This window comes from Rhipicephalus microplus, chromosome 2, assembly GCF_043290135.1.
Source record: "Rhipicephalus microplus isolate Deutch F79 chromosome 2, USDA_Rmic, whole genome shotgun sequence".
Classification (NCBI taxonomy): Eukaryota; Metazoa; Arthropoda; class Arachnida; order Ixodida; family Ixodidae; genus Rhipicephalus; species Rhipicephalus microplus.
This window is the reverse complement of record NC_134701.1, coordinates 123,851,554-124,139,911: the sequence shown is the minus strand read 5'-3', so window position 1 is coordinate 124,139,911 and position 288,358 is coordinate 123,851,554. Positions and strand designations below refer to the sequence as shown.

Genomic DNA, 288,358 nt, shown 5'->3' with positions numbered 1-288,358 from the left:
CATAAAGTTTGATAGTTTACCAAGTCTGATATAAAGCACTGGCAGCAACGAAGCGTCAAGATGTTTGTACACTATGTCACACATCAGAAGCCTCAGCAGTCGCCACTCTCTGAGTGACTGTCTTGGTGCAGGTGCCACATAGTTCGAGTGGGCGCTACGGGGCGCTTGGTGGTACATTATCCTGTACGTCTTCATATGAAGATAGCATCACAGGGATCACATTTTCATTTTGCCACTAATTATTGTCCTCGGAGTAGTAACGGCAAAACCACTCATCACGTAGGAACGGGCGCTGATGATTTCGTCAAAGCTTCCTCTCATCATCAGTGCACACGTCTCACGATCCAGAAAATAAGTGTGCTGGATGATCTTGAGCTGTTGCTTCCCAAGCAGGTGCTTTAATTCTGACTGTGTCTTCAGTTGTTAGGGGTGGCAGTGACCTTCATGCGCATTTATACTGATTTTTCCAACATTTTTGGTAGCAGGCAAAGACTACTTTGACTGTCTGGTAATGCCGAGTGTAGCCTGCTGCTCTTCAGTACTTTGGCAGTCAGTGGACCAGTCTGCAGGCATGATCTGCAAGCAAGAGGAACATGTAAAAAGTTTAGCATAGATTCAGTGGTTTTTAAAATGAATTTACTAGCTTGTTTTTTCACAGGACCACTAAAGTATGCATACCAGGGACCATGATTCCCATAACATCAGCAAAGACAAGCTCATTCAAAGGAAACGAATTCTTTACTACAGAACTTCATCCTGTTATCAAAGCAAACCTCCACCTTTATGTAAGTTGTAGAACGTCGAAAATTGCGCTTGTGCAGGGTTAACATTGCTCTTGCAGCTTTATTAGCAGCCACTGGTGATATGCCTTTTCCATCTTTGCAAACTGTGAAAAAGCATCGTAGGCTCTGAGTAAACAAGCATTAAAGCATGACTTGTCTGCGGGATCAAAGGTGCTAATTTTAAATCGGCACCACAGCTGATTTTCGGTTAGAAGTACCTTCAGGGATTGTTGAACGTGATTATATACATTCTTTTCCAGATATTACATGCCTCGACGAGGGCCCCAAAAATGCTAATTTAGCCGTGTAAATAATCAGTTATTTTGTTCTCACTCAAGCTTTGTTAATACCCAAATTGCCCTCATGGATCCACCGTAATGCAACATTTTCGAACGCGGCTGGAATGACAACTCTGCACTTTCTCAGAATTACACCATCTACGTAAACTGCACAGCATAGCTTGAAATGGTTTCCACAATTTTTGAGTGGTTTTGCACTATGCAGGTTCTCAATAAGCGCTTTTAATTGTTCATCCCAGCTCATTTCAACAGCCAGCTTTGCCCACACAACATCACTGAGACATGACGAGACCATGCTTCCCACGTTCACGGTCATCCACATCATCACTGTCAACGGCGCTTGAGTGAAGTGCTTGCAGCCCTCAAAAGCAGGTCTGCCAGAACCAGCAGTCCTTCTGCAACACATTTCCTTTCAGTGCCACAGTACAGCAACAGCATAAAGAAACGTTTCGTTTTGGGTGCATATTTCCTATTACTTAAACCTCAACTTCTGCTAATGGATGACGATCAGTCTTGAGGATCACGTTTCACACATAAATGACCCTTTCCTGCCGGTTGTTGCAAACTTGTAGCATACCGAAAGATACTGACCAAGCAATTCGCAAAAAGCTCGCTGCCTGCATGAGAGATCTAGTGCCATTTTGGTGAGGTATTCAAAGCTGGGAACCCAATGTTGTGTATCAATTGTTGGTGGGTGCGAAGCACGGGCAAACAGCTTTCAGTTCTTAGTTTCCTGTCTGAGTGAAGCTAGTTCCATCTTTTATAAATTTTTTTTCAGTGTGCACGAGTTCAGGAGGTAATTCATAATTTTACGTTGTTTCAAAGTATTTTTTCTGCCGTGCGATTCTCGCTGTTGTGGTATGTTGTGAATTTGCGAAATTTGGCATTTGAGTCATTCAGTGGTGACAGCCTGTATGACGAATTCGTTTTTTATCTACTGGCAGATAGCAGATGCCCACTCATTTTATAGGGAAAAAAAGGACTTCAAGCATGCTTGCCACCTTAAAATAAAAGCAACCATAGCTGTCCCAGCCACAGCGAAGACCACAATGTCGATTCTGATCCTCATGCGCAAGCACGAGTGCCTTGATCGAGCAGTGAAGATAAACTAGAGGCTGTAGATCAACCAAACGCCTCTATAAACATGCAGTGCAATAGTAAAAAAAATGACACTTCAAAGAACAGCAGGAAATGCCACACTGGAAAATCACTCTTTTGACTGACAGTGCCAAAGCTCTTATCGAGTATTTAAAGGATTTTTTAAAGACGTCACCATGGATCACATCGTTGAGTAGAGCAATCTGTTTGCAATGCAGAAAAATTCTCACAGAGGAATTCTAGCTCGTGATCAGCTAGAGCGATTTCTTTCTTGACACCGTCACATTCATGTCACACTGTTGGCTCCCAAGAAGTTGGTTATACTGGGGGACACAGTTTAGGGTTCCCATAGTGGCTGATACGATGTCCCAGGATCATTTGGAGGAAATAAATAAAAGCTTGCATTTCAGCAACAAAGATGACATGCCGCCAACCGATAATCTGCAAAAGCATTGTTTTTTCAAGGTACGGCTAATTACGGACATCCTCCCGCCAAAAATTCTAGGTATTCCGAAAACTTCAGCCTTCTACATTCATGAGCAAACGATGCTATTCAAGGGATGTTATAACCTCAAGCGATATATTTCGAACAAACCTCACAGATGCGGTTACCAAGTGTTTCTCTTATGTGACCTGCAGGGAAAGGTACACTCATTCTAAATATACACTGGAAAGACTGATCTTGTTCCTGAAGAGCCTGACATCAGTGCCAGTGGGAACATAGTCTTCAAGCAATGCCAAGGAATTATGTCAGAACTGAATCATATTTTTTCCTGCGATTGGTTTACGTCACTAAAGCTTTTTACCACATTAGCACAGACGTCCACTGTCTTGGCACAGCATGTAAGGTTAGCAAGGTTGCCCTATGCTGACTGACACAAATCTCGGGAAAAAGGTTCGAGAATCCTACAAAAAAAAATTGACACTAGTTAATGGCACAACATTAACCTGCACTCAAGTACTTTGACAACCGAGCGGTCACAACACTAATCACAATCTCAGGTGCTGAGACAGTTACATTCGTAGGGAGATGGGAAAGCTCACCAAAGATGACCGTCCAGGTTAATTGTCCAAGAGCTGAGAGCACCTACAACAAATTCTTGTGAAATGCAATTCAACTGGATGCACTGATTGCATTTTACAACACCCACATAAAGTCCAAAAAACTTCATCTGTAAAAATTTCATAGATTTGGGCGTCATTACTTGGCTACTTTACAGGCGTGACTGTGAATCCCTGGGAATTCCTGCCAAGCAGAGGATTGACCCACTCAAGATCAAGTTCAACATTGCCACCTGTTTGTTGAAGCAGAGCAAAAACATGGCGGCGAAAAAAATGGGAAGGCTGTGCTCACCAGTGGAAGTGCAGCTGAAGTGCAAGAAAAAAAGAGGGCCACTGAGACCTGCACCAGTGAACAGTGTATACACACAGACGGACTGTGTGCAAGGGTCACACTGCACAAAGTGCAACATTCACTTATGCTTGAACAAGAATGCAAACTGCTGTCTCAATTTTTGCTAGCCGTGAGATTTCAGTGTAGATTGTTGACTGCGGGATTCGATTACTTTAAAATAAATGCTCGCCAGAGGTGCAAAGTTGTGTCACAGTGAGCAGATCTGATATGTTTATGTGGCAATGCCATAGTTGCGTTGCCTTGAACAAATTTGTGTATTGAGCCATACGTTGGCTTAAGTGCTGATTGTCACGAATTTGTGACACACTTAAAGCATGCAATAAAGAAGATTTTTCGATGATAAAACAATAGAATTTAATAGAGGATGCTACTTACAGCTCAATAATAAAAATCGAATTTTTTTCTTTGGGTGCTTTCATAGTCCAGACATTAAACGTATGATACGACTGAATTATTCGCAGCCATGTACCCCTGCCATAGAGAGTCTTTCCATTGGATAATTACTGTAGTGATAAAGGTGGGCCTGCAAACGGGAGTTCATAAGCATAAGGTGCGAGTGCTGATCATGAGCCTTCGGCGCTGAGACAGCTACTGCTGTGTCCATTTTCCAGCTCCCATGAAACGACATTTAAGCATTCCAAAGTAGTGCCAAAGCTAGCTAGTTTTGTCAGGGCACTGAGCAGTCTACAACTGCAGTGCTCCAAGTTTATGGGCAGCTGGTCTTTTAGGATGCAATACCATAGCAGAGCCAATCATTTTAAAACAGCATTTTTGTAACTTGCAGGCACTGCTGCAAGTCCTGGCCAAGCTTTTCACACTGGACTGATATTTCCAGTACTCTCCATTATGTGTTTAAAAATTTGTGCTGATGCGTAATGATAGCATTATTTGCGTGATTCTATTAGTTGCACTCTCTTTCAAATCTATCTAGAAGCACATATCTTTGGTCCTCGCTGTGATGGTACATGTTTTGAAAAGCACACGGTGACTGCGCCTACCCTCTTTTGCAAGCAGGCATGGCTGTACTGCGCATGGTACTTTGAAAGATGGAGTGATCATGCAGCATGCATGCAATTGCTTTACCTTGGGTAAATTTGTTAAAGTTTGGTGAAAGAGATCAACAACCTTAAAAAAATCTGGTTCACCACCAGGGCAAATATTTGGTTGTGACAGCAATAAATTATAATAAAATACAAAGTAAAACAGCTCTTTCAGATTTGATCTTATAACTCTACAAATTATACATGGCTTTAACGAACTTGGCTGCAGAAGCCAATGATCAGCAGAGCTGAAGATGAAGTGTCAGTGATGAAATGCAAAGTGACCCACTGTTAGGCAAACATGGGCGTGGTTTATCACTGCATGAACCTGCTCTCCGATCGACCACCTACGTGTCTCGAATTCTCCTCTCTTACACAGTGACCAACGGTTGTCTTGGACTCCGAAAATTCAGACGTGTTGGATACTTCGGACTTGATAAACGGACTTCAAGGTTCCCATAGCACTCATGCACTTCCGCAACTAATTTTTCGAAGAAATATATGTCCTAATTTTCAATTTTCTTACTAAGTTGCTCATTTTAAGCCATACCGCGTAATTTTGAAAGCTGCCCTGATGAATTTATGATTATTTTGGTCAAGTATGGCTTCCGGTGGCCACTTATGTTGCTTCCGAGACTGGAAGCGTGCACAATATTTCAGCTTTGGAGGCCATGTCCAATCTTCCTTGGCTGGAAGGCTTATCTAGGGGACAGAACTTTTTTTTTCCTTCAGTCAGCCTTATCGCCAACAACGCCTGTAGATTTTTTTCGTATGTCTTTGATTTTCTGGTTGTCATCCCGTGTGCGGTCATGCTGGTGGTGTTATGGAGGCGGAAATGTCGAGGCCCGTGTGCTCAGATTTGGGTGCACGTTAAAGAACCCCAGGTGGTCAAAATTTCCGGAGCCCTCCACTACGGCGTCTCTCATAATCATATGGTGGTTTTGGGACGTTAAACCCCACAAATCAATCAATCAATCAATCATGCTGGTGGTGTGTCAAGTGTTTATGAGCTATCATGTGCATCACATGTTGTCAGCTGTCGCGGTTTCTCGGTAGCACTCAGTGGTTTCGGTGCATGACTACCGACCTGAAACATGTGGGTTCGGTTGTGGCCACAGCGGTAGTGTTTTGATAGAGGCGACATACTGGAGGCTTGCGTACTATGCAATGTCAGTACAATGAGGCATTGCATGCATCTTTTTGTGATCGGCATCTAGTTTCGTTGGCTGGGTACCGTAGAGCCCCTAACTAACCCACCTGCAACGGTCGGCAGCTGCGATTGCCAACATGCCGACGATATTACTTTTGTAGCCCATATATACAACCAGATCTGCTTGTCCTCAAGCGCAGGATGAAGCAGGGCATCAATGGGGATTTTTCAAGCCTGCTTTCATATAATTAAACTCCATTTTTAAGTCTTGATCATTTTTTCGGACAATTTTACGATCTCTGCTAGGTCTGACAAATCGATTAGCAGCTTTCTTATGCCATACACTACTCACACCTTACTATAACAAAGTTGCGCCTTACACAAAAATAGGTTCATTATATGCGAAAATTTGTTATAGATGTTTATTCCTAACACTATATTTATACAAGACTATTTTTGATTTACGTTATTACAAGCAATATTTCTTTATATCCAGGTTTGTCATATCGGGGTCTGAGTGTACCCTCCTTCCTCCTCACCGTTGCTTGCCTTTACCAGGGATTGCTATACAATACCATATACCATAATTACTTACATAATTGGCACACTTTCTTTCGTGGTTTTAAGCTCCGAGAAAGGGGTGTGCGAATCAAGCGGAGATTTTGCGAACGTACACGACATAATGAGCAACAATCCTCACGCAAGCAGTATATACAATAAAAATAATCAGAATTGCAAGCACAAATGAAATGTATATACTTGTCGATTAAACATAATTAGCTCGTGTAGTCAGATTCGGTCGAGCACGATCTAGTTGGAATCACTGATTGCAAGTTCCGATTGAAAGTCGTCGCGCCCGCTGTCACTGCCCTCCCAAGGGGCATCGTCCTCGGTTTCGTGGAGCGCGTTCTCGGCAATGCTGGGAGAAACTACATCCCACGATATGGCGATATCGAAGGACCTATACCTTTGCGCATAATCAAAAAGGCCTTCTTCAACTGCAAAAAACTTGTATTACCAAGCGCGCATTCTGCTTTGTCCTGTACCGATGGCACCGATCGTCACACGTTGAAGTTCACGCTGATATTCTTCGCGACGGCACGGTTCCCGTTTTCTTCGGCAAACTTTATAATAATGAACTTGAATTTTGCCGTGTATATATTTATTGTAGGCCATCGCAAGGGAACAGTAAACACGTGACGGATGGATGGCCAAACTTAAACTTCCTAAATCAACCGCATGCATTGTAGTGCTGGCGCAACAAATCGAGGGAAACAATTGACACGACAGACACTGGCACGCCTCTGATGCAGAAAGTTGTCCGTGCCATGTCGCGAGGGAGGTGGAGGGAGGCAAATGCTTGAGCAGTTCTGGTGGGTACGGTGTTCTAGGGACTCCACTGGGGATGTTCTCGGAAAGAGGGGCTCCGCACTCGCAGTCCATTTGATTGAGCTCGCAAGCTCAGCGAGACGTGCGCCTGTTCAAAGAATCCAAAGGTCTAGTCTCTTCGTGCGCGCGCCAATGAGCGGGTTCGGGCGGGTCGGGAAGCGTAAAATATGCGAGCCAATATATATATATATATATATATATATATATATATATATATATATATATATATATATATATTACTCTGAAAAAAAACATTAGTGGTGCACAAATTATGTCAGTAAATACGGTATGTATGCGACTCTACACCATGAATCAATATAGGCTTCAACCTCTCCTTTTCTTCACCCTAACTCCCTTGCTAAACTACACTGTACAAGACTATGGCATGCTTTACCTTCACCCCTCTTTTTTTCACATCACTCCTCCTCTCCATCTTTTCCCTCTCCCACCTCCTCGCTGTAGTACACTAGTAGCTGTTCGGCACATAACCCACTTTCTGTGGTGCCCACCTGTGGAGCTTTCCGCCAACGAAAATGGCCTTACTCTGAGCTCTGCAGCTAAAATGGCTTCAAAGATGCCTACAGCTGAAAACACCTCATGCTTACTGTGTCAAGGCCCAACATCTTTTAATTGAAGAGCACCAGGCAAATCGAAACACTTTTTACAGACTGTTTTTTCTGTACTCTGCCTCATTACTTTCAGGCACACCCTACATAATTGCAAAACTTGCACAATAATGCCTAAAGTATTCTATCTGGGTATTTCTTCTATGATCTTAGGGAAATGGGCCAAATCTAAGATTAACATTGACATCGCCACTAGTGCAGAGTGACATCATTTTTTTTTATTTTGTGGATGTTATACAGAACTTGGAAAATAAAAGCATTGTGAAAATAATGAGATGCAACGTTTACATTCTCACTTGCACCTCCATATCCATGTTCCAAGTTTGCATAATTAGTCTTATGGTCATATACAACTTAAAAATGCATGTGACATTGTCTATTGAAAGGCGGATGCATACAAGACTGCCCCAATGTGTGCGCACTCCAGACTAACATCATACGCCCAACAGCCCATGACTCTTCCTTCAGAGAAGACCGCCCAGTGCATAAGCAGGATTATTTCTTTAGTCTTTGAGGTAATCGGCTACTGCACTTCGGTCATCTGTGCAGGACCTCTCAGGAATTATAAAGTTGTACCCAACTATGAAGACTGCCAGGTGGCGCCGAGGAGTGCACACGCGTTCACATCGGCTCCATCAATCATCGTGCCTAGCAGCGGTTAAAATCATGTGACTACCAGTGAAACTACGAGAATTGTGCAGGAAGATGTCAGGTATACGTTGACACCACCTTTTTGGACAAGCGATCCCGGTTTCCTCTGAGAAGTGAAGACCTCGGCAGAGCATGCCAACCCGCCACGCTAAGTCTCATGGCGAAGCGGAACGCGGAGTCCTGGCAGCCAGCTCTAGGCTCACGCGTCGCGCTGCACCTGCCCGAACCCCAACGGACAACGACCCGGAACTAGCCCAGGCACTTACGGATGACCAAGACATCGAAACCCAAGTGAGCTCTGCGGTGGACGCCAACGAAGATTTCCTTTCACCTGACGAGGTGCTACAAGGGGAATCTACTAGCGACGCCGAGAACGAGGAAAAAGACTCTACGGAGGAACGCGACGACGAAGCCAAAAATGGTCAGTGGCAGGTAGCAATGTCATTGCGACAGCAAAAACGCATCAGGAAACAAGAACGCGCAGCCAGTGATGACAGCGTTGCTCAAGGCGCAACTGAGAGCAACAGCTCTGGCGCTAGAACGCTTGCAGAAGAGCGACGCGTAAGAGAATCTGAAAGGGGCCGACGATGAACGCGCGCGGCGCCGCTGCACAAAAACGATATCAAGGTTATCATGCGGCCCAGACCAGGGCTAGTTGTGAAGGAACTGAAAGCATACCAGGTTGCGCGAGTGATACAACATGCGAGCGGTGACCCGGAGACCTGTAACAGCCACAAATTTCTGCTTTGCCTTCGCAACGAATCAAACATAATTATTGCAAGCACTCCGTACGAAGATGTAGCAGAAATGATCTTGAAGATAAAGACACTGGAGCTCAATGGCACCAACTATCCCGTAAACACCTACATACCCACTCCTGGTGGATACTTGAAAGGAGTGGTACACGGATTAGAACGCGAAACGCCAGAAGCTGAACTCCTGAGCCATCTCCGAGTTCGCACTCAAAGAGTGACAATTGTTCAAGCCCGCATGCTCGGACAGTCACAAACTGCAGTGATCACGTTCGATGCACCTATACTACCGTGCTTCGTGTATTCTTACGGTGGCGAAATGCCGTGCATGCCTTATCAACCCACACGGCAGTACTGTAAACTCTGCAAGAGCCAGGGACATAGGACGGATGTTTGTCCCACACCAATGACAAAGGCGTGCCGCAACTGTCGCCAAAGAGACCCACCTGAGGACCACATTTGCGATCCGGAATGTGCCCTGTGCGGCGGACGCCATCCCACGGCGGCATCGGAGTGCATAAAAAAAATTGCCCGCAGCTTCCCTCGGGGGAACACTGAGGAGGATGCGGAGCATATAATTGGTTAACGGGGTGTTAAAGTGCGACTTATTTGGGTCGATGGCTAAATTGGTTAACGTGGTTGTGAAATGGGGTGTTAAATTGCGACTTACTTGGGTCGATGGCTAAATTGGTTAACGTGGTTGTAGGAGGGGGTGTTAAATGAGTGAACACGTACACACGTATGCGAAAGGGCGGCGCTGGTCGAAGGGACGTCGATCATTGTGTTTGTGGATTCGTTGGAATTCATTTCACCGCGACCTTGGACGTCGACGCACCGTACAAACCAACCGACGAGCGGCAACTGAGCGAGCGAGCGCCGACCTTGAGTATACATACAGCGCGACGGCGCATGCACTGTCAGCTGTCGAATGTTCGAGAAGAGGGAGAAGCGCAACGGCGCATGCGCGCGCGTCAGCTGCCGATGTTCTCGAAGCGCGACGGCGCATGCGCGCGCGTCAGCTGCCGATGTTCTCGAAGCGTGACGGCGCATGCGCGCTACATTATACAGCTAGCGAATGTTCGTGAAGAGGAGAAGCGCACGCGGTGTGTAGAGGAGGAAGGGTGCACAGATGGTGGAGTAGTGAAGCGCGCGCGGTGTGTAGAGGAGGAAGGGATGCACAGATGGTGGAAGAAGGAGGAGGAAGCTTGCGGACGGCACCGCACTACAAGCCTCGAGTATTAGATGCTCCGCATCTAAAACTCAAGATCTACATCCCGATCCAGGTCCGGCTCTCGAGACTGCTCGAACTCCAGGAATGGTGACCACAAGCAGGCCCAAGCAACGCAACAACAGCACAAGGGCAAGAAGGCGCAGAAAAAGAAAGCAAAGAACCAGGTGAGCTGGGCAGCAAAATCCTCCCTACACTTACACCAAACACCACAACTCACGCGCTTAGAACGCGAATTAGAGATCATGCGGGTGAAAATAGGTGACCTAGAACGCGAAAATAGGGAACAAAATAAGCAACAAGCGCAGCATCCGACACAAAACTCTATACCCGCCCAGAGTGGCCAGAAATTGCAGACGCAACCGAATGCAGGAGGCGACTCAATGATTACGTCGTCGATGCTGAAAGAAACATTAAAGGAAGTTATACCGACAATTATAGAGCAAGTAATGATAAAGGTAGATAGAAAGCTCGGGATTCTGGACAAGAAAATCTAGGCCCAACACATGGAATTCACGAAAGCCTTGCGAAAGCATGCCACAGGCATCAACATCAGAGAAAAAGCTGAGAAAATTTACAACAGGCCCGGATTGTCGGTCATTCACCAGGAGACGCATAATGGCTAAATATCAAACGCAGTAGTAAGAAAAGTGTGAAATATGGCAGTGGAACTGCCGTGGTTTTCGGTGGAAAAGAGGGCAACTGTTGCAGCTGGTGACGTCGCAACAAAAGCCACCTGCTGTCATAGCAGTCCAGGAAGCCGGAACACAACCAAATTTACGGGGCTACGAAACTTATAGTACCGGAGACGCAGTATGGAAAGTTGCTACATTAGTCGCTAACTCAATTACAGCAATATGTCATCAGCCCATAGAAGAGGTGGATATCCTGCATATCATAACAGAAATAACCTACAAAGGGAGCCATGGAAAGAGCGCCTTCGTACTTAATATTGTTACGGGAAGGAGACTGATTCAGAGGGGTAGTCACCGATGTATTTACAGCCGGTTAGGCGAGCAGCGCCAGCCACACGGATTAGCTCGTGCCACTCTATCTGCTTTGTCTTCTTCAGCTCCATGCACTGGCACGTATACCCCGCGACAACTTTCTGTGGCAGCACAGCCAAGGCTACGGAGCCGAAGCACGCTTGTCTTACCTCGCCACAGCATGTAGTCCCTCAACGAAAACGTTTGTATACTGTTCTGGGTAACTAAGATTTTACCATTCGTCACTTACATTTTTCGCGGATTTATTTTTTAATTAGTGAATAAAAACGTTGCACAGTAGAAAAAATTTCGTTTCATGCTCTCTCAGGTTTTTTGGGGGTTTTTTGGCTTCCGTCGCCTTTTTACCTCACCGCATTTCTCACTGTCAAAGATGGCGTCCGCCGGTTACAGCTCGTCAACGTCGCTTACGGAGGAAACACCGCCGCGTGCCGCGAGTCCACCAGCTGCGCAGCCGTACCAGGCGTTGTCAAATCAAAAGTTGTCCGTACAGGCCAAGGAGGTGGCGTACAACGTTTACGCGCAAGTAAGGAAAAGCAGCGAAACGCGAGCAAACGCAGCGAAACGCGAGCAGCGAAACCTGCAGCGAAACGCGAGAAAACGCGAGCCGAAACGCGAGCAATTTTTAATAATTGTGACACGAGCCGAGTTTCGCTGCATTCGCCGCGCTTCGCTGCAGATGACATGCTTCATTTTTGTTGTTTATTCTTCCAGACCCATATACTACCTTGACGAAACCTGGGTCAGCGCCGGACACACAAAGGATAAAGTATGCGCTGGTGAAATCGAAACCGAAACACCCGTCGAAGCGGTCGGACTACTTGGCGCAGTAGCACATGTGCATAGGCTCCGCCCACGTAGCCTTGGCCGTGCTGCCACAGAAAGTTGTCGCCGGGTATAGCATGACCCCCGGCGGCGGAGGCACCGTCCCGGTGCTTTAAAGGTCGTTATCTGACGCATTATTGTAAGGCTTGATCCGCGAGACGTGTACGATATCACTGGGCCGCATAGTAGATGATGATGGACAGATGGGGCTGATCTCGTAGGTGACAGGTGTTACTTGACGCAATATACGGTGGGGTCCCGTGTAATGAGACAGAAGTTTTTCGGATAGGCCCAGCCGACAATGAGGGGACCAGAGTAAAACGAGAGTACCGGGAGCGAATTGTACGTCTCTATGTTCCGCATCGTACCGACGACATTGGTTGGTTTGCGACGCCATCAGCCGAGCGCGAGCGAGCTGACGGGCATGATCGGCTCGCGCAATCGCGTCGCGGGCATACTCGCTGGTGGACGTGGTGTGAGCTGAGATGACTGTGTCCAGTGGTAAAGTCGGCTCTCTTCCGCGCAATAAGTGAAACGGCGATAAGCCCGCTTTATCGTGACGGGATGAATTATACGCGAAAGTTGCGTAGGGTAAGGCAAGGTCCCAGTCTCGGCGGTCGGGCGACACGTACATAGCGAGCATATTTGTTAAAGTGCCTTTAAATCGTTCCGTGAGGCCGTTTGTTTGAGGGTGGTAAGCGGTTGTCAGTGTGTGTTGCGTGGAACAAGAACGCAGAATGTTGGCGATGATTTGGGATAGAAATGTACGGCCACGGTCTGTGAGAAGCTGTCTCAGAGCACCGTGAATCAATATAACGTTTCGTAACAAGAAGTCAGCGACATCGGTTGCACAGCTGGTCGGTAGAGCTCGTGTAATAGCGTAGCGTGTAGCGTAGTCTGTAATAACGGCTATCCATTTGTTTCCCAATGTTGATGTGGGAAAAGGACCAAGCAGGTCTAACCCAACACGGTAAAATGGTTCCGCGGGTTTGTCAATTGGTTGAAGATGGCCAGCGGGTAGCAGCGACGGTGTTTTACAACGTTGGCTTAGGTCACACGTGGCAACGTATCGGCGTACCGAACGAACAAGGCCTGGCCAGAAAAAACGGCGCCGGACGCGCTCGTACGTGCGGGATACGCCAAGGTGTCCAGCCGTGGGAGCGTCATGAAGTTCGGTGAGAACACAGCGGCGCAAATGCTTAGGCACAACAATGAGAAGGTCGGGCCCGTCTAGTCGGAAATTGCGACGGTATAGCACATCCTTTTGAATGACGAAGTAGCGGACGGAAGCATCATTTGTGGAGGATTCCATACGGCTGATGATGTCAAGCAGCTCTGGATCACGCTTCTGTTCTTCCCCAATATTAAGGAAGTCGGACACTGACAAGATAGAGTTCTCCGTGGGCTCGTCAGTGTCGTCAGGATCGTCGACAGGGTACCGGGAGAGGCAATCGGCATCACGGTGTAGGCGGCCATATTTGTAGAACACCGAATAGGAAAACTCTTGCAGGCGCAAAGCCCAGTGACCAAGGCGACCTGATGGATCTTTCAGAGAGTTGAGCCAGCAGAGTGCGTGGTGGTAGGTAACTAGCGAAAATGGGTGTCCGTATAGATAAAGTCGAAATTTCGCTACCGCCCATACAAGAGCCAAACACTCACGCTCTGTTATCGAATAGTTACGTTCAGGGGCGGATAGGAGGCGGCTGGCTTATGCAATAACCCAATCATGGCCATGTTGTTTCTGAGCCAGCACTGCACCAATGCCATGCCCACTTGCATCTGTATGGATTTCCGTAGGGGCAGCAGGGTTGAAGTGTGCCAGAATCGGAGGGGTAGTGAGAAGAGCGACAAGAGTCGAGAACGCAGAAGCCTCTTCGGAGCCCCCTGAAAACGAGACTTCTTTCTTGAGGAGCTGCGTAAGCGGCCTCGCTATGTGCGCAAAATTTTTCACGAAGCATCGGAAGTAGAAGCATAGTCCGATAAAGCTGCGTATATCTTTCGCAGATCGTGGTACAGGAAAGTTTTTGACGGCGCTGATTTTTGCCGGGTCTGGTTGTACACCGTTGGCGTCTACTAAATGGCCAAGCACTGTGATTTGATGGCCTCCAAAGTGACATTTGGACGAGTTGAGCTGCAGGCCAGCGCGACGGAAGATTCCCAGGATGACTGAGAGGCGCTCTATGTGAGTTTCAAATGTTGGTGAAAAGACGATGACGTCGTCCAAGTAGCACAAACAGCTGGACCATTTGAATCCTCTGAGCAGGGAGTCCATCATTCGTTCGAAGGTGGCTGGAGCGTTACAAAGGCCGAAAGGCATGATCTTGAACTGATATAGGCCATCGTGGGTGATGAATGCCGTCTTTTCACAGTCCATTTCATCTACCTCTATCTGCCAGTAGCCGGAACGAAGGTCTATGGAGGAAAAATAGTGGGACCCATAGAGGCAATCAAGCGCATCATCTATTCGTGGCAGAGGGTAGACGTCTTTTTTGGTAATTTGGTTTAGGTGTCGATAATCCACACAGAAACGCCATGCACCGTCTTTCTTGCGGACTAGCACTAGAGGAGAAGCCCAAGGACTGCAGGATGGCTCAATGATGTCCTTGGCGAGCATTTTGTCGACCTCACTTTGGATGATGTGACGCTCGGCCGCCGACACCCGATATGGAGGCCTATGAATAGAATGCTAATTACCAGTGTTTATGCGGTGGCTCATACCGGTAGCTTTCCCCAACGGTCGGCCGCTGATGTCAAAAACGTCGATGTAGGACAGCAAAACCCGGTGGAGCTCATCAGTCTGCTGGGGCGTTTAGTTGGAAGCGATCATCGAAGTAATAGCACTGTCGGAGCAAGTGGCAGATTGATGTTGAGCGCGGGGGTCAGAAGGGGCGGCCATCGCGAAAACATCTGCCGCATTGTCTTCTAAGGTGCAGAGCAACGCCAAAGAGATCCCTTGTGGCAAAACTTGAGGTGTCAAGCTAAAGTTGACAACTGGGAGGCACGTAGAATTTCCCGCGACGGACAGAATGGTGTGCGGTAATGTAATGCCACGGCTTATGAGAACATCGGTGATAGGGGTCAGAACATAGTCACCGTCGGGAACTGGTGGTATTGAGACGAGCTCTATGTAGGTCAGTGTCTGTGGAGGGAGGCGCGCGTGTCCCGTTGTGCAGAGGCGACTCGGCCGTTTTGTAGGAGGTTCTGTTGCGGGCAAGTGTAGACGGAGCGTACTGGTCGAACAGTCTATGAGGGCAGAATGCGCGGACAGGAAGTCAAGGCCTAAGAATACGTCGTGGGGGCATTTATCAAGGACGGTGAAGAGAACAACTTTGTGTCGATCCACAATGCTCACACGAGTGAAGCACATTCCAACAATAGATGGTTGTAACCGAGTTGGCACGGCCGCGATAGCGAGCGCAAGCTGTCGCTCCTACGTAAGCGTGACGTCACCCGCCTGGCCTACTTAAACTCGTCACTATAGGCAATAAAGGGGCTGTTCGACCCATGATATCGTCTCGTACACATGGTGGCAGCGGAAAACAGCCAGCATGACGACACCGCCTACGTTGCCGACACCGCCTGCATTGCCGACAACGCTCCTGCCGCCTCCGAAGCCCCTCGACACATCGCGAGACGCTTTGCTTGGGTGGAAGACCTGGAAAAGTGAGTTTGAACTGTTTTCCACGGCAACTCAGCTGAACAAGCAACCAAAAGAAGTGCAGGCGGCGACGCTTTTAGTGACCATTGGGGAAGAGGCTAGAAAAGTGTTCGCTTCGTTCAAGTTTGAGCCAGGAGAGGACACAACCGATGTAACCCTTATAATTAAAAAATTGGAAGACTTCTACCAGCCCGCGAAGAACCTCACTTACCACGAGTTTTGCTTCGGCTCCCGAGACCAAAAAGAGGACGAAAGTTTCAATGACTGGCTTGTCGAACTGCGAACGCTATCCCAACACTGCGATTTTGGAGACTTAGAAGAGCGCATGCTTCGTAGCCGCATCATACTCGGTATCCGGGACAAGGGACTGCAAAAGAAGTTAATTTCTGAAAACCCCTCTTACCAAAGAGTAGTCGAAATCTGTCGCATCCAAGAGCAAGGCGAGGAGCAGTTTCGACAGATACGTGGCACCACTGAAGGCGCTGAAACTGCAGCCGTAAATGCGTTGGCCAGAGTAACAAAGCCATGTAACAAATGTGGCTACAAAGTTCACCGCGGCAGCCGCTGCCCAGCAACAGGAAAAGCGTGCAAGAAATGCGGAGGATTGAATCATTTCGCCCAAGCATGCTCGCAGTCATCCTTCTTGCACAGCGAAGATGCAAAGCGCAAAAAAATATGAGAGCTACATGTTGACGAAAGGTCAGATTTTTTTCTGGAAGCTTTAACCGTGAACGCACTCGCTAGCGACCAGTGGACCGCGACAGTTTCCATTGAAGGCCGTCCGATGGTCTGCAAACTTGATACTGGGGCAAACTGTTGTGTGATTTCAAAGGAAGATGTTTTGTCGCTTCCGAGAAAGACTCGTGAAGCCTGCCGAGCCACGTTAACGAGTTTTTTCGGCCACAAAACGACTGCGCAGTTTAAAGTAAAGTTGTCGCTATCCGTGAACGATAAACAGCACGATGAAACCTTCTTCGTCATAGAGCAAAACATGCCGGTGACCCTCAGCGGAGCAGCAGCAGAAAGCCTTGGCTTGATTTATCGCGTTGATAGCGTCGAGACGCAGCAACTCTACCCGGCGGCTCAGCCCTTCACCGATGTTTTCACAGGATTGGGACAGCTGAAGAATTTTGAGTACGAAATGAAGCTCAAACCCGGCGCCGTCGGTGTTGTTGTGCCAGCCAGAAGGGTTCCGGTCGCCATTGAAAAAAAAGTAAAGGCCGAACTTCAACGCATGGAGGAGCACAACGTCATAACCAAGGTAACCGAACCAACAGAATGGTCAAGCTATATGGTAGCCGTAGTTAAAGGTGATAAAGTAAGAATTTGTCTCGACCCAACGGAGCTTAACAAAGCTATTCTGCGTGAACACTACCCTATGCCTGTTCTAGAAGAGGTCGCGCAACGACTAGCTGGAGCTAAATATTTTTCTACCTTGGACGCAACATCCGGGTTCTGGCAAATAAAACTTTCTGACAGCAGCTCCAGATTGTGCACAATGAGCACGCCCTACGGGTGCTATCGGTTTATCCGCATGCCTTTTGGAATTGCTTCCGCCCCGGAAATATTTCAAGCAGCCATGCACCGCCTCTTGGAGGGCCTGTCTGGAGTAGCGGTTGTAATGGACGACATATTAGTCTGGGGCACAACGAAGGAAGAACATGACAACAACTTGACCGGGGTGCTTGCACGCTGCCGTGAGCACAACCTCCGTCTGAACTCACAGAAATGTGTCTTTTTGCAGGAGCAAGTTCGCTACTTGGGACACGTTTTCACCACGCAAGGACTGAGCCTGGGACCCGATCGCGTCCAAGCCATTTTGGACATGCCAGCGCCAAGTAACAGTAAGGAATTGAAAGTCTTCCTCGGAACGATGAATTACGTGCAGCGCTTCATTCCTCGAATGTCTGTACTCACCGCACCACTTAGAACATTGCTGCGCAAAGAGATTGCCTGGGTCTGGACAGAAAATTCCACCATTCCACCATGCGCAACACGGAAGAACGGAGTGGTCGCCGGTGTGAGAACCTTCTTGAGCTTGCGGCGAAAATCACTCGTCATCACGGAAAGTTGGGCGCCAGTGTCGACAAGAGCAGTGACATGTACGCCGTCTACTTGTACGTCTATGAGGTTCCGTTTTGTCGGCATCGTCAAAAGAGGATTTTCGGTCAGTCCGAGCGATGCAGCGCCACCTCCGGGGGCTGCAACGCTTAGTTTTCTGTCGGGGAACCTCGTGGGAAGGCGGGAGAAGATGGTCGGCGGGGCTGTGGAGAACGAGACTGGCGACGTTGGGGGGATGGAGAGCGGGAGTAGCGGTGTTCAGAAGCAGGTTCCTGGGCAAAATGGTCGCGGCTGGTCTCATGGCGATAGGCAGGACGTGCATAGAAGGGACGAGAGGACGGTTGTGCAGGAGGACCCCAGCGACTTCTGCAATGGCGAGAAATGTGCCCGATTCTGTGACACGAGAAACATATCGGCTTGTCATCGTGTGTTCGCCATGCGGACGGATTACGGAACGTTGAGGGAGAGCCGGTCGGGAAGAGATGTGCAGGCGTGTATCGGGGCTGGTAGTTGGTGCGGGGAGGCGGTGAGATAGAGTGAATTCCCAATCTGGCGATTTCCTGCCGGACGACTGCTTGAATGAGAGGCAACGTTATTGGCGGAGAGGGGTCAGGGGACGTTGGTCCCACCTTAGCTGGAGAAGCCGCTTCAAGCTCCTGCCTGACGATTCGCGTCAAGTTGTCACAGGTGTCTGGTGGATGATATGTGTCGAGACACGAGGACGTCGCAGTGGTGTTCGGGAGGCGCTGGAACTGATGGGAGATGTGTCTGCTTTTAGCTTGTTGGAACCGGCGGCATTCTTGAATGATCGCATCAACAGATGACACATTGTTGAATACCAACAAGTTGAACGCATCGTCGGCGATACCCTTTAGGATATGTGCAACGTTTTCAGGTTCAGACATATTTTCGTCAGCTTGGTGGCATAGTGAAAGGCCAGCCTGAATATAACCGATGTAGGGCTCCGTGGAATATTATGCGCGAGTCGACAACTCATTTTTTACAGCTTCACGACGACCAGAGATGTTGCCAAAAAGCTCACGGATCTTTTCCTTGAAGCTGTCCCAGCTTGTTATGTCATGCTCGTGGTTATATCAAACCAAACACGAGGGGTTCCGTCGAGATAAAAGATGACGTTTGCGAGCATAAGAGTGGGATCCCACCTGTAAGTGGCGCTGACGTGTTCGTAGAGGCGTTGCCACTGGTCAACGTCGGAACCCTCGCTGCCCGAGAATACGCCGGGGTCTTTGAGTGCGGGAAGCGTCACGAAAGTTGTTGCGGGCGCTGGGTTGACAGGTCGGGCAGAAGGGGGAGCGACCGGAGAAGATGTAGCCGAGTCTTGAGTGGTCATGTTGTAAGCCGCGAGGGAGCGTCCCCTTCGGAGTTTCGCGGCGAGGACGGGGATCGCACAACTCCACCAAATATGTTACGGGAATATGTTACTCAGAGGGGTAGTCACCGATGTATTTACAGCCCGTTAGGCAAGCAGCGCCAGCCACACAGATTAGCTCGTGCCAGTCTATCTGCTTTGTCTTCTTCAGCTCCATGCACTGGCACGTAGCAATATCTATAGTCCCCCAAGACAAAAGAGAGCAACGTTCGACAAGCTCTTTCAAGAGACAGCAAAACTGGAAAAAGGGAATCTATTAATCATAGTTGGGGACTTTAATGCCAGGCATGCAAGCTGGGGATATAAGATGCAAGGCACCAAAGGCAAGAATATCGCAAGGCAAATAGAGAAACTGGAAATGACACTGTTAAATGACCCTGCAATACCAACGAGAATAGGCAACAGCGTATCTATGGACACAAGTCCGGACTTGACGATAGTACAAAACTTCCACAGCGTGGACTGGTACAACACCTTTGAAAACCTGGGCAGTGATCATTACATACTAAGCACCACTATCCGCACCGGCCGAATCCGCAAACACATCGGCACAGCTAAAATTACAGACTGGCATGCATATAGAAAATCGTTAAAAGCGCACGTGACTGCCATAGACGACTTGGACCAGTGGTATAAAATAATTCGAAATGAAAAGCAAATGCACACCAAAACCGTCACCAGAACCGATGACACCCCTGAAGTAGACGCTTACATTCTTCACCTGTGGGAATCAAGAAGAAACCTCACTAAAAGACGGAAAAGGCAAAAGCGAAATAAGAAACTCAAAGCAAAAATTAAAGAAATAAGGCAGCAAGCCGAACAGTACGCTAATCAACTCGCGACAGCCAACTGGGAACAGTTTTGCGATTCACAAAATGGAACCCTAGGAACAGCAAAGACATGGAATATCCTCAGAGCCATGATTGACCCTCTGAAAACTAAACGCGAAGGACAAAAATCTCTAGAAAGATTATTGCACACATATCCAGGCACACGAGATGACGTCCTTCAAGACATCTATATTAAGTGCTTCGGCACCCGAGCCATCACAGCTTCTTACCAGGCTACATACACTGGGCTCCCAAACTCAGAACTGGGTGAACCTTTCACGCATGCCGAGGTCAGAGCGGCAATCGTCAGTATGAAACCGAACACAGTGCCTGGGGCGGATCAAATCACCAATGCCATGATTCGCAACATGAATGACGAAGCCATAACAGCGCTTCTAAACTTCATTAACAAACACTTGGTGAATGGCACTATACCTCAGCAATGGAAGCATGCTGTAATAATTATGATACCCAAACCAGGAAAGAAATTGGCAATAGAAAACCTCAGGCCAATCTCTCTTACCTCGTGCTTAGGCAAAGTGTTTGAGAGATTAATAAATACCAGACTTCAACGGCACCTTGAACAAAATAACTTGTTGCCAAACACCATGTTTGGTTTCCGCTCAAACCTTTCGACACAGAACATCCTTCTGCTTTTAAAGGAGGAAGTACTAACAAATGCGTCAAAAGCAGGAGAAAACATTGTCATGGCCATCGACATAAAAGGCGCTTTCGACAACGTAAGCCATAAGGCCATGTTAGATGGGCTAGCAGCGACAAACTGCGGTCAAAGGACGTACAAATATGTACAGAACTTCCTTACTAAAAGAACCGCTGTTATCAGATTAGGAGAGGACGAATCCAATGTCTTCCACCTACCGAGCAAAGGCACACCACAAGGCGCTGTGATTTCGCCTACGCTTTTCAACATAGCCATGATTGGTCTAGCCAAAAAACTGGAAGATATTCCTGACATCCGACACTCCTTCTATGCCGATGACATCACTATATGGAGAACCAAGGGAGGGTAGCTTGGCAGAAAAAGAAGAGCGGCTTCAACTGGCAGCTAAAACCATCAAATATTACACTAAAGAAAGGGGACTTCAGTGCTCAGCAGACAAATCGGAACTCATTCGGTTCGCCAAAAGTAAAAAACAAAAAACAGACCCGAGCCTCCGCTTTGAGGTCAAGCTAGACGGCAATATTATTCCAGAGAAAACAACCGTTAGAATCTTAGGGATGTGGTTACAGTCCAATCAGCGATGTCTTCACACACTGAATATGCTTAAACGAACAGCTCAACAAATTGTTCGTATGATAGTTCGAATAACGAACAATCGTGCTGGACTGAAAGAACTAGACGCGCTTCGTTTGGTAAAGAGCTTAGTCATCAGCAGACTAACATACTCGCTACCCTACCACAACATGAATAGAGAAGAGAAAGAAAAAAAGCAGACAAAATAATAAGGATGGCGTATAAAGCGGCTCTGCGACTACCACAAAGCACTTCAACTGCGAAGCTATTAGCGCTCGGACTTCACAATACATTTGATGAGTTGGCTGAGGCACAAGTAACCACCCTGATTAACCGCCTGCTACAGACGCCAACCGGCAGAAAACTTCTTCAGAGGATCGGCCTCAGTGAACAAGTACAGGCACATGGAATAGCTAAGGAAATGTCGTGCTCAGTCAGAGCCTGGTACAAGATATGCCCCCTATCGAAGAACATCGACCCAGTTTTACATGCTGGAAGACGTAAAGGAAGAGCCGCTTACATAGATAAACAGACAAAGTATTTCAATACGGCGAGATTTACTGACGCTGCACTATATCAGGCAAATGCAAAGAACATGGTGGCTGTGGTCACAGACCGAAAAAGGAAACGTCACAAGTTTTGCCTCCATAGCCCAAGCTTCTATCACAGAAGCGGAGGAGATAGCGATCGCGCTGGCAATCAAGGAGGGCAGGGAGCGAAAATCCCCAATGACAATAATCACAGATTTGATGGCTGCCTGTAGGAATCACGAAAAAAGTAGAATATGTATGAATGCCTTCGAAATTCTAACCAAAGCTAAGAAAGACTTTCCAATTGAATACACCCAAACCATTATCTGGGTGCCAGGGCACGAGGGCATCACCGGGAACCAGTTTGCGGATGAGGCGACTCGAGGCTTCACAAATCACCGAGCTTTCTTGCACACTGCAATAGAGGATCCAACGCCCCCAGACCCTAACTTTGGTACAATTCTTCAGTAATACAGGGACAATAGAAAACTGTATCCAGCACCACATAAAAAGCTCACAGCAATGGAATCGGTGGCATTACGCAGAATTCAAACAAACATGTACACGAGCTTACACAGGCTGCATGTATTCTATCCCACAGCCTACATAGATATATGCCCGTGGTGTGGGGCCACACCAACTCCATTTCACATCCCGTGGGAGTGTACGCATCACAATGAAGAACACCACAACATGAACAACACAGAGGAAAAATGGGAGGCACTGCTGTCCAGCTCGGCCATTGTTGATCAGCGCTGGCTGGTCCAACGGGTAGAGATGATGGCCAGGGCCAGCGGAGCCCTGGAATAGGGGCCCGACCATTTGAATGCTCCGCGTTATGCGCAAATAAAGTTTTCTGTCTCTCTGTACCCAACTATACACAACTACCCACTTAAAACAATCAGTAACTGGAAAATTAACAGTGTACCTATGGCCTGGGTCAATAGAGATGCACTTTTGCTCCTAAAGCTTCCTTCAAGTCCGACGATGCATTACACTAGTGAGTTAGCCTGCTTTACAATTCTCAATGACACTGTTAAGGGAAGATGCCTGAGTAAGACAATGCTAGTTTTTTTTTTACAAAATTGCATTTTTTGTTATTATTTGCTTCCACAGGTATAGTTTCTCTACTTCCCAAGAAACAAAAAAATTGAAGAATGTCAATAATTACGAAGTAGGTTAAAACCACTTTTAAGGAGCTAGTGAGAACCAAAAAGAGCTCATTCTCTAGAGTGCCCTCGAAATTGTCTGCCATTGCATTTTGCATGAGGACTTCACCAAAGCCACGTGCTCAAAATAACCATGATTTCCAACCTCTCATGATGGGAAAAAAATAATTTTAAAAGACACATCTTTACCACGTATATGAGCTTTCACTTATACCTTTAAAATTCATTTTTCTCGAGATCTAATTTCAGTCACCTTCTTAAGCTTGGACATCATATTTTGCATAGTTCTGATAGCCAGATTCAGATTAAATCTTGTCCACGTATTCGTCAACACATGCAGAGTGCAAGTATTTTTTTAACTTGATATCACCTATATACTTATTACAAACCTGAAGTATGCAGCGAGTTTGGTCTGAGCATTCCGAGACTTCTCACATTACAAATTTCTTGTCCATTAAAACGTTTTACACGCACTTTCTTGTTAGTTATTTGCATTCTACAGTTAATTTGGAGCAATATGAGCCATTAGTGGCTTAGCACTACAAAAATTTGGTGGCAAGAAAGGGTGTCCATTATTTTACATTGTCATGACACAGAAACTGAAGCTATCAAATTGACTACAAAACTGATTACATATTTCAAATCAGCATAAAAGCCTATGTATACTGCAAAAATACCATTGCCCCAGGGTAGAGATTAAATATTTTTTTCCAGTAGCATATCCCCTCAAAGCCGAACAACCGTAATGTATCAATTCATGCATTGTAACACAGTCCAGAAATATGACAAATAAAAGCAACCATACCATAGTGTACAATACTATACAATACTGTAAACATTGCAAACATGAAAGAACAAACACGGTAGACCAATATCAGTAGGCACTATGAAAATAAGAGCATGCTACTTAGTTTACATAACAAATCTGAGGCTGTCGAGTGGGCACTGTGTGTCTTTATGTCAATACATGATGAATGCAATACCTGCACAGTAGCTACAACAATGTGTCAAATGTATTGGAAGTTAGGCACATCCAGGTAACCACATCACTGGCATGATACAAAGGAAGGTGTGCGAACATCATCATCGGGACTAGCAGCACAGCAGGAAAATGAGTGTTGACCCTCCCAGAAATGCGCGCACACACTCCACTCACTTCACGCTGGTGATGTCCTGTGTTGTCCTTGTGATCAAGCCACGTAGCCTGTGTCTCCCTGGCTATCGTCTGTGTCACCATCAGAATTGAGGCACACTTTCTGTGTTGCTCTGGCAATAAGAGTAGGACAGACTTGTATTTCTACATGGGTAAAAAAAAGGGGGGGGGGGGGGGGGACTGCCTAAATTCTTATAGGCAACTACCACCAATAAACTTACGCTTGTGTGGACCTAGATCTTGCAGCGGCCTCCATGAAGATGCGTTGCGCATCGTGCGACGCATTGGACACATTGTGGCACGAGACCTTTTTCGCGAAATAATGTTGCATCTGCACACAATTCTCTTCTGGGTATGGTCGGCATCGTGACTTAGAGGCACGGATTCCGTGATCGCGTAGAGCACAGTTGGCTGTTGTGGACCCAGTGTCTCGGCTACTGTAGACAGCTTTACCTAGAATGAGTAAAAAAGGTTTGTGGTTTACTTCACTACTTGGGTGCGAAGGAATCAAAGTAAACGACAATTTTACAGAACCATGTTTCTTAGTAACACTGCAGCTTTAAAGTGCAAATCCTGCAGGAATCTTGAAGTACTGCAATATATAAAAATTGCAACAGGATTTGGTAAATTGTGCTCTTATGAAAAAACACACCGAAAAAAATGAGAGAAAATTTTATGAAGATCATTCTCTTGGCAAAAAACATCACGAATCTGTGGGTAAACACGGCAACTACAAAAAGGTTTTCCAACACCTGTGTATACACTACATGCAAAATCATTTTTGCTCTTAACTTTACTTTGTAAGTTTTACCAGGATAACTTAGTACTCAAGGATGGCATTTCGGCACACATTCGGCTGTACAAATATGGGTGCGAATATAACAGTGCACATGGTTTTGCAATTCGTTTTTATTTGCAGTTACTGCAGGCTCAGCAAGACCATTGCAGGAGTGGGAAGCAAAAAAAAGTAGAAAAGGGGGCAACAAACATCGATTGTTCTTCAAGCATTCTTTCAAGAGAGATCAATGAATGCTACTTGTTGAGGACATTAAGCATGTGTGGTTGAAGGGCCAGTAAACAGGCTCCGACTTTTTTTCAAACACCCTGCAAACAAGCTCGCCAGCTCGTACAGTAGACCGCAGCGATCACATTTTCCAAATATTACAGCACTAGGCACCGTGCAGACTCTCCTCATTAAAAAACAATGCTGTGCCTATTTCCTTGGCCTCACCAATCTTCCTCATCAGTAAAGTGACGGAAGCTTGCTCATGGGCAGCTTTTCATACCACTGAGCTCGTTGACTGGCCTTTTGCCCTACGGAACAGCACCTTGGCTCTGCGGTGATGAATTTTTTTTCATGCAGTCCGCATCTTCATTTTCCTGGGCTGCCCTCCCTCTGTCATTTTGTAGGGATTCAGACTTCTCGGAAAATCAGTGTTGCCGGAACAAAAAGCCTCTGAGATGAAGAGGCACCTCACTACTTTACCGCAAGGGGAGAGGTGCCCTTCGAACTGTGTTTACTCTCCACGCCGCTATGACATGTACTGAAATCGGACATGCTCTGCTTGGTCGTTGGTCGCGCGCCGATGACGTATCGCTGACATAGTGTCATGTTGCGGAAGTGGGTGGAGTCACGACAATGGGCTACGCCTCTCCCTATGGCAGAGGAGGGTGGTGAGGCCGCTCGGAATTTCGAAACCCGCTGAAAAGAATGTTCTAACTCCCGTAGCTTCCTTATCATAGCCCACATTCTAAAAACATTTGCCGCAGCATGTTCTCACAGCAAAAGTGCGCATATTTTTCTTTATAACAATTTTTTGACTTGAGAGTTGTTTACTGGCCCTTTAAAAAAAGAAACTGTCCCTATAAAGTCAGTGTGGGCAAGACATGATGTAGTACACTAAAATGATTAAGAAATGTTACTATGACTAGCAAACATACGAATTTGCTTTCAAACTTAACGTTAATTTAGCAGTAATGCAAACAGTCTCAAATAATTTAAGCGCCCTCAATGATATGTGCATGTTCAGGCGAATCGATCATGCCAACTATACCAACAAAATTTCGTGTCGGTACTTTTTTAACTACAGTCAGAGAGCAAGGAAGAACATCAAAGTGTCATGCAAGTCTATTCTCTTGTCGTCTCCCAAAAACACGAGATTCAAAACAATATACCAATAAAGTACTTGTGGCATACCAGCTGTAAAGAGAGCATTATCTTGACCCAAATTTGATATTTAAACCCCCTTTTGCTTGGTAGGCAACAACGCTTATATAAAACCAGGCAAAGATAGCACACCGGGAAACAAAGTGACCCGTGTTATTTTTTCAATGTCCCTTACTTTTTTGCACATACATTGTGATGTTTGCCATAAAAAAAGACAAAACTAGCCTTTGTTTTTACCTAAAATACAACCGGAGCCTTACCCTTTCCTTCTTTCCATGTGTACCACCTTTCTCACCAAGCACTGTTGATGCTGCCGAAGAGAATCGAAACAGAGGAGTAAAATACTATTCACCCATTCCAACAAGAGAACACAGATTGTTAGTATTAGCTATACCCTGGCCCCGCCGCGGTGGTCTAGTGACTAAGGTACTCGGCTGCTGACCAGCAGGTCGCGGGTTCGAATCCCAGCTGTGGCGGCTGCATTTCCGATGGAGGCGGAAATATTGTAGGCCCGTGTGCTCAGATTTGGGTGCACGTTAAAGAACCCCAGATGGTCGAAATTTCCGGAGCCCTCCACTACGGTGTCTCTCATAATCATATGGTGGTTTTGGGACGTTAAACCCCACATATCAATCAATTAGCTATACCCGGCTCTTATGTGATCTAAGGCTTTATAAAATGTAGTGAAAAAATGCACTGTCTACTGTTAGTAATCAGATCAGAAAAGCGGCCTCGGGTGCACAGTACTCTCTAAATGGCCCTATAAGCATAACTATCAAAATTTTATCAATAAAATAGTTACCACTTATGTAGCAATTACAGAAGGAGGTCTCATAGCCAAAGACCTAGTGCTCAGAACTGGTTATAATAGTTAAAGGTACTCTAAAAGAAAATATTGAGTTCTGTTAGATTGATGCTTTACCTACAATAAAGTATACTGCTGCTTTCTGGGAGCCATTGAACAGTTTTCGTGAATTGAGAACAGCCATCAAAAGTGCCTAGCACTACCATTTTACTCTAATCCTACGATGAGTAAAAAACTTGACATTACCACTTTAGCTTCCTAGTTCTGTGAATCAGAGGTGTCCAAGAGTTCCACGGTCATAATATGAAGCAATAGCTATGACTTACTAATAGTTTACTTATAAATATTTATGTAATTGACTTTTTATCAATAAGCCATTCAGTAATCTGATGTAATTTATTGAAGTACACACAGGTGCTACTTTAATTTCTGTATTGTTGTTTCATTGGTTACAAATGCTTTGTTCTCAACAGGTATTATAAAATAGTTATCGCAAAAACCTAATTTTTCAATGTAGCTCAACTTAATATTGCCCTTTAGTGTCCCTTTAACAACTCGAAGCAACTGTTAGCATGAAATAAAGGAGCATTCAGGCAGCAAAATGAAAAGGTGTCAAAAAAAATGAAGCATATAATTGATTACATAGAACAGCACAATTCTTATGCATCACATAGTACCGAGAAAAAGTGCACGATGGAGCAAAAGAAAAGATAGAACAGTCTACATTTGAAAGAAAAATATCAAAGAAAAAGGTACAAAAAGACTTCTCATCTCTTCAAAGCATACACTACATTAGTGTTTAGGTCGGTAGAAAAATCTTGCAGTTCTCATCAGAGTGGAAGAGTGTTCCATGTAGAAATAGAGATGATTGTACAATCTGTTTACCATTAGTGGCACGGATTCTTGAGAAAAAAATTATTTAACATTAATCTGCTGATACTATAAATCATGTGGTTATAGTGCGTAAATGTGATCGCTCATCACTCAGTATTCACAAATCTGCAGAGAAAATACCACAGATATTTTCTTGCCTGGGAATGGTAAGGATGTTACTGATATATAGACTAAAGAAGTGTGAACTACAAGTATTTGTTCTGATTGCCTTGTTCTTGACAACCTAAATGTTCCAATATGATGACTGTAATGCTTCATCAACATATTATACCATAGCTTGGAGGTTACTGGGCAGAAAAGACATTCCTAATCCTGCACATGAAAAGCATGTGTTTTAATTAAGACTGTAGGCTGCTTCTCCATCATATATATGAGCAATACGATATTGATATATGAAATTAGAATCAAGTAAATGCCAAGAAAAAAAATAAACTCACAAAAACAGGAGAGACCAAAATCGAAATGTAAATTTAATGCTAAGTTTTGCTTTAGGATTTGGTATATTTGGCAGCACTTATAGTAGTGCTTACTCGCATTTGGTAGCTGTAGTATACAATGTCTTAATATTAGAGGCCAGTGGCGTAGCTAGAGGGTGGCACATTGAACCCGTGCTCCCTCCACCCGACTTTTTTTTTTGAGCAGTTTTCAGCCATGGCATACAGGGCACAAAATGACACTTGACCACCACATCTCCCTGCCCAGCCGCTACTTCAAATCAAGGTGTTGCCCCCTCCCCCCGAAAAAAATTCTGACTAGGCACCTGTTACATATCACCAACAAATAGGTTCTAAACTTGCATTTTGACTATTAATAAGAGATGAGATATTTCAAAACAGGTACATGCACTGTTATCATCAGCACACAGAATAAATTAGATAGAAACAATTGGGTAAATCATTAACACAAATCAAAAACAGAAGTAGCCCCTGGATGCACCCTGACATGAAGTAATGCTAGTGGTTTGATGATGAAAATAAATACTGCAGATAGAGCCAAGCTGAGCTATGTTATATAAGTGGCTTTCTTGTAGTAAAAGAGCAGGATCATAAGTCTCAATAGCTTTGAGCATAGATAATAGGATAGTATCATTAATGCTATCAAATACCTACTTCAAAGCAACAAAACTGAGGCCATGAGAAATCCTTCGCTAATTCATTTTTGTAGTTTTTTAGCAAGATGAACGACTGCCAGCTTTGTGGAATATTCAACGTGGAAACAAATTGACATATTAAAATTACAGTAAAGCATTTAGTTACCAATATTTCAATTAGTTTTTTAACAACCTTTCAAAACAGAAGAATGCAAACAGAATAGTAGTTTTGCAATATTGATCTGCTATCTTTCCTTTTAGAACAGGAATGAGTTTGCAACATTCGAGTTAACAGGGACACATATCAAGTATTGCCCTTCACCGATGCATATTGACAAGTACCACATGCCACTCACCCTTTTTCAACGACACAGATTGTGTCAACACTGATGCACGCTCACGCTGAGCAACGTGGCTATAATCTTGCTTGGGTCCCGCAGATACTATCAAGAGTCATACTGACTACACGCGATGCCAAATTGGTACACCACAAACTCCCTTTGGAACATAGCCATTGCGCCCAAGAAGTGATGAAAGTTGGCGGGATCGCGTTCATGTTGCCAGCTAGCATTTCCGGTCTCGAAGTATTCCACACTCCCAATGGTTCAATTGGCATCCAGGCTGCTCTCCCGCCATCAGTGCACCCATTCATATCTCATGAATTGTGAAACTTGTTTCACAGACATCACTCTTCTTCCTTCAGTGTCAGAATACATGGTAGACCCGAAGTATCGGCCGGCACGGACACAGTGTCACCAGCCTCATTTGCGCCCGTTGCGGCTTCTTCTTGTGCCATCGTTCTTTGTAGGCACGCTGTTTTTCGTTAGTCCACACAATGCTCGACCTATCGTTTACATAGCCAAAATGCAATGAACTTAACGTGCCTACGCAGCCAGTACACAACGTCACTGTGAAGCAATGGCGATTATTCAGTCATTTTGACACTTCTTGCCGTTAAACACTATCGTGTTTTTTAGCCTACACACTCACTCTATGTGCAGAGAAATCCGGTGGTAACTTAGCTATAACAGCTCTACTGCAAAACTATATTGTGCTGCACTGTTATTCTACCGATATTGGCACAAGCCAATGCATTGGATTGATGATGAAACGAAGAGTCTGGCAATGTGAAGTAATACCTATCAATAAACAAGCATTTAACAACTTGTGCCACAAGAGGCAGCTACGCCTGTTCAGGTGGCTGAGGGGGAACAAATCCACAGCCGTCGCTCATGGCATTTTCGGCCAGTGACACGACAGCACCCAGACGCTGAAATAATTGGATGATACAACACACCAGGTGTAGTACGGTGAGTACCGTAGTCAATAGTCGAAGTTGTAATCAGACTGAAGCAGCAATGGCGCAATCTCACAGACGAGACAAACTGAGTCAGGGGATGAAGCTCAGTTGGCTTCACCCCTCTCCAAGATCAATTTAGTTGCAACGCAGGCTCTTGAATTCTTCTTGTCTTGTGCCAAGTCAGTTTGTAAGAAACTGTGGTGCACCCTGAATATAGACACAGTAGATAGTAAGCCCTTTAATTATAATTCAATTTCCACCAAAACGAAAGGTGACAAAGCCTTCTTGTTTGCAGTATCAGGCAATGTACAATATAAACTGTGTGCCGGCAGCATTCGCATGGCAAAGGATTACCAGAGGTGTCTACAATGCATACATTATAAAATACTGGATGCCAATCATGCTTGAACTAAGGTCCATTACACCACCCACTGCTCGCAACACTACTATACCATGCATAGAACCACATGCCCCTTTAGTGGCGCTATTACATGAGTGGAGGTGACACAGTTGCTGTGGTCATGTCCGGGCCCACAACAAGCAAGCAACTGCACACACAACTTCGTCGAAAAACATTCTCTTGATACCGCTCCAATGAAACTAGCCAAACATTGCAACTCGCATTTCTTTCACTTGGACACAGCCGCGGATAAGCATGCTTGACGGTAACGAGTGGCTTCACAAGCACAATCTTCATAAGTAAACTGGGCACGGCGTCATCGCATATATTGTCACGGGGTCGTGAAGAGGACAAAGGGAGAAGACTGCAGGTCGACTAATAAACTGTTTATTTGAGCCGAACTTGTGGCCACGTAAAAGGAAAATCAAATTACAGCAAGACACTGGTAGCGGTGAGCAGAGCATCGGCCGTCGATTAACTGACAAGCAGCGAACTGTGTTGGCATTTATACCCTTGCCACCGAATATTCTAGTGTTATCGCCAGCGGCGACGTAGGTTCCCGAATAATCTGTGACGTTCCCGAAGTGGGCGTAATCTTAGCAAAATGATTTACTAAAGCCTCGAAGCTTCTCGAACATTGTAGGCATGGTTTGCGCTGAACGTAGTGTAATGAAGTGATAAGAAAACTTGAGGAAAGGAACGCGGCAATATTCCCGCTCCTGACGTAGGTGATGTTCCTTTGACTCGGGGTCCGAATTCTCAATTTTTGCACCGTCCCCTCCTCGCTTCCAGTATTCGCATTTCTGCTGTCCACACTGAAACCATTCATCCACACACAAATGCAAATGTTTGTGTACTTCGGACGAATTACTGTATGAACGATGAACATATGCAGGAACGTGCAGGCTCTGAACTGAGGAAGTTATGGCAGCCAGAAAGTTTAGGAACCACTAATGCAGATGTACCATCCTCTCACGATGAGAACACTAATGCAGATGTACCATCCTCTCACGATGAAACAGTCTACGATGCTCTCAGTGTAACCATTGAGTTGCGCAATCAAAAACACAAACTGTCCACGCCTTTGAAGGTTCTGCAAAAAGACCTGCACGATTACTGTATGGAAGCGGTCAAACGACTTCGCTACACTTGGAAAGAAAATCCTGTGGTCATAGTTTCCCGAGGCACGTCAATAAAGTCGCTTTCTGACAAGAAGAATTGGTGGCAAAGACCAGATTAGTTGGCAAAAGACGAAGAATGATTCAAACACTTGACCACCATCCGATTGATGTTGAAGACGATGCGACAGAGAATGTGGAAGTAGACGCTGTTACCCAAAACATTGATTTGGCCTTGAATTAACAGTCCTCCACGCAGGACGAGATCAACCCAACGCGTCGACAATTCGGGATTTGTACCCAACTCCTGCCAACGAGGATGGCTTGCTGCGAATTCGAACAAGACTTCAGAACATCGTACACCACAAAGGCATCAAACACCCAATTCTGCTTCCCGGTGACTACATCACCACTGAACTAATCACAACCGGCTTACACCAGAGACTTCTTCACATAGGAGTCGCAGCAACCATCGTAGAACTCTGAGAGCGCTTCTAGGTGACGAAGGCGAAGCAGTGTGTGAAAAGAGTGATCGAGCGGTGTACCTGGTGCACCCGATTAAGGGTAACCCCTGCTGCGACAGCCCCTATGGCGGCGCTACTTGCTGACTGAGTGAATGTGTCCAAGAGAGAGAGAAAGAGAGAATTTATTTACAGAAAGGTAGAGAGGTCCGCCTGAGCTATAGTTTGCTCTGGCCTGCTACTCTACATTGGGTAAGGATGACTGGGGAGTGAAAGAGTGATGAATGACGTGGGTAAGGTAGACAGATGATATGTTCTTATTAGGCTGGGTTACTCTACAGACAGGCATCCGGTACAGTGGCTTCTATGAAAGCGATGACGGCTCCTATGACCACATGTGTGCTGCTGGCGTCGGGCCAAGGACCTAACACAACCTCATCGGTTAATGGTCGACTAATATATCGGCCAATCGAAGATATCAGTTGCTGACGTTCGCTTGCATATGCTGGACAGTCGCAAAATATATGTTCGAGTGTTTCTGGCAACCGACAGTGACCACAATTGGACGTATGTCATTACAGCCAATTAAGTGGGTGTAACGTCTCGTGTAAGCCACACCGAGGCGAATGCGGTGGATAATGCATGAGATGCTTTGCTTTAAATTGTGAGGCTTACGGAACTTCATTTCCGGGTCCCATTTGTGCAACCGCTTGTGCTGGTGTTCTGGTTTCTGCCAGTGCTCTAAGATGGAGTTGCGCATTACGCGTCGAAGTAGGATGTTAGTATCTTCTCAATAAAATGCGATGCACACTACAGGGGCACTATTTAAAGCTCTCTTAGCTTCAGCGTCCGCCTCTTCATTGCCCATTATGCCACAATGAGCAGGTATCCATTGAAATGTTACATGATGTCCATTTTTTTGTAGCAACGCCCAGAAGCTCTGCAATTTCAATCGATAAAGTATGATATGGACCTTGTCTCATGAAGCCATCGATGGTTTGAAGAGCAGCTTTGGCATCGCACAGTATCGTCCACTTACGAGCGGGTTCTGTCGACATGAAACATATTGCCTCCCGAATAGCAACAAGTTCCGCGGCTGTTGAAGTGGTCTTGTGATCTATCTTGAAACATCGAGCTATCTTCATCTGCTGGATGACAAAGGCTGTGGCGGAGGTACGCGACATGGTAGATCCATGAGTATATACGTGCGCCACACCGTCGTACATAGTATAAATGTGCAGCAGCGAAAGTTGCTTTAGGCCGATCGATGATACAAGGGACTTCTTCATAATCCCAGGAATCTGAAGTATGACAAGTGGTCTAGGCAAGAGCCACGGAGGTTTCTCAGGAACACGTGGGGGAGAGAATCTTGGCGGTATGATATTCTCGAGCCGCAATATAGCTCTTGAATAACTACAGTCTCGGTGGCTGGCAGGGAGCGCTGATAGGGGATGTTGCCGGTGTCGAGTCAACAGGCGAAGGTGGACTCGAAGAGGCTCGCAGAGTACATATACTTTGATTGGACAAGCCCGAACTTCGGCGAGAGTTTCCTTGGTTGATGTGCATTGAGGTAAGCCCAAACATGTGCGCAACCCTTGAGCTTGAATGCTTTCTAGCGTGCTCGCACAACTGGGGTTCATGTTTGAAAGCACGTGCATGCTGTATCGTAAGTACCCTACGAATAAAGAATGGTACAGTTGCAGGAGAGCTGCCTCCAAAGGGCCCCATCTTGCGCCGGCCATGACCCGAGGAACGTGGACAAAACTCTTGAGCTTTGACTTCAAGGCTGTGACGTGTTTTGACCACGATAGATTCCGGTCGAGGATAACACCCAGGAATTTGTGTTGCGCAACAGCACGAATTTCTGTTCTATTCACAGTTAGTGGGTATCTTGTCATTTGTTTTCATGTAAATGCAAGCACTGCGCATTTTTCAGTTCACAGCGCGAGACCCTGACGACGTAGGTACCTTGATGTGATGGTCACTGCACGTTGCAGCCGAGCACGCAGTTGGGGGCGCGTAGCTCCAGAAGCCCAGATGCAGATGTCGTCCGCATATGTGCTCACCTTCACCGTGTCAGGAAGTTCAGTAGCAAGTTCAATCAAGGTGATGTTAAAAAGTGTTGGACTGAGAACACTCCCTTGGGGAACACCACGGTGAATGTTATAATGGTCTGTATCTCCATCGCTTGTTGACATATACACGGTACGGTCGCTAAGGTAGCTCACAATCTAAGCATACAGTCGTCCACCGATTTCAAGATCCTCAAGCGCATCAAGGATGGCATAATGTAAGACATTCTCGTAGGCGCCTTTAATGTCAAGAAAAACAGCAGCCACTAATCTGCCTCGACATCTTCCCTGTTCAACATCGGAGACCAAGTTGATGACCCCGTCAATAGCTGATCGGCCTCTCCTAAAGCCATTCATGAACGCAGGAAAGCGATTATTGCTCTCTAAGAGCCACTCTAATCCCGACAATACCATCCTTTCCATGACTTTGCCAACGCAGCTGCTTAAGGCGATTGGCCAAATCGTTTAACATTACTGGGGTAGATTTTATTGGACCAGTGTGCTTGAAAAGTGAGCCAACATATAAATCATACATAGTACTATTCACTTGCGTGGTAGTATGCGCCATTCTTGTACAGCTTGTTCAACACTCAACAGCAGGCAGCTTCTTGAAAGCTTTTTGGCGTTTCACTGCACGTCGTGAATTCCCTTTAGTGATTTACTCTGACAATGCTTTGTGCTTGAAACGTGTTTCTTGCAAAGTCCGTGCTGTGTATGACACTATTATGGGAAGTGAGGTTGGCGATTATCAGTCTGCTCATAGCATCACCTGAAAATTCTCTGCTGACTGTGCTCCTTGGTGAGGCAGCTTTTGAAAGCATATGGTGAGGTCGGTGAAAGACAACTTGACAAAAGCTCTAGGAAGGTCTCTTCTGAGCACAGTCCTAGCAGAAATTAAAGCGATCACAAATAGTAGACCGCTGATGTACTCGTACCCTGCACCAGAAGAGCCAGAAGTCTTAACACCTGCCCATTTCTTACATGGCAAGTGATTGGCGGCACTTCCAGACTGCAAACTACAGCCGTGGTGTCCAGCTCTCATACCGAGCTGCTTAGAACTTGGATACAGCGACAAAAGCTACAAAAAACTTCTGGAATCGCTGGTATAAGGAACATTTATTACTCTTTAGAAGCGCTTATAATAGGCCAGTGGTGGACATTACTAGTGTTGAGGAAGGCAATGTAGTGATGGTGCGCGATGATGCTGTGCCCAAGTTGTGCTGGAAACTCGCATGTGTTCTGAAAAACATTACGGGAAACGACGGCATTGTGCGTGCATGTCGCCTAAAACCAGGGCAAAGTTGTAACACGGCCTATTCAACATTTGTGTTTCCTAGAAATGTGCCCGCAGTAATTCCTGGGTCGGAAGTGTTAAATACAGTGGACATTGCGCGCACGAGAGGAAGAGAACAACGAGGAAGGGCACGTGGCATGTGGTTCTTGCTTAGTTCTGCGCCACAATAAACGGCAGCGTCGAGACGCTCTGCTCTTCATCTCCAGGCGCATTATTCCTTTAAGCCCGGTTATCCACGATAGAAATCTTTGGATTTTACAGACGCCTCTTCACATATTTCGCCAATGTGAGCCCGCTACGTGGTCTTCCTGCCTGCAGTTCCTCCAACGACATGCCTATCGTCAAACCTTTGATCACGCCTGTATAAGTTCTTTCGTTAGCTATGTTTTCTTTATCCAATGCCTTGTGCATGCTCTAGCACAACCATGGCCATATAAGATGACCCTCAGCATATTGCCACAGCTATTCTGATGTCACGCTCCTGAGCCGCTGATTTCGACGCTTTTGGACCCCGAGTACAGTAACAAATCAATCAGTCAAGGACATTGCTAACACTAAAACCCGCATATATATATATATTGTAGCGAAGCCTCCGAACTATGAAATGGGTCGAACTCTTGAGTACCTTCTAGTGGGGCTACCCAACAAGGACGCCGCTCGCACTGAGAGCCCGTGCTTGGCCGTTACTGTCGCCATTGTTCTTGCTCGCTGTGGACCGGCTATTAAACGCCTTAACATTTTGGTGGAGAGTGCTGTGCCCTTCAAACATCTTCGGTTCACATTCGATGCCCTTGGAGCTTAGATCCCGTACCGTGCCTTCAACCATGCAACAAGACGCCGCCCAGCAAACGCTTCCTCCTGCGCCGACGCCATGTTCCGGTGTCCCCCGCATCCGCGACCCACCTGTCTTCACCGGCGCGGATGGCACCGACGTCGAGGACTGGCTCGTCATGTACGAACGCGTCAGCGTCCCCAATCATTGGGACGAGGCAGGTAAACTCGGCAACCTGGTTTTCTACCTCGCGGGTGTGGCCGGCATGTGGTATAACAACCACGCGTCTGATTTCGCAACCTGGCCCGATTTTAAGACCGCTATCACCAACGTTTTTGGCCGCCCTGCCGTTCGTAAGCTGCAAGCCGAGCAGCGCTTACGCGAACGCGCTCAGCAGGCCGGTGAATCATTCACCAGCTACATTGAAGACGTCTTGGACCTATGCAAGAAATGCAACGACAGCATGTCCGAATCAGACAAGATCCGGAACGTCATGAAGGGCATTGCCGATGATGCCTTCACGATGCTGCTGGCCAAAAACCCAGGCACAGTAGCTGAGGTCATCACGCTGTGCCAGAGCTACGAGGAGCTCCGCCGGCAGCGTTCGATGACCCGTCGCTCCACACCACGAGATGCAGGGCTTGCAGGCTTGGAGGCGAGCTGTGACCAGGTGGCACTGCTGGCAGACCTCAAGTCCTTCATACGTGAGGAAATCGCACGGCAGTTCTCTCTCCTGCCCTTCGCCCACCCACCGGCTGCTCAACAATCGGCCACTACCATTTTCCCCCCCATCCGCCGAGCGATTGAGCAGGAAATAGCGGAGGTTATGCCTGCGTACCACCCACAACAGCTTCCGGCTCCTGTACCCCCAAGTTACGCCCAAGTGGTCGCCAGGCCGCCTCCAGTCGTTCAAGCGCCCGCCCCACTGACTTACGCCGAAGCTGCCGCACGACCTCCATCCTTTGCAGCGGGTATGCCGGCTACGTATGTTGACGTGACCTCTCAGACTCAGCTCCAGCACCCCATGCAGCCTTTCCAGCCACCGTTCCGTCCATCGGCTCTTGCGTCATGGACAAGACCTACCCCGGCGAACCGATGGCGCACATCCGACAACCGGCCCATTTGCTTTGCCTGCGGTTACGCCGGCCACGTAGCACGTTATTGCACTCGCGTACAGACGCCCCATATCTCGTCGCCTGTTGCTGGCCAGATTAGGCGTACCTATCACCAGGAAACGCCGTCTATGCCACCGCCAACTCGCCTAGCTTCATCTTCTCGTAGGTCACCATCTCCACGACGTCGTTCCCCGTCCCCCATGCGGCCAAGTTCAGCTGCTCACGAGCGGGAAAACTAGTCGTCGCAGTCCCCGAGGCAAGGACTGCGATGCTATCGCATTGTGAAAGCCCTCAGAGCCGCCCATCTAATGTCATTGACGTGCTTGTGGACGGTGTTCAAGCATCTGCTCTTATTGACACAGGAGCTGCAGTATCTGTTATGGACGAAAAATTTTGCCGCTTGCTTCGTAAAGTGACGACGCCAATTTCTGGATTGTCCCTTCGTACCGCCGGTTTGCATCGTATCCATCCTACAGCAGGGTGCACAGCTCGCGTTGTCGTTCAGGACGTTCTGTATGTCGCCCAATTCATCATCATTCCCGCATGCTCTCATGACGTCATCCTGGGGTGGGATTTTCTCTCCCGCAACGACGCCGTCATCAATTGTGCCGCCGCCGAAATTGAACTCTCCCCCTTCTCGCATTTGACGCCGGAAGACAGTTCTTCGAAAGTGAGCAAGATTCTCGTGAAAGACGATACCATAGTGCCTCCAAGCTCCACGATGGGTGTATCTGTCTACTGCGCTGGACTCTCCGACACAATTGCACTCGTTTCGCCATCCGACCGTGTTTGCCGAAGGAAAGGGTTGCTAGTACCTTTCGCGACCGTGCAAATCACCCAGGGCAACGCCTCTATTTTCGTGACCAACCCATCCCCGTACACTGTTACCTTGGTTCGAGGGGAATGTCTCGGCAGAGTGGAACCAGTGGATAACGCACAAGTCCTGGACGTACCTGATGACTCGCGTTGTCCCAATTTGCGTACCATCAGTGCTGTTTCCACTTCTGATTCGTCATCTCCTGATGTATTTGGCCCTTGCATCGATGACAACCTCACGTCGGTACAGCGTTCCCAGCTTCTGAACCTGTTGCGAGAATATCGTTCTTCTTTCGATGTCGGGCGAAGTTCTCTCGGTCGTGCGTCCGCTGTTACGCACCGTATCGACACTGGTGCCCATCCACCATTACGGCAACGTCCCTACCGCGTGTCGCCTGCTGAACGTCGGGAAATTAACGAGCAGGTTGATGATATGCTCAGACGCGACGTTATTCGGCCCTCGGACAGTCCATGGGCGTCTCCTGTTGTTCTTGTTGCGAAGAAAGATGGTTCTGCGCGGTTCTGTGTAGACTACAGACGGCTCAATAAGATCACTCGCAAGGATGTTTACCCACTGCCGCGCATCGATGACGCAATTGACAGCCTTCACGGAGCCGAATTTTTTTCTTCTCTCGATCTGCGCTCGGGGTACTGGCAAGTACCCATGGCTGATGACGCTCGACCGAAGACTGCGTTCATCACACCCGACGGCTTGTACGAATTCAACGTCATGCCGTTTGGTCTATGTAATGCACCTGCGACCTTTGAGCGCATGATGGACACCGTTCTTCGCAACTTGAAATGGCACACGTGCTTGTGTTACCTCGATGACGTTGTGGTGTTCGCTCCAGATTTCTCTACGCACCTCCAACGTCTGAAAGAAGTTTTTGCACGTGTCAGCAATGCCGGCTTGCAACTAAATCTGAAGAAGTGCCGCTTTGCAGCACGGCAACTCACCATCCTTGGGTACGTCGTGTCCAAGGATGGCATTCTTCCTGACCCAGCCAAGCTTCGGGCCGTGGCCGAATTCCCCAAACCTGCGTCCGTCAAAGAACTGCGTAGTTTCGTGGGCCTGTGCTCGTACTTCCGACGCTTCATACGAAACTTTGCCACGATCATATCACCGCTGACGAAGCTCCTTGGAAGTAACGGGTCCCTCAATTCGTGGTCGTCTGAGTGCGACGACGCGTTCGCGAATCTCCGCCATGTGTTGACATCTCCTCCCATTCTACGCCACTACGACCCTACGGCCCCGACGGAGGTGCACACAGACGCCAGCGGTGTAGGCCTCGGCGCTGTCCTGGCGCAGCGCAAACCCGGATTCCCTGAATATGTCGTAGCATATGCAAGCCGTACGCTCACGAGAGCTGAGACAAACTACACCGTCACGGAAAAAGAGTGCCTGGCGATCGTCTGGGCTCTTACAAAGTTTCGACCGTATTTGTATGGTCGCCCATTCGATGTCGTCACCGACCATCATGCACTATGCTGGCTTTCATCATTGAAGGATCCCTCAGGCCGTCTCGCCCGTTGGGCTCTTCGTTTACAAGACTACGACATCCGCGTGCTGTACCGCAATGGACGCCAGCATGCTGATGCCGACGCCCTCTCGCGCTCCCCTCTGCCTGAAGGTGATGTGCTCTGCTCAGTATCCTCGGCTGCTGTTTCTGCCATTGACGTTGACATAATCGCTACTGAACAGCGAAAGGATAATTGGATCGGCCCGCTGATCGACTTGCTCTCTGATCCATCCGCAACGCCATCCACGCGTGCATTGCGTCGTCAAGCTCGCCATTTCGCCATTCGTGACGGCCTTCTACACCGACGCAATTACGACGCCGACGGCCGGCAGTGGTTACTCGTGATACCCCGCAGTCTGCGGTCAGAGATATGTGAATCCTTCCATTCTGATCCGCAATGCGCGCACTCTGGGGTATTCAAAACCTACCATCGCATTCGACAACGCTACTTCTGGCGCGGGATGTACCGCTATGTGCAGCAGTTCGTTCGCTCTTGCCTCACTTGCCAACGCCGTAAACCGTCAGCTCACATGTCGCACGCCAGTCTACAACCGTTACCTTGCCCTGACCGTCCCTTTGGGCGTGTAGGTATCGATTTGTATGGACCACTTCCTCTGACGTCGGCTGGTAACCGCTGGGCCATCGTTGCCGTTGACCATTTAACGCGATACGCCGAAACTGCCGCTCTCCCTGCGGCTACTGCGCGCGATGTTGCGTCCTTCCTGCTGCATCGATTCATACTGCGCCACGGACCACCCCAAGAGCTTCTCAGCGATCGAGGCCGTGTCTTCTTGTCGGAAGTCGTCGAAGCCATTCTGACAGAGTGCCATTCTGTCCACCGCAAAACTACTGCTTACCACCCACAGACGAATGGCCTCACCGAACGCTTTAACCGCACCCTCGGCGACATGCTTTCTATGTACGTCGCTGCCAACCACACTAATTGGGATAATATATTGCCCTTCGTCACCTACGCCTACAACACCGCCCCTCAGAGCACGACTGGTTTTTCACCTTTCTACTTGCTGTACGGAAGGCACCCGTCGCACACCATGGACACGATACTCCCGTACACGCCGGATCCATCTGAGTGTACACCTATTTCCGAGACAGCCAGGCTTGCTGAAGAGTGTCGTGAGCTTGCCAAGACTTTTACGACGCAAGAGCAAGAGCGCCAGAAGAGTACCCGTGATGCCAGCACCACTTCTGAGCCCACGTTCCTTCCTGGTGCGCTTGTATGGCTCTCGATCCCGACCTCTGCCGCTGGCCTCTCTTCCAAACTACGTCCCAAATACGAAGGCCCCTACCATGTCATCGAGCGCACCTCACCCGTCAACTATCTGATCGAACCCGTTGAACAATCTTCGGACATGCGCCGCCGTGGGCGAGACATCGTCAACGTGGAGCGCCTGAAGGCTTATTATGACCCGCTCATAATAACAAGCTGTTAGGTCGCCAGGCGGCTCCCTCTTCGACCCCGGGGTAATTGTAGCGAAGCCTCCGAACTATGAAATGGGTCGAACTCTTGAGTACCTTCTAGTGGGGCTACCCAACAAGGACGCCGCTCGCACTGAGAGCCCGTGCTTGGCCGTTACTGTCGCCATTGTTCTTGCTCGCTGTGGACCGGCTATTAAACGCCTTAACAATATATATATATATATATATATATATATTTCTCCCAGGAAAAACCAAAGACAGTTCCACACAATCAAGCTGTTACTCATTCAGTCGAGTGTAGCAAAACGATAGCAATAGAAAAAGCTATGAAAAAATTCACGCATATACACCAGTGAATGCTGATGACGTGGCGAAGGACTGTGTATCAGATCGTGAACTATCCGTGAAATTATTGAATAGACTATAAATGTTTATATGTTTATTGCTTAGGACAGTGTAGTCTTGAATTTCTGTTTTTTCTCTAGTATGATTGCTCTGTGATCAGTGAAGACGAGGTCGAGTGGTTCTTCTTAAATGGGTTGTAGATCAAAGTTTGCAAAGACGGGGCCGATGCAGTACCCCCACTGCATGTGGGGTGTTTCCTCTGTTAAACATGTCGCAGCTTGTATTCGTCTTTCATATAGTAGATGAGCCATCCACAGACCATAAAGTCGGGTATGCATAGGGGTGATAGGCACAGGACCGTTTGTTGCAAGTCAGTGGAGACATTGACAGTTTGGTCCTTCCTTGATGCCATATTGACCATTGCCATGGGTTAACCATCTGATGCCCATGAAAGGTAGTCCAGGTGCAATCAAGCGCTCTTCCACGGGGTCGAGCAAGGGTAGGTGAACAGTTCGGGAGGGTAGTTGTAGCCGTGCGTTACAATGAACGAAGGGCTCTGCCCACCACCAAGCATTCTTTGCGCTTTGATCAAACGAGGTACTCACTGTGAGCGTCATCTACGTCAAACTTTTGCTGCAGCACGGCGATGGCGTTGTTTCAGGCGCCATTGCACCGAATGTGGCCTATTTTCACGAGGGCATTGTCAGACCACAAGCAATCGCACACCTTGCAGCTGTGGCCGAAGAACCGGTCGAGAAAATTGTGCTTGAACCATGCATCAGCGCCACCTGTGCCCAGGAGAAACCATTTAAGGCACTTCGCCGCGACTTTTCGCACTTTTGCTTGCTGACGGCGCAGTCGCTTCGCAACTGTTTCCCGCACTTAGTCGCCGAGTCGGCTTGTTGTAGGCGTTGCCTTCGAGCCGCGCCTTCCCTAGCTTTCAGCTCCGGATCGGTTTGGCGGAGTTGCTGTTTTGCAGTCGCTTCTCGAGCTCATAGATTGCGGACGGAATTGGGGCGTGGCCACTTTGCTGCTGCGAGCAGTGCCTTCCGTGCGCTCTCGTCCATGGCGCCGATGAGACCACAGAACACCAATATACAACCATTTAGACTGCGCAGAGCACGCGCCTTTATCAACGACCCCTGGGCCCTGGCGGCACTATCAGAGAACACCTATACCACCCTTATGTTATCTCAGGTACTGGGTTGATCAATGCAGCTGTTTGCGAGCGGCGAGGCGCCCGAGAACGATCTATTCTTCCACCATAAGTGCGCGCTGTATGCACACATGTTTTGTCCCTGCTCTACATATACTGTAGACGACGGCGGCAGTTTATGAATGAAGGGGTCTCAAGGTGCTTCATCTTTTAAGAATTTCTAGGCGCAGCTGAGGGCAAAGCAGTGCAAATGAGAGACGTGTGTTAGCGAATACGAAGTATGGCAAGCAAGCCCAGTTGGAAAAAAACAACTGGAACCATTTGCAAATATCAATGAGTCTTACTAGCGGTTTACAATTGGGCCAATGTTATTCCCAACAGGAACATTTCAAATTTCCAAACGGTTGAAGATGATGTGCTCAATTTCAATAGGGCCAAATTGGTTCACTAACTGCACCATTTGGAGCAACTGAAATTAACTAATGGTATCCCTTGAACCAATTGGAAGTTCACTTCCAATTGGAAAATCGAATACCCAACTGAACCACTCAGTTCAATTGGAACTGCCAAATGAAAACACTCTTTTTCAGTTAGGCCAGGCAATTTCAATGGATGTTTACGTGCACAAATTATTTAACGAATTGAATTGCTCAAGCACTTCAACTTCGTTTACTTGTGACTTGTATAAGCATTTATTTATATGTATAATTGTTATCCACTATACATAGCCTTCATAGATTACGAGAAGGCGTTTGATTCAGTAGAAATATCATCCGTCATGCAAACACTGCGGAATCAGGGCGTAGATGAAGTATATATAAACATTCTGGAAGAAATCTACAGGGGATCAACTGCTACCATAGTGCTTCATAAAGAAAGCAACAGAATACCAATCAAGAAGGGTGTAAGGCAGGGGGACACAATTTCCCCAATGCTATTTACCGCGTGCTTACAGGAGGTTTTCAGAAGCCTAGAATGGGAACAGTTAGGGATAAGAGTCAATGGAGAATACCTTAGTAACCTGCGCTTCGCCGATGACATTGCATTGCTGAGTAACTCGGGGGACGAATTGCAACTCATGATTACGGAGTTAGACAAGGAGAGCAGAAAGGTGGGTCTTAAAATTAATCTGCAGAAAACGAAACTAATGTACAACAACCTCGGCAAGGAGCAGCGCTTCGAGATAGGTAATAGTGCACTTGAAGTTGTAAAAGACTATGTCTACTTAGGGCAGGTAATAACCGCAGAGCCGAACCACGAGATTGAAGTAACTAGAAGAATAAGAATGGGGTGGAGCACATTCGGCAAGCACTCTCAAATTATGACAGGTAGGTTGCCACTATCCCTCAAAAGGAAGGTATATAACAGCTGTATCTTGCCGGTACTTAGATACGGAGCAGAAACCTGGAGACTTACAAAGAGGGTTCAGCTTAAATTGAGGACGACGCAGCGAGCAATGGAAAGAAAAATGGTAGGTGTAACCTTAAGAGACAAGAAGAGAGCAGAGTGGATTAGGGAACAAACGGGGGTTAAAGATATCATAGCTGAAATCAAGAAGAAGAAATGGACATGGGTAGGGCATGTAGCGCGTAGACAGGATAACCGCTGGTCATTAAGGGTAACTGACTGGATTCCCAAAGAAGGGAAGCGGGTTAGGGGGAGACAGAAGGTTAGGTGGGCAGATGAGATTAAGAAGTTTGCGGGTATAAATTGGCAGCAGCAAGCACAGGACCGGGTTAACTGGCGGAACATGGGAGAGGCCTTTGTCCTGCAGTAGACGTAGTCAGGCTGATGATGATGATGATGATGATGATGATGATGATGATGATAATTGTTATGCAAAGCACCGATTGGCTGAATGAATTTTAATGGTGAAAGAAAAGATAAGCATGAATTCTAGAGCCGGGGTATAAGGTGCCCGCATGAATAAATTGCCAAAATATCGCTGGGAGAAAGCGAACATTTTTTTGACGTTTCCGGCATACTTGTGCAAGAATGACACAAAAGCTACTGGCCATTACGACACTTTTCTCGGCCCATGCTCACCCTTATCTATGTACCAGGCACTGCTCGGATTTCTCGCTGTCGCGGCGAATATCGCCGGGGCGGTGCAACACGGCGTCACTGAATCTTGGCCAAGACCTACCGCAACTGAGCTGCAGTCCTCGGATCGTGCTTTCCATGGACCACGGGATGATTTCCTGCAACCTGCGTGCGATCTCCGGCACACCGAGACCAATTCTGCGCATCGTGGAACGTTTCCGTTTCCGCAGCGTAGTGGTCATAAAAAAAGTCAACCTGGCCTGCAACAACTGGGGCACGACACTTTTCTCGGCCCATGCTCACCCTTATCCATGTACTAGGTGCCGCTCGGATTTCTCGCTGTCGCGGCGATTATCGCCGGGGCGGTGCAACACGGCGTCACTGAATCTTGGCCAAGACCTACCGCAACTGAGCTGCAGTCCTCGGATCGTGCTTTCCATGGACCACGGGATGATTTGCTGCAACCTGCGTGCGATCTCCGGCACACCGAGACCAATTCTGCGCATCGTGGAACGTTTCCGTTTCCGCAGCGTAGTGGCCATAAAAAGGGTCAACCTGGCCTGCAACAACTGGGGCACGACACTTTTCTCGGCCCATGCTCACCCTTATCCATGTACCAGGTACTGCTAGGATTTCTCGCTGTCGCGGCGATCATCGCCGGGGCGGTGCAACACGGCGTCACTGAATCTTGGCCAAGACCTACCGCAACTGAGCTGCAGTCCTCGGATCGTGCTTTCCATGAACCACGGGATGATTTGCTGCAACCTGCGTGCGATCTCCGGCACACCGAGACCAATTCTGCGCATCGTGGAACGTTTCCGTTTCCGCAGCGTAGTGGTCATAAAAAAAGTCAACCTGGCCTGCAACAACTGGGGCACGACACTTTTCTCGGCCCATGCTCACCCTTATCCATGTACCAGGTACTGCTAGGATTTCTCGCTGTCGCGGCGATTATCGCCGGGGTGGTGCAACACGGCGTCACTGAATCTTGGCCAAGACCTACCGCAACTGATCTGCAGTCCTCAGATCGTGCTTTCCATGGACCACGGGATAATTTGCTGCAACCTGCGTGTGATCTCCAGCACACCGAGACCAATTCTGCGCATCGTGGAATGTTTCCGTTTCCGCAGCGTAGTGGTAATAAAAAAAGTCAACCTGGCCTGCAACAACTGGGGCACGACACTTTTCTCGGCCCATGCTCACCCTTATCCATGTACCAGGTACCGCTAGGATTTCTCGCTGTCGCGGCGATTATCACCGGGGCGGTGCAACACGGCGTCACTGAATCTTGGCCAAGACCTACCGCAACTGATCTGCAGTCCTCGGATCGTGCTTTCCATGGACCACGGGATGATTTGCTGCAACCTGCGTGTGATCTCCAGCACACCGAGACCAATTCTGCGCATCGTGGAATGTTTCCGTTTCCGCAGCGTAGTGGTCATAAAAAAAGTCAACCTGGCCTGCAACAACTGGGGCACGACACTTTTCTCGGCCCATGCTCACCCTTATCCATGTACCAGGTACTGCTAGGATTTCTCGCTGTCGCGGCGATTATCGCCGGGGCGGTGCAACACGGCGTCACTGAATCTTGGCCAAGACCTACCGCAACTGAGCTGCAGTCCTCGTATCGTGCTTTCCATGGACCACGGGATGATTTGCTGCAACCTGCGTGCGATCTCCGGCACACCGAGACCAATTCTGCGCATCGTGGAACGTTTCCGTTTCCGCAGCGTAGTGGTCATAAAAAAAGTCAACCTGGCCTGCAACAACTGGGGCACGACACTTTTCTCGGCCCATGCTCACCCTTATCCATGTACCAGGTACTGCTAGGATTTCTCGCTGTCGCGGCGATTATCGCCGGGGCGGTGCAACACGGTGTCACTGAATCTTGGCCAAGACCTACCGCAACTGATCTGCAGTCCTCGGATCGTGCTTTCCATGGACCACGGGATGATTTGCTGCAACCTGCGTGCGATCTCCGGCACACCGAGACCAATTCTGCGCATCGTGGAACGTTTCCGTTTCCGCAGCGTAGTGGCCATAAAAAGGGTCAACCTGGCCTGCAACAACTGGGGCACGACACTTTTCTCGGCCCATGCTCACCCTTATCCATGTACCAGGTACTGCTAGGATTTCTCGCTGTCGCGGCGATTATCGCCGGGGCGGTGCAACACGGCGTCACTGAATCTTGGCCAAGACCTATCGCAACTGATCTGCAGTCCTCAGATCGTGCTTTCCATGGACCACGGGATGATTTGCTGCAACCTGCGTGCGATCTCCAGCACACCGAGACCAATTCTGCGCATCGTGGAACGTTTCCCTTTCCGCTGCGTAGTGGCCATAAAAAGGGTCAAACTGGCCTGCAACACCTGGGGCACGACACTTTTCTCGGCCCATGCTAACCCTTATCCATGTACCAGGTTAGTTACCCAGGTGAAACTAAATGTTATCGCCCCAAAAATCCTATGTCTTTAAGAGTGTCGTGCTCCATTAACAAGCGACAACTTTTATGTTGTCTTAATCATGTGAGCGTGTGTTTTATTGATGCGGTGATCTTTTTGCTTTGCGATGGATGCTTGATGCTTTCTCAATTTTTGATACTTTTATCTGGAGACGTAGAGTTAAATCCAGGACCCATGAGTGCGGCAGAGCGTGAGCAAATAACGAACATCGAGAGGATTCTTCTAGAAATGCAAACGGGCCAGGAAACTGTGCTTGAGAAGTTAACAGAAAATAAAACTAAACAAAGTGAACTGGAATCTAAAATAATGAATTTAATACAGAAAACAAACCTTGTGGAAAGTCGCATCACTCGTGTGGAAAAAAATTGAAGACAAATTATTGGCGAAAGTGGACGAGTAAGAGAATAGAACCCGTAGACAGAACTTGGTTTTTTTTGTGTGCCTGATACGGAAATAAATGAGACTTGGAAAACGTCAGAAAACTTAATTAAAGGAATATGCAAGGATGCGAAGAAACTCGACGACATATCAATTGAGCGGGCTCACCGCATAGGGGCTTTTAAGGAAACCAAGAACCGGCCCATTGTAGCGTGCATGCTTTTCGCTGTGGAAGGCTGGAGAAACTGTCTTTAAAAATGCTTTCACGCTAAGGGGTACTTCAAACAGTATTTCCGATGATTTCAGCCAGGCCGTGCAGGAAAAAAGGCGACAGCTGTGGAACTATGCGAAAGATGAAAGAGAATGCAAAGAAAACCGTGTACGTTTGAGTTATGATAAACTGATTATCAATGGGCAAGCTTTTGTCTGGGATAGCGACACGCAGATGGCGGTTCCAGTGAGGGCGCATGCGCAAATGGATAGAGGCAAATGACCTACACTAAATTCTGTTTCCCTCAACGAAAATACAGAGGGTTGCTCACTGCCTGAATGACTTTCTGTTCTGCTAGTAAATTGTCGCAGCATAAAAAATAAAGTCGATAGCTTCATGTCCTTGATAGCTACCATTAAGCCCCAAATTGTATACTGGGCACTGAATCATGGTTGGATGACTCTGTGTGTAATGTGGAAATCTTTCCGCCAGGTTTTACTGTCTATCGGAAAAATAGACATGGGCGTGGCGGGGGAGTGTTTCTTTTAATATCAAATACATTGCCAAGCACTGAACTTTTTTTTTAAACGACTCGGAATCTGTCTGGTGCCTCGTGAATTTACCCAAGGGAAACAATGTCGCGTTCGGGACATTCTACCGCCTACCGGGCAGAAGCGAGTCGTTCAGTTTACTGTCTGATATGCTATCTGTTATGCCTAACAGGGTATTTCTTGGGGGAGATTTTAACTTGGCGAATTTTAGATGGAGTGCTGGATGTGGTATTGGTGACGGTTTCCGTATCTAATTAAGAGTTTGAAGAATTGCTCGGATTGTATGACTTACAACAATACGTGCTGGAACCTACACCAGAAAACTCAATCTTAGACTTGGTGCTTTGCAATGAACAAAACTTAGTATCGGGGATTACCGTGTGCCCAGGTATTAGCGACCACAGGGCTGTTGTCGCGGAGCTTAGCGTACAGCGTCTACGGACATCTCAGGCTCCACGAAGAAAAGTGTTCAGCTATGACAGAGGAGATTATGTTGCTATTAGAACTGAACTAAAAAATTTCTTTCCTACTTTCCAGCATATGTCAAAAGCACGCTGTCCGTTGGCTCTGTGGTCAACATTTCGTGACAAAATGGTTGCATTGGTTGAAAGTCATGTTCCATGTAGGTACTTGCGTAAAAAGAAAACGCATAAACCTTGGTTTAACGCAGAAACATGCAAACTTGTCAGGAAAGCTAGACGCGCTTATAAAATATTTTCTGCTAGTCCTAGTTTGGTAAACCACAATCACTTGGATGAAATAAACAATTTATTAAAAGTAACAATTAAATCTGCGAAAGATTCTTTCTTTGTTAAATTAGGCAAAGACTTAAAAGAAAACTCGAAGGCATTCTGGAAGTATGTAAAACAGAACCAAAAAGAAAATATATCTATACCAGCCTTAACTGTTGACGGCAAAGCCGTGACGTCAGACTACCAGAGGGCAGAATGCTTTAATCAATATTTTCAATCAGTTTTTTTCGCATGAAACTGACGAGCAGGCATCACTTCTAAACAATGCCGCCCAGAGCAATCTTATGCCAGACATTCAAATTGATGTAAGTGGCGTCGATTCATTATTACGCCGCTTAGATGCAACAAAAGCCATTGGACCTGATGGACTGTCCCCAGTAGTTCTCAAAGAGTGTCATGACGTTATTGCTCCATATTTAAGTATCATCTATGAACTCTCCCTCGAAACTGGTCTTATTCCCCTAGATTGGTAGACAGCAAATGTTACACCCGTTTTCAAATCTGGAGATAAAAAACTCGGAGAAAATTACAGACCAATCGCATTAACATCGGTATGTTGCAAGATATTTGAACACATTTTACATACCAATATATTTAAATTCCTTGACTCCGACGCTTTCTTTACTCCCTCCCTGCACGGTTTTCAAAAAGGTTATTCCTGTAACACACAACTAATAGAATTTCAGCATTTCATATCCAAAGCTATTGATAACAATAATAGTGTAGACGCGGTTTTTATAGATTTCCAAAAAGCGTTTGACACTGTGTCCCATAAGCTCTTGGATGTAAGGCTTGCTGCATTGGGCATAAATAAAAAGGTTCAAAAGTGGATACGTAATTATTTGAATGGTAGAACCCAGTCCGTTGTCTTAAATAATGTCAAATCTTCGTCCATAGCAGTAACTTGGGGCATTCCCCAAGGGAGCATTTTAGGACCCTTACTGTTCCTAATCTACATAAACAACATAGTTGAAAACATTACATCACCCATAAAATTATTTGCTGACGACTGCGTCATATACAGAGAAATCACGACTGAATCTGATACTTGCGTTTTGCAAACCGACCTAGATTACATAGCGGACTGGTGTAAAGAATGGAAAATGAATTTAAACATTAAAAAGTGTAGCAGTGTAAGCTTCTCAAGGAAAATATCCAAATCATTTCATCAATATAACATCTATGGCGTACTTATTAACACACACTGCGATTATAACTATCTCGGTGTTCATTTTACTGAATCGTTTACATGGAACAAGCACATAGACACGGCCATAGCAAAAGCTAGTAGGATGTTACACTTTATTCGAAAGAATTTCAAACAGGCGACGCGCGAAATCAAGGAAACTTTATATTTTTTGCAGGTCAGGTCCATACTTGATTATGCATGCGTAGTATGCGGGACCCTCACCAAGACTTTTTTATAAATAAAATTGAAATTTAAACTTCAGAACCAAGCGGCAAGCTTCGTTTTAAATAATTATAGCCCCTACGCCAGCGTTTTACAAATGAAGGCCACTTTGGGATGGGATCTGCTACGTGTACGTAGACGGAAACTACGGCTTAAACTGTTGCACCAGATTTATTACTCTAACACAGGAATCAATCACCACAGCTACCTTGTTCAACCCCCCTACACATCCACTCGCTGTGACAATAGCAAAAAGATATCTACCTTCAAATGCAGATCTAATACTTTTTTCCACTCATTCTTTCCAAAAACAATAGGAGAGTGGAACAGCTTAAGTGATGACTTGGTTAATATAACAAATAATGATTTATTTTTTTATATGCTGTGAATTTTTTTTTTTGCATTATGTATGGTCTGTGTGTATGAAAATGTATTTTGTGATGCATTATTATATTCTGATAAATGTGACGGTGGTTCTTTTTTTATTTTTATTTTTATGTATTTTGCTACGAATTCCTTTGTACTGACTGTTTTTTTTTGCCCCCCCCCCCCTACTTAATGCCTATATGGCGATGTAGGTACTCTGTAAATAAATAAATAAATAAATAAATACTCTGCCGCTGCGCAAGTATCTGTTGAAAGCATAACGGTCAATCATTTTCCTTCCCAAAGGGAGCTTTTTTTTTTCAATCAGCACGCGTTATCTGCCCCGATCAGAGTGCAGTCAACTTAGCGTTCTTGCAACGAACACGGTAACCACAGTGCCGGCATTTTTAATGACAATAGCTTTAGCCACATCTCAGTAGCATTAGTCTCATATCTTTTTTGTGGTTTCTGATACAAATGCAAAATAATAATGTATTTTATTACATAAATATTATATTAAAAAGCAAGCCTCATTTTTTTTATTTACAGGTAACGAGATTTGCGGACAGCGGTAAAACATTATTATGACGCTATAGTCTTGGCAGTTTCGCACATACCGTGGCTAGTCATGAATGCTCTCTTTCAGCATGTGCGTGCGGCATGTTCTATTGTGAGGCACGTTTGCGAGAAGAACCTTGGTGACACTAAGATGTGACATTTACTTTTGGTCGCTTTTATCTGTGGAAGGCGTCAGAAGTGAAGAGGAGCATGTCCGAGCGGTTTTTTGGTGTTGTGTTGGTTGTACTATGTGGTGATCCCTTCGTCAGCGTGATCGAGGGTCATCGTAGTTTCCTCAGCTTTGATCCTTCCATGTAAGTATTGCACCTACATATTTCTAGTATATGCGAACGTTTGTCCTGAGTATTTGTTTTCTTTATTATAAGCGCTATGTCATTGTATACCTTGCTGCAGTATGCAATGAAATGCGCGAAGCGCACTATTTGCTGGTTAGTGTAAGCATTTTTTGTGTTGTGCCTTATCGCGTACATGCATCTTTGCAGCAAGTGCTAGTCAATATGTGCAAGTGAATTCATTTGACGTTTAGTTAGTGTAGTATTGAATGAAAAATAATCAGTTGACTTTAGGGTCGTATTTCGCCTACATGGAAACGCGACCACTGCACGCATGAATGAATTTGTTTTTTTATTTTGTTTTTTTCCCGAGTCAGCTTGTCGAGCACCGTAAATGATGGGCCGTCGCAACGGTGAACATTAATAATCGTTACATAGTTTTCCTACAGCATTATCTGTGTGAGTGCTTGTCAGATTGAGCTAAGGGTCATTTTAACCATAGAGTTTCCTGAAATTAACTACAAGCGACTCTGGCGCTGCTGAGACGTCCCCCGCTACGCCGCCGATTACCAAAGAGAGGGAAGACCACTCAACCCCTTGTCTATCAGCTTCCCTCTTGGCTACGTGTCTCAATCATTTCTCACATACAGGGATTCGTGCTGGGGCCGGGAAGTAAGAGACGCTACGACCTGTTTCTGTTTACTGATTCATTTAATTTAATACTAACTGCAAACATCGTAAACCCGCGTACATCAACCACTACACAAAATTATAACACAAGATTTACACACTCGCGACGTGCGACGCAGGATACATAAGGGAAATAACTTTGACAATACAATGGTGCGACGATACAAAGTAAACACAGGCCGACACAAATGATAAAGTCATTAATTAATAAAACCGTGCAATGTCTCAATATGTCGCATCCCGTCCCGCAAAGCTCGTTTAAGTAAAGGAGGTGAAGTTCGTCTCACGAATGGTCCATGTGGTCAGTCTTCACCGTCTTCGTCTTCTTCGTTGTCTCTCTCGGCGATTTCCATCTTAATCTTCTTTCATAACGTCCCGCAATCACTCGTTTCCTCGTTTCTTATCTCTAACTTTCATTCCTCGTCATATCATCTCTGCCTCAGTCATCATCCTAATCGACTCTCATTGCTATCCCTTCACACCGTTATCTTCCTTTTCCATTCGGTCTCTCTACCATCTCGAGCTCATCGCATCGTATCTCCGACTCTCTTCGCATCGTATCTCTGTGATGCCCCTTTTTGTAGGACCGGACTCCACCGCCCTACCAGGGCACCAAATCAATCGCCACTATCCACGCGGCATATTACTCTGTCAGTCGGTGTGTGTCATCTTCGACGGCCGCCGCACCAGTAGAAAACCCTCTCCCAAACAAAGCCGAGCAAGTAACATTGTACAAACTCAAGCCTCAGGGTGAGTGATAAGCGAGCCGTCCGAAGACACTTTAATTACGGGCGAACAATGGTCCCGATGCTTCCGGTACTTGGTGAGCCGATGTCCAGACCAAGTCTCAACGTTTCCATGCAGCTCGGTGTCTCCCGCGAAATTCTCCGTAGCCGCCGCTTCTTCGTCATTCACTGCCGGGGGGGGGGGGGGAGCATCCGCGCAGAACGCTGTAATGAGTACTGGAGCCACGGAGGCTGACAGAAGTCAGACCGGACCCGGCACAGGCGCTGCGGCAAAGGTCGCATTCCCCGAACCAACAAAAGGTGCTCTCCTGCTCATCCATGCCACAAATCTGAAGGGTGCGCGCGGATTATCTCCACCGTACACTGTCACACGGTATGTAGACGACAAGGCGCCGCCCGGTCCTCGTGCTTGCGCGGGGGAGCCCGCGAGAATAGTAGAAATAATCCTTCCGGTACTCCACTCCGGAATGACCATTCGTTACACCGAAGATTTTCTTGTCCTTTTTTTTATGCGTGGGTTTGAGAAACAAGCGTACACATCTTGAAAGGAGCGGGGTTCAGTCCGTGTTTGCGGGGACGTCACACTGCGATCAATCACCTACTATGCGAATGATGGGTAGTACACGGATTTGCCTAGTCTTCGTACTGGCGGGCGGCAAATCGCACTTGCGGCGTCGTTTATTGCTGGTTTCGGTTTTGTTTCGAAGAAAAGAATGAACTCTTTTCAACTTGTTGACGCGATTTTAAATGGTAAGCCTAAAAGAATAAGGTGATGAAGCTCAACCGTTGAACACTTGCTGATTTTTGTTTCGTGAGAAAATAGCTTCAGGCCACACAAAAACACACAAAGCCAGAAGTACAAAGATTTGACGAATCCGTATACCACACATCATTCCCATGCTCGCTGAAGCGTCGTGCATTGCAGCTCCCATAGAGACTAGCGCCAGAGTTCACTCCAGCATATAACTAGAAACAATTTGATTTTAACGTTGTACAGCTAAACATAAATGGGTTCAATACATCTATGTTATTTGGTAAAGCTATACATTTGCTGTAATTGCATATGTTTGACGAGTCACTATTCTTTCAGGCGTTGTACAAGGATGCGCGTGAGCACATTGCTCATCTAAGGATATTTTCCTATTATAACAACACCTGTTGCAAGTGTTCAAGTAAACTTCAAGTTTCTGCACCTTGACTCTGTGAAGTTTGCTGGATCAGCAGGCCCCGAGCCTACTAAAGAACTAACTACGAGACAGGGCGATATAGCAGCTGAGATCCGTGCAACGTATGGCCAATTTTGTGATTAATCTTGGAATTTCACCTGCGCATGCTTCACCACTGAGGTGTCAAGCTTGAGCACTTTTACAAACGAATGTGCTAACTATGCCATTTGAACCAATTGGCATACATTCATTTGGTCCAATTGGTTATGCACTGACCACACCATTTGAACCAATTGAAATTCAACGAATTAGTCTGATAGGAATACACTCAATCGGCCCAATTGATTACACGCTACTGCACCATCTGGCCCAATTGGCATACAACCAATTGGTACAAATGGCACAATGGTGTACTAATTGACAAATGGAATCAATTGTTTTGTTTTTTTAACCGGAAGGTTTGCCAAAGCGCAGGTGGTCGCACACTGCCGAACTCTAGGGACTCACATTCGAGTATTCCGTTGGCGCAACTGTCTATCCCTTTCCGTTGTCTCCGTCTAAAGTTCTCGAGCACGTGCAGTCCCGGATCTTCTCTTCTCCGTCATCTCTTGGCACTCAGAATTTCTTCACGGTGTTTCTCTGTAGTACCTCGCCGTCATCGCTCGTTTAGCTGCCAGAGCTACTGGTTCGCACATTCGTCGACGCTTTCTCTCCGCGTCTCTCAGTCTAAACTGCGGATCTCTGTCTCTTCTGAGACGTCTGTATTCGGCATCTCTAGCACGTCGTTCGGGATCGGCTCTCCGTCGCCGACCCCGCTCACGAGCTAGTTCCCGATCGCGTTCCAGTCGAGCGGCATCTTCCTCGGGAGTCCTTAACTGATGTCTGGCGGTAGCGTTCGACATCGCGTCGTGAAAGACACGTCGATTGAGACAATTTTTTATGAGGCGTTGATCGAGGATTACGTCGAGACAGCACGAGCACACGTCCCCCGGAACAAGCGCGCGCGCCGCGACAGAGAACACCGACAGCGGCAAAGCCCTTTCTCTCTGTCTCCACTTCCCTCTTTCTCTTTACTTGTGCGAACAACGGAGAAGGAAGGTTCCACCGCCAGCTACGGGGTAAAAAATTACTGCCCAAGCACTCCTCACAAATGCATACACTCTGAACAAGCACTACAGCGAAGCTGAAACGTACGGTCACAGCCGAACCCAAAGTGCCGCTCGAGAAACTCACTCCGAAAGCAGGCACTCCCGACGATGATGATGATGATGATGATTTTTGTGGTTTTCCTCTTTATACCGAGGGGGGGGGGCACCTTTTAATGTCCTGACCGGAACGAAAAAAAAAAACAATCACACCAGGTCCATGAACATCACAATTGTTCACTGTCTCCTTGACCACCACTGTAGAAGCCTTGCTTTGGTTATTGTTGTCGCTGCCAGGGGGTGCACTTTGGTATCGCGTTGGGATCATTTGAGGGCAGGGAAGCTAGCAGCAAGATAAAATTTGAGAAGCGATTGAGAGAAATAAGGGAAGAGCGTTGGGCTAAGAAGGTTTTCAGCTACTTTTACATAAAGAATGTCGATACAAAATGGAGGAAGCGAACCAGGAAGTTGACTGGTAAATACTTGGAAAACAGCAGGTGGCCAAACCAAAAAGAACTATCGGTTAAGAAGAAAGTGAAGGAAACGGAGACTGACATGTGGAGAATGGGCACGATTAAGAGCCCGCACTAGAGATCTATCGAACTTTTAAGCAGGAAATTGCCAAGGAAAGGATCTATGATAATACTCGGGGTAGTTCTCTAGTGTTTGAGGTCAGGATGGGAGTATTGTGAACCAAGACATATCGGGCAAAATACAAAGGGGTAGACACAGTATGCAGTGCGTGTGGAGAGGAAGAAGAAACTGCCGAACACTCGATAATGTTCTGTAAAGGGCTTCACCCTATAGTTCAGAATGATGGCGCAGGGTTTTTCAAAGCACTGGGGTTTAGGGACCGGGAGGGCAAAATAAACTTTAAGCGGGTAGACTTAACTAGAAAGAGGTTATCTGATTGGTGGCTAAAGTCAAGGCACGAGTGAAAATTAAACTCTTCACTGCAAAGTACGAATCCTCAAACTCACTTTTTAAGGAAAAAAAATATAGTTTTTGGTTCATTATGTATTACGGCTTGGTGGCGCTAGCCACCGCCCGATCTGAAGGGTACAGCCATATTCATCCATCCATCCATTCAGCTGTCACGGTGTCACCTCCCGGTGCGCCGCAGTCTTTCACAAAGCCGAGTGCCTCCGGTAGTGTGGCGCCATCTGTCTGACGGGGACACAGGCGTTCGCAGTGAAGCACCAGGTGTTCAATGTTCTCCTCGTCTTTCCCGCATGTCCTGCACTGCACAGTGCCGTCGGCCAACGACGGGTCGAAGTGACGGCGATACACCTGAGTACGGAGCGCTCCAGCACGGGCCTCAAACAGAAGCGCACTGCCGACATTATTGTCGTATAATCGTTCGGCGGAGATGGTGGTCTTGTGGGCTCTGTATAGGGCCAGGATGGGTTTCTTCTCCATAGCCGCCTGCCACATCGACGTCTCAGCTTCCTGCACTCTATTTCGTACTCCTACTGCCCATTTCCTCTCACTGTCCTCCTGGACAGGGTCAGTAAAAATGGAGTACTTGCGGCACATATTGTGGAGACGCCTGCGCCATGGTGTGTTCATGCCCTTGATAGCTGTGTATCTAAATACATGACGGGCCCACCGCTGGTCGTTCATGAGGCGAAGACGTCCTTCGTAGGCCGCCTTGCTCCTTGCCTCGCGTGCCTGGTAACTTGACCATCCGAGGTCGCCCTGTAAAGCTTCGACAGCTACACGTCCATGACACGCCAGCGCCAGTCGCCCGACCTCACGCTGACCTCTTTCCAACCACTGGCGTGTTGCTGCAGACAGGCATGTGACGGCGTTGGCGAATGTCAGCACTGGCACATGTACTGCCTTCCACAGTTCGCGCACCAGTACAAACCGGTTGCACCCCCACAGACTCCACCGTCGCAGCACGTTGGCGGCCCTCACAGAAGCCTGTCGAACGTGCTCCTCTTGCTTGTCATAGATATCTGCGGAGGTGCAAAGGTTGACACCGAGATACCGGTACTGGTTTGATACCGGAATGCTTCCTCCGTCGGGAAGCTGCACATCAATGGTCTCCACACCTGAAAACTGCAATATGGCCGATTTTTTGGCATTGAAGTGAAGGCCCAGACTCTTCAGGTGGTCGGCCGCCAGTGTTACCAACCTCTGAAGGTCACTGCTGCGCTCAGCCAGTAATACTAGATCATCAGCGAACACCAAGCCGGGTAGCGTTTATGTCTGCGCCACCCCACCAGTCATGAGGCGGAACGCGAAGCCAACTCCCGATTCCACGAGTGCCTGCTCGAGTCCCGCCACATATAGCATGTATAGCAGCGGAGACAAAGGGCAGCCCTGCCTGAGTCCTCTTGTCACTCCCACAGGCTGTGTTCTGGTGCCTCTGAAGCATGCTACCACCGAGCTATCTGCATAGAGCCGCCGGAGAAAGTCTGTCCACACGCTCGGCATTTGTCGTTGGTCTAACTGGTGGAAAAACTCCTCGTGTGGCACACTATCATAAGCCTTGGCGACATCCAGAAAGCATCCAAGTAGACCTCTGGTTTCTCTCCGTGCCACCTCGATGGTCTGGGTGAGCACGAAAAGATTGTCTTCTAAGCGTCGGTTCCGTCGAAAGCCATTCTAGAGTTCCGACAGTATGCCCCTCTTCTCCGCCCAGCCGCTCATCCACACCTTCAAGACTTGAGCGAAGAGTCTATATAGGACGCTCGTCACCGTGATTGGTCTATAGTCGCCCAGCAGTCCAGCGTCGCCTCCTCTCTTGCACACGAGGCGTACTCTGCCGCATTGCTAGTCGGGTGGGATTGGGCCGTTCTTGAGGATGGTATTGAAATTTCCCGCGAGGTGTTCTCAAGCAGACTTCCCCAAGCATTTCCCAAGGCCCGCCGGTATGCCGTCCAGTTCGGTAGCAGTGTTTGCACTGATACGCGGGAGTGCACGCTCAAGAGCGATCCTCGTTATCTGCCAATGGTCCTCTTCACTTGGTTGGTGAGGCTCATCCAGGTCGCCGTTTACTGCTGAGGTCGATTCGTCATGTGTGGGATTGAAGAGCTCTTGCATTTGGGTCGTGAGGTGCGCTGCGAGGTCGGTGACCGGTAGGTTGCTAGAGTGGTGTCGAATTTCAGGTGCCGGAGTTTGGCGATCTAACGAAGACACATATTTCCAAAATTTGTTTGCACCGTTACGCCCTGCCTCTATGATAGCTCGCAATTGTTTGCTATTGTAATGAGCTATTTTGCTTTGTACGAGGATCTGCATCTCTCTTTTGAGGCGGAGGTATTCCTCCCAGGTACTCATGCACTCCTTTCCGGGTGATGTCCTAACAGCCGCTCTGTGTTGGCGATTCGCCGTTCGTCTTGCAATAAGGGCCCCTTGTACTTCTTCGTCCCACCAGCCTTTCCGCCTTAGGCCGCCGCGGGAATTTACGCGAATTTCGTGCTTCTTCATGATGCGTTTCAGTTCGAGCACAAATTGATCATATGTTGGTGGTTCCGTCGGTTGAAAGTTCTGCTCGAATGCTTCCGCGACTGCCGCATACTCCGACTGCGGGAGGTGCCTCTCAGCTGGGTTGCGATGTTCCTTCGCAATAGTTCGCCAGGAGGATCGAGAAAAGCTCAACTTGATTCGGTTGTGGTGACTTCCTATGCTGAATTCACCTTTTTCATCGATGTTCATCTGGATGAGACGTCGTGCTAAAGCACGTGTCGCAAGCACGTAATCAATACAGCTGCGACTGTTCCTGGCGCTCCAGGTGTACTGTCCTTCACATTCTGGACGAAGATTTAGCACATCTAAGGCGAGTGTACGTGCCAGTGCCAGTAGTAGTTCCCCATTGGTATCTTGGAAGCCATCCAGAGCTTGGAGGTGCCCATTGAAATCGCCCATAATGAGAACCCCTCGCTGGTTTGCCCATCTTGCCACGTCTTCCCTGATGCACTGCGCCATTCTTGAGTTTCCAGCATCGGCTCCAGCAGATACGGCAAAGTAGGCTACCCCTACCAGGACTGCCAGCCCCTGCAGGTATGCTCAACACACGGGCTGTCCAGTTTCTTCCAGGCTGACCTAGTTTTCCACAGGAAACCTATTCCTCCCCCTTTCCTGGATTCACCTGAACGGTTCAAGCCAGCCCACTGCCAACTTTTATGTGCTGGTGGCTCTTCCATGACTAGAAGGTGTGTTTCAGCCACGGCATATATCTCTATGTCTTCGTCACCCATCATCTGATATAGTTCTTCCCATTTGCTCGCCGTTCGAGCACCATGTAGGTTAAGGAAGCCTACATGTATGTCCTCGTTCTTCTTGCGGCTGCGGCGACGGCGGGCCGTCTTTTTCTTTACGTCCTGTGCCAGGAGCGCTTCTGCCTCCTCTGTGGATTGGCCATTTGTAGGATTGCCTGTCCCAGGGCAGTCATCATGGAGGTTGTTGGTTTCACCCTCCATGCCCTGTGCTTGTAGTTGCCCGACGGGCGAAGCCCTAAAAAAGCACGTAGTCTGCGTCGCAATCGTTGCCCTAGTTGCTCGGCGACGTATTCACTGTAGGAAGTTCCATTCATCTTATCCTGGAGAGCCTTTGTGACACTGACGAACTCCACGCGCGTTCCAATGTCTGAGCAAATTTGACGTAGGTTTTGATTCCACAACTCGCACTTTATCCGCATGGTATCGTCTTTGGGTCCTACTTCTGGGACGCCGTACACCACGAAAAAGTGGCCTTGGGCTCTTGCCTTCTAGGAAGTTATTTGGGACTTGATCTTCTCAGTTGAATCATGTGGAGATGTGTCGTCTTGGATGTCGCTGAGACCGGCGTGCAGAACCATGATGGCCTCTGTTGAATCCCAGACATCCGTCACAGTCTCGATGGCTTCCATTGTTTCCACAAGCGTGGCATCTTTTTTTCGTACGGCAGTGTACACCTCTGTGCCATGCACAGGCTTGGAGGACTGCCCGTTTGAGTCTACGTGCATTGCCATCCCCGTAGACGAATGCGCCCGGAAGTCCTGCTGGCCGTTCTGGGGGGGCGTTGGCTGTTTTCTTGCGCGAAGATGGTATGGAGGCCTAGCTATCCTCTGCCCTCTCCTTGCGCAGTCGCTTCTGAGCCCGCTTGCTGCGTTTGACCTGCCATCCTACGGCCTCCGCGGGAGAGCCGCCCAATAGCTCTTGATCGCTGTTGGGCTTGTTCTGGGAATGGTCTATCACTCTGCCAGCATCGACGGCCGCGCCTTTGACCGCATTCCTGTCATCGCCACCCAGTAGCTCTTGATCACTGTTGGGCTTGTTCTGGGATTGGACTATCTCTCTGCCAGCATCGACTGCCGCGGCTTTGACCGCATTCCTCACATCGCTTACATCCTCTGCAGACTTGGTCACACCAAGTCCCTCCTCGTCGCACTGGTGTTCTCGTGGCTGCTGGTTTTGTCTGCGTCTATTATGTCCAAAGCTCTCTGTAGTGCTCCAACTTGTTCAAGTAATGCTCCTTTCAGCCTTCTGTCCTCTGCAAGTTTGTCCAGCAGCACCTCTTGCTCGTTTTTGCTGTTCACAATATGTGCTTCCAACCGCGCCGCCAGGCTATCTAAGGCCAACTGCCACCTCTCCGACTCCTGTATGTATTGTAACTGAGACTGTTCTCTCATGACCCTCATTCTCTCGCATATGCGACAAAGGGAGGAAGAATCAGCCTCCGCCTCTTGCGTTGTCTCACATGGTGTGTCGGATCGCTCGAGCCATCGCTCGCAGCTCGGACACTGCACCCAATCGACCAGCTCTTCTCCATCTAACGCCTTTCCGTTTGAAGCCTTTGCCCTCTTGGTGTGCTTCATTTCGATCGAGTCCACACAACACCGCATGGATGGATGGATGGATATGGCTGCACCCTTTAGATCGGGCGGTGGCTAGCGCCACCAAGCCGTTATACTTAATGAACTCAAAACTATATTTATTTATTTTTTCCTTAAAAAGTGAGTTTGAGGATTCGTACTTTGCAGTGAAGAGTTTAATTTTCACTCGTGCCTTGACTTTAGCCACCAATCAGATAATCTCCTTCTAGTTAAGTCTACTTGCTTAAAGTCTATTTTGCCCTCCCGGTCCCTAAACCCCAGTGCTTTGAAAAACTCTGCGCCATCATCCTGAACCATAGGGTGAAGCCCTTTACAGAACATTATCAAGTGCTCGGCAGTTTCTTCTTCCTCTCCACACGCACTGCATACTGTGTCTACTCCTTCGTATTTGGCCCGATATGTCTTGGTTCGCAGTACTCCCGTCCTTGCCTCAAACAGTAGAGAACTACCCCGAGTATTATCATAGATCCTTTCCTTGGCAATTTCCTGCTTAAAAGTTCGATAGATCGCTAGTGCGGACTTCTTAATCGTGCCCATTTTCCACATGTCAGTCTCCGTTTCCTTCACTTTCTTCTTAACCAATAGTTCTTTTTGGTTTGGCCACCTGCTGTTTTCTAAGTATTTACCAGTCAACTTCCTGGTTCGCTTCCTCCATTTTGTATCGACATTCTTCATGTACAAGTAGCTGAAAACCTTCCTAGCCCAATGTTCCTCCTCCATTTCTCTCAATCGCTTCTCAAATTTTATCTTGCTGCTAGCTTCCCTGCCCTCAAATGATATCCATCCCATATCACCTTGTACTCCCTGATTTGGTGTATTCCCGTGAGCTCCAAAAGCAAGCCTACCTATTCCACGTTGCTTAATTTCACTATGGTCAAACTAGCTCCACCTCTCGACCGCAGTCGGTACCACTACGTGTCGGCTTTGGCACTGTCTCGGTGGCCACTAAAGCGAGACCGGCCTGTTAGGCCTCGTCCCCCACATAGGCTTGTGTAGCGCGTCGTTACACTGTCACCGCACAGAGATGTCTCGATGGTCTCCCGCCAATGCGCAAGATTGCTGAGATACGCCTTAACGGCTCATTACAGCACGCACCACAATACAGCACGCGCGCACCACAGCACCACCGTCGCAAAGCCCCTCACACGTGAATGCGGGAGAAAACAGGCGCCACCTCTCGTGCACAGTCGGTATCCCCTGGTAATCCCCACCTGCCAGCGTGGGTGCTGTCGCGAGGCCACTAGAACGAGACAGGCCTGTTAGGCCTCGTCCTCACATGGGCTCTTACAGCGCGAAATTACGCTGTCACCGCACATATCTGCTGACCCGATGGTTCCTGGCACTCGGTGAGACACCTCCCAGCCCGGTTCGGTGATATGGTTGGGCGATATACGCCTTGACAGCACATCGCATCACGAGCACGTTGCAGAGCTCGTTCGTTGACCGCAGCGCCTGTACTCAAAGCCCATGCTGTGCCCGCAACGCCGCTCGCCGTCGCCGCATGCGTTCGCGATCTTTAATGAGCTCTGCTTCGTGGTTCGCAGCATCCTTGCGCCATTGACGTTTGCGTTCCGCAGCGCGATTTAGCGCGGCTTGGTAGGCTATTGGGCCATCGGTACGCAGTTGCTCCTTGCGCTTGGCCGCACGTTTCGATGATTGATTTGTGGGGTTTAACGTCCCAAAACCACCATATGATTATGACAGACGCCGTAGTGGAGGGTTCCGGAAATTTTGACCACCTGGGGTTCTTTAACGTGCGCCCAAATCTGAGCACACGGGCCTACAACATTTCCGCCTCCATCGGAAATGCAGCCGCCGCAGCCGGGAATCGAACCCGCGACCTGCGGGTCAGCAGCCGAGTACCTTAGCCACTAGACCACCGCGGCGGGGCGACACGTTTCCTTTCAAGTGCCCGGACAGCAGCATCGGCCCGACGAACACGATTTCTCTCACGCACCTCCTGTCGGTGCTGTTCTTCGAAAGCTTTCTGCTGTTCGGGAGTTCGCACGACTCGTGGCCTACCCATGTCGAAGTTGTCATTTGAAACTGTTGCCACAGAACACTTGACACCATAAGAGAACAGCTATCACACCATCGCGCAATCATAGGGAAACTCCATGCGCGCAATGCTGTCGCTCCGCAGCAGTGAAGCCACGGAGGAAGAGTGAAGCCAACCTTAGAGATTTATCCATAGATCTAGAGACTCTCATCTTTTGGGGATTTTTAAATGCGAAGCATTTCTTAGCGAACTTCGACGACGTTGAGCGTATCTATCTATCTATCTAGCCGCCTACGACATTTAGCTCTCCTGGCCGTTTCGATAACGGTATCGATACCAAACTTGGTATGGCATAACATGACTGAATGAACAGCATATTGACTAGTCATAACATGAACATCTTGACATGTATTTCATGAATCTCATGATTTACATGTCATGGTCTGGCTGCTCTTGTGGTTGTTTTGTTCATATGACATGTTGCAAAACTTGTATGATATGACAAGACTGCATGGCGAACATAAGCGACAGAACCTAACATGAAAATCATGACATGCGTGTAATGTAACAACATGACTACATGCCACGCTCACGATGCGCTGGCGGCCATTTCGCTAGCTTCACATACCAAATTTGGTATTACGGTGACGCCAATCGATTACGAAGGTATGTGACTGGTGCAAACATGATAATCATATGAGATGCGTGTCATGTGAGAACATGACTACATGCCACAGTCAAGGCGCAATACATTTCGACATGACGAGGTGCGCGTGCTCGCGGCGTTCACTTTGTCGCGTCATGCCGGCGCTGCCACGCAGGTGCCGGTCATGCAGGGGCGCGCCGCGCTCCGTTGCTTTGACGCATGTGCGTCCGGCGTACGGACGCGGTAGCGCGTGGTTGCTAACACTGATCTCCACTAGGGATCACCCTAGTGGAGATCAGTGGTTATTAATGTAGCGTCGCTGTGCCCAATGTGCGCGCGCTTCAACGCTACTATCGAGTATATTGAGCCTTTCATTGTGCGCTCGCGGTTGTTTTGCTAGCTCCACATACACCAAATTTGGTGTTACGTGACATCAATAGATGACGAAATATATGACTGGTGCAATGCATGATAACGCTGACACGCGTGTCATGTAAGAACATGACAACATACTACGCTCATAGCGTGCTCGCGGCCGTTTCGCTAGCTCCACATATACTAAATTTAGTATAACGAGACGTGAATTTTATACGATGGTAAATGACACATTCCAACATGATAATCGTGACACCGAAGTCATGTATGGCATCATTTCCCTCCACCTTGTAACATTGTGCTGATTTTAAAGTGACATATCATTATTTCTCATTCGTCCTTCGCATATCATCCATTTCCACTGCACGTGGGATCTGCCAATTTTTCACCATAGAGTTTCTCACATCATCATCATCATCAGCCTTACTACGTCCACTGCAGGACAAAGGCCTCTCCCATGTTCAATTCAATTCTTTATTTGCAAACTGTGAAACATACAGAAACATCACGACTGGTTGGACCCATAGCCGAAGGCTAGTTGGGGGTCCAAAAAAATAAATAGCTAATGGTTTCATGTACAAAAAAAGATATATCACACGCATACAGATAATTATCGTGCAAACTTAATTTGCACGAGTGAAAACAAAGGGAGAGCGAAAGTGTCAGTAAATGCACGAATGTTTTTAACAGTTCTAACTTATGAAAATACAAGTAAACAAAGCAGGTTGTTGCATTATTATGAAGGTTAAAGTATGCATGGCTAATACCGAAAATAAAAACCTAATCATTGGGTGACAATGGTATTTTTAAACGATTTCACATGTTCTGCCAGTTAACCCGGTCCTGTGCTTGCTGCTGCCAATTTATAGCCTCAAACTTCTTAATCTCATCTGCCCACCTAACCTTCTATCTCCCCCAAACTCGCTAGCCTTCTCTGGGAATGCAGTTAGTTACCCTCAATGACCAGCGGTTATCCTGTCTACGCGCTACATGCCCGGCCCATGTCCATTTTCTCTTCTTGATTTCAACTATGATATCCTTAACCCCTGTTTGTTCCCTAATCCACTCTGCTCTCTTCTTGTCTCTTAAGGTTACACCTACCAATTTTCTTTCCATTGCTCGCTACGTCGTCCTCAATTCAAGCTGAACCCTCTTTGTAAGTCTCCAGGTTTCTGCTGCGTAGCTAAGTACCGGCAAGATACAGCTGTTATATACCTTCCTCTTAAGGGATAGTAGCAATCTACCTGTCATAATTTGAGATTGCTTGTTAAATGTGCTCCACCCCAATCTTATTCTTCTAGTTACTTCAATCTCGTGGTTCGGCTCCGCAGTTATTACCTGCCCTAAATAGGCATAGTCTTTCACAACTTCAAGTGCACCATTACCTATCTCGAAGCGCTGCTCCTTGCCGAGGTTGTTGTACATTACTTTCGTTTTCTGCAGATTAATTTTAAGACCCACCTTTCTGCTCTCCTTGTCTAACTCCGTAATCATGAGTTGCAATTCGTCCCCTGAGTTACCCAGCAATGCAATGTCATCGGCCAAGCGCAGGTTACTAAGGTAATCTCCATTAACTGTTATCCCTAACTGTTCCCATTCTAGGCTTCTGAAAACCTTCTGTAAGCACACGGTAAATAGCATTGGGGAGATTGTGTCCCCTTCCTTACACCCTTCTTGATTGGTATTCTGTTGCTTTCTTTATGAAGCACTATGGTAGCAGTTGATCCCCTGTAGATTTCTTCCAGGATGTTTATATATACTTCATCGAAGCCCTGATTCCATAGTGTATGCATGACGGCTGATATTTCTACTGAATCAAACGCCTTCTCATAATCTATGAAGGCTATGTATAGTGGTTGGTTATATTCTGAGCATTTCTATATTACCTGATTGATAGTATGAATGCGGTCGATTGCTGAGTAGCCTGTTCGAAATCCTGCTTGTTCCTTTGGTTGATTGAATTCTAATGTTTTCTTTACTCTGTTAGCAATTACCTTCGTAAATAGCTTGTATACTACAGAGAGCGAGCTGATCGGCCTGTAATTCTCCAAGTCCTTGTCATCTCCTTTCTTATGTATTAAGATGATGTTAGCATTCTTCCAAGACTCTGGTACTCTTCCCGTCAGAAGACACCTCGTAAACAGGGTGGCTAGATTTTCTAACACAATCTGTCCTCTATCTTTCAGCAGATCTGATGTTACCTGATCCTCACCAGCAGCTTTGCCTCTTTGCATGCTCTCCAAAGCTTTTCAGACTTCTTCTATCATTACTGGTGGGAGTTTCTCACAATCATACCTTTTTCATTACCTCTCTGATGTCTCCTAAAGAAATTATGCCTAGAACGTGAGCCGTGAATGCGCTGCCCTACTCTCTGATTTTACCCTCCTCCTTCGGTACGAAGACAAGCGTCTCCGACGACTGTCCCCTGCGAACTCGGCAATACTCTCACAGTTGCCTCGGAGCAGCCGTGATGCCTCGTGACAGCAGTAGGTACGGTTATATCACGTGACTGAGTGCGGTACAGAGGAGAGCGGTCTCACGCGGCGGCGGGTAGCAACACAAGGCAGGAGGCATGGCCTCCGAGGTTGCCTGCTGGCAGGAGGCTTCCAATTGAAAAGAGAGCCACGTTCCAGGCATAGTTTTTCTAGGAGGCGTTGTCTGTGAATGTTACATTGCGCAGCCTAAAATACTTTAATGAGTAATACCGTTTTCATTTTTTTTTCATCTAGAAAAGCCTTAAACAAGTATAATTTTATTAGTTTCTAGTTTTTATTCAAAAAGATTTGGTGTTCAGCTGAGCGAAACAAACCTTGTGGTCGTAAATGTGGATTATGGTCGTGCATGTAAATGCTCTGCGTGATCGCTGCTACACAACAGAAATTTCATCTTGTAATTCACATGAAAACATGCAAATTTATGCTGGCCGTTTGCCTTTGCCGTGCAAAGTCCCCATCTATAAACACTTCTGGACTAAAGAGATACAAGTAGGAGTGAAAGTTTGGCGAGGTGATGCGCACTCATAATGAAATCGGTGCAACATAATGATTGATATGTGGGGTTTAACGTCCCAAAACCACCATTTGATTATGAGAGACGCCGTAGTGGAGGGCTCCAGAAATTTTGACCACCTGGAGTTCTTTAACTTGCACCCAAATCTGAGTACACGGGCCTACAACATTTCCGCCTCCATCGGAAATGCAGCCGCCACAGCCGGGATCGGTGCAACATAAAAGATTAAAATACGGCAGGTTCTTGTATTTCTGTAGCACCGTTTTCATAAATATGAGAATAGCGACAAAAATATTCGACCCAATCCGATTATTCAAAGCTGCACGAAAGGATGCCTTGTAGTGTATCAACTTGTAGTGTATCAACTGCCAAGTGATAACTTGTAGTGTATCAACTGCCAATCATGCAACGCTGACTGCAAATGTGTATAATTAGAAATTGACCACTGTGCACATCGAAGGTGGCAAGCGCAACAAAGACAATACTGACTTGCATTTGACCCGAGCCGGTATCCGCTTCTCAAAACTCGCGCCCTTGGCTACTGCTTTATGCGGAATTGCTCCGCAGAAATTGTAGAGAAAAAAATTTGAGCCGCTGTTAATATGTTTTTTTTACTTCAATAGGATTAAGAAAAAAGTAGGTCAGAGAGCGATAGAGCTATTTTTATACTTTGGTGAATGTCAATTGCCTTGTATAACGACATTTTAATGTCAATCTGGAGATTTTATTGTAATCTAAGGTATTTTGGGTTGTCAACCTAGAGATAAAAGGTTTTCTTTGGTTGACTTAAGCAATGACAAACCAAGGAGACCCATAAAATCCTTAGGGGACAAATTATAGCTCATGATTTCTGAAATGGACACAGAAAAGAGAGTAGGTCTGAAAATTAATATGCACAAAAACAAAAGCAATGTGCAACAGTCTTGGCAGAAAACAGCGCTATGCGATATGGAGAGATGCTTTAAGTTGTGAATGATTGTGTTCTTAAAACAGGTAGTAATCGTGGAGCCGAACCATGACAGAGAAATAACTTGAACAATAAGAATGGGGTGGATCACATTCGGCAAGCATTCTCAAATCTTGAACAGTGATCTACCACTAACCCTCAAAAGGAAGCTATATAACAGGCGCATATCTTGATGGTTTTACCCATACGGAACAGTACAAGCAATTTTTCAAAGGATGATGGACACAGTTCTCGAGGGCTCAAGGGAAAAACATGTCTTATTTGCCTTGAGGACGTGGTTTTCGCAGACATGTTTCAGCGGTACGTCCAGCGTCTGCAGACAGTTCTTCATGCAATTCAAAGAGCTGGGCTTTCTCTCAAACCTGAGAAGTTCCATTTCGGTCACGAAGAACTGAAATTCCTTGGCCACGTTGGGAGTCATGCCGGCATCTGCCCAGAACCCGAGAAAACCAGCACTGTTGCCGCATTTCCCTTTCCTACGAATAAACGTGACCTAAGGCGATTTCGGGTGCTGTGTGCATATTACAGGCGCTTCGTTAAAAACGTTTCGAAGATCGCTGAGCCGCTCAATCAACTTACGAAACAGGGTATCTTGTTTGTTTGGGGACCGGATCAGTACCATACCTTCGACACACTCCGAAGCCATCTGCAGACGCCACCCATACTGAATCATTTTGACGAGACTGCTGACACAGAGTTGCACACAGACGCCAGCAACGTCGGGCTATGTGCCGTATTGGTTCAGTGGCATAATGGCATAGAGTGCCTAATTGCATATGCAAGCAGAACGTTGTCACCTGCTGAGAAAAACTACTCTTCAACGGAAAAAGAATGCCTAGCTGTTGTCTGGGCGACAACAAAATTTCGACCTTACCGCTCATTCAGGGTAGTCAGGGACCACCATTCTTCATGTTGGCTCGTGAATCTCTAAGATCCCTCAGTACTTCTAATGCGATGGAGCCTTCAGCTGCAAGAATTCGATGCATCACCATCATACACAAGTCTGGGCAAAAACACACTGACATTGACTGTCTTTCACGTGCAACAGTAAAAAATTCCAACACTAACCATGAAGAGGATGACGTTTTTCTTTGCCCCGTGTCAGCAACCAGATTGGCGCTGCAACAGCTTGACGACTTGGAGCTCGGTTCACTCATTGAATAATTAGAAAAGCGCAAATCCAACTTTCCTCATAGTTTCACTTGCATGTTTTTGTTTTCGGCATCATGGAGTCCTTTACAAAAATAACTTTAACAATGCGCAAGCTACATACCTACTAGTTGTGCCAACTGTGCTTCATGACAAAATTTTACGTGCTTGTCACGACAAACCATTCTCTGGACACCTTGGCTGCACTCGCACATTGGAATGAATTTACGGTTCCTACTATTGGCCAAGACCCATGACAATATCCTTAATTTCGGTTGGTTCTCTGACCCACTCTGCTTTTTTATTGTTTCTTAAGGTTACACCTATCATTTGCCTTTCCATCCCTCGCTGCGTTGTTTTCAATTTAAGCTGAACCCTCTTCGTAAGCCTTCAGAGGCCATCAACTGCGATTAAAAGTTCGTCAACTGCAATTTTCCAGTAGCCACTACGTAAATCTATGGAGGAAAAATACCAAGCACTGCGCATACAGTCCAAGGAGTCATCAATTAGGGGCAGGGTATAAACGTCTTTCTTGGTGACTTTGTTCAATTTGTGATAATTGACACAAAAGCGCAACGTACCATCATTTTTCTTCACCAACACAACTGGCGAAGCCCAGGGACTGGTCAATCGCTGGAGGACGTTGTCATTGAGCATCTGCTGAACTTGGTCCCATATAGCGTCTTGTTCCTTATCGGATACTTGATAGGCATGCTGTCGAAAAGGCCTTTCGGTATGTTCGATGACGATATGATGCTGGGCAAGCAGCATCTGGTTAACTTTCGACATTGTACCAAAGCAGTCTCGAAAGGAGCCGAGTATACACAAAAGGCTTTGTCGTTGTGCTGAGGGCAGACCCTAGTTTACATATAGAGTGCTCATGAACGCCTCCGCAGAATGGTCACACAGTGAAATTGCTGTTAATGTTGAAAAACTCCGGGCATCAGCAATTTTCTCAAACTATGCAATGACAGTATGTTAGGAAAGATGATATTCTTCACTAAAGTTTGTGACCAGTATGTGGGCCTGTCTGTCGTGAGGCTGAGTGATGCTTCGGGTGAAGCAGATTTGTCAGGAAAAAAAGTAAGAAAAATTTACCTCCGCGATTACAGCATTCGAGACATCCTGTCCTAATTTGACAGTTACAAGAGGCTCCTTCAAAGGGGTAGTCACAGAATCGTCGGCAATACGTAACGCTGTCTTCGTGAACGGGGTGTTTTCAGGTTAAGCACAAAAAAAGTCATGGAATGACACAAGTAACTCATAAAGGTCACTGACTGCGTCCTATTCTCGAACAAAGTCCATTCCCAAGATGATTGGCCAGGAGCACACAGGCAACACGAGAAAAACCCCCGAGAAAGTTGACACACAGATTTGAACACGTGCAGTGCACATTGCAGCCGGCTTCACCAGATGGCATCCTGCCGTGCACAACTGGGGTCCTTGCAATGATGTGCTAACTTTCCTCAACCAAGGTGCCAGTGCGGCGCTCATAGGAGAATAGTCGGCACCGGTGTCAGCGAAAGCGGTGACGGCATGATTGTCAATGAGGATAGGGATAAGGATAGAAACAATCTGTTTACTGTCGGAAAATAGTGAAAAACTACAACACCCATCGTCGAGTCCCGACGTCGAGGAGGGTTCTTTGAAGGTTCATCGGACAGCGGCTTCATCCCCAGAAGTCGCAGTTTCTAGTTTCCCCTTTGAGAACTTGAGGAACGGCTCCTGAAAGGAGCGGAAAATGATGAGGGCATATTGGGTGACATAGACCGGCGAGGCGATGATCACCATGACTGGTGGTACTGAACAGTTGAAGGAAGGCATTCACTGGCCGGTAAGATAGGCCTCAATTTCGCGAGGGCGCTCACCGTAGCGTGGGCATCGAGCATCAGGGTGAAAGCCGCGGAGACCAAGTTGACGGTACTGGCAGTTGCGATACACGTGGCCTGCTTCGCTACAGTGGTAACGCAGTGGACGGTCATTTGACTTACGCCGCACGCTTGTCTTGCTAGCACTTGGTCGTGAGTTGGACGGCATTTGTGGGTGCGCACGGGAACCTTGAACTGGGTGGACCGGAAGAGATGTCTGAGAATGGATGGGGAGCCTGCTTGATTGTACGCATGTAGGGACCTGTGATACAGGATCTGTGACACAGGGCTGGTGACACAGGAGATCGCAGTGCCGCCGCGTATGTCAAGAAGCACCTTGACACCACTGTTGTTTTACGGCAGCGGCTTGTGAGCCGAGCAGCAGCTGCAGATGACTCAAACTGCTGTTTATCGCTCATACAAATGCCCTCCCATAGAGTGTCAATGAAGAAATGCGCGCGCTACCGTGCGCAACCTGGCTTTATGGAGCACAGACCAGCGCCTTCCAAAGGATTCTGCCCTAGAAAAGCGCCTCTAGCAGGAGGATCGGCAATTAGAGTGGACGGCGTCTCCCACGGCAGGTATGGCAGAGCATAGCTGCTTTGCATCAAAACAACCTTCAGTCAAAAAATTTGTAACCCCACCTTCCTACAAGGAGCAGTAGTAGCAAATAGTATTTGCTACCGCTGCTCTGCGCTTTGAAGCCGCAGTGAAACGTAAACGCAGAGCAGCGGTTCCCCACAGTAGCACCATAAGGTAGCCCATTGTATTCGCTACCTTATGGCATTTATTTTGGGCCATTTCAAATTAAATTCACTGACTAATTAAAGATTTTTATGTAAGCATTAGTCTGGTGCATGTATAAAGGCACAATAAAAAGAGCCAATGACTTGGTTTAGATTGATAAAGTGTACTCTGAGGATCCTAAATTAGTGGAGAAAATTAAGGTTGAAATAACATTTTAAAATTTCGCGTCAAAATCTTCACGCATGACATTAGAAATGTCCAAGACTATATTTTGTATTTTCGTGACGGCTCAATGAAATTTTTTAAAACTTCGTATGCGAGGTCGATGGCACCAACATAAGACATTGTACTTCAATTTTATCAATTAGAAACTACGTAGGGCCCCGTAGATGCCTTCAAAGTTTATGATGTCATTTTGTTTGGTGCGGGGACCTCAAGGTGGCGTTTCAACTCACATTTTCTTTTCGCGGGTTTTCTTGCCTATCAAGCATTGTGTCGCTGTAAGAGTGGTGTTTTCGGGATTGTTAAGTAGTACATAACTAATATGCAAAAAATACTTTTGCGTTTGAATGTCCCTTTACACATTCCATGTCGAAAAAAACCCGGCAGACTCCATGCCTTGTGGGAATCAATTTTGTGCGATGCATTCAGCCAACAGCAGCCGGTGAAGCCTTCTCCTCTTTGAAGCAAGTGCATTACGAGGGGGATCGATGTCTCTGTGTAAGTTCAAAAATAAATTTTCATAATGATATCGCAGCATTGCCACCTAAGAGACCAAAGCTATAAGTTATATTAAATCGATTCATTTGGTAGTCAGACTCACGTTTTCTGTTATATATATACATATATATATATAATATATATATATATATATATATATATATATATACATTTTCTTTCTGCGATGATATCGATAACTTGAAATATTTGCTCTGGAGGCGCCCTGCGTTATACTGTGGGGAAGTCATCACGCCGTCCAAATGAGGGGGTGCTATTACAAGGACTCGAACAACAGTTATGGGCAGTCCAACAGCCCACGACACAGCAGAGAGACTTGGTTTTTCTGCTCCGACGTGGGAGCGGCCTGCAACGTGCTAAAGCGCATTTCGAAGGGTTAACTAAAGTTCATCTATCAATCCGTTCATCCATCCATATACAACTTAGTGAACTCAGCCTGGATGAGAGGGAAGGAAATAAACAGTGCTATGCGAGTGCACTTCTTTGCCGAGTTGTAATTAGCCCTGTACAAGTTAGTTTGAAAACACCTGAGGCCACCTAGCCCGGCTGTCAATATGATCTTAGTCCAGAAAACTATGGACCTTGACCATTTTCCTTGTCTGGTAAATCGAACTGTGGGATAAGCTTGAAAGGCGGGCTTCCCAGTGTACTCGAGTACACTCCCTTTTAGTAGGCACCACATTTGCTGTGAGCTACCATATCGTATAGAAGGAGAAGCAGGTTAAAGGAGTACTGATACACTTCTGAGACATCACAAAAAAGATATTTTTTGTTTCTTTGGTATGCAGTAGTAACACTCTCCACATACCGGAGTCAGCCAACCTGTATCAAATATTTTCTTTGATTTTAATGTTTTCGTCACCGAGCATCAGCAGGCCAACCTCATTGCAATGAACATTATCTCAACAAGTCAACAGAAATCCACTGAGTTTGCAAACTCTGCATTCTTCAGAGTTTGCAATGCATGCGGCCTAAATCGCAGAAATCACTGTTAGGGTCACTGCAGACAATGCACTCATCGTTCTTGATGTGTACCACAAGCAGACGGCAGATCTTCCTCTAGTACGTAGAATATCGCTGTTAACCGGTGACATCCCACTGCTATGAAACGTCACTGAGAAGCCACCCCCTCGGTACCGAAGCCGAAAGTGTCTTTTTAAGGTAATGGTAATAAAAATATATGCACTGTTTTCCCAGGCACCACAGTACTTTTTATAGGTTTCTCGAAACCCATGTTCTTATTTAGAGGAACAATCCCAAAATATTCAAAATTAGTGTCCATACTTCTTTATCGGAAACATAAGTGGGAACCTTCTTTAGCTGCCCCATTGCTGCACAACTAAGACATTAAAAACTTATGCACACTCATCGACTGATGGCGAATTGAACAGAGAGCAGCGGCGATGCTATTTCTTTCCAATGAATGAAAATAGATTTTCTGAAACAGGAACAGCATTTGATCCGCCCATAAAATGTTTACTGGTTCCTGCCTGTGTTCGTGTTGCGAATTATGTCAATATCAAGCCAAACAGAGCAGAATGAAGCATGACAGAGTGCTGTAACGATCCCCTACTCAGCGGTAGTCTTCCCTGCAGTGCAAAACACAGCAAAGCTCCCTGCATCACTGAGAACCTTCAGTGTGTGGTGAGACACGGACGACAACCTTTACAGCAAAAGCAAAGGACAAATTTTTATTATACAACTGATCGCTGTGTAGAAGTAAAATTTCCCCTCAGTTGATGGTTTTCCAGTGTGCAGCCAACAGTGACCACAGTGGAAAATGGGGCCCCCCCAGTAGACACACCTATGCACCCTACTCGCAGCGATCAGTTTTGATGATGCCTCTTCATTCGAGGTACTCCCCTTCTCCATGCCCACCTGCCTATGAAGGACAGCCTGCCCATCTTTTGGTGCCTTATTGCGGACCCGGCTTCCCAGCCTCCCAGAGCCTGAGCAACACTTTCTACTCTCTCTTCTACCACATCTTTTGTCTACCCCAACGGTGCTGAGCCGTGCTCATGCAAGGGCTGGAGAAGATAGTGCCATCATTCCAGTTTATAGGTAAAGAATGACTTCTCTCTCTAGCATGCCCGAACAACTGAATGGTTACAATGCTCACACCTGGATAGGGGGTTTGAATCCCGCCTTATTAAAGTTTTTTTTTTTTTTTTGCAAACAATTTACCTCTTTGTACTCTTTCTCTCACCTCTAGTTGTTCTATGCTACTCTGGTCAAATCGGCATACACTATGGGAGAGAAGCAGAAGAGGAAGAAGAGTGTAAATGTAGCATAGAGTTTCCCACAGTACTTACTAGAGGGAACTCTGGCGCTGCGATCGTTCAGCCATCATGGGAGCGCACGGGTTTGCCTAAACTTCGTGCTTGCGGCCTCGAACGCACTTGTCGCTCTGCTTATTGATGTATTTTGGCGTTTATTTCGAATAAAAGTATGGATCGTTGTCAGCTTCCCGACCCAATTCGAATTAGTGAGCCTACAAGGTCGAGTTAGTGAAATGGGACTGCTGAACTTTGTCTGGCATCTAAACAGCTGCAGGTGACACACAGCTAAACGGAACCGAGGGAATAAAGCTTAGACAAATGCATTCACTACACAATTACTGGAAGGGCTTCTAGTAAGCTGTAGTATTATAAACATCACTCCTATGCTGGCAGAAGTGTTATGCATAGAAGCTACCCTTCCTTTTAGTGTATTATCTATTAGAAAACACAATAGAACATAGCACGTACCTGTTTCACGATGATAATAGCCTTTTGCTGATGGATTACAACCAGCGGCTGGCATAAACATCTTCGCTGATAAAAGGCTTGAATGAGCCAATGTTGATGATCAGAACTCTTGCCTCTATTACACGAGAGCAAGGTTAGTCCCATTGGTTATCCGCGTACCGTTGCCAGTTCTATTGGCTCACTACTGTCATGTGACCTATCACCACCATATCTCTTCACTTTCTATGTCCGTTGTAAACGTGTCCAGCAAAAAATATTGGCTGTTTTGAATAAAATTTGCCGTCTTCAAAAAATTTCCAGAGCAGCAAACTTTTTAGTTACTTTTGACATGAAGCAATACTAGGAAGTAGGTCAGGGATCTCAAGCGGACCTCAGTTAGTGGGCCACAGACACAAAATTTAGTTCCCCGATGGCCTGGGCTGATGAAGAAAGTAAAAACGGGCAGGGGAGGAGGATGGTATTGGAACAAATATCACCTAACATTGGCACTTGAAAGAAGGCCTGTCCATATCTCATACATGCATCATTCCTAAAGAGGATATATGGCATCAGGTTTCAAGAAAACATATAGATGCTGATCTCCAGTGTGACTGAAATCTGGACGCCGATTCTAAAATAGCATGGACTTATTGGTTCATTATTATGTTTTGACACATAGTCACTTCATGAGATGCCTCATGAAGAAACATCGAGACCAGTCACATCTGTGTAGCTCATGTAGATATTTATGAAAATAAAAAAATATATATATAGTGTATATAGATGGAATAAGCCATGTGCCGACTGCTAGCAAAAGGCATGTGGCTTGCAGGCCATGTGTTTGACACCCCTGATATAGGTTGTAAAAATTTTAAAAGGGTCCACTTTAGTGGGTAATAGAATGATCTTTGTACTCTATGTACTTGCATTACAGAAAGAAACCCTAAATACTTCTTTTTTTTTTTGCCTTCAGTGTGGCACATGCGCCCCTTTAGAACATCTGCCAACCATAGTACACCAAGCTCAAAGCAAGGCAAGACAACATGCCCCGCAGCTCCACCCGCCCAAAAAGTCCTGGCTATGGCACTGTGCCAGCCCGCTCCTTGCCTTGTTTTTTCGTTCAACTACAAGTGGGTTTTCAAACAAAGTAATAATATTAATCCTAATTGAAGTGTTTCATCCACAGTAGAAAACAGCCAAAACTTTACTTGTACTTTAATATGAGAGCTTAACACGTCTAATATGCAAAAAAAGGAGGGAAACAGATGGGAATGGCATACAGACAAGAAATAACTTACGTAAAGCTGACCGACATCAATGCCAAACAAGACACACAGGAACATCGACATTGTAATTACGTTTCCTAAACTCCATTCTATACAAGACATACAACTCTGAGGAGACAGGTGAGACTTCTTGCAGTAGATGCATTCACACTAAGAAATAGTCCAATGGTTTTACCACCAGTAACATCATTTATTTTTGTCTCTAGACTGAGTAATGAATGCATACCCTTTGTGCCCCGGAAGTAAACAAAACCCGTTACACGACTGTCAGGACGTCGTTCTGTATTACTTAGCATATTCTTTCATTTTCTGGCATTTGATTTGCAACCCATTGCAATGCATCGTGCGCACGGGCTGGTGCTTGGCTGGCACAAGCGTTTATTAACAACGAAAGCCAAGCGCAAGATGCACGTATTCATAAAGCTCGTGCAAATCATGAAGTTTAGGTTCGAAACAAATTCAAAGTGTATAGCGATTTGGTTTGAATAAATTCACATCAAATTTGAATAGTATATACCACATATAAAAATAACGAGCATATCTGTCATTACCAAACTAAGGTACAATACATAACTTCAAAAATACATTTTAAATAATGAAACAAGGCCTGTGTGTATGCCACTCTTTTTGGCTCAAAAAAAGTGTAAACAACTTTTAATAGTAGCAGGATTTGACTTTAGGTAGAATGCAAGTGACCTTTATAAAATATGCTAAGTCGTAAAAGTTACTGTGCTTAGAGTATATAAGCCAGTAGAACAAGCTTTAAAACTGATTTAATGGGCATGGTGAATCGATGTAAGGGTAATATGTTTGTTTAACTTTTAGGTAAGATTTCGCAACACAAGAATTTATTTTTACAGGCATTTTCATGGTTTAGCTTTCCTCCACTGCAGTGAAACTACCTTTACAAAGAGCCACATGTGGACTAATGTAAATTTTAATAAGTGCTTTCACGGCTCAGAACGCGCACACTGCAGTGAAACAACCTGTGCAGGAATTACATGTGGACTAGTATATTTTGAATACTTTGAAATTTTCAATAATTTAAATTCGAACCGAAGCAAATTAGAATACTACTGTACTATTTGTTCAAATATTCAAAGCATTCGAATATTGGCACAAGCCTTGTAATTACACATCTTGCTGGCCAAACCTCTTGCATAGCCGATAGTTTTAGTGCGAGAACAGAACGACAACAAAGAGACAAGAAAGACACGTCGTTCTCCTTTTTGTCTCTTTGTCTTTGCTCTGTTCTCGCGCTATAACTATCGTCATGTCATACCAACTAGCCCAAGCTGCCACACTTCTAACTTGCATAGCTTCCGCAGTGCTGAGCTGATGTGTTAAATGGAGTGCAATAGTAGCTCTAAGCACAGAGCGCTTGAATTTTTCGCGGTACTCATGCTCGGGCAACGAAGCGAGAGACAGTGCTGTGAACCCACAATTGCATTCCAGACTGGCCACTAGAATTCATTCTCTGACAAGTCACTAAAACATAAAAACATTTACCCCCATATTCCTGAATGCATTTTTGCTAGGCACTGCACGTCACAGATGGCAGTGCTATCCTCTCAATGAACTAGTCGCCGCTCCTCAAAGTCAATCAAGAACAGTTCCTGCACAAACGTATTGTAAATAAGTATTTTCTCTGTACCGGATGGCAATTCCTGCAGAAAAGATTTACTCGAGAAACACAGTGACTGAAGAATGTTACTGATGCACAATACTTGATTCAGACGAGAAGCAATGTGGCGCTGCACTCAGTAAAATCAAAGAGCTTTGACCTGAAGCCTGTTCACAAAAATGGTAGTTCAAGCCTAAAAGTGCCGCCTAAAAGATGCTATAAAGCATCTAAAACAGCCCACACTCCATTATACCTAAAGACACACATTCCAGTCTACCAGCGATTTGGAATTTCGCCAGTCATCTCTGGAACAGTCACTCAGACCATCCCATCGACGCACAGCTGCTGCGAGTCATTTTCCACAAGCTCACTGCTGCACTTTGACGAAACTGTGAAGTGGCTTGCTCACTGAGCGACGAGACAAGCCAAGCCGAATCCCCGACGCAGGCAAATGGCCGCTCGAGAACTTGGGCACAGTCATGGGCACACCACCTGCAGGAGCAGTTCGCTGCGGTAGAGGGCGTGAATCTACGCACGGTGTGGGCTTTGGCGCCGAAGTAAGGCGAGATGCTGTCCTCGCTACAGGTGGGGCTGCTGTCGCCAAGCTGGCCAGTGCACTTGACGCTTGCGCCTTGCCACGTGTCGTCGAAGTGTTCTTCGTAGTCGCCTGTGGTGGTGCGGCCAGTGCAGGAGGAGTTTTCCTGGCTCCTGCTCTTGCGGTAGCTGTATCAAAGTGCGTATGTTTCACTGGGAGTCCAAAGGCAGTCTAAGTGTACAGAAGTTTAAACAAGGTGCTACAATTCCATTCGCTTCTTAATCCACAAAATTTGTACTGAAAAAGTTCCAGGCAGTGTCAGTGCTGCTTGTAGTATCCAGTATCGAAATGAGTAAAGAAGCCAAGCTAGAGTCATCTGTTATGTTTAAAAGTTAACCAGTCAAATGGCACTGCATTTCAGTGTAGCAGACTGCTTAAGGTTACGTTTTCAGCGTATGAGAATGCTACAGCACTCTCACAAAACTAGCACTGATTGCTTTGCCTGACAGCGTGAGTAATCAAGCAAGCCTAGCAAGAGATAGTCGATGCTTCAGAAGTATATGACATTTAGAACATATTTAAAAGTGCCATATAATACTTCGTCATGCAGAAACGTTATGAAACGCCTGTTGAAGATCCTCAGTGTGGTGGGAGCTTCAAGTTGGACAACACTTAAACCTCCTTATAACAAGGTTATATCTGCCATGGAAATATTTCGTTATATTCAAAATAATTATTCATAAGACTACAGTATTCATTACAATGCTATTATTCACTTTGTTATAAACAATAATTCGTTATATCCGAATTCACTGCATTGAGCTTTGATTGTAGGTAGTTTTTTTTTTTTTTTTGACAGGACATGGCAGGAGGCGTAGATGGCATGACAATATATAAATAGAGCAGTTCCCTTGTTCAGTTAACGCTATGTATTATAGTCCTGCTATACACATGCACATGGTTTTACCATGGTTTTAGCACATCGTTCTTGTCCAGTCGCAAGCACTGAACATTGCTGCAAAGGCAAAAAAGTGTCATTCAGTATCAATTGAGTTATCATTTAAAAAGCAATGCAGAATAGCACTGTCCACGTGAATGTTTGCTCAGGGCAACAGGCATATTGTGCAGGGCAATGGCATGATAGAAACAACAGGTAAAGACAGAAAACGGAGATGTTGAACTTTCAACTTCTACCACAGTAAAGTACAAAAAGACAGTGTACAAGAGTAGTTGCAGTGACAACAAAGTGAAACATCAACAAAAGATTAATTAGAAGATGAAATTATCAATGGGAGTATTGAACAAGAAATATTGCTGGAACGCAATTTTCAATAAAATGACTGTTCTTCAACAAGGACTTCTACTTTGACAACCTAAAATACAGGAAAATCAAAGGATGATTAATAGGAACTCAGAAACTGGCAGAATTATAGCAATGACATTTTCCTTGAGACATAGGCGAGTACATGCAATAACATGAAGCACCCAACATGTTATATCTATATTCATCTATGCTACAACAACGTTGCAGTTGTTGAACAAAGAATTAGTCCATTGATACCTTTAGAAAAAAGTTCGTAGTCGGTTTTCATTAATTCTTTCCTTAATCTTTGGAGTTGCTTTTTTGCACTGTAATGACTTTGATAAAGAACGAGCTAGCCTGTTCTTCATGCTTTTTGATAAGGGCCTCAATGAATGGCCCACCCTTGACTGCCTTTCATCTGCCGATGGCCCCTGATAAAAATAAAAGCCCTCGTCAACCTCGTGGATCCCTTGGTCGAACATAATCTGCTTTTTCCATTTTGCTGTACTGCCCTCAGGCATTTTGGTAGGGGCCAAGAGAACTGGCACTGCTAGAATGATGGCCTCCGAGACCAGGAGTCATTTTGTGACTTTTCCGAGGAAGGGCGCATGCACCGCAGCATCATGGGAAAGGCTGATTGATCGTGACCTGCTGATATCTCTAAATTAACCAAAGGGGTGGAGCCAACGCCTGAGAAAGAAATAACGTAAAATGTGACTGCGCATCACTCACTGGCTCGTTCCTTAGGAGCGGCTGGAAGCTTCTTCGTCACAGGTTCTTTGCGAGACCGTGAGACCTTGGCCTTTGAGGGGGCAAACTCCTCGTCGTCGTCACTGCCGCTGTAGTCTTCGTCCGATGCATCCTCCTCGTCCTCCTCACCTTCGGAGCTGTCTTCCTGCTCTGGCTGGTAGTCTTCTTCCTCCTTGTCCCCTGCAGCCGTGCAGAAAACAGGGCCATTGCAGAAGAGCTGAAATTTTCCGCACCAGCACTACATTTACTCGCACACACTCACTGGCAGCCAAAAGACTAATGAGCAGATGCAAACAAGAACGCTAGAAGAAAGGTGAGACCACGCTCGACCTTTTATGTCACACAGGCCCAAGCTGTACTGGTCAGTGGAGTACCCTTATAGCCAGTGATAAGCCGCACTCTTTCCGCCCTTTGTGTGCCCCTCAGCACCAAATGCCAATTACAGCTAGCTATTCGTTTTAGCTTTGATCTTTAGCTCTAAAAGGAAAGTCAGCAAAAGCAAGCATAGTTCTGCATCAATTCCCTGCATTTCGACTGGCAATGGTGCTGCAGCAGTTACAGCAGCGTTGCTGAAGACTCAATTTGATTCAGAGAATGAGTGAAGCTTTTCTGAAGACCTGGTATTTTCTAACAGAGTGATCGCAACTCAGTCTGTCAGTACAAGATGGCTTCAGGGTAGAATGATGATGCATCGGGTCATGCTTCTGCCAGCAAGAAGAAATGTGAAGGCCCTTCCCAGTTTGCTAAAATGTATCAGTATGACTTAGTACAGCTGTCAACACAGTTAACTTGATTTCTCCGCTACGTGGCCTCAACTGGCCAACACCACCAAGGGCACTGTACGTTTGCAGCAGCTAACGATGGATGAAGCATGGGTATATTTCACTCACTTGGCAGGTCTGCGTTTTCACATGCGTTCATGAAATTCATCACAATATATGCACATCTTAGCAATGAACTACAGCGTCCGACAGCTCACACAGTCTTAGAGTTTAAAATCACAGGTGGTGCACAAAAGAAATGATACATTGGAAAAGCAGAAAAAATGCAGGTTGACGGCCTTTGTGAAAGTTGCACAATGAATGTGAAAGAAGGTGGTGTAGTTCATACTCTGATTCTTGATCTTTAGACGCATGAATGCGTCGCACCCATGCATCTTTCTTGCTCAGGACATGCTTGGAATATTTGAGCTAAGACACAGCATCCTCAATGCGGCATGCACTCAACAGGAAGGTGAACACTAAATAGACCTTTTCGTAAATACGCCACACCTGACTGTGTGCTTTTTGTCAGTTTCGACAGAGCTCTAGGATAGAATATGCCAGGTTTAGGACAAGGGGGGGGGGGGGAGGGGTGTGACTTGATACATGTGCCCATGTTGACCCATGCATTGTGTCCGTGCCTGGTACCAGATGGCTACAACTCACCACCTCCGAAGTCTCTGCGAATGAATGCACTCCTGCCTTGCTTTGCAAAGGTACGGCAAGTGACTTCGGCGTTGTAATGAGTGACCCGATGACCGGTTGAATAAACGGCCTGACATGGCTTCTGCGCCAAGGCGGACGCTAGCCCATACAGCCCGGACTTCAGTAGCCGGTAACAAGAAATATCACTTGTCAGCGCTAAAAGCTGATGATTGGAAGTTACATCCACTTAACTGTAGCAGCACTGTCTTCAACGAAAATTACGATGGCTGGCCTGAGAAACAAGAAGGACATGCAGGACTAAAAGTTTCGAGCAACCACACCAAGCGCTCTCACTTACTCTGTTGCATACAACAGATGAAATGTTGTAGAGGCTGGCGAGACTCGGAAAAAATTTGTTTACGCCACCAAATATGTAGGTCATTGTTTTTACCGCTGTTTCCATTGTTTTCTTTTCGGGATTAGCAACACAGGATGATTCGCACCTTAATTAGAAATAAACAAACTTCATTATGTGGCCTTTAGTACGCTGTTTCACATGACCTGACGTTTTTTTTTTTTTTTTTTTTTTTTTCAGAATTTCATTTGTTGCCACTAGCGATGCCTCGCGCACTGGCTTGTGCTCGGCCCACACAAGCATTCGTAACCCTGAAAACTGAAGAAATCAAAACAAACTTGCAGATTTATTCATTTGCTCATCAAACTTCTTGCATTGCTTCAACAGCAGTGCACTTGATGTGTGAAACTGAGTGTCATCAGGCCTGCCGAGGCATCACAACAACTTGGCTGCCAGCAGCGGCCTTCTATATTAGGCAGATAAGTACACTGTATATGTACTTGCTACAGTGGCTTGGTGTCATTGCTGCCCTTAATACCATGTTCTAGCTGGCTCCACTGGCTACATCAGCAGAATGCGACTTTAATTCTGAACCCTTCGTGCCCCCGAACCATGCTGCCAGCAGCACACATCCAATTTTCCTGCAATACGGGCGATGTAGTGATTGCACGTTGCCACTGTAGAGTACGGAAGCCACTGCAACGCGTGTATCATGGTCGATACCGCTTCATCTATCACGCGGTGAAGCATTTTACACACAAATGCACAACATGCCTACACGGACTAGCGCTTCCACGACTGTAACGACACAGCCACATGCGCAGTGCACGGATATGTAACATGCGGGTTTGCTCACATCAATATATGAGTTTACATCGGTCCCTATAGGTACAGCACCTCTTTACACGAGACTAGTTTTCTTGGCGAGGGCGAAATTTACTCGATCGATGACCTGGCCTGGTGAGTTCAACTTCTTTGTTTCTGTGAAGTCAAGTTCCCTCTGACTTGTAATTCGGCTAGCTGGCTGATGCTATAAAAGTTGCAACAAGCGGCCGCAATATTTCTTTGAGCTACAGCATACTGTAATCCTTGCTTTTCGAGAACTTGAGACCTCAAGACTTTCCGCAGACAAACAACCTACCTGGTGATGCTGACGGCTCGCTGGTTTCTGGGGCCGGCTCAGACTGCACAACCACCTCCCCAGCTAGCTCGAGAGTCTCCGGAAACCCGGCAACGTTGTTCTGCTCGATGACGATGTCTGCAGGCTTGCCTTCATTAGCTGTGCAAGTGAACATACGAGAATGACTGCAAGGTCGCCACGGTGGTAGTCATCAGTATATTTTTCAGACAACGGAGGAAACCGCAAAAAAATGTGATGCAATCGAGCATTTTGGAACTGCAATAATAAAAAAAGGAAAAGTGATTTCGTTCACTTTGCAAGGCCAGCAACAAGAAAACATTAAAGGTAATCTCTAAATTTTAGTACAACATTTATGATTGATACACTTTGAAGAGTAGAGCTACAGCTAGCAGCATTTTTTTTTTTTTTTTGACAGGCACTTTAAGGCAGTTGGAACTTAGCATGTTGTAGCATTATGCAGAATGAACATGCAACACGCAACAGCATACCACGGACAGCTTCAATGTTGTGTACACTGCCCAGCAAAAACCTGCATTGGTACCCGCAGGCTATTGCAGCTAAGCAGAGTGAATACATATGTAAAAGGCACACAGTTACCTTGCCCACCTCTACAAAGTAGTATTCACCTTTCCATAATTTCATGTCCCCAGAACACCGGGAATCTTTGCCCTCAATACAGTGTAGCGAGTTTATTTGCAAATGCAATAGTACAACAAAACTTTGCTGCTGCCCCTAATGAGGATGAAGGCAATAAGCTGAAGCTTCTGGAGGTACAAATGGTCAAGCGGTTGAGTTATACGCAATTTTTCTGAATGCATTCTCTAAAAAGTGTGCTAGGTCACAGAGCGTCAGAAGCAAAACAGAGCAGCATCTTTTCCAGCAGCGGCTGGATGCAGAGGTGCCCCGAAATGCTCTCCTTGCTTCTGTAGTGATCAAAAAGATGATGGGGTGACCCTAGCATGTGACATTGTGCCCACTATGCAGTGCAGTTCTGTATTCGTACTCGCCAGTTCCATGCATCAACGCCTGACACAGTGTTTATATTGTCAACTGTGTGGCAAGTTGCAGGCACTAGTACCTGTAAAAGTACTGCCACTAAGCATGATTTGTTTATCTAGCGAGCCATTCCAACTATTCAGGAAAAAGAGGTCACTGACAAGGCAGCAGAATTGTATGCTTTTTTTTTTTTTCATTTCTCACACGACAGGTTTGACAGTGCAAAGATGATTTTGCTTTGAAACCTGAGGCTTGCAGCAACTCAAATTGGAAAATGGGTTGTACTACAGACTATACAATGCAAAGTAACAAACAACAGCTTACTAGTAGCCTTGGGAAAAGAAAAAGTTTGCAGTCAATGCATTCTGACAATAGTAACATGTGAGGAAAAAATTTTTACTAGTTTATTAAAGAATGCAGCGTGCAAAGAGCAGTAAAATGGGAAATGAACACACAATGTAAAGTGATAGCAAGGCAATGGTGAGCATTAGAGGCAATGGGGATACCAACTATTGTGGTCGGTTTTAAGAGAAGAATAATGTTCAGAAAGCCAGGTAATGAGGAGGAAAAATAAATGCTAGGCTGTTATACTTAAAGAGTGTCTTAGAGGAAGAGAAAGGGAGTACCATCAATGTACTATCGATGATGACAAAGGTTTAAGTAGAGCTGGAAAGTCTGTCAGTGTAAGATAGGGTTAGCTGGCGCAAAATTCCAGTAAGTTGGACGCTCGATTATTAAGAGACCACGTCATGCGGCGAAACTATACAGGCTGATGATGATGATGAACAGTACGAGATATAAGCAATTACCAGTACTACTGTAACACACTAACCATTCTTTTGACACTGGCCTTCTGAAGCTGATCCATTCTGTGATAGACGCAGAGCCGCTTCCAGGTCTCGCTGGAAGAGCTTCTCATCCAGAGATGCTCGCCTGCACCAACGGGAAGCAGACATCATTTCGGCAACTTTGGCATGAAACCCAAGAACTATAACGAAAGGGCACTGCACTGTACTGAATTACCCCTTCACGCGCAATTATGACGAACTGTCTGCTAGTGTCTCAAATTCACACATAAAGCCAAGGCACTCGATGTTAAATTCCGAGAAATAGAATTAAGTAATATGTTGTTTAGTGCCAATTTCAGTATTCAACCATAATTAGCATGTAATTAGATATTCCATTATTCTTTGGTCAGTCATGTTCTGTTTTTACGCAGATCGAACCAAGCTGTTGGCTCGAAATGCAAGTGCAATTTGTTTTTTGGGGTATTCATATGAAGCAAAGAAAAATAACTCTTTTGACGTTGGTCCTGCAATGCTCATCGAACATTGTAGCACCATCACCAGAATGATCAGCTACAGCCCCAGACAGCACATTAGCGTTAAGCTAAGACACAGTGATGCAAAACGGAGAGGCGAGCAAGTTGGTACTGCTTTATTATGGCCTTGTGGAGTTTACTTTCTTGTCCTCATCTTTTTTTTTTCGCACTACATTCACGCCATAATGAATCAAGGCATAGTGACTGCATAAAAGGTTTACTATGCGCAATGTATCTTGCCGTTTTTTGGGCACTAGTTCAAAAACTGGCAAAAGTCCACATATGAAGATGCTGCACCTCAAAAAAATAATGCTCATCATGCAGCACTGATAGCATGGCAGCACTTGAGTGACCTTTATAGTAGTACAACACCACAGTAATGCTGTGATGGTTCACACTAAGTATACATTGGACAGCTGATTTTTATGTGCTATTACTGGCAATCATTACACGAATGCATTCATCTCTTTAATCGGTGTACATACTTGTATAAAAAACAAATTAATCAGAACAGTGCCAATGACTTCAGTTTCAGTTTATTTCGAACATAGTTACATGACATGAAATATGTCCACGAGGCAAGGCAAAAGGAGACTCGTATGTCTCCTGACGAGGCCATCACCCCGGACTTACACGTTGGACAACCAGGAGCAAAATCAGAGAAAATAAGTACAATGCTCATTGCACAACTTATATAAACAAAAAACGAACAGTAAAAAACACATTCGGACAAAAATTATACAAAGTTCACATTGTTCAGGTTTAACAGTTTTATAAAGTTACATAAATACTATACAAAATTACATATTTTTGTGCTGAAAGCAAAATAATTGTAATTTCAAGGGCTTGTTTTTGGGCTTGTTTAGCCGTAGTAGAACACAGCCGTAAGTGCAGTCTTCCTGTCTGCATCGTTCAGGCACGTCGAACTTCAGTAATCAAAAATTTTACTTACAGTCAATCAAGCTGTGTCGACTAATGTTTTTTGTATAGAATATTATCAGCGGGCGAAGTGCTACACTTACTCACAGTTTTTCATGTACACAGTAAAGGGGTCAATGAGTCTTTGTCTACAAAAACTGGAAAGTCCAATTTTCAGGAGATAATTTCCTAGCCGTACAACTACGCAAGGTGCTCAAATTAAGCACACTTTTTGACTGAAATATAACTTCAATGAAACATCAGCTGGGATAACAACGATTCCATTCCAATTAGTGTTTGTTTCACTGTTCTAATTGTTCGAGCTGCATTCTGCCTACGTTACCACCAGCTCGGCCAGCTGTGAATGGTGGACGACAAGAATGGAATACCTATGAGCAAGAACAATGGCTGCGTCACTTTGACCCTGGCTGCCAGGAATAAGAGTCATACTTCAAGCCTGGCACTCAGTGGCTTCAGCCTTGGTAGTGTGTCGCCTAGCCCGCGCAAAAACCCACCCTGTCTTCTGCTTCTGGCTGACAGTGCTAGAGCTTGCATCGCTGTCAGGCTTGGCTTTCTTCTCGGCTTTCTTGGGTGCCTCCTTGACAGCAGGCTTGGGGCGCTTAGACGGCGGTGCCTCGGTGGGCTTGAAGTCGTCATCTGCATTTCAGAGCAAGAATCAGCCTCAATACAATGCCATCAATGGCAGTTCTCACTTGTAAAACAGGTTGATTTTGAAAGTGCTTTTATGCAAAAGGAATTTGGCATCAAGTAGAAGGCAACCCGATACTAAGCTCATTCTCAGGCATTTCTTTAATCCTCGGCATTGGAAAAAAACCAGGCAGCTGCGTAAGATATTCAGATGCTAACCAAATTTTCACTGCCATTGTGATTGAAAACTTTGCAAGCACAAGAATAAAAGCAATTATTCGGCAATCAGTTTGTTTGAAAAACATTACACTATTTAAGAAATATTCCAGATGCAACCTCTTGCTGTAAAAAGCATTGCAAGCAAAAACCCACTAACATGACAATGCCTAATAGTGTGAAAGTGGAGACATTCATCTCTCGGCACTTTAATTTTTGAACGGCTTTCCGACTTACTGATCTTTATTTCGAAACAGTAATATACAATAGCCAATCTCTTAAGGTGCACAAGCAATGCTTAAAGTTTCATTGTCATAAAGTTTCATTGTCCTAAAAGAACATCAATGTTGTCATTAGTGATTATAATTTTAAACTGTAATCCTAGCGCATACATTTTTAACATCCCCAGTACACGAGCAAACTTAAGTGCACTGGGTGTCACTTTAGTGACACAAGAAAAAGAGGGGCTGAGTCATCAGCATAACATATTACCTACAGGCACAAATTATGATTCACTGTTTACGAATGGGTCAAATTAACACAATGATTCAAGGGCACACGGTATTACAATCCAAGAAAGAAAAAGAAGAACTGTGTTGTTTTGTGAGTTTCAGTCATTTATTGTAATAATATGAATAAAAGAATATATAATTTTCTGCAGTCAGTCATGTTCTATTTTGACATGAAAGTAGTATGTTTGACATTGGTGCTGAAGCAGACATTGAATGACCCATTCAAAATTGCAGTACCCTAACCAAAAGTATAGATTACAGTAATGCACAGCACATTGAATGAAGTTCACTCGAGACATTCTACCCATGGAGAAGGTTCCATTCATCTACTGAATATCTTCTCTTTTTTTCCACAACTTGACACAATCGGCATAAACAATTGGCATACGTAAACGTAGACGCTGCTGCTGAAGGGAATATATTTGTTATGTTAGGCGAAACTTCGCAAGTGATAACCCGCTGCAGTAATGAACGGCTTATAGAGCATGCTTCAGGCACAAAAACAATGGACCCATCCACTGACCTGCATGCGCTGTGGCATCCCCCTGAAGGCCATGGACATATATGGCCTGAGAGTGTACACAGCTAACTTAATTTTTTGCTTATCATACCAGGTATTGATGAACAACTAATTTTACTAACAGCAAAAAACAGTAGTTTATATTACTTTATTAAGGCAAAAGCTCTAAGTTGCTTATAAAACGGGAAATTTGAGTGTCGGCAATGACAGTCCCACAGTCTTGGGGACAAGCGATGCAAAAAATCATTATTGTGGGATGGTGTCCCATCATTTGATGTCACTGTATTTTTTTCTTTATTGAATACTGCTGGCCAAGAACTGGTCCAAGCAGGACAGGTACAAGAGGCAGGATATAAACAAAAACACATGCGATAACATAAGAATATATCCCAAGAAATGGAATCAAAAATACGTACTAGCAGAACACTTAAAAGATAACATGGCAAAATATTACATAAAGTAGAAACAGAACACAAACTAACAGTGCATGTTTTAGCTCTAAACAATAGAAAGTTGGCTGAGATAAGTTAGATTGTTCCACTCTGACAAAGTACGTGGAAAAAAGAAAATGCACTGGTTTTGGAAATTATGAGGTTAAAGAATGGGCGTGATGATGTGTATGCCTAATGGACAGAGGAGATACATATACGCTCGGGTCAAGGGCTAACTTGTGATTAACAAAAAGATAGAGAAAGTTATGGCGGTTCCTTTTTCGTCGTAATGAAGGTGTTTCAATGTTGTTAGCAGTCATAAGTTCCGTCCGTGAGTCCGTAATTTTGAAATTAAAGTAAACAAACCTAACAGCTTTTTTTTTGTATTGTTTCGAGTTTCTTAATGTTAGATTTATTAAAGGGGTCCCATACTACGCCAGGGTATTCTAGTTTTGGTCGTATGTACGTAAAGTAACTAGATAAGTAGTTTTATGTTAAAAGGAGAATTTTGAAGTTTATGTTTTAGAAAACACAGCTCACGGAGGGCAGAAGGCTATACGTTGTTTATGTGTAAGTTCCAAGACTTACTATCAAGTTATCAAGTTATACTATCAAGTTACTATCACGCCCAGATATTTGTAGTTGTTTACCTGATGTAATGATGATGAGCTGAGGTTATAAGTAAAATGAAGGGGTGTTTCTTAAATGAGTCATGCAAAGATAAACAGTTTTTTGTGTGTTCAGTGCCATATCATTGTCATTACACCCGTTTAGTATCTTATTAAGACCTAAGTTCAGGTTCTATTGATCCTTAAAACAAGTAATTTGATGAAAGAGCACACAATTATCTGCAAATAGCCTGATTTGAGTTACTGGTAGTACTCAGTTTACAATATCGTTTACATAAATAAAAAATAACGGCAGCCCCAGAACACTACCCTGCGGCATGGCTGATGTTACAGGAAGAGAGCTCAAATTGTTCCCATCTATTTAAATAAACTGTGAATGCTCTGTTAAATAGTGTTCAATCCAAGAAATGAATACGTCGGGTAGACTCATGTCCCTGAGTTCTGTATTATTTTGTGATGAACAGCTTTATTGAATGCCTTGCTAAAATCAAGGAACATGACGTCCATTTGACCATTTTATTCAGAGTTTCTGCAAATGAATGAACCACTGAGACTGAATGAGCTTATATTGAATAACCTTTTCTAAAGCCATGCTGAAAATTAGTCAGCACAGAGATTTGTTCGAGTAATCCCAAATTGCACTTAGATATTACATGTTCAAGCATTTTACATAATGGTGCTAGCAGTTAATAGAATAAGATGATAGTTTCCTAGAAGTAAATTGTTGCCTTTTTTAAAGACGGGAAAAACAAGAGCCCTCTTCCTATCACTGGGTAGTGTTGTACTCAACAGCGAACACTGAAAGAGCACAACGACAAAATGAGTAATACTTTCGGCATAACGGCAAAGAAAAACATAAGGGACATTGTCGGGACCACACGACGATTTAGTATTCAACTACGAAATCATTTTGAGAACACCAGAATAGGAGGTGAAGTCCATTTCATTAGACTAAAATACTCTTTGCTGAGGCATATGAAGACTTGCCTCAGCGAACATGCTATTGCATAATTTGTTAAAATGTTCCGCGATGAGTTTCAAATCTGCAGCTGAACTTCGATTGACTAATAGATGCGATACCTACTTTTTACTATCGCTCAGGAAGTTCCAAAACTTCGTAGGATTGTTTTTTAAGAAGTTTGGCCGTGTTGTTTTAAAGTAAAAATTCTTTTATTTGTGCAAAGTGCTTTTCAAATTTATTTTAAGTGCATAAATGATAGATGATTCTTTTTCAGCCGTTTTAATTTACGTTTTAGATGGATGATTTTACGCGTAATCCATGGGGTGCTTTTAGCAATCTTTTCAGATTTGCTTGGTACTAATGATCTTATGCAGTGATGGCAGATTTTTAATAAGTTGGTTCCATAGCTCGTCAATATTGCCCTCATTTTCAATAAACTCAATGTAACAACTTTCCGTACACTGCACATTAGACACATCATTATATGTTGCATAATCCTAGAAGGTTCACGTGATTGTGAAGTTGTGATCGACTGAGTTGGATAAACAAATAGTAACACTTGCAAGACGTTGATCAGACAGGTCACTTTCAAATAGAACAGTATATTCATAAAAATCGTGGCTTAGGAATGCTGTCTAATTATGCACTTGAAGAACCTTATTAACCTCATTAATGACCATATGTCATCATATGGTGATTAATGAGAACTAACAGGCAATAATGCCAGGGAAAGTATAGGGGATGTTATTATAGGTATTTGTAATGCAAATGTAAAGCAAGAAAAGTGGATGAAAAAATAGCTTTCTCCACAAGTAGCACGGGAGCTTGCGGCTGATCTCTGTTTTGCTTGCTCGCCTCATTCACAAGTTTAGAAAGTTTTACAAGCCCTGCCGTGGTGGTCTAGTGGCTAAGGTACTCGGCTGCAGTGGCTGCATTTCTGATGGAGGTGGGAATGTTCAGCGAACTGGGAGCGTGGGGGTAAACACAGACACAAAGCAAAGAGGAGGCACACAGCACGAGCGCTCGTGCTGTGTGCCTCCTCTTTGCTTTGTATCTGTGTTTACCCCCGCGCTCCCAGTTCGCTGAACAATCATGAATTACTAACTAGCCCACCTTTCCATCCTATTGCGGAAATGTTGTAGGCCAGTGTGCTCAGATTTGAGTGCACGTTAAAGAACCCCAGGTGGTCGAAATTTCCGGAGCCCTCCACTACGGCGTCTCTCATAATCATCTGGTGGTTTTGGAACCCCACATATCAATCATCAATCAGAAAGTTTTAGACAAAAAAATGTGAATGGGAGAAACATTTCAATGGCTCAGTGTGCATTTCAGTGCCATATTATGGGATACTTTTTTTTAGAACTAAGCAGAGCGTTTGCAGCTGTACACTGACCACCTACGTCATGAACTATATGTTTACTTTGAAAAATGAATGTGCTGAAAAAGTGGTGCTGCCGAAGAAATGGAAGGGAAGGCATCCTTTCAAAGTGAACAATAACTATATTTTACCCACAACATCCCGCAACTGTTCGAGTCTCATAATAAATAAAATATAACCTATTTCAGCAAGACAAAATGTGAAAAATATTCCTAAACTAAAGTGCTATTCTTGATACGACAGCAGGCATGCACTTCGATTCTGTAGCTTCCACAGGGCTGTCATGACAAGTTGACGTCGAATTTAGGATCATGATGAAACAAGCACCAAAAAGTACGACCACTCAGAAAGGACAAAAGAGAAACCCTTTAGGATGTTACACCTCACCTATCAATTAATGGTGAAAAAGAATTAGGTGTTAGTGAACTAGTAGAAAACACGGAATCCTTCTGAAAGCCCGTGAGGTTTTCACACAACATGGCTGAGAAAGCAAGAGTGTTCACCCACCTTCCTCGCTCCCATAGTCCAGTTTTGCATAGTTGACAGTCTTGTGGGACCTGACAGGGAAAAGAAGTATACAAAAAGGTAAGCGATCAAGGCTGCAGGTGCGACCTGCAGCCCAATACACAGGCATCTCGCACGATTGCTCTTCAAGAAGTCATGGAATACAAATATTTGGGAGTATTTTTCACCGGTGATCTGAGATGGAACAGAGACTGCACTCATGTTCGGAACAAGACAATAGTAGCATCAAGTTTTCTGAAACATAACTTCAGCAGTTCACCGCAGAAACTCAGAGAGCAGTTGTATTTTACACATGTCTGCTGTATACTGGACTATTCGTGTGTATGCTGGGACCCTATACAGAGGAACTCGTTGATAAACTGGAGAAGGTCAGAATAGAGCAGTGCGGTTTATCATTGGCAATTATGAAAAATGCTTAGTATCACAGAAAGCAAAAAATATTGAATTGGCCTCTTCCTGAACATCGTTGTCGTAACCTCAGATTAAAATCTCTCCAAAGCATTTAACATTCCAAAACAGGAATAAACAGGCAGTTGTATTTTCAGCCACCCAGCTATGTTTCTCAAAGACGGGATCATCAGCTTAAAATACGTGAGATACCTTTTAAGGGTGACGCTTTTTGCTACTCTCTCCTTGTTCGTACTATACGCGACCTGAACACCCTGCCACCTGAAACTGAGTGTATTTATTCAAAAGACTTTTTTTTCCCGCACTTTACAAATGTACTGTTATGTGCTTAATTATATGTAATGTACCCACCCTTCTGTAATGCCTTTTGGCGAAGCGGGTACTTAATAGATGAATAAAATGCTGTAGGTTGAGAGGATATTTTACTCTGTCAAGATTATTTTTATAAGGGTGGTGCCACCAAATTTGTGGCATGCGTGTTCTTTGCTGTAAGCGTTTCCTTCAGCTCCAAGAAGCATGATGCACGCACCAAGATTCGTGTATTTTTGCTAAATAATTCAATATTAATCTACTTATGTGGACCGTTTTCGATTTCGCGGCGCCGAGTTGAGCAGTGACGTCGATACACAGGTGGCTTGGCCACGTGATCACTCAAGGCTGTGACGCGCATCGTGCTGAATTTCGTCTGCTCTCACACACAGGTGCCACACAAGCGCCAGCAAAGCAGAACACCTTCGCAGGTTTCGATGCGTAGCACTTAGCCAAGAAGCGATCGAAATTCTGCGAGTAATACAGCAACTGATGCATTGCTGGTACGTTGGGTGCGCTCGTTTCGGAGATGGCGGAGGTCACTCACGTCACTACAGATCTGGTGTGACGTCGCGACAATTGCCGTTGCTTCTCCTATTCTGAAACGTCAGTACTGCTGCGCAAGCGATGGGCCTAGATCATGAGAGTGAGCATTCAGCTACACTTCTAGAAGTGAATTAAAATGTATTGTTTGTGTTTGTAGGGTCCGACCCTTCGTGTGGAGAGTACTTGTATACAGAGGAAATCCACAGCAAGCTTGGGATAGCCTCGAAATTTGGTGGCACCACCCCTTTAAGCCCAAGAATTGAAGAGGTTTTCTTGATTCAGAGTTGTTATGACTGCATGAAACAGATTTTCATTTAGATCGAAATTTTTGATGAAGCAATGGAGAGTTACAAATATATAATAAAAGAACCCCCACACACAGTTTAAACTTTAGTAGTAAATAATCGCATCACACTTTTGCATACTACAGCACCCATCTGTATAAATCACTCTTTACATGCAACAGATTTGCAAGAATTTTTTTTTCACACATCAAATCAAAATTTATTGAGAGAGAGAGATAAAGATGCAAGGAAAGGCAGGGAGGTTAACCAGACGCACATCCGGTTTGCTACCCTGCACTGGGGAAGGGATAAAGGGGAGAAAAGAGGTTGCAGAAAGATGAGAAGGTACACACAATCACGAGCACACTCGGGGAGCACACACAGTCTACAGGCGGTCGCTCAGGTTTGTTGACTTGAGGTAAAGTAGCAGTGCTTTTGTTGCTTTCTGCGCAACTGAGGCAGATGCCTAAGGTCCTAGTATCTTCTGCACACAAAATGGTCCGGGGTCAAGTCGATTCAAAACCATGCGGAGCTGGCATCGCTGTGTGTCGTAGCAAGCGCAACTGCACAGGACGTGTTCGATGGTCTCTTCAGCTCCGCAGTAGTCGCATGTAGGATTGTCTGCCATACCAATGCGAAAGGAGTACACCTTTGTAAATGCAACACCCAACCAAAGGCGGCATAACAGTGTCGCATCGGAGCGGGAAAGTTGTGATGGTAGCTTTAGCTTGAGCGAAGGATCCAGTTCATAAAATTGACACCTTTGGAAGCTGGTAGACGACCAGAACGTGCGTGTGAGATCTCGAGCCAGCAGGTAAAGTTGTCTTGCTGCATCATTCCTTGATAGAGGAATCGGGACTACACGGGTTTCTTCATGGGCTGTCCGGGCTGCATCATCGGCTAATTGATTTCCGGTAATACCGATATGTCCAGGCAGTCATAGATATATAATATCATGCCCTCATGCTAGAGCTTCATGATGGCAATGTCTTATTTCTTGTACCAGTTGGTCATGACTCCTCCTACGCATGGCAGACTGCAAACTCTGAAGCGCTGCCTTCGAATCACAGAATATGACCCATTTTCCTGGACGTTCTTGAACGAGATATTGTAAAGCAGCCCTTATAGCAGCAAGCTCTGATGCCGTAGATGTAGTCATATGCGACAACTTAAACTTGATTGTCATTTCTGCAGCCGGAATTAAAGCGGCACCTGATGAGCTGCTGGATGAGACGGACCCATCAGTGTATATCTGCGTTCGGTCTAAGTACAACTCATGTAATAATAGCAGTGTTGCTCGCTTCAATGCTACTCTGGAGTGACTGCTTTTCTTTTTGATTCCCGGAATTTCTAGACGTACTTGCGGCTGGTCGAGGCACCACAAAGGACAAGCCGTTCTTACAGCTGGCGTATATCCTGATGGAATGCTGTTTAGGTGCTTGGCTGTGACGTCTGAAAACGTAGCACGTGGTCTTCCGGAAGGTAGAAGGGCCAAGTGGTGGTCGGGGACACGGCTAGCATGTCGAACGTGCGCTCTGAGGCAATCCACAACTATATATGTCCTGACCGGATGGTCTTTGGCAAGCATGATTGTGGCATAAGTAGAAGCGCATCGGGGCAGTCCTAGGCAGATACGCAGTGCCTGACCCTGCAAACTCTCCAATGAATGAGTATTCGATTTGCAAGTGTTAGTCAGTACCGGCAAGCTGTAGCGCAATAGACCCAAAAATAGGGCCCTGTACAGCTGTAGCATGGAGGCCACAGAAGTTCCCCATGCTTTACCGCACAAGAATTTCATGATATGCACAATAGATAGCAGTCTCTTCTTCAAGTACGCACAATGTGGGCTCCACGAAAGACTTCAAGACTTCTGTCGATTATTATGCCCAGGAAACGATGCGTCCGTGCATATTTGACACTCTGCCCATTGATGTAAACAGGGTATGGCGTCATTGGTTTGCGTGTAAACGCCATCAACGCGCACTTCACAGTTGATATATTTAGGCCTTGTTTCTGAAGGTAGGCTGTTGTGAGGGTTGCTGCCCGCTGTATTCGTGCACGCACCTGAGGGCGAGTAACTGCAGCACTCCAGAGGCAAATATCATCGGCGTATATGGATAGGCACACCGACTTTGGCAGAACCTTCACCAGACCAATGAGGGCCACATTGAACAATGTGGGGCTTAAAACACCTCCCTGAGGTACTCCGCAGTAAGTGTAATGTTGGGCAGTTGTACCCTCATATGTTTGTACAAAGAAAGCCCTGCCAGTTATATAATCTTTTATCCATTGAAACATTCGTCCACCAATGCCCATGGCTGCGAGAGAAGTGAGGATGGCATCGTGAGCTACATTATCATATGCACCCTTCACGTCAAGAAAGAGTGCTACTGATATGCGCTTGCGACTTTTTTCTTGTTGAACAAATGTCGATAAGTCAAGGACACAGTCAATGGAGGAGCGGCCCCGACGAAAGCCTGCCATGCAAGAAGGGTATTTGGTGTATCGTTCCAAGTACCACTCGAGACGAAATAGAACCATTCTTTCCATCACTTTTCCTTGCTTGCGAGGCAATAGGGCGATACGCTGTCAAGTCCAATGGTGATTTTCCCGATTTCAAAAGTGGTATTAATCGACTTATTTTCCATTCTCGAGGAACACTGCCGCTGAGCCAGGAGTTGTTGAAACATGTTAAAAGTTCTTTTCTGGCTTTTTGTCCAAGGTGTCCCAACGCACTATAAGTAATACCATCAGGACCTGGCGATGACATGCGCTTAGAAGCGACTAACGCACCTTCCAGTTCTTCCATGGTGAACGGAATGTCCATTTCTGGTAATCGCGTCTCAGGAACGATCACGGCGTCGATGCTCTCGTTCATAATATTCCCGGCAACTCTCGTGCAAAATTCTTCAGCCACCTCGAGTTCTGTTTTTCCATGATGGAGTGCGAAAGCTTTAAAAGGGTGCCGTTGCTGTGGAGAGGAGCGAAGACCACAAACTGTTCTCCAGATATATGACAGAGGTTTATGAGGGTCTAGAGATTCGCAGAATGCTTTCCAGCGTTCGCTCTCCAGTTTGTAAATTCGTCGTTGAATCTTTTTCTGGAGCCGCCTTGCTTCCCTCAGATCGTAAATTGATCTTGTGCGTCTGTATCGTCGTTCAGCACGCCTTCGTATAGCTCGTAATTTTTCCAGTTCGATGTCAAACTGTGTTACTTTAGACGAAAATGGTAATTTACATTTGGACGCTTGCATAGCTTCTGCTATGGTATTTTCCAGGCTGCAGGCGAGGCCTTCTTGGCAAGCGTTCTCAACACGCGATGCAAACATCGACCAGTCAGTGCCGATTGCAACACCGGAAGAGAAATTTTTTATGATACCATCGATCGTCACGTAGGTGGGTATGTGATCACTCCCATGAGTCTCAATATCGCAAAACCACTTAACTTTGTGAGAGAAGCACCGTGACACCAATGTCAGGTCAAGGCAACTGCCATACGTGAGACCCCGCAGATATGTGGGGGTACCATCGTTCATGATAGAAAGGTCGTAATCGGAAGCGAATGTCACAATGTTCCGGCCCCTGGCATTCATCCTAGTGCTCCCCCAAATCATGTGATGGGCGTTGAAGTCACCGGTGATGATCCAAGGCCCATCGGTTCTCATTAGGATGTCTTTTAATCTGTCGCAGTCAAATCGCGTTGACGGAGATATATATCCACCAATAAGCGTGAACGAAACTGCATTCTTCTTCACACGAAGACACACGTACTGATTGTCGTCATTTGAACTTATTGGGTGCGAAAGATAAGTCAAGTCTGTGCGAATGTAAACAATTACTTTGCTTCGTTCTTCGCAAGCGGCTGAACAAAAAGCTTCATAACCGGACAATCTATAAGGCGTTGATAAGTTTGGTTCACATATGACAAGTATAGGGAATTGATTGGCCCGAACAAATTGGCGAAAGTCCAAGATACGGGACTTCATGCCTCTGGCATTCCACTGAAAAATCGACGCACTTTTAACTTCAGTGCGGAAGATGAGATTTTGTTGAGCCATTGTGCTTATACGAAGTTAGCAAGGACTGGATTCAGTGCATCCAGTATTTGCAGTGCACTCTTAGCAGACGGAGATTGTATGCTGCTCATTAGCGTGCGAATCGTGGCAATTAATGATTGCACGATTGCAGCCACTTGCCTGTCTTGGTTGGAAAGATCTCGAACCGGGACGATTGCAGTCACTTGCCTGTCTTGGTTGGAAAGATCTCGAACCGGGAGCGCGGACTGGCCGTCATGAAGCTCCTTCGGTTCGCTTGATGCTGCTTCCCTTTGAAGTGCAGGCCACTCTGTCGCAGTTAGGGTATGCTCACTGGCTTTGTCCTTTACAGCCTTTCCCACGGCATAGAGCGGTTGACTGGGCTAGTTGGTATGGCATACTTGGGTTTTAGCAGCGCGAAAAATGCACAAAAGACAAGAAAGGGACGAGACAAGCACTGACTTCCAACTAAAATTTTATTGACGGGAAGACCGTTAATATGCAATGGAGCACAAAGAGTGAAAAAATGACGTATTTTAAGATACAAATTATCAACTAACGCCATGCCTGCTGCGCCTACCCTCGCATCTCAAGAAACATATCTCTTTATCTGAAAGGGCAACTGAAGGCTTGCTTACACATGCGCTGCTTTCAAGCTCCATTTGAGCAGCCTCATAAATTATACGCACGTTTTCCTCTTTAATCTTGCATAGAACTGTTGTTTTTTCAAACAGCGGAGTGCACCCACACGTGCTCACGTGTTGCGCTAAGAAGCCATCTTTTCCGCCACGAACATTATTGGCATGTTCCCGTAAGCGATCGTTAAGGCATCTGCCCGTCTGGCCCACATAACATGCACCGCAAGAAAAAGGGGTCCTGTAAACGACGCCTAACGCGCAGTCCACAAACTGCGTTCTGTGCCTCACCATACACCGTTTTCTCATACTCTTTACGGGGCAGGTCCTGTTTGTCAACTGGGACAACTTATCAGGGGCACTGAAGACCACTTTCACATTGAGGCGCTGTCCTATTTTCTTTAGGCGGTGTGACACAGAATGCATGTACGGAATAACCGCTACCTTTTCCCTCTTCTCCGCTGTGGTGCCATCACTGTTGCAAACAGTGCCCAATCGTTTCCTTTTTCTGTGTATTGCCTCCGCCACGGAAATGAGCAAAGTGCGAGGGTACCCTTCTCTTTCTAAGCGCTCCGACTGTGCCAAGAGACTAGCTTCTAAGACGTGGTGACACGACCTCTCTAAAGCATTGTGAAAACATGATTGAACAATGCCTCTCCTTACTAATTTGCTATGCGCAGACGAGAACGGAAGAACAGGCTTCTGCGAGCGAGGCTCGTAACACCAGCACGTGTGGTTCTCCGAAAAAGAAATCTTTAGGTCAAGAAAGCGGATGCTATCCCTTTCCGGCATCTCGTGCGTCACCACGAGTGGATAGAGGCATTCGCGAAAGATTTGCAACACCTGCATGACCTTGGAATGAAAGGTCTCTAAATCACACCTCAAAATTAACAGATAATCATCCACATACCGAAAGGTCTTTACTACAGATAGTTCACCAAGCTTCACATTCAATGCCCTATCAAATTTGGCTAATAGCAAGTCACTTAGAAAAGGAGCTATGGACGATCCTATTGAGACACCTTCTTTCTGTATATATGTTTTTCCGTTCCATTCTACAAACGTTGATGTGATGTACAAAGATAAAAGTTCTAAGAAACCTTTGGACGAAATACCCGTGGTGTTCTGAAATGGCACCGCGCCGAAACTGTCAATGCATTCATCAATGCATGCTAACAAACCTTCGTGCGGAAGGGAATAATAAAGGTCTTTTATGTCAATCGAAAAAGCTCTAAACCTCGCGCCTGGATGCTGCTTCAGAAAGTTGACGACTTCTCCAGAGTTGAATATTCTGAAGGGGTCTTCTACAGGGAACAATTTCAACTTATCTTGCAAAAACCGCCCTAGTTCATACTGCCAAGAATTCCTTTCCGAAACGATTGTGCGGAAAGGTGCTCCTTCTTTGTGAGTCTTGGTTGTGAAAAACATATTTAAGGACAGCTTGTCACTTTTGCCGATTTCTCGCGCCAGAACCCACGGCATGTGGTCTGGGAGGCAAAGGAGGTGGTACTGATGAGGGATCACGCAAACGTGTCGAGGAGGTAGCGAGCGTCCTCGAAGACCGACGTCGACGTGAACGACGCCTTCTGACTTTAGCTGCGGCTTCTCGATGAGATGAGTGATCGCGCACCATCTCCTTCAAGATGGCAATTTCCTTCTGAATCCGCGGGCAACCCTTCGATGTGGCTTCATGGGATCCATTGCAATTATAGCATTTCTTGACAGTTGCGACGCACTTATCCGCTTCATGGTGCTCGGCGCAGCGGTGGCATACCACCGAATTCTCGCAGACGCTGCTCACATGTCCAAGTTTCATGCATTTACGGCACTGGAGAGGCTTTGGAATGAAAAGCCGCACAGCATGTCTGAAGTACCCCACCTTCACATGAGAGGGGAGTGATGTGCTCTTAAACGCAATCTTCACACAGCGAGACTTGCCTAGCCGGGTGACATCAACAATTGGAGTATCAGTTGTTGACTTGACAAGAAGTTGTAAGTCCTTATTGGAAATAGCGACATCAATGTCGTAGATCACGTCGTTACTACATCACATCCCAAGGGAACATGAGAGCGCACCTGGTTTCCGTCCAAGTCAGTTACACTGCGCAGAACGCCCAACGCACTTGCGTGCAAAACGTTCACAGCCAGCATATTCTTTCTGGCGTTCACTCTTATGTCCGTGATCTCGTTTGGCACGAGCGTTTCCAGAGACCTCGACACAGACTGTCTGTTAAGGCGTTTCATGCTGACGGTAGGAAGTGCAGGCAGAAACAGGATGGTATAAGTGTTCGATTTTGGCGCTTCACTTACAGTTTGAATAGTTGAGGATGTCCTCATGTTCCTTCTCTTCGCCTTGCGGCTCAGCACAGGTTGGAAACCGTCATCTGAGAAGTCCTCACTGCTGAGATAGTAAGCATGAGTATCTTCACTGTCGCTGTCGCTCGCTTGTCCCATCCGCTTCCTGGAGGCGGCCGCCGCTGACGCTGCTGGTGCCGGCAGGCGCCCGGGGTGGTCTACATCCATCCCCTCTAAGGGAGCAGCGAAAACTGATCAACAGACTTAAATTACAACTGAAATACGCCGGAGTTAGCAGAAGTAGCTCCTATTCAAAACACACTTCCAGAATTTATTGAACATCACATTGATATGTAGGGGCACAGACAAAATGCCTATGTAAAGGCTACGGGTCTGCAACCCTCGCCCCCACTTACAGAAAACATTTACTTTGCAACCGTGATTAGCTAGGTGAAACACACATAAGTGCCTCCATTTCAGCCTCTAAAGCAAGCTTAAGAATGGAAATAAGCTGCTGTCCCCAAAGCAGTGAAACTGATCACAAGATTTTTGTTGAATATGGTACCAAGAAACAGAATTTTAAAGCAATGTTTACATTATAATGTGAATTGATAAGTAAGTAGATAATTTTTTAAAAATCATTGGGTCTAGGCATAGCCTCCTCTAGAGGAGGCACTGTTCTAAGATATCACTATTCCAAAAAAATGTTTTGTTTTTAAGAGGCCACATTTCAGGCAAGCATTGCTAATGGACCAGCAAGGTGCACGCATGGATTGCATGCTGGCTGTTTCATTGTGTATGGTCTGATGGATGATAAAGTAGTGGACCTTCGTTTGGATGATGTTTATTATAAGCACTGAACTACAATAGTAAATATAGCTGAATAGCAGCACAGCCCAAATGTAGTGTTAAGGTGGGGGGGGGGGGGGGGGGGGAATGTGAAGAGCCAGATCCATGCTGACATTTTGGTCTGCTTGAATTTCCCAGAAAAAGAGGAGGATTGTTGAAGTGCACAAGTCAAAAGAAATGCCCATTAAGAAAACAACTAATTGCTGTTGTGTCACGGCTGTTGTTCTCTAATGAAATACTTTCATAGGTGTTTACTGTGGAGCACCTTCAGTTACTATGCCAGAAAACACTGAAAAAAAAAAAAATCGATGGCTGCACACAAGTGCTTTCGGTTGATCCAGGAGAGTCAAGGAAAACACGGGTAATTTCCCACAGACATGTATTTTTCGATAAAACGTTTAATTTTCCCGACTAAGAAGCAAATGTTGGAAGTGACTTAGTCAATATTCATCTTCAAAAGTCGCAAGTAGACATCCTCCAAATATACTTTTAAAAAAATCAACCCCCGTGTTTCCGAGTCAATAAATGTTTATTATACATGGCATGATGGGGGACATAGGATCAATCTTCTATCTTTAACGCCCACCTCGATTTAAGGGTGTTCTTTGCATTTTATCCACATCAAAATGCGGCCGCCACGGCCGGGAGTCAAACCCACAGCCTCGAGCTACTAGGCAGTCCAACACCTTCTAAGGCAATTTCCCTTCTGTAGTCCGATACCTTTGTAGTAAGGATGCCATATAGAGGATAGCCCAACTTCATATCTTGCTTGGTGTGATGATCATAATCTCTTAAACGTCGGACATCAACGCAGGTGTGGAGCATGATTATAGGTACACGCTTCAACGTATAAATTACGAAACACGAGTTTGTTGTGTATCGCGACTTATACGTTGCGATTTTTGGTCGACCGAAAAACGTCCACAGACCCACAGTTTCAAAGATCGAGACAATCGCGTCACTTTTCACGTAATTCTGCACAAGTATTCGTCTTTCACAATGTCTTAAAGCTAGGTGTTGAAAATAATAGCGATTCCGCTGGAGGAAAACTAGTTTTATAACGTAAGCGTCTTTTCGTTGGATTCCGAGTGCTCTGGTCTCATATGAACAGAGCACAGGCGACATTCCTAGGAAGGAAACAGCAATAATTTGGCGATTTAAGAATCCATTAGAGCTTTGAAGCTGCAAATATTAATGAGGAGCGGCAACCTCGTCGGGAGTTTTCCTATCGCACTACTACGTCGACACACATACCTTGACGACCGCCGCCCTTCAGCCATACCTCAACTTGCGAAAGTAGTCGGACGAATGTGACACAAGGAAGTAAAGATTGCGTCAACTTTTGGAAGATTCCACGAAACGCACAAATTCTACAGTCATATTCGAGCACGGAACGCTGCCCGCAAAGTTGGCGCGCGATTCCCAAGATTACTCAAAGTCACGTGACAAAAAGTGGCTAGCCAAGCCAAGTTGGTAAATAGCGAGTTTTGGTTTTATTCGGAAAACAGATGTGCAGCCTGTGTCATGACACCCAAATATGTACGATCATACAGCTGCTACGTTCAAGTAATGGTACTGTGCACTAGACCACTCTAGTGAATAAGGAACCCTGTGAAGCCCACGTGTTTCAGAGGATGTTGCACGATAACGCAGACGAAGTGTCAACAGCTGCTCCACTTCCCGTAGAAAGGTTACTGTGATACTTCAAGTACGAGCCACTGGTACGAGTGCGTGACTACACAGGTTAAAGGCATGGACATAAAGACAGGAAAGAAGGCAGAACGCTGTTTTACTGAGCCTCTGCACAGATATGTGCCCGCATTTCCAGTACCGTGAGCAGCAAGCATATGCCACCGTCCTAGTTGAGCTTGCGTGACTTGAGCTCCTAAACCGAAACCTTTATTTATACATACTAGTATTTTATCCAATTTATTAACCGTACGTTACCAACAAAAAACTGCAAAATACCAATACCTTTAAAAACATGACTAAGTTTGGAAGAGGTTAATGAAAATGCCATTCAGTGAAACGGATGCACTCTCGAACGCAGTAATCTCCGTATACTTTCTGTGCGCACACCGGAGGACGAAGCAGCTCAACGTGAGTGTGCGCTTGTATTTCTCGTTTTAAACAATCGCCGCATCGTCGACCGCTCTTCGAAATCATTCGGAGACGTCGTACGCTCGGCGTCGTCGATTCACATCCACGATGCCGACTTCGCGAACGTCGAAACGCGCCGCGAAAAACTAGGGCATCCCGTTGTCGTCGTTGCGCGTCTTGACAACTACGACTTTCTGTTGTTGAGGAGAGCGTCTCGCTCTTTTTCTTTCGAGCGTTAGGTCACCGTTGAACCAGTGCAGTGTTCTTATATGAGGCGTTGACGAGTGGCAACAGCCTGCCTTCGTTGGATGCTCGAATGAACACACCAACTTTGTTTGAAGTGCAATCCGAAACGATCAGGCAGGTGTCGGAAGTAGCGTCCGCTTGGCCCCCGTGTAGCGTCGATGTTTTCGAACTCGAAACTGACTCGCTCGTCGATCAGTGTTAAACTTCTCCAGACGGCCTGACTGGAATTCGCGATTCATTCGCGCACCTTGATGTGGGATGTCAGTCAAGTACACAATTCTTGCCAGTCTATGGGTTTGCTTGTGTTGAGTCGGGATTCGGGCTAGATGTGCACTCCATTTAACGAGTTTGGTAACGCACTACGCTGCTGTCCTGATTGATTTCATGCTTGTCCAGTTTTGAATGCATCGCGAAGTGTGCTGTTGACTAGCGCCCGTTTGTTGGTCCGAGTCGAAGTACCAGTGCGTTTTTAGTGTTGAGTAAATCTAGCGGTGCAACAAAAGATACTGGCTCTTCAAAGAGCTAAAGGAGTGGTGCTTAAAGGTGTAGACTGTTGTAGTTCTTACTCGATTGTGACCGACAATTGAATCGATGAAACGCCCGCAGTGATCCCAAGCCGTTCGTGTCATTTGTTATTGCTTGCAGCAGCTGCGCTTGCGAAGTAACTCGGCCTCGGTACACCTTTTTGACGAGATGCCGTGTTTGTTCGCCTCCGCTATTTACCGATGCATACAAGACGCGTGCGATTGTTGTGACTGGAATCGCGTCTGGAGGTTACGTAAGCGATGTAGTAGCGTCGTAATTTTAGTGGAGTAATTTCTTGGGAGGCGATTGCCTTCGTGTCATTTGCTGGACAATAATAATTACGCAGCCTTTTCCAAAGGACCGCGTAGATGAATCGGGCAAACGTGAGCTATGTTTTACGTAAATTTAGCCTGTCTTGTTTTGATTAAAGATGTGCGTTTCTATCTGCGTTATGTGCTTTGTGGTGGGTATTGTTTTCCCTCAGCCCAGAGCTAAAAAAATGGTTGATGAATATGCTGCTCGAAAAACACGAGGACCAGAAGGAAGCACTTACAACGGGCATGCATTGTGTTTCCTTCCGGTCCTCCTGCTTATTGGTCCAGGTTGCATATTCGTTAAGTATATGCTACAGCAATCTGCCCACATCAAGCTACTTCAAGAAATGTTCTTTGTGGAATTTATCCAATGAATGCAAACAAAGCAGTGCTGAGCCTGTCACCAGTTCATTATAATTAGGGGATATTTTTTTCTTTACAGCTCATTTCGGGTAGCACCCTTTGTATGATCGATTCAGGAACCAAAAACACTGCAGTCGTTACCAAATGTAGTAAAAGATACATATCTAAATTATTACTTATTTTCACTTTCATTTTGTTAAATGTCTTTCGCATGTGAGAAAGTTTCCTTGCCGCACAGACTGCTCATTTGTGCCTCGACAAATGTAGCCCTGTGAATGGACTGTCTGGTGAAACGTTTTTCATTTTCATCTGACATTGACTCCATTAATGACTCTACGCAGAGTTGCGTCTATAATTTAGATCATGTGTTTCAAATCAGTGTTGCGGCATTGCCACAGCGCAATTGAAATGACTCCGGCATCATTCCACATGTTCGCAACCCCGAAGTTGAATGGGGACAGCACTTGGAGGAATGGAACGGCAATTGAATTAGGTGCCTTTTGCATGAAGTGGGATGTGCATGGAGTTACGTCTTCTTCCAAAAATAGAGCACGATTAATGTGCTCGCTGTTTTTCAAGCTTCAAACATTAGCAAATCAGAGCCTCGGATTTTCCAATAGAGCAATATTTTTAAGATGGCTTGGCTGTTTATAATGTACTTTTATTCACAATGTGTCTACTATAATTGTGTCATTTTATAGATTGTGCTGCTCCAAAGTTTGTCACTATGGCAGCGGCATGTCCCCCCCCCCCCACACACACACACCGCACACCTTGTGTGTGCATGTTTTTTTTTTTTTCAATAGTATAATATCATGTTCATGTTAGTTATCTAGGCCGGAGTACATGTTTTTTTCCAAAGTCAAAGGCCACTCTAGGGTCATCTTTAGTTAACTGGAGCCAAGCGTAGGTGTGGCATAAAAGTGTGAATGATCAGCCAATTTGTAAAAGAGAAACCAAGGCATAAGCAATGTACTAACAAATGCATCATCCCAGCAGGTGATGAAAGGGAGAAACAAATTATCCATGCTCTTCCGTTCCCATTGACACTCTTCCCCCACGAAAGTGGCAAACACTCTATGCGGTCTTTAACTCGCGAGCAGTTTAGTACCTCAGGCATGTAAATAACCTTTGCGACAAGGAAGGCGCTGCATAACTGTACACAGAGGAACACAGTAGGTTCTCCTCACCCCATCCATGCTTGTGAGGTGCGCTTGACAAGCGTAAATGCTGGAAAGCAGTATAGCCATGTTCTGTTTTCGATGCAAAGGCACACGGTACCCGAGGTTGCACTGTTTCATTTAATACGAGCAGATTCAGATAGTTTTGTTCCCCCATTAACCAAATCGAAGTTGTTCTTCAATCTCATGACCGTTCCAGACTAGGTCAAAACTACTTAGTCTTCTTGAACACTGCTTTTGTCAGCATTGCTATTGTCGTCATTTTAGCATTAACACATTTAAGCTTAAAAAATATTAAATCATCACCATTTGTTCAAATATGCTGACCATGCAAATACTATAGGTAGCAGGAAAACTGTGTCTGTGGGAATAGCTAGGCTGGGGTACTGCACTACATAAATCACCAAGCTACTATTCCTCGACTTTGGTAATGTGTTTTGTGTACTTTTGCAGTTCTTAATGCATATGATAACATCCTCTTTATGGGGCATGCTTTCTTAACTCTATTAAAACTATGAAAATGCCTTTCCTTCGTTGAGGAATTATAGTAATTTAATTGAACTGCCGGGCCAATGGGCTAAGTTTTTTATTCCATGGAATGAAAGGAATGGACTTGCGACAACTTCTGATTTCCCGGAAATGGAATGGAAGTGCCCATTTTGCAATATTGCCTCATATAGGTGCTTACAGTAAGGGTGCTCTGTGGCTACGGTGTGCTTCAGCTTTGTATAGAGTATCTCAGGGGATTTGGGGAGAATAGACAAAGGCCCTCTGCCTGAACAGAGCATTGCTGCTGTCATGTTGTCCTGTTGTTACCGTGACTATAGTTTGTCTACCTAAATTTTATTTGCCATTTTGTTAGGTAACATTTTGGTAAATTCAAATGAGATCATTAATTTTTGAAGGTGTATGACACTGAAAGCAGTCACACATATGATAAAGAAGTGTGTATATGTGAAATGAAAAAAGGGGATGATATGATTGCCAAATCTTGGCTTACTAGCTATGAACCTCTCGAATTATGTGGGCAGCTTTTTTTTTTTTCATTTACCCATCTGTATATTACGTAGAAAAAGCAATTGATTTAAGGTTAGTATATATATATATATGTATATATATATATTGGAGGTTATATATATATAAGGTCGCAGGTTTCGATCCTGCCCACAGCAGGTTATCTTCTCACCCACTTTTCTTCATATTTACATTACAATTTGGTCTAATATCTTCTATACTTTCCTTGGCATTATTGTCTGTTAGATCTCATTAATATTGTGTAAAAACACGGAAAAACGAGCCTTTAAGTATACACTTCTTTCCATATTCATTAACGAGGGTCTCGTACTGGCAGACTTAGTGCCTTTCGGTTGTATACGAGGGACTATTGGTCAGCTGCCCACTCGTAACAAGTTCACGTGCTACGTGACGCCAAACAGGCTCAAAAGAGTGTGCCACACTCACCGCCATGGCTACTGGTGGTGCTGACTGACACTCCCACGTTTAATTCACATGTAAACCCTATAAAGTGGCTGGGAGGATAGCTGTCGTGGTAGCTCTGTGGTAGAGCATCGAACGCGTCATTCGAAGGTCGCATGTTCGAATTCTGCCCACGGCAAGTTATCTTTTCACCCACTTTTCTTCATATTTACATAACAATTTGGTCTAATATCTTCTCCTATACTTTTCTTGGCATTATTGTCTGTTAGATCTGATTAATATTGTGTAAAAACACGGAAAAACGAGCCCTTAAGTATACACTTTTTTTCTTATATATATATATATATATATATATATATATATATATATATAGACACGCACACACACACACACACACATATATATGATGGCTAGCACTAGAAATAAGGCAACTTACAGGTCAGTGTCCAGGTACTTGATTCATAACTATGCCCAAGGGCTTTCTTGTTAGGGTTGTTAGTTATGTTTTGTTGCAATGGGAGAAAGAGAGGGAGGTTCAGGAAAGGAAAAGACAAAACTTCTGCAGCCCTAATTGGGAGCACGGCTCATTGCCTATAGGGGGGAGGGGAGGGCATTAAAGATGCGAAGAACAGAGAAGAGAAATGTGGTCCATGACATGGCGGACAGCTTCTATAGGCGGTTGTCCAGTCCAGTGTCCCCAAGGAAGCGAAGAACAGCCTTGAAGACCTGTATGTGGTGCCGTGCAGGGGAGAAGATATCCCTCTGTGTAGCAGCTGGCAGACCGTGGCAACGGAGTCTTGCAAGCACGATGTCTCGATGTGTGCTAAGTGCTGGGCAAACACAGAATAGGTTCTCAATGGTTTGATCTGTCCCGTATGCAGAGGACGGGGCTTTGCCTAGCCGATGACTCCGGGCCGCAGGCCAGGAGCAGGCGATGTGTAAGTGAAGTAGAAGGGACCTCTCTTTCCTTGTGAAACCCTGGTCAGGCAGCTGGGTTGGCTGTTCTATCCTGGCTACATAATCGTCAGGGTGGCAGTGGATGACAGGACAGCTGCAAGATGGGAGAGGGTGAAGCATGGTTTAGACACTTGAAGCAAAGCAACAGAAAAGACTAATTTTTTTGTCACATAAAGGGAGACTTTAACCATATCATGATATCGCTGTGTTCAAATGGTTTTGACAGTCCTGTAGCAGGTACGGTGGTTCGATTTGCATAGAAACTCACCAGTCATACTTAAGTTAAAAAAAAAAAAAATGTGTTGGTGCCAGAACAGGTCGTTGCTGCTTCATGCAGCATCTATGATGGCACCGCACCCTACCTTTTTATAATGTAAACACAGTACACATACGGGTGTAATGAGCTATGAGAAACTCGTGAGGTCATTGAACAATGAAATAAGCTTCACCAGCTTTTAGGAAGATCAGGAAGACCACAGGTGTGATCTTTGTGTTGATTTAAGATAGATAAAATTTATTTTTAGGAAAACTACATTGCTTGGGATTATATAGCCTGAGGCACATCATTAGAGTACTGAAGAGAATGCATATTATTGAGCATTTTAATGGGATCAGTGGTCATCTAAAAATTTTCACAATAGCCTTCTAAAACAAATGACAGCACAGTGCCATGTCCTGTTCTTTCACATGTGCTGTACTTTGTACTGTTTCGCCATAGTGTGCAGCTGTGCTGTTGTGTTCAGTGTCAACACGCAATTGCATTGCATTCATTACATGGCAGCATTGGCATGTTTCAGATTTCTTCAATCAACTTCAGACCCTGTACCTGCAAGAATAATAAATATATGGCCTTTGAGATTGGTTTTTGTTGCTCTGTGGGAGCCATTTCTGGCTGTAGGTTCATATATCGCTTGCTACTGCGCAAGTGAGTACAAGATGCTGATAAAGCACTGCTGCAGTTCCCACCTCCTCATCCTGGAGGAAGGTACCCGGCTAGTTCCGAAACGTTGGTCTTATACGAGCTTTATGATACATCGGTTGCAGTTTTTTTTCCCAGCTTACCTTCCTAACCAGAGAGACTTTCGTCTTCTGTGAATTGTTTACCTTCATTTCACTGTGCACAATCTCCTCCTTTTTTTTTTTTTTGCCTAATCAAAGAAGCAATGCTTCTGCCGCTTCGCGGGCTTCCCGTTTGTCATACCTGGAAATTTTCCACTCACAGTTTTCCGCTGATATCATTTCTCTGCTTTGTCTGCAGGTTGTGGAAAGGCCGTGAAAGTCGACCATGACTGAGCATAACAGTCGCAAGCGGCGGCATCCGACGGAGTTAGGCCCACCTCCACGATGGCTCAACTGTCCGCGCAAGGGAGCTCTCATTGCTGGTGAGGCCGAATGTCTTTTCTCCTGTGAAGTTTTGCGTGCATCACCCTTTCAGGTGACGGATAAGAAGATGCCATCGCCAAGAGCAACGACAGCACAGAAGGGCAGCCGACAATGCTGAGGGGAATGTGTCAAATCACGTGTGTGCAACTCTGTAAAATTCCGAGTTCGAGGGGGTAGGATAACGAAAGGTAGAAATTTGCACTAATGTCACTGTGGGACAACTTACCTTCATTCACCTAGCCAGCTTCTGCAGGACTTATGTGCCATATTTGTTATGCTCATCTTTTCAGGAAACATGCCCTTTCTTGGCAACCTCTTAGCTTCTTGCATAGCTCAGGTGGTTGAGTGAGCACCCCGGGAAAAAGTCATTGGTCTTAAGCTTGATCCCCACACAAGGACATATATTTCTTCAACTGTATATCTCTTTTTCTCTTAATTATGGAAAATTTGAGTGGGATTGCCTTGTTGCTCTACGACGATTGTGGGAAAAGCGAATAAATGTGAAAAATTATTTCTTTCATGCACTAAGCCTGTTCGAAAGAATGAAGTATACAACTCAACATTGTAGCGACGGCACAGGGTGGTTGGCAGTATACCAAAATTTCGATTCATACAGCTGCGGCAGAAAAATATTGAAACGAGTGGTGGATAACAGGGGCATCATAGTCGCAGCTAGCATTCCAAACAGTGCCTTCAGGACAGACTGCTTTCTGTTGGCCACTTCCTACTGAAATCGGAGGTCATGCTTGACACCTGTTAGCATGCTCCGGCACAAAAGCACCCTGCATCGCAATATTTTTCACTATGGTCGACGGTCACTCATGCTAGTAACTCTCTGCCACAGCTATGAGGGCGAAAATGCAAAGCCGTCAGTTTGATTGTTATGTTGAGTTTTCTGAGCAAATGTTTCGCAGAAAAAAGTGCCTTTTTCTTTGTGATTTGCAGAGAAGTTCCTTCCTTTCAAGACGCCCCTGAGCGAGGTGTATGATGCTCAGGTGCCCGAGGAGAACCGCTTCCCGCCATCCATGCTGTTGGACTCCTTGTCCAGCTACAAGGTGTGTGGATCAGCTTGCATATTGAATGCATTGACTCTGTTTGCGTTTCGTCTCATGTTGAGTTGGGGATATGGCATAGCTGCTTATAAACTCTTCTGTACATTTCTTTTGAGGTACGTGCTGACTGTTTCACTCAGTTAATCGCCTTTATTTCCTCTCATAATCCCGAATGTTGAATGGCATGACATGTGAGGAAAGAAGTGAGGAGGCAATAATGGCCAGAAATAAGGAATGAGCAGTCAGAGATGAATGCTGTTGTTATCGTAGTGGATAGGCCATTCAGTAGACCGATTCCCAATTTATGTCAGCTGTGCAATAAATAACTTATAAAGTGTAGAAGCACAGCAGAATGTGGAACTCAATATAAATGTTTATGAGGTGATGGTAGTATGAATTGCAGAGCAAATATGGGTAACCAATATTCTAGTTGAGATTTAGGGAGTGAAGTTTGGCAGGCAATGGAAATCATGATCTGTTGCATTGACAGAATGGGTGACAAAGATAGGAGAAAATGTGGCCATGGATGGCAGAGGGTAGGTTTGTTGATGAGAGTGTATCGATTCCTGGCCTATAAGAAAATGACGGGCAATTCAATGCAGGCAGTTTGAGAATGGGTCACGGTGCTCTGTTGTATCGGACACAAGAGGGGCATTCTTTGCTGCGTGTCCATCTTGCTTGTGTTGCGAGTTGCTTTTTGTGTCAATTTCTCATATTTGTGTGCCCATGCAGCTGAAAATGGGACTGTGGATCGACCTGACTAATACAGACCGATTCTACAACCCCAAGGTGGTCGAAGAACGAGAGGTTCGATACCTCAAGCTTCAGTGCCGTGGGTCAGTACACGATCTTCGCCTTACTTCGCTTTCTTCACAAGATCAAGTAATGGAGTAACTTTTTGAACCGGTTCATATGCAGGTAAAGGGAGAGCAAGGGCGGGATACGACACCTCTGAAAACAAAACAGCGAAAGAGACTGAGCACAAGAAAAGAGGACACAAAGAGCAGCGTAACAGCACTGCTGCTTGTGTCGCCCTTTTTCTTATGCTTGGTCTTTTGTGCTTTCTTTCAGAGGATCGTGTGTACCTTTGTTATTGCCCGCTTCTTTATTATTTAGGGGTAACACTCGCTGTTTTGTTCAGTACAATTGACAGTTCTAGTGGCAATTAAATGAACACGATGAGCGGGCGTATACAATCGAACCCCGGTACAACGAAACTGGTGGGGCACGGGAAAATTTTGCTGAAGCGAAAATTTCGTAGTAGTGTAAGAAAGTATAGCTTACCTGAACTAGCAAAATAAAATAAATAGTATTCCCAAAATTCAAAAAGTGTCGGCTGCTTTCTTTTCCTTCCCAACAGCGTAATGACGCGATTCTCATCCATGCATAGCGACGCCATGGTGAAAAGCATGCTAAAACAACGGCCACAACGGTTTTCGTGAACCATAGAGTATACAATAACGCCCAGAGAAGAATCTCGCGCCACAGTCGATGTGGGCTCCTTCAGTGGTGCTTGTACCCCCGGGGGAATTATAAGTAGTACAGGCTTCGGATTTTATTCGAATTGATCACGTTCTTGAGATGCACGACGCTTGTTTGCCGAGTGTTAAACAAAGTGCTATGAAGTTATATTTAATGGGAACTTGCTTCATTCTTTCGTATGCAAAATTTATTGCATAAAGTTCTTGTGACCAGGTAGTAGAAGTAAAACCTAGACAAGTTTTACTACCAGGGTATGCATTGCTTTGTCCCGTTTCAGATTTGGCATCAAAATTTAATCAAAAAATTTTTTCAACACTTGAAAGCAAGCATTCTTTTTCTCCTTTGATAGTATGCATTATCTATTTATGGAAATAACAATGCATTATCAAGTGACAAACATTCAATGTATCGTCTGCTGTGATGTCAGGTGCATTTGTCCAAGTGGTTTGCTGCCAACGCACCTCTCGTTTTGTTGTGAAGTCAAGTCAGGGGAGCGTGACGGTGCATGTACTTAGCTTCGCCGTTGCTTTGGAAATCGGTTTAAATGAGTTTTAGCAAGACACGCTATTGAAGAGATGTGAATTATATGCAATATCACGCACTGGTAAGGGGTGCTACATCTATGCGCAGCGATGAGTGGACGACGCTTCGCTTAAACTGTCAAATAAAACCTTTAAAGCTTTAATGTCGCAGCAAAGCAAGAGACCTAGTGGTCTTCAGCCTTTTTGAACTACAAAGGCATTGCTTCAGTGCTTTGAACCACAAACCACTACCCATGCTGTGTGAAGAATGAAAAGGTTTGTAGACTGTAGAAAAGGTTGTAGACTGTAGGAAAAGGTTTGTAGACTGTCCACTATCTAACGCAATCCAATCCGAAGACAGTACTTCCGATAATTCCCATGGCGATACACGATAGCAGCACCAGATTCCTCTTTAGGTTTTTTTGTATGAAACTCTATTTCGTAAATGAACCTAACGTTGCACTGACATGCTAGCACCAGCAACTGTCCACCGTCAAAGTGTATCCGACAATGCCGAGAGGGAGGCGTGGTATCATAAAGCTGCGACTTATGCCGTATTCTATGCTATTCTTATCATCTACTAGTTGCGGCTGGCTGATTTTGTTTATTGATTGATATGCGGGGTGTAGCATCCCAGAACCACCATATGATTGTGAGAGATGCCGTAGTGTAGGACTCCGAAAATTTCGACCACTGGGGGTTCTTTAACGTGCACCCAAATCTGAGCACACAGGCCTACAGCATTTTCGCCTCCATCGGAAATGCAGCCGGCGCAGCCGGGATTCGATCCCGCGGCCTGCGGGTCAGCAGCTGAGTACCTTATCCACTAGACCAACACGACGGGGCCGGCTGATTTTGTTGATAACGCGGACGAACACCTGCTCTGACCAGGGATCACACTAGCCACGCTTGAAAAGAGCCTGAAGCATTGGTATCTGAAAAGGTGATTTAAGGCAATGGTTCCGCTGTCTCAGCAGCTGTGTGTAAGAAACTATGAACTGAGTGACTGAGCTTCAGCTTCGAATTGTCTGCGGCTCAAAAGTAAGCCAGTGGCAAAAGCAGGGCTGTCTCATTGCCATCGCTATCGAGCAATGGTGGTCCTATGTTTATTAAACAGTGGTAGTTTCTGGTGGTGCGACGTGCCTATTACGCTTCGGCAACATATTTTTAATTTCTGAAAATGCATTAAAATGTTCAAGGCTGTGTTTGCTGCATGGTATTAAATATCGGAGCCGGAAATTGCATCATCAAATTTCATTGCAGCGGATCGGCAGAAGAAAAAAAATCACAGCATATCTACTGAACGAATGATGATGAGTGGGGCAAAGCGTCCGTCCGTGTGTATGTCCGTTTGTTCGTTCGTCCGTCCACCTATCTACTGAACACTCCAAGTACTGCCATCTTGCATCTTTTCATCATATAGTACTGCCATCCAGCGGACATTTTAAGGACTAAAGGAGTAATGGCTACTACGATGAAGACACGGGACATACGACCCACGGCGTAAGGAGTTCGCTCCTAAAAGTGTTCGTTGTGGTGAGAATATTCATGCATTGACTCTTATGGTCTCCTGATGGGGGAACTAAGAATTTTTCAGCCTATTGGAAATTTTGTTGAAGTGGTGTTTGTTGTAGCGGGGTTCTTCTCTATTTGTACAATAGAATACAGAATACTGTGCCATGTTGGTCCATTCTGATGAGCCATTTCAAAATACATCAGGGCCCCCCTTGCAGTGTGCCTCATATGCAGAGCGTGACTCCTTGTTTAATATGGTGGGAAGGTGGGCAACCCTTAATATGTGACCATACTTTCCCTTTCTTTCTCGTCCTTGCTGTGCAGCCATGGAGAGTGCCCCTCGGAGGAGCAGACAGACTTGTTCATTGAATTGTGCCAGAGGTTCATCTCTAAGAACCCACTGCACATAATTGGTGAGCCACCTCACTGTCATTAGGCTTGTGCAAATATTTGAACAAACAGCTCAGCATTCGAACTTGCTTCGATTCGAATCACTGAAAATTTTCTAGTATTATTAAAAATTTCAAGGAATTATATTAGTCCACACACACGTAACCCCTTGTGAAGGTTGCTTTGTTGCAGTGGAGCAGTGCTGAGAAGTGAGAACACCTATTCAAATGTATAAAACTAGTTTGCATGTAACGCCTTGTAAATATGGTTTCACTGCGGCAAAGGGAAGGGATGCTAAGCCGTAAAAACACATAATCAGGGGAACTCTGCATTGCCGCGAAGTCCCACTTCAAAGTTAAATCCACAAATTACCCTCACATTTATTCATCATGCCCTATCACCAGTTTAGAAGCTTGTTACACCAGCTTATATGCTCCAAGTATAGCAAATTTTACGACATAACATGTTTTACTGTTTATGACTCGCACCGTACCAAAAATCAAATCCTGCTGCCATTCAAAGTTGTTTCCACTTCTTTTGAGCCAAAAAGAATGGCCTTAGCACAAGTCTTGTTTTAATTTTTAGAATATATTTTGCAGGTCAGTTCGGTCATGACAAATAGGTCCGTTTTTTTATATGTGATATAGTCTATTCGAATGTAATTCGAAATTATTTGAACCAAATCACTATTCATTTTGAATTTGCTTCGAGCCTGAAATTCGCTGTTCGCCTAAGCTTAATTTACGTGCTTGCTCGGGAAAGAAACCCTACAGGTTCTTCTTCTGAGTAAAAAACTGGACTGACCTGTCTTCTCATTTATTTTTATTGTGACAGCATCTATACAGACACTCAAGGCACACATTTGCCGTTGCCATTACCATAAGTTTCTATAATTGTACTCCAGCGATGATGAAATTGCCCAGTGCATCACATTGTAAATGTGCTAGTGAACTTGTGCTAGGGCCACCAGCAATTGCGGCTCAAGCGTAAAGGAAATGCGTCGGCTGTCTTTTGTTGTGCAAAAGACCTATCGGGGTGCAGGGGGTGCAGGGAGGCTGCAGCGGGAACTACCATATTTGCTCACTTGTAAATCAAGCTTTATACCAAAGTTTTTGCTACCTAAGGTTCACCAGTGCATTACAGTAGAATACCAAAATTGCAGTTTTTTCTTCCTGCGTGTAGTGAGAAGTCACCCCTCGCATTAGAATAGTGGTCGTGTTACAACAATCAAGCTTGGTTCATACTTTCAACGACGGGGCAAAGTCATGCATTCTCTATCTTGGTTTATGGGTACCGGCAGATTGCTCATACTGTATTCTCCACGCTTAGTTTGCGTTGAATTTACAAACAGTATGAAGGTCACTTTGCTTGCCGAGTTACGCCAGGTTGGATGCCAAAGAAGTGAGCTGCTGGCCTTACTTTGTACATAGTTTGTATTTATATCTGTTGCATTCTTCGCACTGCCCTTGCAGCCAACCTGTAAATTCTTCTCTCCTCATTTTAAGGGGGAATTCGGGATTTACGAATCCTCTTGCACTGGAGGTTCTTCAGTAGTGCCTGTGAAAAAGTTGTTTGCTATCACCAACCAGCCACACATTCGCGAGGCATACACATGGTGAACCCGGGGACTGTTGAGTAAAGTGTAGTGCGTTGCTGCTGGGCAGCACAGCAGTGGTAGGGCTAATTACATAACATTAGCTAACTTCGAGATTGAAATAGATTGAAATAACGGAGATTCGGTCTATTGAAACTAACAGTGCATCGACTAAGACGGGCATTCGAAATTGAGTTGGCTGGAGTCAAACTGAGTCAAACTAACTGGAGTCAAAGAGGAGCCTAATGTTCTAATTTGAAAAAAATTCTAATCTTGAAAAAAAGTCTAGTTGAGTCGTAAATTGCCAACGAAAACTGTGACGAGACTAGTGGTAACATTGCCTCAAAATTCTGCAGCTGCTTGCTATTACCAGCAATGTATGCTCGGATGTCAGTTATTTTGATTTTTTTTCTTTCTAAGGATGGGAGATATTGAACAGGGTGTCACTAACCTGGAAAACCTGGAAAAGTCGGGGAATTCGAACCCTTTGGAAACGTCTGGAAATTTCTGAAAAAAAAAAAAAAACCTGGCCAGGTCAAAGAAATAGCAGCAGTTTGTGCAACCATCACAAAAATAAGCATTACCATTGGTCAAAGCATGAAGAGTTGCTGCTTCGGCTGCAGCTACAGCGAACTGCAGCTACAGCGAACTGCTAGTGGAGCTGTGAAAAAAGAAAGCAGTGCGTAACTGTTGCTTCCTAGTGTAAGTGCGAAAAGATTCCCCGAGCAATAAAACACGAAGTTTACTGACATTTTGGCAGCCAATGTGGGAGCCCTGTTCGCAATAAAAGCCGTAAGTAAAAAGTAGGATATTTAAGTACGCCCAAGTACGGGTGTAAGTAACTAGAAGAATAAGAATGGGGTGGAGCACATTTGGCAAGAACTCTCAAATTATGACAGGTAGATTGCCACTATCCCTCAAGAGTAAGGTATATAACAGGTGTATCTTGCCGATACTTAGTTACGGAGCAGAAACCTGGAGACTTACAAAGAGGGTTCAGCTTAAATTGACGATGACGCAGCGAGCAATGGAAAGAAAAATGGTAAATGTAACCTTAAAAGACAAGAAGAGAGCAGAGTGGATTAGGGAACAAATGGGGATAAGATCTCATAGTTGAAATCAAGAAGAGGAAATGGACATGGGTCGGGCATGTAGCATGTAGACAGGACAATCGCTGGTCATTAAGGGTAACTAACTGGATTCCCAGAGAAGGCAAGCTGGTTAGGGTGAGACAGAAGGTTAGTTGGGCAGATGAGATTAAGAAGTTTGCGGGTATGGATTGGCAGCAGCAAGCACAGGACCGAGTTAACTGGCGGAACATGGGAGAGGCCTTTGTCCTGCAGTGGACGTAGTCAGACTGATGATGATGATGATGAAGTACGAGACAGAAACAGTGCGAGTACATTGTTGGAAGTGTGAAGTATGTCATCACTCCTGTTTGGCATATGTGCAGTCGTCTGTATCTGGATTCTAAGTGCAGGCATGATGCAAGCTTCTTTTCTGTGTCCAGAACACACGCGCTTGACCAGTCAATTTGATGGCCTGGAGATTTCACGTGTTCAGCGGGGCCATTCGAGGCCACGCGTTGTTTCATGGCGTCATATTCATGTTTAACTATTTTCTCGAAATCACCTGTCTCTCCGATGTGCTGGTTGTAACAATTATGACAACCCTTGGTGAAAGAAAACCAGGGAAATTTCCACTCGGCAATTTGTCCTTCATGTTGACTAATGCATACCTTAGCTCCCACGTTCGTGCATGCACCGACTATTTTGGTGTATTGCTTCTACATATCACACAGCATATCTGACTTTTGAACCACAACATTACTCACGTCGGTAAGTTTGTGCAACTTTGTCTTGGCCACGATTTCGGCTCTGCTGAAAGGCCTTCTGGTTAGTCTAGAAGTCCCATCAACAAAGGCTTGCTGGGCAATCTCGTTCCTTTTATTATTAGTGATGCAACAGCAAACGTCTTCAGCTACACACTTATTGCTGGTAGTTCACGTTTCAAGGGTAGCATTAGGGTAACTTCAGCTAAATTTCTCATATCAGTTCCTTGAGATTGTGTTATTAAGTATGTGATTATTTCTTAGTGTCATGTCCACAGAAATGTATGTAAACGAAGGTAACATACCAACATTCGTGATTCTTCTGTGAAATCGAGGAACGCGACAGATTTCTTTTTGCCACCACATATTCAAACTTCAGCATTTTAAATATGCTACCCCCAGCTTTCATTGTGGACATCTGAGGACTTTCATTGCAGTTCAAGCGTTACAGCCCAGAGAAATAAAACACCATGATGCGTGTGGTTGTCGAAAAAAAAAAAAAAAAGGAAGAAAAATTTTGCAGTACAGCTCTGTTCTTTCAACGTTATCGTTGGTCATTGTCAAGACAAGGTGCACAGAATATGGAGTACTAGTAGTTATTCTTTTTTTGCTGAAAAGTATCTTTTAGAGGTGCGCAAAATAGGTGGGGACGCAAATCAGTAGTGAATGCAGCAATCCAGGTCGAGTCAGATCTATTCTAATCCACATCCTTAATTCAGTCAGTAAATGCAGAAGTTCAAGTCGGGTCGATCTAATTCTATCCAATTCATGTCCTAAGTGACGTGGGCTACAGCCACTATGGTAAACTAGATTATACGCCAGTAGCAGAAGCGGCCAGGCTCCTGTGTCCTCATTTTACACGGATACCGCGAGATGGCACCACTTCTACATTTCCTAGCAGATTTGACCGCGATGTCCGACTATCGCAGGCTGCTTCAAAGATTCATCTGCGGTTACCTTGAACTGGTGTGTTTGCCTCGTGGTTCTTCTGAACAGCTGACTTGTTTACTGCCTGGCTCAGGGGTTTTATTTTGGCCAGATATACATATTCTTTCACATTTACCACACGCGCTCAGAACACAGAGTTTTCGAAGCAGATGTGGCGGTCATGGAATTCACTTTTAATCATCATGGAAAACCTGGAAAAGTCAGGAAATTTAGTAATATCAAATTGGTAGACACCCTGATTAAAGCTTCGAAAAAACTGAGCTTGGTTCTTTTCCAAGGCTTTTAGTGCACCGTGACAGTTCAATTAGGAAAGTTGAAATCCATAATGTCACACATCAATTATGAATGTATGCTAAAAATGTTAACTTAAAAAAACAATATTCTATCTTTGACCCCCATTTACTTCAACTAATCAACTTGAAATTAGTAAGAGCAAGGTCATGGAAGATTACATTATTATTCTAAGCTGATACACCGCTTTTTGCACCTTGAGCGGATGCAGCAAAAATGATACGCATGGACAAAGAAAAAAAAACATGGAAGACAGCAGTGCCTTCTTGTTTCTTTTCTTTGTCTAATTTTTGCTGCATCTGCTCAACGTGCACAACCACTAACTAGCCCAGATGCACACCATCCTAGATCTTTTTCTCTTTAGTGTTCTTTTACGAATGCAAAGCCGCAGTAGACTTATTTGCCTTATCGACTCTACGATTTTCTTGTGTGCTTTCTATCTTCCTTGCATTAGTGTGTGTATTTAAACATGTGTATGTGAATTATGGTGCTATTTTGTCAAACTGCCGTGTCTGCGGGACTGCTTTTCTCAACGCGCATCTGCTCTTTTCAGTGGGGAATAAAATTAAAAGGTCCACAGTCAACATTCAAGATTTTGACTGACCTGCCTGTTTTTTTTTGCAGGTGTTCACTGCACGCATGGTTTCAACCGGACGGGTTTCCTCATTGCCAGCTACTTGGTTGTGAACATGTCCTGGAGGTGAGGCCGTCAATGTCATCATGTGCGCACGGGAGCGTCGATGTCATCAACTGTACCCAGTAGTTCATTGTATCGCAGTCTCAGTGATTCCACTCCTGCGCCAACTGTGCCAAAGTGTGGCAAATCAGATTTACTGCGATATCCTGATAATATCAATAGAAATTGTGCCAAACTGCGCCAAAGTCCGATTTGGGAGCTTCTGCCACTGGCAATAGCCATGCCGGCGCGTCAAAACATGTGCACATTGTTCTTGGGGCCACCGAAGTAACAATCACAAACCTATAGAATTATTCCGATTAATACGCAGCGGTCGCGCGCATGCCTCCTAAGTAATCCATGATGCTTTGTTTGGTGCCGACACAACTTCTGTTGTGCAAGTTCACTTACTGGCGAAATGCGCTCTCAGGAGGGGCTCGTGACGGCTAGTCCAATCGGTACGTCATCCGTTCTAAGAACGCTGCTGATAGTTGTTTGAAGAGTTGCAGTTTGAAGAGTTGCGAGGCACGTAATTATTCACTGTACCTGCATGCCTACCCCCACAATGCCTGTCACGTCTACTTCTAGGCATCGTGATCTAATTTTCCGTCCCTCGCATCCACAGAAGAACATGTGAACGACGAGAATGCGTTGACACTTTTCTTTTAATATACTTTATTTGTGGATCTTCGTTTGGAAGAACTTTTTTGTAATTCCTTCCACCAGCACATCTGCGTTTGTAATCGCTGTTGTGGCAAAAGCCCTCAAAAGATCCTGCCCTTTCGAACTTGAGATTGCTAGGGTCTGAATTAGAAATTTTTGTGCGTTTTTTTAGTGTCATCTCGTTAATGAAAGCATGCCTCCTGGTGTAGCAGCTGCGATTCGGTTTTAATATGCACAGTAATCATCAGTAGAGCCATTGCTGGTGGCTCTGGTGTCGGAAAGCCCACGGTGAAGCGGCTACGTTTTGTTGCACGTCCGCCTCTCGCTTTCCAGGGTCAATAGCTGAAGGTTAAAAGATAAATGTCACGGCATCGCCTTCACCGCTTCGTCTTACGGGGGGCCAAGGAGGGGAGGCTGTGTCGGTTAAAGGGCGCAGTCACTGGCACGTGATATCGCGAGGCATAATGACACTGCTCATAAACTTTCTGTGCTACTGACCTACTGACAGTAAGAAAACAGCTTCAGCAACTGGAGTGGTCATTGTTCCTTTAGCCAGTGTACTGTTGAGTTCTGCGATGTTGGGCCCAAAAGATACAGTTTGTTAGTTTCACTTAAGCTCTTAGCAATGAATGCCATATGAACAAATTGTATTTTTATACCAAATAATAATGCTTGATGTCATTCATGTGGAGCATAGGGGTTGCCATTTCAAAGGTCTGCGCACTCGCTGCACACGCAGAAATCTTGCTGCACGGGTAGTGTTTGATATCTGTGCAGCGATGTGGATGACTAGAGACCCCCAGAACACCTCTTGCATGTTGATCCATGTACAGATAGAATCAGACTTCTCTAGAGTCCCCAACTGGCCACTTCACCTGCCATTTCCTTCATAAATATATGTAAATAAAGATGCAGTAGTGATACCAAACATGGCCATACTGCTTGTTGGCTCTTGTGCTATAATGTAAGCATGAAGGGAATCTTGTAGCTAACATTAATTAGATAGATGCTGCGGCCAACAAAAGTGTCAACAGGCACATGTTTCCCTGTTCGAGGTAAGTGTGTTCTATCTGTACAGCATAAACGGTGCGTACAAATGGACCTCCGAAATGGCGCGACGATGGTGTGGTCTATATGGTCACCCCAGAAATTGAAGCACTTTTTGTCCAGTCTGTTTGCATTGAGAGTACAAGATAGAAGGTATACCAGCCGTCTTTAATGCCAGCGAAAACATCACGCCCTAGCGATCACACCCTGAAAGCCGAAGTTCATAACAACAGCCCCCCCTCCCCCCCTTGCATTCTAGTTCCTTCCCCTGCTTCTTGAAGATAGGCGGCACATTCTTCTCTGCTTCAGTAATAACTTAAAAAAATACTGTGAGGCTTCTTCTTTTTTTTTTTTGCACTGGTTACCAGAGGACAGAGACTACAAAAGGTTTTTGGTGTATACACAGAACACCCTAGCCACATAAAGCATCGCTGCAAAAAGAAAATGAAGTTTGTTAAATAATGTAGTTTGCATGGAGAAATGAGTGCAGGAGGAAGCTGGCTTAATGAGACTAGCTATAAATGACGTCATGTTACGCCCAGCAATATAGTCAGTTGTGATGAAAAGGAACCTTTCTTCATTCTTGAAGTCATTTTAGAGAGATGCAGTTGGGATTGTGTATGTCTAGCAATGTGCGTTACAGCATTTGCCTACCATATCTGCTGATACCCATATAGATGTATTTTGCATGTTGTTTCATAAAGTACAATTTTATTCAACCTGTGTTCTGTTGATTTGCTATGACAATTATTCATGATCACATTTTTCTAGAATGTTCAGCAGCATAATATCATTATTTTTGCATCAACTGAAATAGGGAATGCTCCTAAGATGTCTCGCTCTATGAGGTTTGAAATGAGTTGAAATATTTCTAGCTTTTCACAAGAGCCCCCATATAATTGTTCGCGTCCTTTAATGTGAAAGCAACTTGCTTCTCCTCTAGGATTTGAAGTTAGCAGCTCCAGGTTTCCTCAAGATGGAAAAATTTTGCTGCTCAAAAGTGCTGCAAAATGAAAATTTGGCTGCTCCACAGAGTGCTTCAAATGAAAAAACCTCGGTTGCATCACTGCAATCTGTTAAAAGCGAACCTTTCTCCAATAATTTGATACACTGACCAAACGTAGGCTCAATAATGGTCCGTTGTATCCGTTGTACGTGGGTCTGTTATGATGAACATAAACTGCAGTATGGCACAAACTAGATGATGTTCTGGTAGCATTGTAAAACCACCTAAGTGCCTCAGCATTCTTGCTTGCACGAAGGATATTCTTGAGGAAGCTGACAGAATTGTGGAAACATGGTTAGGGCTTGAACACACCTGCCTGAGTGCCGGACATTTCACCTGATGATTGGGCTTCAGTGCAAGAGGCCCACAGTTTGATGCCTGTCGTTTGGACATTGTTAATATTGCTGTTTGTGTTTACCTTATCTACATATGCACTGAGCTGATGAATGTTACGCCTGTGTGTGACATCGAATCAGAAAGTCAATCACTTGTCCTTGGATGTGGTGCATATTTCGAGAGGCACATGGCTTCCTTTATATCACTTACTGTGCTGTAAGATGTTCCCCGTTACGCCACCGATTACCAAAGAGAGGGAAGACCACTCAACCCCTTGTCTATCCGGTTCCCTCTTGGCTATGTGTCTCAATCACTTCTCACATACAGGGATTCGTGCTGGGGCTGGGAAGTAAGAGACGCTACGACGCTTTTTTTTATGCGTGGGTTTAAGAAACGAGAGAAAAAATCTTGAAAGGACAGGGGTTCAGTCCGTGTTTGCGGGGACGTCACAATCCCTTCATCTTGCAGAAGAATTTTCCCAGAGGGGAAATTCAAACACGAGAAATGCGGGCGCATAGCGCCTTTGGGTTGCAAAATTGAGACATTGCGGCAGTCCTAGGAATACGGTAAGCGAACACAGCACACTTGTGATTCAGCCCTGGCGGCAGCTCGTCGCCGAGAGGAACCAATCTGTGATTGTCGCTGAATCATCACCCACCACGAAGCAGTTTGATTCCGTGTTTCTAATGTGCACAACACACTTGAAACCTTCAGAATCACCGCAGAAACTCGTGGATGACGCGTGGACAAAACGCACACTGGTCACAGCTGCTCGTCGGATGGTTTGGCACGCAGCGTTCAGTCATGTGTGCGGAAGATTCACTACCATGCGAGCACAACACACACTTCGCCTGCACTGTCCACTCTGGGCACAACCAAACAGAGGATACACACATTTCAATACGTTTTCATTCCACACATGCACAATGACCGAGTAGAAATTATAGGACATAAAATGGCATACAACATTGCGGACTCTTATGACCCTAGCCGATCCCCAAGCGCTCAGCGTCTACCCGTATGCAGACCTCTTCCCTGACTCCGAGTCCCGGACCCTCGTTGGATGGTCCGAACTTCCACCTACTCAACTCAGTCGCGGAGTGAGGCATGTGCGAGGCTATCTGACAAGACCACCGCTGCGCATGCCCGGGTTTGCTGCGGTGTACATCAAGTGTGCTGCAGTTCTTCTTTGGCCCCACAAAAACTACCCTGTTGCGATCTAGGCATTCCTCAATCTCATCTACTCCCTCTAACGTACGGCCTACCACCGTGTCGGCCAAGACTCCGACAACTGCATCCTCAGGAAACCCATTCTCGTCCAACTCCATATCTGTTACTCCTACTGGTAATGCCTCATCGTCTCGTGGGACATTCGAGGTAGAAACCGCAGCTAAACCGTCTGTGCCCGCTCTAGCAACCTCGACAACTTTTGTTTCACCCAGTGGCACCGGCATGCCAGCGTTCCCCCCAAACACACACTCGCCCAATGGCGGAACATCTTCCTTGATCACGGAAATTACATTAACCACATCCCCACACGGCGAGCCGCGACTCGTTTTTAAGGAGCTTGTTTCCTCACTAATATTTACGACCGCAATTGACCTCTGATCATCATGAGGAGGAGATGCGTCTAGGTTTCCAGATTCGAATTTTGTCACCGTCTCCTTGTCTTTGTGAATGCGGCCGCCGCCCATCGAATTCCACATTCGCCGCCGGTACCGATACCATTCTCGCAAAAGTGACCAAACCTGCCGCAGTTATAGCACTGCCGGGATAAGGGAGCTGCTTCGGGAATTTCTGCCAATTCTGTTTCACCTTATTGCGTACTGCCAAGCTCTCCACAAGTTTTTCGAGGCGGTCAAGGCGGCTCTGCATCTCATGAACATCCGTGTCCTCTTCTACGTATCGAACGGGTAACGAATGGCTCCAGGACACTTTCTCATTCTGGTCCTCCTTCGCCGCTATGGCAATGGCCTCGTCAAACATTTTCGGGTCCCGACTGAGAACAAATTTGCGGACCGGATCCCTCAGGCCTAATAAAAATTGCGAGAGCAATTGCTCGTCTAGAATTTTGCGGCGCAGTGAAGCTTTCACCGGATCCTGACTATCGGAGCTCGCCAGGGTGGCGGTCCCGAGGATGCGCAAGCGACTTGCAAATGACCTCACCTCCTCATCTGCCTTCTGCCTCGCGTTTAAAAACTGTTCCGTTTTAAAGATAAGTGGCTTCGTATCGAACCTTTTGAGGGCCAAATATTTGAACTCAGAAAAAGTTGAAGCCGCAGCAACGCCATCATCCCACCACGCAAAATCGTGCGCCGCGCCTACCATCTTGCATCGTGCTATGCAGACCAGCTCACTATACCGTCATCCACCCAAGCAACCAACTTGCTCCAAAATGTTCAAGAAGACCCCAATATCCGGATTCGTATCACCTCCCGTAAATGATGGAACCATGCCCGCTAACATTAACGGGTTCATTTCTATTGGGCCGTCTCTGTCGGTCATCTTGGTAGCCTGTTCGTTCATTTTGCTGCCTCTCCTTTCCTAGTACGAGGGTGAAATCTCGCGCCGTTGCCCCAGCAGTAATCCCACTGCTTTCACCACTTGAGACGTCCCCCGTTACGCCACCGATTACCAAAGAGAGGGAAGACCACTCAACTCCTTGTCTATCCGGTTCCCTCTTGGCTATGTGTCTCAATCACTTCTCATATACAGGGATTCGTGCTGGGGCCGGGAAGTAAGAGATGCTACGACCTGTTTCTGTTTACTGATTCATTTAATTTAATACTAACTGCAAACATCGTATACCCGCGTACATCAACCACTACACAAAATTATAACACATGATTTAGACACTCGCGACGTTCGATACAGGGCAGGCACATAAAGCAAGTAACTGCAACAATGCAAGGGTACCTCAATACAGAGTAAACACAGGACGACACAAATGATAAAGTCAATAATTAATAAAACCGCGCAATGTCTCAATATGCCGCATCCCTTCCCGCAAAGCTCGTTTAAGTAAGGGAGGTGAAGTTAGTCTCACAGAATGTCCATGTAGTCGGGGCCTCGGAGTTGGCTGCTCGAATCGGGGCTGAAGGTTGGTTCTTGGCGTCGAGGTCTTATCTGTCCAATTCGTCAGCGTCTTCATCGTCTTCGTCATCGTCGCCTACGTCGTGCCTCTCAGTGATTTCCATCTTAGCCCTCTTTCATAACGCTCCATCCACTCTCCTCCTATCCCTAACTTTCATTCCTCATCGTACCGTCCTTGCCTCTCTACCATCTCGAGCTCATCGCATCGTATATCTCTGACCCCCTCGTATCGTCTCGTAGTCCCTTTTTGTAGGACCTGACTCCGCCCTACCGGGGCACCAAACCAATCGCCACTATCGACGCGGCATATTTTTTTGTCAGTCGGAGTGTATCATCTTCGACGGCCGCCCCCGCGGTCCACACCAGTGGAAAACCCTCTCGCAAACAAAGCCGAGCAAGTAACGATGTACAAACTCAAGCCTCAGAGAGAGAGAGATGGGCGAGCTGTCCCAAGACACTTTAATTACGGGCAAACGATGGTCCCGATGCTTCCGGTACTTGATGAGCCGATGTCCAGACCAAGTCTCAGCGTTTCCATGCGGCTCGGTGTCTCCCGCGAAATTCTCCGTAGCCGCCGCTTCTTCGTCATTCAACGCCGCGGGTGGCCATCTGCGCAGAACGCAGTAATGAGCCCTGGAGCCACTGAGGCTGACAAAAAGTCAGGTCGGACTCGGCACAGGCGCTGCGACAGGGTCGCATTCCCCGAACCAACAAAAGGTGCTCCACTGCTCCCCCATAGCACAAATCTGAAGGGTGCGCGCGGATTACCTCCACCGTACACTGTCACACTGCCTGTAGACGACAAGGCGCCGCCCGGTCCTCGTGTTTGCGCGGGGGGGGGGGGGGGGGCGAGAACAGTAGAAATAATTCTTCCGGTACTCCACTCCGGAATGCCCATTCGTTACACCGAAGGTTTTCTTTTCCTTTTTTTTTATGCGTGGGTTTAAGAAACGAGCGAGACAATCTTGAAAGTACCGGGGTTCAGTCCGTGTTTGCAGGGACGTCACACTCCTTCCATTGATCTCATGGCGGCGATGAAACAGGAGCAAGTGCTCGTTGTGTGCAGTGACTGTGCTAATACTTGATGCACCCCGATATGTTTGTGAACAAAATTTAGTTGGATAGAAAAGTCGAGTAGTAAAGTCAGTCTGTGATAACTATTAAGGGTGTTGGTACACCTAGGTCTATTCATTGAATTGAACACCATGTTTTCTTGTCGTCTTTTCTTTCAGCATTGAAGCAGCAGTTGGGGCCATTGCAGAGGTGAGTGTCGCTTTATCACTGAATGAATCAGTCTGTAAAATATTCATAGAATATAATTATAATAATAGATTATTTGACTGATGTACTAGGATAGATCTGTTAAGAATAGATACTATAAAGATGAGGCAACCAATTTAATTTGCTTTTTATCAGGAGGCAACAATAAGAATTGTTAAATTAGCAATCCTTGTTGTGTCTTGTCTTGTTGTGGTCATTTAAACACTTCAAAATCAACCGGTGTCCAAGTCCCCAGATACTTGCTACATTTTTTTTTTATTTGGTCGCGTTAAATTGAATTGAAATACAGGAGCGTTCGTGAACTTTGATATAGGTGCATGTCATAGAACCCCATATGGTTAAAATTATTTCATAGGCCCCATTTTTTTAAATCTGCTCATTGTATCAGATAAAAGATGTCTCAGACAAAGATGACAGAAGATGTGGTGCCTTCTTTCATATATTCACCCTTGTGTCACTTTGCTAGCCACATAGAAGTAGTTGGTTATAAATATTAGAAATTGACAATGCAAATTGAGCAGGCTCTGGTGTCTGATTCACTGTATTTACCTGCATAATTGGCACACATTTTCCCTGAAAATTCGGCTGCAAGTTAGGGGTACACCTATTATGTGGGGAAAATTTCCGAAAATTTTGTTTTCAACTACAGCATAGACCGTTGATAACGTATACATTGCCAAAGTCATAATTATCCGCACTCTTGCTGAAACAACCTTCTTCATAGGCTATACTAGCACAAAACGTGTTGAGCATGCAGTCTCTCGAGTCTGAGAATCGAGGCATGTGCCGCGGTGTGGATTCAAATCTTCGAAAATTAGTATCAGGAGAACCGCATGGCCAACGAAATGAACAAGGAAAAAAATAAATACATGACAATTATGCATGAAAGCGCCGTCACGGAAATGCGCCCATTAAGTTTCAGGCCCCCTACTTATTCTCATCGTCACGACCAAAATTTTGTGCGCTAAATGGTACCGATCATTCGATTTCACGGGCTTTGCAACTCATATCCAAGACAATGCAATCGAATCGCGAACCAGCAAGTGCCGGCCAAGCCCCCTTTCTTTCAAGTAGAGCCACCGAAAAGAGTTCCTTTGATTCCGTACAAAACTGGACCTTCGATCGCCCGCGACTGCCACTGATAAGCACCAACTGTGATTAGGCCTAGCATACGGTTTGGCATGTTATCGCGAGAAGTTTGCACACAGGAAGGTTGGACGTTGAAAAGGTTGCACTGAAGCACTGATTCAAGAGCAGCGGGGGTACTACGATGTTTAGGTTTGCGGCAAGGAAATCAGTGGCGACAAAAGTCCGCTAAGATTGAGCAAATCGGTGTAGTGGCAGCAAAGGCGAAAGCTTGCGTTAGCAAGCTGAAAAGCTTTTAAATTTGTGGACGAATTGGCTAAGGCGTCAATGACGACACTTTTTTGACAGGAAACTCAGTGCGCACTTGACTAGAACGGGGTTGCTTGTTCCATGCGGTGCGCACACGGCTGGCTAGCAATCGGAGCCACGCCGGCGCCAGTGCAAAAGTTACTCCGACACCCGGCAGCCACCCTTCTTGCTCACTTGGGGAGCCCGCGTAGCTGGCGCAACACTGCCACAGTCATTTTTCTTTTTTTTTTGTTTCCTTGTTTCGGTTAACTAAGGAGGGTGTTTAATTGAAACCAAGCAAATAGGGTACAGAACTACAGATCACGGTCAGGTTCGAGGTTATGCCTATCATGCGCGGAAATTTTAAAAAAATCTGATTTCTCACGACCAAACTGGGGGTGCACCTGTTATGCAAGTAAATACAATATATTCAGTTCAATTCAATTTTGCTGTACATTGATTACTTTCAAATACAGCCAGCAACGGATTTTTCAGACTCTCTAGGAACGCCAAAGTCATAAAAAAAAAAATCGGGCAGTGCAAAAAACTGACTTATGCTCTATTATTCCGCACTAGCAGTCGAATAGCGACAGCCACATACAAAACGGCTTCAATGCCGGCCAGGACACCTCTCAGGCATTTAGGTATGTGTCCAGGCTCTCATGAACACATTTGGTATCGGCCATAGACCCCGCTTAACTACTTGCTACAGTTAAACCCCTTTTATAAGAAACACCGATGTAACAGGCAATAGGTGTGTTAGAGGCAGTGGCGCTGCATAGAAGCTGGCATTGATAATAAGATGCATTACCTAGCGGCCTGCTTATAAGAGACACCTCATATAAAAGGCGAGAATTGCTTCCCCGTGCGCGTCTCTTAGAAAGCAGTGTTACTGCCAATTGCAAATTTGCATGTTGTGACAAGTGCCACTGGCATTAGCAAGGTGTGAAAAAAAATCGCAGGGCTTTCTCGTCGAGCGTTTGAAAACTATGATGCAAAACACAAAGGCATTGAAGAGCAGATGACTTTTCCAGCTTTCCCTGATGCACTGTTCTGCAGAAATCTTTGGTGACACGCCACATCTGCTGGCACGCGATGCCGACCGTTTTTAGTTGAGTGCAGCATGTCACCTACTAAAGTCAACACACTTGTGCCAGGGTTCTTGCTGTGTCAAGTGCATGCGTTTTCCTCTATGGCGTTCATTATGATAGGTTTAGTTATGACTTTCCCGCACAGCTCCCAACTTGACAGGCTGTGGCACTTGCGAACTGCTTTTTTTTATGGGAAGGCAAAGCGTCTGTGTAGCATACTTAGTAGTCTCACACCAAGAGATAGAATGAAGAGCAGCATGACATGTTTGGCTTGTCTTCTGTTAAGTGCATGCAGTATGCATGCCACTGTGCTAGGCTGCATTCTCTACTGAGCTGTTAGCTGAAAATCATTATTATAAAAAAATTTGCCCTGAATCCGCATGTTACACTGCATATGTCGTCAAAAGACGAGTCTTGCGTCTGGAGAGAGCGAATAAAACGTTTATTTGATGTTCTGCGCAAGAAAATTGGTGAATGGTATTCTGGAGGCGCTGCGTTAGTGCCTCAAGCGTGTAGCGGAGCCGAACGAGCCCATAGAGGCACGTTAGACACGAGCGTCATCTGGCAGTTCGAAAACGAAGGAAGGCGTAGGCGCCTGCGGAGAAAGATGCACGCTTGTCTCGTAGGTGATAAAGTGTAGAACGCAAAGCGACGGGCAGGTGCCACCACCATGTCGTCTTAGCAAAGCGTTGGAAGCACTTACCTTTTTGAGCGTCGCGTTGCACTGTCAGCGCAGCGTGATAAACACTGCGGTCCTTAGACTTACTTGTGTGTGCCTTCTCTAGTATAAAGGCACACACACAAAAAACATCGACGTGTTGTTATGTTGCCTCTTATATGTGCAATAATTGCTTTTTAATTGACAATTGCACAAGTATGAGGTATTGGTAAGGGCGAACAGACAGACAAAAGTACAGACAGACAGACAGATCAAATTTTTTTCGTCGAAGGTCCTCTTTAAAATTGCTAACAATTAAGTTGTACTGGCGGCAATTAAGTTGTAAGTTGCTCCTTGCCGCCATGCTGTGCCGGGACATTGTCTGATATGCTTTACCCCTTCATACTTGGGTGCTGCAGCAAAGCTGCATTTCACATTCTACTATGATTCGAAACAGATCGACTCTCGAAAGTGCTGGTTCGCACCTGTGTGATGTTAGATCCAGCAAAACTAGGGTGCTTCAATATAATGCCGTTTGTGACCTGTAGTTCAGGCAAGAAGTCTGAAAAATTTGTACGTTCAGCAGAATGTCTAAAGTTTCGGACATTCTTAAACTTCGACATCTGTGGGACTTGCGACAGGGCTGTAAAAGCATCCAAATTTTCTAGCATGTCTGAAAAATCCAGCATCCAGCAATCAACAGTTGACTGTATGTAAGGGGAATAAAAAAAATAGTGGACTTGCTGAAGTCTCAAAAGAGGCAGCAGTGGATTTTGGGCTCTTACAAGGCATCCTGCCACACAGGGACACCTGTTGCTAAGCAGGCTAGCAGTACAGATTAATCTTGGCCCAGTAATTTTTAGCCATTCAATAAAGAAGGGCTCAGTTTTGGAAAGCCATATAAAAGTTCATTGCAATTCACTATTTGGTAGATATCACTAGGTTTTGGTGGCTAGAGTTTTATGGTGTGTTGCACGGTTCGTGGAAAGATTTGTACCTAGGCAGAAAAAGGAGTTATTAGCGCAATATGTCACAGAGTGTGTACTACACAGAAGCTAACATTCCTAATCTGCTTTTACTCTTCTTGTTCAAGGTCTTGCCATGGCCACCTCATGCAAAGCTCATGTCTCTGCTCAATTCATGCAGAGCACATGTGCTGTGTTTCATGAGGTGTCAGTGGACTGGTTCTCAGGGCACTATTCTTCAATGTTTGCAGGCTCGGCCCCCTGGCATCTACAAAGCTGATTACCTTCGAGAGCTGTTCAAGCGATATGGGGATGTCGATGAAACTCCTCCGCCTCCTCCTCGGCCCAGCTGGTGTGATGGTAAGCCTGGATTAACTCATAGGATAGCGTGTTAAAACAGTAGTAGTAGTAGTAGTAGTAGTAGTAGTAGTAGTAGTAGTAGTAGTAGTAGTAATAGTAGTAGTAGTAGTAGTAGTAGTAGTAGTAGTAGCAGTAGCAATAGTAGTGCACTCAAACATCATCATAACCAAGTTGCATATTACACAAAAGTAAGTTCGTTATATCCAAAAATTTGTTTTAAATAAATATTCTTAACAATTTGACTATTGCAAGACTATTTTTCATTTACTTCATTATAATCAATATTTCATTATATCCAGGTTTGTTATATTAAGGTTTTCATTTATTTATTTATTTATTTATTTATTTTCAAATACCTTACAGACCCAACAGGGCATTGCGTAAGGGGAGCATAAAAGGAATACACACACGAATTGGTAAAATTTCCAAACAAACAATAACATCAACTAATTGTCAATTCTTATGCAAGTCTTAAGAGGAATAACAATGAGAAAATATTAATAATATTTTTAAGGAATAGAATGGCAATGAAAATCAGATGAGTATATGCATTAGATAATGATGTAAAACAAGCTGAAAAAACAAGCACAAATTGTGAGAAGACTTTCCATTATTCAAAAGAAAACATCACTGAATAATACACAACAGAACTGAATGGCATGTTAGTATTCAAACCATCAAAAAAAAAATAAGTTTAAAGTAAGAGGAAAAAAAAAAGCGAGATACTAGTAGTGAATAAACGCGTAGGTGCCGATTTTGATATGAATAAAACGAGCAGTTATTCCTGGAAATGGGTCAGTAGAAGGGGCCGGAATTTTTCCCGATTGCTTTCAGCTACGATTTCATCTGGAAGGCTGTTCCACATGCAAATGACACGGGAGAGTGCAGATGAGTTAAAAATGTATGTTTTGCCGTATATGCGTGTGAATGAAAGATCATTATTCAGTCTCTTTGATGTGAATGCAGATGTTTGCAATGACATTGATAATGGTCTTGTTTTATGTACGTATTTCTCAAATAATGAAAGGAGGTTTAGATCACGTCGGCTGCTCAAAAGGGAAAGGGATAAGTTTTTTTAATTTGTTTATGCTTGCGCTATGATCGTAGTTTTGTGAGATGAATCTTGCGGCTCTATTCTGAATCGATTCCAGCATGTTAGTTAAATAGCTGTAGTGAGGGGACCAAACTGCAGAAACGAATTCTAGCTGAGGGTGAACAAATGTTACGTAAGCTAAAGCACGTATAATTGTGGGCGTCTTACGTAGATTGCAGCGTATGTAGCCTAATGATCGTGAGGCGTCACTGCAGATTTTGGTGATGTGGGTAGTCCAAGAAAGGTTAGATGTGAAGGTTACTCCTAAATATTTAAAAGAGTCAACACTAGATACGGGATTGCCATTAATAAAGTAAGAAAACTCAGAGTTAGAATGTTTGCGAGAGAAGAACGTTACTTTACATTTACTTGAATTAAGGGACATTAGCCAACTATGATCACAAGTACTAGTTATTGCTCGGTAAATTATACAGTCGTCAGTAAAAATGCGCACTTGTGAGGATAAATTACTTGGTAAGTCATTAATATAAATAAGAAGAAGCAGTGGGCCGAGAACACTCCCTTGCGGCACACCAGAACAAGTGTATGAAAGTGGGGATGAAAAATCATTAACAATGGTGAATTGCTGCCAGTTAGTAAGAAAGATCCGTATCCATGACAGAGTTGATTAATTTATACACAAAGAAGAGAGTTTAGAGATTAAGCGGCAGTGAGCAACACGATCGAAAGCTTTGGAAAAAATCCAGAAAGAGACAGTCAATTTGCAAGTTTAGATCTAAGTGACGATATAGGTCAGTCGTGAATTCGAAAAGCTGTGTTTTGCATGATAGGGCCTTTCTAAATCAATGTTGGTTTGGGAAGAAAAAGTCATTCTGCTCTAAGTGATTGTAAATATGGGAGGCGATTATATTTAGGATGACTGCCAGTTGGGCGTGCTGGTAAAGGTTCATGATGAAACAAGTGATTATATGCTCAAGCATCTTACAGCAGATGGATGTCAAAGAAATGGGTCTGTAATTTTGAGGTGAGTTTTTATTGCCGCTTTTAAACACGGGGATGACCTTTGCAATTTTCCAGTCATGTGGAAGCTGTCCTGTTGATAGTGATTGCTGAAAGATGTGACATAATATTTTACTCGAGGGTGAGGCTGTACTTTTTAGTATCTTAGTGTTAATCTCGTCATCGCTTGCTGACGTGGACAGTTTAAGATCATTTATTATAGATGCGATTCGGTCAACAGTGATTTCAATGGGCTGCAAAAAGGGGTAGTCAAGATCGGCTACATCGGGGACGTTTGTATGATCTTCAGTGGTGTAAACTGATGTAAAGAAAGTATTGAAAGCGTTAGGACAGTCTTGATCTGGAATGGGAATGTGGTCGTCATTTTGCAACATGATTTTGTTATCGTGACGTTCTGGGCACACTTGTTTCCAAAACTTCTTAGCGTTAGTGGTGAGCAGTGATGGCAGATCATGAAAAAAATACTTATCATGGGTGGCGCGTATCGCGGAGCAGTAGCTATTCAAGAAGTCTCTATACCTTTGCCATGAAGAAGCAGTTTGCACGCCTTTAGCCGCCACGTATAATCTCTTTTTTTATTTCTTAATCTGTTAAGTGATTTATTGAACCATGGATTTTGTTTATCATTTGTTATTTTGATTGTAGGAATATGTTCAGTAACTAATGAAGCTAACTTGTTTTTGAAGAGTGTCCAGTTGTCTTCTACAGATTGATTATGAAAGGATGGTAAAAGTACGCTCTCAAAGAACGTACATAATTCATCATTTATAACAATGTAATATCCTCTATTATAATTGCGAATTTTTTTTGTTTTAGCTCCAGCGAGACGAAATGGGACGTTAAGAATCATTTGAATTAACCGGTGGTCGCTGAAGCCATCTATGTATGTTATATTTGATATAGTATTTGGTGCCGTTGTTAATAACAAGTCAAGTATATTCGAGTCACGAGTGGGTTGGCTTATGATCTGGGCTAGGTTAAAATCTAATGTTAAGGCAATGAACGCAATGGAGACATGGCAATTCGATGAAAGCAGCTTCCAGTTTATTGAAGGAAAATTAATGTCACCAAATAAATAAACGAGCTTAGTTGGACATGTCTTAACAGCATGAGTTATGGTGCTTTGTAAGTCGCTTAGAAATGATGGATTAGTGTCCGGAGGGCGATAGCAGCAACCAATCAATAATTTCTCAAATTGAGTTCGGCAAACAACTCATACAATTTCTGTATTTGTAGCAGACGCCATTAGAAAAAAGGTTATTGCCTTTTGAATGCCTATAATTATGCCTCCACCCCTCCTGTTAACGCGATCGCAACGGTAAATGTTATAGGTATTTTGTAGGGGACTAATTTCATTGTCTGAAATATCTGCATGAAGCCATGTCTCACTGAAGATGATTATGTCAGAACCCGTGTCATCAAGGAAGGAACAGACCTGGTCGAGCTTTCGCAGAAGGCTGAGAATATTAGTAAATGATATGGTGAGTGACGGTAAATTCTGAGGCTCAGGTGCCTGCTTGAATTCACAGGTGCGAGTACCACGCCTTAGCTATCTGCCTAGTCGCACTACCGTGCTTGTTGCGGGGTCGTACACGTATGTTACATCATCTATGCGCAATCTGTCAACAGATAGCTTAAAGAATTTTTTTTCTGGCCTTGGCGAATTCGATAAGCTTTCTTCTTGCCTCTCGTGTAGCAGGAGAGAAGTCTTCCCGAATAAAAAACTCGGACCTCTTAAGCTTTCTTGCTGCGGACAAGATGCGCTCTTTGTCCTTATACAAGGTCATTTTCGCAATGATAGGCCTCTTTTGCTGTAAGCATGTTTCCCTAGCCTGTGCACTCTTTCGAAATTTGTGCTGGATAAGTTAATGTCAAGCTATTGTGAACAGAATTCCACAATTTTCTGCTAGGACAAAGCCCAGTCTTCTTCTGAGTGTGGTAGTTGTAGTGCAGTTGAGCCTATCTATCATGGCTTGTCATCGAGTGTCCTGCATAAATTTTTCCTACATCTCTGAGCAAATGGGGAATGAACAGAAGCAGCAGCAGCAAGAAAAAAAGAAAATTGTTGGTTTTAATGTGATGTTTATTTCTCAGCAAAAAAAGCCAGTGGTGGTTGTCAATTTTTCTAGTGTAGTACGAATGAAGGCATTCATTGGTTTTTTAGTTGTCATCGTTATGGTGTCGTTATGAAGGTTCTTGTCAAGTGCCGTGTTTCCTTTTCTGCAGAGGATAACGAGGACCTAGACGATGATGGCAATTCACTGGGCGGCAATGGCGGTGGAGATGGACCCGTGCACACACGACGGAGACGGGAGTTCAACAAGAAGGTCTCTATTTCTCTATAATCGCGTAATCTGTTAATTCTAAGAGGTATAAGCCAGACTCAATCTGGAACTGCTTAACCGATTCGAGGCATGTGATAAGTCCTTGTCTCATCAAGGTTAGGGTTACAGAAAAGCGGTTTCATTGCAATGTTTAGCAAACGTGGTGTCCCCAAAAGTATTCCCGTAATGTGTGAAGTGCAATCAGAAAGTTTGTCATAAACGGTGTTTATTTCCTCAAGGCCCACCCTCACGTAACGCCCACACTGCTGCTTTGAAGCACTAAAATTAGCAGCAAAAACAAAGAACAATTTTGCAAAGTGCCATGGTTATAATTATACAGGCCCTAGCATACGCCGTCAGAAAAGCTATTGGTCTCAGTGCAGAGAGGTGTGAGAATTCATACCAGATTGCCTTCACCAGTATTTTATTGGGTGGAAACTGTCTGCATCTTTGCCGTCACTGTGAGGTTGCATATTAACTTCAAGGGCGAACGCACCTTGGTATGTTCTATGTGAAATTGAAAGAATGCAAAGGCAGCTTAAAATCGATCCTCAAGTGGGGAGGAAACTGGAGGGCTTGGAGGAACAATCGCTTTTCTTCTTTTTTTTCCACCGGAATATGTGCCCATGGCACCCAGGCTATGTGCTTCTCTTTTGCCATTACATAACTTGAGATACTGTGCTTATAACTTGAAATATTTTTGGTACTCTGTTTGTGCTAGGTAAATAAATTAATGAGGTTTCGCTACACTGTCGGTGCATGTGGCGAAGCAGTTTTTTGCCGTCCTGTTAGCCCATTCTCACCTCGGCCTCCGCTGGCATGCCTCGTATGCAGAACCCCACCTTCATGGAGGGTGTGCCTGGTGTGGAGCCCATCACCACTCAACCTAAACTTCTGCAAATACAACGAAGGTGTCAGGAGCTTTGCCACTGGGAGAGGTGAGCAGTTGTCCCCTTCTATTATTACTTCTTTGCATTTCTCACAACTCCGTTAATGGACCATGCTGCCGCACTCTGCATTTTTAACGCTGTTGTGTGCAGTGTGATGAAAGGAGAGGTGTTTATCCATGCAACTGTATCATGAAGAGAAAACCCTGGTTGACTTCAGTATAGTGAAGTCTAAGTTAACGAAACGTTTCTCCAAACTTCAATGCGTAACATTTCTTAGCATGCCCTCTTTCTCCCAGTTTTGTATTTTTCTCTGCAACGAAAATAGTGTTTATGAAATATATAGAGCTGATAAGTTAAATTTCTGTTGAAATTTTGCTGCAGTTGTGCTTGCTAGTGCAAAACACCGCTCTCGCAAACACGCCCTTCGTGTGTTGCAGTTCAGGCTTCCCTGGCAGCCAGCCTGTGTCCATGGATCGGGACAACATCAAAAAGTTGCAGAAAAAAGAGTACATGGTCAGCTGGAAAGCCGACGGAACACGGTGCGCCCATTGCTACAAACCTTGCATGTGCATTTGTTGTTGACTACAGATGGCTAGCACTCAGTCAATTTGTCGCGGTGAAGTAAATCTGTCAAAACTGTGTCGTTATTCTTTGGCAGAAGAAAAATCACACCATCTCCCACGAGTAGCATGTGAAGCAGCACGTTGCTCGACAGCGCATGGCAGTTCTGTTCATCGTGGGCACCTTGCCCAATGTTAACGCGTCCTTTGCAAGTGGAGCACACCATGAATTCGGTGCATTTTTCTTTGCGTTTATAGTCCCTAACTCTTGTTGAAGCACACTACATGGGAGCATGTGGGTTCATTGCGCGTTAGCAGAATCTTATTCTTCAACGCATCACGCGATCGCTGATAGGGTGTAAGGGGGAGAAGCCACAGCCTCCTATAGAACCGCTTTGCAAGCTCGAACGTGCTAGCGCATTCTGATAAGGATACAGCTCATCGATTCAACGCGCATCAGCAGTATCTTATTCCCCGATGCTATCACATGATTGCTAAGATAGTGATAGGCCGAAACGCGCTAGTGCGTGAGTGTGTTCTGGCAGTTCTTGGGCAAGCTGTTGCGCATGCGCAGTAAGGGTGGTTACGCACGCCGGATTGAGCTTTTCCATTAGCTGCTTTGCATCTAGAAGAATATTTACTTGGGCAAAAAATGGAAAACACTTCTATTTCTAAAATTTGGTTAGAAAATCACAGTGCTGCGTCAGTTTTACAGGCTCAATATGAGAAAGCCTTTTAATAAATGAGCTTTTTTTTGGCACTGTCTAAAAAACTTTTCTTCTTTTGTTTCCCAGGCCCGTCACACAGTTCACTTGGAATGTAGTTTACTCCTCCTTTATCGATAGACATGTTGCGTAAAATACGCCACCATTGCTACCTGCTTCCGTTTCAATGTTTACACAGCAGCCAACCCACAGGCCAGCAGTTTTTTTTTGGAGAGTTAGATAAAAGACTGTGGACATTGTAACTGTGTCACCTTTGCACAAACACTTAAATATATATAAAAGGCTGTGGACATTGTAACTGTGTCACCTTTGCACAAACACTTAAACTGTCACTTGTTTCAGGCAGGGGAGGGGAAATGAAGCTCACTGTGACTTTCTTATTCGTTATCAAAAACAGTGAAAATGTGAAAAGAAAAAGCACGACTTGTTTTTTTTTTATTATAGCAGTCTTCCAGGAACCATGCTGTCACTTGCGAATGCCACTTGTTATAACCTGCTGTTTACCGGGAAGCTAGCTTTCAGGGGCATTCAGCGCATGTGCCGTTTATTGCGAATGACATTTAACACACTAGGTGACAAAGATATTCCTTTGTGTTTTTTGTGTAATACACTAATACCTTTTAATTCGGGCTCCATTAGTTTGGAATTTCGGTTAATTCGACTGCAGCGTCGAGTCCCGTCCAAAATGTGCATTGTTCTATGACTGAAAGCTTTCATTGATTCAGACAGATTTGGCCGCACTCCGGTTGATTCGAACTCCCGACTGCGGTCAGCTGTGAAAGCAGCAGTGAATTCCGCCGGCCAAATCGACGGCGCACCCAAACAACTTCGAGATCGATTGTGGCCTCCAAGATTTGAATCGTCTTTCAGGGGTAGAAACATAGTTTCATGCAATAATACCTAGAGAGGAATCTGGCGCTAGTGTCTACGCAGGCTCCTTCAGCAGCGCTTGTACCCCCATGGGAATTACGGGAAGTACAGGCTTCGGATCTGTTTCGGATGGATTACGTTCTTAAGATTCGCGATGCTGCTTTTCTGAGCATAAAACAACCTCATATGAGCTTATATTTAATTGAAACTTGATTCATTTATTTGTTCGCAAACTTTATTGCAAAAAGTTTTTGTGACCAGGCGGCAAAAGTGAAACGTGGGCAAATTCAACCGTCAGTGTATGCATTGCTCTGCCACTGCGTTCCAAATTTGGCACAAAACTTTAATGAATTATTTTTAACAACACTTGAAAACAAACATGCTTGTTTTTCTCTGGAAAGTATGCATTATCTATTTATAGAAATAACAGTACAGTAGTAAGTAAGAAACGCTTAATGTTTCGTCTTCTGCAATGCTAGGTGCGTCTGTCCAAGTGGTCTGCCCCCAACACACCTCTAGTTTGTTGTGAAGTCGAGTCAGCAGCTCGAGATGGTGTGTTTACTTAGCTTCGTCATCGTTTCGAAGTAGATATAAAACGAGTTTAGGCAAGACGCGTTCGTGAAAAAACATGAACTCGATGCAATATCCTGCACTAGCATGAGACGCTACATCTATGCTCAGTGGTGAGTGGATGATGCCTTGTTTAAACCCTCAAATATGACTCGCAAAGCTTGGAATGTTGCAGCAAATCAAGAGACCTAGCGGTCATCAGCATCTTTGAACAAGAAAGGCGCTGCTTCAGTGCTTTGCACCCCACTCCATTACCCACGCTTCGTGAAGAACAAAAGTGAAACTGTAGAAAGTAGTTTTTAGACAGTCCGCTAGCTAACCCTACTAATACTGAAGCCTGTACTTCCCATAATTCCTATGGAGGTACACGATCGCAGCACCAGATTCCTCTCTAGGTAATATTGTATGAAACTCTATTGGTATAAATTAGCTTTGCATCTCAGAGGCACAACCCCCCCCAACCCACATGGCACTGGTTTACAACCAACATGAAAGACAGTGCATCGCTACTGTCATCAGCAACAGGCAAACGAAGGAGTTTTTCTCTCTTTTTTTCTTGTGCGTCCAACACGTGTGTGTATCGGCCGAGTCAAATTGTTCATCTGTACTGTGCCGTTGCTCTTAAATTATTATAGACGATAGTCTTTCTTGGGTACCTTCGACGCAAAAACTTTGGTCTATCTGTCTACATTTGTCTGTTTGTCTACCTTTAACGGCACCTTAAACAGCACCAAGGTGACCAAACGATGCTCCAAACGGCCGACCCCATCCGCAGCGCCCACCAATATTGCTCAAGGTTCAGGGTTCATGCTTGTGCGATTGTCAATTAAAAAGTAAATATTGCACATATCTGAGGCAGCATAACAACACGTCAATATTATGTATGTGTATTTTTTACTAGAAAAGGCATACATGAGTAATTCTAAAGACCGTAGCGTTTATCACGCTGCGCTGGCCATGTAACACTTGCACGAAAAGGCGCTTCTAACGCTTTGCTAAGATGACACGGTGGTGGCACCTACCTGTCGCCTTGCGTTCTACACCTTATAACCTCAGAGACGGGCGCGCACGCCACGTGCTCTATTTTTCAGGATGACTACCAGATGGCGCTCATGTCTCACGTGTGACGTGACGTGATACGCTCGTTTGCCTCCGCTGCATGCTCGAGGCACTCTAACGCGCAGCGCCTCCAGAAAACCATTCACCGATTTTCTAGTGCAGAACATTGAATAAACGTTTTGTTCACTTTCTCCAGATGCAAGACTATCGTCTTTCGACGACATTTGCCGTGTAACATGCAGATACGGCGCCATTTTTTATCTTCCTGCAGGATCAGTGCCATCTGCAGCCTTATTTGCTTGTTTTCAAAAGTTTGAGTGTTTATTTTTTTGTTTTGTATTGTCACCATGCTTCCACCGTTTTTTATTCACCAAACTCATTGTCTGCTTCGTGCGTGCGCGCGTCTCCACCACACAAGGGGTACAAGGATGGCTTCCCCTGCATCTCCTGCTGCCCTAGCCGCCCCAATGCCAGCAGCGAAGCGGGCGAAGTACATATCTAAGCATTTGGCTGCGAAGAGGAAAATATTGAAGGTGTTGCAAGCCGGAGCATCTCGAAAAAAAAGTCACAGAATAGTTTAACGTGAGGAAAAGCACGCTGAGCAGTTACGTGAAGAAGGAAGACCAGATTATGCAAGTGTACGACGGCGACATGTTTAAGAATAAGAGGAAGAGGCTTCGAACGGCAATGCACCCCAAGCTAGAAGAAGCGCCGTTGCACTGGATTGCCGTTTCGTGCAATGCGCATTTGACTTTGAGCAGCTATCTGCGCACAAGCAGAGAAGTTCGTGCTGACCATGAACATTCACTTTTTAATGTTTCGGAAGGGTGGTTCGACCGCTTTAAGAAGTGACAGGGGCTGTTTTTCCGCAACGTGTGTAGTGAAAAAGGTGCCATTGACGAAAGAAAAGCAGCGAAGAGCAAGACGGCCGCTATGTAAGCATCCTGCCAGCTGATGTGCCTTTTGGCAATTACGTTGCAATGGACAGCGATATTGCCGTGGCCAGCACACTGACCGACAGTGTTATCGTCGCTGAAGTCTTGGATGGCGAAGGGGTATCGGCTGGCGAAAACCCAAGTGATGCAGACAAGGGTCTACACCACACAATGACTGAGGCTAAGCATGTGCTGGCCATATTAGAGGACATATACATGGGTTCTTGGACAGTGTGCACAGACTAAGCCAACTGCAAAATCTTCACAAATTTGTGACTTCTTCCACATCACCTTTGTGAAGCAAACTGCGATCACAGATTTTTTTTAAGAAATAGAAGTTTGATGGTGTAAAAGAAATCTTTAAAGTGTTCTGTTTGTACTCACGATAATTAGTCATCATCATCATCAGCCTGACTGCGTCCACTGCAGGACAAAGGCCTCTCCCATGTTCCGCCAGTTAACCCGGTCCTGTGCTTGCTGCTGCCAATTTATACCCGCAAACTTCTTGATCTCATCTGCCCACCTAACCTTCTGTCTCCCCCTAACCCGCTTGCCTTCTCTGGGAATCCAGTTAGTTACCCTTAATGACCAGCGGTTATCCTGTCTACGCGCTACACACCCGGCCCATGTCCATTTCTTCTTTTTGATTTCAGCTATGATATCCTTAACCCCCGTTTGTTCCCTAATCCACTCTGCTCTCTTCTTGTCTCTTAAGGTTACACCTACCATTTTTCTTTCCATTGCTCGCTGCGTCGTCCTCAATTTAAGCTGAACCCTCTTTGTAAGTCTCCAGGTTTCTGCTCCGTAGCTAAGTACCGGCAAGATACAGCTGTTATATACCTTCCTCTTGAGGGATAGTGGCAATCTACCTGTCATAATTTGAGAGTGCTTGCCAAATGTGCTCCACCCCATTCTTATTCTTCTAGTTACTTCAATCTCGTGGTTCGGCTCCGCGGTTATTACCTGCCCTAAGTAGACATAGTCTTTTACAACTTGAAGTGCACTATTACCTATCTTGAAGCACTGCTTTTTTCCGAGGTTGTTGTACATTACTTTCGTTTTCTGCAGATTCATTTTAAGACCCACCTTTCTGCTCTCCTTGTCTAACTCCGTAATCATGAGTTGCAATTCGTCCCTTGAGTTACTCAGCAATGCAATGTCATCGGCGAAGCGCAGGTTACTAAGGTACTCTTCATTAACTCTTATCCATAACTGTTCCCATACTAGGCTTCTCAAAACCTCCTGTTAGCACGCGGTAAATAGCATTGGGGAGATTGTGTCATCTTCCTTACACCCTTCTTGATTGGTATTCTGTTGCTTTCTTTATGAAGCACTATGGTAGCAGTTGATCCTCTGTAGATTTCTTCCAGGATGTTTATATATACTTCGTCGACACCCTGATTCCGCAGTGTCTGCATGATGGCTCATATTTCTACTGAATCAAACGCCTTCTCGTAATCTGTGAAGGCTATGTATAGTGGTTGGTTATATTCTGAGCATTTCTCTATTACCTGATTGATAGTATGAATGTGGTCGATTGTTGAGTAGGCTGTTCGAAATCCTGCTTGTTCCTTTGGTTGATTGAATTCTAATGTTTTCTTTACTCTGTTAGCAATTACCTTTGTAAATAGCTCGTATACTACAGAGAGCATGCTAATCGGCCTGTAATTCTTCAAGTCCTTGTCATCTCCTTTCTTATGTATTAAGATGATGTTAGCATTCTTCCAAGACTCTGGTAGTCTTCCCGTCATGAGACACCTCGTAAACAGGGTGGCTAGTGTTTTTAACGCAATCTGTCCTCCATCTTTCAGCAGATCTGATGTTACCTGATTCTCACCAGCAGCTTTGCCTCTTTGCATGCTCTCCAAAGCTTTTCTGACTTCTTCTATTATTACTGGTGGGGTGTCATCTGGGTTACTGCTAGTTCTTATAGTATTAAAGTCATAGTTGTCCCGGCTACTGTACAGATCTCTGTAAAACTCCTCCGCTATTTTAACTATCCTATCCATATTGGTAGTTATTTTGCCTCCTTTGTCCCTTAACGCATACATCCGATTTTTTCCTATCCCAAGTTTCCTCTTCACTGCTTTGACGCTTCCTCCGTTCTTTAGAGCGTGTTCAATTCTCTCCATGTTATACCTTCTTACGTCGGATACCTTACGCCTATTAATCAACTTCGAAAGCTCTGCCAGCTCTATTTTGTCTGTTGTACTTGAGACTTTCATGATTTGACGCTTCTTAATGAGATTCATCGTTTCCTGGGAAAGCTTGCCATTGTCCTGTCTTACTACCCTGCCTCCAACTTCCACTGCACACTCTGTAATGATACTCGTCAGATTATTATTCATTGTATCTATGCTAAGGTTGGTTTCCTCACTAAGAGCCGTGTACCTGTTCTGCAGCGAGACTCTGAATTCCTGTACTTTCCCTCTCAGTGCTAGCTTATTGATTGGCTTCTTGCGTATCAGTTTCTGTCGTTCCTCTCTCAAGTCTAGGCGAATTCGAGACCGTACCATTTTATGGTCACTGCATCGTACCTTGCCAACCACTTCCACATTCTGCACGATACCTGGGTGTAGACTCATTATAAAGTCTATTTGGTTCTTATTTTTGCCATTAGGGCTCCTTCATGTTCGCTTGCAGTTTCCTCGTTTTCGGTAGAAGGTATTCAAAATTCGTAAATTATTGCGTTCTGTGAATTCTACTAGTAGCTCTCCTCTGGCGTTTCTAGCACCGATGCCATAATCTCCTACTGCCTGCTCTCCAGCCTGCTTCTTCCCTACCTTTGCATTAAAGTCTCCCATCAGTATTGTGTATACTGTGTTTTTACCTTACTCATTGCCGATTCCACGTCTTCATAGAAGCTTTCAACTGAAGCGTCATCATGGCTGGATGTAGGCACGTAAGCCTGTACCACCTTCATCTTGTATCTCTTATTCAGTTTAATTACGATACCTACCACCCTTTCATTAATACTATAGTATTCCTCTATGCTGCCAGCTATGTTTCTGTGAATTAGAAACCCCACTTCCAGTTCTTTTCTGCCAGCCAAGCCCCGATAGCAAAGGACGTGCCCATTCTGTAGCACCGTATAGGCCTCATCTGTCCTAACCTCACTGAGCCCTATTATATCCCATTTAACACCTTCTAGCTCCTCGAATAGTACAGCTAGACTTCCCTCACTAGATAAGGTTCTAGCGTTAAACGTTGCCAAGTTCAGGTTCCAATGGCGGCCTGTCCGGATCAAAGAGATTCTTAGCACCCTCTGCTGCGATGCAGATCTGACCGCCACCGTGGTCAGTTGCTTCGCAGCTGCTGCGGACTGAGGGCCCTGAGTTATTTGATGTATGCATGTGGGAAGTAGTGGCCAGATACTGCACCAGGGTGGCCAATCCTTCTCTGGTGAGGGAGTGCGTTCTCGGCGGTGGTTACCGGTGAGGCCGCTTCCCAGGCCTCGTAATGCAGTTCCATCACCACCCGGATTTTTTTTTTTTATCCGGTTGGGAACTGCGCGGCACCGGGATTTGAACCACGGACCTTTTGCATGCGAGGCGGATGCTCTAATGATAATTAGAGCATCTGCCTATGATAATTAGTACCCTCGGTTAATTCGGACATTCTCACCGGTCCTGTGAAGTCTGAATTTATGGGGTTGTACTGTATAACTGACAGAATGGTTGCGATGTGGTCCTAATTACTGATAAAACTGGGCAGAGTTGCGAGACCTAAGCTTGTGCTGATGTACCCTGTCCTCCTTATATGTTTAACGTAACTTGTGGCAGTGTTGTAGCCAGGATTTCATTTCGAGAGGGTTTTTATATTTCAGATATTTATGATGCTGGGCGAGTCGATAGTTCATCATTACACAAGGGGCTGCATAAAGCTGTTGAGGGTTCAAAAGCTGCTCAAAGCTTTGTTTTTACATGCTTATGTGCACAAAAACTACAGTAAACTCTTAGTGGCTTGAACCACGTAGCTTATCTCGAAATCTCGGCAAAGTTGAAGCTTCTTTTCGCCTTGCATAAACCTCCCATAGGTGCTATGTAATTTTTCCCTCTTATCTCGAAATGTTTCTCGGAGGGGACAGCGGCTATCTCTAAATCTTGTCCGTGCGGGCAGAAGGCAAAGTCTACTCCCAACAGCAGCTGTGGAAGTGCTGCGCCATTTTGCGCCAATTTGACCTGCGCCTAAACGGCAATTTGCGTGTGCAACGCCAAATTTAGTCGAGTTTTATTATCGACCAAACAACACCCGCGTGCTACACTAACGACGCAACCGCGTCCATATCAAATTAGTTTGATCACGTATATTGGCTCTGTTTTACTGGTCACGTCGTATTTCGGTTCATGCATGGATGTTGTTAAGGTGGCGTTTGTGTGCATACCTCATTATGAGACTCTATAAATGTTTGAACAGCCAAGCTGTTAGCCAAATCGTATAAACTGAAAAAAAAAAAACTAAAAATCAGTTTTGCCAGCGAAGCGATGACTGCATTAGCAAGAATTTGTAATGTTGTAATGCTAATGCCGCAAGTGCTCCTTTCTATTTTTGCTACCACACCATTACGCGCGTAACGCTGCCTTGCGCAAACCGTACCTGAATGACTGGGAACAATTTAGATAATCTTAGAAACATCTGATGAGATTACGTGCACAACGCTTACATTAGAGTTTTGGAACTTACGCAACCGCTAGTGATAACGCTGGAATCTTTGATGGCACATGTATAAATGCTGACGTACTTTGCTGCTTGGCTGATTATTGACGGCCGACGCTCTGGTTTGCTGTTATCAGTCTACAGCGCGTATTGCTCATAGAGTGACGTTTTGTTTTCCGGGCACAGGTTTGCCCAAATGAAAAGTTCACTCGTGAAAACAGCGGCTGCTGCCTTCGTCAACATCCTGAGCGCGTGACAATACGAAGGCTGAAAGCTCATTCTTTTGGATCCGACATCGCGTCACTCTACAAAACGTTGGTATAAGAGAATAAGAACGGCCGCTCCAGAGAGAAATGCTCTTATCGCACAATCTCTTCCTATTGAGAGCTCTCCACATAGAAGGGTTTTACGAGCCGCGAGCTGATGCTTGCCGATAGCACTCGCGCCAGCTTATCCCAACCACGCCTTAGAATCAAAGTTCACCGCTGCTGCTTGAGCACCCCCTCCCTTTTCCCCGGGCATTTTTTCATGCTCGTTCAAGGTGTGCGGCGTGTTTTATCTCTGCTTGAGTATTCGACGGCAGGTGTAACAGGCAGAGGGATACTGTCGCATGCGCCGCCCTCCAAGCGAGCGACGGAGATCGGCTGCCTCGTTTAATCTCTGCTTGAGCAGTGCTCACCACCCCAGCTTGAGCAATCTTACGCGTGGGTAGAATGTACGATGCACGTTACCAACTTGTAGTTTACCTGGAACATGGCAGCGATGGCAAAAACCTGCCGAGTGTCCATATAGTTCATATCATAATAAAAAGAAAAATCACTTAATTGCCTAGCAATAGTGAGATTTAGAATAGCGCACTATGAGCCCTTGTAGTGCAATCGCTACCACTGTGCATGCGCTGTAACGCGTGCTGCCGTTTGCGTTCGCGGCTCGCCGCAAAAAATCCGAAATAGCGGGCGGCGTGTGCGGTCCGCAAACGCTGGTTTTGAGGCTACGGTGCAGCTGCGATCGTGCGTTGTGGTTTAGAGGAGGGCAAACACTATTCCAGAACTCATATGGTGCCAGTGATGCCCACAGCGCCTGCAAAAACGTTATTCTAAAACTCCCTAATGGCGCGGCGAGCCCATCTAAATTTTTTTGCGGTTTTCATGTTGGCTGTATCACTTCAATGACCGGAACATAAATTCTTTACACTCATTTTTACAGAGCCCTATTGGTTTAGTATGAACTCATTTTTACAGAGCCCTATTGGTTTAGTATGAAAATAGCTTTTATTAACTGACTTACTGTTCATGTTTGATGCAGTGTTTTATTCACATCTTGAACATTGCCACATTTTAACATCAATTTTTTTTTCATTCGTCTGAGGTCTGGTAGCTGTCCAAAGGGCCGCTCATGTTTTCTTTTTTTTTTTTTGAGTTGCTCTGCTTTCAGCTTTGATATTGTAAAATTTAATAATGTCACGGGGTTGAGAGAGTGAATGAAATGATTATATTTACAAAATATACAGCGAGAGTCAGAGGCAGCTGCAGCCAAGATGGAAGAACAGCAGCAACACTAACACGAGCACGGTCACTTTCACCGTCTTCGTCGTCTATGATGCTCTTTCGTTGCCGATGTGTAAAATATAACCCCCGGCTGCTGGCAGCGCCGTCTCGGCGCCTAATGGAGAGTAGGATCATATGCGGATATGTACGGTTTGAGGCGGGTCACGTGGACGGCGTCAGTAGGGGTTGCAGACGACGATGACTGACTGTCCAACAAAGCAATCTCGTATGTGACATCAGCAAGCCGGTGTAAAACCTTGCAAGGCCCCGAGTAGCGAGACAGGAGCTTCGAAAAGAGGCCAAGGTGGCGGCATGGTGTCCAGAGAAGGACCAACGAACCTGTAGAGTAGGAAACTACTCTGTGATGACTATCGTAGCGGGCTATCTGAGAGACCTGCAAGCCAAGAAGACGTTTCCGTGCGATTTGGCCGGCCACTTGAGCCCGAGCAGTGGCATCCCGCGCGTACTCTGTAACCGTTTGTGTAGTTGATGGGAGAAGAGTCTCGAAGGGTAACGCTGGATGGTGGCCGAACAATAAATAGAAGGGGGAGAATCCAGCGGTGTCGTGGAGTGACGAATTGTACGCGAATGTCACATAAGGCAAAGTACTATCCCGATCAAGGGGATCTTTGGAAACGTACATGGAGAGCATTGTTGTCAATGTTCGATTTAGGCGCTCGGTAAGACCATTTGTTTGTGGGTGATAGGCCGTTGTGAGCTTGTGACGCGTCGAACACGAGCGAAGGATGTCACTTACTACTTTTGAAAGAAATGAGCGACCACGATCAGTCAGCAGCTGTCCAGGAGCGCCATGGTGAAGAATTACGTCATGAAGCAAGAAGTCCGCGATGTCAGTGACACAGCTTGTCGGTAGCGCTCGTGTGATAGCGTATCTTGTGGCGTAACCAGTGGCTACGGCTATCCACTTGTTTCCAGTGAGAGAAGTAAGAAATGGTCCAACGAGATCAAGACCGACGCGGTAGAAGGGAACGGTGGGTATGTCTATTGGTTGGAGCGGACCAGCTGGTGGCAAGGTGGAATGTTTGGAGCGCTGTCAGGACTTACATGCAGCAACGTATGGGCGCACAGAACGGTAAAGGCCTGGCCAGAAGAATCTACACTCCACGCGATCGTACGTGCGCGTGACCCCGAGATGTCCCGCGTTTGGGACGTCGTGAAGCTGTTCAAATACAGCGGAACGGAGTGTCGCAGGAACTACGAGTAGTAGCTCTGGTCCTTCGGCGCTGGTGTTGCATCGGTAAAGAATGCGATCGCATAGAACAAACAAGTGTAGCGACGGGTCTACGTGGGGCAAGCGTAGACTCTGCATGATAGACCGCAAGTGGACATCGCTGAGCTGTTCCTTGCGTATGTCGGTGAAAGCCGACATGGCGAAGACACAAGGGTCAGAATCATGTGCTGAAAGGTCATGTGGGTCCACGGGGTGACGGGATAGACAGTCGGCATCCTGGTGCATTAGGCCAGATTTGTATGCCACATTGAAGCTGTATTCTTGTAGTTTCAAAACCCAACGACCAAGTCGTCTTGTTGGATCTTTAAGGGACGACAGCCAGCACAAGGCATGGTGATCTGTAATTACCGAAAACGTGCGGCCAAACAAGTATGGTCGAAATTTTCTGACTGCCCAGACTATGCGAGGCACTCATGCTCTGTAATGGAAAACTTGCTCTCCGAAGGAGAAAGGAGGCGACTGGCATAAGCAATGACGCGATCCTGTCCTCGTTGCCGCTGGGCGAGAACAGCACCAATTTCATGTCCGCTGGCATCGGCACGAACTTCAGTATGGGCTGACGGGTCGAAATGGACCAAGATGGGTAGGGAAGTAAGTAATGTTGTAAGGGTGCTGAAGGCAGTTGCTTGGTCAGTACCCCAATAAAAAGGCATGTCCTTCTTCAGTAGCTCCGTAAGTGGTTGGGCAATGTCAGCAAAATTCTTCACGAAACGTCAAAAGTAAGAACAAAGGCTGATAAAACTCCGTACATCTTTTGCGGAACGTGGTATGGGAAAATCTTTGACAACTCGAATTTTGTCAAGATGAGGTTGCACGCGTCGAGCACTGACAAGGTGGCCAAGCACAGTGATTTCCCGATGGCCAAAGCGACATTTGGAAGAGTCGGGTTTATCAATTTAAGGTAAGTCTGGTCACTTGATGAGCATTAAATGCTTAATAAGAACCACTGAAATTTTTTGGTTTTATGAGAAAGCAAGAATTTCAATTAACAATGATGTGTGACCCGAGAAATCCGCTCCAAAACTAAATTTGATGCTCCAAAATCTTCAAAAGTCTCTCCAAAGTCCATGATGCTCCAAAGTCTTTTTGTGCTCCAGAGCTCCTCCAAAGCTCTCCAGAGGTCCTCCAAGCTCTCAAAAAAACTGAGGCCCGCTTCCACCCCTGAACAGGAAACGAGGGCTCCATGCTGATGCTTAGCTCTTACTATACATGCCGAATTCGATCATGAAGGGGGAATTCGAAATTCCTACGGACGCAACCATTTGCTATCCGCTTTGTCAAGCAACTATGAAAGGGGTCACGTGTGCGCACATGCGCGCAACTTATGCACAGTGGGGTGGCGTGTGCAGTGTGCATCCACCTGTGCCTTCAGTACACAACCTAGTCCTTGCTAGTGTAAGCTGGTATTCTTTGTCTTCCTTGCGATCTGCGCACGACGCATCTCTGGTTCAGTTTTTCTGTGTAGTGAGAGGTCTGTACTACGGACGCTTCTGAATATCAACCAAGATGCCCGGCCCAAAGAAAAGCAAATCTCCGTTGCTGAGAGAAAAGTCGCATTAATCAAGGAAGTCGAAAAAGCAGGTCAAAGCAAGTCGTGCATTGCCAAAAAATTCGACATCTTGTTGTCAACCTTCTCGACAGTGCTGAAGAACAAAGAAAAGGTTTTGGAAGGCTTTAAGCAAAATTTTTAAGCAAGCAGAAGCGCATTCGAGCTTCCACATTCCCAGACGTCGAAGCAGCACTTCTGTTGTAGCTCCAAAACTTTTGAGTAGCTAATCTTCCCGTTACAACCCAAATGATGATCGAAAAAGCAGACATTTGGCACCGCAGATGGGTAACCGTACAGCTACAGCAATGGTTGGTTCGAGTGGTTTAAGGAGTGAAATAACATGTCGTCGAAGCCTATCCATGGTGAAAGTGGCATTGTTTACGAACAGGCTGCTAGCGCATGGCGCAGCATACGCCTCGCTAAGCTGCAAAAGGAGTACGTAGAGAAGGACTTTTTTAACCTCGATGAAGCCACTCTCTTTTACAAGATGCTGCCAAACCGCACATACACACCAGAAGGTGAAGCGTGCTCAGGCGCCGAGCAATTCAAAGACAGAATATCCATTATTTTTTTTACAACGCTACCGGCAATGAAAAGCTGCCCCTCCGGATTATCGGCAAGTCACTGAATCCCAAGTGTTTTGGAGGTGGCGACCAGGCATGGCCTGACAGCCCTCGCCACTTAGGAAATTGTCAGCTGCCTTAATAAAGTTGTTTACTACTACTATCACCAAGTGTTTTCGAAATGCATGGCTACTGAGGGATGTGACCTACCGCGCAAACAAGACGGCCTGGACGACAGCGAAGCTTTTTGAAGAGAACGTTCTTGCGCTCGACCAGCAAAAGGCAAAGGACGGTCGAAAAGTGTTGTTTGTTGTGGATAAATGGAACAATTGACAACTTGGTGGCTTTTATGCTGGAGTTCCTGCCCGTGAACACGACATCCATTCTCCAGCCAATGAATCAGAGAGTCATTGAGATGGCCCGGTTAAATAAGAAAAAAGTCTATAGACTTCAGGCGTGGCAGCATCGCACGAGTCTTGTGAAGTAGTTCGGCGGTGCCATTTTCGTTCCACTCGCAGTCAAGATTTCGAGTTATCCACAATCTGATCCAAAATTACTTCAAGATAAAGAGTAAAATATACATGGGATGTAGAGGAAAATGTTCGTTGCCGCAGAAACTTTCAACGTAGCCTTTGTCGAGATATGTGAGTTTGAGCTAATGAGGTATTACTGCAGCTCTCTCGTGCAGGGGAGCTTTTCCTGCCAGCACTGGCTTTTCTTTTACCTGGGCAAACATTTTTGGCGTTTTGCTTAACTCGAAATAGTGCTCATCTAGTTATTTTCTCCATATTTTATGGCTTCAAGTTAATGAGGGAGAACTTTACTTTAAAGGGGCCCCGCAACCTTTTTCTGAGTAGCGATCAAGTGGATTCACTAAAGGAGCCTATTGCATCACGAATGTACCGCCGTTTTTAGAGTTCGTCCAGTACAAGCCCAGTTAGAAAAGATTTGTCACGCGCTTCAATTGCATTCTCTTCTCTCGTCTTGACGAAAGCGCTGGAAGCGAAACAGGTAGGGTTGGAACAGGGAAAGAAAATGCATCATGTGGCCTGATGGCCTTGAGCACTACTATCTCTTTGTCTTTTTTTTTTTATTGCACAGTTCTTTAGTTTGATCACGCACGCATAAGTGGACAAGTCGTTGCCTCCTGTGGCAGCCCTAGTAACGACCGAGTGCGCCATGCTCAAATCAGCCAATGACTGATACTTGGCCTGGAACGTAGTGATTTTCAGCTTCTAGCGTCATTTGTCGAGAGAAGAGAAAGCGATTTTTAGCCGACTTTTAGCCGAAAATTTACTGTAAATTCTAGGTCATGTGCTGCACAATAATATTCCGCACATGTGTTCTCAGTAGCTTTTACTACCAATCGGCAGCGTTCTCTGACCATGCTAGAAAAGTGTTGCAGGACTTTTTTAATACCGGTGTCGCACAGGCGTTTGGAAGGCCTTACAGCCAATAGTCTACTACTCAGTGGTCAAGTGCTAGTTGATACACGGGCAGTTCTGGAAGCCGTCAAGTCGATAAGCTATTTAATCATCACAGTATCCTGCTACTCTATCAAAACTTAGATGGTTGTCAAGCATCTTGCAACTGTATCAAAACTTAGATGGCCGTCAAGCAACAAAATCGAAAGCTGGTAGTGCAAATTTGTGGTTTCATTCACAGTGTGCTAATGCTCACAATTAGATGGAAGGAACCTAACCATTATCCCTGTAAGTTTAAAGCAGTATATTTCAGCATTATAAACGATTTAGTGACATGCTCTTGCTTTTGAAATGTGTGAAGTGCACATACTATTGGCAATAGCAACGTGCTCGTCCTTATTGCACTGTCTTGTCATGTCTTGCTTGCTACAGTTTCACTGCTCAACAATGTAAAACTTAATATGTATTTATAACTACGAGTAAACAATTTATTGAAGTTTTTCTGCAAAGAAAGCAGACATGTTTGTGCTTTCAAATCAATTTATATTATTTAGCTTGCAGCGGAAAAAAAAGGCAAAAATGAAGATCTGCTGCACCACATTTTTTGAAAGAAACGCTTGAATCTCTCAATGGCAGTACAGGCCTGCCATGTAACAGCTTATAACTCAGTTGAGTTGATAGTGTTGGGGTGTATTGATGGCCAATGACTCAATGGCCTATGACTGCCTGTGTGACACAGGTTCTTCCATATTTTTGCCATGGCATGCTGAGGATCCCATTGAAAAAAAAAAAAGGCTGCTAGAAAAGGTCTAGAAAAGAAAAAGAGAAAAGTGTCTTTCACAGTGGTTAACAGAGCACCATTCTTCATCATTTTTTTTTTAAATTCGTTTGTGCATGGCTGCAGGTACATGATGCTCATAGACGGAGAAAACGAAGTCTACTTCATTGACCGGGACAACTGTGTTTTTCAAGTATCAGGCCTGTGCTTCCCCAAGCGCAAGGACCGCTCCCAACACATCCAGGAGACGCTAGTGGATGGGGTGAGTGGGCTCGAGTAGTGCCTTCAATTTAACTGAAAGAATTGCAGTCGGTGGTTTGCCCCTTTTTGACTGTAGGTAGCTCTAAAACCATCATGGATGTGTCTTGAGCACGGAGCAAGGATGCCTGTTGAGCAGGTACAACTCCTGTCAAAACGGGCATGTGCTGAGGACCAGATAATGTTCCAAAGGTAGTATGCGCCAATGCACATGCAGCGTCGGCAAGTTTTGGCAGCCTCAGCCAATAACAAAAAGGATGCGGATGGCTAGTTTCAGCCGTGGCACGTGGCCCACGCAGCAACAACACTCACTACTGATTTCCTTGACAATCAAAACAGCACCATTTTTTTTGTCAGCCACCAGATATTGCTACCATGAAAGTGCGACGTTATCTGGTTGTCACAAATAGCCGAGTTTCAGCTCCTAAACATTTCTTTCTCTGTGACTTTGAAATATCGAGAGGGGTAGTCTGGGTATGAAGTTGCTATTTTCAATGCAACCATTACACATGCCATGTGCTCATCGCAGCAGCTTGGCAGGGGAGTGTAGCCCTGCTTAGTTTCAGAATGCGGGATCACCTATGTGTGTTGTCGCAAGGTCCTGCGTGGGGTGGTTGAAAGTTCAACCACCGACCAAAAGGCTAGAAAACAGCCATGTATCAAGTGCACAAGTAAAGCTGCCAGACGAAAGCAAGTACCAGGTAATGATGATGGTGATAGGGCTGTCGCACATTTGCATAGGGCGTGCAGATAAACATGTGTGGGCATTCTGATCACGATGTTAGTGGCAGGTAAGGAGCTGGACATTATTCTCAGAACCGTGAGTGACCTTTCAATATCGCTATTCGTTACTTTAAAGATCTGTGTAGATATAAGGGGCATAAAATTCAATACGTTATTCTGAAGCATTCGGTATAGTGAAATTTTTAGTAGTGAAAAAATATTTTTTTACATTCAACCAATAGACATTTGGAGGTTTTTGAAAAGTCGTTAATCTGGGGTTTGCTATAACGAGATTTGACTGTAGTGCATAGCTCTGCTACATACTCTAATGAGGTTTTACTGTACAAGTACCGCAATGTCTGATCACTTTACTGACAGGCATTAAGAGCTATTTGGGATGTGGTTGCGTTAGTGTGGCCACTTTGGGGAAAGGACAGTGCATGCATTCTCTGTTTTAGGACTACTGGGAGTTTCGGTCGCCGATGTAGTCCACAAAGGAGTTCTAAAAATGATGCCGACAGTGCTTATTATAGGTTACGGTTCCTGTCAAGATTGTATGAAGATTTCGCATTACAAGCAGGCTATGGCTGTGTGTGAAAATATAGAAGGCTGCTGTTAGGGCTGTGGTGTAGTGTTGATCGTCTTGCTTCTGCTGCTGCTGCAGGAGATGATTATTGACAAGGACAATGGAAGGGATGTGCCTCGCTACCTGATCTACGACATCATCCGTTTCCAGGTGTGTGCATCGAATGTGCCAGCGGTGTCCTTGGTCTTCTTAAATTTCCCGAAGGCTAAGAGAACACAGTGCAGTGCTGTTTTTGTTCCTTCTCAGCGAAATTATAAATTTCGAAAAATGTTTGCAGAGAACTCGGGGTTTAGTTGGAGCTGTGAAAATAGCAAAATTTTTATTGTGAAGACAATTCGAATATTGAAGTGTGGGTGTGAATCGAGTACCTTTAGAAAATTTCTCGAATATTTTTCGAATTCTTTGAAGCGAAATTGAAGTAAAAAGAAGTTAGAAAGAATTCCTAAGGACATTCTTATGACATTCTTAGGCACAGTTTGTAGTTTTAGTTTGCTGTTTTCTACACCAACCTTTACATTATTTTTGCCTGTTCAGGGTGAGGAAGTTATGGGGGTGGATTTCTGTCGGCGGTTAACATGCATCTCCCACGAGCTGTACGAGCCACGCAAGGCAGCCATGCAAGAAGGCCGCATCAAGAGGGAAAGCGAGCCCTTTGGTGTGCGACAGAAGCAGTTTTGGGATGCCTCCTTAACGTACAAGGTGAGTATGTCGTGAGACAATGTTTTGGACTTGCAGTGTGACCAGAGCAGCAGCATAGACCACTTATAAACTAAGTTGCCAGAGTCTCACATATCTACTCTATCAGCAGCACCGCGCTATAACTAAAAGAACATTTTTGAAGAGCTGCACGTGTGCAAAACAGGACCAAGAGACAGCCACGTGATTCTCATTATCGGGGCATGTGACTGAAGTGCAAGTTTGAATCCGCTTAAATAATGTTGAATGGTTAGCATCTCTGGACTGGCTGTGTTGTTGTAACAAATGATTTAAAAAAATGCATCGAAACGGAAGGTTGCTAACTAACTTTATTAGGACTTCCCAGGGATACCACACTGCGCAGAAACTATATATCAAATGGCATTTTAAATTTCTGCATGCTTTCGATATTCCGGGCGTCTGCACAGTGTTGGAAACAGTGGCAAACACAAACAGCTACATGAGTGTTGCGCTGTCATTTTCGTCGCCCCTTCTACATGCAACAAATGTGAAATAATTTGTTGACTCGGCGCCAAACTGCAACTTTCATAGTCCGCAGCCACTACCAACGATCCAGCTAGCATTTGTTAGGCCGAGACACTTGCCCCAAAAAACACTGATCGAGCGTAGAAAAAATAGCACTCAGGAGTTAAATCGATGGCAGCACTTGTGAGACAAAGTTTTGGTTCATGGTCTGGAGAATAGCTACCATAACTATTCTGCAAAAATCTTGCATGCATGCAAGACCGCCTGTTGCTAGTCAAAAGGCAAAAATCTCGATCCGGTCTCGAAGCATCGTCACAGGCCAGGAATCAAATTTTCACATGGGAGGTGTGCGCAATACAACGAAGCAAGTAATTTCCGGATAGAAGACCGAAGAGACAAATAGCGGTGGACGCAGGCGCCCATTCGTGGCAGGGCGTGCATGATAGGGGGCGTAAGCAAAGGTAGAAAAGGGGACAAGAGCTCACCTGCACTTTGTGAAACGGTTCATGGAAATGCTACACTTTATTATTCGTTTCATGAGCTCATCATGGCGGTAGTGGCACCACAATGTACATTTCAAAAAATTGCAGCCGTCCTGCAAGACTAGTTTACGAATTCTCTGCACCTACTTGTGAGGTAGTACAGAGTCGGCGCAGCACAAATTAGCTGGAGCCGCAGTAGATGACACACAATTTTTTTCTTCATTTATTTAATACCCACAGCACCCATGCAGGCATTACAGCAAAGAGGGAGGGAGAAGTGCAGGAAAAAAAAAGTGAAAATTGTAGGTTCACCCTATTGCATTCATGTCTATTTTAGCGGCGACAGTGAACGTTTTCTGGTAGTTGCACAAGTCAAGCAACGTAAGCGGTGCTATCTTTTACCAGTCAAGGCCTCCACAATCTGGGATATTGCCGACCCTATGATAGAGCGTGCACGATATCTGCACTCTCGTATATGTTCAGCGTCTGATTGCTGCTGCTGCTCTTGAAAGAACCCCTGCGCGAGGATGGCACCACAATGTTCAGGAAGTGCAGGGTCAATCGAATGAACCTGCCCTATCTCCATCTTCCGGCTGCGAACGCGAACTTCGTATCACGCACACTGTTCTTGGTTCAGTGCTTGAGTGCGATGTATTTGATGCCGGATCTCCACTTCTTGCACAAACTTTCCACGACAATATACCGCACGGCAGGCAAGGCCTAATTGGCATTGGAGGCATGTCAGTAGCATGCTATTTATAAGTTGGGCATTCACAGCGTTGCTCTCTTTCAATGGATTAAACACGAAGCGCAACGCTGCGAGTTTATCAGGTGCACATTTTGGGCCATAATGAGGCTGCGAGTGGGAAATAGGCACTCTACAAGCGAGTATCGTAGCACATTTGCTCTTAATCAGCACCAAAGTTTCGCTTTTTAGCTCATTTTTCTTATCGCAGCGGCACTGCCATCCGGCGCATTCGACATTGGCACACGCGGCTCGCCTCTCTCTCGGCGCCGTCATTTGCGCACGCGCAAGCTGCCGAAGTTTTCTAAAATTAACTAGTGGGGACACAGGCGTTGCGATCATTCAGCGACCATAGGAATTACGGGTATGGCATGGATTTGCCTAGTCTTCGTGGTTGCGGGCTGCGAACGCATTTGTGGCTTCGTTTATTGCTGTGTTTTGGTTTTGTTTCAATAACAAGAACAAATAGTTTGTTACTTCGTCAAACCATTTGAAGGGGTAAGCCTAAAATATTAAAGTGGTGAAGCGTAACTGCTGAACATTTGCCGATTGTTGTTTCGTGGCAAAGCAGCTTCAAGCCACGCGAAGCGAGAAGGAACGTAAAGTACGAAGACTAGGCAAATCTATGTGATACCCATAATTTCCACGCTCGCTGAAGCGCCATGCATTGTAGCTTTCATAGACACTAGCGCCAGAGTTCCACCAAGAGGAGTCTTCTGCTCTTCGCAGTTTCCGGCTTCACGAACTATGACGTAATGGCCTCTCCTCGCAATGTGTGTTCTCTGGCAATGCTCCTCAGTAGTATATTCGTAATTTTCTCCATGCCTCGATCTGTGGGGGCGTGTTTGCTGACGGGCTGGTGGGCCTAAATGGAGATTTTACTGCTGGTTCGAACGCTGCAGCACAGGTTCTTGAGCAAAGGTACGCGCCGATATAATGTTGAAACACCGTGTAAAAAAGTTACCATATTTACTCGCGTAACGAACGCACTAACATGGTAAACGCATCCTTGGATGTTTTATTTCTCCCGCATAATAAACGTATCCCCTCTCCTGCGTAATAAATGTACCCCCTACACTCATCCGCTGTAGTCCTGCAAACCGACACCAGGTGCCTGCTTTCCTGCTGGATCTTTTTCGTTTTTTATTATGCCGATTCTCCCTAGGCTCTCCCCTTACCCCTTGCACTCGTTGCCGTGCGCCATTTTGTTTTTCTTTTCATCTGTGCGCAGCACGTCTCCTGTCTTTTTTAATTATCCGTTTGCCACAGCGGGATTCACGAATAGTGCGAGTATAGAAACGTTGCAGCTGACAAGCACACAGTGAGCGAAGGTCATGCAACTGCTCGCGCCAAACAACGGTAGCTTCCTGCAAATACGAAACTATGAGACCCAAACACATGCACGCTATTTTTGAGCGATGACGACAGAATTTGCTGTCGCCATGGCTGTCACGAAGGGCCATACTTCGTCATTGCATCGCAGGCATGTCGCAGGCCCCTGAAAAAAAAAAAAAAAGACAAAAAAGTCGCTTGTCGCCGAGAAAAGAGCATGACGATTTTCGCAGCATGTAGCACCCCCGATTTTCGCTTCGACTGCAATTTGCTTTTCATGCTTGTTATTCATGCATTCTTCAAGGAATGCTAAATGCAGTATACATTTTCTACAGTCATTCTCATGTGGACAGCAAGACGGCGGCCATATTTTGGCATTAATCTTGTCATCAATGGTTTGTCTTGGATGCTTCGGTGGTGGCTTGCAGCAATGTCAACGTTGTCGTTGCGGTGGTCGTGCGAGATGGGCCTCGCAGCTGGGTGCCCTTCGAGATCACAGCAGATACCACTGTTGCCGCAAGATACTTTTATGGGGTGCGCAGGAGGCGTGGGGACAGCTTACAAACGATAGTGCCGTAAACCACCGAATATGTGAAGCGCAACAAAGAAGCTGTTTCCTAACAGATTACGCGCACGTCAATTGCGAAAGGTTAAGCTACCTAACTTTTTTTTTCTGACAACCGCATTTTTTGCTCATCCCGAAAAAAGTTTTTATAAAATTCGCCTCACATAATAAACACACTGCAAACTTTGCTTCAATTTTCAGGGAAAAGAAAGTGCGGTCATTATGCGAGTATATACGGAAACTGCATAATGGGGAGAGGGATCAACTACGAAGATTGTTGCATTTATTTGCTGCTGTGTATGTCTTGGCCATTGCATGGCGTGCACACCGCATTCGGACTTTTGTTTTGAACTACATATACATATCGTGGTCTCTTTAAAATGGGCTTTTTCCTCATAGATCTTTTTCTTGGCAGGACGGAATACAAAATTCAGCGCATCGGTTCTGAATGAAGCGGATTGCAACAATGAACTGGTCAGCTGGTGGTGTAGGCCAGATGTAAAGGACACAGATGGTTTTTGCATAATTTGCAGTGGGACTTTCTCCTGTGTTCAGCAGTGAAGTGCTGCTGTTAAACTCCATGCAGATATGCAGAAGCATCTGGAGGCAGCGGCAAATCGGGGAGACTCAAGTGGTGCGCTACTAGTGCCCAAGGCTGTGCAAGCCACAATTGATTTGTCTCAAGGGATGCCTCATGACACATTGCAAGATCAAGTGTGTGAGGCTGAGGCCATATTTGCAATGTCTATTGTTTCAAAGGGCATTGCCTATACCTGGGGTGACACTGCTACAGACATGTATGAAAAGATGCTTCCAGATAGTAATGTAGCCAAAATATCCCACTGCGGAAGGGCCAAGCACTCTTACGTCATATCCGATGGCTTCAGGTCGAAATGACGATTGTTATAGCGTAAGAACGTAAGGATGACAAAAGGACAAGAAGAAAAAGACCGTTTGTCGTCATTCTGTTCTCGCACTATAACAATCGTCATGTCATACCCACTAGCCCAAACTGCCACGCTTCTATATGCATGTCGAAGCTTCTTGACGACTTGTGTCGACCAAATGTTTTCTTCCCTCTTAAGTTCTACGAAACACCAAAACCCGAGCAGAGTGTCCAGCAGTTGGACTTGGTGTTAAGATGTTTCTCTGTGAGCCGCCAGCAGCTAGTCGTTGAGCACCTCAATTCTTTCAAAACCTTGGCCACGGGAGATATAATTGTGGAGTGCATAGAGGATGCCCTAGTTGAGCTACCAAGACAAGGCTTACTTCGCTTCTTCAGCGATGGCCATAATCTTATGACAAGTCTTGAAGCAAAGTTAAAGCAAAAGATCAACCCAAACCTGCTCGATGTTGGGGAGTGCACACTGCACAAAGTGCATAATGCTCTCTGGATGCATTTCGAAATGATGTTGAGCAGGTTGTCAGAGATGTTTGCTATTATTTTAAACATTCTTCTGTGCGTGCCGAGAGTCTGAGAGAGCAGCAAGAGCTATTGCGAATGGAGCTGCTTGTTTTTATCCGACATGTCTCGAACCGCTGGCTGACACTGCAGGAGCCAGTAGCTCGCGTTCAGGAATAGTTGACTGCCTTGCAGTCTTCATTTATAGAGAGGAGCAGTGTTGAGCGACAACCGCGGCAGACTTGCTGCCGCTTTTCAGAGCAAGACCCTTTATGCAATAGTGTTGTTTATAAGAAATGCTGCTGAACTTTTTACTGGATTTAAGCACTTATTTCAAAGACGGGAGTCGCTTGTGCACATCCTTCATTCTGGAATGCTAGCACTGGCGCAACGAGTCTTGAATCGTGTCTTATGAAATGAAGCGTTTTGTGGCAAGAGGGCAGAAGACTTGACAAAACTCAGTTTGAATGACGCAGCCCTCTGGAAGGCACAGTCAGAAATCAATTTGGACACTGAGAAAGCAATGGAAAGTTTGGACCCTGCGGAGAAAAGGATCTTACACTTAGGAGCTCGTACATTATATTTCACCTGTTGAAAGGCACTGCTGTGGAAGCTTCCTATCACAAATAAACTGATAATTCACGCTAGCTTTCTGGCTCTAAAATGTGAGAATGGTGAGCAGGAGGTGCGATCTTTGCAGTATATTGCAGGGCTGCTACAGCCTCAGGTAATAGGGGTTGACCTGGTGTCCTCGTTATTTACGAATGGCACATGCTTAAGTGTGATGACGACAGAGGTGCTTTGCACATAGAAGGAAGGGTCGATGACTACTGGGCAAAAATCTTCAGCCTAAAGGCAACAACAGGGGCACCGAAATACTCGTTGCTTTCCAAGTTTATCAAAGCGCTTCTTTTTCTGCCCCACGGCAACGCTGACCTACAACAAGGTTTCAGTGAAAATAAGCACCTTCTGGATGGCCTAAGCTCGCTTGCGTTGCCAGCATTAATGGAATGTTTCATGTTAGAAGCCTTCTTCAGCAGTATGATGGTGACGCCACCCGAGTGCCTCCTAACGCAGACCTTCTGAGATGTGTAAGACAATCTCACGCCACATATACACAAAAAGTTAGTTCTGAAGAAAACACATCCAAGTGAAAGGCAACAGAAGAGCCTGTCTCTGAGCAGCCTTCTCAAGAAGCTGAAAAGAAAGCATTGCATGACCAAGTGGCAGCCAGCAAGGCATTGCTCACTAGTGCAAAGAAAATAATCAGCTTAGGCATAAAGCAAAAAGACATCTAACAAAGTTGCAAGGAGCCATGTGCTTCTAACAAAAGGGAACAAAAGCTTTGAACAGGCACTCAAGAAGCTCGATGAACACACAAAAAGGATGGGGAAAGAGGCCAAGCGCTGATATTACGTTGCTCATGACTGCCTTACTAACGTTTTGTGAGATTCTAGTCAACTTCTAGTCATTAGAACAATTGTCTTATTTGTGATCAGTATAGTTATACTTCCCAGGTGGAAGTATTGGTGAGTAATAAGGTTAGTGCTAGTCTTCTCATAAGCCAGCCAGAGGCTATATCTATACAAGAGCAATTTGTAGCACAAATAAAAATATTATTTGGAGCTTTTGATACATCTTTCCTTTTGCCTTTGTTTGCTTAGACCCTGTGGAGAAAAGGACGAGCTGCCGTCCCCATTCTTAGCAGACCTAATAATATTAAGCATTTATATAAACCTTCACTGTAGCTTGAATAGCGCGAGTACTTGATGGGACACAAGAGGTATAAATGCACAACAGTGTAGTCCACTTTCAACAATTTTATTTCCTTTTTCCCCTTAGCAGGTTTCATGTAAACCTTGCTGCGAGTTCACCACGCACTAGGCCTCGCTTGTTTCACCATAATCAATTGGTCTTATTCTGCTTATGCACTGATTGTAATGGCATAAAAAGGCTTTCATATTTTTTGTTAGTGTTCGAGAAACAAGCTTTGTTATTTTTTTGAAGCTGCTCCAAATTCGCAATTTAGTGCTCCAAAACAGAGTTACTTTTTTTTCATAATGTGCTCCGAATTCGGGTTTCCTGCATCAAAAGTATGATTTTTCTGCTCCAAAAATTGCTCCAAATTCAATTTCAGCTGTTGCACCCCTAGTTATGATTTGGTACGGAATCGACGAAACTCTTTGTAGTGGCTGCACTTGATGGGAGGGACACATATTGTTGATTAAAAAGTGGTTGACACAAGTAGTGCACCAATGGTAATGTTTTGCGATTCCATTGCGATGTCTTGAAATCGGGTGCACACCCATGAAATCGAATGATTGGTGTCTTTCAGCGTGGGAAATTTTGGATGTGGTTCGACATTCTGTGTAATGCGCCTAATCGAGGCTGTCTGAGAAGCAGTCGGCGCATTTTTGCGATGTTGCTTTTTTTTGTTAGACCCCCCCCCCCACTCTTTCGTGTTCATTTCGTTGGTAACGTGTGTCTTTGGATGTTAACTTTTCTTAACATTTGAAAATGTATATTCTTGTAAGCACCACGCATCGCATGCTTCAATACTTTGAGACGCGAGGCAGCAGGCTAAACACGTTTTGCGCAAGTGTGGCCCTTGAAAAAGGTTGCTTTAGTTATAGTGCAGTACCATTTCTACAGTCTATCCCACATATATCAAACTCGGATGTATCGAATCAGTGGCTACATCGAACAGTTGAGAAATCTCCTTGAATTTCACACGCAAAAGTATGGGACCGGTGCACCCATATATTGAAGTCCTGCACAGCAAGAACTACGCTATATAGATTGCTGCGTTGCCTTGAAGACCAGAAAGTGCATCTTTCTCAGCAAATACTGATCAATTTTCGGCCGCGTTGTAACAAGTTCTGTTCGCTTTTTGCGTGCAGATGACGAAAAGGCGGTGTTATTCCATCGCGCTGATCAGGTTCGTTGCGTGGCACTTGCGAGTGCACCGGTATGTTATATGCGCGATCTGTGGTGCAATTTTATACACATTCCGAATCCGTACAGAGGCGTTCCGTTCCATCGAGCCGCTCATGATTGGCCTGTTTGAGCCGTGGGAAATGCCGTGACGTTCAATGTCACGTGAGCAGAATTTGGACGGAAGCATTCCGTTGCATCGAGTCGCACGTGATTGGCCCAGTTGAGCCGTGGGGAGTGCCATGACGTTCTATGTCACAAGAGCCGGATTCAGACGGAAGTGTTCGGCTCCATCGAGTGGCACGCGATTAGCCCATTTGAGCCGAGGCGTTCTATGTCACGTGAGCCGAGGTGTCACGTGTCTGTTTTCGTTCGTTTTTTGGATGAAGGCGAGGGAACAATAGAAGAGACCATCCGAAACGAAACAGATCGATGGCTGTGAGGCGGTATGAATTGAATTAAAATGTGAGCGATTCGCGCATTTTGGGTATGCGGGTACTTTGAGAACATGGCGTCGCAGCGGGCCTCATGCACTTACGCTGTGGCTCAAACCCCACTCCATTGTCCTAGCCACCCCATCTGTCTGTCCGCATATGTTGTCGCAGACAGACAGACAGACAGACAAGGAGACATACAGACAGGCAGGCAAACAGACAGACGTTCTGTCAGACAGACTGACAGACAAACGGACAGGCGGTCCGACAGACAGACAGCCAGACAGACGGACGGACAAAGGATTTACGGTTTACCGATGAAACACTTTCAAGCTTTGCCCCACTCATCATTCACTCCATGGTAACTCTCTGTTACATTTTCTGGGATAAAATGTTTTCTACCACCACCATCACAGGCATGTTATGAATGTGTTGGCATCCCTTGCAGAGACACTGAGTGCGTCCTTCGGAGACACTGGGCGCGTCCCACAGATACGCTGGATGCGTCTCAACGGCGGTAGTGCACCCTCCTCCTCGAGTGCCTCGGCACCTTGCCACTGTCTGGATGCTCCCTGCCCGGCGTTGGCCCTCACGACATGTTACTTAATAGACCATTGGGGCCTCTCTCGTAATAGTGAATACGCTGTGATTTTTATTTGTTTTTTTGTGGGCAGGCATTTAGGCATTTCATGCTTATCGCCTTTATTTCCCATAGTGGCAGTCCGCTTCCCCTCATCCTCGCGACCGATGCGCACCGCCCTCTTTTTGATGTAACGAACAGAATGCCTTCGTCCGAATTTGGAACACGTTTTAAATTGCACCACTGCAGATCTTAATGTGCAAGCATAATGCGTTTCAAGAAGACCGATTACCGAGGACACATGAATGAGAATGCGAAGTGGCTGGGCAATCTAGTTGCAATGTTTGCATTTCCTTCTTTGTTAGCGCACAGTGGCATGCAAGCCTGAGAAGCATGGCCTTCGAGATGTGCAATCTTGTGACGTTTTTCGTGTTTTCGGTCTCTCAACGCATGTCTCAGAGGCTACGGTTTTTCTAGCTTTTCGCGTCAAAGCCGCTGAAAGTGGCGGCTGCCATCTACAAAGCCACAATTGACATCAATATCACCAGCATGTCGACTGACGTCGACAATGGGAACTCGGTGATGTTTCTCGCGCCTTGTGTACTTGTTTACTTTTCGCTTCGTTACTGATAAATTCTCGTTCGGGAGTTGAACTGAATATTCACCCGCACATAGCGATAAAAATTGTGACTGGTGCTCGGAGTGGCGTCAAGTAAAGCACCGTCGTTAACTTACCTTGCGGGCCAGATGATGATTTCAGGTGCATCATGACCACTGACAATGGGGTACGATGCCTCGGCGAATTCTGTGACGCAGCGTTTCTGGGCCGTGCTACAAAGCTTGCATCGTCGTTTTGTGTCAATCAACGCTGTAAAAGCTTCAATGATATTAAAGACGACTGGCACTTTTCCGACTGGCATTTCTTCCAAAACTTATCCTAACATACTTAAGACTGGCAAGGTAATTTCAATTTACAAATCCTGTGATCGTAATCTTCCGGACAGCTACAAACCAATATCTGTTCTGAGTAGCATTAAAGGGGCCCTGAAACACTTTTTGAGCATGGTCAGAAAACGCTGCTGGTCGGTAGTACAGGCTCTTAACAAAACGCGAGCCGATATCACAGCACGCAGCCTGAAATCCACAATAACTTATCAAAATCAGCTAAATATTGTTTTCTCTTCTCTCGACCAATCACATTATACGCCCCAAAATCACAGGTCAACGACCCAGCTATCAACCATTGGCTTATTTGAACATGGCACGCTCGTTCGTTACAGAGAACGCCGCAGGAGGCCGCTACTTGTCCACGCGTGCGCGCGCGATCACTCTGAAAAATCTGTGCATTCGATGAAAAAAAAAAAAGTGCTGAAGGTTGCAAAGCGCGCGTGACGTTTTTCTTTGGCCCTGCCATCCCTCCCTGCTTAGCTTCTAGCGCTTTCGTTGAGACAAAAGAAGAGAGAATGTAATTGCAGCATGCGACAAACCTTTGCAACTCCACTCGCACTGGACGGATTCTTAAAATTTTCGCGGCGTTGAATTCAAGAGGCAACAAGCTCTTTCAGTGAATTCATTCCATGGTTACTTGAAAAAGTGTTTCAGGGCCCCTTTAACACTACGCTTGGAAAACTAATTTCGTCGTCGGAAGGTACTTTGTCCCCAGCAACATGGTTTTGTTGCTAACAGGTCCACTTCAACTGCTGTATCAATGCTTATGCAATACATTAATTTCCCCGCAGGGGCGCCTGCACAAGTAGGCGTTTGGTGTGTAGCGACACCACGGACCCGAGCTAACGGGGGAGTTTCGGCTCCCTCCCACGCCTAGCCGTGCGTGGCTTTGCCGTGTCCGGGGAAAAGGGGATCCTGGGGGTTGAGCTGACGCTGGGTGATTGGATCTTTAAGGCCCCCCGGCAGAGGCAACACACCCCTTTGGCCCCGGCTTCACGTAGACGGCACCCCCGGATTGACCCGCCCGGGGGGAATCGGCAGTCGCCTTTTCCTGTCTCGCCTTCACATCTTCGTCTTTTCTCTTACTTTAAATCTGTCCTGTCCTCTACTCTCTTCCGTTGACTTCCGTGTTTCCTGGCGGCAAGGGTTAACCCTGTGTGGCTATCCTACCTTAGATACACCATATTCGGTTATAGTGGTGGTGTACAGCTGGCGTCTGCAGGTCCTGTGCTTACAGACCCTGAAGCGTCCCCTTGTAGGACTCCATGGTGGGTGGCTGGCGCGGCTGCCGAAAATAAACCTTTTCCTATGGCTTGTTCCTTCCCCCCACTCCCTGATCGCCCTCAGAAAAGAGGGTGCACCGATGAAGTTTTCCAGTTTTTTGGTCACCAGAGAGTATCCTTTCCCCGATTCCACGTTATCCGCGCTGACACACCCGGCAAACCAGTGAGAACTATTTCACCTTTTCTTGTTTCGAAGTCTTTGACAGAAATCTTTGGCCCAGGATATAAAGCATCGAGAATGGCAAGTGGTGACCTCCTGTTGGAGCTCCGCGACCAGAAACAGTATGAAAAATTGTCTAATCTAGTGAAATTTGGAGATACCAAATTAATAGTAATCCCACACCGAACCATGAACACCACCCGTGGCGTTGTTTCAGATGACGACCTGTTAGGGCTGACGGAGGCTGAACTCTTGGAGGGTTTTAGCGAACAGAATGTCATCAATGTGAAACGAATTAGGATGAGGCGCGATGGCAAAGAAATCCAGACTAAGCACCTGATACTTACTTTCAATACAAGTGTACTGCCCGACTCCGTTGAGGCAGGGTACATCAAGCTTCGAGTGAGGCCATATATACCGAACCCTCTCAGATGTTTTAAATGCCAGCGGTTCGGCCACAGTTCTCAGAACTGCCGAGGCCGCCTAACTTGTGCGAAATGCAGTGCTGATGAACACACATCTGATGCTTGTGAAAACTCTCCTCACTGTGCGAACTGTAACGGGGAGCATGCCGCATACTCACGGTCATGCCCCAGCTGTAAAAAAGAAAAGGAAATTGTCACGATTAAAGTAAAACAAAACATTTCATTTAGGGAGGCACGACGGCCCCCGGCGCCTGTCTGGCACACGCGTAGTGAGCCAGCGGTAACGCCATCCGCCCCCACGGCGGTTGCAGCCAGTGCTGCTCCGCCATCGAAGAAGGACCCACCAACCTCCGGGCTGGGGGCCGCGAAGGCCTTGTCTTTAGAGGCGAGGCCCTCAAAACAACTGCAGCGCTCGCAAGAGCGCTTGTCCAGTGCCTCGCTAGAGGCAATGGACACAACTCCGAGCGTGAGGGCGCAGCAAGCGCCTAAGGATCGGCGCGACTCCGTCGACCGATCCAAAAAAGAAAAATCTCGTGTCACGGCCCCTGGAAAGGGTCCGTGAGCTAATTTTCCATCCTTGAGCACACAGCACAAAACACATCTAAAATGGACACGCAGATTTTACAGTGGAATGTGAGAGGACTTCTCCATAACCTCGATGATATTAAAGAACTCCTTAATAAACATACTCCAAAGGTGCTGTGTGTTCAGGAAACACATCTTAAGTCCACACAAACAAATTTTCTAAAGCAATATGCCATCTTCCGCAAAGACCGTGACGACGCTGCCGCCTCGTCGGGTGGTGTCGCTATAATAGTTGATAAAGGTGTTGCCTGTAAGCAATTAAACCTCCGAACTTCTCTTGAGGCAGTTGCTGTCCGAGCAGTGCTGTTCGGGAAGCTACTAACAATTACTTCTATTTATATTCCTCCGTGCTATCAACTTTCGAAGACAGAATTTCAAAGCTTCATTGATGAACTTCCTCCGCCATATATAGTCGTTGGTGATCTAAATGCACATAATCCTTTATGGGGCGACTCCCGTTTGGATGCACGAGGACGCCTAATAGAACACTTTCTGTTTTCGTCAGGTGCATGTTTACTTAACATAAAAGAATCAACATATTATAGCACTACGCACAACACATACTCTTCTATAGACCTGAGTATTGTCTCGAGTACACTAATTCCTTATCTGGAATGGTCTGTTCTCAAGAACCTCTTTGGGAGTGACCACTTCCCGATAATGTTAAAGTCAACAAAAGAAGATACATGCTCGCCTGACTTTCCTCGCTGGAACACCAAGTCAGCCAACTGGGAACTGTTTCAAGAAATAACATTTTTAGACGGAGATGAGATTGCTGATTTTAATATAGACGATGCTGTAGCATTCCTAACAGGTTTTATTATTGACGCTGCAGTGAAATGTATCAAGCAAACCAACGGAATGACCAATAAACGTCGCATTCCATGGTGGAACGACGATTGTCGGAAAGCGCGCAATAGACAAAATAAAGCTTGGAGACTACTCCGAAATTACCCAACAGCTGAAAACCTCAACAATTTCAAACAGGTTAAGTCCCAAGCCAGAAGAATGCGTCGTCTTGCAAAGAAAGAAAGTTGGAATAGGTACATCTCCGGTATAAATTCTTACACCCGCGAAACGAAGGTTTGGAATAGGGTAAACAAGTTAATGGGTCGGGAGACACACCCCCTACGTTTGGTAAATAGCCGAGGGGAGAGCCTGGAGGAGCAGGCGGACTGCCTAGGCGAACACTTTGAATACATCTCAAGTGCATCGCACTACACAGAAACGTTCTTAAGATTCAAAGAACGCAAAGAGCGACAACCCCTTAAATGTAAACGTCCATCCAGGGAGGCTTACAACTGCCCATTTTCATTAGCTGAACTTAAGGCATCTCTTGTGTACTGCAACAATTCAGCGCCAGGTGGCGATCGTATAACGTACGAAATGATCAAGTATCTTCACCCAGAAGCACTAAAAACGCTCCTAACCCTCTTCAATACAATGTGGGAAGCTGGATATATTCCATTGTCATGGAAAGAAGCGATAGTCATCCCGGTACTTAAACAAGGCAAAGACCCGTCCTTGGCCGCCAGCTACAGGCCAATAGCGTTAACAAGCTGTTTATGCAAACTATATGAGAAAATGTTAAACCGGCGCTTAACCCACTTCCTAGAAAGTAACAGTATACTAGACCCCCTTCAGTGTGGTTTCAGAGAGGGGAGGTCGACAATAGACCACCTTGTTCGCATAGAGACATACATCAGAGATGCATTTATTCATAGGCAGTTTGTACTTTCAGTATTCTTAGACCTGGAGAAAGCGTACGATACCACATGGCGATTCGGGATCCTACACGATCTTGCCGCCATGGGCATCCATGGGAATATGCTAAACACAATTAAGAGTTATCTGTCTAACCGAACCTTTCGCGTAAAAGTGGGAAATGCTCTCTCTAGATCATTCACCCAAGAGACTGGTGTTCCGCAAGGGGGCGTGCTTAGTTGCACACTCTTTCTTGTAAAAATGAACTCCCTGCAGTCTGTCATTCCAAGCGCGATGTTTTATTCTGTGTATGTTGATGATGTGCAGATGAGTTTCAAATCATGCAATATGTCTATCTGCGAACGACAAGTGCAGCTTGGAATGAATAAATTTTCTAAATGGGCGGATGAGAATGGTTTTAAAATAAACACCCAGAAAAGTACTTGCATACTCTTCTGCAACGAACGAGGGGTAATGCCACTACCAAATATTGTGATCAAGGGAGACCAACTCTCTGTAAGCAGCGAGCATAAATTCCTAGGAACCACTTTAGATTCTAAGCTCACGTTTATTCCCCATATTAAACATTTAAAAATGAAATGTCTTAAAGCGATGAACCTCCTAAAGCTCCTATCACGTACAACATGGGGTAGTGATCGGAAGTGTCTTTTGAACTTGTACAAAAGCCTTGTTTTGTCGCGCCTTGATTACGCCTCTATAATTTATCATTCCGCAACGCCAAGTGCTTTGAAAATCCTCGACCCCGTTCACCATCTGGGTATCTGACTTGCAACCGGTGCTTTCAGGACAAGTCCGATCCAGAGTCTCTATGTAGAGTCGAATCAGTGGTCACTTCACCTGCAGCGATCCTATAGCAGTTTTACTTATTTTATAAAGGTACGTGCAAACATAAAGCATCCTTCTTATTCAGCTATAAACGATATGACCGCTGCCACCCTCTACCATAATCGACCCGCAGCAAGAAAGCCGTTCTCTTTGCGTGTGAGAAGCTTAAGTGAGGAAATGGGTGTTTCGCTGCTAGAACTTTGTCCTATGCCCACAACAAAACATTTACCGTCGTGGCAGTGGCAGCTCATACATTGTGACACTTCCTTTGCCGAGATCACTAAACATGCACCAGAAGCACATATTAAAATGCATTTCCGACAACTCCAGTCCAACTACTCATGCGTAGAGTTTTATACTGACGCTTCTAAGTCGCATGCAGGGGTGGCTTATGCAGCCGTCGGACCATCCTTCTCGGAATCCGGTGTGTTGCACCCGGAAACAAGTATATTTACGGCTGAGGGTTATGCACTATTGTCGGCTGTGAAGCATATACGGAAATCAAACATACAAAAATCAATTATATTCACAGGCTCGTTAAGCGTCGTAAATGCATTAAGATCCCTTTTCAGATACAGAAATCCGGTAATAATTGAGCTGTATTCCGTTCTGTGTACAGCGTATATGTCCAACCAGCATGTTACTATTTGCTGGGTTCCTGGCCATAGAAACATCGAGGGCAATGTGTTAGCTGACCAAATGGCCACGTCAATTATATTGCGCGCTATTAACCCCACAGCTACTGTCCCTGCAACAGATTTAAAACCCTTCCTACGTAAGAAACTGCGAAACCACTGGCAACGCTTGTGGGACACAGAAATAAATAATAAGCTTCACTTGATTAAGCCGCGGTTGGGTTACTGGCCCTCCGCTACAAGAACACGGCGAACTGATGTCCTGTTCTGTCGCCTCAGAATAGGGCACACTTATGGTACCCATAGCTTTCTGCTGACTGGCGATAAACCTCCTACTTGTGGTAGATGTGGTGAGAGGCTAACCGTCCTCCACATCCTCCTGGAGTGTCAGGAAGCTGAAAGTGAGAGAAAGAAACATTTTGCTTCAGCATACCGCTATAATCTTCCTTTACATCCGATGATGTTTCTCGGTGAAGAACCGCTTTTTGATGCAAAATCAGTTTTAAGCTTTTTAAAGGATGTAGTATTGAATGTTTTTAGCCCAACATTGAATGTTTTTAGCCCAACAGGTTCATAGCGCATCCTCTGTTCAGAGGATGCCGCTGTGATAGCAGCTTTCAATAAGCCCAGGCCTCCATGCTCTTGTTTTAAGGGCTCTGTCGAGGCACTGGTGCTCCATGCAAAGTTTTCATTTCACATACATATCAATTTTAAACCATTTTATGTCTCCATAGCACACATCATTTGTCATTGCCATAATTTTACTATGTATATATTTTTACGCACCCATAGCGACTGTTTTTAGGCCCATTTACAGCCACGTCACATCTGTTTTATCTACATTGAACATCGCACAGTTCATTATCATCGCTCTGGCGCTCTTTGGCCACATTTCAATGATGTACCGCAATCTCTGCATAGGTCAAGAGCATTGATGTACGAGGACGACACTGTTTTAGTTTTTACAGGACACTTTTCGGCAGCGCTACAAAATGACGGGATGACTGATTTGTTGAACGTTTCAAAGTGGTTTGCCAAGAATCGGCTCACTCCTAACTGTACTAAAACAAAATACGTAGTGTATCACTCTCACAAGTAACACATTAATACTGAATTTTTTAACCTAACTGTAAACAACGTTCCTATTCAACAAATTGCTTCTTCTAAGTATCTGGGCATCATTTTTTATGAGAACTTACACTGGCACGAGCAAGTACAGAGTGTGTATGCAAAGGTAGCCAATGGCTGGTATACTCTAATAAAAGCTTGCCAATATTTTCCACCGGCCATACTTCGTACACTCTACTTCTCACTGTGTCACTGTCATATGAGTTACTGCTTGGAATGGTAGAGTGTTACGTACAAGAGTTATCTAAAAACTCTTGAACAAATTCAAAACCGTTCATTGACAATCATTAGCCAAGATTAACCAAAAGGTAACATTTTCCAATCGCAATGCATTCTCTCGGTTGTGACGTTGCGCGACTACAATATAGCTGTTTCAATAAATAATATGATTAACAGAAATTTCCCTGCCTGCTGATATTTTCTCAATTCCTACGTGCAATACGCGACATGCATCTCATGGCAATTTCAATTTGCCCAAATGCTACAATATTTATGGAGAAAGATGAAAATATGGAACGCGATTCCCCTTAAGATTAAAACAGCACGGAATTTCCGTCTAGCATGCAAGTACATTTTTTTACTGAGACAAGATATGTAAGCCTGTGTGTCTGTCTGTTTTGATTTGAAAAAATGTATACGTGTATCGCCCGTATTCATATAATTCGTTTCTGTTATTCTTTTTTTTTTTTTGGTGACCAGAACATTTCCTGTACACGTTGTATTGGACCGGTCACAAGGCACTTGAGGATATCGGTCCAAATATACTTTGTATTTTTATTTCTTCATAGAAAAATAAAGTTCTATTGATTGATTGATTGAACTTGACAGTGTGCAAGAAGCAAGGCAAGTTTACGTACTATTTTCATGCGAACTAAAGTGTGGTAACTTGCAGTTCACGCCTTGTTCTTCATTGTACTGTGAGCGAATCGCTATGTTAGGCCTTGTGACGATTCTCGAGGGCTGAACTGCTTTAATTTAGGCCTTAAATATGCATAATTTGTATTTCGAGTTATCGATATATCGAACTATTTCGCCATCCCCTTTGAGTTCGATTTATCCGGGATGGACTGTAGTGCGGATATTTCTGACTCTCACGACTTGCATTATAAGCGGTCTATACTGTACAATGTAAGTGCTTACGCAGTTGTATTTCATTATAACGAAGACTGTACGATCACCAGTTTACTTCGTTATGTGAGAACTTTGTTATATTGTAATTCTTACTTTTAATACATGGTCGTCACCAAGTGATTATTCTTGACACGGATGGTGCCATAAAAGATGGTAAAATGATGGGACAGCATGGCAGATGCAACAAAAATCGATATTTGGATATAAGTCAAGTTTGGGCATGTCGCTGATATGTGATACTGTGAATTCTGTATATTAGTCTGAAATAAACAAATTGAATTGAATTGAACAGAAAGTCAGTGCGATATGCAGCTTAGACTCACATCAACATCCAACTGATCTAGACTGAAACCTCATAATAACAAAGTCACACTTGCCATGAAAATGCTTCATTATATCCCAAATTTTTTATAGTGTGTATTTGTAACACTGTATCTATGACAGAACTATTCTTCGTTTACTTTGTCCTAACCAGTAATTCGTTATATCGAGGTTTGAGTGTATGTTAGGAACATTCACATGTAGGTAGACGAGTAACAGCTTACACAAATATTGGGAGAACGGACAAGTGGCCTGAACATCTGATTAGATCGTTGTAGAAATGAAAAGACTGGGAATAGTATTGACACATTCAAGGGCCCTTTCTATGATCTCAACAGGTTTTATATTTTGAAATCGCATTTAAAGGAGCCCTGCAATACTTTTTCAAGTAGACATGGAATGTATCCACTAAAGGAGTTTATTGCCTTGTGAATTTACCGCCATAAAATTTTTAGAAAATATCTAGTACGAGCAGCATTACAAAGATTTGTCACATGCTGCAATAGCATTCTCTCTTCTCTTGTCTTGATGAAAGCGCTGGAAGCTAAGCAGGGAAAAATGGCATGGGGCAATGAAATGCGTTACACTCGCTGCTAAACTTAAGAACTTCATCTGCTGTTTTTTTTTCTTCTTCTTCTTTTCAATGCGCAGCTTTTCAGTGCAATCACGCATACTCGCATGGACAAGTGGCGGCCTTTTGCGGTAAGCCGAGTAACAACCAAGCGCGCCACGCTCTAATCAATCAGTGGCTAATACAATGGCTGTGCCGAGTTATTTTCGAGCTTGTATCGTCATTTGTCGAGGGAAGAAAATGCTATTTTTAGCTTAATTTGACAATTTATTGTGGATTCCATGTTGCGTGCTGCACCATAATATTTGGCTCGTGTTTTCTCAGGAGTCTCGACTACTGATCGGCAGCGTTTTTTGACCATGCTCAAAAAGTGCTGCAGGGCTCCTTTAAATTCCCAAAAAACTGGTATCCTCATAGCCTATCAAAAGAGTTTCTTATCGATCAGTGTGTATATGCTTGTTCATGAACAATTTCTTTTTGTGCCACGGTTTGTGTTATGCAGCTGCTGAGTGACAAGTTTGCCCAGAGCATGCCCCACGAGTTGGACGGCCTCATCTTCCAGCCCAAAGCGGACGTGAGTCACTTAGTGCATATTCATTCACTTAGTGCATATTGCGGTTTGAAGAAGCCTGTAGCTATGCTCTTCTGTTTTTCTGCTTGGGTGTGGATCTTCGCAAGAATTTATTGCATTTGTTAGGCTGTCGGATTCTGCCGATCAGGACATTGTTGTATAATTGAATACTCGATGTTTAATCACAGTTACAAGCCGACTGCAACGAAATTTCACTTCGGCGACATTTATGGCAAACAAGTCGTATATGGTCTTGTTCTGCTAATTCAGTAGTAGTAATTCAGATGCCAAACAACATTCGAGTTTTTGGACACCACCGCTACACCACCACTGGCAGTGCAGACTTAAGGTACTAAGTTGACTAGAAGTTTAGACAAAGTATGCCCTGTCAATCAATACTTTAGACTTCAACTTAGCAGCTTAGTGCTCCACAACAGAATATGCCGAATCAATTCATTCAAGAGCCATCAACCAGACCTAAGTTGCAGAACTAACTAAGCCATTGAACTAGCTCAAGGGGGTGTTCGGGGACCTTAGTTTCATTATTTGTCACACAAGTTAGGTTCTACGCATTCAGCATTTGGAAACGGTGTCAGGTGAACTTCACTTTCACGTCTTCGGCCACTTTCATGTGGCAAGAGGTTGGCAAATGTTGACTGCTTTTTTTATTGGACAGTCAATTTCGAAGATACGGCTCTGTAGAGATGGTTGTATCTGATCCGCAATATCAGTACGCTCCATCTAACAGCTATGAATATTTCAAAGGGTGTACTTGAAACGACAGTGTTTTCACAATGACGTAAAGTAACACTCCAAATTTTCTCTAACAATTTTCAACCTTTTTATTGTTAGAGTCGTGCCTTCAATTGCTGCTCACCAAGCTATGTACTTCTTGCAGAATTACCGTGGTATGAGTTTCTTCAACCCCAGCCAAATCCAATCGGTGCAGTGCTTCTCGGCACAGTGCCCTGGCTGTAACATGCCAGCGTTATTGAGACCCAGTAAGAGATTGGATACATCTCCATCTCTCCCCTACCTCCCTCTGTTTTTCTTCTTTGCCCCTGAACGTCCCATGTGGCACACTGACAAATCTCGACAGTCCTCTCCTGTTTTTTATCTCCACTCACACATTCCTCCTCTTGTCCACTTTTGAAGTGACTAAAGCATACACAGCCACACTGTTAAGGAAAGCAGTCGCTGTGTAGATGAAAACAAGGCATGTGCGAATAGTGAATTTCAGGTTTGAAGGGAACAGAGATTTGGTCGAATATGATGATCGTTATAACCCAAAAACCGAACGACAACAAAGGGACAGGAAGAAGACAAGCGCTCGTCTTCTTGTCCCTTTGGTGTCGTTTGGTTCTTGCGCTATAACAATCGTCATGTCATACCAACTAGCCCAAACCACCACGCTTCTAAGTTTGTCGAATAATTTCGAATCAAGTTCAGACTGTACACCGTATTGACTTGCGTGATGAACGCACTTTTTTTTCTCGAAAAATCAGAGCAAAGCTGGGGGTGTGTTCATTATGCGGGGTAAATTTTAAGAAAACTTTTTCAGGATCAGCGAAAAATGCGGTAATGAACAAAAAAAGGGCCACTTAGCCTTTCGCAAATGACATACGCGTACACTGTTTGGAAACAGCTTCTTTGTTGCACGTTACTCATCTTCGGTGTTTGATGGCACTATCTTCTGCAAGCTGTCCCTGGGTCGCCTGCACACACCATAAAAGCGTTTTCGGCCATCTTTTCTCGCAATCGTTTAACTGCAAGATTGGTATCTTCTGTGATCTCAAGGGGTTCCCAGAAGTGTGCGCTACTACGCTTCAACACACTTTGCCAACTTCGTGGCAACCTCGCGCGATGACCGTGACGAGGCCGTTAACATTGTAGCAAGTAACCAGCATTGAAGCAAGCTACCCTTGAAGCGTGAAAGCAAACTGTCGATAACAAAATTAACGACAAAATACAGCCATTGCCTCACTTCCACCTAAGAAGTTCCTGTACGCGTAGAGAACAAGCGAAGCAAGAATTCGGGGTGCTGCCATGTTGTGGAAATCATCATGGATCTTTTCTGGGTGACAAGGGATTTTTTCTGGTTTTCCAGAAACCTGTGATGCGCTAGTGACCAATGATCCTTTGCGACAGAAAATCCTGTCGTGGTCGCTCGAAAATTGCGTGCACGTCGTTGGTCCTTAAAGTTTCGTATTTACGGGAAGCGATCATCGGTTGGCGCGGGCAGTTTCGTGACCTTCGCTCGCTGTGTGCTTATCAGCTGTAATGTCTCTACACTCGCACCCTTCGTTAAGCCCACTGTGGCGGACAAACTAAAATTGGCACATCCCACGTACAGTGGGAATCGATAATATGCAAAGCACAAATCAGGAAGGTTGACACATCACTTTAAAATCTCCACACCGTTACGAGGCGCATAAGTGTAGTACACAGTAAACACGAGTGGAAATGTTATGCGCACTCAGTTATCTGTATAAGATTCAAGTGTGTTGTTTATAGTCCCGTTACGACGGCACCACTAATTTTTGCAATACCAGCCCGAGCAGTGGTAGGCATGTAAATTATGCTGTAGATGACTTCCATGTCACGATTACCATGTTTGTGCCTGGCATTTGTGTTTTTCCTCCATTCACGTCACATAATACCTAACTTAGTATATGTGACGCTATCGAAATGGCCACGAGTGGGCTATGAGCGTAGCATCTAGTCACGTTTTAAATGACACACATGTCATTATTAGCTTGTTCGGACGTGTCATTTACCTTCGTTGTGTATTCGCATCACATGATACCAAATTTGGTGTATGTGGAGTTAGCGAAACGGCGGCGAGGGCATCATGAGCGTAGCATGTAGTCATGTTTTACATGACACGCATATCCTGATTATCATGTTTGAACGCGTCATTCATCCATTCACGTCACATAATAATAAATTTGGCATATGTGAAACTAGCAAAACGACCGCGAGTGCACCATGAGCATATGTCGTGTAGTCATGACTTACACGACATGCAGGTCATGATTTGCACATTAGGGCCTGCCACTTATGTTCGCCATGCAGTCATGTCATACTATACCAGTTTTGCAATATGTCACATGAACGAAACAACTGCAAAAGCAGCAAGACCATGACATTCAAATCATAACATTTATGACACACGTCATGATTTTCGTGTTATGACTAGTCACTTATGCATGTACCGGTGAGAGAAGAGACGAGATACGACCCCGAAGACGGGTCTACGCAGGCCGTGCCTATCTCGCCACTTTATTCCAGGCCCAAAGCGAAGCCGCCACAGCTGCCAGCATCCGATCCGACACTCCAGGCACGTGAGTTCGTTCTGTTCTCGCGCAGCTCAAGCTAGCCTTAGCTGCACGAGAGGCGCGGTGCAGTGGTCAAGAAAATGATGATGATGATGATGGCGCTACAGGGCTCCCCCCCTAGCGCTTTGCGCGATTTGAAAGTATTTGAGAAAGAAAGAGAACGACAAATACTATATACATGAACAGCAATCTGTAAGGTGTCCATTGGGAAGTCCAGGTCGTCAACGTGGAGTGGCCGAGTGGCCGTTGGTAAGCAGTGAGTCTCTGGCGGGCGACTTTGGGAGAATCGCAGCTGGCGACAGTCACGACGAAAGCACACGGTTGTAGCTAGTGCAACCAACAAGGTGCAAAGGGGCTCCGGGCCAAGAAGTTACATAGTGCAGCACAACAAAACTTGCACCGAGACAGGCTGTGGCGATGGTGGCGGTTCTTGTGCATAGTTGGGCACTTGGGCAGCAGGAGACGCGGGTGTCGTGACGATGGTGTCGGTAACTGCTCTGAAGGCAGCATAATAGATGCTGTGGCTGCTGTCTTGTCTGCCGGGTAGAGTGCAGACAAGCCGCGAGTATTCTGCCAGAGATGTATGTGACGCGACCAGTCGTGGTGTGATGACGAGACGTGTTGAAAGGACTGGAAGGCGTGTCCTCTGTAGTTTCAGAGTTAGCAAGCGGAGGAGAGTGCACATGCAAGGTGGCTGGCGGACTCTGTGTCTGCGTGCTCAGGAGGGCGTACGCAGCCTGCTTTACTTGTGGTGGGCCAGTTAGGTGATCCTCGAGATATTCCGTCATCGTCGCAGCATCGTGCACGGTTGGTCGTAGATGGTTAGTGGTGCAAACTTCTGCTGTGGTAGGCGTCGAGGGCGATAGTTGTTTCTGCCGGCGAGATGGGCAGAATGTCAAAGTCGGTGAAAAGTTGGGTTGCTCGGACAACGTTGACGGCAATGCTTCCATAAATGGGGGGTGAATAGTGGACATGACGATGTCCGTGGTTGTGGCAGACTCCAGGGCGTGCCGGTTGCTAGGCGGGCAGGCTCGCTCCTCAAAGTTGCTGAAGTTCTCAGCAGGGGCACCTGCGTAAGTAGGTGTTTGGTGTGTAGCGACACCACGGACCCGAGCTAATGGGAGAGTTTTGGCTCCCTCCCACGCCTAGCCGTGCGTGGCTGAGCCGTGTCCGGGGAAAAGGGGATCCGAGGGGTTGAGCCGACGCTGGGTGATTGGACCTTTAAGGCCCCCCGGCAGAAGCAACACACCCCTTTGGCCCTGGCTTCACGTAGACGGCTCCCGTGGGCTGACTCACCCAGGGGAAATCGGCAGTCACCTTTTCCTATCTCTCTCCCCTACAACATCGTCATTATCTCTCACTTTTAGTCTGTCCTGTCTACTTCTTTCTTCTGTTTACTTCCAATTTTCCTGGTGGCAAGGGTTAACCTTGTGTAGTTACTCAACCTTGAGTAGTTATATTTGGCTATAGTAGCAATGTACGGCTGGCGTCTGCAGCCTTATGCTATTAAGTGCTTCAGCGTCCCCTGGTTAGACTCCATGGTGGGTGGTCGCCATTGCTGCCGAAAAAAAAGTTCACTACTATGGGAACACCTGCATTTCCCCGTCTCCTAGATTGTCTTCCGCTTAAGAGGGAAACGCACCGATGAAATATCAGTTTCAGCCAACCCAGACAATGCTTTCCAAAATTACATGTTGGGCACAGCGAAAATCCAACAAAACAAGCCAGAACCATATCTCCATTTCTTGTTGCCAAATCTCTGACTGAGTTTTGCCCAGGATACAAGGTTACAAAGATGGCTAGCGGAGACCTTCTCCTTGAGCTGCCTGAAAAACATCAATATGAAAAACTTCGCAGTCTCGTAGCATTTGGTAATATCCCAGTATCTGTTTCGCCTCATAGACCAATGAACATCTCACGCGGAGTTGTTTCAGAAGCAGACCTTCTTGAAATGTCTGAGCAGGAACTGCTTGAAGGGTGGAAAGAGCAAAATATTATGGACGTGAAACGAATCGTCATCAGACGCGACAGCAAAGAACTACCTACCAAACATTCAATACCCACTTTTGGATCTAGCACATTGCCTTCATCTATAGACACAGGCTACATCAAACTCTCCGTCCGTCCCTACATTCCCAATCCAAGACGGTGTTGTAAATGTCAACAATTTGGTCATGGCTCGCAGAACTACCGGGGTCAGGAAACTTGTGCAAGATGTGGTAGGCACGGCCATCCATCTGATAACTGTGTTACTACGCCTCACTGCGCGAATTGTGACAGGGAACACGCCGCGTATTCGCGTTCGTGTCCTAACTGGAAGAAAGAAAAAGAAATAATCACTCTTAAAGTCAAGGAAAATATATCATTCAAGGAAGCCCGGAAGAGGGTCTCTTCTTTCTACAACACATCTTATGCTGATGCGGCGCATGGGGGGCAGCGTCGCACCAGTCCTCGCCACTCCTTCGGCCCGCGCATACCAAGCCGGCGGCTGTGGCACCTGCCCCCCAGGGCGGCTGTAGTCCAGGCTACACCGCCTACTCTTAAACAGAGACCGGAGACTCCAGAGTCCTCAGGTCTCAAGGCCTCACCTCACCAGGCGAGGGCCAAAATTCGAACTAACAGCCCGCACGTGCGGGCATCCAGTGCCTCCGAGGAGGCAATGAATACGTCGATACCCTTGGTGCCGAAAGAGCGGCGTGGCTCCTTGGAGCGCGCCAAGTAAACAAAAAAGCAGATAAGAGGGCCTGGTGACGGCCCTGTTAAGTGAACTCAAACTCCCCGTCTAAACAGCCACTCGCTTTTCATACACAAAGCATTAGTTTACATTCACCATGAACACTCAAATTATACAATGGAACGTCAGGGGCCTTCTCAGAAACCTTGACGACATCCAAGAACTTTTACACGAACACTCACCAAAAGTGCTGTGTGTACAAGAAACACACCTTAATTCAAAACACACAAATTTTCTTCGTAAATACATTATTTTCCGAAAGGACCATGATGATGCCATGACATCATCCGGAGGTGTTGCCATCATAGTGAATCAAGGAATTGCATGCACACACTTACAACTCCAAATATCCCTTGAGGCAGTGGCTGTTCGAGCGGTTCTTTTTGATAAACTGATCACAATCTGCACTATTTACATTCCTCCTAGCTATCAGCTGCAAAAACGTGATTTACACTCTTTAATTGATGAACTTCCGGAGCCTTATGTTCTCCTTGGAGACTTCAATGCGCATAGCAGGCTATGGGGTGATTCTCGGTGCGACGCGCGAGGTCGACTGATTGAACAGTTCCTTCTCTCGTCGAGCGCGTGTCTCCTAAATCGAAAAGAACTGACCTATTATAATCTCGCTAATAACACCTACTCCTCCATAGACCTAAGCATAGTATCTCTTATCTCTTGTGCCTCTACTCCAGTAAAAAGTCGTCAGTAATCTGTACGGAAGTGACCACTTCCCCATAGTTTTGAGCGCAACTACAGCAACTGAGTGTCCACCACGTGTTCCCAAATAGCTCATAAACAGAGCCGACTGGGAACAGTGTTATACCATCGCTCGTCTAGGTTGAAGTGACATACCGTATTTACTCGATTGTAAGACGACCGACCCTTTTTTTCAAATTTGACAATCCGATGTTGGGGGGTCGTCTTAGAATCGAAATCGAACCATGTACCTTAGAATCGAAATCGAACCATGTATTGTCATCTCGAATAGTTTCCCGCTCAACCCAAAGCGCATAGTTTTCCGCTTGCTTATACAAAAGCTTTTCTTTTTTTAGCATCTACTGCGCGCATTACGAGTGCCTTTATGACGAGCGCACGGCTCTTGAGGGAGCACCGGTAATCGATGGAAGAGCCGCCGTAGGGGGGTATTGGTAGTTGACGGAAGAGCTCCTCTTTGTGATACAATTTTCTAAGCGGGCGCGTCGCCGCGTGCTCCTGTCGCTTGTGTCCACGACCGGCTCTCTCGAGTCACTTCTGTCTGACATGAGTGCCGTAGGCTCGAAGAACACTCGGCGCTCGTTTACGGCAGCGTTTAAGCGGGCTGCTATTCTTCATGCGGAGGAAACCAACAACTGTGCAGCAGGACGGAAGTTCGGAATCGGTGAATGTGTGGTGCGGAAGTGGCGGCTTCAGCGCGAGGAAATTTTCTCGTGCGACTCCAAGCGCCGTGGCTTTCGCGGGCCGAAGTCTGGCCGCTTTTCGGAACTAGAGGCGAAGCTTGCGGCCTACTCACACTTGACGACGACGTGCTGTGGGACTGCAGCAGCAATGACGGCAGCAGCACCAGCTAGGACGACTCCAGCGACGATGAATAATCCTCCGCAACCACGTGACTAAATTTCCCTTGTGTAAAATGCGCGCGTTCTTTTTTTTTTTTTTTTTTTGAGATGCGATTTTGGGGGGGTCGTCTTACATTCGAGTCGTCTTACAATCGTGTAAATACGGTATGTACTTTGAACATTGATGTTGCTGCCAGCTACTTCACAGCGTTTTTGATTTATGCTGCAACAAAATGCATCCCACAAACAAATGGATACCCTGGAAAACGGCGTGTGCCATGGTGGAACTCTGAATGCCGAAACGCGCGCAAACAGCAAAACAGAGCATGGAGGTTGCTTCGGAACTCACCGACAGCCGAAAATCTTGACACTTTCAAGAAAATAAAGTCTGAAGCTAGGAGAACGCCTCGGCAGGCCAGAGGAGAAAGCTGGCAGAAGTTTTTGTCAGGGATCAATTCATACACACAAGAGGCCAAAGTCTGGAACATGGTCGGTAGGATAGCAGGGAAACAGGTACACACACTTCCACTCGTAAACACTCAAGGTGATACCTTGGAAGATCAGGCAAACTTCCTCGGGGCACATTTTGAACGGGTATCCAGCTCGTCCCACTATACTGACACTTTCCAAAAATACAGAACAAGAATAGAAAAGCAGAAACTTGAACACAAACCCACTAGATACGAGACATATAACCAAGCTTTCAGTCTAGCGGAGCTCCGAACATTTCTAAACTCCTGCAGTACTTCTGCCCAAGGTTCTGACCATGTGGTGTATGAAATGTTAAAAACCTACCAATCGAAACGCGAAAAAGTTTACTTTGTACTATGCTATCTGGTTTTCTGGCACCATCCCTACCTCCTGGAAAGAGGCTATTATTCTTCCCATTTTGAAACATGGCAAGGACCTTTCTTTAGCTTCGAGTTATAGGCCTATTGCACTTACAAGCTGTATGTGCAAAGTCTTCGAAAAAATGATAAACTGCCGAATTGTACATTTCCTTGAAACAAACAATTTGCTCGACCAATTTCAGTGCGGGTTTCGAGAGAATAGATCCACCACAGACCACCTTGTTCGTATCGACGCACAGATCAGAGACGCTTTCGTCCATAAACAATATTTTCTCTGTGTTCCTCGATATAGAAAAGGCTTATGATACAACATGGCGCTTTGGAATTCTAAGAGACCTGTCCCACCTTGGCGTGCGTGGAAGAATGTTTCATATAATCGAAAGTTACCGTATAAACACGTGTAAGGGCCGCACTTTTTTTTTTTTCAGGAAATCAGGGCCAATTTTCAGGGTTCGGCCCATACACGGAAAATTTTTTTGTTTTTGGTGAACTAAAAACAACGAACCCGTTAGCGAGCAAAGAGCATTTATTGCATTATGTGGCGTGTGAGCTTAATCATCGTCACTCGACGAGTCCTCTAACTCGGAGTCCGAGATGGTGTGTTGCGGAGCACCATCATTCCACAAACAGTCATCTTCAGTGCCATCCAGGCTGTTGGATATCCCAGTGACCTTAAAACTTCGGGACACAATGTCCGTCGACACCGAGCTCCACGCGGACAATACCCAACCGAGAACAGTAGGAAGCGGTGCCCTCTTCAGCCGCCCGGTCGGCGTCTGCTCATGGTTGCCGGTTGCCATTCATTCCATGTAGAGTCTTCGGAATTCAACTTTGAACGGTCGATTCACGCTCACATCCAATGGTTGCAACATTCCTGTGAGGCCGCCTGGAATCACGGCCATTTCTGTGCCGACACGGCGCAGCTGCTCCTTCATTTTATCAGTAAGGTGGCTGCGGAAACTATCTAACACTAGAAGTGAATGTTCGACCAACAAAGCTCCCGGTCTGTTCTGCCAAACACTTTTCACCCAGTCAAGCACCAAATCATCGTTCATTCATCCCTTCTCTTGGGCTCTAACTATGATGCCCTTGGGGAAAACTTCGTTGGGAATTCTTTTCCTTTTCAAAACAATGTACGGGGGTAGCTTCCGCCCGTTGGCGGTCACGCAAAGCATCACGGTGCAGCGTTGGCGCTCAGCGCCCGTGGTCCGCACGGCGACACTCTTCTTGCCTTTTACTTTGACTGTGTAGTTCTCGGGAGAGTCAAACCACACAGGAGTTTGATCAGCGTTCACTATTTGCGACAACAGATGATTGTGCTGATGGCGCAGGCCGATGACATGCTTGTGAAAACTAAGCATTTTGTCGGTATAGTCTTCTGGCAGCCGTTGGCACAGCGCTGTCCTTCGCCGAAAGGAGAGTCCCTTCCTTTTCAGAAACCTTCGCACCCAGCCAGCATTAGCCTTGAAATCCCCGGCCGGTATATTTTTTGCACGTGCCAAGGCTAGTACCTTCATGCACATGTTCGTAGTGAGTGAAAAACCATCGTTCCGCACCTTAGTCACATAGCGGAGCAACTCCTCTTCCAAATCAGGATACTTGCACTGTTTTGCTCGGAAAGCGCGCTTTTTGATGTTGGTGTTCTGCAAGGCTTTCTTCTGAGCGCACCAACGTCGAACACACTTCTCGTCAACGTTGTATTTTCTGCCGGCGGTCCGTTTCCCGTGCTCGAGAGCAAACTCGATCACCTTCAACTTATAGCCAGCTGTATAGCTATTCAGCTGCTTACCCATCGTGCCAAAACGTAAACGTCCCGCAGAAAACTAGCTAGAGTTCCAATTCAACGGTGCGCAAAACTCGAGCACATGGCAGGCTTGAAAAGCACAATAACCGAACAACGCACAAATACCAAAGTCGGTGATGCTAATGCCGATATGGATGGCGCCCTTGTATAGAAGTGTCAGAAGTTAAAATCCCGCTTTAACCTTTAGTTGGCGGGTGTATGAACACTACTGAAAAAACTTGAAATTTTTAGCTAACTTCATGAACATATTAGCATGAAAAAAATCACCAAATTATTCTAATGACTTACTATATGGTGATGATGATAATTGCATTTTCTAACGCTATCTACTGACAACGCCTAGTAGCTCACACGCGCGCGCGCATTTTGAATACGTATGGGTCAAGGAAACAGCGAATGCGGCTCTTACACGCAACTTTTCTTTTTTTTTAATACGTGCTTCTTAAAAACGGAATGCGGCCCTTACACAGGTGCGGGCCTTACACGCGTGTATACGGTACCTGTCAAACCGGACATTCCGTGTCCGAGTGGGCAGCGTTCTTTCCCAAACATTTGTCCAGGAAACAGGCGGGCCGCAAGGTGGTGTACTCAGCTGCACACTTTTTCTCATCAAATTGAATTCCTTGCGCTTGTCCATCCCTCGCAATATGTTTTATTTTACATATGTTGATGACGTCTAGCTTGGCTTTAGATCTTGCAAACTGGCAATGTGTGAGCGGCAGGTTCAGTTAGGTTTAATCAATGCCTCCAAATGGGCAGAGGAAAACGGATTCCGGCTGAACCCACAAAAAAGCATGTGTGTCTTGTTCTCCCGAAAGAGAGGCATGCACTCAGAGCCCGACATTGTACTGAACGGTCAACGTCTGTCTGTTAATGCGGAACATAAATTCTTAGGCTTAATCTGGGACAAGTTGACCTTCATACCGCTAGTCAAGTATTTAAAAACTAAATGTTTAAAAGCCATGAATGTTTTAAAAGTGTTGTCACGTACTACGTGGGGTAGTGACAGGCAATGCCTCATGAATCTGTATAAAACCCTCATTCGCACCCGCTTAGATTATGGGGCCGTTGTTTATCAGTCTGCGACTCAAAGTGCTTTGAAGATGCTGGACCTCGTGCACCATATGGGCATCCGCCTTTCTACAAGTGCTTTTCGCACCAGCCCCGTAGAAAGCCTTTACGTTGAGTCAAATGAGTGGTCTCTTCATCTGCAGAGAACTTACATGTCCTTTGTATATTTCCTTAAGGTGAAAGCAGACAAGACGCAACCCTCATACTCTACTATTAATGATTTGTCGAGCTCCATTCTGTTTCAAAACAGGCCTTCGATGAGGCAGCCCTTCTCAGTTCGCCTGAAGGGTCTAAGTGAGGAAACTGGAGTGTCACTTGAACACAGTTTAATGGCTCCTGTAGCATACCCGCCACCGTGGCAGTGGCAGACTATAGACTGTGATGTGTCTTTCCTAGAAGTTACAAAACATGCGCCTATTGCCCATATCCGAACATACTTCATGGAACTTCAACACAAATACACACGTCCTGAGTTCTTTACAGATGCCTCCAAGTCCAACTCCTCTGTGTCCTACGCTGCTGTCGGCCCATCCTTTTCGGATGCCGGCCCTCTACATCCAGGCACAAGTATCTTCACAGCGGTAGCTTAAGCGATACTTGTGGCGGCTAAACACATCAAGCAATTACAAATACAAAAAGCAGTAATTTATACGGACTCCCTCAGTGTCGTAATGGCTCTGCACAATCTTAAAAAACAAAAAAAACCCTGTCCTCATCTCACTTTACTCCACTTTATGCACACTCTACACACTCAAACAACATGTTGTAGTGTGCTGGGTGCCAGGGCACCGTGAGATCCAACGCAACGTGATGGCGGATCAGCTTGCTGCATCCGTCCACGAAAGTACTGCCACTACACCCATATCTATCCCGGCCCTTGATCTTAAGTCATCTCTCAAACGAAAGCTCAGGGTCTACTGGCAGAGCAAGTGGGATAGACACAGACAAAACAAACTACACATTATTAAGCCACACTTTGGCCATTGGCTGCCAGTATCAAAATCGCGTCATACAGAGGTTCAGGATAGGACACACTTACACGACACACACATATCTTTTGTCCAGTGGCGATCCACCATTGTGTGACAGATGTGGTGAAGCACTAATAGTTCTTCACATTTTAATCCAATGAAAACAATTAGAAACTCTAAGAAAACAACACTTTCCATCACCCTACCGACAACATATACCTTTACACCCTGCAATGTTCGTCGGTAGGGAACCACTTTTTAGTCATAAATCATTGTTGCATTTTTAAAAGAAATTCATAGTTTTCGTATCTTATACCCGGGCATTCCTTAGCACGACTTCTCCAGAGAGGTTTTTGCAGCGGTGGCTACACAACAAAGCACTTGCCTCACGGCCCTTGGACGCAAGGGTGTGAACGAGTGAGGCACTTGTGCTAATGCCATACGTCTGCCATCGTTTTCTATTATCACCAACTTTTGTCATCTATTCACACCACACACACCTTTCACGGCATGGTCATGATTTTATTACTTGTATGTTTTTACCCGCCTTACCGCGAGGAAATTTATGACCCTTATACAGCCGCTTATCACAATTATTGTCCATATCTTTAGTATGATGAATTGGCGCTCCAGGGCCGTGAAATGGTCCTTGCGCCACAAAACATCAAACATCATCAAAGTTGCCGAAGTTCACTAAGAAATGCTTTGCAAAAAAAAGGTGGGGGACATGCCCAGATTGAAAAAATGAACTATACGGCAACGGGCAAAGGGGAAGGACAAAGCGGACCGAGGGGGGGTTGGCATAATAATAAAAAACGAAAGATATCCAACAGGTAAGGAGGCGCCAGGTGTCAGTTAGCGGTGCTGCAGCGGATGAATGTAGGTGGTGCGTCTATCACATGGGGATAAAAAAAAAATCCAAAAATCCAAAGTGGCACCGTGCTCTTTGCCGAGGCCTGTGGACAATGCAAGCAGCCTTAGGCTATTAATGTAGCCAATTTTTACAAGTGCCCTTCTGGGCATGGGCTCCAAAGTTTCGTCGTCCTCACCATCCGATTCCTCCAAATCGCTATTGCCATGCGCTTCATTCACAATGCCCTCATCTGTGCACAGTTCCGCAGTGTTGGCATCATTATCCGCCCCAACGAAATCATCGCAACAGATGTCACGCACACCCTGCCATGTCGGAATGGTCCTGTTCGAAAGTTTCAGGCTCGGCATCTTGTCTGACATTGACGAAGTCAGTTTTGCGAAAACAGTTTTTCACACATGTAGCCGTCATCGCTGCTCATGAAGCCTTCACCATCTCCACAGCTGAATACATAGACACCCGATGTGCAAGTTGTCTGCCGGGTGGTCAACAGATATGAGCAATAACTCCACAACGCGGCATCTATAATAAGTATTAAACGCACGGATTAGGACTAAGCCAAGCGTTCACACTTTCAATGTCTATTAGAGCTGCAGAAAAAAAGTGCGAAAGGCCTCCAGTGTGCCATCCTGACCACACATGCACTCTAATAGCGAGCAAGACGTGCTACGCTCAACATGGATGCCAGCACGCGTGGAGCTGCTCTGGTCCTGTGTGCCCGTGTATAGTCAGAAAACAAAACTTCCAAATTGGTGGTGGTTGTGGTTAGAAGAATAAGGAGGCGCCTAATTTTTGCAGCCCTGAAGAGAGCACGGCGCAGCGCCAGTGTGACTGTGGTCAGTGAGCGGTGGAGATTGGTGAAGGGGTTGGAGTAAAAAGAAGAGAGACTTGCGAAGGAGTTGCGATAGAGTGGAGAGGGGAGCATACAGCAAGAAGACGACCTTGAAAAACAAAACACACAAGAAGGCAGCTCGGGTAACCTGCTTGCAGGGTCCACGAAACGCGCAACTCGCACATAAGAAAACTTGGGAGAGTGGTCTGCGCACAAGTCAAAGAATCGCATTGTGGAGCCGGCGGACTTATGCGGCTCCATTGACTTCGATAATTCGTGATTCGTTTCATGTAAAACCGTTTTTACGCTTTTAAACGCATGTGGAAGGCATGCTGAGCGGAGTGTGAAGCGAGCGAGAACAGGTTCTAAACACGGAACGAATCGCAAATTATCAAAGTCGGTGGGGTAGCGCAAGCACGTGCACAAAACAACACCAATCCAGGCAAGACGCAGGCGCAGATGATCGGGTACAGTCGGTGGCTGACGATGCGGGCAAATGGTCTGGTCACTCCAGGCCGGCGGAACCAATGATAGTGTGACAAAACCAGCGGTCAAAAACTGAGTGGAGATTAGTTTGCCGACCGGTATTCGAAAGATCAGTGGCAAACATGGGTTTGTCTGGCGATACGGAGGGCTCAGAGTAGTGGGGGACAAGGACAGAGCGGTGCGTAACAAAAAAAAAAAAAAAAACGGTCGGGGAAAGTGACAACTAAAGGGTTGCAGAGGTAGGGTTAGTGTTTAACAATAACAATATATGGGCACCTCCCTGATAACTTACCGGTAGTCGAATGTGCTTTCCCGGGAAGCCGCCAGAGCACCGACTTCGTTCGCTGTTACCAATTGGTGATGCTCAGAGACATTCGTTCTAAGTGTGATTTTGTGCCATTGAATTAATGGACATTTTCTCGTGGGTATCGTTTGTTGCAAAAGCTCGTTTTAAGTGGGGCCGTTTTATGTTGGCTCGACTGTACTTGGTCCCCAAATCTAACCAAAGTCACTGAAGTGTAAAAATTCTTGATCCACTGTGTTTTTCATGTATCTGCAGCTGCAGTAAATGTGGAAATAATTCATTTGCCCCTGAAAGATCATTCTTGCTTTTTTGGTGTCATTATTATTAAACGTGGTGGCGGTTCCAACATGCAGCCGTACATCTGTGGCCGAGCTATGGATGTGCTCAAGTGGAAGCCGCCCCACCTCAACACCATCGACTTTCGGCTAAAGATTATCAAGGAAACTGGCCCAGGGTGAGTAAGCCACAGCAATCAAAAAGAGGATGTATGGTATTTGTTTGTGAGATGCATCGAGGCAAAGAAGGTGCTACTGGTTCTTGCCCTGTCGAAGTGCAGTTTGTGTTGATTCAAGGTGCCCTATGAACGGTTATATTGTTTGTGTTACAAAGAAAATGTGTCATGGCTGTGACTGGCCACAATTCCTTTGTACAACTTTGAATATGTTGTAAGTATCTGGTGGGAAGATGAAAGGTAAGAAGAAGAAAAAAAAAAGGGGGGGGGGGAGAGGATCTTTGCACATTGTGCAGCTGAATAGGAGAGTAATAGGAATAGGAGAGTAATCTGGAGTACTTTCTTAAAAGGAGCTGGTCGAGGATGGTTGCTTGCTGAAACCCGCCACAGTGGTCCAGTAGTTTAGGCACTCACAGGTTGCAGGATTGAAATCCGGCTGTGGTGGTCGCATTTTCGATGGAGGCGAAAATGCTTGTGGCCCATGTACCTAGATTAAGGCGCTCGTTAAAGATCCCCAAGTGGCCTAAATTTCCGGAGCCCTCCGCTAAGGCTTCTCTAATAATCATGTGGTGGTTTTGAGACGTTAGACCCCAACAATTATTATATTATTGCTTGCTAAAAATACCCTGTGTGAAAATTTGTGGCTTTATACACTTGCCTTTGTCAAAATATTTAGTCAGACACACCTTGGGACCTGAAAATTATATCCTGTGCAATACATATATGCGAGCATAAACACAGGCACAATGTGAACAAGATAATAGCAAGACCATGGCGTTATTCCACTGCTATAAAAACTGCAAGTTGTCCCGTGTATGTCATACCACAAGGAAATGTGTGGCTGGCTGCTGATGACTAAGCGCAACTGAGCCCTCTGTAAGGTGTAGGCTGCTTTATTCCAGGTGGCCATAAGCATTTCACTTGGTATGACACCTCGTGACGTGTGCTATGCAATGTGTACAACTACATACAGGCACTCGTTACTTCAGTAAAACGGCAACTTGGGTGAGTTTGTATCGGTTCATAGTTTCCATGTAATGGCACTCAGCAAAATGAGCGGACTGATTAGAGAAAAGAATATGCACACAACAGTGTGTGTTGTGCGTGTCATTTCTTCCATCGGTGTGCTCGTTTTGTTGTGGGCTGTTAACGTTGAAATTGTGAACACATCACTTGTGACAGGAGGCCAAAGATAAAGTTGATGACGATGATGGTCTAACAAGTTCGCAAATGAAAAGTGCCTAAGAATGGAAGCTTCAGCGAGTTGGTATGCGGTCATCTTGGTTGATACAGCGCACACAATATGACGAAGAAAAAGTGCCTGCCTGCGTTTCTTTTTCTTGTCGTCAACTCGTGTGCGCTGTATCAACCAAAATGAACAGTGTCTACATGTGTTACCTACCTTGCCTGGTGTGACACCTAAGGCAGCATTATTATACAACTGTAATATAACATGTGAAATTACGTTGCTGAGCATGGAACTTCCTATGCGATAGGTCACCATTGATTGTGAAAACCATTTATCGTTATTTATGCGAATGATAATCATAATAATACTGCATTCAATGTAGAAAGCTTTTTAGTATATAAAAATGTTACTTTGAGTGTGTAAACTGCATGACAGTCAGGGATGCACCCAACGTTTTGGCAAGAGAAACGAAGCATATTGTGATTATTATAACAGAGAACCAACCAGAAAGCTTTATACAGTAAAACCTTTTAATCCGAACTCGGTTATTTTGAAATCTTGCTTAATTCGAAATATTTCTGTAATCCCATATGTTGCAGTGTAAGTCTGAGCGGATAATCTGAAGCAGCGGTCAGCACTAGTACAGTTAATTTGAAAGCTTTGGGTGCCGTGTGCCAGTTCTCGAATCCCGATTTCACCGCAGATCCGAGGAAACGACAACCCTTAAGAGCCATAAGGCAATGCAATACAGTGAAACTAATAAGTGGCAGCTGAAGCACCCCAGCCTCACTACTTCCAGCGCACCAAAAAAATAAATAAATGAAAAACGGTCTTGTGGTCAATCGAATCGTGTGCTTGCGGAAAACACAATGTGCTTCACTGCAACACAGTGGTGAGGGCAGGCAGCATATTGTATGTTTCTCGCAATGTCAGCATGTCATGATTTGCCCATACTTTCTGGGATTGTAGTGAAATGAATAAAGGACAGTCTGGCCGAACTCCCTATGTATGTGAACCTCCGATTGCCGGTTCCTCCAGCAATTTGTGCACTTGTACTGCTGACGGAGTTCTTGCCTGCAATGCCTACTTCGAAAACAGCGTCGAAAGCTTCAGTATCATGTTTTCAAGCCAAACCATGTAGGAAATTTCATCACAGTGGCAGTTATTTACTTCATTATTTTATCAGAAAGAATGGGTGAATGGTCGCATCATGACATGCTGACGCAGCGAGGAGCAGGCGATATGCTGACGGTGTGTCACTACTGTGCTGCAGTGAAGATGTCTTGTTTTCCGCAGGTCGCATTTCAGTTAATGAGGACAGTGTCTTCTTTTTTCTTTTCTTTTTTCCGGCGAAAGCCGTGAGGCCCACCGTTCCCCGTGTTTGCTGCAAAATCAAGACCAGGCATTGTTGGAAAACATAAACCTTGGAGCGGCGAACTAGCCGGCACAGCAAATGACCTACCCTGATTACTTTAATAACTTCGTGTTCGTCGCATCCCACTTTCTGTATGTTCCCGATTTGAAAACTCACTTAATGCGAAGATTTTTCGCAACCCCAGTGACTTCGAATTAACCAGATTTTACTGCATTTTGGAGGATGATACTTTATTAGCCTAATGCCTAAAGAAATAAATATAGGCTGAAAGTATTGTTCCAAATAATGCACGATCAACTGAAGATAGATAAGCTCAAATATTTACATTTCCCAGGCAAAAGAAATCCCAAGCTAACCACGATTGCATCATAAAATCATACTGAACAAATACTGACACATTTCTATATTCTTTTTTTCCAGATGTCATAGAAATGTGGAACAAACTGCCGAACGAAATTGTTGTTTTAAAAGATGTCACTGACTTCGAAAATGCTGTAGAAGCGCATGTACGTGTTTGTTAAATTAGATTTTTTTTCAGCGCCAAGTGATGTCAGCCACTTCATGTTCTTAACAAATATTTTTAAAAATGACTGGGGATTCTGAATTGTTCTTGAATTGTTATTTTGAATGTCCAGTTGTTAATTAAGAGAATACCAGTTTTCATTGTGAGTTGTCAAGGTATTAAGAAACTTTATGAACATTGTACATTCTTTAGGTATGTCCTCCCTGTTATGACCCTCTTTGAAGGTTGACAGTGTTTATAAATAAAAATAAAATAAATAATGTTTGTGGTCGTCCCTTTAAGGCAACACTTAATGGCCATTAAGAACAAACATCTTCGTTGTTGTAGATGGCGTGTTCGATGTCTTGCCTTTGTGAAAGTACTCGTTTCTCGGCAATATAAATTGGGATAGTTGCCCACACCAGATAAACTAACCCTCTGGTAGTCCATCCTGTGATGCGTGCAACCTTAGGTAACACTTAGGACACGTGGCGTGATTACTTACTAGTAGATGAGCATGTAATTCTTATATTACAGTACCAAAGTGCATTCATAGCCATTAAAGCATTGCCTGTTGGGTGGGAAACTTGAGTACAGTGATACAATTCGGCATACTATGCTTTTCTGCCGAATACATATTGCGTTTTATATTCTCGGCCAACGTCTCTTAGAAATACTGTAATCCATACAAATAAAATGGACTCCCCTGCTGCTTTTAGTCCAAAGTTCCTGTTGTTTTTTTAGTCTTTTGGTTCTGAATTTTAACATTAGAAATTTTGAACTGAAAGTGCCTCAAGAGTTTATTTTAGTTGTATTATTTGTACCAAGCTGGACAGATCTCTGGCGAATATGTACACCATTAAATACTGTAGTACAGTTTTATGCATTTAATGCAATCACATTCCCCGTATTAGATAATGCAACTGCAAAAATGGATCTAGATTGATATATAAAAAAATCCTACATTTATTTTTTCGCATATTAGTTTTATTCACTTATATTCGCATAAGCCAGGCACGTAACGCGCAGGCAGAATAACTGACAATGATGATGATATTAGCTCAAATCTCATTCCATCAAGCCACAATGCAAACAAGGCAGAGTCACTGGGGCCGCAGCATCGTCGGTTTTGTGGCAAAAAGATCGCTGCAAGGCTCGGCCGCAGTGTTCAGCGTGGAGCCAGTGTGCCAGAAGAGAAATTTCAGAATTCAGAATCCTTTTCAGAAGAGTTTACTCCTGGGTGTTGAAAAGAAGCAAGTGCAGCCCGAATTCATCAACCACTTAATGTGGCTCAATAAAAATGAGTTTCTGAAAGAGTACGCATAGCTTCCAGTTTTTTTTAGACTTCTGTAGTTAAATATCATTTTTGTATAATATAAAGTTGTTAATATAAAGTATTTCCTGGTTGCCCTGGAGAACGTATCAATATTCCTCTGTGTTGGTGAGTCACACTTTTGTTTCTCCTGCTCAACGTTGTGGCAGTGTTTGGTACTTATTTCTCCCTGTCTCTTTTTTTCTTCTACAACAGTATTGTACCCAAGCTAGTCGGACATCTCTTTGTGGGTGGCTGTGACCTTCCATACGCAAAGATGAAGGTATGCTTTTTGCTCAACTTTCTACACTCGACCCTCGTTATAACAAAGTTGCATATTACACGAAAATAAGTTTGTTGTATCCAAGAATTTCTTATAAAAGTTAATTCCTAACAATAAAGCTCTGCTGGAGCACCAATAAAGTTGTTAGCAACCAACAATATTTATGGCAAGACTATTTTCATTTATTTTGTTAGTACCAATAGTTTGTTATATGCAGGTTTGTTATATTGAGGTCTGAGTGTATTACAGGCAGTGAAAATGCATGGTAGTTAACTCCTTTGGTTTGTTTGCAAAGTGCATGGATGAAATTCAAAGTGATAGCCATCTAGCATTGTCCATATCTTTAAAGGACCACCAAGAAGAAAAAAGATCATTGAGATTGTCGATCCTGATATGTCCCTGATATATCAAACCCTGATATATCAAACTATTGGCCGTATATCGAACAGTTGAGAAATACCGTTAAGTCTTTCATGCAAAAGTGTAAGTCCAGTGCACCCATATATTTCGTACTCTCGCACAGCGGTACATCCACTACATAGAACGCTGCACTGCGCCGAAGCCCAGAAAGGGCATTTTTCCTAGCAAATATTGATCAATTTTCGGCCGCGTTATAACAAGTTCTGATCCCTTTGCAAGCACAGGCGACGAAAGGGCGGTGTTATTTCATAGCGCTGATCAGATTCGTTGCGCGGTACTTACGAGCACGCTGGTATACTTGATCCAGAATTTGCAGGTCCTAAAGCGCGGACATAGTGTTTTTCAAAAAGACTGATTGATGAGGACACCAAGATGACAATGCGAAGGGACTCGGCGATCTTGCTGCAATGTTCGCATTCCCTTGTTTGCTGGCGCATAGTGGCATGCGAGCTTGAAAAGCATGTTCTTCGAGATTCTCGTGACGTATTTTCAGCGTTATCGGTTTTAGAACGCATGTCTTGGAGGCTACGCTGTTTCTAGTTTTTCGCATCAAAGCAGCTGAAAGCAGCGGCTGCCAGATGCAAAAGCCTTAAGTGACTTCGATATCGCCAACATGCCGACGGTGGGAACTCGTTGAACTCGGCGTTGTCTTTTGCGCCTTCTGGACTTGTTTGCTTCTCGCCTCATTCCTGATTAATTCTCATTCAGGAGTTGAACTGAACGTTGACCCGCACGTTGTGATAAAAATTACCCCTGGTGCTTAGAGCGACTTCAAGTAATGCATCATTGGAAACGTTCCTTGTGGACCGGGAGACGACTTCCGGTGCGTCATGAACACTGACAACGGTGTACAGTGCCTCGTTGAATTCTGCGATGCAGCGTTTCCGCAACCATCTCAGACAGTGTGCAACTTCATTGGTGCAGATGACGACGTAGCCTTTTCTGACTACCTCGATGCTGATATCATGGCCGCTGTTGCTGGTGCCACGGAAGTGTATCCGTGCGGCTATACATATGCCAACACCTTCGCTGCCGCCGCTAACCAACCTTTGCTGCGCTACAAAGCTTGCATTGGCATTCTGCATCAATCAATGCTGTTGTGGCCAAAGGAGCTAAATTCTCTTATTTGAAAAGCTTCAGTGACATTGAGGATGACTGGAACTTGATGCCGTGCAAAAAACAAGAAAAGTTTGCGAACTATTTTCATTCAGAATAAAGTACGATAACTTGCAGTTCACACCTTGTTCTTGATCACACCTTGATTCTTGATTATACTGTGAGCGAATCGTTATGTTAGTGCTTGTAACTATTTCCGAAGCCTGAAATGTTTTAATTTGGGCTTTAAAGGAGCGCTGACATCAAATTTACTCATGCCTAGATTTTTGCGTCAGCGAGTAGCTATAGACCCCTTAGCAATGATTCACGACCTAAAACGCAACTGAGGGATGAATAACTATCTTTTTTATTGATTTATATTGTTGGGATCCAGCACTATTCAAAAACGGCCGGTAATCTTGCCGTCTTCAGCACTAGGAGCACCAGTAGTGGCGCTACCTCGCGGTCACCTCCAGATCACGCCACAGTTGACCACTTCTCTACAGAAAAGAGTGACGTCAGGCTCAGCTGTTCCACAAACATTTCGTCTGCTAGGCGGACTCATGCAGTCATGCCTTGTCACCTGCATTGCTGTCGGCGCCGTACAAAGTGTCGACTCGGGTTCAATACGACAGTCTGGAGCTTGGAATCCCCGCGATTCGCGACGTCGCGAATTATTTTCGATTCGATCGACCTTTTGCAGAACAGTGATTTCGAAATCGACGCCGTTCTAAGCAGCATTGCAGAGGTGCCCGACGATTCACGCTTCAGCCATGTTCGCTTGTGTGTCTCAGCTATTTTGGTGTGTTTTTGTGTGCGAAGCATTCAGGTATACGCAGAAGGGTCAATGCAATATAGCTATCGGGAATGAGCATCAACAAAGAAATAGAATACGTTTCCTGCTTGTCAGGTTCTTTTTTGCGCCTCCAGATGGCCCCACCTATCCAGCCTCTCGCAGTTAACATGGTATTACCACTTTTACATGGACGCAAAGTCTACACATGAACCAAAATTCAACGATACCTGCGTGTTACTTGTTAGCGATGATATCTGACTACACGCTCTTCCAGTTTTATAACTTGTGGTCGTGCTGATGTGTAACACATACGTGATATGAAAAGACATCCTCATTGCGCTTTTTCCGTGCTTCGAACTAGACGACTGCAACTCACCTGCAACTCACAACGATTCCCCGACATGCTGACCGAGAAGCAAACGTTTAGGCATGGTCTTTTCTTTTGCCATTCTTTTAAAGGTAATTTTTATCTTGATAATTGCACGAAATCATTCAAACCGGTGCGATGAAGATCAGAGGCGACGAACCTGGCCTGGCTAGACTGCATCTGCGCGGGCTAGCCCGGCCCTTGCCCGGCAGTGGTCGAGCGAGTGCGTTTCTGCACTTCGGCACCAGTCGGCGCCACGATAAGAACACCCGAATCGTATGCGTCATTGCTACTAGGGCATCGTCACTCAGGATGGTATTTGTGGAATGTATCACACCGAACACGTAGCACTAGTGTTGATGTCGCAGGGCAGTCTTATTTATCATTTTTTCTCCTTAGCTTTTCTACACTGTTTGACATCGAATTAAAATAACTTCCACGCGACGGATGCCGTTCAAATTTGGCCAAGAAGACCTATGCATACCAAGCGATTGAATGACGGGCACATCTCGATCTTGAAATTTGATGTCAGTGCTCCTTTAAATGCACATATTTTATATTTAGATAACCTGGTTGCTTGGGCGAGTTGGTACGACATGATTCACATAAAAAACAGTGCCAATAATGAGGGACAAGAGAAAGAAGTTTTTTATGTGAATTATATTTAGAATTATCCATATATCGAATTATTTTGTGCTCCTCTTCGAGTTCGATATATCCGGCATCGACTGTAATACAATGTAATGCTTCTAGAGTAAGATGTCATATCTAAGCATTGCATGAGCTCATTGTAGCATCATGTTTATCGACGGCATCTGGTTAGGCCTCTTGAATTTTTATTATTTGCAAGTCGGACCATAAAATGTTGCAGTTTTGAGACCAGTCTTTTTTTTTTTTCCCAACAGTTACACCACAGCCGATGGTGTGTGCCTTTCTTTCACCTGGTTGGGGACTTCTTGCGTTTGAGCAGTCTAGAATGATTTGGTTGTTGGGTTAGCTCGCATGTCAAAATTAAGTACTTAGATGTCTCCTATGAATGGTTTTTCAGTTCACATCCAGTTGTCAGCCAAATCCTAATCTGTCTGGCTCTACAACAAATGTGCAGTGCCTCTTTCATAGTCAGGTTACTTGAAGCTGTTTATCTTGTAGCACTTGCAGGAACACAAAAAATGATTATGCATGTATTAGTAAAGTGCGATGTCACAATACTGAAAACAAGACTGTTGCCATGACATGATGCGTAGCAGGTGACAAAACACGTAAAAAGGAAAAAAAAACAGATAAAGACGCCACTTTGAGGTTCCCGCAAGTGACATCGTGACGTCATAGATTTTGAAGGTGTCTACTGGGTCTTACGTAGCTTCTAATCAGTAAAGATAAAGTACATTGTAACAGGGGCGTAGCCAAGAAGTGGCACACCGAACACATGCCCTCCCTCCCCCCCACATTTTTTTTTTTTTTTGCCATGGCATAGAGAGCCAAAATTGGCCATTTCAAGGGGGTGCCCCTCCCGAAATCATAGTGGTGCCCCCGCCCCCCTTTCCCCCAAAAATTACTGGCTACGCACCTGCATTGTAATCTGTGGGCGCCAAATAACTAGCACACTAAATTTCAGAAAATTTCGTCTAGTCAATGTCGCGAGAATACGACAAATACATTTTTCGATTTCTGACACGTCAGGGAAAACTTTCGATGCAGAATTAAAAAAAAAAAATGAAACTTTCACCTTGATTTTCTCTGCAAATGGTAAACTTGTGATGGTGGAACCTATGTCGTTAGAGTTCTCAGAGTGCAGTTTCTCAGTCTAAATGAAGTCACTGTTTCTCTTTAGTGTCCCTTTAAGATGCTGTCACCTTTGAGCTGGAAGTGCGATTCCAATCGAGATATTCTTGGTCGCTTGTCACTTGCGGTTGCCCTTTAAGCGAATATTTAGCTCTGGCTGTTTAGAAGTGGCTCAAGTGCTGGGAGGCATTGCTACAGCATGAGTAAGAACCAGTCAAATGTGCCACTATTTTATTTCAGCTGTGCGTTGCTAAGACATTCGGGGCATTGGCCTGGCAATGAAATCGTAAGCATTGGCAACATAAAAAAAATCGAATAACTGAATGCCAGCATCTTCATTTGCAGTTGCCATGGTTGCTTCACAGAGCTGACATATCAGTCCTTAAAAAAATCGAAAGACAAACTATGTGGCATCCTAAAATTTCGGCTTTTGTCTTACGTTTCTTCACTATATGGAACAAATGAAAAACGTTAGCAGCATGTGAGAAAGATGAACCGCAGCCTATCAAGCACATCAGAAAAATCGAGCACTGCAAGGAAGGCCGTTTGAGTTGATTACAACATTGTTTTACCTGTGTGCGACTGTGTTGTAAAGAATTGCTGTTGTGACAGGATCTCGTAAACAACTGTGTTTTGTGTTGCAGGTCAACAAGCAGTTACGGAACATGGACAACAAGATTATCGAGTGCAGGGTTGAAAGTGGCAACTGGGTCATGCTTCGGGAGCGAACAGACAAGTCTTTTCCCAACAGTTACATCACGGCCGATGGTGCGTGCTTGTCTTTGGGCAAGTTGGAAACATTTCGGGGTTGTGCAAATATTGAGAACTCAGAATATCGGGTCTGATAGGGTGGTGCTAAATTCACGTCTCTAAATCTAACGGCTGCGGTTCTTATTTAGTAGGGATATTTTTCAAATTAACCCACACCTGTATACCTGAAAGGCGGCTCAAGCATGAGTTGCTCTACAAACTAGCTGCAAGCAAATTGACGCCTGTGTTGGATTGAATTGAGATATATGATCAACCTGTTACCAAAAAACGAAGTGTTCCAATAAAAAAAAAAAATAACCCCACCCCCAAAGGAAATCGTGAGCAAGTGCACTATGTAGCGGCCATAAGGGTGTTTCACACATGAGAAACCAGCGTTAGATGAATAATGTTTTTCTTTTTTTTACACCGTGCAGCCAACAGCGCCGTTTGCCGCACGTGGCGTTTTTCTGTCGCGAGAAACGCGGTAGACATTTGCAGCTCTAGTACCTAATGTGCACGGTTAAAAAATACTATGAAGTGAAGAAAACAAATAGCGGTCTCGGCTCTGTGGTGGCGCTGAGGCGGTGGCAAGTCACGTTCAAGTCAAGGAGGTGGGGTTCTAGTTGCTAGGGGTGAGGATAAGTGCGCTCGCCCGTAGCTGTGGCTGACAGCTACCGACGCCGAAGCGTGACATGGTGGGGGCTCCGATTGCTAGGGACGCGCTGCCCAAAGTTTTGCTATGTGAGAGGGCAGTGGACGGATCTTGACAGATGCCTGACATAGCCCGACTAAGAAATACATTCACATTAAAAAATACAGTTAGGTAACAAAATGTTGCCAATACTGCTCAGGCATTGGTCACGTGATCCAGCATCTGGCCTCCTCCCGCTGGCTCATAGGTACCACTATTTGTCGTGTCAGTTTTATCGCTACCCTCGTTTTCTCCCCATTATCCTCCATGCTCTGTTCATACTCTCTGGCAGCATGCGTTAAATGGTCCGCTGCGGCGGAGCAGTGGTTAAGGTGCTCGGCTGCTCACATGAAGGTCACAAGTTCCATCTCAAGCGCGGTGGTAGCATTTTAGTGCAGGCGAAATGGTAGAAGCCCGTGTACTGTGCGATGTCAGTGCACGTAAAGAACACTGGATGGTCGAAATTTCTGGAGCCCTCTTCCACGGTGTCTCTTACGATCATATTGTCACAGCTAATAATGTCCCCAGGTCAAGTTTCGGATGGGCCCTGCACAGACCAGCGACGTAAACCTTTGCGCGTCTTCGATGACGACGTGACCATCCCGCCGCGGTCGAGTGCACTCGTGGCTGTGACATGTGACACGTCAAGCAATTCTGAGAACAGCCATGGTTTATCTACCGCAAGAGGTGTCGTGAGCATAAAATGCGGACCCACGCACGTCCTTGTTACGAAATTCAGCTCTGAACGCCGACATCTGATGAGGGGCATGGCAGTCGCGTACATGAAAGAGCTCGCTGAGATGACAGACTGCCTAACTCGTGAGAAAGATAATTCAACTGATCTGCCCCCCGTACCTCTATCTGTTGATATTGGCCCAAGTTTGCTGCCGGCGCAGAAGTAAAGTATCCTGAAGCTTATTAACCAGTTTGAAGATTGTTTCTCTTCGACGTCCAGGGTCCATCAAACGCCTCTGACGAAACATCGAATTATTACGGACGACATGACCAGACCCATCAGGCAAAACCCCTACCGGGTAGCTCCGCGGGAACGTGAAGCCATCGAAAACCAGATGGGACAGATGGTTGAAGATGACGTTATTCAGCTGTCAAAAAGCTCTTGGGCTTCGCCGTTTGTATTAGTGATGAAAAAAGACGGCACCTTACGTTTCTGCGGGGATTACCGCAAGCTGATTCAGGTGACAAAAAAAGACGTTTACCCACTTACGCGTATCAACAATTCACTCGATCGACTACGGCATGCGCATTATTTCTCGTCGATGGATCTAAGGAGTGGGTATTGGCAGATAGAAGTTGATGAAAGAGACCGGAGAAAACAGCTTTTGTGACACCTGATGTCCTTTTTGAATTTAAGGTACTTTCATTTGGCTTGTGCTCAGCACCAGCAACGTTTCAGCGGCTAATGGATACTGTACTATCAGGACTTAAGTGGCAGACGTGCTTAGTGTATTTAGATGACGTCGTCGTATTTTCTGCCACATTCGACGAACACGTCGAGCGACTGCATTCAGTATTTCAAGCTATCCGTTCCGCCGGACTAACACTTAAGCCAGAAAAATGCCATTTCGGCTTCGAAGAGCTTCTGTTCCTGGGGCATCTTGTCAGCAGTGAAGGTGTGCGGCCTGACCCTGAAAAAATAGGTGCCGAGTGCCGTTATGAATTTTCCAGCGCCAATTGATAAAATGGCGGTCAGACGGTTTTTAGGACTGTGTGCGCATTACCGTCGCTTCATTGAGAACTTCTCAATGAAGCCTCAATGCCTCATCGTTGACCCGCCTTACCAGAGAAGACGTCGCATTTGTATGGAATGAAGAACAGCAAAAATCATTCGACGAGCTGCGGAAACACCTTCAGAAGCCACCAGTCCTCGCACACTTTGATGATGACGCCCCGACAACAATGCACACCGACGCTAGCAATGTCGGCTTAAGAGCTGTACTCGTGCAGTGGCTGAACAAGTAATTGATTGCGCGAGTAGAACTCTTCACATGCGGAAGAAACTTATTTAACCACGGAAAAAGAGTGTCTTGCGGTAGTGTGGGCAGTTATGAAATTCCGCCCATATTTGTATGGTCGTCCTTTTAATGCTGTCAGCGACCATTACTCCCTCTGCTGGCTGACAAATTTAAAAGACCCTTTAGGACGATTGGCGCGCTGGAGCCTGAAGCTTCAAGAATTTGACATGACGGTGGTCTACAGATCGGGAAGCGACATTCAGACGCCGATTGTCTTTCTCGTGCGCCATACGAACCTGCAACGGCAGAAGATGACGATACAGCCTTTGTCGGAGTTGTAAACATGAATACTGTCGCACAGCTGCAACGAGACGACCCGGAACTAGAACTCATATTTCGCTTTTTGGAGGGTCGCACTTCAGCTGTACCTAGACTGTTTGCGAGAGGGCTTTCGACATTTCGCTTGCGCAACGACGTCTTGTATAAGATGAACTTCACGTCACACGGAAATGACTACTTACTCATCGTGACAACATCTCTAAGGAGTTAAGTATTACAGACATGCCACGATGAGCCAACATCCGTCCACTTGGGTTACACGCGTACGCTGTGCAGAGTGAGGCAGAAATACTACTGGCCAACACTGACGGTGACCGTTCAACACTATGTTCGGACTAGCCTTGATTGCCAGCGCAGAAAAGTCCCACCCGTCAAACCAGCAGGCCTCCTCCATCCTATTGACGTGCCTGTTACTCCATTCCCTCAAGTCGGAATGGATCTTTTGGGCCAATTTCCCACCTCATCGGCAGGTCGCAAATGGATTATAGTAGCCACCGACTACCTCACCCGTTACGCCGAAACCAGGACTCTGGAGAGGGGCACGGCAAGTGAAACAGCCCGATTTTTCGTGGAGAATGTGGTGCTGAGGCATGGCGCTTCGTCAGTGGTAATAACTGACAGGGGAACTTCATTCGCAGCCGAACTATTACAGACGGTTTTAAGACTTAGTGGTCTTACGAAGCATTTCAACAAGACACTTGCGGATATGCTCTGCATGTACGTTGATGTGAAGCATAAAAACTGGGACGAGATCTTGCCGTACGTCACGTTCGCCTATAACACGGCTCATCAAGAAACAACAAGAACAACGCCATTCCGCCTTCTTCATGGTCGTGAAGTCACCACTATGCTGGATGCCATGCTGCCGCACGAGTGCGAAAACGTGCAAACGGATGCTGATTATATCACCCAGCTTGCCAAAGAAACCCGACAACTTGCACGCTTACGTATTAGTCGCCAGCAGGACTACGATTCAAGACAGTACAACCTTCGTCACCGACTAATCTCATACGAGCCAGGAGAGAAAGTTTGGATATGGATTCCTATTCGGCGCCGTGGCCTCTCAGAAAAATTGTTAAGACGGTACTTCGGGCCTTATAAAGTTCTATGACGTCTTAGTGACATTAATTATGAGGTTGTTCCTGAAACTGCGTACTCCTTAAGGCGTCGAAGGTGTGCTCCAGAAGTTGTGCACGTTGTTTGGATGAAACCTTACTTCTCCGAATAAACTCATGCGTTTCCAACGAGTACAAACCACTTTGATCATAAAGCATCGGGACGATGCTTTTTTGAATGGGAGGCTAATGTTACGGCTAATAATGTCACGGATAAAGGCCGGGTAAGAAGACAGGGGACGACGAAGTGATCAGCGTGGACAGCACCCACGGTTGCTCCGAGGAAGACGCCGCCGAAGGGGCTGCTCTTTTGTTCTGTTAATACAGACCTTGTTTTTCCTGGTCGCACCGTCATCCTGTATCCTGTTATTTTCTCGTCGTGACAATATGTTGGTTTTGGGGCATAAAACCCCAGATATTATTAATAACATGCATTGAATGAAGGATTAAGATTATCCAATGCATTGACTCTTCGCTTTGTTAAAATGTTTGGAGCAGCCATTAGAGACTAAATGGCTCCGTAAGATGGAACTCTGGACAAATTCATGTAGCTTTCTTATCGCTACAGTTGTACGCGTTGTACCAGTGTGGTTTAACCAATGAACTTTAGTTCGTAGTCAGCGCCCTGTTGTGACCATTTCTTTGCCGTTTGTCTGTTTCTGTGGGGCTGTAGGCATCGTGAAACTAGATAGCTATTGGGTAGGCATTTGTGCAATGAGGTCTTGTGAATGTGTGATCGCTGGCTGCAATAAGAGGACCCATGCAAGAGGTTTCCTGTAACAGCAAACCTGAAAGGTTTCATTTTATACCAGAGCTGCAAATGGTGTGCCTACTTGATCTGATGTCATCGCCTTTTTCAGTAGGTGATTACATCATAGATACCGAAATTTGTGATGTTATCGATACATCACAAATGTCATTTCACAGGGGTGGAAGTGCTGCGGCAATTGTGCCGTTCTGTAGCAATTTGACCTGCTGTGCCAGGCTGCGCATTAACAGTAATTTCCGTGATAATTGTTGATTGGAAGCGTAAACTGCCAAATTTACCCGAATATTATTGTCAACCGAGTAACGCTGAGTGCTGGCCACACAAAGAACCGGCCGCATCGATATTCAATATAGTTCGATCCCATGTTCCATCATGATCATGTAATTTGCTTCATTCATTGGGCTTGCTAGTACTTGTCTCATCACTGTTATCGCTGTGGTTTCCACCCAAAAGTGGGGGCACCAACATGAGTAACTATGAATTATCTAGTAATGCAGTAAAACCTCGATAATTGGTACCCACCAGGGACGCGGCGTGATCATGAATGGCAGCGTGTGTTATAAGTACAAATGTGCATCTCTTGACATGCACCATCACCACCAATAACCGAATAGAGTAACAGAGCAGTTGTTGCCCAAAGTACCCATCAAAAATTATTTGCTTCCTTTTAGCCGAAGTGTGGAAAAGATACTTAGCTGGCATTTCCGCACGATCATTTGATAGCGCGCAGTGGCAAAGCAGCATTTCAAAACTTTTACAGGGTCGGGGATACGCAGCAACTGAGATAGCGACAGAACAGATCGGCTTTCTGCGATACATATGTGCGCTTTTCTACCGCAATCTGACACCAAGCGACAACTGACAGTTTTATTGAAACACGGAGTGATTGCGTGGACTCTATTATCTCCTGGTTAGTTGTATGCAGCAGGGCTCTTATGCTGCCCACACCATCGCTGCCGGGCGGCTCACTGTAGCGTGCAAGCAGAGTTACTCTGTGAATTGCTTGACCCTGCTTTGCTCCAGACCAAGCACAGATGAGCAGAGTAGTGGGTTTAATTAGAGGTGGGATAACAAACTTCTTCCAAACGAAGTGTGCCGTGAATATCTAGTCGTCATGAAAACAAGAGATAAGCATAGCTTATTCCTTGTTTTCTCCGAGTTATTTCTCTGTCAGCTGTAATGTAATTTCTCTATCAGCCGTGATGATGGCGGCACAGACACGCACACACACAAACACACATTTGTGGGCAGTAAGTCTGGACAGCTCATTTGTACTAAATGCTTAGTGAAAACCATTGGAGTTTTTTTACCAGAAATAATTGCTTTTGACAATGATCAGGAATATTATTCCTGCACCAACAGCACTAAAGTGTGCCAAACGAGGTTTGCTGCACCAACCTAATAAGATCGACGTAAATTGCACCAAATTGCACCGAACCGCCTATCTCGGGGGTCCGCAATCAATAGTCGCTGGAATGATCGAATAGCACAAAGCTAGAGATATGCCACTGTTCATGACGATGATTGCAGTGGTGTTAGTTCTGCATTAGTTTACTCACGTATTTAATGCCATATATATGTACTCTAATTGCAAACGAAACCCAGTTGCAGCAAAGAATACCGTATTTACTCACGTAATGAACGCACTTTTTTGGCAAAAAGTTGGAGCAAAGATAAGGGTGTGTTTATTATGCGGTGCAGATTTTATGAAAACTTTTTCGGCATGAGCAAGTTATGCTATAATGCAAAAAAAGTTAGGTCGCTTAGCTTTTTGCAGACACGTAGACTGTTTGGAAACAGGTTCTTTGTTGCACTTTACTCATCTTTGGTGGTTCATGGCGCTATTTTCTGCAAGCTGTGCCCGCGCACGCCATAAAAGCGTTTTGTGGCTATCTTTTCTCGCAAGTGTTTAACCGCAACAGTGGTATCTGCTGTGATCTCGAGGGTCGCCTAGAAGCATGCGCTACGATGCACTTTGCCAATTTCGCGGCAACCTAGCACGACGACGCCATTGTCATTGTAGCAAATAACGAACATTGTAGCAAGCTACTCCCAAAACATCAAAACAAACCGTCGATAACAAGATTAATGGCAAAATACCACCGCTGCCTCACTTCCATATCAGCAGTTTTTGTATGCGCGGCGAATAAGCGAGGTGAGTATTGAGGGTGCTACCATGTTGTGGAAATCGTCACGTTCTGGCAGATTCGTAACCTTCGCTCGCTCTCGCTCGCCGTGTACTTATCAGCTGTGATATCTCTACACTTTAATATATATATATATATATATATATATATATATATATATATATATATATATATATATATATATATATATATATATATATATATATATATATATATATATAAGGGAAAGAAGTGTATACCTAAGGGCTCGTTTTTCCGTGTTTTAACACAATATTAATGAGATCTAACAGACCGTAATGCCAAGGAATGTACAGGGGAAGTTATTAGAACCAATGGAATGTAAATAAGAAGAAAGAGAAGTGGACGAAAAAATTACCAGCCGCTCACGGCTGGTAATTTTTTCATCCACTTTTCTTTCTTCTTTCTTCTTATTTACATTTCATTGGTTCTAAAATATATATAGGCAGGCAGGCATGGTGGTTGAGTGGCCGTAGCGTTGCATATATTCCAGTAGATCCTCCGTGAGCGGTTACAATGTGGTTTATTTCGACGTTTCGGCCTAGAGTCTGGCCTTCATCAGGATTAAAGGTACAGTTTGTTGGGGCTCAGCTTTATACAATCTCAAATCAGAGGGAAAGGAAAGAGGAAAAAGGCAGAAAAAAGAAAAAAAGAAAAAAGAAGAAAAAGAAAAAAGAAGAAAAAGAAGAAAAAGAGAAAAAAAAAGAATATAAGGTGGACTCCCCTTGGGCGCCCCCCTTCCACTTTTCCCTCCACTTCCCCCTTCATCTCTTTCCCCTTTCTCCCCTTCACCTTTCTGATGTCAGTGGTCTGTGTATGCTTCCTTTCACTAACGCATTCTTCCCGACCAGACGGCGCCTCCTGGCACTGGCGGTTCGGTGTGGGGCAAAAAAGAGCTTTTTCAGGAAGTTCTAAGCCTTTAACTACTCGGAGCCCCGTCAACATTTCGTCGTAGAAAGAGGGGTACCGCGTATTGCGGCAGAGGCTGGTAAGCGGGCCAATGCGAATTCCTTGCCCGCTTCTGGATTACGCGTGCAGTGGGGGCCTCCCGGCTGTGCACAGGGTTGCTGTTGGGCATGTCATGCATGGCACAATTAATTGGGTAGTAAAATAAAACAGAAAACAGACGACAGCTGCACTTAGGAAGAGTAGTTACACTTGGAATTGTTTTGAGTTGTCCAGTGCCCTTCGCAGCTGCAGTGCTGTGAACTCATTTACTATTTTCATTATTGCCGTTATTGTTTTCTAATGCTTTAATTGCTGCAAGTGTTCCAGGATTCTCATTTATTCCTCTATCGAGGGTGTTAAATCGGTGGATAAGGTATGACTCTCGTTGTTCATGTTCTCGATTTGATTTAAATCCCGTCTCTAAGAGCGTTACTGATAGTTTGTCGAATGCATGGTCGGGAAGATTGAGATGTTTTGATAGAGGTACACTTGGGGCTGATTTCGCATGGGCTTTGTGATTATTGAAGCGAATTCTAAACGATGTTTCTGTTTGTCCGATGTACTGCATACCACACACGTTGCATTCGAGTAGGTATACCACATTAGAGGAATCGCATGTTAGGTTTCCTCGTATGTTCACCGGAAACTTGGATTGTGTGCTGGTTGCTTTGTGTGTTTCTCGCATCACCTTACATACAAGACATCGTGGCTTTAAACAAGGTCGGCATGAATTATTGGGGGGTGATGTGTTAATTTGAGAGTGGACAAGTGTGTCTTTGAGGTTACGTGGTCGTCGGTAAACGACGCCTGGAGCGGATGGAAATGCGCGTTTCAGACGTTCACTTTGTTCCAGAATCGCGTCGTACATAAAAGACACCACACATTTTCTTCGAGACATTGCAGGTCTGTGTGTGTCGAAAAACTCGTACTTGGTTACTCTTGATGTCTCTTCATTGTATACAAATATTCCTCATGATGACGACATAGCTGCATTACAAAACATGTACACAAACCATAGACAATCTAACACCACAGATTTCTCTGCCATCGCAACTTTGACGAGGATGGTCCTCGAATTAAATTCATTCGAGTTTAACCAAGAGTATTTTCGACAAATAAGCGGGACCGCTATGGGCACCAAAATGGCACCTAATTATGCCAACATATTTATGGGAAAGCTAGAATCTGAATTCCTTGCACAAAGTTCCTTGAAACCAATGTTATACAGAAGATACATAGACGACATCTTTCTTATTTGGACACACAGCGAGGACGAACTTCTCAGCTTTATCGACACTTACAATGCTGTAGGGGCCAGGTGTCAGCGGGACTGCATGGGATGAATGTAAGTGGTGCGTTTATTATGCAAGGAAAAAAATTCAAATTTTGACCAATGAAGTTGAGGGTGCATTTGTTATGCGAGTGCGCTCATTACGCGAGTAAATATGGTTTCACACATAGGAACCAAAGCAACATGCAACAAGTACGACATATTGTTTATTTTGTAAAATAAAAGGGCGAGAGATTGCAACAGGCCTCAAGTGCTGGTTTGATAACCAGATTCTTGCATTCCAAGAACATCACGCTGCCGGTAAAGTTAAAATCCCATACAACGACAATGTGCAGGGCATCCAATCAAGTGCACACGCGTGTGCACTTCATTTCATGTTTAGGAGCACCACTGTCGACCAGTGATAGAGCCCACGTTCATTTCTTGCTCTGCTTCGTGTTAGGTAGAACCTCTTTATAACAAAGTTGGATATGACGAACTGATGGATATAAGGAAGCATATGTAATTCACCTTGAAATTTCGTAGACGCCCATATATTTAAAACGTGGCTTTAACGAAGTGAAAATATCTTCACAATGGATATAACAAACCGTCCTTTGTCCACAACGAGCACTTACTGATTATTTTGGTATACGTAAATTCAATATCTTAAAGCACGCGACGGTTTAGGTATCATCAGGGCTGCAGTTATTCATAAGTTGCGCCTTGCGCTCGCCGGGAGCCGCCAGCCATCACGCGCATGGCTGTGTCTCCCTGCCTCCCCTTTCCTCAGGAACTAATGGACTTGCCCATGCAGCAACTCGCGGGAGTGTGCGTGTCAGCCGGCCTCCCCTCTGCTGTAGAACTCATTGACCCACCCGTGGATCTGACCTCCTCCTCTCTTTCATCTTCGCACTGGGGCACTGGGGCGGTGAAGATTGCAACTATGTTCCTTGTCATTCGCTATGGAAAAGCAACACAACCTCTATTAGTTTTGCCACCCAACACGAGATTGACCACAGGAGCGGTAAACGTAAGCGAAAAAAAATAGCAATCGAGCAGAACTCGGCAATGTTGAAAGCCGTTGAGTTTGGCATCGGGGAAAAAAAAAAGTCAGAGATTTCAGCGGCATCGTCGCCAGTGAGGGTGCCGCGGGCAACCAGGCCCAAATGTCGTGGGACGCTGTCCTTGACGCCAGCGTCGTGCTTAACTTTCTGCACGTACGTCAGTGCTGATGCTGACGCGGTGACAATGAAAGAGTTGTTAGATGTGAAAATTGTGCGCGTGGTGACGAGGGGTGCATGACGACAGTGACGGATGTGTTGACACCCCGGAGCGTAATGTTAGCAAACCCGACGTACCAACGCCCGCGCAAGCGCTGGATGCGTCGGAATTGCTGCGACGCTTCTTTGGGGCTTACAATGACCATGAGGATGGACTCGAAATAGCTGCTGAAGCTTAAAAAACAGTCATCGGCGTGAAGAAGAGTCGGTAAATGTCTATTATGAACTATTTTCTTTGAAGTGACCTTCCAGCTGGTGTGCCAAATTTGTTGGATATAAAGGTGCGTTGTTCTTTATTATTTCGCTAGTTTTTTGCCTTCCGACGACCGTTCTCTGTGCGGAAGGCTGCTGTGATATCCGGTAGTGAGCACATTCTCTATTGCTTGCTAAATGTTGGTAGAAATGAATAATGGCTATAACAAACTAATGGTTATAATGAAGTACAGTTGAACTTGCTTATAACAAACCTTTTTATAACGAATCCCTTGATATAACGAACTTTACCGAACAGTTTTCCATGGTATCCGTATCTGTATCCGTGTCATTTGCTCTTCGTTTTCAACGCCGTGCGCGCACGCAGTGAAACTGCGTGCGCATGGTGTGGCCCCTGATGTCGAGCTTTTGCTTTCTTTATTTTATTGTGAATATATAAAGTACCGGCTGGATTTTTTTTTTTGCCGTCGCCGCCATCGTCATCATTCACCGTATATGTATATGTATCTATACAAATAAGAACTCAAGAACAAAAAAAAAAAATGCCCGCACTCGGTGCCCAGCCTGTCACGATGCTCGGACATGTGCTTATCTCCCACACGAACTTTGTCCCACGATGTGGAGGCAGGAGAGGGGAGGTGGATGCTTGTGCGCGCGCTTATCCGTCGAGGGGGGGGGGGGTGAGGGAGAATCGCACGCCTTCGACTTGACCAGTACGATTGCGTTTAGTTGCCGAGTACACAAAGACCACTTTGCTCGCTGCAGAAGTGCCGTTTGCGAAAAGAGTGTGCTTTTCTAACACAACGAAGTAACAACTGGGGTACTTGTTAGTTTGCACTCATATCTGTACCTGTGATTACGTTCTGTGACTTGTTTTTGTTTAAACAGCGCGTTAAGTGTCGAGCGGTAAACGTTGTTGGTTTGCTCTCGTCCTTTGTATGTTGTTTTCGTGCATCATTTGTGCGTGAGCAGCGCGCTGCACCTTTCGATCTGCTTGCCGTTTTCAGCGTTACATTCCAAGTTGTTACGCATTCATTGCTTCGCCCTTGTGGTGAAACTTTAACTTTTCTTAATTTCGGACAACTGTGTTGTCACCACTGAGGGGATGTCAGATTAGGCGCTGATGGACACTCTCTGAGACCGCGTACGGTGAAGATGGATCTTCGGAGGTCGACTAGTCACGCTCTTCCGTCTTGAGCTGCGCCACGAGTTTGCAGGCGTGGTGCATTGTCGGCGATGTCGCGATTAGCCGATTTCGCGATAAGCCGGTTAGTTCTGGCAACAACACGGCGCGCTGATTGCAGTGCGATATAAAAAATTTTAATGCCATAAGAAGTAAGGCTGGCAGCCAACGCTTTTGGATCCGATATCGCGGAACACCTACAAAACGCTGATGTGAGCAAATGCAGACGCTCCAGGGAAAAGTGTTGTTTTCACACAGTCCTTTTGCGTTAAAATTGCACTGATACTCGTCCAGATACCAAGCGCGCCAGTGATCGCGACTGCCATTGAAATCCAAGTTTATTATTGCTACTCGAGCGACCTTTCCTCCCCGCATTGTTTCATGCTCGTTCAAGACGGGTGGTTTACTTTCTTTTTGAGCATTTGGCTGTTCTAACATGCAGGAGATGTTATGCACTTTCCAGGCGATAGGGATAGGCTGATTCAATTGATCTTGTCCTTCAGCAGCACTCGTGCGCTTTTACCCGCTCGTGGAAGTTACGATGCGCGGGGGCATATTATCAGTTGGACTAGTTATGGAACATGGTGCCGATTGCAAAAACCTGTTAAGAGCATCCAAATAATTGCTATCACAATAATAATGCAGTTTTTACTTTAAAATAAGTGTTTCGGGTTAGCTCTGCCCTTAGTCCTCTTTTCGTTTATTTTGCGCATTTATTTTCCGAATTTTCGTACCGAACCTGTATGTAACGAAATTCTCTTTATAACTAATTTTCTGGGGATTCATCAATTTCGTTATATCCAGGTTTAACTAATTATGACTCCCCTTCAACTTCGTTATAACGAGGTTTGACTGTATACCTATGCCGAAGTGCTCCTTATAGTACGATTACCTGCTTCAGAGCTAAATTTATACTGCCCTAAAATGCTTCTAATAGAAAGACTACCTGCTCCAAAATGCTCCATAACTAAATTTTACTGCTCTAAAATGCTCCTAATCGCAAGATTACCTGCTCCAAAATGCACCAAAAGTAAAATTTTAGTGCTCCAATATTTATTTATTTATTTATTTATTTATTTGAGAATACGTCACAGACCCCGTAAGAGGCATAAGGTGAGGGGGGTATACAGTAGAATTCAATACATTGTAAAGGAAGATTTCCGCAGAGTACAATTACAGGGCAGAAGAATAAAATAATATTGAATAAAATAACAAATAGAAAAGAGATTAACAGATAACTATACATGCAAACGAGGCAAAAAAATTATTTGCGCACGACATAGTAAGTATTGTGTGAGAGTAATATAATACGAAGTACAGCCACAATACACATAACAGCCACCATGCAATTGCGTCATTGTAAAAAAAAAAAAAAAATGTGTGACAGTGGTATGAAAAGACAGACACCATCAGTTTGAAAAGTGCCCTTACAATAGCTTATCAAAAAGAAGTTTTACAAATAAAAAATCAAGGATATTAAGCCTAGTGTGTGGAAAAATGTTTGTTCAACTGAAGACAAAAAGCATCATGGTCTCTAAGTGAAGCAATGTTGTCTGGTAAGCTGTTCCAGAGACGCATAGCGCGAGGTAGTGGGAAAAAATTGAATGATTGCGTTGCACCATATAGGCGGGCGTAACTGAGAGTGTTGTGCAATCTTCGCGATGTATAGATGTGATGATTCGAACGGGGTAGTGATAAGTCGTCAGAGTGAATGACCTTATGGAAAAATGACAGCAATGCAATGCACAACTATAGTAACAAATTACTGTAGTTGTGAGCAATGAAACGGCTTGCCCTATTCTGAATGATTTATAATGCTTTTCGATAAGGTATTTCTGATGTGGTGACCAAATCAGAGACGCATACTCAAGCTGTGGTCATACAAAAGTTAGATATGCAAGTTTTGGCAAGCGGGAGGGTGCATTGCGCATGTTTCGACGCAAGAATTCTAATGATTTGGATGCACTGGCACATGCGCAAGTTATGTGCTCTGACCATAATAAATTAGGTGTAAGGTGCACGCCTAGATAGTTATAGGTCGAGGTCGGCGATATGACAATACTGTTGATGTGATAAGAAAAATGTGAATTCAAAGGTTTGCGGGTGAAAGACATATTACACTTCGACACGTTTAGTGTCATGAGCCATGTGTTACACCACTGGTTTACTATTTCTAGGTCTCGTTGAAGCGTGATATGAACGTCAATGTTGGTTATTGGGCAGTAAATTAGGCAGTCATCGGCAAATATTCGTATGCAAGAGGTGATGTTGTTAAGCAGATTATTTATATAGATTAAAAACAACAGAGGCCTGAGGACGCTACCCTGCAGCGCGTGAGAAGAAACGATAGATTTAGAGGAATCGTCTCTATTAACAGAAGTAAATTGCTCTCGATTGGACATGCTCGTAATTGCAAAATTGCTTGCTCCAAAGTGCTCCAAAACTAATATTTTACGGCTCCAAAGTGCTCCAAAACTAAAATTTGACTGCTCCTAAAATTGCTCCAAATCGGCAGTCCCTTGTAGGATCAATGAATGATTTTTGACCCTGGAAAGTTGCTCCAAAACAAACTTACATTGCTCCGAAACACTCGTCTTCGTTTTCTGAACCTGATCCAATACTCCCATTTTACTGCGCCAAAGCAGCTCTAAAACAGCATTATTCCTGCTTCCTGAGCTTTTCCAAAACGCTAAAGTCCACTTCTGACCCTGCTACATTTAAACCTCAATATAACAAATGCAAATACAATGAATTATCATTTATGACGAAGTAAATGACGAATAGCTCTGTCATTGATACAGTGCTACAAATATATGTATAAACAAATTTTCGGATATAACTATGTACCTTAAAGGCAGGTGTGACTTTGTTATAATGAGGTGTGATTGTACACGATGTGACACGACGACGTAATTCATTGTCACTCGGTGAAAGGTTGGCCAATCTGAGAGTCACTGTATCACCACACGAGTGGCAGGAAGCTTGAACAGAGTGTTGTGCGCTTCGTACACGTTTTGCCATGCCGACACAGTCCAGGCACTGTGTTGGCATGGTTGTGTGTTGAAAGTATGGGCAGACCGTGCATTGCGAGAATGCGTAGGCAGCAGTGTCCTTATAGCAAACACTGACAAGGGAAAAGGCCACAAGGGTGGAGTGCAGCAAAGCTACTCAGCCCATTTCCCAGAATGCAGTGGCTTTATGTTTTTCTTCTTATTTTTTAATTCCTGAGACACGTTGCTGCTACTCACAAAATTATGTACACCCATTGAGGTTACCCTGCAGATGTGGTGTTGCTTTATTCAGCATGAGGGTACACGTTCAGTACCCAGCCACTGCTGCAGCATTTGGACGGGCATGAATGAAAACACAGCTGCATACTTAAAAAGGAATCTAGACGACCTAAATTAGTCTGGAATTGAATTTTCCGCTATAGCCATGTCATGATTCTGGCATGTCAAACCCTAGATCTTATTCAATTCCTTGTAATGTGTGCAACACCATGCATTGATGTGCTAGCCTTTCTTTGTAGCTCAGTTTTCAGGTTCTTTAATGTGCCAGAGTTTAGTGCATAGTGTAGCAGTAGGGTAGGAAAAAAAGTACACATATTGCTTCAAGTGCTATAATCTTTGGGCCGCTTTCTCAACCATTTGGCAGAAAAAAAGAAATTAAAATTGTAGGGACCCACATTGTACTCTTGATTATACCCCATTGTTAGCTTTGGTGCCTATGGTGCTGCACTGCATTCTTCTGATTTTTAGTGTGACGACGAATGCTTCTTTTCTGTGGCGGTAGTGACAGTGACTGCCGTTTCAACCTGCAGGTGTTATGGAGAGCATAAAAAATCCCGTTGACAAGGATTACCTCCTCCACTTCATCCACGAATGGGGGTTTCGCAAGAGGCCGACAGATAGCGAACTGATGCCACCTCCAAACCAGCGCGCCGCACCCTAGTGGAGACCCCGTTGTGTCGACAGAGCCAACGTGCGCTACCGCCGCTTCGTAGCTCGCTGAACTACAACCATGCGCTCGCTCCATTTCCATCGGAGCCAAGAACTGACGGCGGCCGCTTCCGAAGTTCTTGGGACTCGGTGACTCGCCCCTTGCGTGAAATGCACGTTTTCTGGCCCACGAGCCGCAGTGTAGTCTCCTTCACGCATTCACTATGACACAGGACACAAGGAATGGTGTGTGGAGTCACCGCAGCTGTGGTACCGTCTTCATTCAGCGTGTGTAAATAGAGACGGGCACTGAGAAAGCATCACTGACCGTGTCACTGTGGCAAGGGGAAACGCCGCGACTAGCAAGTGTGTTCGAGATGGGCGACCGTGTGACATGTGGCACAACTGGTGCCCCCGTGAGGCGTGTGTTGACTGTGAACGCCACGTGTTACCTCAAGGTGCTCTCTACAGGGCGAAATTGCTTCGTCTCCCATAGCACTGGTCTGTCTACGAGTGCTTCTTTACCTCTCTCACTCTTTTGCACTCCCCTTTCTTGTGCTCTGTTTGTCTGGTTTTTCAGGCTCCTGTTTCGAATAAATAGGCTGATTGCGACCACCCACTGCTTTTGCTTTGGGGGCAGGAGGGGGGGGGGGGGGGGTGACCTTCTTTGTTAGCAGCCTATGCATGCACAAATCGCTGCCTTTTTTGTTTGTTTTGTCTTTGCTTCTTTTGAAGAACATTGTTTGACTTGCACACCGCTTTAAGTGCTGCAGATTTCTCATACGCGCATTTAGCTTGTAGCCCTAGTGCTGGCAGCAAACCACCCCATGAAAGTGAGAAGGAAAAAGCATAGGATGGAGGCAAGATTAGATCATGAGCACGCTTCGAACAGAAAGGGTTTATTTTGAAGCGATGTGCACAAAGTGCAGATGGAAGAACTGCTGGTCGAAGTTGCAGCTTGGCAATCCTGCAACCCCTTTTGGAAAAACAAAAAGTGAGAATGGTGTGCTCTTGTACATGAGCATTACTTACCAGTGGCATTTACAGCTATAGCTGCAGGAGCTGACTATAACACTGCTAGGATCACCCCATTCACTGAAGAGAGAAAAATGAGTGAGTGATAAGCGTCTGTTTGTCTAGATTCTCATCGACATCAAATTGCTTTAGTAGCGAATAGTCAGCTCTTTGTTTTTGTAGCTTGGTTATGTCGACTATGCATAGATAGGCTCAAAAGCCCATTATTTTATTGTGAGCATGTTCAGCATTAGATGGATCATGAGAAGGTGTGTTTACCTTTGTTGCTCAAACTGTAGCAGCAGTCAACTTGCGTAAGGAATGTGCTGCAAGCTGGCTTATAGAGCAACCGTTCGGTCTCCGTGACGTAAGCTGCTGGTTGTGCCACATGTGGGTCTTGCAGAAGCAATAGTTGCTGACATCCTAGCGTGTTCTTATTATGGCCAGTGTAGATATGCCCTCATAGGCAGGAAAGTTTCCACTTCCTCGAATAGCTCGTGAAGAACCGTGGGTCACCAGCACAAGAACTTTACTGTAGTGGTAGCTTGACATTGGTCAAATTTTTCGACTTGGTGGAAGCTATGGAGCATTCGCAGCATCCACATTGGTCACATTTTTCACTTTTGCCAAGTTGCTGGTAAAGAAAAGTCTTGTGTGTACGCTTGCCCTCATAAATATTAGTGCCGGCTTTTAAGTGGCAGAGGGTGGCATTTTGGCACACTTGGGTGCTTTGAAATGTGTTGTCAGCAGAATGGTTTTAATTGTTAAATCTGGCTTTGCACATACTGATATTTTCTTGTAATTGGTGGGTACCTTTTCACTTGATGTCGGGCTGTTCTCTGTTGTCGCATATATTTTTCTTTTACCTCATTTCTCATTCTCCTTTTGGCCTGGGCAATGTGTGTATATGTGTGTGCTTCACAGAAAGGACATTGCACGTATTTTTGTTTGAAGTGTGCGAAGCAAGAGTGTATTTAGCAGTGTTTTGTTGTGCCCTTATTTGTTGATTTTTTTTCTTCTAGAAGCGCTGCATGAGTGAGGTGATGCTGTTTCCCCTCATCGTAATAAATGAATGCTTGGAAACAAATGCGGCTTTCAGTGGTTGTTTGTGTCTTAACATGAAATGTATTTAACTTTATGTTTTGGCGACCGTCAACACTATGCACAGTGCACTGAGAAGATTTTGGAAATTGGACATCCTGCTATTTGATTTTGTTCTTATATGGAACTGCCACAGCTCAAAATTTCTATGATAGAGATTGAGAGATATAAAGTCTGGCCTGAAGTTATATGCAAACTTTCAATTTGATCTTAGCATAATGCAACGAGACAAAACGTGCGCACTTAAATATCCGAAGTTGTAAACTGTTGCCGTGTTTAACCAGTCAGCAGAGCTAATGGCGCTGGAAGAATCTTGGCTATAGAACCTTTGGTGTGTTGAGGTCACATTCGAAAGGTGCGTTCAGCAGTTGTTGACACGTTATTACTTCAGATTCATGAATGCTTCGTAGCTGCTACCACTATAGTTAGTTGCACTGGCTATCATTTCTGCGGCTAAAGCTTATATTGCATGTGCTACAATTTCACTTCAATATAAAGAACAGAGGTATAAAGAAAATACAACTTGAGAAAAAACCACCTGTACCAACAAGGAATGAATGCATGACTAGAATGAATAGAACAAAGGAATTGATATGAGTGCTGAAAGTATGATTGAGATTTCATTGTGGGCATAATGTTATCTACAATAGTGGCCATAGGCTATTCACATAAAAGGTACTCGTACAAGTGTTGAACTTGCATGAATCTTTTTGTGTGGTAAGGAACAGGCATGACCACTTGTGTGGGCTGAAAGGTAGCAGCCATATCGTGTAAGCCATCACATCACTGGGCTCTATTGGACATCTTGTCAGGCTTTTGATAGCGAAAGCTGATATGGGATGATAATGAAGGCTACTTTTGGCGCTGCTGCCAATGGTGTACATAACCGCTATTGCCGAAATAAGACAAAAAAATTTAAAAATATCCAAGATAGAGCAGGGTTCTACCACAGAGTCATGCCAGTTTTTCATACTTCATAGCAAAAAGAGCCTATACAGGCTTCCTGGATGGAAAGAATGACGTTAACATGAAGTCATAAAGCATGGTAGAAGAGTGAACTAGCGAGGCATCACACAGTCCTTACTAAATGTGTTACCAGGCATCGCACAATGCAAATTGCATAAAGAGTGGGCTCTTGAATGCTTTCAACTTATTACAAATGGCTCAGCCATAATTCTTCATTGTGATCACATAAACGCATAAGGCTTTGCAGATGTGTAGTGGCTACCTCGGTTCTCCGCAGAATGACAAATTATGGCAGAATGACAATGTAACAAAAATTATGATTTATGCCATAGTGGGTTGGGCACCTTGCAAGTGTACTTGTATTAGTAGTCCCAAGAGAGTTTACAACAGACTCTGAAAATTCGCTCGTGCAGCTTTCGCTGTGACTGTGCTGCACTTTCTGCCCAGGACTAGCGTTTTTTTTTATGGCACAGCATGCACCGGTTACCATGTTAAGTGGCGTCTCTGTCGCCATCGGTGGTGTAACTGACAGATGTGAAAAAAAAAAACTGAGAAAAAAAAAAAACCCAGGATCAAGTGGGATTAGAACTTTGGCCCTCTGCATGGCCTTAGCTTGTATTAGTGCGGCACATATGAACAGGAAAAGATGACACAGATATCAAAAAAAGTAGGCGCTAAGCTTCCTACTGTTTATTTTATGCCCTTCACATCCATCTTATGTGTAAAAACACTACTCATCTTGCACATGGTCTCATTCCAAGAAATGTTTCTTATCCGTCAGTGTAATTGATGGTGAGCTCACACACAAGTTCCCCATATCTGGTATAGCTTCAGCTTCTTTGATTTCACGTGTCAGCTGATTCCGTGATTGGCCGATAATGATGCAGCTGTACAGATTAGAGCACCCACAATCTTTGCAGTGCGCTGCTAGGAACCCTCCCACTGAAACTTTATTTCTTGTGTTGTAGTGATGTTCATGTAATCTTATGATTAAGACACTGCTTGACCTGCCCTATACTGTACTCCCACACGATCACAAAAACTTCTAGACAATGCAGCGTACATGATTTGCATATCTAACCTGGTGTCTTTTATCACAGACCGAGCCACAACACTTTCGAACCTTTGCATGGCAGTCAAGTATTTTACCTCGGGGCCATGCCGGGGCTCAAAACTCATTTGAAGAAAGATCATATACTGGCACTATGTCAAGTGACAAATGTTGTTAACCTATGTAATATAGCGTGGCATAAGAGTGAGACAGCAGACAGTCATCTCACAATTCAAATTACACAACGAGTAGGAGGTTGATTTTCACCAACTGCAAAGTACTCAGCCATAATAATTCGTTGTCATCAGTGACATGCAGCATCAGCGAAGTTGATATACCTTGAAAATGTGTAGTGGGTACTTATCTTACCCACGGAGACATAAATAGTAATCGTGTAGTGGGTGCTGTCCTATTTCACAAATGGTATGCTGCACTCAAAGTTTGCACTACGTAGTATCGTAATCGTTGGTGAATTTATTTGTGTGTATTTTCTTAATGTAGCTGACATGCTTTGTGCTTTTGTTTTGACTATGAATTAGTAGTGACAACGGCACAGCAAATGAAGTGAGCATCAAAATTCAGAAGTATGCGATGAAAGTTCCTAAACAGTTGAGAAGTTAAAGTCTGTAGTACTTATTAGATCAAAGCCAATAAAATGTTTCCTTAAGAAAAGAAGAGATTTAGATAATGAATGGCTACATATCTTTGACCTGGAATAAGTGTGTGGGGTGAATATAACTGTGATGGCGCATTTTTTTTATTCACCTAGGTGTGTTAGGTAGCTTCATATTCATACACTGCAAGGCTTTTCAGTGTCTAAAGAGTTGTTCAGTGCTTGAATCTTTCGGGGAAAGCACTGAAGAGTCTTGCAGGCAGTTTAAATATGGTGGTTTACTGATAGTTGGCAAGTCTATAAACACGAAATGTATGAAAGCGCTTTCCCAAAGGAGGCTGGCGAGTCCTAAAGTGGTTAAATTGGCTGAGCTTAGTTAGAGGATAACTAAGTGGGCTTGTTGGTATCTCATAACTAAGTAAAACTTTGAGTGCACTTGTATGTCACGGGCTCAGAAAGAAAAACGCACCACGAGCGCTCACTCGCAACTGAATTTTATTAGACAACAGAACACACATATACAAGTATCGTATCACGCATGTCACATGGAGGTACAAGTCTACATCAAGGCACGTGTTCAGTGCATGTTAATGAAATTGAATTCCTTGTCATGCAGTGACAGAGATGCATGGTTGGCTTATGCATATCAAAGCATTCTTTGTGATGTGACATGCCTCTGACATTCCTTGCGTGGTCTGATGCAAGTGAAACAAAATTAGGGTGCTTTCGAACAGAGGTTTGCATTTACATATCTGGCATTGGGAAGCAAGATGAGATGAAGGTGTGCCGTTCGTGTCTTTTCAAACATCAAAACACTACCTCTCTGTTGCATGCACTATTTTTGCACCATGCCACACACACATCACTGGCCAACCTATCTATTTGCAAGTGGTGGCTGGCTATTTTGAACATATTCTCTGACTCTTAATGTGCACTACTGAGAGCACTGGAGAATCCAGAGGGGAGGGCAGAAACACTAACTTTCTCCCCTTAGTTCATGTGCACCCTGGAAAGGACCTACAGGTCATAGACCCTATGCTGAACTTTAGGCACCAGAGTTGCAATAAGCGGACGCCGCCTTCGGAAAAATCCTCTAAGTCAAAACATTTTGATTGAGGGAGGGGCACTGCAGGGGTGGCGCCAGAAGTGGTGAGGGCGGGGGGGGGGGGGTGCTGGAGCTCTTCGAATCACCCTTCCTAAAGAGCAAGTGAGAAAAACCCATATGTTCCCCTCAGTAGCAAAATCCTGGTGCCGCCCCTGGGGCGCCAGGATTCCATTCAAATGCGCTCGCCGCGGCCGGGATTCGATCCCGCGGCCGGGATTCGATCCCGCGACCGTCAAAGAGATGGGATTTATTTGATTGATACGTGGGGGTTAACGTCTTGAAACCACCATATGATTGAGAGACGCCGTAGTGGAGGGGCCTCGAAATTTCGACATCCTGGGGGGTTCTTTGATGTGCGCCCAAATCTGAGCACACGGGTCTACAGCGATTTTGCCTCCATCGAAAATGCAGCCTGGATTCGATCCCGCGACTTGCGGGTCAGCAGCCGAGTACCTTAGCCACTAGACCACCGCGGCGGGGCAGCAGAGCTGGGAGTGCATGCATCAGCTCCACTTGGCTGCACATGTGTTCTCAGCCTTGAATGGCTTTAACATTGATTTCAAGAACAAGTGGGAGGTGGTTTAACCACCTACCCCTTTACAAGAAATGTGAACGCAGCCGCCGCAGCTCACATCACCCGACCGCTTCTGCCAAAAATATTCAAATAGCGCGCCCATCATTGGCGGCGCGGCGGTCGCTGTGCTTTTCCGCGTGCCGCCGGATTCGGCAAACTTAAAAAGTTACATCAGGTAGGTGTTCTGTGGTTACATGAGGCCCTTCAAAGACTTCAAAGTTAAAATGCTTAAAGAGCGTTGTTAAAGAGCTCACAGTGGCAGAGGCGCACAGCGGAGCAAGCAAAACTCAAGAAAACTTGCACATGCGTGCGGACAACCAAGAAAAGCGATCAACCTGCCACTTCCTGGCCTCACGTGACGGAAAGGAAACGTGTGGCGGGCTTTGTCTCCACGTGAGTCTTGACGTGCAAGTGCAACACACGAACTGGCTTCACTTCTCATTCCTTTCCGAGCGCTGCAAAGTGGTAGGTGTTTTCTGGTGACGCAGTGATGAGCCGATAATGGATGTCGAGGATGTGCATTGCCGAGGCGTTATCGGAGTAATGGTAAGTGTGCCGCGTCCATTTCAGTGACGGGCAAGGTTCCATTTGGCGTTGCATAAATCTGTTGCCAGACTGGAAAGGTGGTTGTTGCCAGACTGCTGCTAAATTTGGCAGAAAGTTTTTTTTCTGTAGTTGTGGCTTTTCCGCAAGAGTTTGGTGCTATCCGCGGTGAATTTCGCGAGTGCATGAGCGACGCTGGCCGTTTTAATTAACGGAATGGACCGAGCCTAGCAGAAGTCGAGCGCGGTGCTGCCGTGCAATTAAAAGGCCGTTTCAATTAACGGAATGAACCTCCCATTACAGAAGTCGAAGCGCGTTCTCTTTCTGTCTCTCTTACGGAGAAGCCACAACTACAGGAGAAAAATTTTCAGCCAAGAAGTGCACCGCGGATAGCACCAAACTCACGGAAAAGCCACAACTACAGGAGAAAAATGTTCAGCCAAGAAGTGCACCGCGGATAGCACCAAACTCTCACGGAAAAGCCACAACTACAGGACAAAAATTTTCTGCCAAATTTAGCGGCAGTCTGGCAAAAACCACCTCAAAGTCTGGCAACAGATTTATGCAACGCCAAATGGAACCTTGCCCAGTGACGTTGACTGCTTTTACGAGGGTAAGTGTTGATTGTCTCAATGATGTGGCATGCATCACTGTTAATGTTAAGTTCTTGGTAAACTGATGCCGATGTTCGGTCATGTTGTTATGACACTGCATAGCAGATCGTCAAAGGACAAGGAATGCAGTCAACACGAACGCAACATAGCGCTCGCCGTGTGTTCTCTAGTGTCATCCTCGCCTTTCGACCGGAGGACAAGCAGCGTAGTATACCGGAGGACAAACAGCGTGGTCACAGAACACCTACCGCGTGGTATACTGCGGTACGTTCATGGTTGAAGGAGATTTTGAGCAGGGGCGTAGCTATTTTTTTTTCAAAAGGGGAGAGGGAAAAAGTGTTTGACCCCCCCCCCCCCCCCCCCCGGCCGCGCCACTGGTTGTTATAACGTCTTTTTTGACCAACCTTCGCTTGTCTAGTCCTTGACTGTCGCTTTCATTTGAACCTTGCATCATGGTTAACAAACTCTAAACGAAGGTCACGCCTAGGAAAGATGTGCGTGGGATGGTATCTCAATGAACGAAACTAAGCGTCATGTGGTAGTTGTTCACTAACAATATCTATAGATAACTTTATTTATGGTGTGAAATATTTTAAAAGATTTTTCATGGCCTTTTGAATTGTAGAGTACACAGATATCTTCGCGCAAGTGGCAACACTAAAAACAGAGCTGTTGAAATTTTTTTTTTTTCAGCAGAGAAACCACTTGCTGCCAGACTAGAGCAACACACAACAGCTAATTTTTTCTGATGAAAAGTGATGCTTCATCATGTGGGAGTGAAGACATTGGCCGTGCATTTTGATTGGTTTGATGCGACAAGCATCACGTAATATTTATATGGACCCTGACAGGCCATGCTATTGTGTGCTAAAACGTACCCAATCAAAAAAATGTATTGAATTTAATTGTATTTTTCAACTGGAATCAAATGGAACCAATAGGAACCAATTGGGAACTCCTTACTAGCAATTGGTTACGATTGGGCACAGGAGAAACCAATTGCAGTTTCCAATTGGAATGAAGTGGACCTAATTGGAAACTAATCAGTTCCAGTTGGTTTTCATTGAGTCAAGTGAAACCAATTGGAGTTGCCAATTGGAATGAAGTGAACCTAATTTGAAAATTTTTAGTTCCAATCTGGGGGTTTCAACTGAGTCAAGTGAAATCAATCGGAGTTACCAATTAGAATCAAGTGGACTTATTTGAAAAATTTTTAGTTCTAATTGGTTTTGATTGAGTCAAAGTGAAATCAGTTGAGTCTAATGAAACTTGTTAGTTTAAATCAACTGGGCCCTATTGGAAAGTTAATAACTTCAATTGGTTAAAATCGAGTCCAATTGGGCTATAGCCAGTCTGAACCAACCAGGCCCAAATTGCATACTAAAGTCCAAATTAGGCTAACACTAGGAACAAACTATGGTAAACTTAACCAAATGGGAAATCGCACTTCTAGTTTATGACCCATTCAAAGTAAATGGATGAATTATAGCTGGTCATGCACGCTGTACCAGGGTGGTAGCCAGCCTGTTTTTAAATCTTATTATTGTTCTCATTGTGGGATATATGTACGTGTCCTGAAATAAAAATTAGGCTGTTATACAAACCGTGCATGCAATAAGCACGTAATATGGGGCAACATCCACTGACAGTGCTCCTGTTAATGAAGTAAATATAAGAAACGAAATTCAGATTTATTCAGCAAACACAAAATGCAATAAAAGCTCTAAGTTCACACAATGAATATGATGGCTAAATACAAACAGTTTCATCAGTACTAAAAATAAAATGCATACAATGTAATGCAGAATACTTTTACATAATGCTAAACTAGGGGAATATCAAGGCTCTACAAGAAAGCTGCAAATGTAAATCTCTACAACTGATGCGCATGAATATATTAATTTATTTAGAATACCTAAGTGCCAGTGTGAGACATCAGTGTAGAAGGGAGGCATTAAGGTGGAAATACACATGCATAATAAAGTGCAGAATAATGACACAACATTGGGCATATTGTCATTAAAGAACCACCTAGGGTTCTTAAACCTGAACCCAGATCTGAGTACACGGGCCTACAGCATTTTAGACTCAATCGAAAATGCAGCCACAGCAGCCTGGATTCGATCCCGTGACCTGCGGGTTAGCAGCAGAGTACCTTAGCCACTAGACCACCGTGGTGGGGCCTTGCCAAAAAAGGAGTCCCACATTTAGGCACAGTTTCTGCTGAGCGGTAGTTATATGTGTAATAGAGTGATCAAATGAAAATAAAACATGTGTGACATGTATATGCTACTCCTAATCACATTGGCTACAATGTGAAGGAACTTGGTACAGGTGATATGTATTTTCTTGAGTCCTTAATAGCACACAAGCTGTCTTGATGTTTGCAGTTGGAATCACTATTTTCTCTGAAGGTTCTTCAACATCTTTAAACATGTGCTGCGTTGTTACCAGGCTATACTTCAAGGGCCTGCACTTCAAAGGCTTAACAAAAACAAAAACTTCCGACTCGTTTCTGCAAATTGTATTCTCTATGCGGCCAAAGTTCTATGCGGCCAGAGTTCTATGCAGCCAAAGTCAATTTTTCTAAGGTATTTCGGTGTCATGCCCCACTCTGTACCACTGTAAGCAGCTAGCCCCGATGTGATCTTTTGTATTTTTTGTTTGACCTCTCTCAGGTGGGGTATAAAAGAAAGCTTATTGTCAAATACAACCACCAAGATTTTTGTGTGCAGAACTCTTTATCATTGATAGAGCGCCCATTGACTTTAACTAGTGGTGCTCTATTTTTGTAGGCTGCTCCCAAGTTGATAAATTCGCACTTCTCGTGGCTAAAACTAAGCTCGTTTCGAGCACTCCAGTCTTCTATAATTTCTAATGCTCTTGCAGCTTTTCGTTCGAGGATCGCTTTGCTCCTACCTCGTTTCACCACAGTCAAATCATCCGCGAAGGCTTGAATGAAAATGCTTCCTGGCATTTCCTTCATTAGGAGCTCAGAAACGATTACATTCCACAGAAATGGGCTCAACGGAGAAGCTTGTGGTGTCCCTTTAGTTAAAATCATCGTTACGTTTTGCGAATCCATTTGACACATAATTTTTCTTCCCTCTATTGTGTCGAACACAAGCTCACTCAAGTCTGGTAGTATTTTTAGGTCGTTAAATCTTTGTTTAAGTCTCCCAAAGATGATGTTGCCAAATGCCTTGGTTATGTCGAGTGAGATAATTATAATGTTATCATTCTTTTCGAGTGATTTCACTATGAATTTGTATAAAGTGGTAATTGCTGAATAATCATTCTTAAAGCCTAATTGATTATCCGGGAATGACTTATTTGATTCAAAATAGTGATAAAGGCGGTAGTAAAGAAGTTTTTCAAATATTTTGCCCAAAATGGAGTTTAGCACGATTGGCCGTAAGTTCTTCGCGCCTGGTGGGCTGTGTTCCTTGTTTTTGGGGATTAGAATCACTTTTGATACCTTCGAAGCTGACGGGAAGTGCCTCAATTTTAAGGCTGTATTAAATATGTTGAGAAAAAAAGCCCTGTGCATTTGATAGAGGCATTGGATGAATTCATTTGTGATGTCATCAGGTCCTGGGCATATCTTTCTTCTGATGTTGTTTACCTCGTAATGCACTTCTGTTTCTGTAAATGCAATATGTTCCTGATCTGGATGCTCTGTTGCATTGTAGGTATTGTCTGCAGCTCCGTAGAGATTGTTTAGTATATAGCGTATGGTTTCCTCCTGGCTCTTTGTTGTCTTGCCATCTTCATTAAGTATACTCTGAAAGATTAGTTCTCTTTTGATTTTGTTGGCCGCAATTTTATACGGGAGGGTAAATGGATTTTTTTCCAACTTGCTGCAGTATGTTTTCCATGATTTCTTCTTGGCATCGTCCAATGCCTGTTGGTATTTTCTTCCTGATATTTTTTTTAATCATCTATTAGGTGGTTGGTACATCTCTGGTATCGCCGACGCAGTGCCCTCATTTTTTTCCTTTGAAGCTCCTGCTCCGGAGTCCAAAATGGCTTTCGTTTCTGGTCTTCATTTTTGCCATTTCTTGAAAATTTCTGTTTTAAATCATTTATTTTTTATAGAGTTGGTTTACTATGATCTCTAGTTGGTGCTTATTGTGAATTTCTCTTTGTGCTGTATCTTTGACCCATGCATCATCTCGCAGCTCGTTGAACAGTTTCCGTTCTCTCATTTTGGTTAAATGCCTTTCTCTTCTCCTCGTGGCCTCGAAGAATTCCATTTTTATATAATGATGGTCACTGTGACTTTCTTTATCTAGCACCTCCCAGTTCCTGCTTTGCTTGATTAGTGGGGTTGAGCAGATGGTTATGTCAATCCAACTTTTGCCATTTTTGGTTTGGAAGGTTGGTAGTGCTAGCGGGTTATTCAATACGTGTGCCTATTTAAGAATTCAGCCAGTTCTATTTCCCTCTTGTCTGTTGTTTCCCCTCCCCATACTATATTTTTTGAGTTGAAGTCTCCTATAATGAGTGTTTTCTGCTCCTGTACAATTTGCTATGTATTCATTTATTTCTTGTAACAATGATAGCATGTCCGACTGCGGTGGCAGGTAGCAGTTTATTGTTGTCAGTTCTATGTTGTTCCATGTTAACCTGGTTATGATTACGTTCTTTACTGAAAATGTGGCAATTTTCTCGTTGTGAATTATGGTTGCCGTTTTCGGGTACTCTTTTCCTTGAATGATTCTGGTTTTTAATGGGAAACCTGTGACCTTATTTTTCAGGCGGTAGGGTTCTTGTACATACAGAGGTCGTGGTTGTATTCTAGGTGTATGTTGTTAATGTTTTTTGTAGCTTGAAAGGAGCGAGCTAGATTCATTTAAAATATCTTTAATGATTCTGTGTCCTCCATCTTTGCTCTTGTGGTTTAGCGTGGTTTTGATGTGTGTTCGTCTATTTGTTTTAGAAGATGTACTCACTGAATTTGCACTTGCCTCGATTGGCATTTTCAACTGCGCTATCAGCTGTCTAGTTCTGTTGGCCTGCTCTTCCCTGAATAGCTGGCATTCCTTGCTGAGGAACGAGTGCGCCCGATGTTGTCCAGGGAAGGTTTCTCCACAAGCGCGGCAGCTATGTCTGTTCCCACACTGCCGGAGGGGGTGCGCGCCCCCACAGTGGGTGCATCTTGAGCGCCTTAGGCAGAATTTTTCTACATGGTGTAATCGGCACAGTTCCTGAACCGGGGCACAAAGGTGTTGTCGAAAAATGGGCAACAGTTCCATTTCACGTTTAACTGTGTCCTGCCCCTTAGGGTGTCATGTGCTGCTTTCGTGACTTCGAGGCAGATGGTTTTTCCTACCCGGCCTCTCTATGATTTGGCCAGTTTGAAATCTGTCGAGGAGCACTGTAGTGCGTTTTGACTGACCAATCGAGCTGGAATTTTCTCGTCCGGCGGTGTTTCCTCACTGATGCCGACAATCTTGATTTGTGGAAGTCCCCCCCCCCCCCCCCGAGACCTCTACCGTGCGTCCTATTGTCGGGTTCATTTGTAGTTCCCTCTCTAGGGACGAAATAGCTTCCTTTGAGGAGGAAGTGATGACCACTCCATCCCGGGAGGGTTGCATGGCTACGTCACGCAGACCAAGGGCGCATGGATCTATGCTCTGGCTTATTAATTTTGCCAGGCTCTCTTGGTCATGTTCATTTGATTTCACAACAATAGCCTCCGTGGGCTTCATTGGCCGGGGTTGCCTGTCCTGATTACCTGTAAAAATACGTAGGTATATCGCACGATAATACGCATTTGGAAGTGCGTGCATATGCGTACATAAAACATGAAAGGGAGAAAAAAAACATCCAGCCGCAGCCAGTATATTTAAGTACACTTTGTGTGTTACAATATCATCTCGTATACCTATTACTAGAGACCTCAAAAATAAATGAGAAAAAAAGCACAAAAAAAGCAAGACAGCTTGCACCATATTAAAAAATGGAAAGTACTTCAAACAATTATCGGCATTTTGAAACACATGCACCTACGCAAAGAAAAAAAAAAGGACGAAGCCAGTACAACTAAGTACGTTAGGATAAGCACAGTATTACAGCACACTTTTTCATTTGCATTTACAAGAAAATAAATTTTATAGGGAATGAGAGAGAAAAAAAAAATAGCTGATATACTGTTCGGATAGTAACACTGCACAGTAAAGTATAATTTTGCAAAAGGAAAAGGAACAACAGAATGGCTACTGCATCTGCGTAGTAATCGGCACTTTTTGCAATGTTACAAAAGTGTTTATTGACTTGTAACCAGTGATCAGTTTAAATAATTCATTACATTTTCTAATTGCAAGAGGAAAATAAAAGCATTTGAGGCAGTCTGTGTTGATTCAGTATGCAGCCAGTGTTTGAGAGAGTTTGTGTCGTGCAAGTCTTTTAGAGTTTAATGAGATGAACTTAGTGGTATCAATCCTAATGGCGCCATTCAAACATTGAAATAGGAATATTAGTCTCGCTATCTTTGCTCTGTTTGCAATGGTTAGTAATTCAGCTCTTTTCAGCAGTTCTGTTGGTGAATCGGTATGATTGAAATTGTTAAATACAAAGCAAATCATTTTCCATTGTACGCCTTCTAGTAGAGATATAAGTTTCTTGGTATGTGGAAACCATGCGACTATACCATGCTCAGGTATTGGGTGAATTAATGTAGTGTTGGCCACGGGTTTTGTTTTAGATGGTGCGAGCCACAGCCACTGTCTAAGAACAAGAAATAGCCTTTTTAGGGCTGATGATGCGATGTTTTTATGTGGGCTTCAAACCTGAGATCGTGTGATAGTGTCCGTCGAAGGTATTTGTAATCTTTCACTTTTGTGATTTTAATGTTATTCATCATGCATTTGAAGTCTGTATTCACCTTCTTACAAGTGATTGTGAATAATAGACTTTTTAATGTTATCATTTGCCATTTTTGGCAGCAATTATTAACGGAGTTGAATGTTTGGTTAAGTGCCTCTGGATCTGATGTTGAATTGATTTTGCGGTATAGGATGCAATCATCTGCAAAGAGTCGGAATGTTACATTGCATGCTCATGGGAAGTCATTTATATACAACAGGAGCAACATCGGCGCGAGGATGCTTCCTCTTTCTCTTAGGGTACCCAGATATGACAGGTTTTGATGAGGATGCTGTATTATAGATTTGTGTCGATTGGCTAAATAGTCCTGAATCCAGTGGATTACGGGACTGTTACCCAGAACCAAAAAAAGTATGGGACACAAAGTTGAATGCTTTGGTAAAATCTAGTAGTATCATATCTACTTGTTTCTGCTTGTTAATTACTAACGACATGCCCTGCCTTGGCTCCACTAATTGTGTTGCTGTTGAGTGCCCTCTACGAAAACCATGCTGACATGTTGATGGGATGCAATGTTTTTCTAGGTATGCGGCTATGCATTTTAACACTGTGTGCTTTAGAAGCTTGCATACTGTACAAGTCGAGGAGATGGGGCTGTAATTTAAAGCGTCAGACTTTATTCCAAATTTATACACAGGAATGCGCTTTGCCTGTCAGCCACTCTTCGGAACAGAGCACGAGGCTAATGATTTGTTAAAAATACGGCTGCATTATTCTGACAAACATTTGCATATCGCTTTAAGAAGGCATTTTGAATGTTTTCTGTTCGAATTCAATTTTTTTTGTCCAGTTTTAACAAAATGTTTAGCACCCTCTGTGTATTTACAGCCAGAGCTTCTATTGCTTCACGAAGGCATGAATCGAATCGATGGGAGGGTCCTTTTTGTTGTCAGAAGGAAAGACAGACTGAAAATAATTATTAGAAGACTGAGTCAAGCTAGTATATGACAGACATTTAAATAATAATAACATATAACAGACATTTTTAACTGAAATGCTCGACAAAACTTACTCTTCATCCTCGCAGAGAGCTCTTGAGTGCCCTGATAAATTGTTCTTCACTTTTTTTTTGTAAGAGCGCTTCAAGCTTTATTTATTACCAGAGTCTTATGCTTTTCTGGTCATAAAACTTCGCTCGTAGTTTTACAAAGGGACAGAAGCCATCGCTAGGGTCGCTGCGGTCGACGCAGGAGTACGGTTCCTCAATGCGCGCTCTGCTCCACCGCTGTGTAGAGACATCAGTGTCGTCTGCTATGGTGTCCGCCATTATAATGCCCACTCCAGAAGCCATCTATATCCACGATTAGCAGCCACTGGGCATCGCGTGGCTGCATGTAGACTTCCTTGTGTCAAAATGTGTGGTACCTAACAACATGACAAGAACACAGTTTTTGCAATGGCAATGTGAAGGTCTATATATATATATATATATATATATATATATAGTGGGAGTAATAATTCAATGGGCCAGTTAGTCTTCGTGAAGGTATAGGATATGGCACAACGGGAGCGTTGTCAACAAGGATAAATATATTTATTTCCCAGCAGTTTCGGGAGGGGTCCTCCCTTCATCAGGGGATGAGTTATACTGACATGGACTTCCAAACTTCGTTGCTGCCGCGTCCCTCTCGCCTTGAAACGTGGTTGCGAGAGTGAGAGAGAACTAAAAAAAAGAAAAAAAGGGGGGGGGAGACGAAAAAGAAAAAAAGAAAGAAAAGAAAGAAAGTAAAAAAGAGGAAGAACCACTGTCAACACTGAGAACGAAACCAACTGTCTGTGTACGTCCACATATGGTTCTTATCACGTGCTGTTCAGTTCTCGAGGTGTGTCGGGCCACCCAAGATTGTCGCCGCGGTGCCGGCGACAATATATGTATATATATATATAAATATATATATATATATATATATATATATATATATATATATATATATATATATATATATATATAGCACGATTAGCAGCCAGTTGCAGTTTGTTGCTTGCTGTGGAAAACTACAGTCTATGCCAGCCACGTCAACACCTTTGTTAGCTTCTTCTTGGGCTCATCGGTAACTATTGGTTAAAGATGCGAAACATACGCACCCAAGTCCCATGGCCTTTCATTGTGTCTGTCAGTTTTGTGATTTCCACACAATTGTAAAAACAGCTTGCCTGATGGATGAAAAAAAAAAGTATATAGAACCTTGTGTGTGCACAGTTACTGTGTAAGATACATAGATTTAAGTAGGCGAGGATACTTCTCCGCTTGCATGAAAGGGGTTCTACGGCTATGCCGACATACGCTGCTTGTCGCATGGTTGGCTCTCTCAGAATGCAGCATGCGCTTCCTCCTGTAGTTGCTGGCATGCTATAGCCACGTTCGCAGTCTACAAAAATAAGTTTTGCATTCGTTGTCGTGAAAATACGCCATTTAGAAACAAAATTTATTTCTTTTTAAGAAAGTGTAATAAGGTTTCTTACTGTTTTCAGCATTAACTCGTATGGCCTAAGTATACGTTCTCAAAAACGGCTTCCTGGGTGCCATCATAGTCCTTTCTGCGCTGCGCAAGTGGCATGACCTTTCAAAGATGCACTGCCGAAGCTTTGCCTTCAGCCTTTGTACTCCCGTGTGCAGCCCAACATGGCGACATTTTTTTTTTTTTTTCATCCTGTAAAAAGGCATATACTTACCTCCATTTGAATATTGCGCGCTACTTTTCTTTGTCATCACGCCACATTATATGACCTCACTCCTCATAACAAAAATAGCCTATTTGTGTCATGGTTGTCTGAAACCAAGGTGTAATTAAAATTCTAACAGCTTCATTTCTGGCATTGCTACTTGTGTAATGATGTCGGCGCATTCCGTATCGTCAGAAGAACCGATGAAAAAATTAACGCCAAATCTACGAAGTGAATGATGATTGAGCTTGCTTCGTCTGCTTGTCTATCCGTCCATCAGTGTGTCCGTCTTGCTGGCTGTCCGTCCGTCTCCTATCACACTAAAGCACACGTCTCCTCGCATCGGAGTCAGAGGAGTGACATGCCCATAGAGGCAATGGTGACGAAAAATCTGACTGGATGACAGAGACGTCTGGAGTATGGCGGCAGTTGCACAAACATTGAAAAACTATAAATGAACTACAAAAAGTACACGATTTACACAACAAACTACAAATTTTTATATTGTAGTTAGAGCAGACTCATAAACAATTAATAATTTTAGAAGTTTGAATAAGACTTGGTAATGCAGTAAGACTTGGTAATGCAGTAAGACTTGGTAAAGCTGTTTTGATCTCTTCGCAACATAAAACGGGTGGAACTAAAAACAGTCTAATATGGCTGCGGGCTTTCGAAAGGCGGCTACCGTTTTTCTGTTGCGGGCTGTAGCTCGTTTAGAGCGTTCTATGCCCTGTTGATTCGGTCCGCAAGGGTTTCAATAACCTGTTTTCATTGAACGGGGCATGTGGTTCTGTCTCTGTACTGAGAGTATTGTGGATATTTATAGTATGGAGGAAGCCATTGTATTAGGTGATCTTGAGGACAACACAAATTGTTAGCACACAAAATTATTTATTGCAGCAGCATTGTCATGGTGATGAATGCGCACAGTTATTATTTTAAGCATAATAGCACATTGGTACCCGAAAGATGGTGAACTATGCCCGGGCAGGACGAGGCCAGAGGAAACTCTGGTGGAGGTCCGAAGCGATTCTGACATGCAAATCGATCATCCGGTCCAGGTATAGGGGCGAAAGACCAATCGAACCATTTAGTAGCTGGTTCCGTCCGAAGTTTTCCTCAGGATAGCTGGCACTCGATGGGAGAGCAGTCACACCTGGTAAAGCGAATGATTAGAGGCATTGGGGTCGAAACGTCCTCAACCTATTCTCAAACTTTCAATGGGTGTACGGGAGGCCTTCTGGGTTGAGGCCTCCCGCTGCGATGAGAGTGCCAAGTGGGCCACTTTTGGTAAGCAGAACTGGCGCTGTGGGATGAACCAAATGCCGGGGTAAGGCGCCCAAGTCGGGACGCTCATGAGAACCCATGAAGGGTGTTGGTTGCTTAAGACAGCAGGACGGTGGCCATGGAAGTCGGAATCTGCTAAGGAGTGTGTAACAACTCACCTGCCGAAGCAACTAGCCCCGAAAACGGATGGCGCTCTAGCGTCGCGCCTATCCCCGGCCGTCGTTGGCAGAAAAGCACGAAATAGGGGAGTGCTAAGCCGCAACGAGTAGGAGGGCCGCAGCAGTGTGCGTTGAAGGTGTCGGGCGTGAGCCCGCCTGGAGCCGCCGCTGATACAGATCTTGGTGCTAGTTGCAAATACTCAAGTGAGAACCTTATATATATATATATATATATATATATTGTGACGACGAAGACCGAAACTGGCACCCTGGCACAGACGCGCATGCTAGGTGAGCGAGGAAGAAGAGGCAGAATAGAACAGCTTGCCCGACGAACGGGTGTTGTGTCTGTCTCGCTCATTACAATGGCGCAGTTCGACAAGTGAATCTTCTGCGGGAAGCCACCGGTACGTGTCTTCGTGGTTCGTCGGCATCACGGGCTTTTCCATCGAGGAACGCCGTTCACGCTTCCTTGGCAATGGGGTCCCACCCGCCGCTTCACCTACCCTTCAAACCACCAGTGGACGGCGTCCAGGCCTGCACTGGGGTTGTAGGGCTTGACCTTATTGACACCCTGCCACCGTTTCGCGGCAGGGATGCGCACCGGCTCCTGTCCTTTGGGAATGCCGCTCACGCTTCCCATGGCTTACATTCCCGTTGCCGCATCTTTCAACATACGAGCTGCCAGGGAACGCCGTTCAGGCTTCTCTGCTCGTCAACCTCACCGGCGTGAGTCCTGCAACCGCTACTCATTTGAAGACCGCGATCACCGACTCTTCGGACTTCACACACGACAGCGCCGCGAACCTGCGGCGTACCATCGCACTACTCCGCGTCAAGACCAACGAACTGACAGCCTCAATCTCCGAGCGAGCTCCTACAATGTTGCCAGAATTGCGTGCCACTAACGCAGTGTTGGATGTAGCTGTGTCGCACGACCTTGAGGCAAGCCCATTGGAGGAACGCAGGCAGCTTTGGGGCACCCTCCTGCAGCTCTCAGACCAGCTCAACGGCGTAGCCTCAGTGATATCCACATTTTCACGTGCCGTCCCCCCATCGCCGTCCAGCTACAAACTGCCGGAATTCAACGGGGTCCGGAACGACGCCGACAGTTGGGTGGCAATCGTCAACGCGCTAGCAATGCGCGCGGCCTGGACAGAGAATCAGAAATGGTATGTGGCCATAGACCGTCTTCGGGAAGTTGCAGCGGCGTGGCACCGGTATGAAGGTTGGAAGCAGCAGTCATGGGCGGAGTGGAGCTTCAAGCTCATAGCTGCTTTCGGTCCGATTCCCTGTGCCACCTGCCCATGTAACCCGACCTTCTTTCAGGACCGAACTCGGGAAAAGCCCAACCTAGAGGATGCGATTCGAGCCTCTACCATTCTGTCATCTCTCGGCGACCAAGATATAGGAAACAATCACGATGGTGTAACTCTGCCTTGCACAGGCATTTCAGCTGTCGTATTTGGAGCTCCTGAGGAGCACCGGCCCAACGGTGCAGCCGTGTCCGGTGGATCCCTAATGGCAAGCTTTGCGCAACGCTCCGCAAGAGGCCCCAACGCAGGTCGTCCGGTCGACTTAGAGAGGCACCGGCCCCCATCCTACTGAACATTCTACCACCTAATGAGACAGGTCTTTCCGCTGAGTCTAATAACATCCCATCTGACCAGATGGAAGAGGATATGCGTGCGACGCATGCACTGCCTGAATCGGTAGAGTCTCCAATTTTCAGAACGGCTTCCGTCGAGGATCTTCCGCCAGTACGCAACGTGGCTTCAAGAATCGCTGACATTACAGCGTCCGGGAGCCCCATAGCGACAACGCTGCGCAAGTCACAGACTACGCAAGTCACGGCGCAGGAGCCACGCCAAAGGTCAGCACGAGGACTTCACCCCAAGTTCGTGCAGTTGTCTAATCACACCAAAAACATCTCTCGATCTGCAGAAAATTGCGCAGACGGGTGCATAAGATGCTACTCGTTTCGTTGCCCGATCGACCATTTCCTGCCCTGTTTTCTAAAATGTGGTGGGACAAAGGAAGGCATTCTGTGATCAACCTGTGGCCATGTCGATCCACTCGGGGCCGCCCGCCAGAACCATCTCCAAGAAAACCACACCATCACAGGAAATTTCTACCACAAGAATGCCTGCTCAGTCCATCAAAGGAAAGCCAGAGTCGAACGACTTTCTCGGAAAAGTCGCAGCGTGGCCGAGGCTGTAGACTGCCACACGACAGTCAATGTCGTCCCGCGGAGTCATCATCAACAAAGGGATCAACCAGGACCCAGTCCCCACCACGACATGGTGAACGACCCGGGGGACATAGCCAGTACGGCCGCCGGAGCCAATTTCGACAAACTTCCAGCGTGGTCGGGGCCGACCACGACGATGCAGCCAACCCCGCCCACCTGAAGCAATGTCAACTGCTGCAGCTACCCTCACCCACATGAACATTGTCGTGGGGCCCATTGACAATGCTTGCAGTCATGGCCGAGTGTGACGACGACCGAAACTGGCACTCTGGCACAGACGCGCATGCTAGGCGAGCAAGGAAGAAGAGGCAGAATAGAACAGCTTGCCCGACGAACGGGTGTTGTGTCTGTCTCGCTCATTACAATATGCTATATATATATATATATATATATATATATATATATATATATATATATATATATATATATATATGGGACACAATATCCAAGGAATGTATAGGGGAGTTATTAGACCAATTGTAATGTAAATGTGAAGAAAAAAAGATGGGTGAAAAGATAACTTGCTGTGAGCAGGAACCAAACCTGCGACCTTCGAATAACGCATTCGATGCTCTACCACTGAGCCACCACGGCGGCTATCCCCCAGCCACTTTATTAAATGAAATTAGTCAGTAAACGAAATTAGCAATCTATTAAAAAAAAAATAAGATAAAATAATGTGAAAAAAAAGGCATTAGCTTAGTTCACATTGTGTCAATGGAAATACAAAAAAAAACCTTTTCTTTAACCACCATACACAAGAAAAAAATGCAAAGCATCAATAAACTGGCAAGAACCTAGAAAAATCTAGCAAGCTGCAAAAAAAAAAAGACAACTCCAACCAGCAACTTGCCTTTTCATGTTAGTAATACATCTGTAATACGTCTCTATTTTATATATCGCTACTTTGCTAATAATAAAGTTCATACTTCAAAGATATTCTTCATTCACTATGAAGTCAATTCGAACAACGTAAGTAGTGTCAATTTTATTTTCGCCCACTCTTTTGTGTGCAGAGTAGAAGGTAAATCCTAAAGCTTCCTGTCACGGTTGCCTAAACGACGTCTTTTAGCTCGTACATCTGTAGCCTGAGCGACAAACCAGTACACAGCACAGCTTGGGCCTCGTCACCCACATACACCATTTGTGTTTTTACATACAGTTAGCACAGCCGTCAGTCGCATAAATGCAGAAAAATAAGGAAAACGGAATGCCCATGCCACTGGATTTCTCGGGTCCCCAGCTCTCCCTACGCAGCGAAGCTCTCCTCAATGGCCGCTGCACGCTCCTAGCACCACCTCTGTGGCGAGAAGCAAGCTCTCCCATAATGAATGGAGTTTTTTTTTTTTTTTACTAGAAAAGCATTGAAAGACTCTGCTATCACTCTGCAAGATTCACTGATATTGCTCAGCCATACTCACTGATTAACTCAGGCTAGTGAGTCGACTCGTGAGTCCAATGCAAAATTAGCTTTGTAGACCACAGTGCCATTCTGTAACGCCAACATCTCACATAGTTAATGCTCTGCGATCTTGTGCCTTCAAAAACAAGTTATCAATGGTTTAAACACAGTAAGGACATCTTTTTTTTTTTCGTATTAAGTGACTGACAGATATTACAAAAAAATCTCATCGCATGTGATCATGTCATCCACGAAAGAAGCAAATTATTTGCAGGTACACGCGCTCACCGCTCTCGGTCAGGTAGAGAGATGACCTAATGAACAGAGCATAGCAATTTCAGGCCGGTTTTGGATCCTCAAACCTGTGAACTCTGCTATTACAGCTCCTTTCCAAAAGATTGTTGCTGCAATGTGTTTGTTGAAGACTCGTGCACAACTGCAACACCAGAGCTGAGTTTTGATCTCTTCTTGGTCTCTTAGGGGCCCTTAAATTCAACCTCTCCATCAGGCTCCCTACATTGAAGTAATAATTAAGATGTTCTCATTGCTAGTTGGCCAAACCACCGCATGTGCCTTTGTGTGGGGAATGTGCGACTTTTGCAGACCGGTGAAATCTTTATCTTCTCTGAGAGAGAGCAAGCCTGTCGCGACCACTGTGATCACTAGTATTTTAATGACTGACTCAAACGCCAGCTCGCGCAGGCCCTTGGCTGCTGCACCTGCCTCGTGCAAGAGTGAGCGTTTCGTCGTCTGCTCTGTGACATTGATGCAGCTGCGGCTACATATGTACGTGGAATACCCGAAAGAGCTAACATCATCACTCAATGCATTCAGCTGCCTACATGTTTTGGTAAGAATGCTAAGAAGAAGAAAGATTTCATTTATTCGAAAAAGATAATACATAGAAATAATATACAGGAAGAAGGAGGTCCCAAAGCTCTAGGCTGCAAGGGGACCTCCTCTGCTGGTTAAACAAAAGAAAATAAATCAAGCAGAGCACCTTAGTAAACAGAAAAGAATAAGTTTCAAAGAATCAATAACACTTGATAGCATAACTAAAACAGTATATACAAATACGCTGAAATACATGCGAGATCAAAAGTGAACAATAAAAGTTATGGTAATACAAACTACAATGCTACTATTAAATCCGAATGCTACCATGAGGTAACAATGAAGTAGTCATAAATAGAATACTGCTATACAAGATATCATGCGGAATGATTTATAACAGGCAAAGGGTTAAAGTGGTATGCCACAAGGCGGCAAGAATTTCAGACACATGAGTATAAGGGAATTTGGTATAATATAAAACAACTGTAATGGGCCAAACAGTTGTGGTTGAACAGCATAAACCAGAATATTTAAAGGTTAAGTAATTAATATGAGTAAATTTCACACAATTAATTGTGCATCATTAATAATAATTAATAATGATTGCTTTGTTTCTAGAATACAATAAGCCACAAAAAGAAAAAGTGGCACTGTCAGCTTGCCGGCTCTCTGTGCGCACCAAAAGGGAGTCATAAACTAGATGACGCAAGCAGAGATGTGCCACTTTCAGAGTAAAGGCTGGTGCACACCGGCGACTAGCAGCGGTCGCGCGACCATTTGCGACTGGCGACCAAAAAGCGACTGATGTTCACACCGACAGTGGCTGCATGCGAGCGACCGGAAGTCGCAAAAGAGTCACGGGCGGATCTCCTTATCAGCGAGAACTCTAGAGACTGGTGCCGATCAGCTGATCACCGTCAGCTGAGTGAGCGGAGCAAACTGGGCGCGCCGAATTTATTGTTTTCGTGCGTTCTCGCACAGCGTTCCCAACAGCGTCAAGTTCGACTCAAGCAAAGAACAAGACATTGTCATGGTGCTGATGCGCTGTGCCATGGTGTCGGTGCTGGCATCAAAGATACCTCCAAAGAAAAAAAAAAGCCGGTAGTGGGTGTGACCATCCTTTCGATCGCGGGAGTTGGCCGGCCATGCAAGCCGCCTGCCTCCCGAGCTGCGCTGAGACGACGAGGAGTATTACCGAGAGTTGTACGTATTCAGAAATGGTCCTTGAGTTTAAATTGACTTGCCATAGCCTACAATACAGCACAAACGCGTCTCGAACGTGGTGTCTTAATTCGTTGCCAAGGCATGAAGCACAAACACGTTCCGAATGCGCTGCATTAAAGGCGGTGACAAATCAAGTTCAAGACAATAAAAAGGTTCTGAATACGGGGAAAAGATGGTGCACAATTTATTTTCTCTTTACTTTGACGGTGTTTACCTTCTTGCGAATGCCGCCACGTAAATTTGACACTTTGCTCTAGCTGCTGCGCCCCGCCATCTCCAAGCCAAGTATTCCGTGGTGGCCATGGTGCCACAGACCCAGAGGAACGCACTTGTTTGTATCTGGTGGCAGGAAGCCAGCGCAATGAAAAACAAAAGAACAAAAATTGAGCATCGCTGATTGGTTCCAGCAGCTTTGCGACTGCAGTTGCGCGACTGAAAAATCGGTCAGGAAGCAACTAGCCAAAGCATTCGCTTGGCGACCGTTTGCGACCGTTCGCGACTGTTTGCGACCAGTCGCGCGACCGCTGCTAGTCGCCGGTGTGCACCAGCCCTAACATTTATTAAAATTATGCATAGTTAAGATCCCGCCATTATGAATAAGTGAGCAATGGTAAAGATATTTGTGCAGAATGAGGACATTCAATCTCCACAGGTGCACAGACAGCATTTGCAAATTTATAAACATAAAGACAAAGCGTGCGAAATTTACGCATCTACTTGCAACTCTGCACAAGTGCTTTGACATGCAGCGATTGTCACACCCAGAGAATGGGATGTCATTGCCCTCTACAATTGCCCGAATGCCGCCATGAAAGCACGCACAGTAGGTCCTTTTGGTTCTCCGGCAAATGCCAGTTGTGGTACAAGGACTGGGCTAGAGCCCAGAGTTTGTAGGAAACACAGGGAACGCATATTGTTATTTCATGCTGTTACAAACACTACTCATAAATGCACTTCTGAAGGCTTACATGCCTGAAACAGTGACACAGAAACATATTATCACTGAAACAGTGTCAGCGTAAGTAGGTGCATTAGCTGATGGTCGGCAAGTCAAAATATCTTGGTATTCACCAATTCTTGTTTCTACTCAGCAGTTTACAGCTTCAAGTATAATTCTTGCAACATGTAAACTGCAATGCGCAGACTTTCTCCTTCTTCCTTTGGGTTGGTTGCCTGGTTGTTTTGAATGAAAAACTGGCTCTTCACCTTCACATTCTTATGTCGGCTTCCATCTGCAAGTTCTCAAGCTAACCATCAGAGTCTGAAGCAGTAGCTTGAAAGCCCTGGTAAGCACAAGAAGCTTCGTGTGACGTCCGTTGCTAATGGCTTCCCAAGAGATATGATGGTGCAGTGGCATCTTGTTGCGGCTTCAAAAAGCTTAGTTTGAAGCCAGCAGGTGATATCCCTTGCGAGGTTAACAACCCCACCATCTCAACTTCATGCGCTTCCGGCATAGGTAGACTTACGCACAAGAAAATAGTGAAAAAAAAAAAAGAAAAATGAAAAAATTTCCGCTGCCCAGTCTTCTCGGATGTGATGCATTGATCTGGTGTTCTGCTAGACTGCTACCGAAATGTATTCCAGAGGGAGGAATTGCCATGCCTGGATGTGACTGCAGGACAACTAGACTGCTTCAAATCATTAAAGCAACTCCACCAAAATGTGCTCCAGAGGGAGGTCTCGCATGGTCGACAGCTGGATGGCCACATGGATTGCCATCCCTGGATGGGACTTAAAGAGTCGAATGGACTCCTACAAATTATTAAAGAAAGTGCATAAGCAACTCCACCGGAATGTCCTTAGAGGGAGGCCTCGCATGGTCGACAACTGGGTGGCCACCTGAATTGCCATCCCTGGATGTGACTGCAAGAGACGGCAGGACTCCTGTAAATCATTAAAGTGCATAAGAAACTCCACTGGAATGTCCTCCAGAGGGAGGCCTCACATGGCTGATAGCTGGATGGCCACGTAGATTGTCATCCCTGGGTGTGACTGCAAGAGACGGAACTCCTAAATCATTAAGTAAAGTGCATAAGAAACTCCACTGGAATGTCCTCCAGAGGGAGGCCTCACGTGGTCGACAACTGGGTGGCGACCTGAATTGCCATCCCTGGATGTGACTGCAAGAGACGGCAGGACTCCTGCAAATGATTAAATAAAGTGTATATGAAACTCCACTGGAATGTCCTCCAGAGGGAGGCCTCGCATGGTTGACAGCTGGATGGCCACGTGGATTGTCATCCCTGGGTGTGACTGCAAGAGACGAAACTCCTAAATGATTAAATAAAGTGCATAAGAAACTCCACTGGAATGTCCTCCAGAGGGAGGCCTCGCATGGTTGACAGCTGGATGGCCACGTAGATTTTCATCCCTGGGTGTGACTGCAAAAGACGAAACTCCTAAATCATTGAGTAGAGTGCATAAGAAACTCCACTTGAATGTCCTCCAGAGGGAGGCCTCGCGTGGTCGACAACTGGGTGGCGACTTCAAATTGCCATCCCTGGTTGTGACTGCAAGAGACAGCAAGACTCCTGCAAATGATTAAATAAAGTGCATAAGAAACTCCGCTAGAATGTCCTCCAGAGGGAGGCCTCGCATGGTCGACAGCTGGATGGTCACATGGATTGCCATCCCTGGGTGTGACTTCAAGAGATGGCCAGACTCCTGCAAATCAATAAAGAAAGTGCATAAGCAACTCGGCTGGAATACATAATGTTTTAGAGAGCTATGCAGTTTATTTGAATAACAAATGCAGTCACTAAGAGATGGTTATAAACACTGCGAGAGGTCATGGCTTTATTCAAGTGGCATGCCCCTCTGTACACAAGCTTGCTGTTTTGCTGCACAGGGTGTTGTCACGTCTCTTTTGTCACATCGATTTTCTAAACATCGTAGCATCAGGAAATAGCTATCCATTTGTTTCATTTATTTTTTTATTTTTTAATTAATTTACAACAGGATGTTGTGAGACCAGAGGAAAAAAAGCTGGTACAAACAGCTTGAGGGTGTCCTAGCCACCCACACGTGCTACAACGTAAAATGTGGTAGCGAAGGAAAAGAAAAAGAAAAAAAGAACGGGAAAATGAAATGTACACATAATATGTTGTACAAGACTATCCTTCATGCAAAAAAAGTAACGTGCTTTTATAGAAATAATAAAGAAAACAATAAAAAATTAATTCATGCTGCTTACCTGTAAAGTTATTTGCTATTTTGTTACAAAGACAACATCCTGGGTTCGATAGAGTGAGTCTCAATAGTAAACTGTTTCCTAGTCTGAAAATGAAATGTGCTTGTAGTTTCCTGGCTTTTTCACTTCTTTCCATCTTTCTAACACGGGATCTCTTTCCCTCATGCACTCGAACATTGCGTTTCAATATATGCGAAATTCTCCACACACAACATACATAACACAGCCTATCGGCACTTTACGCTTGCAAGTCTGACTCACTAAAGACGCCATACCATGCTACTCGTAGCTTCAAAAGCTGCTGCGATCATTTTACATCCCACGATACCATTTATAAAGCGACCGCTTTATCCCGTGGTACTTTTACACATTCAGCGGTTTTCATAAATTTTACAGAGTTCGCATACTTCTGTTGTCATCGATCGTATGGTGACATTTAGCGGAATGTGCTCGTAGGTGTGAGTTATTTTGAAGTGCTCACTGTTTGTGCTCGAAAATAATAAATTGAGGTGGTTCTGAAAAAGATTTCTGCACTTACCAAAGCATAATCGCATGCTGCATTCGAAACCCATCTCTTACCGTTCTTTGTGTCTGCCCATTTCCACTTCTTGCTTCGTTTTTTAAAATTCCAGGAATATCGTCTGTTCGTTTGCAAATAAAAAAAAAGAGAACATAATCATTGAACAAGCGGCAACAAACGTATCACAGAATTTCTCCTCCCCGGTCACGCTGTGCAGTAGGCACCTTGAAGCTGTGAAGGGATAGTCCTCGAACTGGAAGTACCGTAGCAGATGAAGCGTCATTTTTCTGTCCAAACATTGACATGGCTTATAAACGAAACAGAAGCAACGCTTACTCAAGAAAGCGTTACGGGAGAGAAGCTTTGTGTTCTCAATAAACACTTCAACCAGCTTTACACCGTCTTGAAACCCACCGATTCCGACATTGTCCCTCTACTATCAACCAGGAGGAATAGATTGACCAGGTCTTGGAATACAGCGATCGAGCCACAACCATGTCAGTGAAGCTGAAGTATAGGCTGCGCCAACTTCAAGAGACTCAGAACCGAGCACTACCAACAGTACCTACTGAACCCATGTCGCGTATGCCCCAGCACACCATCCAACTTTCGAAATTCGACCTCGTGAAGTTCGATAGCCAACCTTCAATGTGGAGGCCTTTTTGAAAGCAGTGTAGTCAACTGATCCACAATGGTGGGCTCACCAACGTAGGCCGGTTCACCTATCTCCGTTTGGTTCTGACTGGTGACGCGTCATCAGCTATCGCCGAACTTCTAGCAATGGCAAGCTGCTATTCAGAAGTCCTGGACATTTTAACAACGCTTCGCTCAGACTGATGCCATCATTCAGGCTCACATACGGCGACTCATTGACATGCGACCGGTGCAGTCCTCCAATAGTCTTCAAGGACTTTGATGCCTTTATGACATAGTCCAAACCCAGACGCGTGTCCTCAAGACTTTCAGAGTATCGGAGAGCAATTTCTCCGCGATGTTCCATTCCATCCTGCTGAGGTTGCTTTCTCCCGATATCGTCGTCGACTTCAACAAGACCATCGCATGGCAAAGCACAAAGCACCCAGGGCGGAACACCCAAGAACAGAAGGTGAAGATTCAGTCTTTACTGCTCTATATTCGAATGGAAATAGAGGCTCGAGAGCAAACAGTCCTGCAAGTTTTTGTAACCCCTTGCACTACCGCCACGCATTACAGCATGGTAATCGTACTGAAAGCGCAAGTGATGGACCATTAGACAACAAGAGAGGATGGAGACTCGGATGTCAAGAAAATGAAATACAAAGAACGTAAGAACACCCACAACGAATAACCAAAGCTAGTTTTTGTCCCCATGATGACAGTGGTGGCATCAGTTGCGAACCTGGTCATGTTTTTTCTCTACGTCACCTGCCAGTTGGAAAAGCCTTAAAGGTACAGTTGTGCGTAGCCTTCGCAGCAGGGTCTTGAACCTGAATTGAGTCAAACGCATCCCTACATGCTAGCCATTGAGCACCTGTGGTCACCGAGCGGAGATGCTTGCAGCAGTCTGTCCTCTCGCTGAGAATTAATGGGAGCTCGCTTTTTCTGAGAACCTTACCAGGCTGCTACTTGCCTTCTTTACCAGTGACATTCTTCACAATGGCTCTGGGTTTTTGTTTGATCTCATCTTCTGAGCAACATTTCAATCTAGGCATACCGCTGCCAAGACCCCCGCAATGGGCAGCGTGACAGTAAATGGTAACATGCTTTGCGAAAAATATAGCCAATCTAATTTCACTTTCATTCACACATTTATTTGCCTTTTTTTCTCACTTCACTTCTAGAGGGCATGCCTAAATGGCTTTCCTCACCAACAAAGCTTTTTTGGATGCATGTTTCCTTGTTGCCATGCATTTTCTGATTCACATTTCTTGGCAGCTCAATGAACTTCTGACACTTTTCATAAAGCAGTATGCTTTTGTGTCCTTGAAAATGCAGCCTTGAAGCTGTTCTCTCTCCCTCTCAACATAGTACTTTTTCTCATTGATATCAGGAATGCACAGTTTTCACTGTCCAAGCTGGAGCCATTCATCTTAGCACAGAAATCGCTTACACCCGGTGACAACTTCCTGAGGCAGCATGGCCTATGCTACGTGGGTGGAGTCTGTGCACATGTGTTTTTGTGCCAAGTAGTTCAACGGTTTGTGGTGGTGTCTTGGTTTCGATTTCACCTGGACGTTTCATATCAGTGCATTTCCACAACAGTGCCTCGGGATTATGCGATGAATTGTAATCTCTGTGCATGTAGCGTCAAACTTAATCCGATGTGAACGCCTTTTAACAAAAGGCATACCGTATTTACTCGCATAATTTTCGCAGTATGTTTCGCGATTTTGGGGCCTCTAGAAGGGGGTGCACAAATTACGCGGATATTTTGCGAGAACGTACAAAATATTTTGTCACAGTCCTAGTGTGCGCAATATATGCGTCTAAAAGATTGGAGCAGAAATGAAATGTAGTTGTTAATTTAGAAGATTTAGCATGTACTTCAGCCAGTCTTATTCGGTCACGCTCGATCTAGTGGGAATCGTTGATCGCGAAGTCCAAGTGGGAGTCATCGTCGCGGCCACTGCCACGTCCCTCCGTAAGCGCATTGTCTTCGGTTTTGTGAAGTGTGTTCGAATTTCCCGTTTTCTTGAAGCTCTTCGCAACAATAGTGTGAGAAACTAGGTCCCACAACACGGTGGTACCAGGTGACTTAAGCGTTCGCACATAATTGAAAGGGGTTCTTCAGTGGCAGGAAACTTGCATTAGAAAGCAAGCACTTCTCTGCTTTCTCGTGTATCGATTGTCACACATTGAAGTATGTCACCTTGAAGTGCTTTGCAGTGGCACGGTTCCTGTTTTCTTCTGCACAATTTACAACAGCGAGCTTTAATTTCGCCATATATATAATTACTGTAGCACATCGCAAGGGAACCATAATAGCGCGTCGGCCGGATGGCGAAACCTAAACTTCGGAAGTCGACCAAGCATGCGTTGCAGCGCGGACGCAGAGAATGAGGAGAACGCTTAGTGCAACTGGCCTTGAAGCTCGCACGCCTCCTATACAAAAAGTTTTCCGTGCTGTGATGCAAGCTTGCATTGTCGAGGTGGTAGAGATGGGGAGATAAAGATAGTCAAACGCTCGAGTAGTTCTGCCGACCTAGTTTTGAGTGTTCACGTACGGTATTCTAGGGATCCTAGTTCGGGAGAAGTCCTCGAAAGAATGGACTGTGTACTCGCAGCGTGTTTGACTGCGCTTGTGTGCTCGGCAAGGTGTGTGCCTGTCCAAAGCATCTGCAAGTCTCTTCGTGCGTGCGCCGGCGAGCTGGCTCAGGTGAATTGGGGAGTGCAAAATATGCGAGTAAATATTTTTTTAGCAAAGCTGAAAAAATATTGGGAGTGCACAAATGCAAGTTGATGCGGTTTCTAATTTGTAACAGTGTTATAATTCCAGAGTGATAAAATTTACCAACTCAAAAGAATTGTATAAAATATTTTAATTGTAAAATTTGTATATTCGGCAAGGAAGTACCGTATTTCAATGTGTCAAGATGCACTCTCTACATTTTACAACTTTTACGACAAAAGATGAGGTACTGGACCGTGCGAACCCGGGGAAATATCCCCCTCCCCCTTCACCAATCAAAATTCAAGATTCGTGGGAGAGCCTCACAGACTTCCAATTATATGGGTTGTTGAATATACATGCATTTGCTTTCATTATTCACTCTTTACAGGCAAATAATAACAATAAACAAAGCAGTGAAAGCAGCGGGTGGGCATGGGGGGATGCTTGCTTAGTCATTGTCGCATACCAAGAAAGTAGAAGGTGCCCAACGAAAAGCGTTGAGGTGTGTATATAATAAGTATAAGCTTACAGACTCACTCTCTGAACTACTAAAAATGCCGGGATTTTAACATAAACAACCAGGCTGCACTAGCCTGTTCTAAGTTTCTGCACCAGCTTCAGCATTACCACTTTAACATTGATGTCTAGATACATTTCTGGGTGTGAAGCAAGGCCATCAAGACATATACACACAAACGTTCAAGAAATATTCATTTGGTACTAACTGTTTAAAAATTCATTTTTTTGCTTAGCCATAAGAGTGGAATGATAGTAAGGCCCTCGCTGCTGTTCTTTGGATGTATTCACTTACTCCATGCAAGATAACTTCCTAGCGTTACAAACTTGACTATCTTCACTCGTATCTTGTATTTGTATTTTATACTTTTTGCTGTTTGTAGTTGTAATATCATTTGGACGTCTACAATAATGCTTTCGGTGTGCACCTGTTACACAATAAAGTATTGCACCCCTATATGCTTAGGTGAATATTGTTTAAGCCATCATACTCATGTTTTACCATCTTCCTTTTGGTTTAGTATGAAACTTCACGTTCTTTATTAACTATTTATAGCCAGTATTTATATTCAGAATGTTATTGGATGTATATACTTTTGCAGTTATGGTAAAACAAGAAATCAGCATCAACTCTCTAGATGTCATATGTGCACATTTGTGGGAGTATGTATCTGTGTATAGGCATATGTAGATGTAGATTAGAGCATGTATAATCTGCTTACTTACTGTTTCTCACATCTCTTTATCCTTCCTGTTATAGTCCTTCAATAAACTGACAGTATATGTAAATAAGTAAATAAATAAACGAATATATATTTGAAATCTCCCGAAGGAGGAGGGTGCTTGCCTTGGATTTAACAATATTAGACGTACCTCTGTATAAATGCATCTATTTTAACTCTGGCAACACAATAACACAACAATGTTCACAGAGCACACTCATTGCAAAATGTGTAGTCATGCACAGCACTGAACATCTAAGACGCCATCCCCTTCATAGTTGTAACACGATTAGGTATCTTTTTACAAGTTCTATGAGTTTATTGTGCTCGTGAATGAAATATTAACATATCCGTCTTGCAGAATTGCATCACTATTTGCGTATATAAGATGCACCAGCAAAAATATTAAGAAAATTTTCTATACTATGTAAATTTTAAGTTGAATTTGTTTGCGAGAGACATGGGTTGTGTTGCGGCACACCGCAACGTGTCAAATGAAGTTTCTCTTCATAAGAATATTGCAATGAATACATGCTTCTTCGAAAAGAAAGTTTATTTATAGTGGATGTCGGCACATTTTAATTGTGGGAGAAACACAAAAATGTGTGACATACGCAAAACAATCAGATTCACGAGGGACGGTGCATTAACTCGTGTAACTGTCACTGTCTTCACTCTTACAGCTGAAATCTTGACACCTCTTCAAAAAGAAAGCTTATTTATAGTGGATGTCGGCACATTTTAATTGTGGAAGAAGTACAAAGGTGTGTGACATACACGAAGCAATCAGATTCACAAGAGACGTTCCATTTACTCGTGCAACTGTCACTGTCTTCACTCTCACTGCTGAAATCTTGACACCTCTTCGAAAAGAAAGCTTACCCATAGAGAATGTCGCTACATTTTAATTGTGGTAGAAACACATTAACGTGTGAGATACACAAAACAATCAGATTCATGAAAGATGATTCATTGACTCGTGTAACTGTCACTGTCTTCACTGTCACTACTGCAATCTTGATGCAAGCGAAATTGCAAGCTGGCTGAGCTTTGGGTCGATAAGGCCGTCACATTGACAGAAGTTCTCTTATACTTTTTAAGCTTGAGGACACACTCGGAGCTCGTTGTCTGGCGTTACAAGATGGATGCTATTATGCCCCACTTTTGAGATGCCAGCTAGGATCTAGGATGTTGCATTATAAGCAGTGATGCAATCTTTCACCTGGTTCCGTGTCAGCTGAACTAGATTGAATAGGAAGCCTTGTGATGCCATGACTGGCAGCATTAGTCACAATATCCATGTGATAGGTGCCATGTTCGCCTTGCTGGAACAATGAAGAAACAGCGTGTCAATGGCCGTGTTGGGGTGCAAAACAAGAAGCATAGTGGGAGGCTTCAGTGTTTGGCTTTTTTTTGAAGACTTGACGAACTAAAAATACATCAAAAGTTTGTATTTTTTTGTGGACTTGTTGAACAATTTTTATGCCTTCTGCTTCCTGGGGCATTTAAGAAGGTTCAGGCTGTTGATTATTGAAATGTTAGCTATTGAGTTTTGACATCGTTTTTGTGCAGTATCAAGGCATGTAAGAAGAGCACCTTGGCCATCGGTTGAATATTCTAACCTTGTAACTGGTGGCAACATTTTCATTTGCAGCAGTCCTCTGTCATTGCTTGAAAGTTCGGTGGCAGGCGACCTGGAAATTGTCTAGTATGAAGACTACTAAAGCAATCAAATGTACATCACAACAAGGAAATTTTTTGATGGTAGTGAAGGCAAAAATTATAGTTTGACTAGTTTCACATGACTGTGCAATGGCTGACAGCGTTCTGTACTGAAACTAGTTTGCCAGTTAATGTTACGGATCGTACCATGGTTAATGTAAGACAACATGATGTAGTAAAGAAAGTTCTTGCCAGTACTTGAAGGGGACAATGGTTTCATGGAGTTCTTCTTTAGGTTTTTTACAGCTGAAGTGCAAGAAAAGGTAGACAGCTGACAAATGAGACGAGTACAAGTGCTTCTTTAGGACTGCCTTATAAAAAAAGCTGTGGAGGTTATTGACAGAAGCAGGCACTTGTTTGTAAATGCCGTTAAACTGACTGTTTAACAGTAATTTCATGGCATCAGGTGAATGAGGCACATTTGTCTAAAAGGCATTGAGGTTGCTATGCAAAACATCAGAGAGACTGCATGTTCTGGCACCTTACAATTAAGTCCAAAGTAGAATAAGAATGCATTTATCATTAAATACCTTGCTGGCTCAGTGGAGGTACTTGTCATCCGATTCAATGAATTGCGACCCTGGGTCAACAAACATTTAGTTTTTTGACACTGCCATGCACATGGATTTTTCCGACACTTTTTATTCATCTTCAGCACTTAGTACCTACTCTTGCGCATCCTTATCAGTGCGACTACCGCTCATGTGACCTATGTGGCATCATCATGTGCAACTGAGCACAGAAGGCCCTTGATCGAATCATCAGATAATGTCTGGACAAATTGTCTCCGCTTATCAGTCATCTCCACCAAGAAACACATCGTGCATAAACTTTCTTTATTTTGGAACCAACTGTAACTGCATTGGGTGGGCCCTTGCTCGAATTCTCAGATAATGTGGGGACAAATCGTCTCAGCTTCTCGGTCATCTCCAGTGGGAAACACATCGAGCACAAGCTTTCTTTGTTTTGGAACTGACTCTAACTACAGTGGAAGGGATTGTAAACTTTTATATTTCTTTGAACCCCTGCTCCTGGTTCAGGCAGGTGGTGGTACAAAAAAAAAATAATTCCGAACGGCGATACAGTGGTACCTTGTCCTCTGCCCCATCTTCTTGCTGATCAGGCCTGTATTTCTGTTATAGAACCATGGTCTCCACAAAAAGCAAGAAGTGTGAACTTTTCAGGATATAGTACATCTATTTTAAAAAGTGTGGAGCTAAAAAACCAAAGGTATCTTGAGTGTTCCTTGAGCTCCTATTGAATGGACTGCATATTGAAGACTGTGAGTGTCCAGCTGCTGCAGGCGTCCTTATATACCACTCTTGGCAGCCTTGAATGCCAAAATAATTTCAAGGTAAATGTAAAACATCCAAGAAACAAGTTCAGCCTGGTTGGTCGCATGACAGCTTATTGGTTGTTGCGCCTCGTACATGATGGTTGGCTTTGCCATTATTTATTTTGTATGTTGTAGCTTCACTCATTAAAATACAAAGGTCTTTTTGTTTCGATGATATTGGAATGGTATTTTCATTCTTGATTTATTTTGTATGTGGTCTTCATACAGGGACCTCTCAGTAAACAAGAATCTGGTAAACAGTATTATTATTAAACTGCTCAGTGCAGAAATTTTAGAATACTGTTGCTGAAAAGAAGACCAGTGCAGACTTGCAACTGATTTCCTATTACCAAGACACGTGTGTGTGTATATATATATATATATATATATATATATGCTACAGAAAAGGACGAAATTACGTGCTTATCTGTTTATCCAAGAACACAAGCCAAAAGAAAAGCTAGCAAAGCAGATGCTGAAAAGCCACGTGATCACTCTGTAACTGTGTGCATCTTGTAATAAATCAGTTGAAAGTCTGCACTGGTCCTCGTCTTTTCTGTGTCAGTTGTCTAAAATATTTGCGCGGAGCAATTTAATAATGAATTACCAACAAGCCAAATGTAACATTTACTTATTTTAAACAGAACTGCTGCTTAAGTGGTACTTCTCCCAGTAATTGGTTTGTTTCTTGTATTCTGAACTTGTGGTCATCTCTCAGTGAATGGAACTCCTGTGAAATGCAACATATTTTCCTGGTCCCTTCTGGTTCCGTTTAATGAGTCTAGGGTAGTTTCATTCAGAGAATTGGCTACATACGTCTGTTTGATTCGTTTATCCAAAGCACACTGGGAATACACGAAGACAGGGGGTCTGTTTTCAGAGAAGAGGGCAGCGTGCCCTGCGCGTGCGCTGCTGCTCGGCCCTCTGGCAGTGGAATCTCGTGTGATCTGAACCGAAACTCGTGCACAACACTGAACCCGAAACACACTAACACAACACATTTTTCCCCACTCTGTTTGAGTCACCACTGATTTTGATAACGGTCAGGTGGACGGCAACACGATCGAAAGCTTTCGAGAAATTGAGGAAGATGGCATCAACTTGAAATCCGAGGTCTAGATATGAATGAATGTGATATAAAAAGCCGGCTAACTGCGTTTCGCATGAATAACCCCGACGAAAGCCATGTTGGTATTCAAAAATAATGTTGTGGTCTTCTAAGTAGTTAACGATTTCAGTGTATAATACATGTTCAAGTAATTTGCAAATAGTACTTGTTAGAGAAATGGGGCGGTAGTGCAGTGGGTGAGTGCGGTCCCCGGACTTGAATATGGGTGTGACTTTTGCTACTTTCCAGTCGCTCGGAATAGTGTTAGTAGATAAAGCCTGCGAGAAGAGTGCACACAGTATAGGTGATAAGTTAGGAGACAAACTTTTTAACATTTTGTTATTAATGCCATTGTGATCAGATGCCGAAGAAGTTTTAAGTTTATTTAGTAAACAAGAAATTCCTGCCTCACTAATGATTACTTCAGGCATAGATACGTTGATGAGATTGACAGGGGAGGGTGATGATGTGGTGTCTTCATGTGTAAATACGGATGAAAATGCGTTATTCAATAGATCCGCGCACTCGCAATTGTGAACCATATCGCCGTGCTCATCAACAAGTGTTATGTCAGGGTAGTTCTTCGGGTTTATTACACGCCAGAAACGCTGAGGATTGTTAGTGAGCATGGAATACAGGTCATGAACAAAGAAATGTCATTTCGATGATTTTAAGAATGATTGGTATCGCTTATCGCAAACCTTGTAACGGTGCCAGGAATCGGAGAGGGGGTCCTTATCCGCTGAACGATATAAACGCTTTTTCTTATTGTTAAGGCGTCGAAGCTTTATGGTAAACCAGTTTGATGTAAGAGTGCAGGCTATTTTCGTTAGAGGGACCAATCGATTGATTAGGTCTGTGAGAGTGGTTTTAAACATTAACCAGTTATGTTCAATGGTTTGAGATTGGTAATTATTAAGGAAATCTAAAGAAAAAACATAAAGCTCAGAGTTTATGCTGTCAAAATCGGCTCTATTATAGCATCGGATATATTTATCAGAGCACTGGCGTCCTGGAAAGGAAAGTGTAAGACTACCTATTACGATGTCATGATCAGAAAGCCCATCTTGATGAGTTAGGTCAGAGCACACTTCCGGATCATTGGTTAATAGAAGATCTAAAATATTGGCTGATGTAGCGGAAGATCGCGTGGGATGTGTGACAAGCTGTGTTAAAGAAAAATCGAGACATGACTGCAAAAAACCATGAGCCTCCGATAGGTGGTTGTTGTGGAAAGGTTAGCCCAATCGATATCGGGGAAATTAAAATCCCCCAAAATTAGAAGTACAGAATTAGGAAAATGAGTAGTAATAATTTCAAGAAGCCGTTGGAATTCCTGAGAAAACGTCTTGTCCATGTCAGGTGGTCGATAAATGGCACCAATGATTATGAGACCTGCCTTATGTGTGATTGAAACCCAAACACACCCTCAAAAAGTGTCGAGGAGAACACATGCGGCGAAAAGATCTTTTTGCATTGCTACCAAAACGCCACCACCTATTCGATTTAACCTGTCACATCTAAAGAAGTTAAACGAAGTCCAGCTATTCAGAATGCAGTTATCGGGTGCAGTATCGGTGAGCCACGTTTCAGTTAGTATAACTAAGGATGCTGAACATGAGTCAATCACGGATGATAGTGGTACTGTCTTCGAGAGGACACTTCTTATGTTAGTGTAAAGGAATGGAATAAGGCCTTCAGCGTCATTCCTCTCCGATAAACGTGGAGTGGACGGAAAGTTGGTGCGATTACATGACACTGGTCATTCTGTTGCTTGTTGTGACACTCGCGTCGCGCATTTAAGATAGTTGTCGCATATATACGCGTCATCATTTACAAACAACTTGTTGAATACGAGTTTATGTTAAAACAATAAGCAGCGAAAGTATGCCTACTGTATTAGGAACAAAAAGGAGGCTTTGCTGCACCTGTGGGTTCACTCATACCGAGATGATTTTCTCTTATGCAGACAACTGCGTCTGCGTTATTGTGGAAGAACTGGAATGGGATGTTCTGCTCACCAACGGCTGCGACACATTGACAAGGTCCCCAACAACACACTGTATCACTCGGGCTGCATAGAATCGCAGGGTGATTAGCAGCTTTAGTAAAGACGGGAGTGGCTCTCCTCTGTTATTACTCATGTTGAGGCATAGCTCTTCCAGCATGTGCACCACAGACTGCTTCATGAATTGATACCTCATCCGGAATTCTTTCTCATTCTTTAGTTACACAAGGTTCAGTCGACTCCTTGGGTTTCTAATTGAAGATGTCGCATAGCGATACAGGTATACAAAAATCACACTCTAGTTGGGCGAAGTCAGCCAACGTGCAGAGCGCCATTCGTTTTTTTTTTTTTTTTTATGTGGCCACAGCTGCGGAGCACTAGTGTACCTCCTTCTCCCCTGTCAGCAGAGGGAACCTTGGTAAGGAGTATTCCAGAATATGCTATAAGATGTCCTCAAGTAGTTGAAGTCCCCTCACTAAGCTGAGGAGTGTTTTAGAGTACGACCATTAGGGGGCTTGTCTGCAGGTTGCGTCCACGCTCTGGCCAGTAGGTTGAGCTCGATGGCCAGCTCTGGACAGCTTGAAGTTGCTCGTCCTCTCTGGGGACTGGTGAGGAGAGTGGTCCATTCTTTTCCGTGGCTGGAGACTCTGCAGCTGCACACATTATGGGGCATAGCCACAGAATATGTTGTAAATTACATATCTAGAGGCCACATTGAAGACAACCTAGCTTTATCTGTCGTATCACATATATCGTGCAAATATCTATGTCCCATTCCTGTAGCACAAGTCATTGCAGCTACGGCATGTTTGAGCAAATAAAGGAACAGACTAGATTTTTTTTATTGTGACATCATGAAAATACAAGTGACATGGTTCATAAGTATTACAAAAGGAGGTCCCGAAGTAAACACTGTCAGGTTGACATCCTAGCGATAATGTGTTGATAGGAATACAGGGTAGGCAAATGTCGAGCAAAAGAAAATGATATTCGAAACACGGAAAGCGAAAACAACACAAGAAAAAACAAAGATAATTCAGAAGCATGAAATGCAACAATAGTACAGAAACCTATCCATTAGTGCACTCTGAGACAAATCTACGCGGATTCTAAGTTAACAAGGCGTGAAACAATTCACAGTTGCGAAAAGAATGAAAAAGACTGAGCTGAGAAACAAACAACACTTTATTGCTGCATTAGCTATAACGGGTGAATATCGTGTAGAGGGACAGACTGCTGTATGTAGAGAACAAAGGGTTAGGCTTACTCCTTTCATCGATAGCCGGCTTGGAGGTTGCTTGAGGTGAAGAGTCTGTAGCCATTAGTATCAGAGAGGGCGTCTGTCTACTCGGCTGCTTCGCATTACTCACATTCGTCAATAGAATATGTCATATACCGTCCATTCAAAGAGGCCACAAGGATGGAATGCTATTTTTTTAAACATTTTATCATCCCAAACTTGTATTTTTGATGCAAGCGTGTCCTGAATGGCTGAGCAGTCATAGGCACTGATTTTTCTAAGTATGACTGGTATGAGGGCTGGTCCATGTCGCTGACACTACCATGTGGCGGTAGAGCTATAGGGTATCAGATCATCTATAAAAATGGGTGCTGTCCGTTTCCCTGATGTAGTCGCCAGTCCTCGTACCCCAAAACACTTCCTGGCAAACATAGGTGAAGCCGTCATTGCTGCTGATATGTCACTATCTGACACCAGCCTTTCCCCTTTGGCTGCTTCAAACTTCTCAGACAATGTGTGAAAGTGTATTCGTTAAAAGCAGCAGTCATGTTCTTCCTAACAACCCATGGTATGCGTCTTGCATTTATCTAGGTTTCATTGAGGCAGAAGATCTTTTTATGTTCTTCTTTGTACGTGGAAATGTGATGCGGGCACCTCTGCTGCCAAGCAACAATGTCGATCTGCTCGTTCAGCAGTGAGTTCTCATACCTGATCCCACTAGAAGCACATCACACAGTTTCAGGAAAGTAACATCACTGCTGAGACTGAAATCTGCAATACTTTCATTCACTGTTGGGATCCCATTTCAACTAAGAAAACTGTGCACCTAAGACTGTCAATCAAACAATTTTATTGAAATTAGTACGAATGTTACATAGTGATAATATATAGAAGGAAGTCCCAATGTCAAAGACTGGGATGGGACCGTTTATCAAAATAAATAAGAAATATTGGTTGTAGCATATGAAACATACACATCACAAAAAGTGAAAATAGAGAGAAGTGAAGTTTAACAGAAATAAATCAACAGGAAAAAGAACGCACAAAGGTAGCAGAAACTAGGTCATCAATAACAATACTCCACGAACAAGATTACAAAGATAAAAATCGGAGATTGAAAGAATATAATCTTTTGTTTTTTAAATTCATGAATTTTTAGTGTTGATTTCAAAGAGTATGAAATATCAAACAGTGATGGATGAGAAAATAATGCTCTGCTTGCCATAATTAGTACTTATTTTAGGTAAGACAACATTGTTATTACATGCATACCTTCTGGTATTGTCGTTTATTAGATATGATCGGGATATAATGCCATCGCATTGACTGAAGTGTTTTTTTGAATAAGACTTTGGTGATGCTTTACATGATGAGTTACGAAACTGAAAAAATGCAGTTAGATTGCAAAAGATACTTAGCTTTGTAGTTAAATGCGCTAAATGTAATTATCCCAATAGCTTGTCAGATAAGGTCATGAGCACCTTGTGAAGTCGTCATACACTTTTGTGTCTCATCTCTTGCCCACAGTTTGTGGGCACTTTAGGGAGGGCCTAGAAATATTTCTATGAGTCTACATTAATTCGTCCTTCACCCAGCTCATGCAGACTACAAGATCGCTCGCATTGCAAACGTTTCAATTTTGCACTCTGAGGACAGGTGCTACATTGTTTATTTTATTATAACAAAGTTCACGAACAACTGTTTACAATAAACACCATTTGTTAAGGGGGCCAACTTGTGCCTAGAATGAAAGCCGCGGGGGCGTCTAGTGGCTATGGTACTCAACTGCTGATCCGCAGGTCGCAGGATTGAATCTCGGCTGCGGCAGCGGCATTTTAGGGGCGAAGCTCCTTAGGGTGTGGGTCTGTTCTTCCTTCGTTGTAGTATGTAGCCACCAGTGGCACATACCTGCTCTAGATTGGGTATGCGCCACAAGGGATGCAAGATGGGAGATTGGAGTGTTCACTAGATGAATGCACAGACGGACGCATGGACGGGCTGACAGACTAGCAGATGGACGAACGTGCAGAGTTGGTGTGTGCCTCAGGTGATGCGAGATGGTGGCACTTGGAGTGTTTATAGACGAGTGGTCGCGCGGACGGACGGATGGTCCCGTGGACCGACGGAAGCACGGACGGGCTGACGAAGGCTTCACCTTACTCATCAGCATTCACTCTGTGCACAGTGCAAGAGAAATAATTTAGCTGCGAACACTTTCTGCCAGTTGCAGTTTCGTCGGGGGTGCTGCGATATGGGGGCTTAAGAAACTTATTGCGACGAGGCGAACACGCGTTTTCCTTCATTTTTTTTTCACCTCATTGCCTTTTTTTCAACCGTGCACGCTAGCAACTATAGCTAGGAACGCATATCGCGTTTCTCGCGACCATGCTCTCGACCGAAAAATCCGACATGTGGTGAACGCCGAACTTGGTTACACGATGTCAGAAATAAAAAAAGATTATACTTCTCACGTGTGCAACGCCGTTACAAACGCTACGCACGCAGCTCGTCTTCTGTGGTACATGCGCCGGCCGCGGTCGCGTGGAAAACGCTGCGACATGGGGTTGAGAGGAGGAAAGAGGCGAACATTATGTGGACGCGCCGTAGGGCAGAGTGTCCACACCTAAATTATTTTTCTTACACCGTGACTCTATAAATATGCTGTGATTTTATTTTGGTGAAGGCGAAAATGCTATAGGCCTGTGTGCTCAGATCTGGGTGCATGTTGTAACGCCTGCGAGACCACACCGAACGTCAATGCCTAGGCCTGCAAAAGGCAATCTGTGTCAAGGCCAGCAATCGAGCCCGCCTGATGCGATCAACTCAACGACATCATGAAGCCGCGGCGCCGGTCTGTCACGCAACGCACCGCGAGCTCCCTCAGCCCACGAGCCCATGAAGCTATCGGCGTCTTCCAGTCTGGCGAGTCCTATGCAATGCGTGGCAACATCTCTCGTCCTTGGTGCAACCACGCTCAGCGGCAGACCCCATTGGAGGATTCCGACATCAGGGCCAGCGGCTCTTCTGGTTGGACATTTGGTTACTCAAAGGATCCACCCGGTGCCTATAAAAAACGCCCTGCGGCACGTCACCAACAGAAGACGTATGTGTCAGAGAAGAGAGCTCGGCTCTTCAAGTCTCTAAGCTGTCAGCCTCAGTGCTGAATTTGTAATGTCTCTATTTTTTTGCTGCACATAAACTTTGTTTTAACTCACCGTCATCTCGTCCGCTCGTTCATCAGCTCTGCGCAGAAGCAGTCGCAAGCTGAGTAACAGACGCTACCAAACGGCTGGTGACCGTGTCGGCGAAGTTAGGAGCAGTGGCGCCTTCGGGACCATGTTAACGTCGCGCCTTTGTAACAATGTTAAAGAACCTCAGGTGGTCGATATTTCTGGAGCCCTTCACTACGGCATCTCTCATAATCAAATGGTGGTTTTGGGACCCAGGTAGTCGAAATTTCAGGAACCCTCTACTTCGGCGTCTCATAATCATATGGTGGTTTTATGACCCAGGTGGTCGAAATTTCCGGAGCCCCTCCAATATAGCGTCTCTCATAATCATATGGTGGTTTTGGGACCCAGGTGGTCGAAATTACTGGAGCCGTCCACTACGGCGTCTCTCATAATCATATGGTGGCTTTGTGACCCAGGTGGTCGAAAGTTCAGGAGCCCGCTACTACGGCGTCTCTCATTATCATAAAGTGTTTTGGGACCCAAGTGGTTGCAATTTCCGGAGCCCATCACTTGGCGTCTCTCATAATCATAAGGTGGTTTTGGGACCCAGGTGGTAGAAATTGCCGGAGCCCTCCACTACCGCGTCTCTCATAATCATATGGTGGTTTTGGGACCCAGGTGGTCGAAATTTCAGGAGCCCGCTACTACAGCGTCTCTCATTATTATATGGTGGTTTTGTGACCCAGGTGGTCAAAATTTCAGGAGGCTTCTACTACGGCGTCTCTCATAATCATGTGGTGGTTTTGGAACCCAGGTGTTCGCGATTTCTGGAGCCCATCACTACAGCGTCTTTCATAATCATATGGTAGTTTTGGGACCCAGGTGGTCAAAATTTCCAGAGCCCCTCCACTATAGCGTATCTCATAATCATATGGTGGCTTTGGGACCCAGGTGGTAGAAATTGCTGGAGCCCTACACTACCGTGTCTCTCATAATCATATGGTGGTTTTGGGACCCAGGTGGTCGAAAGTTCAGGAGCCCGCTACTACAGCGTCTCTCATTATTATATGGTGGTTTTGGGACCCAGGTAGTCGAAATTTCAGGCCTCTACTACGGCGTCTCTCATAATCATATGGTGGTTTTGGGACCCAGGTGTTCGCGATTTCTGGAGCCCATCACTACGGCGTCTTTCATAATCATATGGTAGTTTTGGGACCCAGGTGGTCGAAATTTCAGGAGGCTTCTACTACGGCGTCTCTCATAATCATATGGTGGTTTTGGGACCCAGGTGTTCGCGATTTCTGGAGCCCGTCACTACAGCGTCTTTCATAATCATATGGTAGTTTCGAGACCCAGGTGGTCAAAATTTCCAGAGCCCCTCCACTATAGCGTTTCTCATAATCATATGGTGGCTTTGGGACCCAGGTGGTAGAAATTGCCAGAGCCCTACACTACGGCGTCTCTCATAATCATATGGTAATTTTGGGACCCAAGTGGTCGAAATTTCCGGAGCCCTCCGCTACGGCGTCTCTCATAATCATATGGTGGTTTTGGGACCCAGGTGGTCGAAATTTGACGAGGCCTCTACTACGACGTCCCTCATAATCATATGGTGGTTTTGGGACCCAGGTGTTCGCGATTTCTGGAGCCCATCACTACGGCGTCTTTCATAATCATATGGTAGTTTTGGGACCCAGGTGGTCGAAATTTCCAGAGCCCCTCCACTATAGCGTATCTCATAACCATATGGTGGCTTTGGGACCCAGGTGGTCGAAATTTCTGGAGCCCTCCGCTATGGCGTCTCTCATAATCATATGGTGGTTTTGGGACCCAGGTGGTCGAAAGTTCAGGAGCCCGCTACTGCGGCGTCTCTCATTATCATAAAGTGGTTTTGGGGACCCAAGTGGTTGCGATTTCCGGAGCTCATCACTTGGCGTCTCTCATAATCATATGGTGGTTTTGGGACCCAGGTGGTCGAAATTTGAGGAGGGCTCTACTACGGCGTCTCTCATAATCATATGGTGGTTTTGGGACCCAGGTGTTCGCGATTTCTGGTGCCCATCACTACGGCGTCTTTCATAATCATATGGTAGTTTTGGGACCCAGGTGGTCGAAATTTCCAGAGCCCCTCCACTATAGCGTATCTCATAATCATATGGTGGCTTTGGGACCCAGGTGGTAGAAATTGCCGGAGCCCTAGACTACCGCGTCTCTCATAATCATATGGTAGTTTTGGGACCCAGGTGATCGAAATTTCCGGAGCCCTCTGCTACGGCGTCTCTCATTATCATAAAGTGGTTTTGGGACCCAAGTGGTTGCGATTTCCGGAGCCCATCACTTGGCGTCTCTCATAATCGTATGGTGGTTTTGGGACCCAGGTGGTCGAAATTTCAGGCCTCTACTACGGCGTCTCTCATAATAATGTGGTAGTTTTGGGACCCAGGTGGTCGAAATTTCAGGAGGCTTCTACTACGGCGTCTCTCATAATCATATGGTGGTTTTGGGACCCAGGTGTTCGCGATTTCTGGAGCCCATCACTACGGCGTCTTTCATAATCATATGGTAGTTTCGAGACCCAGGTGGTCAAAATTTCCAGAGCCCCTCCACTATAGCGTTTCTCATAATCATATGGTGGCTTTGGGACCCAGGTGGTAGAAATTGCCAGAGCCCTACACTACGGCGTCTCTCATAATCATATGGTAATTTTGGGACCCAAGTGGTCGAAATTTCCGGAGCCCTCCGCTACGGCGTCTCTCATAATCATATGGTGGTTTTGGGACCCAGGTGGTCGAAATTTGACGAGGCCTCTACTACGACGTCCCTCATAATCATATGGTGGTTTTGGGACCCAGGTGTTCGCGATTTCTGGAGCCCATCACTACGGCGTCTTTCATAATCATATGGTAGTTTTGGGACCCAGGTGGTCGAAATTTCCAGAGCCCCTCCACTATAGCGTATCTCATAACCATATGGTGGCTTTGGGACCCAGGTGGTCGAAATTTCTGGAGCCCTCCGCTATGGCGTCTCTCATAATCATATGGTGGTTTTGGGACCCAGGTGGTCGAAAGTTCAGGAGCCCGCTACTGCGGCGTCTCTCATTATCATAAAGTGGTTTTGGGACCCAAGTGGTTGCGATTTCCGGAGCTCATCACTTGGCGTCTCTCATAATCATATGGTGGTTTTGGGACCCAGGTGGTCGAAATTTGAGGAGGGCTCTACTACGGCGTCTCTCATAATCATATGGTGGTTTTGGGACCCAGGTGTTCGCGATTTCTGGTGCCCATCACTACGGCGTCTTTCATAATCATATGGTAGTTTTGGGACCCAGGTGGTCGAAATTTCCAGAGCCCCTCCACTATAGCGTATCTCATAATCATATGGTGGCTTTGGGACCTAGGTGGTAGAAATTGCCGGAGCCCTAGACTACCGCGTCTCTCATAATCATATGGTAGTTTTGGGACCCAGGTGGTCGAAATTTCCGGAGCCCTCTGCTACGGCGTCTCTCATTATCATAAAGTGGTTTTGGGACCCAAGTGGTTGCGATTTCCGGAGCCCATCACTTGGCGTCTCTCATAATCGTATGGTGGTTTTGGGACCCAGGTGGTCGAAATTTCAGGAGCCCGCTACTACAGCGTCTCTCATTATTATATGGTGGTTTTGGGACCCAGGTGGTCGAAATTTCAGGAGGCCTCTACTACGGAAGGAAGAAAAATAGAGGGAAAAGAAAGGCAAGGAGGTTAACCAGCCTATAGGCAGCCGGCTCTACTACGGCGTCTCTCATAACCATATGATGGTTTTGGGACCCAGGTGTTCGCGATTTCTGCAGCCCATCACTACAGCGTCTTTCATAATCATATGGTAGTTTTGGGACCCAGTTGGTCGAAATTTCCAGACCCCCTCTACTATAGCGTATCTCATAATCATATGGTGGTTTTGGGACCCAGGTGGTAGAAATTGCCGGAGCCCTACACTACCGCGTCTCTCTTAATCATATGGTGGTTTTGGGACCCAGGTGGTCGAAATTTCAGGAGGCCTCTACTACACCGTCTCTCATAATCATATGGTGGTTTTGGGACCCAGGTGTTCGCGATTTCTGGAGCCCATCACTATGGCGTCTTTCATGATCATATGGTAGTTTTGGGACCCAGGTGGTCGAAATTTCCAGAGCCCCTCCACTATAGTGTATCTCATAATCATATGGTGGCTTTGGGACCCAGGTGGTAGAAATTGCCGGAACCCTAGACTACCGCGTCTCTCATAATCATATGGTGGTTTTGGGACCCAGGTGGTCGAAATTTCAGGGGCCCGCTACTACGGCGTCTCTCATAATCATACGGTGGTTTTGGGACCCAGGTGGTCGAAATTTCAGGAGGCGTTTACTACGGCGTCTCTCATAATCATATAGTGGTTTTGGGACCCAGGTGTTCGCGATTTCTGGAGCCCATCACTACGACGGCTTTCATAATCATATGGTAGTTTTGGAACCCAGTTGGTCGAAATTTCCAGAGCCCCTCCACTATAGCGTATCTCATAACCATATGGTGGCTTTGGGACCCAGGTGGTAGAAATAGCCGGAGCCCTACACTACCGCGTCTCTCATAATCATATGGTGGTTTTGGGACCCAGGTGGTCGAAAGTTCAGGAGCCCGCTACTGCGGCGTCTCTCATTATCATAAAGTGGTTTTGGGACCCAAGTGGTTGCGATTTCCGCAGCCCATCACTTGGCGTCTCTCATAATCATATGGTGGTTTTGGGACCCAGGTGGTCGAAATTTCAGGAGCCCGCTACTACAGCGTCTCTCATTGTTATATGGTGGTTTTGGGACCCAGGTGGTCGAAATTTCAGGAGGCCTCTACGACGGCGTCTCTCATAATCATATGGTGGTTTTGGGACCCAGGTGTTCGCGATTTCTGAAGCCCATCACTACGGCGTCTTTCATAATCATATGGTAGTTTTGGGACCCAGTTGGTCGAAATTTCCAGAGCCCCTCCACTATAGCGTATCTCATAATCATATGGTGGCTTTGGGACCCAGGTGGTAGAAATTGCCGGAGCCCTACACTACCGCGTCTCTCATAATCATATGGTGGTTTTGGGACCCAGGTGGTCGAAATTTTAGGAGCCCGCTACTACGGCGTCTCTCATAATCATATGGTGCTTTTGGGACCCAGGTGGTCGAAATTTCAGGAGGCCTCTACTACGGCGTCTCTCATAATCATATGGTGGTTTTGGGACCCAGGTGTTTGCGATTTCTGGAGCCCATCACTACGGCGTCTTTCATAATCATATGGTAGTTTTGGGACCCAGTTGGTCGAAATTTCCAGAGCCCCTCCACTATAGCGTATCTCATAATCATATGGTGGCTTTGGGACCCAGGTGGTAGAAATTGCCGGAGCCCTACACTACCGCGTCTCTCATAATCATATGGTGGTTTTGGGACCCAGGAGGTCGAAATTTTAGGAGCCCGCTACTACGGCGTTTCTCGTAATCATATGGTGCTTTTGGGACCCAGGTGGTCGAAATTTCAGGAGGCCTCTACTACGGCGTCTCTCATAATCATATGGTGGTTTTGGGACCCAGGTGTTCGCGATTTCTGGAGCCCATCACTACGGCGTCTTACATAATCATATGGTGGTTTTGGGACCCAGGTGGTCGAAATTTCTGGAGCCCTCCGTTACGGCGTCTCTCATAATCATATGGTGGTTTTGGGACCCAGGTGGTCGAAATTTCAGGAGGCCTCTACTACGGCATCACTGATAATCATATGGCCGTTTTGGAATGTTTAACCCCACATCAACTTATGACCAGAACAAAAATAGAATCACAAAGAAAGAACATCTGTCGATATCAGCGCACTGGTCCCTTGGTCAGAGCTTGCGCGCATGCAGGGCTGGCAGGTGCGCTGCTGCTGGCTTTGCTTGACGTAGCGAGGGTGTTGGTATTTTCTCGGTCTGTGATGCTTGCAGTGCGGTGCGCATAATACTTGAGCACTAGCAGTTTCTGTGGCATTATATCTGGGCATAACGAACACATGGTTTTCTTGCCAAATAAGGCAAAATGGCTCAAACAACCTATCCAGGTCTCTACCTCGCTATAGCAGCAGAGATATTCAATTTACAAGTTACAAATATAACTTGTAAAATATACATGTGGTAACAACACACAGCACCATTTTGAGTGTACTTCAGAACATAACTTGGTTGCAAAATATTGTAAAATATAATTAAATACCAGTGGAACAACCTAAGCATCAATATTGTCATTGAATAGTAACTCAGAGTTGATGTATTTTGGAGCTCTCGCACTAAACGATAGAGTCCACTCTTGTAAACAATGTTACTGGTATCTCGTTGAGGATTGGTGAAATTATGAAAGGGTTCTTCTGACAACCCCTTGATATAGGCAAGGTAAATCGCTGTATATTATAAGACATGTAGGACAGGTGCTTGCCATTTTGTATTCGATGTTCTCTCTGTCTTCTTCTTGCTCCATTCCTTAGAGGACCCCTCTCCAAGCCACCTAGTGTGATTTTTGAAGTCTTTTCTTCCTATGTTGCACCTTAGTGGGGAATGTTAGCAGCCGACAGAAAAAAGGTTGTGTTCTCGATGCTTCAACTGGGTGTAGTAAAACTGATCTCTAGTATCACAAACTTGTTTTCCTGCACTTGAGTGTCAAACATGACCCACTCAGTATAAATGTTTGCAGAGCGGTCAACAACCGAATTGCACCGCAATAAACCTTTAATTCCAAGTTGTGCTTGCATTTGGTAATAGTACTTGTGCCTGCAGTTTAGTTTTTCTTCCTTAAAGGAGCACTGACATCAAATTTCAAGATCGAGATGTGACCATCATTCGATCGCTTGGTATGCATAGGTTTTTTTGGCCAAATTTGAATGGTATCCATCGCATGGAAGTTATTTTAATTCAATGTCAAACAGCGTAGAAAAGCTAAGGAGAAAATACGATAGATAGACTGCGACATCGACACTAGTGCTACATGTTCAGTGTGATACATTCCACAAATACTATCCTGAGTGACGATACGCTAGTAACAATGACGTCAACGACCTGAGTGTTCGGAGCCGACTTCCGGCCATGCCCTGACTTATAGTTCTCCTTGCTGTGTTGAAGCGTGCGTGTGATTCATCGTGTTGCATCGACTGATTTGACATATGCTCCGCAGTGTGAGTACGACCATTCAGAGTAACAACACGTGCGAGAATGTCGGGGAACCACTGCGCAGAGGGAACCGGCACGTCGAGGCGCGGAAAAAACAAAAATTGCGTGGCGTTTCATGCATTTCCAAGCCACGAATCTCAATGCAGCCAGTGGGTTGACTTTGTACACGCCGATGGACAGAGGGGCTGGATGCCTAAGAAGAACAGCCGTAATTGCTCACTTCACTTTGCGCCGAGCTGCCACAGGGTAAATCCTGTGTTGGCGAACGAGTTGGGTTTCACTGGCAGTACGAGGCTCCTTCTCGAAGCTTAGGCTAAAACGCATGGAGGGGCTTTAGTCTACATCATCAGAGACACAGCTGGGCTGACTGCACGTGCGCTCCTAGCAGACAAAATTCCAGTGTGCGTGACGTCACCATTTTTTGTGTAAGCAGCATCAGCTGAGCAGTGGCCGCGGGGCTGCGCTGACAGCACTACAATTTGGCGGTCTTTCGAGCCATTTTGGACCACGTTCCATAGCGGATGTATTGATCAATATTACAGATATTAATTCATACCTCAGATGCGTTTTAGGTCGCGAATCGCTACTAAGGGGTTGATAGCTACCCGTTGGCCCAAAACTCTTGACATGAGTAAATTTGATGTCAGTGCTCCTTTAACGAAAGGCACCTTTTCTTGCTAGGTGGCTTCCTTGACTGGAAGCCCTTCTTCCAGTGTTTTTGACGGATTCTTCAACAAGACCACAGTCGCTTTTCTTGTACCAGACTAGACCCTCTCGGGAGGGGCTGAGTTCCGGCATTCGCACAGAGTGCCACTTTCTATACTTCTATATCGTGAAGTTCCTTGTAGTTTGTTTTCCTGGCCTCACCTCTGCAGGTTGCAATAGCTTGTTTTCACTACAAATGAGAAAATGAATTTTTTCATTCACAGCTGTTTTTCTAGGCACTATTACACCAAAACAAGATGCTGTGAATCTTTTCTTTTGTTCTTCATGCCAGAATGGTTTATTTTGCCCCTAGTCATTTTCTTTAGCTCATCAGCTTCTTGCATGGACAATGGGCATGTCATGCCTTCCTTAACTTCACCGCTTAGAGTATATGAGAGAAGGTTGATAGGTGCCTTGTATGCCTGCATTACATGTCACACTTGGGTGGCAGGTTTCACCTGGACGACAATTTCTTTCTTGGATGTTGTCTGCAAGCATGGTGCAGAACTTGCTTTTTTTAAAGCCAGCACAGAGGCAAGAGCCTCTGTGCTGGCAGGGAGTGTCACTACAACCTTTGTGTTAATAAATGAGTCTGTTCTCCTTGTTGCTTTGGTACTTTTCGAGGAATGTGCTTGCAAAACAAAAATTTCGTAAAGTTTGTAACTAGGAGCTTCCACTTACCAAAGTTAACTGGTGCCCCATGTTCTCGGCTTTGATTTACGTGACATGGTCTTGGGTGTGAATAAATGGCCCATTCTCTGAATGTCCAACATGTGCCACTGCAAAGCCGAAACATCTTTACAGATGTAGCCAGCACCAGCTGAACAAGGACAATGGCTGTATTTCACTTTATTTTCATGCACACAACAGGCACTACATTGTACAGCTTGTCTGCTGGAAGTGATGCCTCAACTTTTGCATTGATAAGTGTAGTTTTGTTATGATCAAGCGGTATGCGTGACACTTTGTTCACCTCGAGCTCGGTTGCTCAGGGACATCTTCATTAATTGAAGGAATGTGATAGCCGGTGCTTGCATCAAAACACTGTGGCTCAGTTACACACCTAACTGGCAAAGAAAAAACTGCACTATGGCTGGGTGCTACAGTCGTACACTGCGTAAGTGACTGAACAGAACTTTAGTTTGTGATGTGCACAGGAATCGAGTAATTGTGGCACATGATGCAGCTGTGAGGCACAGCAGGTGGAGTGATGTTGCATGCGGGCAAAGTCAGACTTGTTACTAGTGAAAGCTAGAATGCAGGCACTGAATGGATGTGCTGGAGTGAAGCATTCACTGTTTCTCAAGCAGAAAGCTGCAGCTCAGCGAGTTGTCTCTTTGTCTTGTTTTCTTCTTTGACTTGCTTCTTCTTCTGAGCTTCCCGATACGCACAATGATGTCATACAGCTGAAACGAGTGTCCTCAATTTCTATTATTAGGTTGTTGTGGGTAAGGCATTTGAAATGTCTGACACACTTTTCACTTGTCTACACAAGCATGCCACTTGACACTGAATCCTCCTTCTGTAGTTGCCTCACTCAGATCAAGCAGAATGTAAAATTTCACTAATCTGCAGAAGTCAACTTGATTTCTGAACAAATGTGGTGGTTAGCTGCCTAGACTGAGTGCACAACTTTATCAATGCTCATATAAGCAAGTTTGAGGAAGAGCACGGGGGACAAGAAACTGCAGTTGATGAAGAATGAGATAACGCATTCTGCAGATAACTTTCTAGTTTCAGGAAAGGTAGTTAGGGTGATAGGGCAGCTGGCCAAGTCAACAAATTAACTTTATTGCTGCACAAGAAATAACACAAATATTTAACTTAGAGGTGTGGTCCGTTTTATGTAAAACCAAGGGTAAGCTTACTCCTTTGGTTGTCAGTCCTTGGTGACTTGCAAATCCTTCGGTTGGTCGCTGTGCCACGGGTACAGAAGAGCGTCTCCTGGTCTGGTGGGCTCTTTGCAACCTATCATCTCATTTTTTCCCCCATGGGTTCTCACCGTAGCCCTTCTAAAGGGACGATAACTAGGGATATACTAGACAAGGCTGCCCTTGCTGCTGAAGTGTATCGTCTCAAGCAGGACACATTGCACCACGTTACTCCCATCAGCCAGCTGGAGTGTTAGCTCGGAAGCTTAACTGACGATCATGATACTCTCAAGCACACACATGATATCTACAAATTCCAAGGCAATAGACTAGGCTGCTTGTCTTAAGCACGACAGATTGCACCAAGCTACTCACATCGGCCAGCTGAAGTGTGAGCTGGGAAGCTTAACTGGCGAACATGATGGTCTCAAGCACACACGTGATATCTACAAATTCCATGGCAATAGACAAAGGCTGTCCTTGCAGCTAAGTGGATCGTGTCAATCAGGACACATTTCACCACGTTACTTTCATCAGACAGCTGGAGTGTGAGCTGGGAAGCTTAACTGAAGAACATGATGGTCTCAAGCACACACACCTAATATCTACAAATTTCAAGGCAATGGACAAGGCTGCCCTTGCAGCTGAAGTGGATCGTCTCAAGCAGAACACATTGTACCACGCTACACCCATCAGCTAGCTAGAGTGTGAGCCAGGAAGCTTAACTGACGAGCATGATGGTCTCAAGCACACACATGATATCTACAAATTATAAGGCAATAGACAAAGGCTTCTCTTGCAGCTTAAGTGGATCGTCTTAAGCAGGACACTTTGCGGCACTTTACTCACATCAGCCAGCTGGAGTGTGAGCTGTGAAGCTTAACTGATGAACATGTTTGGCACACAACGTAATATCTACAAATTCCAAAGCAACCACCATGAATAATGAGTACGACCGCCCTATTTCTGACCTGGAAAACAATGTTCACACTCTGGAGAAACAGCTGGAAACGAGGATGGTCAAGTGACAGCAGCATATGTGTGATGCCAAGACATCCTGGAGCGACAAAATCAATAATCTTTTAACTCGGATCTTGAATATGAATCAACAGATGCCTGAAGTCCCGCAGGAGAGCAGTCACGTGGAGAAAATGCTTGCAAATGCCTAGCAGCGCCTCAAGGATCATCGGTGCATCAAGTTCTGGAGAAGGATACTTAACTGGCAAACGTGTGGGGAAGTCATGAAGACCATCAAATCAAACATGTTTTTCATTTTGTCTTTCGTTTACAGAATAAAACGAAAAAAGTTGGCAAGAGGAAAAGCTGCTTCATGGCAGCTTGACAGAGCTCCTGCCATCTGTACATAGGCAACATACAGGAAAATACATAAGCATAATATAAATACAGAATAAAGCAACCATGTTCACTTCACACTTCAGTGGCCTCACAGAATGTCTGTAACATAATATGAAATAAAGGTATAAAGACAAACAGTGCAAGCAATAAATAAGAACACTGCTGAAACTACACCGCTATATGTACTTACTTATTACTATAAGTTTGTACACACCACTTTGTCATACTATCATTTGTGACAATGAGGCACAGTTTAATGAAGTAACGAAAGTTTATTTCAGGTCTAAAGTTTTTTTTTTTATGTCACACAGAGATCCAGGATTTCTTGTTTTGTTAGTGTTAATATATCTATGTCTCGTGCATGGCATGCGTTTATTGGAAGTGGCAATGTGTGTTTAACTCTCTCTCTCTACCGTAATGTGTGCGAGAGAAAGGAATTTAATATGGTGGTTTGTACCTAAGGGGTTCAATTACTATGCAATTGTATCCTTTAAGCTTACTAGCATGAAAAAACCAACAGCATGAAAAATTGAGCGCTGTCTAGTCAAACTGATTCTGTGCTAAAAAACCAATTGTTTTGTAGCCAATGGCGGAAAGTGTCGAGCACGTGCAAAAGTTTTTAGTTCTTGTTTCTTTCTCACCTCGGTGATGTAAGTTTTATCTTCAATAACTGTGTTTATTTGGTGTGTGCGCACCCACGAGGCGGCACACGACATGTTACGTTTTTCTGAAGTTTGTTTTTGTTGCAAAGTCCTCGCTTCTGTGTCTCTTAGGGAATTGGTGTCATACGTAGAAGTATGCATTAAAGTAGCATTTTGGATATTGTAACGGCAGAATAATTTAAATGATGCTATTTAAAGCTGGGCAATGAAGGCACTTATTTTGTCGTGCAGTTTCCTATTTCAGGTATTAAAGGGTAATGTAAAAAAAAAGAAGAGAGGGCATGGGAAGAGGTCCCGTCTCCTTTCTTGTAGTTGCATCGTTTTTTTTTTTTTTCGTCCTTAAAATATGAATTATGAAAGTTTAAGTGTGGCATAACTTTCTTAAGCCACAAAGAAAATTACCACCATTGTCTTTACTCTCACATGAAATCGCTGTACATTAAAATAAACTAATTGCTTAAGATCTTGGTTCTGTATGAAGTTTTTAAAATCAAAGCTGTTTCACAGTCCGAGCAATGCCTGAGCATGAGCGATAGACTTATGATATTGTGCTGCAACATCAAACTTGAGGAAAGGTGGTCAACAATGCAACACAATGCTATGCAACAGAAGTCTACCTGCCATCTTTGCATGTGTATTCGAGTTTAACCAGTTCACTCGAACTGTCTATAAAAGACAGAGACGGACGGCATGCTTGTCTTCTTCCTCTACGTTTTAAGGTGACGGTACCACCGTCGCCATCTTGCGAGTAGTTTCTGCTTGAGCCACCAGAAGACGCCAGTAAGTCACGTTTGGAAAAAAGGGAGGAAAATGCACTCTCCGCCGTCGTAGCATGCAGTGGCAAAGAGCCTGTCCCTGCTGGAACTAATCCATTCTTTTCGGGGGTGCCGCTGCTCCCATATCTTCTTTGAAACATTTCAAATGTGCGTGACGCCCCCCCCCCCCCCCGCTCCCCAATAACAACAACAGCAACAAAAAAAGGCACGGACCCGAGAGCCTTTGTACTCCCATGCAACTGTGCGGAAAAGAGGTGCCTCTCTCTCTCCTATAATGGTTTGATTTTTGAACCGACTCTTTCTCTTCCTCGCTAAAAAAGAGTAAAAAGAAAAAGAGTAGTTCTCGAGGAAGTTCTTCAGTGGCCCTGAATACCGGCAGTGTTGGGTCGCGTGGAACAACACCGACAACAACGCCGACCTTGTGCACGTGCATAGTAGTTATAGATTTCTCCACTGTCAGCAGCTTTCGTTCGACTGTGAATGTAGTGTGGGTGTCGCGCATGGTCCGCTTGATACTTATGTCGCTACATTCATGAGCTACCCAGGAAGCTCCTTTCCACTACTTCCTGGCTATCATTACACAAAGCCCCTTTTCCGTGCCTTGCAGTGAGCCAAAAATGGTGATTTTGTATGCATGAACGACAGAAGGGCTTTGCCTTTTTGCTAGCGAGAACACTATGAGCCTCATGCATCCCAAAACAGATGTATGGGGCGCAGCTGTAAACAGATGTATGGGGCCGCAGGTGGCTATCAGTGGCGCCTCTATAGGCGGTGCACAAGGCGTATACACGAATGCGCTGCTCAGCTTTAGCGAAACATATGAGAGACAATTTTTTCATCTATAAAACGAGTCCTCCTAGCACCGCACCGAAGAGCGCAAGTCGTAACACAGATGCGAATTGCGTCCTTTTGGGAGTATTGAATAATAAAATGCGTAAGGGCTCTTTCTCAGCGAAACCCAACCTATCTGTATAGACCTAGAGTCGACACCCGAAAACTAGCTCAGCTTTTCCAAGAGGCTGTCCAATAAGGCACACGGAAGCGATTGTTCTTGTACTAAAATTATAATTTCATCCCGCAGGTTGGCTGCTAATGGCAAAGTCGGGCAACATTGGGCAATGTGCATTATTTTCAGCTGTCTAGATAGCAGCAACGTAATGTAAGAGATGAATAAAACAGAACACAGAGAGAGACGGCACTTGAACGAAGAACGCATTCAGTGCGAAATCTCCACCGAAGCATCGAGAAGGTTGGTCCTGACAAGGACCGTTTTTTTTTTTCTGGCTTTCTTGCTTCTGCTAGAGGTGGTGGATATCACCGCATCCTTTTTCGCCGTCTTAGGAAACGGCACACTGCCATGCACGGTTGTAACACCGGGCATGAGTGTCTTGCGTTGGCGTCCGCTGCTCCTATTCCCTGTAAACACACAAACATGATACGAACTGCTGAAATAATGCTTTTTTCTAGAATGGGCTTATATTTCGATGTTGTTAGAATCACTGCATAAATATAGTGCAGTGGTTGTCCCATCAGTTCCGCGACATTTCTCACAATATGCTTCAAATAAATTACAACATGACAGGCGCAGAGAGAGCTACTTTTTCAGGAGCTCAGATAAAACGTTAAAAAAATGTCTTTAGGAACGGTGTTTCTCGGGCATCAATACAAATTGTTCCGTGCTATGAACAGCGTCGAGTTAGGCTGGTCTAGAAAGTGAATTTGTTTCAATGCTATCACAGCAAGTTGATCCCAAACAAATCACACTCGGAATAGCTGACACAAGGAAACGCAGCGACACGGAAAGATAGTTACCACTCATATTTTGATTAGGCGCGAAGGGAAGATCACCGCTTATATTCCGCTTTATACCGTTGCAAGCTCAGTTACTTACAGGCATATTTAGTCCTTCTTGTACTTGGCTCTTTTGGCCTTCGGTGCTTCTCCATTCTTCGTTTTCTCCTTAGCCTCAATGGCAAGTCTGTTCCGCTCCGGACGGCGCACGTCCATGGACCGAGCAAGTCTGGAGTCTACAATCTCTGGAAGGATGCAGTCCTTGTAGAAGCGCAAAAGAAATGGTTCCATTTTCGCTCTCCAGAAAGCATCATCCCTGCGTATTTCCTGCACGTGTATACCTTTTGTGGTGTACACTACAAAGTCACAGATAATCCGCCCGGTGATGTGCAGCTGGCCCTGCACTTGATAAAAATAGCTGTGCGACCTAGAGAGAACCGGAGCGCCATCTCTTTGTTTTTTCTCCGAGAAGTTTCTTGCTGCTTCCAGTGGTTCATGTTCCTTGTACTTCAACGGGCATTTGACTTCCACAATTCGGTCTGTTCCAACCAGCCCATCCGGGGTAGCTGCCAAAAACCCGTGTTTCAGGTCAATAAAAAGCCCACATGGCTGAACAACCGTTTCTTTTTCTGTTGCATACAGTTGGAGTGCAACACTTTCGTGTTGCTTCCCGTGCTCTGTTGCGGCTGTTGTGAAGCCTTTGGGTTGAAGGAGCCGCTTCACCAGCGCATCACAAGGAGTGCTGTCTTTCCTTGTGCAGACAGCATAAAAATTGGAGGCGGTGAGGCGGAGCCTTCTTTGCTCGTGCCATTCGGGACTGCTGGCTTGCCCACGCGTCTCTTCTTCGATGCTTGCTCGCTTGCTGTCATCCACCTGTAGGTCCTGCAGCTGCCTTTCTGTGTTTGCAGACAATACGGCAGCCGACATGTCTGGCTTTTGACAACTTGGTCCATAATGGGGTGCCGAATTGCTGGCTGCGTGATTGCCGTATCTGCGCTCACGGTGGCCGCTCTCCTCAAATAGCCGCCTTTTGCGTGACATCGTCTGCCTTTTCATTTCGAATCTCCTCTGCATGTATTTCTTTAGGGTTGCAGCTGGGCTTGTGCAAGTGACAGCCTTGCTTGCTTTCACATGCCATTCAGGTCCCAGTTGAAAATGAAGCCCCGCACCTTGACAGCGATGCTCATAGGAGCCCTTCTGGCAACGATTTATCTGCTTTCCTCCAGAAAATTTAGCCACAAGGGACATAATGGCTTCAGCAAGATTGCTCGTGTCATCTGTGATGAGACGGTCTGCTTTGTCCGCAATCATGTTGGCTGCAGACATCAGCTTCACTTGTTGTATTTTAGGAACTGCTTGATACACGTTATCTGCCTTGCTTCCATTGCAAAAGTAGCTTTTGCAGCCATCGTGACTTCCAAAAACATGTAGCGGCCCATTCCTGAGGTCTGAAGCTAGCTCTTGAATAAGTCGTGATTTTTCTTTTTTCAGGTCTTCTGTGCTGCCATTGCAATCGCGCAGAATTTTGGCGTAGTGGCTCACAGCCTTCCGAGCTCCATTCTTAATTCGCTTGATTCTAGGAGCCGACAGCAACGAGCAAGTGCCCTTGCTTTCCTTAGCGATGCTATAAAGTCGAGAAGTATAGCACTTGACCACATGATTGGCGCACACATTTTTCTTTATGAAACGGCCATATTCTACTTTAGTCTGAAGCTGGTAGTATACTGACGAGTCTCCGTCGCCAATGAAAGTGCGATACTGCACACCATGCATTTCAGTGCTTCTTTGGAACCCTTCCACAAGAATATCGGCCTCCATGGCGCCAGAGCTTTGACTCCAGTTTCTGTAGCATGTGTGCTCTTTCGTCTGGCCTTTCTTGGAATAATATTCGCAAGTGCTGCACAGCTTGTTTCTCACGCCCAAGTAAAGCAGCTTTTGCGTGCGCTTTCCTACGATGACAGCCAGACCTGAGTTGGCAGAATACCTGTGGCCATGACTCCTGTGGGACCAACCGCCATCCACAACTACGTTGATCCATGGGGTACTGCCATCCTCGCAGAAGTCTCCTGCAGCCTCTGCGAGCCTTTTCTCTTGTTCGCCAGCCTCAGTCATTTCCTTCAGGAGGGCTACCTTCCACAACTGAAAAACAAGAAAAAAAGACGGCAGAGCTTTCAGCTATGTCTCAAGTTACCTTTGGCGGCTACATTCGCCTCTAAGCACCACATTTTGCAGGGTACTAAAAAATTGCTACAGTGTTGTCATTTCAATGAAAATTACTCGTTCGTAAGTGGTGCCCTAGCAGCCGCGAATAGTATGGAAGCGCAAAATGACATCGACTCCCTAACCGAGTGCATGAAACGGAAGCTTACTCACGATTCGTTTGATCGAGACAAACCATCCCTGAAAGCTTTCAAAGGCGCCGACTAATATGAATGAAGATATATTTGCGGTGACGCACCTAAATATTTCTTCATCTTGTCGGCATCTTTCTAAGTTTTTACCGCTGCACAAGTACTGTATCTATGCGAGACTATCCTCCTCACACCGCTTTTCACCGTTTTCTGCGTGGATATTTGAATGGGTCTACGCAGGTATTCTCCTGAACAGCACTGTAGCCACCTTACAGAATTCAGCAAGTGGTTCACTCAAAAGTATAGAGGAAAGGTTGCGCTTCTAAGGCACCTTGTGAATTAAAATACTCGGATACTGGGTGATTCATCGATGTCTTGATGTATATACAATATAGCAAAATGTGTCTCTTACCTTGCCAATGCTTTCCTCTCGCCGCAGGAACGATCCCTTGCTCATTGCAGGAATTTCCATGACGGACATTGCCTCTTCTAGGTGCGAGTGTCCAGAACCTATGCTCATAAAACCCCACACTGGAGCATCATTGACGCCTAGTGCCGTCTTTTCTGTTAGGGGTGTTGGCTCCGCTACAGGATCAGTGGTGACCTTCCTGTTTTCGGCGCATCCATTGCACTTGAATGTATATTCTGACCAGAAGCCTACTCTACGCTCTGTCTGCAGTTCAAAGAACCCACCATGTGGACTGGCGCAGCGATGGTTGCCGAGTTCTTGTATGGCCTTTATAAAATGAACAACTGAGACAACTCTTCTTCCAGAGATGTTCATGCATTGCGACGAAGTTTCATCCGAAGCATTTGAAAAGCAGAGATTTGGCAAGTGCTCGCCCACCCCTAGGCCGTCCCAGTAGTCTGCAGCAACCTCATCACAGACGTCAGAAGTCACTTCCGTACGAGGAATGGTACCTTCATTTGCAGTTTTGTCGCTGTTTGGGCTCTCAAAAATGGATTGTGGCCTCTCTCTGTAAAAATGAAATAACAAACCATTCGATACTCAAGATAGAAAATAAGATCAGCATTTTCATTGTTGCGTAAGCGCGTCATCGTGCTTGTTTCCATTATCGTACAGGAATAAAACTTTTGTAAACTTATTTGTCGAAGTGAAGTGAGAGCAAAAAAAAAAGGTCTCACTGTGCCCGTGCCATGCATATGAGCAGTATGACATACCACTGCGAGAAAGGTACGAAAGAATGCAAGGCTTACCTTTTCGTTCGCAAGGTGTTGAGATGTTTTCTGCGTTTCGCCGATAGTACCGTTGGCTTTCGCGAAAGGACCTTTCTCAGCTTCCCCATGATATGGAAGCGCAGTTTGACTGCAGGGCTCGAAGGCGCCAAATCACGCAATGCCGCAGTATCTCGCAGAACGCACGTCAAACACAAGTGAAAAACAGCGTTGAAAGCCGCAAAACTCACAAGCGAGCTACCACTCAACCAGACTGGCTGAGTCGACGTCGAAGTGGTGGTGATGAGTGTGGAGAACAGACGCTTATTTATGCAGCCCTTGAGGGAGCATGGCGTAGCGTCTCGGAAGTCCCGATTGGAGCACAAACAGTAATAGATATATGGATGGAGAGGGAGACAATTCGTTTCGTCTGATTTGTAAATGGATTTGTGTCTCCAGTTTGAAAGAGGTGAGAATAGTGACACCCGCGCCGACACTGTTCCCACTCTCAAGAACGTGTTTTGTTCGCGAATTCGATCCTTCTCTAGAATCCTACACTCCCAGGAATCCCGGTAGCTTTTTCAGCTTATCCCTTTCTCACAGACTGGAGAAGGCTGCAGGTGCCGAATAGACTTCAGCATCGAGCGGAATTCCCCATCCTTTCGTCCATGTGCTTGTATACTTGAGAAGGATACAGTTTTTATCATCTAGTTCAGATAAATTCACAACAGTCGCAGTTCCGTTTTTTCACATTAGTATTCGTAGTAGTCATATATCGATGCTTGTATAATGCACCCCTTTATTGTGTATCGCTTAGCACAAGTGCGTCCCACGTAAAACAGAAAGCCGTGCTTCATTTGCAACCACCGCCTAAGCAACTAAATTGCTTTATTCACAAGCGAACACGTGAAGCAAGCAATGCAACTCAAAGAACACTGCTTACATGTGACTGTATACTTTGTAGATAAGTGATTGTCACTCAGTGAAATAATGAAGATACGTATATGCGTATATATAAATTCTTTACTGTATGGGTTTATTTCAACACTTCAGAGCTATCTCTCAATCGGCCATGTGACCATGTCTATTTGTTTGGTTGCTTCCCCAAGTATACTCCACTCATACAACTATCACGCAAATAGCAGCACTTTCCTGGTGTGCTTCGGAAATAACTTTTATGGAAATGAATTCAGAGCGAACCTTGAACAAGAACTCTAATAATACCATATTCGATTAGATTTCTAATCGAAAAAGGAGGTATTTAATTAAGTTGATTTGCCTTTGGCAGTATTCGATTCAATGTGAAAAGTTAATATACGCGCTCCCCTACAAAATAAACAGCACAGTACACATGGTTGGGAAAGTTTAGAGGCCTCATCTAGCGCGAAAAGTGCCCGTCGCCATCTACGTGAGTGCTACAAAAAAAAAAATCGTTGGTTGACGTCACCTTATGACGTCACAGATCACCAAAATTTTTGTCATGACGTCATCACGTGACATCGCCGCTTGGTCAAAGGTGGGCAGATCCCCGAGGAACTGACAAACCGCGTGAGGTGCGGAAAGCTTTCGGGAAGGGGATCAATGCAGTCGACTGAGAAGAAAAAGAAGGCGGCTTTGGCGTTCGAATCCTCTTAGTCAAATGCACAAGGGACCTTGCGAGTTTTATTGGGGTAAATATTTCGCGCACATTCTGCGCACTTGAAGGGCTTGTGACGGCGCACCTGTCAGAGCCTGATCAGTTCGCGCACATGGCACTGCAGATCTTCTCATTCGTTTCAGAGCCGCAGCACAGTGGTGTGGTAAACGAAGCGATCACACAAAACGGTCGTTATAGGAAATTTGCACGCGCTCACCGATGCGAGCACTCATAGCGCCAGCATATGTGATGACCATCGCGAAAACCATCGCGAAAAAAGAAGGCTGTTCGAAAACAGCCTTCTTTTTTTTTTTTTTTTCACGTTTCGCCGACAGACATTTTTGAAATGCGACAGAAGCCCCGGAGCATGCGACTTAGCGCAAGGGTTTTAAAAAGGGCGCCCGCGGCTTCGCACGAAATAAATTTTTGTTACTTTGCTAAAGAGTACTCGCAAGCTGCAGAGACGGCACTGGTCTCAGCCATTCTTTTTTTCTTGAGGCACCCCATGCGGTCACTATGAATTGAAACTTCACCGTGGCTCGAAAATTCTCTATTTCAGAATCAGCGTCCAGATTTTAGACATTGTGGAAGTCTTTAGTGATGTGTTTTTTTTTTTTTTTCGAAACTTGACGTCAAAACCCTTTTGACGTCAAATGACCCATTTATAGGATACTGGAAAGGCGTTCTTTCAATGACAACGTTAGGTGACATTTTATTCAAATTCGCTGTGCCCCCCCCCCCCCTCTATATTTTTACCATCTTCAGTGTCTCGGCACTTGTGGGACTAAATTTCGTGATTGCAGCACGCTAGCTGATTGAGACCCCTGGCCTAGCGAGTGGAAGCTGCAAAATTGGTCCCGGCACCACATTTGTCATTTGGGGGACGGGGGATAGGCGGCTCACACATATGCCTAGGTCCATCAGAAAGGCACGCTTGAGCGCGCCCATGTTTAGTGCGAACGCCTCATTTACTAGGTGTCTAGCGGCCGATGCCAGCGATACTGAGACGGTAAATGAGCTATGTCGCGCGCTCTGGTCAGTGAAGGTTGGTTGGTTGAAAAACTTTATTTCTGGTCAGTGAAGGGTGCCTAGAAAATAAGACATCACATGATCTACATGAGAAAAAGGATTATCTGCTAAATTTAGTTTTGCTATAGGTTGTTATAAATTGTGCGCGTGTTGTCTATTTCGCGCAGTGCAAGCTTTATTCCTGTGTTTCCAAACTTCAGTAGGCGTCGGGACGCGTTACGTTTGTTTTGCTGCGCGCGGCTGGGAACGCTAGAGTTCACGCAGCCATCCACACTTTTCGCTGCAGTCGGAGAAATATGGCTCGCTAACTAACGGCTTGCAAAAGAGTTACTGCGCATATGCGAGTAAGCTTGTTTTCCACACGAAAGCCTCAACCACAGACTAGCAGACGAATCATTTTTTTCCCATTTACCACTAATCCCTGTCTTTCCTTTCTTTCGTTTTCTCCTTTCTCTCAGTGGAAGAGGAAACTTACAATGAGGCGTGACATTCCTGAGGTACGTTTTGAGAAGTCTTGGTGCTGATCCTGCCCCTTCGAATGAATGTGGAGTGGTGAACCCGTTTAGAGCGAGAAAAGCAGTCAGGGAAGCAGAAGTTTTACAGGTGTTTGCAAAGTGGGCGCCAGGTGCAACACCCTCTTGCCTTGTCGGCGCTTTCGGGAAACGGGAGACAGCATGAACGAATGGATTCGCAGCGCGCCGTTGAGTACACAACGAGCGCGTAGCAATGGGCATTTCTGAGAACGCGGCTCCCGTGGTAGTGTGATGACGTCAAGAGGCCTCAGCTAGTCTACAGGGTATTGGCCAAGGGTCGCTCACTATTTTGCAAAGGCCAACATAAAAAAAGAAAAAAGGAAAGATTTTTTTGTCGAGCCAGGTGGCACACTTGTCACCACCCCATTATAACGGGGACGCTCATATCATCCATCCATCCAACAAGGCTGTTGCAGCGGTGGCGCGCGACATTTACGTGGACAAAAATTGAAGGCGTGCAGACTAACTATACGAACTGCTACAGGGTGTGTACGCCTGTGGAGTGTTTTAGTTTATTTACTTGATAGGTGTTTTTTTTTTTTGTTCTCTCTTTAGGGCGAATTAATCTTGCCCGCCCGATAACAAAGGGATCAGCCTCAAATCATCAGAGTCAATGGGCCTTTTTCAGGTCCGAACAGCGCCTCCAGTGGAGATCACCGAAATCGAAACTGGGAGTCTGTGGCCTCCGAAGTTATCCGCCACGGCCCGGTAGAAAAATCTCGTAGGCCTGGTATTTTTTGGGATAATTTGCAAACGACGCCAGGTGCCCTTCAGTTCGCACCTGTCGCCGCCCTGTGCAACGTTTATAGAAGCTGTTTGGCTCTGTTACTCCCCCAAAACATGGCGTCAAGTCACCACCACTTGCACCACTTCGCATGCGCAGGCTAGTCTCCCGAAAAAAAGTCCATTGTTATCCTAGTTCAACCTGCGTCACCTGAAATATTCAAACACACATACACTGCCAGACACTCGTCCCTGCGATGGGACGATGGGAAAGAAGCGCGCTTCAGATAATGTCCTATGGACTTCAAAAATATGGGGAGGCAAGGTCCAGTTCTTTGTGTCCTTCAAAAACGCTTCTACAGTCACCTGAGTACAAAGGCGAGCAACCAAGCAATTCCTGGAATCTTTGGCACAATAGCCTAACCTGCTGGCTATGCATTCCTGATGTACAGTGCAACACGCTTTATTCCCTTCTTCCTTTCTCTCTCTCCTTCTCTTTCTTCCTTTTTTTTTCAGCAGGATTTAGCCACTGAAGTCTAAAGAAGTCCATCCGTGTTTTGGGCCCCGCCGCGGTGGTCTAGTGGCTAAGGTACTCGGCTGCTGACCCGCAGGGCGCGGGTTCGTATCCCGGCTGCGGCGGCTGCATTTCCGATGGAGGCGGAAATGTTGTAGGCCCGTGTGCTCAGATTTGGGTGCACGTTAAAGAACCCCAGGTGGTCTAAATTTCCGGAGCCCTCCACTACGGCGTCTCTCATAATCATATAGTGGTTTTGGGACGTTAAACCCCACATATCAATCAATCAATCATCCGTGTTTTGGCGGGTTAGTTATGTTTAGAAGCGCCACTTTTGACGAACGTCGGAACTGACGTGAAACAACTTGATGTTTTTTTTGACAGATGGCGCCACCGTCAAAAAGTGTTTGCGAGCTTTATTATTTTTGAAAAATCTTTTGTTTCAAGCACCGCTTCGTAAAGTTAGTGAGTACTGGTGATTGCAAGACACTACATGGTCCTGCTAATGTGCAATACTTGTTGTGAATTAGCCTACAAAAGACAAAAAAAGGAAATTTGCACGAACCTGGCAAGCAGAAAAATGAGCTAAATTCACTGCTGTCCTACAAATTTTCTAATTAACTTACGACAATTTTCTCTTCATAGAAACCTAGGGAAAGGCTTGCTGATATATTATTGAAGATTTCAGAGTTTCAGCTTGGATAGTTTTGTCCCTTCGTCGGTAATGCCTGACCAAGTAGCGCCATAAATTGTCGTATTGAAGGAGTAATAATTCAAGAACTGTTCATCAGAACACAAAACAACTTCGCGTACACATAATGTACATTGTAGCCTGGAAACCCATTCAATATTGTTGTTCTGCACAAAATAGAAAAAAAGTTATTTACTCATAAACTTTCATTCTTTTGCCCATTTTTATTAGAGCGTGCATCAATTTCTAATTGCTTTACTGGCAATATCTCTTCATAGAAACCTTGCATAACGCTTCGTTAAAAGGCTCAGCAAATTTCATTTCGTTATGTTGGACAGTTTTGCTGCACTGGCAGTACAATGAAGGCTTGTACAGCAAAAACGCTGTTTTTTGCTCGCACTGTTTTAATTGCCATGAAATAAGACTCCAGACTAGGCAAAAATTAGAAAGCGGAGAACGTAAACTTTCTAATGCAATAGAACTCGTATTCTTCCATTGAGCAGAGCAAGCACAGTGAGCCAGTAAACGACTAAAATGTCGAGCTCTTGCCACTGGAGTGGGACCGCCACCTTAATCCCGTACTGCCTCCACGTGATGTTAGGGGCGCGGCACAAGACAGTTTTTGTTTTTCATTTTCGACATCTTTCCATCCACGAAAAAGCGAAAATAAAAAGATCGCAAAACACTGCCAAGTCACGGCATTAGCTAGGCGGTAGTTTGAATTCACATCACTGGTAACACTTTGCGCTAACTTTTCATTCACTGTCTACTGATATGTCCTCGTTATGCACTCACTTTCAGCACTAACCACCGGTTCTGAGACCAGTCATGCACACACTTTAGTGATCGTTTGTTTTGATGGAGTCAATCAAATCCAATTGTCAATAATCCCAATTCATTCTGTAGTCATGTCAAGTCGAAGCTATCTGAATGTTAGAGAGGACCTTTTCTCTTCCATCTTCCATGTTTCAACTGCTTCAAGCGATTATCAATTACGCAATCCCGCACTGCCTCCTTATGATGATAGGCCTGCGGTGCAAGATACTCTTCGTCTTTCATTTTTAACACTGTCCCCACATACACGACACTAAGCACATAAAAGATGTTTAACGCTAACTGCTCTTTAGCTTCAAGAAACCACATCCACTTGCTAATCGATGGCCACTGCTGTCGCGCTTAAGAATCCACACAATTTAGTCTACATTCCCGAGTCTCTTCGTACTCCTAAGTGACCCTTCTTTCGTGGTAAATTACGGTGCACGCTAGCAATACATGAGTGCATGTATCTCCACACATGCGCACTCACATCCATACACACGCACAACTCTGCAAATACCAGTGAACAGGAAAAAATAATAATTTCACACTTCTCTTGTACCTGTGTTAGCCTGTGAATTTTGTTACTTGCACTCAATTTTTGCACTCAACCTGTGTTCACTCTTGCTTCTTCCTTTGTCTTATGTTTTTTGTGTGTTTGTGTGTGTGTGTATTTTAGTCTCTCACTACCAAATTGAACAATGTACTATCAACTGCCCTTTACCATGGCTTTTTCTCAGGTACTTTATATATAGGAAACACTTCATTCTTTCCAGATGACTGGAGACGCTGGATTGTCTGGCATGAATGTGCTAATTCGCTCGCCTGTGAAGCTGTTCCAGGCACCAGACAATCCCGATCCAGCCCATCGAAGCATACTTATCGAAGCACCAAATAGTGCTGGCTAGAACTGCAACCATTGGTATTGTACCTGTGCGACTTTGACATTATAGGGCAAGTTCAGACTAACGTATCTCTTACATAAAAGCTTAGTTTTTGCTTGCGACTCATGTGGTGGCACTGAGAGCATGAAATTGGGTTAAAAGACACGAAATTAATTTATTTAATGCCGACTCTGAAGTCTTCCCTGCTTTTTTCCCCCACTTTTACAAGCCTGTTATCATGTACAGCCTCGACACTTTTCTTCACAGTGGCTTTTGGATCAGCTTTAAACGTTGCTCAACCTTGGCATTAATGTTGCCTGTCCTGTTGCAGAGCAAATGGTGGTGCAACTTCCTCAGAAGTTTGTCACCAAGCTCTTTTTAATGTTCTGGGTAAGGAAGCGAGGAAAGTAGCATTGATCTGCTTCGGTATGAAAAGAGCATGTGGGCAAGGATTCCAAATGAAAACTCGCGATGTTTATCTTTCCAGCATCTTGTGTTGTAGAAATATGTCAAAAATCAATAATTGCATGGTCCTGTGTGCCTGAAGAAATAAAATAGGGTGTGGTACAGTCATTGAAATTCAAGGCTGGAGGTGGATGGTTAAACTTCATTGCACTGCACTTTTAGAAAAACAATATATGTGCTATAGAAATGTACGAGTTTACATGACGCTGGTATCTGATCCGCTTTTGAACCACTTTTCTTGCCTACAAAAAACTTAGCAGCACTGCAGGCATGGTATGAATACAAAGGTCACCTGTGTGGTCGTCCTCTAATCAGCTTTAGGGGGTGATCTGCATGACCCATATGAAAGTGCTACTTATGTGCTCCTTTGGCATTTATGCTGGCGCTGTCATTAGGACCTTTGGTGCTGTTGAGGTTGCCAAAATATGGGCTGCAAAGGGGTCTAGCCATGTTGTCTGTCTGGACAGAAGCTCGACACTGTGTCTGCTAGAGATGACTTACCATTTGCGCCACACCTTCAAAGCTCGGGTATAGCCCATAAGTGGCCAACATGCGACAAGGCGGAAGCCACTTGAAGCCATGATCGATGAAGGAAAATCCTGGTTTTCCGACAATACTGGAGAGAAAGGTTGTTGAACTTGCAGTACCCGGTCATTGCCCCGAACTATTTTCGTCCAGTTTACCATCCACTTTGCCAACATCCAGCACTTTTCCTGAGCAAGGATGCGAATGATGGCAATGATAGGAAGAGCAGACATCGGCAAACGAGCTAGCGTGTTGACACACGTCAGTAGTGTCTCCACCCTTGCCCAGAGGGCATCGGCGTGGAGGAAGAACGAGAGGGGCCTGTCAAAAGTGACGCCCAGAATTTGCACGGAATCCTTGAAAGCGAGGGCTTTATCCATTCTTTTGGCTCTGTTAGGTGACTCTTCATGCCTTGGCCGCCTTGCCCGTGCAGGAAGAGGGCACAAAAGGTCTTTCCTTTATTTACCCGGACTTTGGCGACCCGCGCCCAATCAAGTACTCTCCTAAGTACTTCGGATCCAAGCTCTTCAAGTCTTCTCTTTGAATCGGCGGGTATGATTATGAGCGTATCGTCCACATACGCTTGCGTTGTGACGCCTGTCGGCATCTTCAAGCAGAGTATTTCGTGGACAATCACGTTCCACAAAAGTGGCGACAGTGGCGATCCCTGTGAACTACCCAGAGTGGGCCGCGCCTCCACCTCTTCAGCCTGTGCTCAGAACACAACAGATGTATCAGTCAAGAAAGTTCTCAGCATGTGATAAAGATTGGCTGGGATTCTTCGTTACCTGTGGATGTGGAGGACTTGCGGGTGCCAGACTCTGTCAAAAGCTCCTTGGAAATCTAGACTCAATAGTATGACGGGGGTCTTCGAAGCCCGCAGCTGCACGAGTCTAGTTCTAAGGTTATTCAAGGCCAATACGGCACTTCTTGCGTGCGTGAACCCGTACTGATGGGCATGTACGTGACCTTCTGCCATAAGAAGCTATACAGACGGCCATTTAGCTGTCGTTCAAGGACTTTTCCGAAGACCGAGTTTACGCAGATTGGTCTGTACGAGGTCGTGTACTGCGGAGGTCTATTTGGTTTTTGCATGAACACAGTGCGACTGCGTCTCCAGCAATGAGAGAAATAGCCGAGTCTTAGTGCCGCGTTCAAGATGAACATTACGAAGTCCGGCTGAACGGAAAAGAGGCCTTTTATTAATGATGGGCGAAATGCTGTCGGGACCGTGTGCCGATCTTGGTGACCAATCGGTGATAACGTCCCTCACCTCCCCTGATGTAAACAGTACGTGCTTTAGTCGGGACTGGTAAGGTGAGATTGCCAGTTGTCTTCTTGGAGCATGCACCTGAATATCTGTGCCAGGGTCGTCTACGGCCACCTGTGTGCGCAGGAGCAGGGAGGCCGACTCCAAGTGCAAACGCGTGAGCGATTCGTCCGGACTCTCCAAGGGCGGCAGGAACCTTTGAGTCCTAGTACGACCGAAGGCCTCTCTGAAAGGGGCCGAAAATAAGCTTCGTCTCTATTTATTTATTTATTTATTTATTCATTTTACCTGCAGCGCCAACAAGGCATTACAACAGGGGGGTATTGCAAATACATGAATACGATTCATCATATGGGAAAAAAAGTCTCGAGCAAGCCGAGTTACATTCGGCCGCGTATTGGTCTTTCACTTCTCTTATTTGGGTGCAAAATACTGCCAACGCCTATGAGTATTCGTATCGAAAGACCACTCTTAGTTCCCTGTCTCTGCAATGTTG

At 45.1% G+C, this 288,358-nt stretch overlaps 2 protein-coding genes and 2 long non-coding RNA genes across 7 annotated transcripts; 2 read left to right on the top strand and 2 right to left on the bottom strand.

The window, feature by feature from the left end:
* Nucleotides 1–24,438: 24,438 nt before the first annotated feature.
* Nucleotides 24,439–42,924, bottom strand: LOC142785951 (uncharacterized). Its single transcript, XR_012888988.1, has 3 exons — nt 42,516–42,924; nt 26,732–26,781; nt 24,439–24,757 (listed from the first exon to the last, which is right to left on the bottom strand). It is a non-coding gene; the product is annotated as an uncharacterized LOC142785951 (long non-coding RNA).
* Nucleotides 42,925–77,085: 34,161 nt separating this feature from the next.
* On the bottom strand, nt 77,086–104,132 carry LOC119170758 (uncharacterized). Of its 2 annotated transcripts, none has more exons than XM_037422016.2 (7): nt 103,955–104,132; nt 93,324–93,373; nt 88,037–88,178; nt 86,115–86,215; nt 84,287–84,424; nt 81,367–81,564; nt 77,086–79,519 (listed from the first exon to the last, which is right to left on the bottom strand). In XM_037422016.2, the coding sequence occupies exons 1-7, from the start codon at nt 103,978–103,980 to the stop codon at nt 79,164–79,166; spliced, it is 1,011 nt and encodes a 336-aa protein (XP_037277913.2). In that variant the 5' UTR covers nt 103,981–104,132; the 3' UTR covers nt 77,086–79,163. The 2 variants fall into 2 exon arrangements, with proteins under 2 accessions (XP_037277913.2, XP_075742875.1); XM_075886760.1 differs by having other exon boundaries at nt 81,367–81,571; nt 84,288–84,424.
* Nucleotides 104,133–104,198: 66 nt separating this feature from the next.
* Nucleotides 104,199–217,922, top strand: mRNA-cap (RNA guanylyltransferase and 5'-phosphatase mRNA capping enzyme). Of its 3 annotated transcripts, none has more exons than XM_075886758.1 (19): nt 104,199–104,272; nt 111,082–111,205; nt 112,152–112,261; nt 112,991–113,094; nt 116,101–116,189; nt 121,455–121,530; nt 128,884–128,914; nt 133,272–133,380; nt 137,681–137,781; nt 138,613–138,716; nt 139,106–139,207; nt 155,283–155,418; nt 156,802–156,873; nt 157,258–157,422; nt 176,619–176,690; nt 191,859–191,959; nt 196,551–196,617; nt 201,722–201,845; nt 217,597–217,922. In XM_075886758.1, the coding sequence occupies exons 2-19, from the start codon at nt 111,109–111,111 to the stop codon at nt 217,725–217,727; spliced, it is 1,791 nt and encodes a 596-aa protein (XP_075742873.1). In that variant the 5' UTR covers nt 104,199–104,272; nt 111,082–111,108; the 3' UTR covers nt 217,728–217,922. The 3 variants fall into 3 exon arrangements, with proteins under 3 accessions (XP_075742873.1, XP_037277914.1, XP_075742874.1); XM_037422017.2 differs by lacking the exon at nt 104,199–104,272 and adding an exon at nt 104,663–104,800; XM_075886759.1 differs by lacking the exons at nt 104,199–104,272; nt 217,597–217,922 and adding exons at nt 104,663–104,800; nt 211,095–211,174.
* A 6,209-nt stretch (nt 217,923–224,131) lies between these two features.
* LOC142796355 (uncharacterized) lies at nt 224,132–278,373 on the top strand. Its single transcript, XR_012893776.1, has 2 exons — nt 224,132–224,684; nt 278,040–278,373. It is a non-coding gene; the product is annotated as an uncharacterized LOC142796355 (long non-coding RNA).
* Nucleotides 278,374–288,358: the final 9,985 nt, after the last annotated feature.

Bases quoted from the DNA above. Each gene is read 5' to 3' on its own strand.
- LOC119170758 (XM_075886760.1), bottom strand. From the start codon at position 103,980: ATGGCTGAAGGGCGGCGGTCGTCAAG. The intron at 84,425-86,114 runs GTTAGTGTGTTA...TCACTTGCACAG, and splicing joins AGGCCAGTGTCAAAAGAATG to CTAATGAAGGCAAGCCTGCA. The intron at 79,520-81,366 runs GTGAGTGATGCG...ACTTTGATACAG, and splicing joins CGCTCCTAAGGAACGAGCCA to CTACCGCAAGAGCAGGAGCC.
- mRNA-cap (XM_075886758.1), top strand. From the start codon at position 111,109: ATGACTGAGCATAACAGTCGCAAGCGGCGGCATCCGACGGAGTTAGGC. The intron at 155,419-156,801 runs GTGAGTGGGCTC...CTGCTGCTGCAG, and splicing joins AGGAGACGCTAGTGGATGGG to GAGATGATTATTGACAAGGA. The intron at 196,618-201,721 runs GTATGCTTTTTG...TTTGTGTTGCAG, and splicing joins TTCCATACGCAAAGATGAAG to GTCAACAAGCAGTTACGGAA.